This window comes from Polypterus senegalus, chromosome 3 (genome assembly GCF_016835505.1).
Source record: "Polypterus senegalus isolate Bchr_013 chromosome 3, ASM1683550v1, whole genome shotgun sequence".
NCBI lineage: Eukaryota > Metazoa > Chordata > Cladistia > Polypteriformes > Polypteridae > Polypterus > Polypterus senegalus.
Window position 1 is genome coordinate 84,080,750 of NC_053156.1, and position 219,492 is coordinate 84,300,241.

Genomic DNA, 219,492 nt, shown 5'->3' on the forward strand with positions numbered 1-219,492 from the left:
TGTATGCTTTGCATATGGAGCTTGAGTGAATTCTCTGCATTGCTACTTTCCACTCCTTTTCTGATATATTAATTGAGAGGTCATTTTCCCAGTGTCCTCTTGGATCTTTGAAAGGAAGGGATTGTAAAAGGATTTTATATATTGTAGAGATGGAGTCTAACTCCTTGAAATTGAGCAATAATTTTTCCAGCGTGGATGAGGGTGCAAGATGAGGAAAATCTGGAAGGTTCTGTTTAACAAAGTTCCTGATTTGAAGATAGTGAAAGAAATTTGTAGCTGGAATGTTAAATTTGGAACGTAATTGTTCATAGGATGCAAAGACGTTGTCTATATAAAGGTCTCTAAGCAAGTTAATTCCAAATTTTTCCAGATATTAAAACTGCATATGTTTGTGAGGGTTGAAAGAGGTGGTTCTTTTGCAGGGTGCCACAGAAAGAAGCTTCTCCGTCTTAAAATGCTTTCTACATTGGTTCCAGATTCTAAGTGAGTGGAGCACAATTGGGTTATTAGTGTATTGCCGATAACGTGTGTTTATTGGAGCACAAAGCAAGGAATACAAAGAAGTACTGCAGGATTTTACTTCTATTGCGGTCCATGCCTGTGTATGTTCTTCTATTTGTGTCCAGGTTCTTATCGACTGTATATTTGCCCAGTAATAAAACTGGAAGTTAGGTAGAGCCATGCCGCCTTCTGCCTTTTGTCTTTGTAGGGTCGCTCTTTTGATGCGTGGATGTTTAGAATTCCAAATAAATGAGGTTATTGTTGAATCTAATTGCTTAAAGAACGATTTATTAATGTATATTGGTATGTTTTGAAATAAAAAGGAGCTTAGGAAGAATATTCATCTTAACAGTGTTAATTCTTCCAGCTAGTGTGAGATGAAGGGTTGACCATCTATGCAAGTCTTGTTTAATTTTTTCCATACAGACACGAAATTTTTTGATAAAGAGCTTTATGTTTACTTGTGATGTTTACCCGAGGTATTTAAACTGTTCTGCAATGATAAAAGGAAGGGTGTCTAATCTAATATTATATGCTTGCGAATTCACGGAAAGAGTACACTTTTATTCAGATTAATTCTGAGACCAGAGAGCTTTTGAAATTCTGTGAGTGCTGCTAAGACTGCAGGCACAGAATTTTCTGGGTCCGATATATACAGTACCATGTCATCTGCATATAATGAGATTTTCTGTTCCAGTCCTTCTCTGCTAATCCCCTTTATCTGATCAGTATTTCGACAATGTATTGCCAGTGGTTCAATGGCAATTGCAAACAGCAGTGGTGACAAAGGGCATCCTTGTCTTGTGCCACGTTCTAGTTTAAAGTAGTCTGAGCAAATGTTATTGATGCAAACTGAAGCTTCTGGGTTAGTATACAGTAATTTAATCCATGCACAAATGTTCGGGCCAAACCCAAACTTCTCCAAAATAGTAAAAGGTATTTCCATTCAATCATGTCGAATGCTTTTTCTGCATCCAATGATAATAATATTTCTGGGGTGTTTGATTTAGTTGGTGAGTATATTACATTAAACAGGCGTCGAAGATTTGAAGATAAGTGTCGGCCCCTAATAAATCCAGTTTGGTCTTGTGATATTATTGAGGGAGCACTTTCTCCATCCTTCTAGCTATGATTTTAGAGAGTATTTTAACGTCGTTATTCAGAAGTGAAATTGGTCTGTATGATGCACATTGTAATAAGTCCTTATTTTGTTTTGGAAAGACAGTGATTAGTGCTTGGCGAAAGGTTTGTGGAAGAGATTGGTTATCTCTGGCTTCTGTAAATGTTGCTAATAGGAGGGAGCTAGCTGAGCGGAGAATTTCTTGTAAAACTCTGCAGGGTAGCCATCAGGGCCTGCTGCTTTTCCACCTTGGAGTGACTTTATAGCATCCAGTAATTCTGATAATGACAGAGGTTTATCGAGCTCCTCCACACTAATAGCGTCAATTTGTGGTATCTGTAATTTATCCAGAAATGCATTAGATTGTATATTGTCTTCTTTAAACTCAGTAGTATATAGGGATTTATAGTAGTCTCTAAAAGTGCACATTATATTTTTGTGTTCGATGATTTTATCTCCATTCGTGTTAGTAATTACGAGATTGCGTTGCACTTCTTGCTTGTGAATTTGTTGCGCTAAAAGCTTATTAGCTTTCTCTCCATGTTCATAATAATGATGTCTGGATTTGTAAATTAGTTGTTCGGTTTCTTTAGTTGTCAAGAGGTTTAATTCTGAATGTAGAGCCTGCCTCCTCTTATGTAGAGTCTCGCTTGGTAGTCTGGCATGTTCTTCATCTATTTTAGTAATTTCGCTTTTATCTCTGCTACTTTCTTCGCTTCGGATTTATTTCTGTGGGAAAGATATGAGATAATCTGTCCTCTTAAGAAGGCCTTAAGAGTTTCCCAGAGTGTTCCTGCAGAGATCTCAGGGGATGTATTTGTCTCTAGAAAGAATTCAATTTGTTTGGATATAAATTCAGTACAATTCTCGTCAGCTAATAGAAGCGGATTGAGACGCCATCTGCGGGTGAGTGTATGGGGCTTAGTAATTTCAGCTCCAAGATCATCGGAGCATGGTCTGAAATAACAATAGCATCGTATTTACAAGATTTAATCTTAGGCAAGAAGTTATTATCTATAAAGAAGTAATCAATCCTTGAGTAGCAATGATGTACTGGTGAGTAGAAAGAATATGTTCTTGAATTTGGGTTTAAAACCTCCAGGGATCTGATAAGTTGTGATCAGTTATAAACTTTGTAATTATCTTTGCGGTGTTAGTTGCGTTCCCCTGTGGAGGAAGTCTTATCTAAAAGTGGATTTAGAACACAATTAAAGTCCCCAGCCATTATAAGTTTATGAGTGTTCAGATTGGGAATGGATGCAAATAAATTTTGTATAAATTCCTTATCATCAACATTAGGTGCATAAACATTTATCAAAATCATTTTACAGTTAGATAAGTCTCCCATGACCATCACATATCTCCCTTCAGGATCCAATACTACATCTGATGCTACAAATGGTACTGTTCTATGTATGAGAATTCCCACCCCTCTAGTTTTCTTTGTAAAACTAGAATGGAACATTTGGCCAGTCCAGGCTTTTTGCAGCCGGAACTGATCCTTACTTAGTAAGTGGGTTTCCTGTAAAAATACTATTTTAGCATTTAGACCTGTTAGGTGAGAAAGTACCTTCTTTCTCTTTAATTCGTGATTCAGGCCTTTAACATTCCAGCTTACGAGTTAACTGTCCCATCATGGAGACACTGATTCTGAGTTTTTGGTGTCATATTATAGTCTTAACTGGAAGTGAAATAGTTTAGGTCTTAATTTCCTATTCCCCCAAGAGTTGTTGCCATGCAGCTTATTATTACGTTGATAGTTATAATTATAAAGATTGAGATGATAGATTAGATATAGATCAAGCCTGCTCTCTTTCTCTTCCCCCCTTAACCCCCCACCCTCCCTTTTTGCCTCCCCAGGTGAGGCTAAAACCCACTTCATGCAGTCCCAGTCCTCTGACATACCCAGAGACAGAGCACGTCCAAAGCACATCAAGCCCCCATGCAGTGGCTTTAAGGTTAAAAGATAGAGATATCTGTTACCAATATAGTCTTTAAAAGAGGAAAAAAAAAAAAGAAAAGAATTTTGCACTTATATATATATATATATATATACATACACACATATACATATATATATATATACATACATACATACATATAATCTTCATCAATTTTAGTGCATTAAGATGATATCCCCAGATAATAAACCCAGGTGATGGTGTTAAAGATGTGTCCAAAACAAGCATAACAAGTCTTAATGCAGTAATAGCAATAACAGCAAACCAAGGGTATGATATTGAACAGTCTCATTTAGGGTACACATGAAATAATTAGAAAAAAAAAAAAAGAGGAGGAAAACGTAATTAAGCACAATAAAACACAAACATTTAGCCCTAGTAATACTAAGTAATGATAAGTAATAAGTAAGTAATAATAATATAAGAATATGAGAATATATGCTGATAAAAACCCGTATTTTAAAACAAATAGATCAGACAGTAGATTATTAATCCTAGCTTTATCATTTACCGCCATGACTCACAATTATGTATCAGAATAGTCCGGGATCAGCTTTCTTAACTCATTTTCTGCCTCCTCCTTGCTAGCGAAAACATAGAAATGCCCTGCCATTCCACTTTCAGTTTTGCGGATACAGGAGGCCGTATTTGACATTGGCTTGCCGTAGCAGCTGTTTAATATTATAGAAGGCGGGCGTTTGATAGCTGTTGCTGGAGAGAAGTCAGGGAAGACGCGAATTGGCAATCTTCATATATAATATCTTCCTTTTTTCCTGAGGAGTTCCATCACCTCTAACTTAAATGATAATCGTTCAAAACGGACTATAAAAGATCTTGGTCGGGTCTGACGGTGTTTGATCGCGACGCGTAAGCCGCTGCTATCTCAGATTCTGCTTTAAAGTCGCCCCGATTATTTTAGAAAAAGTTCAGTTCGAATTTCACCGGGTTTAAACTTTCTCGATTCTCCGGCAAGCCTTCAATTCTGACATTATACCTTCTATTCCCATCTTCTAAAGCAGCCAGTCTGTCTCCAAGTTTTTCTCCGAGTTTTTACATTCAACTGACATTTACTGCTCTTTCCTCGGCACTGGCAGCTAGATGTTCGGCTATTTCGATCCGATTCGTGAATGTCTCACTAAGATGCTCCAATCGATCAGCAAGCGTGCTCAGTTTAGCGAGTTTTTCTCAATGCGCTCTTCAATTTTACCCAGCACCTGTCGAAGTTCAAGCTGTACCTCTTGACGAAGCCTTTCATTTGCCTGTTGGATTTCCTGTCGCAGACATTCATTGGCCTGTTTCATCTCCTGTTTCAGTCTCTCATGTGCCTTTGCCGTTGCTTTCTCATTAGCCTTCTCGCTTTTCTTTATATCTTGCCTGAGGTCAGCGAGCAACACTTTCAGTTCAGATAGCTCAAATGTGCCTTCTTGTACCGTAGATGAAGCAGCAGACTCTGCTGAAGCGGTGTCCCGCTGCTCCAGTCCCGCGTGATTGCGCAACTGAAGCCGCGGACCTCCCGGCCTTTTCCAGTTTCAGGTAATCCTTTCCAATCGGCGAGCTATCCACATCTGCACTCACGATCGCACCTTCGCTCCCCTTTTCGCTCTCAGCAGGCGACGATGTAGCGGACCGTGGTCCCGAGGAGTCTGTACTTTCGCCCATCTGATCCAGGTCTGTCTCTGAGAGGCCGTATCTCGAACTAGGGCTTGCTGATCGCAGCTTGGATGTAGCTTTAGTCTTCGATTCTTTCGGACCCCCCTTCTTGTTGGCCATGTTTATATGTGTTTACATATACTGTAGCGGTCCCTCTCGGGTTGAATAAATACAGGATATCTCAGAATAATAAGCAAATAATATGAAAAATAGCACCACTGCTAGCGGAGCTCCACTTCAGACGTCCATCTCTCGCATCGGACGAGACCAAGCTTTTTGTTTTTTATTTTTTTGAAAACATAATATATTATTGAATAATGATTTTTATGATAATAACATTGTTTTGTAACATCAGTTTAGCACCATTTTATTTAAAATATTTTGAAAGAACACCACTATTTCCTTGGATTATTTTGCATGGCAGCAAATATGTTGTTGTTGGCACATGTAGGTCCATATGAACAACTGTATGTGATGTGTGTTGTCTTGTTATAAAAGATGTATGAACAATGGGAGAGCACTGATAATAGTGCCAAGCTTTTGTATTCTGCTAACAACTTTATTGGACTTAGTTTGGCTTTTGAATATTTCATTAATGACTTTTAAGGTCATAATTACTGCTTTGTTAAGTTGTGGTGAATGTTTTCTTGATACACATTAGGCCTCTCAATGCCAACTGAACATTATCAGAATGCCAGGCCATACTTAAGCATTCAGATGGATACTTCCAGCTGAATATCGCACCATTTCACAAAGCACAGACCATCTCAAACATATTTCATGAATATGTTCTGCACAGTCTCTAGAGTTCAAACCTTTCAGAGTACTACAGCATATGGTCGTAAAATCTACAGCAACTGCATGATACTATCAGCATGGACTAAAATCCATTAGGAATGTTTCTATTGTCATGTTTAATTCATGCTTTAAAGTTATAGACTAATACATATAAATGTAACATATTAAATATAGTTTTGAATAGTTAATAGGTAATTGTTCATATTTTCCTTATTGAATAATTAGAATATTTCAGTTGTTTTATTTAAGTTCTCTTAACTCAATTACATTGCCAGTGCACTCACTGGTGACTGAATGATGAGACAATGCTTGTATTATTTAGGCAAATCCTTAAACATTGATGAACCAGAAGAATAATGAACTTCTGCAACTTTTCTATAGAGAGAAAAGTCAAGATATGAGTACAAAAAAACCTACAGTGATTAACTAGACAGTACTTGAAAATGTATTATTATAACTCTATAAAATAAAGATGAGTGAACAGAGCAGATTGTACAATTATAATCAATACATCTAGTATTGGTAAGAATCATCTACAGGGTATACAATAGTTAAAAGTATAGTTTTTTAAAATAGAAGACTGAAAAGCTTTGTCTTTAAAGTGTGATCTGAATATATCCACTTACTCAATTTCATGAACAAAAATGAAGAGAAAGTAAACGGGTAAAATAAATATTTGTCCAAATACATGCATATAAAAGTTCTTAAGAATGGCCAGTGTTACATGATCTCAGCTGTTTGGCAGGTATATTATGATGACAAGTTATCTGGGATGTTGAAATCAGCAAATTTGTTAGTATGTAGGACAGTTTTTAAAGAACTATAATATTGTACAGATCTCAAGATGAGGTGAGGTCAAATGTGGATTAGAACTTATTTGGTAGAATCATTTGTTGCAATACTTAAGTATAATGCACTTTTGCAAAGTGGATTGTAGTAAGCCAATCAATAGATGATGTATACCAGATATACTTGCACCAAAAATATTCTAAAATTGTTGTAATAGTAATTTGTTTGTTCTATGATAATGATGTAATATAGAATATATCTTTTTGGCAAATAGCTGCTTTAACTGTACACGTTTTAACTGTTAGAAGAATATATAATAGATAAATTATGAAAACAATGAGAACAAACATTGCCAAGCATTATTGCCTGACATTGGCCCCAATGATACTAAATAACAATTCATATCATGCAATCTTTATCTTATGTTAGACATCATCTGAAAGCAGTTTTCATGATCAATCTTTTGGTGATGATTTGTTTCAGTTGTAAAAAGTGCATCTGAGAACTATAAGGAAAACTCAAGAAAGGAAGTGAGAATTGACAACAATGTAAATGAAACACAACTGAAAAGGTTAAAGATGTGAAATTAGTAATAACAGTAGGATTCATGTGAAATGCAGGATGACATAATTCATATAATATGTGCGAAATAAATATAAATTAAGGTTGTATATGATAAAATAATTTTGATAAGGAGTTCAAGAGTTGATGAATGGAAAGCCAATTAATATAGTGATGCCTGACAATACTAAAATGTGCCACCTCAAAATGAGATATGAATCATTTTAAAATTGAAGAGGTTGACATTGACTGGCTGGCTGGGAAAATGAAATATGTCAAAATTAGCTTTCTGTAGCCTGTTCTATTAAATAGGTACTTGGAAACCAGTCGGATACATGGATACAACAGTTCAAAGGAGAGGATCAACTGGTGTAACCATAGACAATACAGGTTGGACAGCTGCATCGGGACACTTGGTGCTGTGGGGCCCACAGTGGCTGCATGGTAGGTGTTTTACAAGGCTTTATTAATAACTTGTTTCCCTACTCGATACTAAAATTAAAACATTAATGTTGTTATCATTCCCTCAACTCTATAAAGATAATTATGACTGTTGATTTATTTGTGTAGCCTATAATCTTATTCACAATGGTCACCTTTTAATTGAACATACAGTAATATAATTTAGCATGTATTTATTTTTTGCAATAGGGATCATTAAATTCTAAATACATGACAGAGAGTTACGTATATGGTAGAACATCTCCTACTATGAGAATATATCCAATTTAAAAATAAGTAATACTGAAGAAAACAAACAAAGAGCCATTTTTTTAAATGATGAATGGGTCATGTTTTGCTCCAAAGAAATAAGAACATAACACATAAAAAATTTGACAAACAAGGGATGAGCATTCAGTTAACCAAGCTTGTCCGTATATTAAATTTGTCTCAATAGTTCATGCAGATACTTTTAAAAATCTGTCATGTCATCTGCTTGAACTGCATATGATTCAGTGGTTTGTTTCAGATTCACACAACCATCTTGTGTGAAGAAGTGCTTCCTGGCTTCTGTCTTAAATACATTTTCTTTTTATTTGTAGTTTCTTATTCACTTATTAACTGAAAGAATTCTTCTGAATTAACTTTATTGTTACCTTTGAGAGATTTTGAAGGCAAGAAATAGGTTCTAATTCAGTTCTCCCTTATCAAGACTAAACAGGATTAATTTCCTTTGCTTGACATTAATCTGTATCCAGCCCTACAAGCAGGTACTTGCAAGGAAAACTGAGAGGTTAGTGGCAGGATTGGCACTCCAGCCACCGTAAAAAAAAATTCACTCTTTTCCAGTGTGGTGCTGAGGTGTCAACCGTTGCATGGCGGCACTTGGGTCCCAATCTGGGTGGTTCGTAATGAGGTGAGTGTGGTAACGCGCTGTATCAGCACATGTTCCCAAGCTTGTCAGAGGTACACATGCCCTTTAGTTTGGGAATGCACTTGTAAGTTGGTGACCAAATAGACTGAGATATTTGCCTCCTGCTTGCTTTTATTCTTGTACAGAGTGTTGACATCCTTTGAGTTTCAACAAAAACACACAGCCTTCTATCTTGTAAAATTAAAACCTGTTACAAATGCAGGATGCAAAGTCTTGCCTTAGTCCAGAAACAACTGTCAAATCACACACAAATTCTCTCAGCTACAGTGCCTGACCCAAAACAAATGTTAAATAAATCTATTTTACAATGTAAAAATACTACCCTACTTCACACCAGAGCATTTTTTATCACAGCTTTAATCACATAAACATGATATAAAATGAAGCCTTCTGAAGTTGACAGTCTCACTGACCTACGCTCCAACTAGCGCATACATTTTGGTTTTGGTTCACAGGAATATTGCTTGCCGTCAGGCACATTATGCATGCAGTATCTAACATGATATTATGTATGCTCACATTAAACAAGGAGGATGAGGTTTAGCAAGCCTGGCCAAACTTTGTTGAAATAACTGCACTAGACTGGTAGCCTGACCGGTGTTATAACTGATGTGTGGAACAACAGTCTCTGAGCAATTATCTCTATCACAGTTGTGTATTTCAACTAACCGTACTAACCCCTGCTTTCTCTGCTGTTCTTTTTCTGGTTTTCTGTGGTGGTGATCTGTGCCACTACCACCCGATCAAAGCACCGTGCTGTCCCTGCATTTATGGATTGAAGGCCAGAGGTCCACATGACCTTCACCATCAAATTCTTCCATGTTAAGCCTGAAAACCATGAGGACTGATTGAGATCATTTATGTTAGGTAGAATGCCTAGAGGGGGGTGGTCAGTCTTGTGGTCTGGAACCCCTGCAGATTTGTTTTTGTTTGTTTTTTTTCTGTCCTCCCTGGCCATTGGACCTTATTTTTACTCTATGATAATTAGTATTGCCTAACTTTATTTTTATATTTTATCTTTTTTTTCTGTTTCTTCATCCTGTAAAGCACTTTGAGCTACATCATTTGTATGAAAATATGCTATATAAATAAATATTGTTGTTGTTAAGTTGTGATGGACTGCTACTTCTCTGTTTCAGGTTAAAAAACTACCCCAGAATGTGAACTCTGGTTGTTGTTGTTTTGCTTTCCACACAGACCTGCAAAAAAATAATCCTTTGGAAACTCACTTGAGTTCTCTTACACAGAGACTATGTTTTGTTCAAAATACTGTACTACCTTTTAGAAGGTAGGAAGCATGTCAATAAAATCTTTCTTTCTCCAATGCTAACCTTGGATCCACCACTGAAATTACCATTAACATTAGGGGAAAAAAGAACTGATTTAAATGGTAATGGCAACAATTCATTGTACTTCACAAATGAAAATATTCAGTTTTGACTTTACATTCCTAAAAGAACACATCCATGCATGTACTAAACTCATTAATCCAGTTTTAGAGCCATGGGGAACCAGTGCCTATTCTGCCACTTGCCAGGCAGGAACCAGCCCTGAGTGTGGTGCAAGTCATTTGCAGGGCACAATCACTCTCACACACCCTGTGGGAATATACAGTTTTTAGGACTTTGTTAAAGTCATTTTACCTGCTTTTGCTGGAATATTTGAACACTATTTTTTAAATGTTTTTAATATTTTTGTCACTTTATTTACATATTTTTTCACATTTGTGTTCATAGATTATATGGCCACTGCAGTTGCTAGGCAAATAATGCACATGCCAGGTGACTGGTGACATTTTGGCAGCAAAAACATAGAAGAAGGAGATTCACATTAATGAAGCATTTGAACTTTGTTATTAACTTTGGAAAGACCCGCTCATCATTGCACTGGGGAGTGTTGCGTTTTAAATAACACATGCAAATATAGGAATTTTACTGCATTATGTACAGATGAGAATAATGACCCTTTAAACTTGCTAAAGACATGTGCTCATACAAAAATAAATTTCATTTAGGCATTAATTCTAATAATAATAACTTAGGCAGTAATTCAAAATTTTAGAATTTTGGTTTGGTTGAGGCATGTGTGTTATGGATCAGTTTGAAAGTATATGAATTGTATGTATTGTTGTCTAGTAATTTTCAGTTATTTTTCATATTTTATGGTATTTCTGTTGGTTTCACTTATAATTTGTTATTTGTGTTCTGTCCCCTTAAATGTGTCTCAATTCCCTGTGTTTTATGGGTGGAGGCCCTGGTGGCAGGGCTACCATGATGTCACAGTTGCAGCCTCCATCTCCTGGCTATTTATTCCTGTAAGAAGTGAGAGCAAGCATTTGAGCATTGTGGTCATTTGAGTCATTTTGTAAGTATTGACCTTTATTTCCTGGATTTTCTTAATCTTTTTTTGCATTGGTTAAAGGATTATGATTTACAGATTTTGTGTTGGGATTTTCTTTGCTGTACGACTGCCATTATGGTAACTCCTTTTTGTCTATTTTGGTCTTTTGAGGATTTGTCTTATATTTTTCTATTTTCTTAGTAATGTTTTTTTATAAAAATTCTGTTGCTCTTTTTGTGTACAAGCAGAGAGTTAATGGTCATCCTTCTTGTGGGGCTTTCAGACAAATTAATTTATTTTTGTGGATAAAATCCCATTATGGGCCTGCACAGGCTGAGGCAGGCCACTGCAGTTGGGATTAAGCCTTATTGGGTATGCCTTTTGTGGGGCATTTAGAGGCCCCATGCCTTTTGCCATGTCTGGGACTCCCACCACAACAATGTGATTTTTGATTGGCTTGATTTTGGTAGTAATTATTGAACTTACTACATGTGCAATAGACCCTTGCTTTAACCACAACTATTCTGCTTAATGCTAAACACTAAGATGTTAGGTCTTTCAATCCAACTCAATCACAACTACAGTCATTAACATTCATGTCTTTAAAGGAATGCTCCACTAACAAATATTTTAATGTTATTTTTCCCCTATTGTTGCATCAGTACTATCATTTCAACTTTAGTGTTGTATTGACAATAGCATTTGAACCTCCGTATTGATGCAGAAGCAAATAACAGATAAAACCTTCCCCTCGCCTCCCCATTGCACTGCACTACCACACACTTCCCTGTTGTGGCACATTAAAAGATCTGCTTCTCTCCCTCATTTGCTGGTCAGGGGCCTTGTCATCAGTTCAAAAAGTTAACCTCATGTGGCTTTAATTTCTTGTTTAGGATGTGTGTTGATTTTTGTCAAAACATCGATTTTAACAATACTGTATTTTAGCAAAAAGCATGCATTTTGGGCATATGACTGGATAAGGAACATGTGGCTCATGCAGCATGCGTAATTTTTTTCCATGGATGTTTTCATAATGTTTACCATTGTACAGCATTAGGTACTATTGTCTTGTATTATACCATTAACTTTTTTTTCTCTATCCTGCATAAAAAACTTTTTCTCTACCATCATTATGAATGACACGGGGTATGTAACATACAAGAAAATTATTTTTGGGTGAAACATTCCTTTAAGGTGTGAAAATCAAGGTATGTGGAGAAATCCCAATGAAAACTTAAGCAAAATGTACAATTTTAGTAAGGCCACTGACCAGAAAAGAATTTCATCCCAGCCACTTGGAACTATGAAGCAATGGCCCTAAAATTCAGACCACTGTGCGGCCCAATATTACTGGTACTGCTCCATATTTTCAAACTGTCTTAATTCAATTTGGGGTGCAGTGGTTAGGACTCTGCCCCAGCAGCAGTTAAGTGCAAGGCAGGAAAGAACCGTGGATGGGGCACCAGTCCATCATAAGGGTAACAATCACTGAGGTAAAAATGTAATCATAAATCAGCCTAATCTGCACGTCTTTGGGATTTGGGGGAAAAATGAGTAAGTCCATGCAGACACATGGAAAACATGCAAACTCCACCCAACCAGTGACTGAAATTTGAATCCAGGACGCTGGGTCCATAAAACAGTGGTGCTATCTGCAGCTCTACCATACCACCTATGCCCTAAACCAGGCTAGTGAATTACTGAAAACTGAACCCTAAACAACAACATTTATTTATATAGCACATTTTCATACAAATAATATAGCTCAAAGTGCTTTACATGATGAAGAAAAGAGAAATAAAAGACAAAGTAAGAATTACAGTAATATAACACTAATTAACATAGAATAACAATAAGGTCCGATGGCCAGGGAGGACAGAAAAAACAAAAAAAAAAACTCCAGATGGCTTGAGAGAAGAAATAAAATCTGCAGGGGTTCCAGACCATGAGACCGCTCAGCCCCCTTTGGGCATTCTACCTAACATAAATGAAACAGTCCTCTTTATATTTAGGGTTTTCATGGAAGGACTTGATGAGGAAGATAATAAAGGATGTGTCCAGTGACCCCAGCATATATAATAACTTTATTAGATTCAAAGAGAGATTTAGCTTTCACAAAAGCTTAAGAAATATACTAGTAGAAATATTTTAACAAACAACTACACCGTCCATCGCCCCAACACACACAAGAATTAAAGTCTCAATACCATCACTTTACAAAAAAAACAAGTACAATTCCTCACATAAATTCTTCCCACCAGAGCTCATCTTCCATTTACTGTATCTAAAGGGGTGCCAATCTCTATAATCTATAAAACACAATCTGTGTTTGTTGTTTATGCATAGCCATGTCTTTAAAGGCACAGACTTGCAATTTGGCACACTGCTGCTTCTTACCATCAGATACTTCCGACACAACTTTTGGCTTTGTCCACTCAGGGTCTTAGCGTATGGGCACTGGGGCCCACAATGTTTCTTATGCCTATGTATGTTTCTGTTTTGCTGTCAAACAGGGGCCTGAGTGCACTACTTTGCCTGGAGACCTATGATGGTGTTAAGACAGCCCTGCCACTCTCTGGCAGGGATGACCTGGTGTTAAAAGTGGCAAGAAATTGTGCAGAGTGATCTTTTAACATACCCCATTGGTTGCGATGGTAGCATAATGATTAGTACCCTCTCCTTCCAACCAAGAAATATGGGTTTAAATCCCATTCATGGCATTTAACTTATTCTTTAATCATGCTTTTCATGGTTATTTTAGTCATTGCAAGACAAGAAGCCACAGGAGAATTCATACTGTCATGTCATTTTCTATCCTGCTTAATTCAGACCAGGGTCGTGGGATTGGAGTATGTCCCAGCTAGCGCAGGTCTCTGAACTTACTTATTGAAAAATGGGTTCTTTGCACCTGAATTAAGAAAAAGTATCCTAAACAAAGAGTCTTTCCAAAATTAACAACAGTATACAACAAATTGAACAATTTTTAGGATAATAAACTTTTCTTATACATAATTTGTAATTACTTTTTACGTTTCCATTTTGTCAACAGGGTAAGGCCAGGCAACACAATTAGTATTTTCCTGGATTTCCTGGAGCAAATGTGCTATGAACAGCTTGTTTTTAAGTAAAGGTGTCTGACTTTCGTGAAATTGTAATCTTCGGACTTTTTTGTTGGCAATATGGATCCAACTAAGGAAATAATTCCAGGTGTAAACTTGACTGAATAAAAGATCTTAACGTCAAGACACCTGGCAGCCTTGTTGCCTGGTCACAGGAGCGTCTAGGGGGCTGGAGAATAGCCTTCGCTTCGATGTGCGCACAAATGCACCCTGCTGTTAAATCACGAAAGAGCCCATTACACCTCGTTATGCACTTAGAAGGTTTTACGCTGGTTTGTAGGCTAATGGATAGGCGTTACGCATCTGTGATAGTCTCGCTAAGCTCTTTACCTTAAGGTGAAGATAAAAACAATCTTCCTTTCGTTTTACTAAGATAAGGTGTTAGACTGTTCATCTAACGGGATAATTCTTGACCTGCCCAGTGCAATATCTTTCCGCCCTACTCACTCTTAAAAGCGCTAGCATCCTGCCTGCAAAACATAAAAGCAAACTTGAGAAATGCCCGAACGCGGGAGGCCGGCTACGGAGTTTCCGGGTCCTGTGATCTGTCAGGTGGTAGCGTGTGTTGTGCTTGAGCTGTGTCTGCGAGTAAGCGAAGCGCGAGTTGAGAACCCCGGAGAAAGTGAGTGAGCCAGTGAGTGTGGTGTGAAAAGCACGGGGAGGAGGACAGATCTCAACAAAATTCACTTACGTTTCCAGTTCAGACCTCCTCTGAAGGTGAAACTTTACTAAAAGTTTAAAAGTCATGGCTGGCGCGGAGTGTCGAGAGTACTTGTTTAAAGTTTTGGTGATCGGCGAGTTAGGAGTGGGGAAAACCAGCCTCATTAAGCGGTATGTCCACCAGCTCTTCTCCCAGCACTACAGAGCGACGATCGGGGTTGACTTCGCCCTCAAAGTCATCCACTGGGACAGCAAGACTCTGGTGCGCCTGCAGCTCTGGGACATCGCAGGTAAGTCAGTTCTTAATTTCCCTGTGATTTTGTGGTGTTTATTTTCGCGGAAATGCGAGTTTAGACTAATAAGACAAATGACTGAAATGTCGGTTGATCCTTTTCTGTCAGATCTATACAACATGGAATATTCGGGACTGATCTAAACTCGGGCTGTAACTGAAGCAGTATTCAAGACTTTAGAACTCTTCAATCAGGTGTTGAATAAAATCATTTAAATCAATTGTTTATCCATTCTGTTGCGTAAAACACCTCGTGTCTGACCCCAGATTAAAAAAAAAAAAAATCCAGGAAATTTCATTCACAGGCGGAGTATTTAAGTGTGGAGCTCAGTGGTGCTGTATTTTCCCTCATCTAGTTTAAAACTTTGGAAGTTTGTAGTATGAGTACAAATATTCTTCACCTTGTGTACAGGCCAGGGCACACACAAGTTAAGGGACAGATGGATTTTTCTAAATAAAATAATCACTTGTATTCATAATCTGTTATTAGTGGTTTTTTTTACCTCAAACCAGTTCAGAGACAGTTCTTTTTTTGTTCTGTGTTTTTTTTTTTTTTTAAATATTTTAGAATTTATAATGTTCCTGGGCAAAAAAACAAATTGGTGTGTGTATATGGTAATGTTATTTGGGCAAAAGGCACAATTGCCAAATGTAATCACCTGGTGGAATTAACTTTCACTTTTAATTGGGTAACTTCTTCAATTTTTATCAAATAATCAAATAAGTGAATGATATCTCAGTGCAGGTACTGAAATACAGAATCTTGTTAGCATATGTATTGTGAGAGGTTGCCTGGTTAAGAAGCGATTGCCAAGGGCACCAGTGCAATGAGATTGGCTTTGGGGTAGGAGAAGTCCCACAGGAACCTACAGTGGAGAGAGAGATCTCAAGCATGTGACTAACTGTTTTGTTCACATTTATGTTGTGAGCGTCAAAGTTCCATAATGGCTGGAGGATGATTTTGATTAGCAGTAGTTCCATGTGTAGAGATTCTTTTCAGTGTTTGTGTGCAACTGCTGCTACCACTCACTCACTCAAATAAAACAAGTTGCTTCTTCCTGTAAACTGTTACAGCTTAAATTAAAACATATACTTTTGCATCATTAGACTTAAGCTTTCTTTTCAAGGGTAGAATTTTTTTTTCCTTCCTTCATCTTGTCTTATATTTATGTAATACTTTGTTCTGGTGACAGTCATTGTGGTTAATAGGCTGAGCACGATCAGCCTTCCTTTTCCACAGCAAAAGCCTTCAGCTCCTCCTGGGACGTTTCCACAGCTTTCTCATAAAGGTGAGTGAAATGAGTACCTCCAGCATGCCCTGGATCTACCCCGTGGTCTCCTACCAGGTTGGCCTGGCCCAGACAGTATTGTCACCACATGCACTGACCAACTAGCTGAAGTGTCTTCTCTTAGTCTACAGTGTCTATACTCCATGACCATTCCCAACAGTAATATATGCTATGTACTCATTTATTATTTTTTTATGTCATTGAATGTTTTTTTTTCCTTTTGCTATCAAAAAGGGACACAACCCCCGATCAGCTAGCCATGTAGCAGCATGCTTTTGTTCCAACCAACTTTTGTTTTTAATTGGACTCATAGCTTAATTAAGCAAGCTGCTATTACCCAGTTTCTATGTTTTGATGTCAATGTCGAAATTACAAAACTAAGTTTGATAGTTTTTTTTTTTATTCTTACATAATGTAAATGCTTAGTACTGTATAGTGTATGTTACATTAGGATAATTTAGTGTTTTTTTTGTTTTTTTTCTAGCTTGATCTTTAAGGTTTTTATTGTTATGATTTTAATTCTGCTGTTTCAGGTGTTCTGGTTATTTAATTCATTATTTACTACTGAGTATTTTAGTGGACCTAATGTTGAAGTAGTTGGAGCCTTTTAGCATTCCGTGTTTGCCCAGCTGTCTGCTTTGCTTGTTGTTTTTAGGATGCATTTAATAGCACAGACTTCACTGAAAAATAAGGCAATTAATAGAAAAACAACATAAAAGCATTAAGAATTTAAAGCTATAGCAAAATAAAAATATGCCTATCTTATAAAGGAAAGTCACACTGCTGTGCTTATCTGAATACAGATTTAAACAAGAGAAAAAAATACTAGCTAATTAAGTGAGAGTTTAAAGTAAAATGATTTACTGATTGTGAAACTGGATGGAATAAAAACCTGTAGCTATAGGGGATCCCCGGCCTAGACAGATTTTAAGATCCACTGAGTTAGCTAAGTCTTAATTGAAGTTGTGCCTGTATGTCATGCTCACACTTTTTCAAAATTGTCAAGGTTTCCACTATATTTTTGTGATTTGCTGGTTTGTCAGATTTTTATGACACATTGTGTTAACAAGTTCTTATTGGCCTCAGTCTTAAGTGCACTTCTTAATTGCCATTGGTGTCATTTTTATCCACGGCTCCCTGTTTAACTGAGTCACTTCTGGTGGATCAGTTTGATCTGTCATCTTTGGTGAGTTTTAAACATTATGGATTATGTCCTCTTGAAGCCTTCTTTGTTCAGGGTTAAAGAGGGTTTATTACCCCCAGGCTGTCAGAGTAGAACATGTCCTTTCCTATAGAGATACACTTGTTTACGCTATTCCGCAGTTACCATCACGTCTGCACTAGGCTAGCATGGAGCTACCAGTTCAGCTAACAGAAGAATGTACTCCACCAGAAAGTCTGGATTGGAATGCAGTCACAATAAGGTGAAACAATTATTCACTTCACCATAACACTCCATCTTTATGATTTTCTTAAATGATAGTCATATTTTTATAATTGGCTTTTCTGAGATTCTGTTTATTCAGAATTCTAGTCACACCCACAATGAATGTCTTATGATTGCAGTTTTCTAGCCATGAGTTTTCCTGTGAATTGTCCACTCTTTCTAAGCTGAGACTCACATTTTGGTCAAGTAGTCACTGTAGGATGGTTACAGTTAGTGTAATTAATACTGTTTACTGGATTAGACTCAAGTGTAGTTACACAGGTAGTAGTAGCCTTCAGTACTGAAAAATAGGGACTACTATTATCTGTACAGCTGTGTCATGATGGAGAACAGTAGGGTGTTCAATTGGGGCTGCAGAACCAACCAGGGATCATGCTTTGAAGGCAACCATGGGTTAATGTGTAGACATGTTTAAACAAGTCTGTGTGCAGCATTTGTCCCAAATAGCACCCCATAGTGAGATTTGTCTCAAAATGAACATTTTTATACAAAAGAATATTTGATAAAAATTGAATAAGTTATACAATTAAAAGTGAAAGTTAATTCCATCAGACAAGCTTTGTTGAGGTTTCTGTCTTTGTATTTATTGCTAAATAAGATGACCAACAGTAAAAACCTTTCTATAAACAGTCAGATAAAACTAAACCATTTAAATATTTTGAAAAAAGTAATGTATTACGAAAATTATAATGCATCCGTTCCATGTACATTCTGTCAAACAGTGGTGAGATCAGTGTTAGCTGGCTGAAATTTCTATTTGTTTCTTCATTGTTGGTTTTTGTAGTAGTGTTTTTTTTTTTTTTAATCTTTCATTGAATTTGTTAAAAGCATGTAACATTCTATACAACTTAGCAAAACTAAATTCAATTCAACCCACACGTATGAAAAGGAGGAAGGCCAACAGCCAGAGTAAAACCTTTGAGAGTAGTAAAGAAAGAAAGGAGTCTTTCTCCCCAATCCATCCATCCATTATCCAACCCGCTGAATCCGAATAGGGTCACGGGGGTCTGCTGGAGCCAATCCCAGCCAACACAGGGCACAAGGCAGGAAACAATCCTGGGCAGGGTGCCAACCCACCGCAGCTTTCTCCCCAATATAAATTCTTATTCTAAAATGTTATTGATTAGATCCTGCCAGGTTTTATAAAAGTTTTGAACAGATCCTCTAAGTGAGAATGTGTGTTTTTTTTTTTTTTTAATTTTTTTTATATAATCTATACAGCATAAGACGATTGTGAACTAAAGAGGGGGCAATGTACAACATGCCATTTACAGAATGGACAGAGAACACCTGATCTCAACCAGCTGTGTTCAGTTTCCATCTGGTCACTGTCTGTGCAGAATATACATAGTGTTTATTTCTACAACTGGGAATTTTCCATATATTCTCATTTAATTCATAACATAAATAGGTAGTTCAAATAAATTTAGGGTGTGTGTTGCTCCCTGTATTGGGCATACTTGCATATGGTTGTGCCAACAGGGTTGAAGTTCTGAGAATTGGCTCCAGTTTTCATTGGCCATGAATCTGGATTGTGGGCTCAGGAAGTTCATAGATGGAGAGATATTTTCTGCTTTGCTGTTTGTAGAATAACCACCAGAATAATGAATAGAGATAAAGAATGCATAACATAAAGAAAATGACTGAAAAAATGGCATGAAACTAAATTAGAATTCCAGTTTGTTCATTAAATATATTTTTTGCTGCTCTGATCCTGAAACACACTGTTACCAGCTGTTTTACTGTCCCGAATTTGTCTCAACGTAATCTTCTATTTCTCCTTATGTTATTGAAGTTTCCTCAGAGTAAAACTTTGAAAGTTTTTCTAGTTTTTACCATTTAAGAATTTAAATCCATCTATCTAGTGAGAAGTCAAGCAAAATTACACGTTTGATTGGCCAATAAAAGGTGTAGTTTTTTGCTTGACATCTCACTATCTCCATAATGGCTAATGCAGTATTATACCCTAGTACAACAATCCATCTATCTATTGGAGTCCTTTTCCTCTCTTCCATTTCAGGCTTTTCAAACTACATTTCTCTAATTTTCCCTTGTAATTAAACTTTGCTTAAGTGCTTTGTTTTTCTTTTATTGCCAGTTATTTATTTTCTTTATTGTTAAACTCTGCATTGTTGCTTTCAATGCAATGTATATTACAGGTAAATCTACAAGTAAATTACACAGTGTTCTGTTCCCATAAAATGAATGCATGAGCTTCAGTTTCCTGAATGTTAATTAGATAGATAATTATTGGTATAAGAGGAAATGGAAAACCGCATTATTAAAATGCATAAAATACTAAAGTCTTAATGGTTGAGAGTTTTATATCGGTTTATTTCAATTAATATCAAATATTTCTAAATGTGTGTGTTTTTTTTTTCTTCTAACTTGTCTACCAATTTTTGAATCTGCTTTTTCTGTTACAGCTGTGCAGATAACATCTGTGTATGGGAAGTCATTCAATTACAGGGCCACATTCACTTATACCATGCTAGTTAAAATATTATACAAGGAATGCAGTTAAATTAATTTACACCAAGGAAAGGTCGTTTGCAAGGCAAAGGGAAACTGCACATAGTCTCAAAAGAAAATAATCAGGCTGAATCTTTGAGGTTGGGCATTCTAACCACCGAGCATGTTAAGAGCTGACTTTAAAATAATTGTTCTTGCATCTAAGGTTGTGAACGGCTTAGCTCACCCATATATAAGAAAAACGATTGGCTGTGCTACAGGACATATATTGCCATCTCGAACTGTAGGCCTCCCTAAAATTCAGAAGTTGTCAAAAGTTAAGCAGAGATCATGATGTTTTGCTCTTCTTAAATTTACTTTTTTGCTGTTGCACTGTAATACACAATCACTCTGCTATTTTGGTGATGTGTCCTGTATGATAAGCGTGATGTCATTGTGGTTTTGGTAGCTATTGTATTAAAGGCCAGGCTGCGTGCTGTATAGTTGCCTGAACTTTGTTTCAATAAAGAAAAGACCCCCTTTCCTATGAAAGAATATTTAATTTCTCAAGCTTTTTGGACCTTTATTTTCTTTAACCAGCATTTGTTCTGACTTGGAGTCTGTACATTCCTTTGGATGTGGTTGATGATCTTTTTGTATTTGTATGTTTTGACCTCAGCTATGTCCAGACAGCTCTTTCTGATTTTGGTCCTAAGAACCTTCACCTTACTATTAACCTTTCTGGTCAGACTGTTTTGGAATGAAGCATGCTTTCTATAAAAGATTAATGAAACGGAAGCATTTACCTACAAAACAACTCGGAAATGATCTGTGTACCAATATTAGAACAACCCTGTAAGTTTCTGCATAGAAATCAAGCCTGAAGACTTATTATTTTAGGATGGAATTCTTTTGTTATACATGCTACTGAGGCTGTTCATTTTGCTTTCACAGATTTCTTCTTTACTTTTTTTATTTATAGTATTTGTTTATATTGAACATTGCTAAGTATATTTCTTTTCACTTATATGCAAATGTGGTAACACTTGGACTGTGTTAAAGTAGATTTGTCATCACAACTGATGGATCTGTTTCTAGATGTTTTGTTTGCAACTAAAATTGTCATTGTTTGCCAGCCTGAGTGTATGTACTTTTCTTTGTATACAATAAATAGAATGATGTTTTTGTGTTTTTTGTGTTAATGGTGTATGTTGTTTTGTTATACACTTGTAATTATTGTTTCATATGTTGGGACATGCACTTAATAAGAGTAAGTTGAAAAGTAATTAATAAATTATCAAGAAATGCTCCTGTACACAGAAAATGGTATAATCCAGAAACAAATCTTCAGTGCCTTCTTTGATATGAAGGTTGGCACCCACCACTTTCCACCTCTCCTTATCTTATGCTTTTCTTTTTGTTTTCCCCATTCTTTTGATGCTAGCCATTGCTTTATATCATCAACCAACATTTTTTTGTCTTCCTTCAGTCTCTGTTTCTATCTGTTCTCCCTTCTATTACCATCTGTGCTGTTTTTCCAACTTGACTTCCCACCTCAACATATGTCCTGCTAATCTCTTCCTTCTCATCCTCTCCTTCACCATGCCCTTTCTTGTACCTAACCTCTTCCTCACTTCTTCACTTGTCACCTTTCATTATCCAGCTAATTTAATGATCCTACTGTAGCACCACATTTCCAGGCTTTCAGGCCTCTTAATAGTTTTCCCATATGTCTCATGAGCTGCCTATAGTGAGACTCTATTCGATTGGCTATCAATCTGAGTTGGCAGATTTTCCATACGAACAACTTGATTTTTGCAGTGTCTGCATGATGCTCCTTTATGCAAGGTATAATGGTAGCTGAGCTAGCATACTTTTTTTTTTTTTGTTGTTTTTTTTTTTTGCACTATGGATCTAACAGAGCAGTAAAATGGACTTTACCAAAAAGAGAGGCAATCCTGTACAGTTGGACAAATGACAAGAAAAGCTGCATTAACAAATTCATACCTTTTTATTTTGCCCTGTAATGAAAACAAACACTGCTTGTCTGAGTTTGGTTGGTGAATGAGGTTGTGTTTAGCACAGCAGCTCACATTTTCAATTAGAAAAAAGAAGAGATAAAGACAAATTTGAAATTGCTGCTTAGTAAATAGGCTTGTCAGCTTAATAGCAAAATTTGTGTATTTTACTTGTAAACTTCTTGAACATGTTAACCTTGTATCTTCTTGATAAGCCTCTTAAGAACATTTGATATATATATTTTTAGACAAATTTAGAAAAATTATTTTTTTAAATTTAAGTTAGTTTCAGATAAGTACATTATGAAGAAATTAAACAATATGACAGCTTCTAATTATGAGAAGCATTTTTATTACATGTTATGGATGCATATATTCTGCACATATTTTGTTTACTTTGGTATTTTTTATGGTCACTGAATGAAAAGCCTACAGAATACAAAATGAACAGGTAACACTTGTGGGTGTCTAGTTTAATTCTAAAAATTCCAAAGTTAGGTTAAAATTTTTTTTTTAAGGGATATGGGGAGGAGGGTATTTGGAACTGAATCGGTATTGGAATCTGCCAAATCAGTAACATGAAATAGGAAATTGGTATGACCCTAAACTTAAGCACAGAATCCCTATTCGCTACCATAATCTAACAATGGGAAGATGTATGTTCTCAATTTCTTAAGGTCAATGCTCAATTCCTTCTCAGGAATTCTTTTCAGTCCCAGTAGCGCTCATTTGGTTTATCTGTTCTTCTTTTTATCTCCTTTAAACAATCCCTATGCTCAGTAATTCATCTTCCAAGGATTTTATATTCCTATCCTCATCCTCTTCTTCACCTCTTCCTCACTTGTCAACAGTGTTACTGCCCTTCTTGATTAGTCTTGCATGTACTCTGTGCTTTCTTGAGTTGATATTTGTTCTGTTAAAGGTTGTGCATTTATTCCTGTCATGTTCCTGCAGTTCATCACATTTCCTCCTATAGATATTTTTTTCCTTTGGCTTTTCTACACTTTTTCTCTTTCTCTGATTAACTCTTTATACTTCTGTTTCTGTTCCCCTTCGATATTCATTATATTGCTTCCTCTTCCAGTATTTCTGATGTCACCCATTTCAGATTCATGTATTGTTCCTTATCCTCACATAATTAATTTTCTGCTTCAGATATACTTTATATCATTCCACAATTCTTTTGGTTGTTCTTTTATTTAATAACTTCCTATCATAAAGTTGAATCTCTACTAATTTTTTTGCTTCTTCAAGTCCCTTTAGCTTACTCACATTCCTCACCTTTCTTGAGCATTTTTTGACAGCTGTCCTGATGTTCAGTCATGCTGGATTGTAGTCTGATCCACAATTTACATCAGATCTTATATTCTTGTTACTCCATCTGATGATATCCATGTATATGTTTGTGACTACTTTATGGTACTTCTTGCAAAAGTCTCCCAGATTCTCTTCCTTTTCATTTCTATTGCCTAATCCAATAGTACCCTTAAGCCTTCCATTAACTATTTTATTGTTAAAATCATCCGTAATTATCAACATATCTTTAAGCTTATTTTTATCTCTAATTATCTTCTTTAGTTCTTCATAGAAGTAATCTCTTCCCCTCTTTGTTGCTTCACTGGAGGCATAAATATGGATCATTACTGTGTTGTGGGTCTTTCACTTTGGCTTGATGAAAATGGTCCTTTCTGAGTAGTCGTGATAGTAGGCCAGAGATTTCATGCTTTTTTGATTGGAAATTAAATATATTCCATTCCTAGTTTACTGTCCTGTGGAGTAGTGTGGTGTAGTGATTAAGGCTTTGGGCTTCAAACCCTGAGGTTGTGGGTTCAGATCCCACTATTGACACTGTGTGACCCTGAGCAAGTGGGGATCTTGTAATTAAATTAATTTTCTTAGGTAGTTTCCACTCCCTTAATCTACTTCCTTTTCCATATTTCTTTTCATTTGTGTTCAGCTGATGCTCTGTAATGCTGTAAGGCTGACATTACCTTGCTTTCAAGAAAACACTACTGTTAGGTTGCTTCCCCTAGTAATAGGTTGATTCCTTTTTGTCTTGTCTCCACCCTCCAAACTTTCAGGCATGATTCTTTCTTGCATAGCTCATTGAGTCTCATGGATTGTGCAGGTCCTGCACCACATCAAATTAATAAACAAGTTGGGAACAGCTATCTAGTTAGGTTAAATAACAACTAAAGTTTAGCCAATCACCTAACAAATGAGCAGGAAAGAGACCAAGTGGTCTGGCCATTTTTTTTTTAATTTTATTATTATTTTTATTTTTTTTGTAGGATTTTATAAATGTCTAGTTGCAAGGGTTACTGATGTAACTAATACCACACTGTCCTGGAAAAATGTGCTGTAGTGTCTGATGCATTTTGACTGAGTTTTGTGTAAGGTTTAGTTTGATTTCCTTTGAACCATTGTATTACGTTGTTCATGTAAACATGAGCTTGCATTGACCCTTTATGGTAAGTAACTCTTTAGTGTGTTGTTTTAACACACTTCTCCTAAAATAGCTTAAATGAAATACCCTTGTGTTATCCTGATTACTATGGACAAGGTAAGAGGAAGCCCCATCACTTTCTTTCACTTTGTCTAGCATAAAATAGCTTTAGAGGAATGATGCAGCAGCACTCACTGGCAAATATAATTGCATGTTTTAAGCAAAAGTGTTAGTTCTGCTACTTTGTTTCCATTAGTATAATGGGTTTCAATATGAACCATTGTAGTTTCAGTGCTGTAAATGAAACAAATCTATGTGTCATTAGGATCTCAGTGAACTTTTTTTTTTTTTTTAAATTACAGGTAAAATTCCGTTACAACGGATATCTTTACAATGAAATTTTCATTACAACAAAGTATTTTTATGGTCCTGACAGTTTCCCCATATGACACAAGTCTATAGAAATCTTGTTACTACGAAATACTTTCATTACAACGAAGTGCCTAAAAGACCTTGAAATGCCTGAATGAATCATTCCCAGAGCAGTTGGTTCTGTGGTCGCAGCTTAGTTGTACACAACGATCCCCAAACAGAGACATTGTTAAAAAAAACAAAAAACAAACAAAAAAAAAGATTTCTTCGAACTTTCCTCTTACTGTGTTTTTTTTTTTTTTTTCCTATGTTTGTTTTCAGTGATACCTTTTGCTTATTGCTCATCAACATTTGAAAAACATCAATTGAAATTGAACTCATTGTCACCCTCCTATAGAAACAGCAGACACGAACAGTGTTACCCCCAGAAATTTTTTCCAGCCTGGTGGCATGAAAAAGTAGCCGGGTGGAGCGGGATGGGGAAATTTGGTGGTGGGGAAAATTAAATGTGCACTATTTTTTAGTTAATTATTATTAATTATTTTCCAATGTTGAATATGACTTCCTTTTATAAGGTTTGACACTTGTGCCAGAATATTTTTATTAAATTTAAGAAGTATCCAATTCAGGATCCGACAACCCTAACAAAAATTTTAAATAACAATTATTATGACATAAACCAAGAGGCACAAGTATTGTTGCTGTCGGGAAGAAAAGTGAAAACAATGAAAAAAGTATGGGAAACCTAATGAAGTAAAATTAAAAAATATATTCCTCAAAGCCAAATTGCATATGCAGAAGGTGTCTTCATTTAAATATTTATTCTTCTTTTCTTCCTAGAGGCCCAGTTGTCTGCTGCTTTCCCATAATCAAAGTCCCCAGGATCTGGGCCCTCCAAGGAGATCATCATGAGATTATTTAGCATGCTTTGATTCATGTGATTTCTCAAACATGTCTTAATCCTTTTCAGGGCAGAACACCTCCTTTCACATTCAGCTGTGTTCACTGGGATCACTAGCCCAATATGAGCTAGTTTAGCTAAATTTGAAAACGACTCTTTGAGCTCTGATACCGTTGCCATTTTTAGTAAAATCTGTTTTGGACTGAAGTCTTTGTATGATTGACTTCTGATAATTTTTGACGCTACTGTCCATTCTTGCCTGCTACTTTCATATTTTAAAATTGGAGGGCTACCATTTTTGGAGTAATGATCAAAAAGAATTTCAGCAGACTCGCTTGAATCGTGAGTTTCTGCATTGAAAACTTTTGAAAAGCTGGAAATAATTGGCATGTCAGGGAATCTTGAATCTAGGTGCTTGACAACTCTCTAGGTATTTATCATATATTGCAGTTTTGAATGACATTACATCATTCTGTGTATAAAAAATGTGGAGATCTGACCATTCTTCTGCCAGACAATGATGAAGGCTTTGAAAATCTCCCAGGAGTGTCTCAACTCCATGATGGACAATTTTGTGGCGAGCAAAATTGGCTCAATTTCGGTAAGATTGACATCTTGCCTTTGTCAAGCCTTAGATAAGTTGGACAACAAAGGTAATATGTCTGAAAGCATCATCAGAGAGGAAACAAAATTGTACATTTTAATACATCTGCTTAATCCTTTAGCTGTGATGTTATTTCATTCTGTGGCCTTTCTTTCCAGTGCAGTTATGACACTCATCATACACTGTCGTAGTGACTGTAGTGCAAAGTCATGAGACAGCCATCTAGTGTCACTGGCCATTTTCAGCTTAATCTGGGGAATGTTCAGAATATTTTGAATTTCTGTTGAACCAGCCATCCTAACTGAAGAATTTTGGAAGAAATAGAACAGCTGCCTTAAGATGTTGTTCAGTTTTGCTAAATAAGGTACAACAGCTGCTGCTTGGGCACTTGCAAGGGCCAATCGGTAGTTTACACAGTGACAGTTGACCAAGAGTCCAGATGTTTTATCTTTAAGCAGTTTTGCCACACCTTTTTGTTTCCCAATCAATTTGCTCCATCTGACCCTAGTACCACCAGATTAGCATTTTTCAAGCCTAGAGTGTCCATAGTCTCAGTGTGTTTTAGTTACAGTATAGTCTCCGTTTTTCCATCAATCATATTGTGGGTTGATACAAAACTAATTCTGACCTCTTTAGTGACCTGGCAAACATATTTAATGTAAATAATTGTTTTACAACTGAGATGTTTGTGGTTTCATCACACAGAATACTGAAAAAATTAGCAGTGTGTATATTTTTCAGTATGTTAGACTTTATTTCTGATGCTAAGACATCCAGCACCTCTTGCATTATTCTTTCAGAGGTGTAATGTGCATTTTTACCAACATTTGAGATGTTGTAAAAAGGAACAACCCATTTCTTTACAGTGTTACAACATTGTTTGAAAAGCTGTTGGATGTGGCAACTCATTTTTTGCCAACCAATGGATGGATCTTAAAGCTCCCACAAAGGCATCTCTCTAAGTTATTTATCACAGATAAAGATCTCTCACTTTGACCGATTTCCAGTTTACTCTAGTACACGCTTTCCTAAAGGTCAGCAGAAGATTCGATGTGCGTTTTACTTTTTTCATGGTCCAGCAAGCTTTCTTTTTGAATTCTTGTGCATGCCACGTTTACCCAAGGTAACATCCTTGGGGGGTGTTTGTTTGAATATTTCATGCACAATGAGCACCACACACCATTTCCTTTGACCATTAGCCAATCAAAATTTTTAGCAAACTCGATGGGTGATGCAAGGAACATTGTAAATGCAGGGCACAGTATAACTTGGACACTAACCTGGTCATGACCCTGCTTGACTGCAGTGTCTGCTTATAGGAGAGTAGCAGATTACGCTACAATAAATAATCCCACTGTTCCTGTTTCAAGTTGAATAAAGCTGGTTTTGCTAAATTACTGAGAATAACCCTCATATTTTCGGGTGCAAGACGGACTTATAGCGTGACCCTGATCTTTTAGGATTCTCTTCTGTGGCGACTCACTGCAACGCTGTGAGTCTGCTGTTACCCTGCCCCGGCAACGGACAAACAATCTTGCACAGAAGTGGCAATTGCACTTCGGGACGCACTTCAGCATGACATTCCCTTTGGGTCGGGGTATTCCAAAAGAGTTCACAAAGCTCACAATTTGAAGAAGAAGAAAAGGATGATTCGGCTTTTGATTGATAACTGTGCTGCCCACAACATGCTTCCGCATTTAGATAATGTTCGCATTGAATTCCTCCTACCCAAATGCACAGCAGTGCTTCAGCCATTGGATTTGGGCATCATTTGCACCCTGAAAGTGTATTATCGCAAGGAAATGGAAGAAAAATTGTTGTTAGCATAATTTGTAGACAGGATAAGATTAAAATTAATGCAAAAGAAGCTATTGAAATGATTACAAATGCCTGTAGGGAAGTTAAAGAGCGCACTATAGTGACAAATCGTACAATGAAATTTTCATTACAGCAAAATATTTTTTAGGTCCCTGGCAGTTCATTGTAACAGAATTTTACCTGTATTTTATAGTTGGCTCATAAAAGTAGCCAGTACTGAAAAATTAAATTATTTAATTTGACTTTGCAAGGTTATATTTGATTTGGTTCACTTCAGTGTATTAATAAGCTAAAAGCATACATTTTAAAAGATCAGTATTTCTGTAGGTGCATTCAGTATCCTGCCAAAATACACATTTCTGACATTTTAATAGACATTTGAATGCAATCATGTGAACTTTCTAGTTTAGGCAGTCTGTGTATGTATGGATATATAAAAGTCACACATTAAAGAGGTGAAGCTAGTGGAAGTCTCTGTTCATGGCATTTCATTTTATTTATTTCAGTACTGTTATTTGTGTGTTTTCTGGAGAAAAGAAATTCTGTATTCTCTGGAATTGAGTGTTTCGACTTTGGTGCTGTATGTTCAGGCAGGTTCCCTGAAGTTGATATCTGAGGAATCTGTGGGACAATATCCTGCTGTGAGAGCTTTTGTGAAATGCACAATTCAGCAATTGGTAAAAGCGGTTCTCACTGTACCACAGAAGTTGCTGCTGGCATTGCATATTGTGTGCAAAGAAGCCCTCTTAAGTTGATGCATTAATTATCACAACAGACAGCTGTGTCACAAAGTTCATTTCAGCATGAACATGTTAGATGAGCAGAATTTTGCATCACTGCTGGAAGCACAACCTTTTAAATGTCCAGTGACATTCTTTACTAGGATTCTCTAATAATAATAACATAACAGTGCTACTGTAATGCAACATTTTCCTGGCAGTAAGACTGGGTTACTTTTTTTAGACCGCCTGTGTACATATACTGCATACATGTTGTAGATAACAAGATACCAGGGGTCTCCTGTATAAATGGTGCGTATGCACAAAAATGTTGCATACATCCGTTTCCACGCTCATTTCGAGATATATAAAAACTAAACTTGCCATAAAGTCATTCACATTTTCATGGCAAGGTCCCCCCTTACGTACGTACTTTTCTGCTTGGTTTTGCAAACTGCATCAAAGCAGTGCTACTGTTCCTGTAGTCTGCTTCTCGTTTTTAGATTCACATCTATGATGCGGGTTTTATCAAATACATCGAAATTAATTGCATAACATTTACAAATTTAATTCACTTGATTGTAATGATTCTGTAACAATATAATGGTACATGGAATGGCCAGACTATTCTAGCTACCATTGCTGCTTTAGCGTTAGACATCACAAATGGAAGAATTAGAAGAGTGCATATTTACGGATGATGACAGCTGCCTTCTAAGTTGATTTTTGATTTCCAACAGCTGTCCTCTTAGAGCTGTGTGCTGAACTGATGCCGGCTTTACAAAGGCAGACTTTGAGGAGTTGTGATCTACCTGTTCCTTTGCAATTTCTGTCCACTCTCTGTTTTTTAGCCACAGGAGCTTTTCAACTTGAACTTTGCTGAATGATCTGGTATTTCACAATCATCACGGAGTCTCACTATGCCAGCTGTATAGGATGGTATTATCCACTTGTCATCTAGATATATAAGATTTCCTTACACTATGGTTGAACTAGCAAACATAAAAGCGCAATTCTCAGCAACTTCCAGTTTTCCAAATGTTTTTAGAGTGGTCAACTGCACCCACATTGCTATTGCAATAACACTGGATAAGTTGCATCAGCCAGGGATGAATCCCCAAAAGAATGAGCTTACATTATTTCATATATAGCTGGAAAACTCATAAAAACAGCAGCTCTGCACAGTCACAGGTGCTTTTTCCAACTAATGCGGCAAAAGGCAAGCAGTTCGACCACAGACAGACAGACAGACACCATCCCTAAGTCGACCACACATGGTTTATTTACAATATCTACAATATACGTGTCCAAATAGTCCCGCACACACACAGTGCTCCAGGACCAAACACCCTACCTGTTCAGGTCCTCTCAACAGTCCTTCTTGGGCCGCCTGTCCTCCTCACTCCCAAGCATTGCCTTCTTCCACCCGACTCTGGCTCTCCCAGTGTAGGAAGGCGGCCCCTTTTATATTCACCCAGATGTGCTCCCTGACATCCTTCCGGCGGCACTTCCTGGTGTGGAGGAAGTGCTGCATGAGCACCCGGAAGCAATCCAGCTGTCCATGGAAGTTCCTCTGCCATCACTCCTAGGTGTGGTGGAAGTGCAGACATCAGCCCCCCCTGGCAGGGGCCACGGACCCCAATGGGGTTGAGCCTCCGTGCTCCATTCCCATGGTCCCAACACTAACCAGGGTGATTGCCCCTTTATGGTCCGGGGGATGTATAGTCTGCCTCCTGGTCCTTCTAGGCATCCCGGTTGGGCATGACCCCAAGCCGCTCGACACAAAGGGTAGCAAGTCATCTCAAAGAAAAGAGCAGAGAATCGGTCCGTTGTGGCGCTCGGTGCCGTCGCTACACTATAATGGCACCTTCAGAGAATGAATTTACTTATGTAAATAGAAAGTATTCCCAGTCTATTAATGTTCTGCTGTATAGTGCATAGAAAGTGTTGCAGTGTGCAAGCATGTACCTGAACAGATGCGCTATGATGAACCTGACCTACCAAATGATCAGCCAGACTGGACAGCATTACAACTTTGTTTGAATGTAATTAGCAGAATGTAAAAACAGGTTATCGGATGCAGCATTTATTTTTTTAACCAATTCATTTAAACTGTGGTCAATATCACATAGTACAGCCCTTGTATTCCGTAGTTCATTGGCCAAATCTCTTGCAGCATCCACTGTTGCATTTTGTGACTCCTGAAAAGTCTGTCAACAAGTCGATGTGTTCCTTTACTGAGTTAATATTATGCCCAGTTTAGTTCTCCTTAGCAATGAACATAATTTGTTTCTCCCCTAGTTTCTGGGTGTGGGCACCCTGTGTTGGCCTATCTTCTTCAGCTACTAAGACAGAGTTCTTCCTTTCTTGGGCTCATCCTCTCTGGACAAAACCAACTCAATAGGGACCTGTGCTCACTTGAATGGGAGAAGTTCCCCACTTTTTGGGTGTGTCAGAATTTCTTTATCACCATATCTCAGGTTGTACTGTCCTCTCCTGGAAATTATGAGATCACATGAGATAAGAAATTCGGAGTTACTTGACTCTGTGTTGGAAGGCGGAAAAAACTGTGAAAAACAGATGGATGAAGATATGTTGTGTTTGTTTATGTACAAGTACTAAACTATTGTAGATTATGATTAAACTAGGAATGTGCTTACTTTTTCACTTAATAGAATATTCTTAGTCCCTTGGAACTGAGAAAATTGCTAAAAGGTTAAATTTTAATTCTCATTGCTTCTGTATAGAAGCTTTCTTCAAATGCTTTTTGATACTGACCTGTACATTAAAGGGTTTATTGGGTTATTATTGTTACATGTATAGAGTAGAGTGAAGATTTTACTTGCATATGCTAACAAGTAGATATACCTTATTTTGAAACATATATGTCTTCTTAATCTGAAAAAATCTCAGACTTATTTAAATTGCTATAATTGCATAATAATTGTGTATTGTTGAATGCTTAAATTAAATGTAATACATTTATAAGTATGACAGTGGTGAAGTACTTCAAATTCAAGCTTGGTGTGTTCTTCCTATGTGTGTTTGAGTTTTACTCCTTGGATTCTTTGCAAAAACATATGAGGGCTAGTTTCTTTGGTAACTTTAAATTGACTTGGTATGAGTGAGTCAGTATGGATAGGTGTGTACACAAATGCTGCGGTGGGCTGGTGCCCTGCCCGGGGTTTGTTTCCTGCCTTGCGCCCTGTGTTGGCTGAGATTGGCTCCAGCAGATCTCCGTGACCCTATAGTTGGTATATAGTGGGTTGGATAATGGATGGATGGATGGATGTACACAAATGTGCCCTTGCAGTGGTGCAGTTTTTGCTTTGTGCCTGCTTCTTTTTAGATGGGCTCCAATTGTATTTCATATTCTTCGTCCCAAAATAATTATTTGGCCTCGTGTAGTGTCTCTTCAAATACATTGCTTTTGTGGTTAGTTTCACGCTTCTCAAAGGTCAAGGCAATGCACTATGTGCTTGTTGTTTAGCCCCTTTTCACTGGAGAATGTTGATTGGACACTTCCACGCTGATTTGACTGATCAAGAGGTGTCTGCATACTGTATCCTCTTAAATATGTTCCTTTTTCAATTTCATGCAATTTGTGCATTTTGAAAGAGACCTGTTTTCATTGCAAATTAATTTGAATCCTCTGTTCTGATCTGACTTAAGTAAATATTATACGAAAGAAGTGACATTAAATTTATACATTGTTTGCCTGTCCACAGTTTTGAATATCTGATTTCTAAACATTAAACTCATCCCTATTGGTCTTACTTTCTTTGTGTTGTGCTGCAATGTATCCAAATTTATATTAATTTGGATTCTTTACAGCACACCATATTCATATTAATATTCATTACTTATTGACTCTTAACCCATTTTTATTTTTTGAATGCCAGAAAATGTTTCTTGTGTGTAGATACAGATATTTAGCATTGTAATCTTTTGAAGGTGTGTCTAATGCACTGCCACTATTATCCATACCTGTTTGTCTTGGACAGAAGCACCTGCACTCTCTGAATTGCAGTTTTTCTTATACACAAGTTAACAATCTCTCTCAATTAAATACTTGTCTACCTTGATACAAAGTAAGCTGCATGAAGAAGTGTTAAGCTTCTGCCTACAGTGTCTTTGGAACACATTGGTTTTAGTCAGAAAATGAAAGAGTTGGATAAAAATCAGCTGCATATCTGGACTGAATCTAGCATTTCAATGCCAAGATGAGCTTCTCCTCCAGTGACTGACTTTTTTCGGACTACAATTAAAGTGAATGACACCTTACTGCAAAGCCTGTTCTTACTGCACAAAGGAGACAGTTTTGACCCAGAAAAACTGCATTCATTACATTAAACCGTTTACTCGTGTTATGCACTAATCATATAAGCCACTGATTTGTATTTGCGGTCTCAAGAACAGAAAATGAATTTGAGTAAAAATTATATCATTAGTAGACTTATTTTCCAGTCCAGTTCCTCCTGTGTAGGCAGCAAGTAACATTGTTAGAAATAATGTGACTTGTGATGGACAGCATTGTGTGAAGTCTGCTCTTGCATTCCGTGATACAAGCCTGAAGTGCGGTACCACCCTAGTGAGAATAGTGCTCTCTTTTGTAGTATATTGACTGGAGACTGGAGCATTATCTCATAAGCTGGTGCAGTCTCTCTGATGGATTAATCTCTTTCATGTATGATGTTTTCATGTACTTGGTGTGTCTGAGTGCAGGATTGCATGACTATACTATGAGCTGCTTAGTTTAAAGTTTGGATATATGGGGGTTTAATCAAGACTTTAATTTCTTTAAAAAAATATATATATTACTAATACTAATATTATTAGTATATTAACACAAATAAGCAATCACTGGTTATTGTATAGAGTCTGTGTTGCTGTTAATTTTTTCAAAAGTATTTATTTAATGTATTTTTTCTTACATATTTTAATTATTAACAGGAAAGCAAATAACATGTCAAAAAACAGCCTAAAAGATGTAGCAGAAACTGCGAAGAAACTGGTCCGCATGCATCAAGTGTTCTCACTTAAACAGCAATTCAAGGTCAATTGAATCTCACAGTATCTACAGGGCAAGAAATTACATTTAATTTAAATCTCATGTGAGGGCAAAAGTTGAAGAAGGGCTCACATAAACGTAAGTCTTAGGTCAGTGGTATTTATTGTATTTGCTGTATATGGATTTTGAAGCCCTTTTATAAAGAAGACTGCAAAACAAGATATCGGCTACTTTTACTAATAAGTGCTTAGGGAGTTGCAGTTTTAGTGTTATGTTTATAGAAAAATTCATGACACTTATGAATATTAATTTGTAAAGTCCTGGGCTTCAATTCTAGTCTGGACAGTGCCTATATATAATCTGAAGATTCTCCTCATGTCTGTGTGGTGTTTTTTTTTTCATTAATGGGTACTCCAGTTTCCCTATACCCTAAAGAATTGAACCTATACTGAACTGAATTAAATGGAATTTATAAAGTTTGTTTACAAATGATTTTTAAAGGAATGTTACCGGCATTTATAAACCTTCCAGTTGATTGGAGAATGACTGAAAGATTATTAATCGTCCCAATACATCTATTTTCCTCACCCAAAAAATTCTTACAGTAGATGCAACTTTTGAAGAAAATAATTGGTAAATAAAAGTCTTGTGCCACCAACTGGTCCCACATGCAGTTCTTAATGTGGCAAGGCAGGCTAAAGAAATCTACTGAAACCATTGTTTATCCAGCTAGGTTAAATTACATATAGTGACTGCAAGGCATTTCAAACTCACCAGTCAGCATACAGATAAATGGTATGGTCCAGAAACACACCTATGCAATAAGTATTATGTGAAGTTCCAAAATAGTTAATTATTATCACTTTGAGGGCTAATTATTTATTTATTTTGCTTTGGCCTGGTGCTGAATATTGTTTCCTAAAAATTCAGTTTTCTGAAAAGCACACAAAGCAATGGTTTCACACATATATCAACAAAAATATGTATTTATGATAAATGTCACTGTGCTTAATCTTTCATGAGCCTCCACACTATATGATTTTGTGTACCTATTACATGCAAGGTATGGTATGCCCAATTACACTGCTTGCAGTATGTGTTACACTGGTGATGCTGTTTCAGGCATCTGTTACTGCATACACGCAATCTAGTTTGTACCTCTTGTGACGGAACATGGCACTTGATTAGCTTGTCTAGAAGTGTTCATTTTGATGGCCTTCCTTGTTTTACAGTGGACACTGCCATCGACCACCTTCTTGAGTTAATCTGCAGCATTCATTGAGCTATCACTGTTTGCCTGCTTGTACAGTATGAAGCTATTTGTCAGTGCAACTTCATGTTTACAATGATGCACAGTGTGGTACCATTTTGTGGAATTGTGACCGTAGGTGTATGACCTCAGCATCTGATCCATTCGATTAACTCCTGACATTTTAGAATTATATTCCTCTGTTTCATCTGCTTCCTGCCTTCTGGCTTTCCCCTTTCACAAATTGTTTTTTCACAGGTGTTATTTGTGTGCATTGTTGTCAGACAAATAACTTTCATATCGTCCCATGCCACTGCCACCAAGTTTTCTGCCTGCATAAAAATTGGATCATCGCCATGTTTTATTTTCAGTTTGTCTGGCTTCAGTTGCAGAAGCATATGTCTCCTGTTTACCCAAACTGTGCCACATACCCTAAATCCCATGTTTTGTTTTGCACTGAATAATTCTGGATATGAGTAGAAGTTATCCAGGTACACTACATGACCCATGTGTGTGTGTTTACCCCTACAGTAAATCCAGATTAACTTCACTCATCAAGTGATGTTTTTTCAAGGAAAGCAGTATTTTCTCAGTTACATCAAAATTTTTAGACCGTAACTTGTGTTTGCTTCTGCAAACATATCCTTTATTCTGTACTTTGTCAGTTCATCTGGCATATACAGACGGAAAAATAGATGCCCCTTGTACTTGATCATTGTCTTGTCCACAGACGGATCATGGCCTGTGATAAACTTGTTTGTATGTTGGCCCAGCAGAGGTTGAATTTTATGTAGGGGTTATATCCTGGTTCACCCCTTGGGATGTGCTTTTCATTGTCGCTAAAGTGAATGAAACTTTGCAGAAACACATACCTGTCACATGGCATAACTTGTCCAGCACCACCAGAAGACAGAGTAAGTTAGTTTAGACCAGTACTCCCTTAAGATATAGCATCAGTCCCATCTCAATCTGCAATTTCATGTAGCCCTTCATTTCATCTTTGGTTGTGGGCTTCTATTTTGAGAAACGAAAATGTGGTGTAAGCTCAGTTGGATAATCAAAAAATTGTTTAGCATACCTATTTGCCTCATCAGTTATAAGCTGAAAGACACTTTCTGGATAGAACAGCTTGAAGTAGTTGAGTGGTTGGTAATCCATAGTGTCCAACTGATAGCCACATTGTTTTGTGAACTCCAGTAGCCAGTGTGCCTCCCACAGATCAGTGTCTGGGTAGTCCTCTCAGGTGAATGTTCATGTAAGTGCATCAGCTACATGAACGAGTTTAGCACCATGAACAGGTGGGAACCTATTAGCTGATGCCAGTAGCTCACTTTCCTTTTCAATCTCCAGATCACTTGCATCAAAATTGGACTCCGACAAGTCAGAGTCCGATTCAGCTATAATATGCCTACTGTTGACCACAGAGAATTTTGCTTTGCACATTCCTTTCACTCTCTTGCCAGATATTGATGCCGTTTTAGCTGTTTTCTCTTCGCTACTAACTCAATTGCAGGGAATTGAGATCAAATCAACTAAGCTAACTTCCCTTCTAGCAAAGAGAGTTGAGCTAAAGCGCGTTTTGTCAATGTTTACAGCTGACATGAGCTGACACCTGCGTCCAAAGTGCCACGAATCTTGGATGATATCGAGTTAAAAGAAATTCGACTTCTTATATGTAATCTGTTACCAGAGAACAAAATATAAAGTTAAATGAGTTCTTAGATAGAATAGGTATAGAAGAACATGCTGCTGACACAGTTAAAGCAAATAATATTTACATTAATCCCTCTTTGATCGCGGGGGGTTGCGTTCCAGGACCCCCCTCGAAAGGTAAAAAATCTGCAAATTAAAAAGCATACATTTATATTGTTCTTTTTATATTGTCACTCTTGGGTCACAGATTTGCACAGAAACACAGGAGGTTGTAAACAGGGACTTTAAAACACTGCAAATAAACATTTGTCTCTTTTTCAAAAGTTTAAACTGTGCTCCATGACAAGACAGAGATGACAGTTCTGTCTCACAATTAAAAGAATGCAAACATATCTTCCTCTTCAAAGGAGTACGCGTCAGGAGCAGAGGATGTGAGAAAGAGAGAGACAGAGAGAAAAGCAAACAATTAAAAATCAATAGGTGCTGTTCTGCGCAGGAAGCATATTGTATATCATTGAGGAGTTTTATTTAATACGTAATACGTGCTCTGATTGTGTACCTTCTCAGCCATCCACCAATAGCGTCCCTTTTATGAAATCAACTGGGCAAACCAACTGAGGAAGCATGCACCATAAATTAAAAGACCCACTGTCCGCAGAAATCCACAAACCAGCGAAAAATCCGTGATATACAGTATATTTAGATATGCTTACATATAAAATCCACGATCGTGTGAAGCCGCAAAAGTCGAAGCACGATATAGAGAGGGATTACTGTATTTTGATAACCGCCAATTAAAATTGGAAAGAAAGTGCTGAGCAAGACCTTTTGGAGACCTTGGGGTCCTACACTTAGATATGCCAGATATTTAAATAAACTGTTCAGGTAGATGAATGGAGCAAGAGAGGACTGATGACAAAGGCTGTTTAAAAAAGGAAAGATTTGGACCAATTCATTTTATAAAAGAAAAAATGGTAAATGTTACTCCCACAATTTCAGTGTAGGTTCATGCTGATTTAAATCACATGTTATTATATTGTTATAATTTGGCACAGTCTCTTGGAAGCTAAACAAATTAAGGAATTGGAAGAAAATATGAGAGGGCATTGTCAGGAAAAACAGACTATCATCAGTAGATGAAAATCTTTGGACAATATCAAGTGTGTTAATTGGGTAATGAGATCCAGTTTACAGATAGTAAAACTCTCTCCAGAGAAATATTTCAGTACTTCAACTGGTAGGTGGTACTTCTAAGACAAAGGTATGAGAATGGCAGTGTATATTTTAGTAATGTATGTTCTTTTAAGCATTTTATAGACATGAAACAAAGAGCTGTATATAGCATGAGGTGCTTTCACAAAGTTGTGCTAAAGTTTCAACCTAAACTTTGAAAATGTTTTCCTCATGTTAGGCTGATGGTCTCCTAATGCTCTGTGATTTGGCCTATTTCAACAGAGTAAGTATACAGAGATCAAACTGGTGTTAGAAGGCATTTGCATTGGTATCTTGAAAACATTTCAGGACAGAAGTCTTTTCTAGCCTGGACATCCTTAATTGCTCTAATTTGGTCATATTACTTATACTTTATTTATACATTGATAAGCATCTTTGTTTATCATTGAAATTATTCTGTAGTCATTCCACAGTCTTACTTGTCTGCTTGTACTGTTTTTGTTTCAGCTGACTTTTATATCTGTCAGGATGAAGGGGACCAAAAAAAAAAATCATATAATGGCCAGAGTTGCCTTGTTGTTTAAACAGCATCAAAAATGAAGCATGATGTTAGCATCGTGTTGCAAATTTTTACTTCATCTAGTAGGTCATATTAATAACTTTGTATTTGGGAAGGTCTGAGGTTAAGGTTAAATCGGTTACAAAGTTTATGAATAATTGAAGCTCATCTTCTTTATTCCTCAACGGTTGAATATTTTTAAAAAGAAACATAGCGAAGGGAGTTAGGTAAGTGACATCTTCAGAAATCATAGGCCATGTTTCCTCCCTCCTCCAACACTTGCAGTCACCAAGTCACACTATTCTTCTGCTACGCTGGAGAACATACTCCTTCTATCCTGTGTGCAGAACAAAAAAACTGTGGAGAATGTGTACCTGTTCAGTACAAGTGCAACAAATATCAGTATTGTATCAGTAATCACAAAGCTGAGACTGCGCCACCTTTAATGATTAGCATAATAGAATCATTTTTGTGTTTTTGTGTATTCAGAAAAAAACATAGCTAGCTGTAATTTTATTATTTTGGCATATATTACATTTTTAAGTATTGTTTTAAACTTTCTACCTTTCTGTTTGTCTGGCATGATTTTTCCCAATTTATGGTTACCTTTGATTTGACATTTATATTCTCCCATATAATTTAATACCCTTCCTTTTTCTTTGAGTTTTTTGGTTTTTTTTTTTCACAATTTTTACAATCAGCATGGCATTTTCTATTAAGTGCTACAGACAGCTATATGAAAGAAAGCTATGAGAATCTGAGTAGACTGTCATCTTCTTGCTTCCTCATGCTGCCACCATCCCACATCTGTAACCTTGACTTCAACCTCTGGCCTCTCTCTGCCTCCTGTTGCAATCAAACACATGAATTAACCTGAAATGGAGTTTGGAGAATTTGCTACCTGGTTTTTTTTTTCATCTTTTCCTTCTCTATCAACTTCTCCTTCACCATAGCAATCATCTATGAGCTCACAGCAATTTTTCCACCTCCATTCCCACCTGTTCTCTGAAATTTCAGAATATTTAGCAAGTATGATATTATGTTTTCCCCATCTTTTCTGTATTGTGTGGTAAAGGCGCTATATATGCACCCGACTCAACACAGACTGACAACGGAGGCACATTTAAAATCAACAAAATTATTTATTTTTCTTCACCTGTGGGGCACGTCTTCCCCATATCCCACAGACAATACACAGTATTGTGTATTGTCCTGTATCCGGCAAAACTGAAAGTGGAATGGCAGGGTCATTTCTATGTTTTCGCTAGCAAGGAGGAGGCAGAAAATGAGTTAAGAAAGCTGATCCCGGGACTATTCTGATACATAATTGTGAGTCATGGCGGTAAACGATAAAGCTAGGATTAATAATCTACTGTCTGATCTATTTGTTTTTAAAATACGGGTTTTTTATCAGCATATATTCTCATATTCTTATATTATTATTACTTACTTATTACTTATCATTACTTAGTATTACTAGGGCGCTAAATGTTTATGTTTTGTTGTGCTTAATTACGTTTTCCTCCTCTTTTTTCTTTTCTAATTATTTCATGTGTACCCTAAATGAGACTGTTCAATATCATACCCTTGGTTTGCTGTTATTGCTATTACTGCATTAAGACTTGTTATGCTTGTTTTGGACACATCTTTAACACCATCACCTGGGTTTATTATCTGGGGATATCATCTTAATGCACTAAAATTGATGAAGATTATATGTATATATGTATGTGTATATGTATGTATATATATATATATAAGTGCAAAATTCTTTTTTTTTTTTTTTTTTTTTCTTTTTCCTCTTTTAAAGACTATATTGGTAACAGATATCTCTATCTTTTAACCTTAAAGCGCCACTGCATGGGGGCTTGATGTGCTTTGGACGTGCTCTGTCTCTGGGTATGTCAGAGGACTGGGACTGCATGAAGTGGGTTTTAGCCTCACCTGGGGAGGCAAAAAGGGAGGGTGGGGGTTAAGGGGAAGAGAAAGAGAGCAGGCTTGATCTATATCTAATCTATCATCTCAATCTTTATAATTATAACTATCAACGTAATAATAAGCTGCATGGCAACAACTCTTGGGGGAATAGGAAATTAAGACCTAAACTATTTCACTTCCAGTTAAGACTATAATATGACACCAAAAACTCAGAATCAGTGTCTCCATGATGGGACAGTTAACTTCGTAAGCTGGAATGTTAAAGGCCTGAATCACTAATTAAAGAGAAAGAAAGTACTTTCTCACCTAACAGGTCTAAATGCTAAAATAGTATTTTTACAGGAAACCCACTTACTAAGTAAGGATCAGTTCCGCTGCAAAAAGACTGGACTGGCCAAATGTTCCATTCTAGTTTTACAAAGAAAACTAGAGGGGTGGGAATTCTCATACATAGAACAGTACCATTTGTAGCATCAGATGTAGTATTGGATCCTGAAGGGAGATATGTGATGGTCATGGGAGACTTATCTAACTGTAAAATGATTTTGATAAATGTTTATGCACCTAATGTTGATGATAAGGAATTTATACAAAATTTATTTGCATCCATTCCCAATCTGAACACTCATAAACTTATAATGGCTGGGGACTTTAATTGTGTTCTAAATCCACTTTTAGATAAGACTTCCTCCACAGGGGAACGCAACTAACACCGCAAAGATAATTACAAAGTTTATAACTGATCACAACTTATCAGATCCCTGGAGGTTTTTAAACCCAAATTCAAGAACATATTCTTTCTACTCACCAGTACATCATTGCTACTCAAGGATTGATTACTTTATAGATAATAACTTCTTGCCTAAGATTAAATCTTGTAAATACGATGCTATTGTTATTTCAGACCATGCTCGATGATCTTGGAGCTGAAATTACTAAGCCCCATACACTCACCCCCAGATGGCGCCTCAATCCGCTTCTATTAGCTGACGAGAATTGTACTGAATTTATATCCAAACAAATTGAATTCTTTCTAGAGACAAATACATCCCCTGAGATCTCTGCAGGAATACTCTGGGAAACTCTTAAGGCCTTCTTAAGAGGACAGATTATCTCATATCTTTCCCACAGAAATAAATCCGCTAAGAAAGTAGCAGAGATAAAAGCGAAATTACTAAAATAGATGAAGAACATGCCAGACTACCAAGCGAGACTCTACATAAGAGGAGGCAGGCTCTACATTCAGAATTAAACCTCTTGACAACTAAAGAAACCGAACAACTAATTTACAAATCCAGACATCATTATTATGAACATGGAGAGAAAGCTAATAAGCTTTTAGCAACAAATTCACAAGCAAGATGTATGCAACGCAATCTCGTAATTACTAACACTAACGGAGATAAAATCATCGAACACAAAAATATAATGTACACTTTTAGAGACTACTATAAATCCCTATATACTACTGAGTTTAAAGAAGACAATATACAATCTAATGCATTTCTGGATAAATTACAGATACCACAAATTGACGCTATTAGTGTGGAGGAGCTCGATAAACCTCTGTCATTATCAGAATTACTGGATGCTATAAAGTCACTCCAAGGTGGAAAAGCAGCAGGCCCTGACGGCTACCCTGCAGAGTTTTACAAGAAATTCTCCGCTCAGCTAGCTCCCCTCCTATTAGCAACATTTACAGAAGCCAGAGATAACCAATCTCTTCCACAAACCTTTCGCCAAGCACTAATCACTGTCTTCCAAAACAAAATAAGGACTTATTACAATGTGCATCATACAGACCAATTTCACTTCTGAATAACGACGTTAAAATACTCTCTAAAATCATAGCTAGAAGGATGGAGAAAGTGCTCCCTCAGTAATATCACAAGACCAAACTGGATTTATTAGGGGCCGACACTTATCTTCAAATCTTCGACGCCTGTTTAATGTAATATACTCACCAACTAAATCAAACACCCCAGAAATATTATTATCATTGGATGCAGAAAAGCATTCGACATGATTGAATGGAAATACCTTTTACTATTTTGGAGAAGTTTGGGTTTGGCCCAACATTTGTGCATGGATTAAATTACTGTATACTAACCCAGAAGCTTCAGTTTGCATCAATAACATTTGCTCAGACTACTTTAAACTAGAACGTGGCACAAGACAAGGATGCCCTTTGTCACCACTGCTGTTTGCAATTGCCATTGAACCACTGGCAATACATTGTCGAAATACTGATCAGATAAAGGGGATTAGCAGAGAAGGACTGGAACAGAAAATCTCATTATATGCAGATGACATGGTACTGTATATATCGATCCAGAAAATTCTGTGCCTGCAGTCTTAGCAGCACTCACAGAATTTCAAAAGCTCTCTGGTCTCAGAATTAATCTGAATAAAAGTGTACTCTTTCCGTGAATTCAAGCATATAATATTAGATTAGACACCCTTCCTTTTATCATTGCAGAACAGTTTAAATACCTCGTAAACATCACAAGTAAACATAAAGCTCTTTATCAACAAAATTTCTGCCTGCATGGAAAAAATTAAACAAGACTTGCATAGATGGTCAACCCTTCATCTCACACTAGCTGGAAGAATTAACACTGTTAAGATGAATATTCTTCCTAAGCTCCTTTTTATTTCAAAACATACCAATATACATTAATAAATCGTTCTTTAAGCAATTAGATTCAACAATAACCTCATTTATTTGGAATTCTAAACATCCACGCATCAAAAGAGCGACCCTACAAAGACAAAAGGCAGAAGGCGGCATGGCTCTACCTAACTTCCAGTTTTATTACTGGGGGCAAATATACAGTCGATAAGAACCTGGACACAAATAGAAGAACATACACAGGCATGGACCGCAATAGAAGTAAAATCCTGCAGTACTTTTTGTATTCCTTGCTTTGTGCTCCAATAAACACACGCTATCGGCAATACACTAATAACCCAATTGTGCTCCACTCACTTAGAATCTGGAACCAATGTAGAAAGCATTTTAAGACGGAGAAGCTTCTTTCTGTGGCACCCTGCAAAAGAACCACCTCTTTCAACCCTCACAAACATATGCAGTTTTTAATATCTGGAAAAATTTGGAATTAACTTGCTTAGAGATCTTTATATAGACAACGCCTTTGCATCCTATGAACAATTACATTCCAAATTTAACATTCCAGCTACAAATTTCTTTCACTATCTTCAAATCAGGAACTTTGTTAAACAGAACCTTCCAGATTTTCCTCATCTTGCACCCTCATCCACGCTGGAAAAATTATTGCTCAATTTCAAGGAGTTAGACTCCATCTCTACAATATATAAAATCCTTTTACAATCCCTTCCTTTCAAAGATCCAAGAGGACACTGGGAAAATGACCTCTCAATTAATATATCAGAAAAGGAGTGGAAAGTAGCAATGCAGAGAATTCACTCAAGCTCCATATGCAAAGCATACAATTATACAACTCAAAATTATATATCGAGCACATCTGTCTCGACTAAAACTCTCCAAAATGTTTCCAGGACATGATCCAACCTGTGAACGCTGCAAAAGCCCCAGCCTCACTAGGTCACATGTTCTGGGCCTGCTCCAAATTAACATTATTCTGGACAAAAATTTTAATTACCTCTCAGACAGTCTTGGACTCACAATCCCTCCTAACCCATTAACAGCTGTGTTTGGGGTTCTTCCAGAGGGTCTTAAAGTGGAGAAAGACAAACAAATTGTGATTGCATTCACTACACTGTTGGCACGCAGACTTATTCTGATAAACTGGAAGAACCCAAACTCTCCTCTTTTAAGTCAGTGGGAAACTGATGTGTTATATTATTTAAAATTGGAAAAAATCAAATACTCAGTTAGAGGATCTGTGCAGACTTTTTCAAAACATGGCAGGATCTAATCAGTAATATTTTGAAATGATTTTATAAAGCACAGAGAATTTGTTGATTTAGGTATTTTTAAAAGCCTTAAATTTTACACCGCTTGGCTTGCTCTCTCTCTCAAGGGTGGGGATCGATCTGTTCTTAGCATAATTTTTTTTTTGTAAAACGTGATTGCTATGTATTGATTGTAATAAAATTAATAAATAAAAAAAAAAAAAAAAACAATTAAAGCACACTCTTCACCACCACTCCTCTCGGCAAGCATTGTCCTCCTCCTCCTGACTAGGCCTCCTCAGTGGTGGCTCCTGGCTCCTTTTATAAGGCACATGGAAGTGCTCCAGGTGCTTGATTGCCGAGTTCCGGCTGCACTTCCGGGTGTGGTGAAAACACTGCCCATAAGGGCACAGGAGTACCAGCTGCAGCACCCCCTGGCGGCGTCTGCGGGACCCAACAGGGCTGCACAAAACTCCAATTCCCATGGAGCCCTGTGGGAGACTGAGGCACTGCTCCAACCCAGAGGGGTTGCCACCTAGCATCCAGGGGGAGGTATTTAATACTCCATGGTTGCTCCTCCTGAACATTTATTGAAGGGGCGTCCTGGCTGGGCATGGGCCCTGGACGTCCACCATAATTGTTACAGTTTGTTGTTGAAATTTTAAATTAAAGGACCAATACTGTGCATATAAACACTGGGTGTCATATCCTTGCTTTGTTTGCAAAAACAACATAAACTGCATGATACAATAGCTATGAATGAGCTTTATGGGAGCCAGTAAATAGCTGTATTATTTACTGTCATTAATAAAGAGAATGTCTCTTTAGAGTGTTTTGATAACTATTATCTATTAAGCTCATTTTAATAAAATCTAATGTCATTTTAGGGAAAATGTCAGATTTGAGATTCAGGAATGTATATGGAACATTTTTTCCCCCATTAAATTTAATAACCATGTTTTTGAATTATGAGAATTCACCTTGTGAGGGTTTTTTTTCAGGCATGCACTTATGCTCATTATTATAAACTCAATTTGCTCCTTTAGAGTTTATTTTGTAAATTTTATTAAAAGTGATGCAATTAACAAAGACCATATTATGTGCATATTACAGGATGCTAAAGAGATGCACCCACTTGTGTGCCACTTTCACTTTTGTTCATTATCAAGTAAACCCTCAACTAACCAAGATAGTTCAAATGAGTATGACAGATAAATGTTATGAAGCAAAACCAGAGGAACTTGCACATGTTACTTTTTGTATAAAAATGAATAAAATCCTAAAGATAACTTTTGGACTGATATAATGAAAGGTACACATTGGGGAAAATATCAGAAAGTTCAATTAAAACAAGAAATGATTTGAATCCTATAGCTACTGCAGTCCTCTTTAACAGGGATTATTCAAAATTATTGTCTGTTTTTACCTGCATTTTTATTACTCTTTAATTTAATATTGTTGCTGCTGCTGGATTATGTGAATTTCCCCTTGGGATTAATAAAGTATCCATCCATCCATCCTGTGTATAAAGCTGTGTATCATCAGCATACTGTGATTTATTCACCATATGTTTTGAAATAATATGACCTAAAAGGAGAGTTTAGAGTGAAAATAACAATTGGCCAAGAAAGGACCTCTGTGGTACACTGTATTCATTACCGGGAATAACTGATGTAGAGTCTCCATAATTTATATACAGCATATCAGGGGGAAAAAAATTCTGATTTAAACCAGCATAGTACATTGTCTGAAAGGCATACTCACTCTTTAAGGTGATCATTGAGAATATCGTAATCTGTGGCATCAAACTCTCTACTCGGATATAAGAGGACAAGAATAGACATGTTATTGACATTACGGTGCACTATGATTGGATCTAAAACCTTACTAAAACTTATCAAGGTAGAGTTTTGGTTTAATTCTTGAAAAGTGTTCTTTTTCTATAATTCTGCTCAAAAAAGGCCGTGTGGAGGTTGATCTGAAATAGTTCATATCAGAGTAGTCTCTGAGTTGCTCTTTTTAAGCAAAGGTTTAAATATTACCGTTGTCACAAAAATGACCAATAGATATCAAAATGGCTTTGGGCAGCAACCCATATAATATACCGTGGCTGCAAAAGGGTAAATAGCTGAGATGTTCACAAGTCAGAGTTCCAAACAGAACTGATGTTTGTTGTAAAAGATGGCGGCTTTATTTTCTAAAACCAGAAGTGATGCCATCGGAGGTGCCGGAAACATGCGCTATTTCCCAAGGATAGTCTGCAAGGGATTGACAAAGAAAGTCCGTGCACCTCACTGTTCCCTGATCTGGTGTGGAACTACTATTACTCAGGCCCTTTAGCTGTCTCCCAATCGCATGTGTGTGACAGTCTTTAAAGAAGCTGGAAAAATACCAGTATCTAAGTAACAGTTAACAATATCCAATACATAGTCAATTAATACCTCTGACACTTCTGGAGTAAGATCATTGTCAAACATAACTCATAATAATTTAAGTCATAATTCCACTTCACACATGTCAATTCTCCTTGCGCTTCTGAGTTATGCTTGCTTCTGAAAATTTATACTTCCTCCTAAAAAATACACTTGTGCTTCTAAAAGCTGCGTTTGCTTCTGAAAATTAAGAGTACAATTCTCAAGCTTGAACAAACTGTCAGAAATATGTCATTGGACACACAAGACTTTCGCTATTGAGGAAGAAACAATCTATTTTTTTGTTACTGTGCATGTGCCACATAAGTAGAATGCTGGAGTTATTTTTGACAGCAATCATACTTCATACTTAGCACCCTGACAGTGGCTCCAAAGGGCAAAATGCAAAAAACAAAGTAAAACTGACACAATGAAATTAATTTAAACAATGACAACATGTAATTAACAATACAAAGTGAGAGCATGAAATTAACAAATTAACGGTGATGTGTTTTAAATTACATAATGTCTTGGCAAAGTGTCCATATGTTTCTTATACGTGCATAGGACGTGCCCAGAGGGGACTGGGCGGTCTCTTGGTCTGGAACCCCTACAGATTTTATTTTTTTCTCCAGCCTTTGGAGTTTTTTTTTGTTTTTTCTGTCCACCCTGACCATCTGACCTTACTCTTATTCTATGTTAATTAATGTTGACTTATGTTTATTTTTTATTGTGTCTTCTATTTTTCTATTCATTTTGTAAAGCACTTTGAGCTACATTTTTTGTATGAATATGTGCTATATAAATAAATGTTGATTGATTGATTGATTGATAGGAGAGTGAAATGTTGCAGAATGTTCCCAACATTCATATTTCTGCATTCTTGGTCATGGATTTGAGGTTTGGGTGGGAGGCATCGAATTATGACCCCTACCCCCCCTTGGAGGATATGAATATATAGAAAACTACAAAACAGACGTAAAGATTTGGGGCTTTGCACAATATAAACTTCTGAAGCAGCCCCCTCGTGACAGCACTGCTTTTAAGTGAGTTTTATTAGCGCTCATGATTTTGCTATGGAAGCACTGATTTAGATTAATAACCGAGTGTGAAGAATGTTACACCCTTATAATAGAGGAATATTTAGAACAAAAATAAATAAGCAAAATAAACAAAATAACTGTGAAATATGACAATAAATACAGTACGGTAGACCTATGCGAAGTAGTGGTTCAGAGTTTGTGGCCTCAGTCATTCGCAGATTTTTCCTTAGAACTTAACTAATAATTTTTTAGCTGAGACCGCAAATATCCTCCACATTTTTTTTTATGGCTTTTTTTGTGGAAATACTGTACTGTAGAGAGAACAGGAAGCAACTGTAGAGAAAACTGTGGCTTGAGATGGTGAAAGTAGCCAATAGAATTTGAAACTGTAACTCCCAGCAGTCCCTGCAGTGGCTCTGATTGGTCTTCTGCTGAGGGTGCTGGGGCTGTTGAGGTCAAAGGATGTCGGCATGGCTTTTAAAAAGAGGGCCGGTGACCAAAAGCAAAAAAAAAGTTTTTTAATTTTGTGTTTCAAGTTCCTGTCTATCTGCCTTCTGTTGGGTTACCTGTACTTATTAATTTTGTCCTGGATCATTTTGTGCGTCTGGATTGTCTGTCTGTGTACATGAGGACTGTAAGTGGATTCATGGCCATCCTGCAAAGAAAGGAGCGTTCCTGAACCCGTCCACCCATCTTCAATATTTCAGGAACTAGCGGTAGGACTTTCTTTACATTCCCATTCAACGTGCAGATCTCTGGATTATTTTCATGATTAGATTTCATCTGTTGCCATTTTTCATGAAATTTTTCATGATTTACTGTGTGTGTTTTGTTTGTGCTTTGTTGTATTTAATGTGTAATCGTCGTAAGAGGAACAGGGGTGGTATTATTGTTTTCTCATTTCATTTGTTTTCATTACATTCTTTATTTACTGTTTGATTACCGGTTTCCTTTTTTGTTTACTTAAAGTGCAGCAAAAAAGTATTTGGCATCCAGGGATGCACTAACCCCCAAGTATGTGGCAGTTTAAGGGTTAAAGCCCCAAGATGCCGCTGGAACGAGCTGCACCGTCCAAGGCTTCTGGCAATGAAAATGCGCTTGCATGAATTACAATACATATAGCGGTAACATCGGTATTTTACATTCTAGCACTGCGAGAGACACAGCAGTACAGTATACAGGTTTACCTTTACAATCTTTGTTCTTAGGTAATGTATTAAGCTGAATTTGAAATTAAAGTGTTTTAGGGGCATATTTAAGGTTTAAATTATGAAAATAGACATTTTTTTTTTAACCACATCCAAAATTTGCGGTTTTTCACAATTCGCGAGTGCTCTAGGAAGGTAACCCCCGCAAATTTTGGGGGTATATTGTACATAATAAGTTCTCCCTGTGTCTGTAGGGGTTTCCTACCACAGTCCAAAGACATGCAGGTTAGATGCTTTGGTGGTACTAAATTTTTTATGTGTGTATGTGTTCATGTTCACCCAGTGATGGTACCCTATGTTGGCTGGGATAGGCTCCGTCAGACCCCTGCGACTCTGTTCAATACTAAGTGGTTTTGAAAATGACAGACTGACATAAAAGAATAAGAAACAAAAAGCATATTTTGTGACCCATTTAATTATTTATACTTGCATTTCATGTTATTTAGTGTCTCTATTGACAATACGTTTATTTTCATTTTATTTATTTATTTATCTATCCATGCATCCATCCAATTTCTAAACCCACTTTATCCTAAGCAGAGGCAGAGTCACAGGGAAGCTGGAGCCTATCCCAGGAAGCATAACGCTCTTTTCTTTTTCTTTTCTTTTATCTGTGTCAATTAAATATCACATAAATCTCATTCATCAAATTACAATCTGCCAACTTTGCCAGTCAGTGTGACCCATACAACCATGTTGGGACAAGAAACTCAACTGAAATTTTAAAAAAGGCATCAATTTTGTCACAAAGTTATTAAAATTACGGAGGTCCAGTGCCTTTTAACTCTATACAATGGCAATTAAGCATCACAGTGAAACCTATTCATTGAATATGACAAGTTTGCCAGCCAGTTTGACCCATGAGTTCACTTTGTGCCAGGAAAATCTCAACTGCAACATTAAAAAGGAATCTTGTCACAAAGCTATGAAAATAAGGTTGGCAAAATGCTGCATAATCCTAGTCAATAAAAACGGGAATTGTGACAAATTTGCCAGTCAGTGTGAGCCAGGTACTCTCATTGGTCTGTGCAAACTCAACTGTGGTTTAACAATGGCATCTGCATTTTCTCAAAACTGTGACAACTAGGGTGGTCCAACACCATTTAACGTTTGACAATGCTCATTAAACATAGTTAATTTCCTTCATTGCCTTGTTTGCCATTCAGTCTGACCCATGTAACTGCACTGGGATAGCAAAACTAAACTGCACTTTAACAAAGGTATTCACTTTTTTTCTGAAAATTAGAGTGGGTCAATGGCACTAATTGAATGTATTAAGTGCCTTGTGGCTACTTAACTTGCTGCCAAACAACAAAAGTAACTCCTAGCTCACAAGCTAAGTTAGTCCCATCTGCACCTGTGTGTGTTCATTATTAAATGACTGTATCACTGATGCACTTCTGAAGAAAACCAGAACATAACTGAAGGACAAGAAAATGTTAATATGCTTTGGTCCATGAAAAACAGCTTAATTAAAAGGCAACCACAGCAAAATAAAATCTACAACATCAGAAATACCTGACATGCAGGATAAGACCACTAACATGGTAAACAAATAAATAACCTGTATACATACAGGAACTGGTTTCTAATATGGAGACTGGCAGGAATAAAAACCTACAACCATTGTGGTACTACAAAATTCAAAATGGAAACACAACCTATATTAGCTAGTGTCTCACTTTAAACATAGGAGCACCCCAGTTCTGTGTGCTCAGCCTATTTCTGTTTTTCCTGTTTATGCATAAATCTGCTGAACATACCAAGAACGATACAAACTATTATCACGTTTACTGATGACGCAGCAGTAAAGGTTCTAATTACCAATAATGACGAGACAGCCTAAAGGGCATATGTTAAATTTGTAACTCGGGGTGTCAAACTCAGATCCTAGACATTCACAGTGGTTGCAGGTTTTCCATCCAGCACATTTCTTAAATAACAACTAAATACTATTACTAATGTAAAATTTATTTTGCCTTCATTTTAAATGACTTGCTTTTTAAGATTCAGAACTTATAATAGTTTCCTTAGTTAACAACTAAACAATAATGAAAGGAAAAGTGAGCCAACTGAGCCTTGAGATGAATACCACTAGTCTCCATAATCCCACAAGCCCAAAATAGAATAAGTGAGCTTGGACAGTGGACACATACAGAAGATTAAACATGGACTTGAAGCCGCCTCATGACACAGCTTTCAAATATGGCCTTGAGGCACAGTGAAAATAATACTATACAGATAGTGCACTTGTGACAGCTATGTTTTCTTTTTGGATCTCAACACTAGTCACTTGCCATACAATTGACTGCCTTCCAGGTATTACATAAAATGAAAGCAAGGTTTCCTTTAATTGGGGTTTTGTGATAGCAGTCACTGTGAAAGACACTACAAAGAATAAAGGTTGTGTTTTGATGTATTCCCTAGTAGTGCATAATTAATTTCCATTTCAAATTGTGCCTACCAAAAATGGCATATTCCTTAAAAGGGCAGTTAGTGGTACTACTTTACATACTTTTCAAGTAATAAATATTACACGCTATCATTAGAATAAAACCAATTTACTAAACTGTAAAATATTACAAAATATATAAAGCATTTTTGTACCTAAATAATAAAATTTTTATTATGAATTCTCTGGATCCCTTTCAAACGACACAATATTTGCAAGTGCTTAATAAATTCAACAGATCTGCTGCTGACATTGCGTTCCAAATGCTTGTTAAATGATGCACTGGGAAAACAGTACTTGGAAGCAAAAGAATTCTTTTCACAACTTATGTTAGCATCTTTTGAAATTAAAAGTCATTCAGGAGGGGACATAATGTCTGAAGAAGGCAGAAGCTGGCTGACAGGGACTTGTATTTTTCCACAAGTCTCTTATCCTAATGATGGTATTATGTTTAATATTTCATAAGATTTCTACAATTGGCTAACTGCCCTAAGCACTGAAATATTTTAAACAACTTAAAGTACTTCTAAGGTTTATAGACTACGTGTACATTTTGGTTAAGTAATACATTTTATCCACCATATTACACTAACTATCATATTTACTATTAGTGTGAGGTTCAGATTTTGTTCAATCAATCCATTTTCAGAATCAGCTAGATTCTGCATGCATTCGGTAGATGGATGGCACATTTACCCTCTTATGCACATGCATGCTAATCACACTCACCCTGGAGTTATCCCTACCTGAACAGAGACTTTTGGGATTTAGGAGAAAACGTCCCCCCCACCCCACCACACCCCATAGGAGACAACAATGAGAGGAAATGGAAATGAAAGGGTAAATAAATTAACCATACATTATAAATAAAAACACAATTTTCCTAATATATAAATAAAATTAAAATAATTGAAGGGTATTATTTTCTACTGTCATTCTTCAGTTAAACCCAGCTCCCACAATGGAACTCACTTTAGAGGTGTCAAGTGAAGTAGCTTTTTCTTCATACCATCAATACACAGTACTGCCTCATACAGTGGCACAAAATAACACTTGCCAGGACTGCTGTGCAAAATATATACAGGTGGGAGACAGAGACAGATAGACAGCCTATTGTGATCCTTTTCTGTGTTAAGGAAAAAATATATGAAGTAATACGATGCAAAGTGTGAAAATAAACCTTGCAGAACCACAGCCTTTTTACTGCAATCAAACACCTTTGCTTTAATAAATTCATCTGAATTGCAGAAAATTACACAGCTTTAGTCATCCGCCTGTGTGCTTGATCCAATTACAACTGGATTCTATAAAGAAATATCTATGCAGTAAGATCACTGTTAAAAACAATAATTAAATAATAGCATTTCACACATGTCAGTTTTGCTTGCACTTCTGAAAGTTATGTTTGCTTCTGAAAATTACGAGTACAAGTCTCAAGCATAAATAAACAAAACAATAAATGTAAAAAAATATATCATTAGATGCACCGGGCATTCTCTATTGAAGAATTTTTCAATTCTATTTTTGTTACTATGCATGTGCCACAAAAGGTGGAAAGATGGAGTTATTTTTGACAGATATCCTACTCCATAAAAACATGTTAAAGCTTTTGTTGTTGGTTCAATTGCTGCCTCGGCGTTGTGTATTTGTGATCTAACTGGAGGTCTCGTGGACAACAGTTTTTCCTAGCAGCATTTAGTGAATGTCTGTGGGCACTCAGCCCAGGCTGTGGAAATAATCCATCATGGTGGTACGCCATTGGACTCTCGATTTACTTCACCTGCGGGTCCTGGGAGGTCTGGCATAAAGCCCACGGAGATATGAGAAGAACATGACCGCTGCATGTGAGCCTGAAGTTATTTGCTTCCAGACAGTTTCTTATTTACACAACTTGTGCAAAGCAGTTACTTATTCAAAGTTAAGAGCCAGTCAAAATATTCTGCAGCATAACATGTATCACTAAAATTGGCCCATTATTTGAAAAATAAAAGCTGTTTTCCACATTTTCTACCTGATTGGATACAAAGGAGTTGCATCAAATTGGGTGAACTTAATTTTCAAAATTTTGCAACAATACAGGTGCCTTTATTAAATGGCAGTTTAGTGTTGACCAGCCCAATGACAAACTTGACACACTGTCATATCTAACAAGTAAGATGTACTCTGATGTTTAATGGGCACAGTAAAGTGTTAAGTGATGTTGGGCAGCCCTCATTTTCACAGATTTGTGACAAGACAGATGACTTTGCTATATATTAGTTGGGTATATGGGTCAAATTGACAGGCAAAGTTGGCACCTACTCATATCTAGTGAATGGAATTAGATGTTTAATGGGCACTGCAGTGGATTAGATGGCATTGGGCTACACACTAGTTTTGAGAAGAGAAAGATGCCTTTGTTAAATTAAATCTATCTCCATAATATAATATAATATAATATACCTGTAAAACTATGCATGTGACAAATAATCTTGATAATATAATACAGTATATGGGAGATAGATATATATGAGAGTTAGGCATGCTGCCAACGAACATAGTTTAGGAACATTGTGGGGTCTTACTTCATTAGCATGATCTCTTAAATACCAGCAAGGTGATTAATTCAATATCCATGATTTGGATATAAACACAATCAAATTGTAGTGCAAATTTATTTCTTGAATATCTGGTTTTGATCTTAAGGTTTTTTCTCTCTGGGTTTGATTACTAGTTAGGGATTGGTGTAAAACGTTTTGTCTTCACGGGTTTGAGTTATATCTAGTTACGAATATGTTTTCTCTCTTGGTGGTCTTCCAGCCTTCTGGCAGAATGCCCACTCAATGATATCCTCAGAAAAACAGAATCTACTATATCAGAAATGCCTGTTAAGGCAGGATGAGGGCACAGATTGTCCTGCCTAGGTATACCAGGTGACAGTTTGGATTTGACTTGGGAACAAAAGAAGAAATGTACTCAAAAAAAAAAAACAACTGAAAGTGAAAACCAGGGAGATGAGAAAAAAGAAAGTAAAACACACATGAAAATGTGTTTAGCAGCATCTGCAATCTCAGGTGACCAGGAAGTGCATGGTAATGCCCTTTATACCACTGTTCTGATTGCATTAAAGGTTACAATCTGCAGTAATCCTTTAGTGGCGAAACCCCTAGTGACATTATAAAGAATCCATGGTGTCACAAAAAAAAACAAAAAAAAATTGACATTGGAAAAACAAAAAAACAAATTTGCAAATAAAGTAAAAAATTTTCAAAACAAAAGTAAATAACAGAAATTAAATTGGTGCCTCAAAAAAAAAACTATAATAGGACCGAAATTGGAGACCTGTGATCTAGGTGGTCATAGCACTTGGCTGTTTCATACCATCAAGAGAGGAGTTTGAAACCATGTAAACCTTTAGTGAAAGCCAACATGGATGCTGAAGAACAACATTTTCAGCTGTGTTTCATTGTTCCTTGATTCTTGCAGTAGAGTAGAACAATTTGTGTGGACAATCAGAGTAGAGTATTACAGCAATCCATTTTACTTTAAACAAATACACATTCTAACTTTTTTCTTATGTTTATAGTAAATACAGTAATTGTCTTATGTTTTCCGTATTTTCATGAATCTTGTTTTAAAGTATGGTTTTATCAGTATGTAGGTTTTCAAGGCAAAGACAAGTAGTCGGTATAAGAGATGAAATTATTATTTTCAATCTTTTTTTATTTTTAACAGAAAAAGCCTAACAATGTTGGTAAACAGTTAATTAGATGAGCAGTGCCACTGTAGAAGGATGTTTTCACAATTTATTACTCATAATATATACCACTGTCTTTTTAGACGAAAAAGCTGATGTGACCTTGCAGAGTGCACACTGGCAGGAATCAAATAATAGTAATCAGACTATAGAAAGTGGAGGTTTCCAGATAATCCACCCCCTCATCTTGTTGAAATAGAAACACTTCACGGAAACTGTCTTGGTGAGATTGGATGATTACAACTGTTGTCAACTTTTTAAGCCAATGACTTCTGCCAAGGCTTTTCAGCTCTTTTAAAACAACATCTTATTTATAGGATTTCAAGTGAAATGATGAGCAGTAGGCATAAATCTGAGGGGAATGTAGAGATTTGCTGTGAAGGTAAGATGCTGTATTCGTCCCAAGGAAAAAAAAAAAAAAAATTTCCTTGAATGTAAAAGTATAGTGGGCTTCTTTTTTTGATCATCATCATTTGTATTTTTTTCAAGAATTTACAGTAAATATGTCAGTTTACAGTTTTCTCATAGAGAAGCTTTGTAAAGATTGCATTGCAGGAGCTGAAACATTATGTTGTGTTCTTATGATGTATATGCAGACCGGCAGACAAAGCCAAAGAGTTAGGAAACTGGAAATAAAACCAGTTTAAAGGTTTAATAGTGTAGGTGACTGGTATTGTAAATATTTGGTTCCCTGAATAATAATCAATAAAATAACAGTAGCAAAAGTTGTGAATGTTAGTTTGAATTGTGTGTGCTTTGCTCAGACACCTTGTTCCAACCAACCATCCATCTGTGTCTTCCATGTCATGAGCTTGGGGAGATGGAATTTTTCCCAGCAGCAATGTTTGCCAGCCAGGGAACAACCATTGCAAGGTTCACTAAAGCACATAACCAATTTAGAGTCTCCACTAAACCTAACATAGATATCTTTTGGAATATGGATTAAACCAGAGTTTCCAGAGGAAGTCTACATAGATGTGACACAGGCATTTCAACTCCACACTGTCAATGACACTGAACTTACCCTTATTTTTAAGTCTATCTTTTTTTATATGTTTAGGATACTCTGGCATACTTACAAGCTCACTGCATTTTAAAAGCCAGTGTGCACCATATGTAAAACATGTACGAAAGTAACTGTATCCTAATATTTTAAGTTGCTTTCAGATAAAAATGTTAATCATAGATAATATTTTTAAACACATTTATTCAGGCAGGTTGCATGTTTTGTTGCTTTATTTTAAAGAAGTAAATGACAATCATATTGCTGAAGCATCTTTCACTCTTCTCTAAAAATAATGATGGTGTTTCTGTGCTTTAAAAAACACCATGGCCAATAACTGACTTACGTTAATTTTTAAACTGATCCACAGTCATGCATGTTAAATTAATCGTCATCCCTTGTCTTGTCCATGAGTGTGCTTTTTGATGAATTGGGGTCTCATTCAATGACAGATTTCTGCTTTACTTGTAGGACTGTTCACGGAGGTTTCAGTACTCCATGATACTATATTGGACTAAGCAGGGACAAAATATGGACATTTCAATTGGTGTTACCTTCTCAGCATTTCTTTCTTCTGATGCCCGAGTCACTACTTGATCAGATACCACCCTTCATTCAATTCAAAACTACTGGCATGAACATTACTACTTTAACACACAATTTATCAGAATGTTCGTGATGCCTACTTATTTAGACTGTTTAAAATTTACTGTCTACTTTCAAGCTTAATATTTTAATAAATTACTCTTTAAAACTGGTATACAATAAAAAAAAACTGGTATACAATAAAAACTAGTGTGGTGCTATAGAAAAATGGGTAAGATTCACTTTCAAAAGCAATACCTTTTTTAAAGTATTTATTTTTAAATACATTGTGTATTTTAGTGTATCTGATTTTTAGACCTACTGTTTGATAGCAGCTTTTTGACATTTGTTTAACTATGTTATTAAATGTGTGGCTTTATGAACAGCAAATAAGATTTTAAAATTAAACATCAGGGCTAGAAATTAACCCCACATTTATGGTAGCCTGACAGACTGAAAGGATAGGTTTACTAGTTCTGGCAAACCTGTACTAGTCATTTCTGTACAAAATATAACAAAATGATAGAGTACTTTTAATTAACAACAAAGTGTCATACTTGGATGTTTTTCTTCTGGGTCCTTCAATGACTTCAAAAATGGAGCTTCATGGGTATTGCTTATGGAAAGCCTTTGACATCTTATGCTAATTATTTTATTTACACCAAGTATTTTATAATGTACCATAAAATTGTATTTGAGATTCTAATTAATGGTATCTTTAATTAGATTTTGGCTAGTCATTGTTGCCGATTTTGACCAATCAAGATTGGAATTACAGAACACATATAATGTGTTTTGAGTTAAGAATATAACAAATGTAGCCTCTGATATCAAAAATTTCATTTTTAATTAAAGGATTATTGAAAATATCTGTATAAATTACCTCAAATATTTCATATTATCGATGGTAAAAAAACAAATCCTCATTTCCATGTATCTCCGATTTGCTTTGAATAATCAAAATGATAATTTAGAAATAATGAACTAATAATGAACTATTATAGATCAGAAGGTTATAATAAACAAAGGAAGATATTAAATCACTTGAATGAGCATCCTGCGCTCAAAAGAAAGGCAGAAATAAAGCACAATGGTTGAAATGAATCATAGTTGATAAAAAAAAAAGAAAAATACATAAGGGCTACTGACAGTCCTGAAGAAAAAAAAGTGTACATTTTTGGCCTGTTCCTTGCAATTCTATGGCATGAACATGAAAAGCAAACCTCCACCACAGTGAAGGATGCTTGAGCACATTTCTAATGACATCCTTAGAAAAGAAATAGTTAAGGGGTTAGAAGTAAACATGAGGGCACATCAAGCAAAGATATAACCACTGGATATATATTATAAGCAGCTGACAAAGAAGGATATTGTAGAGCGTCAGTGTCAAATTGAAACTAGCAGCGTCATATAGTTAAGCTCGGCATATCTACATGCGTAAACCACAATTCTCATCCTTTTTCCAGCATCTGTTAGTTTTGTAACATACCAAGCTAATCTTCCCATGTTTAGGAATTCAGTAAAGTAACAATACTAATAAGGTGACTGCAGATTTCATAGATCTTTTATAGAAACTTTTTACAGCAAAGATTTTTAGTAACCCATCAGTCTATTCAAAATGTCAAATTATTAATGCATTAGGAAAATTATTTTAGGATTAGCAGATTACCTCAGATTTTGTGCACTGCAATATGCAAAATCTTTTAAAGGGAGTAAAAAAAAAGAAGTCAGCTCACGGGTTACTAGTTGTGCTGTTCTTACTTTGCTAAGTTGCATACTGATGTAGCCTGATCGGGTGAATGGACACACATAGGAACACACGATCTGTATTAGGCTGCTTATGAAACATGTACTGGTTTTAAGTTTCTGATTTGTTGTACATGTTTTAATAACATAATGAATATGTATGGTTGGAAGCTCCAGGGCCATGAATTTTTTTTATTAGTTACCTTGGCAGCTATATAGAGTTCACACACTCTTTGCATTTTTTTTTTTGGGTAACCTAGTTTCAACCTACTTCCTAAAGATGTGTGTATTAGGATAACTGATAAAGTTAAAACTTATGCCAGTGTAAGTGAACATGTCTGTGCCAATTAATGTCTTCTACAATGAAATGGTTGTATCCTATCTTTGGTAAATGTTGCCAGGATAAGTGCCAGCAGGGAACAAAGGAAATGAATGTGCATATACTGTATGTATGTAGCATGTTATAAAAGTAGAGGGAGGCATGGCAGTGTAGTGTTTAATGTTGTTGCTTTACAGCCCTGGGGACTTTGGTATCTATTTCCATTTTGGCCTCCAACCTTGGCATTTTGTTTATTCTCCTTCTGTTAATTTAGGTTTTTTTAACCACACAATGTGATTTTTCACACATAGACAAGGATGTATGTGTTTGTGTAGTTAAGTATCATGCCTAAGCTGGTCTGGTACAAGTGAATATGAATGTGTAAAGTCATATGTTTAGAATCCAATTTGGCATTTCTACTTTACTTATACATTCAGACTTGTGCTAGCTAGGCTTTGCCTTTCCATGATGTCCTGTAATAAGAGATGCAGGTTCAGGAAGAGGGTGGAAAGATGAATATGTATGTTTTTTGTTCAAAATTATGTTTTTTTTTAAGCCAGTTAGTATGCTAATAAAATACTTTATAGTTTTGTTATGTAACAGATATAAGCCATTTGTGTGTATAAAAGGAGGTGTTTATGGAAAAAGTCTTAACTGCATCACGGAAATACCAATGGGGAGAAGTTAAAGCAAGGTTGGACATTGCAGTCAATGCTTAACCAAAACATATGACTGCCTACCACCATTTTTATGTTCTACAGAAGCTATATATATATATACACACACATACGGTGCATCTGGAAAGTATTCACAGCGCATCACTTTTTCCACATTTTGTTATGTTACAGCCTTATTCCAAAATGGATTAAATTCATTTTTCTTCTCAGAATTCTACACACAACAAACCATAATGACAACGTGAAAAAAGTTTACTTGAGATTTTTGCAAATTTATTAAAAATAAAAAAATTGAGAAAGCACACGCACATAAGTATTCACAGGCTTTGCCATTAAGCTCATAATTGAGCTCAGGTGCATCCTGTTTCTCCTGATCATCCTTGAGATGTTTCTGCAGCCTAATTGGAGTCCGCCCGTGGTAAAGTCAATTGATTGGACATGATTTGGAAAGGCACACACCTGTCTAAATAAGGTCCCACAGTTGACAGTTCATGTCAGAGCACAAACCAAGCATGAAGTCAAAGGAATTGCCTGTAGACCTCCGAGACAGGATTGTCTTGAGGCACAAATCTGGGGAAGGTTACAGAAAAATTTCTGCTGCTTTGAAGGTCCCAATGAGCACAGTGGCCTCCATCATCCGTAAGTGGAAGAAGTTCGAAACCACCAGGACTCTTCCTAGAGCTGGCTGACCATCTAAACTGAGCGATCGGGGGAGAAGGGCCTTAGTCAGGGAGGTGACCAAGAACCCCATGGTCACTCTGTCAGAGCTCCAGAGGTCCTCTGTGGAGAGAGGAGAACCTTCCAGAAGGACAACCATCTCTGCAGCAATCCACCAATCAGGCCTATATGGTAGAGTGGCCAAACGGAAGCCACTCCTTAGTAAAAGGCACATGGCAGCCCGCCTGGAGTTTGCCAAAAGGCACCTGAAGGACTCTCAGACCATGAGAAACAAAATTCTCGGTTCTGATGAGACGAAGATTGAACTCTGGTGTGAATGCCAGGCATCACGTTTGGAGGAAACCAGGCACCACTCATCACCAGGCCAATACCATCCCTACAGTGAAGCATGGTGGTGGCAGCATCATGCTGTGGGGATGTTTTTCAGCGGCAGGAACTGGGATACTAGTCAGGATAAAGGGAAAGATGTCTGCAGCAATATACAGAGACATTCTGGATGAAAACCTGCTGCAGAGCGCTCTTGACCTCAGACTGGGGCGACAGTTCATCTTTCAGCAGGACAACGACCCTAAGCACACAGCCAAGATATCAAAGGAATGGCTTCAGGACAACTCTGTGAATGTCCTTGAGTGGCCCAGCCAGAGACCAGACTTGAATCCGATTGAACATCTCTGGAGAGATCTTAAAATGGCTGTGCACCGACGCTTCCCATCCAACCTGATGGAGCTTGAGAGGTGCTGCAAAGAGGAATGGGAGAAACTGGTCATGGATAGGTTTGCCAAGCTTGTGGCATCATATTCAAAAGGACTTGAGGCTGTAATTGCTGCCAAAGGTGCATCGACAAAGTATTGAGCAAAGGCTGTGAATACTTATGTACATGTGATTTCTCAGTTTTTATTTTTAATAAATTTGCAAAACCTCAAGTAAACTTTTTACGTTGTCATTATGGGGTGTTGTGTGTAGAATTCTGAGGAAAAAAATGAATTTAATCCATTTTGGAATAAAGTTGTAACATAACAAAATGTGGAAAAAGTGATGCACTGATGCGCATACTTTCCAGATGCACTGTATATCTATATATATATATATATATATATATATATATATATATATATGTATATATATGTATATATGTATATATGTATGTGTGTGTGGTGGTGGTTATTAAGTACTGTTTTTTCTGGTTGTAGATTATTTATTTTGCTTCCGTTTTTGGGTTTTGATTTTTGGATTGCATTTTGGAACTTGTTTTGCTTTTTGCCTTATTTCTTCTACTTTTTGCCTTTTGTTCATTTGAGATTTTCAAACAAATAGCATTATTTTTAAAGATTCTGCTTTGGCCTTGTCCTTCTACTCCAGAGTTGTTTTATTGTTTCTTCTCTATGAATGACATTTTTGATATTTTTGTGTTTTGGGACATTAAAATTATTTTGCATTGAAAAACCAGATTCACTGCCTGTAGTATTGTGTGGTCAGGCTGCCTTACAGTGAGCCTCATTGGGCATTTGTGACCTATTTTGGAAGCCTCAACCTTTTTTCATTAATGTCAAATAAGCTGTCTCTGTAATGTAATTCTTAGCTTTGTATACATTTATTTCTTTGTCTGCATGTTTCCATCATCTGTGTTTGCACATGACTCCTTAGCACGGTTTTAGCTAGTTCAGTTTAAATCTGATTTGCCTAATACAGAATTTACCTTTTTTTTTTTTTTTTTTCATTTTTATTTCTTTTTAGCCTAGCTTCCCAATATATAGCTTTTCTTACTGTTTATTTTCTTACTGGGTATTGTCAATATGCACCAAGATCACTGATAGTTGTGCCATCAGAAAGGAACCCAGGTGATTCAGTACATTGCAGACATAAAAGCTTGCAGTCTTATATCCCTATAGGTTTACTTGCTGCCTCTTCCGCTGAGGTGTTTCCAAGCAACTATACTATTTTCAGTCACTCTGGAGTAAAAGGTGAACCTGCTGTGCACAAATAAATACAAAAAGCAGGTCAGCAATAATAGCACAGCCTTACTGTACTTGTATGTATGCTTGACACAACTCAAAGACCTATGGCCCAAAGCACAATTCTTTAATAACATTCTTTGAGTTACATTGCATAATGTTTGTTCATTTAAAGAAGACTACAATTTTGAGACAGGTTTGACCTCATTTTACAGCACTGTAAGTTTGTTGTAATTGACTGCATCAGCTTTTACTGTCAAATTTTTGGTTAGTGTTTTATTTATATTTGTACATTGTGTATTATTGGTTGGGCTGCATAGTGTAACAGTGGGTAATCCATCCCCCCCCAAAATGGATTCAGGTTCCTATTTTTGAAGGCTGTGCCCATTCGTAGTCTATGGTGAGTAGTTCATAGTGCTCATGTTCTGTGTTCATATTCTTCTATAGATACTGTTTTCCTTGCATCCCCAAAGATGTGCTGTTTAGGTAAATTGTCAGTTCCTAATTATGCCAATGTGGGTGTGTGCATGAGCAGGCCCTCTGATGGGCTGGTGCTCAATCCACTGTTAATTTCTGCATTGTACTCAGTGTTGCCAGAATATACTTTGATTTCCCTAATCATGAATTTGAATAAAGAGTATTTGAGAACGTTTTATGTTCTGCCATGTGTTCTTGGGTAGTATGGTGGCACAATTGGTATTGCTCTGTTACAGCTGCAGAGTCCCGAGTTTGATACCTGGATGGATCACTCCTTTCTACTGCAGTTTACTGCACATATCATGCCCGTCTCTTCAGGGTCTCCAGGTAATAATATTTTTAGCTTATTTTGCAATATAATGTGTTTGCAAGTGACCCATCTGTGGACTAAAATCATATCCAGGAAAGGTTCCTACCTTGTGCCCAATGCTGTTAGGTTTAGTTCCTTGAAACCTGGATATGGTTAATCTATTCATACATTATCAAATCTGCTTAATGTCATTTTGGGTTTACACAGTCTTAAAATTTCTTACCTACATTTCCACAAAAGCTAGTAGTCAAATGCTCAAGCCCTAGCTGCTTAATGAATGGCTCTCTGTCCAAAGAATTTACCAGGCAGCCTTGGTTAAGCCTCAACATGCACAATGTAAGTAGGCATCCAGCTAGAAGAGAGAGCAATATTATCAAAAACAGACCAGAGCTGTCATATAGAAAAGCTAAGTGTAGGAAACACTGGTGAGATAGTGAGAATGACAATTACTTGAACTTACAAGACTTCAAAAAACAAGACAATCTACCTCAAAGGGCTGCCTTATGGGTGCCATTCAGATTTCAGTATAATTGCCCAACACAGGTACTGAAACAAATATGCCAAAACAATCTGCATAGTCATGTGTGTGTGTGTGTGTGTATATATATATATATATATATATATATATATATATATATATATATATATATATATATATATATATATACGTTCTGTATAGATAGTGTATGACAATTAATATATATCTGGGTGCACCCAAATAGGAAACTGTGTATGAACAGGAACACAGAATATCATACAACATGGCCAGATCTAACTTAAAGCTAAAGCTGATTATAAACAGTGGTTGAAGATAATTTTCAAAATGACAATCCCTGACAAGTATGGTGTGGCATCCAAACCTTACAAACTTTAAAGGCAAGATTCTCCTTCTACTCAGTATAACAGAACTTTATATAAATGAACTTTAACATTTTTTTTTATGCTTATGGTTTAGACATCATGACTAGAGAAACCCCACCCTTCCCTATTTGATCTGCTGCTAAAAGGGACAAGTTATAGGGCCATCAAAATTCTGCACCTTCAGACTGCAAAACATGACCACATCAAACCACATGCATTCATACCTATGCACTTAACCATTTTTGTATTTTGTCTGCCGTTGTTTACAATTTAGATGGTGGTGTACTTTTCCTTTTGGCTACTTTGTGTTTTGCCCAGTTTGTGTTATATTATGTTTTGTAATCTGCCATTGTTTCCACTTCCATGCAGTGGAATCATTTAATTATTCTATTAAACATACTTTGCTTTCACTACCTTAAGAGTATATTTATTTTAGAGGGGCAGCCTGCTATTTGGGAAACAAACACATTTATAACTAAATGCCTTTTTTCTTGTTATTATGTTTGTTTTGTGACAGAAGGAACGGTTCAAATGGGATTAATCTTTACTTTTATAGAATTGAGCTAGCATCTTTCTATATGTAAGAGGCAAATGAATAGTCAAGTAACGATAAGGGGTCTGTTTTAATTGAAACTATAGGATAGTTGATCAAAACTTAAAATCCAGCCAGAATCTAAAAATTTTAAAAGATTATATTAAATTCTTAACCAGGAGTATTCCTTAGAAATAATTCTCTTTTGATCTTCAGGAGTTTTAACAAAATATGGCTCTTAAACTTCGGATGCTTCTTTCTCTGTGCTGAGCCGCCGCCTTTAAAGTGCAGTTGTGCTGATGCCATGCACCACACAAATGCACACCACATTGCATCTGTGTTCACAAAGTGGCAACTGTCATTGAAAAACTCTTCAGAATGCTAATATATTTAAAAAAAAAAGAAAGAAAGAGAAATATTCATCCATTCATTGTCCAACCCTAGGGGTCTGCTGGAGCCAATCCCAGCCAACACAGGGTGCAAGGCAGGAAACAAACCCCCGGGCAGGGCGCCAGCCCACTGCAGAAAAAGAAATATGACCTGTAAAACAAAACAAACTGGGTCATACAGATGGCTAAGACGTCTCTCTAATACACTATTTATCAATAAGATCTAGCCCACAATTTCTGAGAAGCCACTGCAATTATGAATCTAGTTGATCTACTGCACCTATTTTGTGTGGATGTTAACACTGATATCTGCCATTATAATGCTTTAGCTGTTTGTTTAATGTTCATTCATTTTCTTTTCATTGGAACTTTTCAAACTGCAGCAGCCATAGGTATAGTTTTCTGTGCTTTTTAGTAGGTCTCCTGCAGCTAGCACACCAGTAAGCCTCTTTTTACATTGCCCCATCTGGGATTTTATTACAGTTATCTGACAATTGCCACACTGTTTCATTTTCCATTCTGTATTGTTCTGCTCCAGAAAATGAAATGTTCAAAACATATTTTTTATCTGCCTTTTCTATTGCTCTTTTGATTGACTTTAGTGTTTTTTTTTTTTTTTACCCGCCTTTCTAGGATTTGATGGTTTTTATGTCTCAACAAAGGCTCTCAGCAGCAGCTTTCCTGTCACAGTTCAGATGCATTTCTTGTACGAGACCCCTTTGATTTGACACTTGATGTGGAGTGGAAATCAGCTGTTCATTGTTGCCTAAGAAGTCAGTCATTCTGACTCTTCTTGTGGTTGTTTTTATGTATTATGCCTTGGCAGTCCTGCTATACATACATATACTGTATATCAAAAGAAGAACTTCATCATTTCCATTTACTTTGTTTCTAGAGAGGGAGTGGGGCTTGTCTTGGAAAGCTTCAGTGCATCATAGCCTGGCCTCTTTGACTCTTTAGATGTAAGCTCAGTACTAACACCTGATGGTGAAAGCATAGATTGACAGATTAGCTGCTGATAAGGACAAGTGAGAATAACCTGGTCTTGTGTGTGTCTATTGTGGTGAAGCAGGGACTTTGTAGAATGACTTAGCAAGTATTTTATAATATAAAACTTGTGTGTCACCGTTTGTTAAATGGTAATATGCTATGTACAGTATAAATTAGTGTTGTAAAGTACTCAATTATTCTTTAGTCAGTTAAAGTCATGTTCTGTCATGTCAACCCTAAAATCAAATAAATAAAAAAATCACACCTGTTAGTAATCACATTCTAATATGAGTTTTCTCACTTACTGGGGTAAAATTATTATTATCTGGGCAGCCATAGTGCAAACTGAAGGGGACTGTATTCTTTCAGTGGTTAACTTCTGCTCACTGTCTGAAAATCTGATAATGACATTATGTGTACATTATTGTGGAAATGTTGATATAGTCTTGCCACAGTTCCTTAACCACTGGTGTGATTTTGTAATGAATTCTTTATAGTAGATAAAGAATGGACAGCAGGAAATAGTTATGCTGTTTTTAGTGACTTGCACATCCTGAAAGTGTGTCTAGAAAACACATCTTTGAAGGTTTTGATACCACACATGCAAAGTACAGTATGTTGTAAACTATTTATATTATACTGTAATGTAGAAAATATGTGATTGGTTTGCAAGTGCAATTAACAAAACAGATTCTGATTTTGGGTATTGTCTGCACTAATATTGGGATTTTCCATGTGCTCTGTACCACCAGATTCTTACTGAATTTGAAAAAGTTTTTAGATCTGGTAGCATAAAGTAGACTAGGAAGCGAATAATTTTAGATCTTCTTGGTATGAGGACACTGCTGTAAGCTAATTAGGCTTTTATTGTTATGTTTCAGCTAGGGTTTTTTACCTGACATACAGTATGTGTATCTACTGCATGTCTGTTTATTCTGGTTAGTTTTGAATAATTTCTTTAGTTTTTTTTTTTGCTATTTCTGTTACCTTTGTTTAACATTTTTTACTTGTTTGCTGTTTGTTTAAATATGTGGCTATTCATTATATTTTGCGAGTGGAACCAAAGGAGGTAACTGTGACATTACTACTGCTGGGTCCACCGTCTAACTTTATGTTGAGGTCAGAGAGACAGACTCGGCAGAGGTTCATTGAATGCTGTATAAGTAGTTTATTAGAATTACCTTTCTTGTTAGTTTGAATGTTTCCTTGTTCAATACATTTGGGCTAGGGATTGTTTATCTTAGATTGTCTTATAGGTAAATAATTTTTCCCTTTTAGTGATTTTTCTTTTTTTCTTTTTTTCTCCTTCGTCAGTCTCTGGCACTTCTTTTTCTTTCAGCTGCTCCCATTAGGGGTTGACATAGCGGATCACCTTTTTCCATATCTTCCTGTCCTCTGCATCTTGCTCTGTTACACCCACCACCTTCATGTCCTCTCTCACCACATCTATAAATCTTCTCCTAGGCCGTCCTCTTTTCCTCTTCCCTGGCAGCACTTTCCTTAGCATCCTTTTCCCAATATACTCAGCATCTCTCCTCTGCACCTGTCCAAACCAATGCAATCTTAACTCTTTGACTTTGTCTCCCAACAATCCAACTTGAGCTGACCCCCTAATGTATTAATTTCTAATCCTGTCCATTCTCGTCACACCCAATGCAAATCTTAGCATCTTTAACTCTGACACCTCAGGCTCTGTCTCCTGCTTTCTCGTCAGTGCCACTGGTCTCACTACTGTCCTGTAGACCTTCCCTTTCATTCCTAATGTGCAAAAAAATTAAAAAAGGGAAAAATGGCAAAAACAGTTGAAATGTAAGTACGTGTCTCTTTAGATAGCATCTGACTCTCTGGAAAGATATAAGTTCACTGTTCCTCAGTCTTTTTTGATTCTCATTTAAATGTTCCATGCCAGAGCAGGAGGTTTTTCCATAGTTGGTGAGAGTGGTGATTTGTTGCATGTTAGTATGAAATGAAAAATTGAAAGTAAAAATATAAACATACTTGCTATATGTCTCAATACTGTTAGTACTATTACAATAATGATTGTTGGGATAAAATATGAGTTTTGAGTTTTTATGTGTTAAAATATTTAGTATGGCAATTCTGTTGTGCAATAGATACTGACTTAATTTAAACTTGAATTAATATCCCTAAAGCCAAATCTGTGTCAGTCTGTTACATCTAATTTACTCATTTTGTCTTAATTGGTCAAATGAAATGTATTTACCTCAGCTATTTCGACTATAAACAGGTAATGCTTAGGTATGGTACATAAAACACACACACACACTGGTACATTGCCCAAATTTATGACTAAGTAAATACTTGTCAAATGTGGTTTTTGCATTTGTATCAATAATTATCATTATAATTTTTAATGTTTAAATTCTTTTGTTTGAAAAATATACACGTATATTTAATGTTTTTGGGTTAAATAAATGTACATTGTCATGTGGTACATGCAGACCATTAATGCTATTTTTGGCTACTACGGCTCTGTACTGTCACTCTGGCTTTGCAAAGCATCATAGGGCACTGGGGAAAAAATATATTAATTTAAGCAGACTGCATGACAGATTTCCAGGGGAATACTCAGCAACCACGGTCACCAGCAAATACAGCATATTTGCTGTGAAAAACACTTTGGTGAACTTCACTGATCAACACTACAGGCTGCCTACTCTTTGCTTTACCCTATCCAATGATAGTAATAATTGGAGGCATTCATTTACAGAGCATGCGTAAGTATGTAGAATGTTTGAGAATAATTCCTCTCTTATGAAGACAGTCATACTCTACTGGTGGGTCTGAAGATAGGTAATGAGACCTGTGTGTTTGACAGGTATAGGAGACCCTAGGTTGTTGATTTGGGCCAGGATACACATTTTTACAGTTCCTGGTTATCTCCTTCCTGCTGCTGTTGCTCAGTTTTTAAAATATTGCCATGCAAGAAATGTTTTCTTCCATCTACATTGTTTCCTTTTGAGAAAACACATAAAATTGACCAGAATGTTTACTCTGAACTCATTTGTGAGCCTCTAAGAATCCACATGTGCCTTTAGATTATTGTGAGTGATGTTTTCTGCACAAGTGATGATTTTATATGTGACTTATCACAAATTTATTTTGTTTTGATACACTATTAAAAACAAGCATTGCATGCAAAACAAATATAAAACTATTCAAACTCAGTTCTGTTTCTCAGCATAACATATTTTTGCTGGCTTTCAGTTTACTAAGATATTTTAATGCATTTGTGACTTGACCCTTACTTAACAATGTAATTATTATTAGAAAGAAATTTTTAAAAGATTACTTAATGTACTGTGATCATGCGCTAAGGTACTGATGAAATTTTGGTAACAGGGCAGTAATATTGGCAGTAGTGTAAGAATCTCAGACTTGCTGCCTGGTTGATGCTGGTTCTTATATGGCTAGTTCAGCTACTTTGTACCTACTGTATAATCAGCCTCCATGGGATATGTCGGTTACTGCTGTCATATCTGAAGGGCTGTCTCAGATTGGTTCCAGTCTGGGTCTTTACAGTTCTCTCCTTTTGGTTTTCTATGTTTTCACATTAGTGAAAATGTTAAAAGTCAATTGTTATTGAGAAAAAATATTACCTCACATATTATTGTGCGACATCAGAGCAAGAGAAATGGTGAAATGTTTACCTTTCATCAAGGTAGAAACTCCTTTTACACAATCAAAGCAATAATAGAAGAGCACAGTCTGTATCAGGGTGTAAAAATGAATGAGAGAACTCATAAGAAGATCTGGGATATCAATATGATAAGCCCATTTATTTGCTGTTGGCCAAAAGGTTGAAAAATAGCATTTCAGAGAAAGTGGTCAATTGAACCACAGCAGTGTGCCTTACTTGATATGACTATTGCCATCTTGAGTATCTCGGAGTAGGAGGGCCAGGATCGGGGCAGAGTTTACGGTGAAGTCACATGCTTTCATCTAAGCCTTGGTCATTTTGGCTGAAGACAGAAGAGGAAAACATGTAAGTGTTGGCATTGCACCTTTCTACAGTTATAATTATTTCAAACTTAAAGTCACAAGTAGGTTGTATAAATCAAAATAAAATAATGAAAATGTGTTTAAATTGATGTAAAAGTAAGTCTTTTGCCCATGAAAGGGCAAAACAGTACTTAGAGAGTGAGAACAATAAAAAGAAAAGGTAATCTAGTAGTTAAGGAGATTGAATGGAGAAAAACATGGTCATAGGTCGAAATGCCACTCCTGATTCACAGCGTTTGCCCAAGTCAAGAATAAGAACAGGTTAGATGATACTGTAGCTACATAGGATCATGTCTCTTGTAACTTAAAATATTTTTTTTTCTTAATGTCAGCTGTTAAAGATTTTTTTTTTCTTTCCCTCTTGAACCATACATCTATACAAAGGTTTTTTGTAATATAATGCATTTTTTCCCCTGTTATTGGACTTTGACTAGGTATTCCTGTCTCTCACTATTTGTAACTATAAAAATGTTTATATATGGGGAATTATATACATTGTGAAGCACAGTTACTACCGTCCCCCACCTTATAGATGTATACTTTATGTGTGTGTGTGTGTGTGTGTGTGTGGTGTGCAACATGGTTTGTTTCTTGGCAGATCTCCATGGAAACAGCAGTCCTCGGATAAAACACAGATAAATTCTGCTCAAAATGCTGTTTATTTATTTATTTTTTTTATTTTCAAAAAAAGGTTGCTAGGGCTTTTAGTGAAACCACTTGATGATACGTTTTCAAAATTGCTAGCAAAACGAAAAATGCAGTTGTTAGGTGTTTTCTGCAATTGTTTCTCTTTTTTGGACTGAAGCAGAATTTATTTTTTATTTTGAGCCATTTACACCTTGTTTGAAGTTCATATGAGTAAAGGACAAAATGTTGCTCTGTCTTAAGGTTAGTGAGTCAAAATTATTAAAAGTTTTATTTCAGCTTAGATTTGTAACTTTTTGATGTTTGTAATACAGATCATTAATGTGAATATTCATTTTTTTTAAATACTGGTTATTTTTCATTAATCCATCAGGTGGCCATTAGTAAATGCATTAGATAAATGCCTATTTTTAGCAGCATTCAGTGTAAAAGAAGAACCAGCCATGGCTAGGATGCCAGTTGAAATCATTGCACTTTCTCACACATCCACACACTTTCTTATTAAACTAACATATCAGGTGTTGGGATTTTGGAGGAAACTGGTGTACATGAGACCTGAGAAGAAATGCAAAATGTATATGGACAATGACTGGCCCTGGGCTTAATCCTTATAGGGCAGCATTGCTCTCCTATCAATTATTGTACACCCCTACACACTTTACAAATGTAAATTGAAGACAAATTGTAAACACATTCTCAGGGTACTCTGACTTCATTCATCACCTCATCATTTTTTTGTGAAGTTTAAACAGTTTTCTAGTTTATTTTCACTTCTAAACAATAATTGGATATGGTTGAATGGAGACTTAAAACTGGTCCGATATAAGTGAGTGAGTAAGTGTCATGGTGCACATTCTAGGACACATTCTAGGATTGCCCCACTGATGCCGCCAGGATAAGTTCAATGTACTTTCAACTATGTTATTAATTCTTTTCTGAACACATTACATATAAGTGTTATACACCATATGTGACATCTCTCTAAATTCAGGTGCACCATAATATTCTCAAATCCTTTTAATTTAATCTTACAGGGCCCTGGAGCTTATTCCAGCTGCATCAGCACTTCTTACTTCAGTCATTTAACATTAAGTGATGCTGGCATATTTTCCAATTTGTTCTCAAAATTGTATTAGTAGTAGTACAGCTAGTATTGTCATGTGTACATTTGCTACAATGCAAAAGTATTTCCAGACGATACGCCAGCTGCCCTCTTTGTCAGTTAATTGTGCTGGTGAAGGCAGCAGAAGTTGCCATCTTATTGACACTTGAGAGTGAATGGAAAGAGGGCTGCAACTTGAGCCATAGGAATTGGTAGTGCATTTGTAATGTGGGATCAATACCATGAAAAGTGAGTATTGAAGTAATTTTAAAATCAAACTTAGCAATATTTCAATACTTTTGACAACCCTACTCTAATCTGTTGTCAAGCTGCTTTAATTAATACTTTAAAAACGTATCTACTTTTTGGCGGAAATGCACCCAGACACATTGCATCCATTCATTTAATACAAAAATATCAATTGTAATTAGTGCATAATGTTTTTCACTTTGTCCACATCTTTAAAAACCATAGTGATGAAGCAAACAGAAAAGTCCAGAAAACAGAGTGAAATGATATAGACAATAAAGTCCACACAATTTAACATCAAAGATAGACAGTGTTGCTTTTACATTAAAGAATTTGGAGAATTATACAGTCATATGAAAAAGTTTTGGAACCCCTCCCAGCCTGCATAATAATTTACTCTACCTTCAACAAGAAAGATAACAGTGGTATGTCTTTCATTTCCTAGGAACATCTGAGTACTGGGGTGTTTTCTGAAAAAAGATTTTTAGTGAAGCAGCATTTAGTTGTATGAAGTTAAATCAAATGTAAAATCTGGATGTGCAAAAATGTGGGTCCCCTTGTAATTTTGGTGATTTGAATGCATGTAACTGCTCAATACTGATTACTTGCAACACCAAATTGGTTGGATTAGCTTGTTAAGCCTTGGACTTCATAAACAGGTGTGTCCAATCATGAGAAAAGGTATTTAAGGTGGTAAATTGCAAGTTGTGCTTCACTTTGACTCTCTTCTGAAGAGTGACAGCATGGGGTCCTCAAAGCAACTCTCAAAAGATCTGAAAACAAAGATTGTTTAGTATCATGGTTTAGGGGAAGGCTACAAAAAGCCATTTAAGAGGTTTAAACTGTCAGTTTAAACTGTAAGGAATGTAATCAGGAAATGGAAGGCCACAGGCACAGTTTCTGTTAAACCCAGGTCTGGCAGGCTAAGAAAAATACAGGAGCGGCATATGTGCAGGATTGTGAGAATGGTTACAGACAACCAACAGATCATCTTCAAAGACCTGCAAGAACATCTTGCTGCAGATGGTGTATCTGTACATTGTTCTACAATTCAGCGCAATTTGCACAAAGAACATCTGTATGGCAGGGTGATGAGAAAGAAGCCCTTTCTGCACTCACGCCACAAACAGAGTCGCTTGTTGTATGCAAATGCTCATTTAGACAAGCCAGATTCATTTTGGAACAAAGTGCTTTGGACTGATGAGACAAAAATTGAGTTATTTGGTCATAACAAAAAGTGATTTGCATGCCGGAAGAAAAACACCACATTCCAAGAAAAACACCTGCTACCTACTGTCAAATTTGGTGGAGGTTCCATCATGCTGTGTGGCAAGTTCAGGGACTGGGGCCCTTGTTTAAGTCGAGGGTCAGATGAATTCAACCCAATATCAACAAATTCTTGAGGATAATGTTCAAGCATCAGTCACAAAGTTGAAGTTACGCAGAGGTTGGATATTCCAACAAGAGAATGACCCAAAACACAGTTTGAAATCTACAAAGGCATTCATGCAGAGGGAGAAGTACAATGTTCTGGAATGGCCATCACAGTCCCCTGACTTGCATATCAATGAAAATCTATGGGATGATTTGAAGCAGTCAGAGAATGCTCCATGCTCGGCAGCCATCAAATTTAACTGAACTGGAGAGATTTTGTATGGAAGAATGGTCAAAAATACCTCCATCCAGAATCCAGACACTCATCAAAGGCTATAGGAGGACAACGTATAGAGGCTGTTATATTTGCAAAATGATGCTCAACTAAGTATTGATGTCATATCTCTGTTGGGGTGCCCAAATTTATGCACCTGTCTAATTTCGTTATAATGCTGCTTGCATATTTTCTGTTAATCCAATAAACTTAATGTCACTGCTGAAATACTACTGTTTCCATAAGGCATGTCATATATTAAAAGGACGTTGCTACTTTGAAAGCTCAGCTAATGATAAACAAAAATCCAAAGAATTAAGAGGGTTTCCCAAACTTTTTCATATGGCTGTATATGATAAAAGAGAGAGAAGAAAGGCAGTGTCTTAGACTGGCACTTTTTCACTGGCTGTTTTTCAGCCTTGCTTTCTGTGCTTCTGGAGTATACTCTGGGCCTCTGTGATACTGATTTGGATTTAATAGGATTGTGATTTTTTTATGTTAAAACATGGAATAAAAATGTTAATGGTTGTAGCACACTATTTTTGGTATATACACCAGCTGTGTATGTTTTGCATGTTCTCCCTGTGTGTGTGTGTGTGTGTGTATGATTATTATTTATTTATTTATTTTTTTAAAATTCAGATTTTCCTTTTCACATCCCAAACACTTGTTTAAGTTTATTAGGATTGGTCAAGTAACTAAAATGTGATTATGTGCTACAGTGTGTCATGGTATGGACTGGTGTCTTGCTTCCTGCTAATTGCTCAGTGCTGCGTCCATAGGCAGTGTCTCTCCACAGTGCTGGACTGAATAAACAGGTTGGACAGATAGACTTTAAACTATATTTTTAGTGCACAATTACTGTCATTTAATGAATATAAAGATTTTGGGGGATGGGGAAACGGTAAATGTGTCAATGTTTGGGCACCTTTTTAGTCAGTACTTATTAGCAACATCTGCATGACAGCTTCTAGATATTTCCTGAAGCTAGTAAATATCATTTATATTCTTGCTTTAGCTTCCCCTCTTCCAACATTTTTCATGTATATTTCTTGTGTTTCACAAATATACTTATGTTTGCACCTCAGATTTTTCAAAAGCCTTTCTAAGACCTTAATCCTTAATTCCTTTATGCACATCACGGTTAATTTTGAGGACTGTTTTGATTCTTGGCTTGTTAGACTATCCAGTTTCTGTTCCACCTTCAGTTTTTTTTTTTCTTTTCAGTTTTTAAACTGACTCTGAGACTTTAGCTTCTAAGATTTTTAGTTGAATTCATTATTTCTTCCACCTTCATAATATTTCTTTTGCCATTATGCATCAGTCACACTAACTGACTTTTTTCCAGTTGTAGCCTTCCCTTATATAATCTTAGCACGTCATTTACAGTTGTGACATGCACCTATGACCACCAGTTGTGTAGTGTGACATTCCCAGACACTAAATCGTAACATTCTTCAACTAGCCACAATAAAATGTAATCAGTTTTGATTTTGTTTCAAGTTGTAGGGCCTGGCGCTGGTTTGAGAGAGTTAATCACTGTCCTACTCAGCCATAAGTAGAAAGATATGGTGTTCATAAGCAGAAGAGAGCCTAAACAAATCTAAAGGAAAGGAGAGGAGAGAAGCAGCCTCACAAAACAAAGGAAAATTGGTGTTCTGGACTGCGTAAATAGAGGAGAGACTCATGGGACTTTGGAGCCAGGATGAGAGAGAGTTCTTTAATTAAAATTTACTTCACGTTTATGCACTGCTCTGATTTTCTGAAAGTAATTTATTTATCAGTATTTAGGACACCCCTACAGATACTGTATGTATCCAGTTCTATACATAACATAGCATATAGCATTCCTGCAGACTGCCACCTATCGATTGGTTGACTACTGACTGATTAGTTAGTATCCCCTCATCAAATGTCTTTCAGAACTAGAAACTTGGCTAAAATGTTTTGTACCAGGACATCCTATCTCCTGTCTTACGTGGCCTGAGATATGCTGCAGTCTCAGTCCAGACCAAGTGTAACTTTATACTGTTGAATGCAGCAAATCACAAGTAGTTGTGATTTAAAAGATGCTTAAGTAAATACTAAAACTTGGTGAACCATGTAATATGAGAATGGGTGTCCAGATTTTTGCATACGACTCAATATAAAATCATAGATTTATGTGATTAGATAATCTTTGTTATCAAATATTACTCTACATGTCTGTCTGATAATGGAGTTTGAGTCATTTATTGCTACTTTGAACTGTGGCCTGAATTTATCTTAGGGTGTGCCCACTTCATTTCAGATTGCTCAATTCTTTCTTTTTTAGTTATGCACAATGACACTGCACCTTTTTTTATATAACCAAACAACTATGTGGTTTTAATTCTTGTTTAAAACTGAAATGGATTAAAATTCTGAGAATGAGACTCATTTTGGCCCCCTTTGCTCCTGCCCTTAACGTGCCTTTGGTGATTTGATTGTGATCTTAACAGTGCTTTTATCATTCCAAACACCAGGACTAAGTGCAGTTGTGATCAGATCATACAGAGCACCTTCTTAGCTGATCAGAAATGTATACCAACCACATTTAATGGAAGTGTAAATGCATTTTTTTTTTTAGTCCTCATTACAGCAATAAATTAATTGGAAGCTAATTGGAATGTTGTGTGCGATGGCGACTTGTTATTTCGATTCACCGACAAAACCGCAACAGACAAATGAGCGCCGAGAAACCCGCTAACTGGTTTTCGACAAATGCACGCCGACAAAATCGCGAGTGAGACCAAAAGAGTGGGATGCATATGTGCGCATTATGTGCTAGGTTATAACTGTTATAACTGCTGATGGCATGCCGCGAACAAATAACTCAGTCGAGGGTTGGCATAATGCGTCATATACAAAGCGGAATTACCAGCAGTCAGGCAGCCAGCAAGTCTTAATACGCTCAACTATCAAGACGTCTTGCTGCAATTCTTCGTACATATGCAGGGCTTATGGACTTAAGGACTATTTACGTGCCGTGCTGATGGCTTGCTGCATCTTATAATATTGACTTCCAAAATAAACATTATTATATATGCTTTAAACTAGTAATTCATATTTAATGAAACTATCGCTATTTTGTCGGCGCTCATATGTCTATCGCGCAAATGTCGGGTCACAGTCATTTCAGTCTGGATATTATTCAGACACTGGAAGTACATTTTAATGGCTGGTGTATTTCAGCCAAATTATATCCAATATATCGGGTTGTAATTCTGAGTATCATTTTATTTTCTTTTATGCTACTAGGGGGCTTCGCCCCTCCTCGTTTTGCTCGCCAACCCCTGTTTTTGTTTTTCCAGATACACACTTTTTTAAGATTTTTTTTTTCTTTGAATTGTTGCTATTTTATTAGTTTCACTTTTATTTCAGAACTTCTGTAAAAACAATATTTGGAATCTTTCAAGTCACAATGTGCTGAATCTTTTTAATGAGGTTAGTGAGGCATGTGTTTAATGACTTTGTAGCATAATTCAGGATAGGTTTCTCTGTTTGGAATTTCAGTACAGACAAAACGATCTACATCATCAGCAGTTAATAAATCTTTTTGCAAAGTAACCAATAAATGCATGTGAGTTAAACCACGTTTTTGAAATTCTCTAACTTAAATTTCAAAGCCTTACAATATTTACATACTTCTGACATATCACATATGTCCATATATTCGATCTCTACTAGCCTTTTCATTATTTCTTCAAGTAATAATTTATCTTTCGTTGCGCTAATGCGATGTTTACTTTCTTTGTTTTGACACTGTCGTTTTTTTCTGCTTTCATATTCTGTATCTTGCTCTGCATGTGTTTTGCCACGTTTTTGAGTCTTTTGAATTCCAGTTTTCATTATCTCTAACCTGCTCTGCATGTGTTTGGCCCCCTTGTTTTTTAACCTCTTTATGATGTTTTACTTTGTTTTCTACTCTTTTATTTCTGACCTTGCTTTATCTTGCTTTTGTTTCAATAACATCTGGTCCGTGGTGGTTACTTTCTCTAATTTCTATTTGTTTGCACTACTGCAATCTTTACTTTCTATTTTCTAATTTTCCTACTTTCATATTCTTTTAACTTTCTCCACATGTGTATCGCGCCTTTTTTTTTTTTTCTTTTGAGCCTTTCGAATTGCACTGCTTTCATAATCTCTAACCTGCTCTTCATCCGTATTGGATGTGCTTTTTTTCAATTCCAGTTGTTCCGGGCTGATAATTACTTTCCTTATTTTCTGAATTTGCATCTAGATTATTCTTTTTCTTTGTCTCTCCAAAGCTTTTGAGTCTCTTTTCTCCGCACTGCTTTCTTCTTCACTTAGTCATCTACGTTTCATTTATAACGTATTGTCCTTATACGCTTTTAGTCATCTACGTTTCATTTATAACATATTGTCCTCATACGCTTTATATGCACTGAGAGCCCTGGATCTGTGTGTGCTCAAAGCCAAAACACGACTGAGTGTGTTGCTGCCCGTGCTCTTATTTGGCTGTAAGTAGGGCGTGTCTTGCAAAAATCTCATGTTCTACGTCATCGCGAGACGGTCCTGGTCAATCTCTTGGCACAAAGTTTCATGTTAAAGCTCTGTGGCCAATCTCTTTAGTCTTGTGGGTCTTTTAAGTGTCTTCCGTGATCTTAACATGAAGATCAAGTCTCGTTGCCGTACTGTTTCTTCGCAGGAATTTTTTTATAATATAGAGATATGGATTATGGGTAAATATTTTCTGTACATATTTTATTGCTTTAAATATTATGTATTTTAAAGTAGTTTTATTTATTTTACTATTTTATGGCTACTAAAAATAATCCTTTGAATTTCATTCTGTCAATAAAAATTAACAAGTAACATCTGTTTAGTTTATTTCTAAAAATACCACAGTTAAAACTTTATTATGGAACTTTAGGATTCTACATGTTTAGTTATGCTTTTTTAAAAGGATGTGGAAAAAAAAAATCTGAATCGATACTGGAATCGGCCAGTTTACTAGCATGAATTCGGTGGTTGGTATTGGCCCTAAAAACTTGATTAGAGCATCCCTACAATCCAAATGCAAACCAGATGTTAATGCCAAGTGGAAAGAGGTCCTTATTACTTTGAGCACAAACAGTATTGGCCAGATTTTCTTTTTCTTTTTGTTTTGATTTTAAGCAGATTCTGGCTCATTTATGTTGTTGAAAATGTTTTGGGGATTCTGATGGTTTCCATCTACAGTTGATCTGGTAGATCTTATGTAGATAAGCTACTCAATGAGAATTGTTTTTAATGTGGGGTGGAGTGATACAAAGAAAAGAAGCACAGCATAACTTAAGTAAAAAAAAATGCCCACTTAAAAGGCCAAGTCTTCACCAGCTCAGCATCTGCAGTACAAATCTCATGACATTCTGGGAAACATTTTTAAATTAGCTGCACAAAAAATGATTGTGGTCAATGCCTTAACTTGTTTTCTGGAAACTTGCCATTTTTAAAAAGTAACACGATAAGTCTTTAGCTGCTCTTTCCACTTGCTCATGCTTGTTTTAATGCTGTGCCAAACTCTGTTTTCTTGCTTTATGTGTTTTCTATCGACAAAGTGATTTCCTGAGGATACATGACTCAACATCACCTAAGTGAGCAAGTCAGCTTTGTTGTCATCCAAGAAAATGCAATTTATCGTTGCAGTACCTTACTAAAGAGTAACTCCACCTCCCAGTCAGCTGAAGGTCAGTAGTGTCTGTAAAACATGCCATTTATGCCTTCAGCTTAAACTTCATTCATCTTGATGCCATCCTAAGGAGCACATTTATATCTGTCTCATTAGAACTCACCGTGCTAAACTTCACCTGAGCAGACAATTTATAAGTGCCAATCTGTACTTTACTATGAAATGAGGATAAGGCCTTGTCCTTTTGGCAGTTTGAAGTGAAATGTGGTGCTGGTTTATCTAAAGCTGTTTCTTCTGTTTATGGCTTGCATGTTCCCTAAGATTTATCTTGGTATTCTCACCCATTCCAAAGACATGCTGTCGGATTGACTGGCTTCTCTAAGTTGCCTAAATGTGAAAGGGTGACTGTTTGACTTTCTGAGTTAGAGGCATTGTTGGTATTCATCCATCAATCCTTTTACAGTATCAAACGTCTTGTTGTAATTGTGGGTAGCTGGCAGCAACTGAGTCTGAAGGAGACATCAGTCAGTTACAGGGCCTTCTCATGCAAACACCCACACAGGTTCCTTTAGATTTGGAAATTAATCTAATACATTTCAGGAGGATCAAGGAAAAAAACTAGTTTACCTGGTAGATGACCTGGGGAGAATGTGTAGACATCTTACAGATAACAATCAGGTATACAATTCAACCCCAGGATTTTGGATCTGTGAGGCAAATGCACTAATTAGTACAACATGTACTGCCCTCAGGGCAGTGTAAAAAATAAAAGTAACATTCAGACTCAAAGAACTCTTTCCATGCACATCCATTTTTTATTCATTCTTTTCAGGTTGACAGGAGCAAAAGCTTAGCTCAGCAGTTTTTTGTGTATGAAAGAAACTGCCCTTGTAGGTGGTGCCAATTTATTTCCAGGCGCACTCACACCCATCCCAACACTCGCTCATACAGTGCTGGATACACCAGCTAAACTAACATACTTTTTGATGTGGGAGGAAGACAGGAGTACCTTTTTTGTAAACAATTATTTTTGAAAAGAGAAAAAGGACACAGGATAAGAAAAGAGCAACATCAAAAAGAGAATAAAGTCCCGATCCCAATAGAACCCCCTTCCCATTCAACGATGGCTGAAAAAAAGTGCGAGCAGCATGCCCTACATATCCCAATTAGAGCAAAAAAAATCTATTTTTAATAAGTGCAACTCCTTTTTCTTAAGATGATATTGTGGTTGGTGAGGAAAAATTAATACAAGCAGCTCAAAGGTCTTAAAGAAAAGAGTTATAAAATAAGTTCCTGAAGGAATTTATCAGACATTGACACCAGGTTCTTAGCAGCAGAAGAACTCAATGAAATTAATTTATTAGAGGATGAAAGCAGTATGATGAAAATCAAGAAATAAAAAAGCTGTGGAAAGCAAGGAATAAAGACATTCGATATGAGCAGAAGACGGGTGGAAATTGAAGTCCACAAAGATACTTCAGAAGGGCAGTATTAAAACATATGAATAAAGGAACCAGGAATTTTAAGAGGGCATAAATTACAAACCAAGTCAGGGGCTAAACCCATTAAACATCATTTTAAAGGAAGTCTTTAAATCTTATGGACAATTTTATATTGAATAAACTGGAGATTTGAAATTGTGGAGCAATTTTTTAATTATTTAAAGATTAAATCCCATTTCAAGGCAGAAGAGGAGAGCAGATATATAGCCCACTCAAGTGAAATAGTGAGAGGGTTTTTACCAGAATCTCCAAGATGCTGGTATGAGACAGGTTTTAGTTGACCGTTTATTGTTAAAAGACAATTAACAAAAGAATTAAGATGGGAGATGATCGAGAGATGCTGCATGTTTTGAGGACTAACCTGAGCTGTAGGTTAAAGAAAAAGTCCATGAATGTGAACTTAAGAGGAAGGCTTATGAATGAAAGAAACTCTTACTGTCCAAAATAATGGCCAAGTGTATGAATATCTGAAATATCTGACCAGCACGGATATGAGATGAGATTTTTGACCTTGGTATGGATACCAGCTTTTGGACCCTAGTACCAGGATCAAAACAATTCTAAAGCAAATAACGGATAATTCTAAACCAAACCCCCATTTTTACTCCAGCATTCTTAGTACGCTTGACAATTCCTCTACACCCTGGTGCACCCTGTCATTGTGCCTCACTACATACTGCTAAATTCATTATTTACTGTAATAGCAGAAGTATAGAAATATTCAGTGGCATTGGTCTCGTCTGTTGCGGGAGATGGATGTCTGAAGCGAAGCTCCGTTAGTAGCAGTTTTATTTTTTTCTATTATTTCTGATTATCCTGAGGTATCCTGTATCTATCCAACCCGAGGGTTCCCTATACAGTATATGCAAGCATATAATTGGGATTAATAAAGTATCTGTCTATCTATATATAAATATGGTCGGCAAGAAAGGGGCTCAGAAAGAAACTGAAGAAGAAAACTAAAGCTACATCCAAGCCTAGACAGGCAAGTTCAAGTTCAAGGTACAGCCTGTCAGAGACTGACCTAGAACAGACGGGCGAAAACCCAGACTCCTCAGGACCACGGTTCACTGCATCATCTCCAGTTCTGAGCAAACATGGGAGCGAATGTGCAAGTAATGCAGGTCACGATAGCTCGGCGATTGGAGAAGATCACTTGAAACTGGAAAAGGCCTTGCAGTCCGTGCTTTCATCTACTCGCGAGCTGGGAACATCGGCTGTAATAGAGCCTGCCGCTTCACCTACAGTGCACGAAAGCAGAAATGATCTGTCCAAACTGAAGGTGATGATCGCCAAGCTCAAGCAAGAGATAAAGAATGATATAAAGAAAGAAATAAATAGTATGCTCAAGACAAGCGAGAAGATAAGCGAGAAGACAAGTGAGAAGCTGCGGCAGGAGCTGCAAGAGCTGCAGCAGGATAATAAAGACTCAGATAAACACGTATATAATCGCTTTGAGGCGGCCTTTAAATGTATGCTGGAAAAGATTGAGAAGCGCATTCAGGAAAATGTGTCTAAACTGAGCACACTTGCCGATCAGCTGGAGGATGTTAAGCAGACATTCACAACTGAAACAGCCGAAAATCTACCATTCACCGCTGATGGAAAAGCAACAGCTGCCAATTCCGAATGCAAAAAACTCAGAGACAGACTTGCTGCTCTAGAAGATGGATACAGAAGGAATAATATTAGAATTGAAGGTCTACCTGAGAATTGCAAAAGTCCAAACCCAGTGAAATTCATAGCTGAACTATTCTCCAAAATAATTGGTGAGGACTTTAAATTAGACACCGAGATAGCTGCAGCTTATCGCATACGGGGATTGAACAACTCTAAACCTGGGACTTTTATTGTGCGCTTTGAGAAGTTACAATTTAAATTAGATGTAATGTCACTTCTCAGACAGAAACAAGAGATTATATTTGAAAATAACCTAATTCGTATTTTCCCTGATTTCTCACCCTCAACAGCCACTAAGCGTGCCTCTTTTTATAATATTAAACAGCGTTTACGAAAAGCCGATATCAGATACAGCCTCTTGTATTCTGACAAACTGAAAGTGGAGATTCAAGGCAAACATTACATATATACCAGTAGGGAGGAAGCAGATAAAAAGTTAAGAACGCTGATCCCAACACTTTCCTGAAATACGACCATGAGTCACACACCCTGTCATGGCATCTTAAAGAAGATATCACCGGCTGTCTGATCCACTTGCAATGACACTGGTACTGTAATTATACATTCTTTTCCCTTCTCGGTCACTATCTGTTTTTGTTTTAATTACAGCTTTACACGTTTATGTATGTATGGGTGGAAGAAATTAAATTAGTAACCCTTTTTATGTATTTTTTATTATTCTAAAGGAGACTGTTAAATATCATACCCTTGGTTTATTATTGTTATTGTTGTTGTTATTGCACTAGGGTTTAGTATGCTTATCCAGGGCCACTGTTATCACCATTCCATGGGTCTACTATCTTAATATTTCAAGAATGTTGAAGATTTTCTTTTCTTTTTTTTTGTTTTGTTATGCTTATAGTGTTTAGACTGTATTGGCAATAGATATCTCAATTTGAATTCTCATACACCGCTGCTGGGGGCTTGTTTTGTTTTGGATGTGCTCTGTCTCTAGGTATGTCAGAGAACTGGGACTTTGTGAAGTGGGGTTCAGCCTCACATGGGGAGGCAAAGTGGGGGGGTGGGGGCTCTACTGCTGCTACTTCGGAAACAAAGCATGGTGTAAACCTAAAGTTTAAATTAAGTTCATAGACAGGCTGCCGCTGGCGTTTGTAATTTAGTGCCTGCCCATATAAGGCCGTCCATCAGCGGCAATCCAATAGAAACACTGCCGCTAAATATTCATGGGTGAAGGACTGTGCTTATGCAGAGTAAGATGAGATGGTCAGGGTGGTGTTTGGCACAAACTCAGCGAAACTGCGAGAGAAACTTTTAAGTGCCGGGTCTTAACTAACATTACATACAGCCGTGGACATCACACTAGATGGCACCAGCACAGCTGGGAACCTTCGATGCATGAACACCAAGCGGCTCACGTGAACTGACGCAGTGCACACACAAAAAGCAACAGTTCCAAAGAGTGCTGAACAAAAACCAAATTACAAAATTGAGAAGGCAGCAAAAAAATATGAAGCGTCTGATACATACAAGCATATTCATAAGTGCAGCTACCGCGGAAACAAAGCACACGGTGGAAAAAGTCATTGTCCCGCGAAAGGTAGACAGTGTAAAAAAAAAAACCCTTGCATGCAGTGTGTCACATCTCAGATAAAGAGGAAGACGAGCTGTTTATTGATGCAGTAAGAAACGAATCGATGAATGAAACCTCTTATCTTTACAACGATTGACAAACACGGAATGTAACTTGAACATAACACATCATACAAATACGACCCTGATTGAAAGAAATAATGATAATCAAATCCTTGATGACAGCAACACTCAATAACACTCACAAAACAATTACTGTATATTGACAATCATGTTACGTTATTTTTAAAATGTTTCCTTTTCTTTTTCATAACTTCTTTAACACACTACTTCTCCGCTGCGAAGCGTGGGTATTCTGCTAGTATACTAATAACCCAATAGTGCTTCACTCACTCAGAACATGGAACCAATGTAGGAAGCATTTTAAGATATAGAATCTTTTATCGGTGGCACCTCTGCACGAGAACCACCTTTTTCAACCCTCGAAACACATGTAGTTTTTAATGTCTGGAAAACATTTTGGATTAAATCACTTTGAGATCGGTACATAGACAACGTTTTTGCATCCTACAAACAATTACATTCTAAATTAACTTTCCAGCAACACATTTCTTTCACTATCTTCAAATTAGAAACTTTGTTAAACAGAACCTTCCCAATTTTCCTCTCCTCCCTCCTCCCTCTATGCTGGAAAATATATTGGTCAGTTTTGAGGACTCAGACAGCATTTCTGCAATATATAAAATTACTAGCAAAATACCCGTGCTTCGCAGCGGAGAAGTAGTGTGTTAAAGAAGCAATGAAAAAGAAAAGGAAACATTTTGAAAATAACGTAACATGATTGTCAATGTAATTGTTTTGTCACTGTTGTGAGTGATGAGTGTTGTTGTCATATATATATATATATATATATATATATATATATATATATAATAACAACAACAACAACATTTATTTATATAGCACATTTTCATACAAACAGTAGCTCAAAGTGCTTTACATATTAAAGAATAGAAAAATGAAAGACACAATTATAAAACAAAATAAATCAACATTAACATCGAATAAGAGTAAGGTTCAATGGCCAGGGGACAGAAAAACAAAAACTCCAGACGGCTGGAGAAAAATAAAATCTGTAGGGATTCCAGACCATGAGACCGCCCAGTCCCCTCTGGGCATTCTACCTAACATAAATGAAACAGTCCTCTTTGGATTTAGGATTCTCACGGAAGGGCTTGATGATGATGATGGTCACGTAGACTTCTTCCTTTTAATCCATCCATCATTGTTGGAGCATGTTTTGTTACGGGAAAATGGTTCCAGGGATATGAACATAAGTAGGCAAAGAATCAGAGAGAAGAGGTCCAATACTTCTATTTTATTTACTTAATCAACTATAATAATCAAACACATATAATGCAGACATACAAAACAAAACAATACTTACAGACATACAAAAAGACATAGAGCCATCATCCCAGACCGGTAGACTGAGGGGGCCCGCTTGTCAGTCTTGTCAAAGGACCAACCCATTTTGCCTTTCATTTACCGGGCGGTGCGCTGTCCCCACGGTTGAGCCTCCAAAGAAACTGAGGGAACCTTTCCTTATATACTAATTGAGCGTCCTTGCCCAAAGCGGCTTACGTGTAAGCAGTGTATACAGAAGTGATTAGTTTCAGCACACACACCTTTCCACGGACGCGTGTTGTTTTGCACTTGGTCCTGATGATGGCGACACCTGGTACCAGGAGGCACACAAAAATAAGAATTGCGTAGTGAAGCCCCTTGAAGTGAAAAACAAGTCAGCATGCCCCTTTATCCTGACGGAGACGGCATCTGGTACCAAAAGGCACACAAAAATAGTGGAGCCCCTCGAAGTGAAAAACAAGTCAGCATAACCCTCTGGCTATATTCCCAGTACTTTTCCTTCTTGAAGCTGGTTTTTGCGCTGAGCGACCAACGCCCATCTGCTCTCTTGATCCCCCCCTCTCTTTAGAAAAATCCTTCCATTACATTCGGCCCCTCGCTCAGCGCAAACCCAGCTCTTGCCCTTCTTGTTCTGATTGCAATTTTTCGTAAAGCACAAAATACATAACAGTTAAATATAGTCATTAAAGCAATAATAATAAAACAATTGTCCATAATAAATGCTTTTTCTTCGCTTGGAGAAATATTTTTCCAGTGAAATTACAATTTTTCTTCAACCCAGGTACTTTGCATCAGAGGGTCACCTCCTGGGGAGCGGTTACTAGCACTTCACCCAAGGAGTTTCTTCTGATTTGGTATTTCATCATCCACATTGTCATCAAGAAAAGAATAAAAATCTTTAACTGAAGGTGTCCATGGTTCAAGAAATTGGATGCACACCTGTTTGACAGCAATTCTAGCAATAACTAATTAGGAAACTAGTAATAAGCAACAACATACTATTAAGAGAGTAATTTCTGCTTCACTAACATGAACCCCCATAATACCCAGGTTCAAATAAAGTTAATACTAATTAATATTATTGGTGATGATACAGATGGCATAAATATTTATCTTAAATAACTCAAAAGTTCTCAGTTTTAGGTTGCCACCGCTGTGCACAATGATAATCGGAGATAAAGTCCTTACACACCTCACCATGCTCACATCTTAATACACTCATTCATAAAATTGCCCAAATATACACCCAGCTGTGGTCTCAACCTTGAGCCACCTTTATCACATTAATTCAGCCATCTTGTGGACAGTAGGTGTCAATCCTCCCTTCGGAAGATGTCAGCACTACTTCCAAAATGCAAATCACTGGGTCATTTTTGAGGTCACATTTATTTCAATTTCAATTTCAAGGGTTGTACCCAAGCTTATTTATATCTTCAGAGATCTTCAAACTTCATTTGGGCTTTTTAATTCACGGACCTCACACTCTGTATGTATAGGACACTCCATCTCCTATGGGCCAAATTATTACTTCATTTCACTGATTTCCATAACATATACTCATCAAGCCATGATGTTAATCATTTGACCTGTATCACCATCAACATGCTAGCCTAAACTGTTTTATCCTCTTCTAAAAGCTATAGATGTCCTGACCTATAGTATGTGTCCCTTATCCCCAAAGTACTAGTCATGTGTGTCATCCCATATGCTTACTATTATTCTTTTCAATTACCTAAATGTAAAGTTCTACATTATTTGCTATAACACTACAATCAATAACCTAGAATATCTAAACTGGACTGACCCTGACTAGTAATAGTGCATTGTCCCTTCAATGACAATTACTTAACAATCTCTAATAGATCCCTTATGTTAGATTAGATTCAATTCTGATTAACTTTACAAATAACCAAATCATTGGTCCTTAAAGGTGACTTATTATCTCATACAAAATATCAGAAGGCATATCAAAACATTTATCTAAAAATAACCACTATGAATTAATACAAACATTCATTAAATACATATTATTTAGGAATCCCTATATTCTGCTTTGTCTACAAATAATTAGCTTTCCCTTCTATATCTTTCACAGTTCAAATACTTTTAACCCAAAAGATGTTGCCATTTGTCAAACAAGTGGACAGTCAAAGCAGGCTCCATCAAGAACATTGAGCCCTGCAGAGTAAAAGTGTGACAGATTTTCTTCTCTAATAAGGACCAAAGCAGATGTTGGGGTCCAACATCCCAAGCAAAAAGGACCCAAGTAGGCAGATGTCATCTATGATTCGGAATCCACGATGATCTTTTGGGCTCAAACATCACCAGCATAGTTGAGCTCTTGGCAGCAGGTATCCATGATGTCTGGAACTGGAATCAAGTGCGTTGTCCAGTAGTCAGCTGATCGATGGCCTGATTCATGACTTGATTCCCTCTTTGGTATGGCTGGGTTCTCCTTGGAGTCAGATAATTAGTTTATCTGCAGACCTTTATCACAGCCCAATCTCTGGTTCAACTTCAAATGCTGTCATCTACGATGCACTAGGAAAAAACAGCTTTCACCTGCAGACGTAAAGACTTAAAACGCTCATTTAAATAGTCAGCATATTAATTCTTCATTGGTAGCTACTTATGGATCCAAAAAACAATATGTCATAAGATGTCAGATCTGTTTCGTTGGGGGTACCCCTATTAAAAATATTGCTAGCAGTGAAACAAACGGTCAGTTCAATCCAGTCTGTGCTTGTCTGAGTCAATTTGTCTTTAAACAGTCAGAGTAAAATTTAGATTGATAAGCACAAAGTTCAAGTCCTCCTTTATAGCTGTTTCCAGTTTGGCTGCGTTGCAATTTCCACTCAATTAAAAAAAAAAACATGTCCCAAGTCATTATTAAAATAAAGTCAATCAATGTATTACAAAAGGAAAAGTACTCAATAATAAATCATTACAAAAATTGGTCCCAATAATATTGACATAATATTCAAATTATCTGCATTTGTTCCAAGATTTAAACTGGTTTCAAAATGTAAAATTTAAACAAAATTAAACATAACATATCAAGCAGAGTCAAGAAAGAAATCCACAATCTAGACGGGTAAATTCTCAATCTTTTCCTTGGTGACATTGAATAACAAAAGGTTAGGCTCCACACTTCTTCCCCCATGTATCTAATCACAAACCATTGTTCAGTTATGCAAAGTCCTAAAAACATTTTTCTTTTTACACAAAGTGTTCATTTTTAAAGTTTCTATACATGTATAAAAGTGAGCCTTCCATTAGTTTTGTTGTGATACCAGTATTCCACTGTATTTCACACAAACATGTCAATATTACACACAAAGGAAATGAGGAAAGAAATCAATATATCAAAATGCCCTATAATGCAAAATGTGTCTTTATTTACTATAAAGCCCTCTAAGAAATTTGCACATTTCTACCCATATTTAGAATGAAGAACCCACTTGTTTATCAGGTAAACTAAGAAAATACTTCAAATCTACTTCAATTATATACACTGATTTTCTTTTCCCCATAACCTTCTGTCAAAGACAGTTGATCTTGCACATTCTTTCATTGTTATCTTCCAGATGTTTTATTACACGTTTTTCAGAATGTTGACTCCAAAGAGTACAGTCTGTTTTCCTCTTAGTTAACCCTCCTTATTCCCTTTCTTTCACTTACAGTTTGGCATTGGCTGTTTTTATACTGCCACATGCCATTCTTCATACCATTGTCGCATTTGACCATCACCAAACAAATGCACACCATATTGTCACTTACACTTACCTTCATTACCACATACAAGTAACCCTCACATTATAGCAGCTTTCCTTGTGCTCTGCCTCTCCAATATACAGTAAATTTTGTTTTCTAAGCAGCACTAATCAACATAGGCTTTGAAAGGAGTATTACCTGCTTCATTTTGGTAAAAGAATGTCTCCTTCAATCGAAATTTACTCATTTTAATTAAAATCCTCCCTTTTATCAGAGTCTGGCCAGTACTCAAATAAAAGGGGTGCTCATATAATATGCTTAATCTGGAGACCTTTTACACCACCTGTTCAAATCTTTTTTAATTTAGAATTAAGAGCTCTTTTAATCTCAACATTTACATTCACAATAATACCAATTATTTAATTCTTGCAAACAACACATATTTTTACACATTCTTTTAAGCACACTGAAACCTATTTAACATACACACACATAGGGATCCCTCTAATACACTATATAACATACACAAAATCACCCAAAACCATTGTTTTAACACATTCAACTTTACCTCAGTTTTGTTACTTATTATCACTTATTACTAAAAGTGATTGCATTCTTCATTTTATCAAATGTTACTCATACTCACATTTATTTTAACCCATATTTACTCAGAGCTCTGGACGTTTATATGCACACGGCAGCTTCAGCAAATCATAGTTGAACTACATTACCCAGAAGTCTCCATGTTTTTGCTTTCTTACTCCCAAACACACGTACGCACCCACAGAACAAACAGGCACGCTCACACATTTTTAGCACAAACATATTTACACACACACAGAGAACAATTAATGCTCAGGCATACACATAGTATACAGGCACACACATTGAATAAGTTCAGCACAGACATATTCATATACACAGACATTAGCGAGCCAGGTACCTTTGATGTTAAATACAGTGCACTTTTTCTTTTCGCGCATTATATTCTTCTCAACGCTTGTTATTCTTTTTGGTGCTATCCTCCTACATTTTTCTGAAGGCTGCTTTACTTATCAGACTATAATATAAAACAGCCTCTCATGACTTTAACGGATGTTAACTCTAACACGATTCTACTCAGCTCGAAACGGCGCTGGTTTCTAGATCAAGGAGACTCCATTGGCGAAATGACTCGGCGACAACGAGGAATTGCTTCTGTGGCGATCCATACCTGCGACAATTAGGGCAAATCACGCGGTTCGATACTACAGCAAGACGGCACTCTCGTCAAAAAGACTAAACTGTCATTGAGAATATTAACTCAAAACAAACAACATGTAAGCTTCAACATAAATCACAAATAAACTCGAATCATGGCATAAGTGCTAACTACTGCGCCACCACACACTTTAACACTGAGCGATCGTTGCTTAATCTATATGGCATTCTCTTTATATATTGCTACGTGTACTGCTAGCTGCTCGCAAATTTTTAGCCAGGTATTTATCTTGGCTATGCATAAGGCTGCCTTTTCCGTCATCCCCTCGGCCCGCTGTACCCGCGGCAATAATACAGCTACCTGGGATTCGCCATCGAGGCCGCCCTAACGCACCCACCAAGTCCATTTGCATTTTCTTAAGCGGCTAGTACATTCACTGGTGTTGGGGGGCCTAAACTTTGCCAATATTGTGCTAATCCCCCCCCACATCTCAATTCTCTGGCGCAGTCTTCCCACACCGTTTCCTCCCAACCGGGAAGAGGTAAAGGAGCTGCCTCAGGGTCTTTATTCTTCTTCTTAAACATCTCTGATTTCTTTTTGCCTCACTCAATAGTTCAATATTTTACCAGATTCCCCAAAATCCTGCAAGTGACGCCAAAATGTTTTGTTACGGGAAAATGGTTCCAGGGATATGAACATAAGTAGGCAAAGAATCAGAGAGAAGAGGTCCAATACTTCTATTTTATTTACTTAATCAACTATAATAATCAAACACATATAATGCAGACATACAAAACAAAACAATACTTACAGACATACAACAAGACATAAAGCCATCATCCCAGACCAGTAGACTGAGGGGGCCCGCTTGTCAGTCTTGTCAAAGGACCAACCCATTTTGCCTTTCATTTACCGGGCGGTGCGCTGTCCCCACGGTTGAGCCTCCAAAGAAACTGAGGGCGGAACCTTTCCTTATATACTAATTGAGCGTCCTTGCCCAAAGCGGCTTACGTGTAAGCAGTGTATACAGAAGTGATTAGTTTCAGCACACACACCTTTCCACGGACGCGTGTTGTTTTGCACTTGGTCCTGATGATGACGACACCTGGTACCAGGAGGCACACAAAAATAAGAATTGCGTAGTGAAGCCCCTTGAAGTGAAAAACAAGTCAGCATGCCCTTTATCCTGACGGAGACGGCGTCTGGTACCAAAAGGCACACAAAAATAGTGGAGCCCCTCGAAGTGAAAAACAAGTGAAAAACAAGTCAGCATAACCCTCTGGCTATATTCCCAGTACTTTTCCTTCTTGAAGCTGGTTTTTGCGCTGAGCGACCAACGCCCATCTGCTCTCTTGATCCCCCTCTCTTTAGAAAAATCCTTCCATTACAGAGCATCATGAAGCTTTGAGTAGGTGGAGGTGGCGCAGGCCACCACCACAAAGAAACTGGAAAAAGAAACAGAAAAGAGAGTAGGGGTCAGTACCGATTTTAGAGCCACCATGAATAGTTATTATGATGAATTGAACATACAGAGTATCAGGATTAAGTTAAATTAAGATTAATATGAAGTTATAAAAAGGCCATGTTAAAGTATATATTAGTAAAGTATTACTTATTATTAGTTAAGTATTAGTTAAAGTATATACATATATATTTACACACACACACACATAAACATATATATATATCTACATATATACACATACATATACACACACACATAAATACATACACACATACATACATACACACACATATATACACACAAATACATATATATATATACATACATACACACACACATATATAAACATATATATACATATACATACATATATACACACACAGCTGTTTCGTATCAGTGCAATACGCTGCTTGTTAAAACGGATGACTCCCGCTCTTACGTGCAAGTCTGCGTGGATATTATGAACTATCGTATTTGTTCAAGTTCTATTTAAATTTTAAATAGAAGGAATTTTTATTTAGTCGACAGAAATATCTTTGGTAGGAATGGTAAAAACAGACAGGAATATTATTCGTGAATAAATCAACTCAAACCTTAAACAACTTATAATATTTTGCTCTCCATAAAAATATATCCTGTCTAAATTATACAAGTTAGAAATAAAGTAAACGTTAAAAGAACAAACATTCAAATTTCTTTACTCTTATGTAATTTTATATAAAAAATAAACTTGGATTTTAAATATCCCAAAAGATTTTGCTCTCCATAAAAATATATCCTGTCAAAATTATACAAATTCAAATATGAACATGCTGCATAACAAAACCTGGAAATATAAATAAAATGTGTTCCTTTCAGCAATAACAAATCAAATCATTCAGTTGTCTTTGCTCATATGTCATTTTAGAGCTGGACGCCTGGCATCTTTTTTTGGCCACAGGTTCGTTTGTTTGGTGTGAGGTTCTGTGTTGTGGAGATTCTCAGGATGGATTGAAGGTGCTCATCAGTGAGGCGACTCCTGTGTGCTGTTTTGTTAGTCTTTATCACTGAGAAGAGCTTCTCACACAGATATGTGCTACCAAACATGCACAAGGTTCGAGCCGCATGTAGACGGACTTTTTTTGTTCTTCAAAGTCACCAAAGCACCGTGCAAACTCAGTGCAGTGCGCCAGTTTATCAGCAAAGTGCGATTTGGGAACACCGTAGTGACGACTTGGTTTAACATTACTTGGCAACAGGGAAAGTGGGGCAAGGTGCACTGGTGCATTTGTGTCTCCCATAAAAGCAGCTTCACTTGAAATCACTTTGTGATTGTGCACGGGTTAAAACGTCCGCTGAAGTGTCAGATTCTTATTTAATTATGCTGCTTTCTGTATCTTCTGCATTGCATTCAGGTTACCCTGATGTTTTGTCTCATAGTGCCGTCTTAGATTAAATTCTGTAATTACAGCCACATTAGCTCCACAAATGAGACACACGGGTTCAGTAAACATATACTCAGCCTCCCATCGGTTTTTAAAGGCTCTATTTTCAGAATCGTGTGAGCTAGCTTCGCAATAACTTGCAGCATCATAAGGTAGACTTGATTAACGCGGTAAGTGTTCGGCAAGGCAGCTGAAGCGCTGCATTATGGGATCTGTAGTTTATTGTGTTACCAGCGCTTCATATACCCGGGCTTTAATAACAATAATACAGTATATAAAATGATCTCGCGGCCGGATATAATTACACGCCGGGCCGGATGTGGCCTGCGGCCCTTGAGTTTGACACATATGGACTAAATAGAACTTGAAAAGATATATTTTTTCAAATGTGATCGCGCAATTCAGATAGAGTTGACGCGCACTACAGCCTGCATGCCTCAATAAGTCATCCTCCCCTCGCTCTTACTTTTTACCGCTCATCTAATGAATACACTGAGTATGGCTTTACCAAAACAATCATTGATGGCGAATAAAGTATCCATTATTCGAGTATGTAGATCGGGATATATATATATACATATATATATACCCGCGTATAGCAGCGGAGAAGTAGTGTGTTAAAAAAGCTAGAAAAAGAAAAGGGAACATTTTAAAAATAACGTAACATGACTGTCAATATACAGTATTTGTTTTGTGAGTGTTACTGAGTGTTGCTGTCATCAAGGATTTGATTATCATTATTTCTTTCAATCAGGTTCGTATTTGTAGGATGTGTTGTGTTCAAGTTACATTCCGTGTTTGTCAATCGTTGTAAAGAGGTTTCATTCATCGATTCGTTTCTTACTGCATCAATAAACAGCTCGTCTTCTTCTTTATCTGAGACCTGACACACTGCATGCACGGGTTTTTTACACTGTCTTCCTTTAGCGGGACATTGACTTTTTCCAACGTGTGCTTTGTTTCCGCAGTAGTTGGATTTATGAATATGCTTGTATGTATCAGACGCTTCATATTTTTTGCTGCCTTTTCAATTGTGTAAATCGGTTTTGTTCACCGCTCTTTGGAACTGTTGCTTTTATCTGTGCACTGCGCCAGTTCACGTGAGCCACTCGGTGTACATGCATCGAAGGTTCCCAGCTGTGCTGGTGCCATCTCGTGCTATGTCCATGGCTGTATTTAATGTTACCTTAGTCCTGGCACTTAAAACTTTCTCGCAGTTTCGCTGAGTTTGTGTCAAACACCACCCTGACCATCTCATCTTCCTCTCCATAAGCACAGTCCTTCACCCGTGAATATTTACCCGTGGCAGTTTGCTATTGGATTGCCGCTGACGGACGGCCTTATATGGGCAGGCACTAAATTACAAACGCCAGCGCAGCCTGTCTATGAACTTAATTTAAAGTGTAGGTTTACACCGTGCTTTGTTTCCGAAGTAGCAGAACTCATGAATATGGTTGTATATGTCACTCGCTCGCTTCTTATTGTTTCGCTGCCTTCTCAATTATATAATGCATGTTTTCTTCAGCGCTTTTTTGAGGTCTTCCTGGTTTTCTATGTACTGCGTGATTAAGTGGGAGGCGTGATGATGTCACACGAAACTCCGCCGCCACAGCATTGAAGCTCATCTCCATTACAGTAAATGGAGAAAAACTGCTTTCAGTTATGACCATTACACGTAGAATTTCGATATAAAACCTGCCCAACGTTTGTAAGGAAGCTGTAAGGAATGAACCTGCCAAATTTCAGCCTTCCACCCACACGGGAAGTTGGAGAATTAGTGATGAGTCAGTGAGTGAGTGAGTGAGGGCTTTGCCTTTTATTAGTATAGATTTTACAGTCCCTCCCTTTCAAAGATCCAAGAAGGCAATGGGAAAAAAAACGCTCCCTCAACATACAATGTCAGAAAAGGAGTAGAATGTAGCAATGCAAAGAATTCACTTGAGCTCCATATGCGCAAAGCATACAATTATTCAACTCCAAATTATATATCGAGCACATCTGTCTCGCTTAAAATTGTCAAATGTTTCCAGGGCAAGATCCAACTTGCGAACGCTGCAATCAAGTTCCAGCCTCACTAAGTCGCATTTTTTGGGGCTGCACCAAATTAACATCATTCTGGACCAACATTTTTTTAATGCCTTTCAGACAGCCTTACCCTAACCCTAACCCTAACCTTAATACCTCCTAACCCATTAACAGCTGTGTTTGGTGTACTCTCAGATGGGCTTAAAGTGGAGAAGGACAAACTGTAATTGAATTTACTACACTACTGGCATGCAGACTTATCTTGCTCAGCTGGAAGAATCCTAACTCTCCCCTTTTAAGTCAGTGGGTAACTGATGTTATATACTATTTGAAATTGGAAAAAATCTAATTCTCATTTAGAGGATCTGTGCAGAAATTTTTCAAAACCTGACAGGATCTAATCAATAACATTTTAGAATGAGCTTTTAAAGCACTGAGGAAGTAGACTCTCTCCCTATTCTTTTTTTTTTTCTCCATTCATCTATATTCACATATTTATTTATTTTCTTATTTTTACTAGGTTTTTTATTCTGCTGCCCATGCTGTCTTTCTCAGGGGTGGGAGTTGATTTGTTTTCAATCCTGTTCTTGTAAAATTGACCTATTTGTATGGAATGTTGTGTGATTTCAATAAAATCAATAAAATTTAAAAAAAAAAAAATATATATATATAATATCCAGTGGCAGAAGACTAAAGGCTGAGGACCAAAGAGCTACTAGTTCTGTAGCCTTTCCTCATTGGGAGTGTCATAGATTCCAAAAACAGGGGTACTGAGAACAAATTCCATTCAGGCACAGGGAGCACATGCAAACTCTAGACAGGCTGTGACTGGTCCAGGATTCAAATTCAAGTGTTTGCATTGCATCACTATGTTAGCCTTATGTTATCTTCAAACTATACAGGCCACTGTGGTTTTTGTATGTATCTTTGTTTGTGGTTATTCACTAAGACTAACCTTACCTCCTCAAGTCCTTTCAGAGCACCGCCCTAGAGGTAACTGTATATTTTTATGACTTATTTTATTTTTGTCTTCTGCTTTTTTAGAACACATTTTAGATTATTTCATTGCACAAAAATACTATAACTGTCTTGGTGGCAGGTACACTTTGCTGTGTATACTTTGAGCTCCTTAAGGGTTTGTGGTTTTTACTTACAATGTTTTTTGTAAGCAAAATTCACTTCCATCAGTGATGAATCAGAAACTACGTAATCCTTGTATTGTTTTTTTTTTATTCCATCAATGATATTTTCTAGCAAGTTTTTTTTTTATTTATTTAGTATTTTTTTTTATTATATACCCCAACTTTCCGAATATTTAATCTCAAACTCTTTCAAGGCAGTTAAACAAACCAAGCACTGGGGAGAAATACAAAATCCATAAGGATAAATTCCTGTTAATTGTCAGTTCTATTGCAGCCATAATCAGGATGTTGTGTTTCTTAAATGTATGTTGAGTTTGTTTTTTTGTTCTTGTGGTCACAATAATACATCACAGTCGCTCTTCATACATGCTTGTTTCTCATATGTTGTTTTTACATGAATCTGTCTTATGTATCCCCTGTAGCAGCAATTGCTTTAATCAACATGTACATAGTGGATTGAATGATGTAAAGAGTGAAATTATAATAACTTGTTTTCCTTCATTCATTTCTCATCATGTAATCAAGTTTTGGCTGGTATATTATGTCAAGTTTAAGTAAAACATTAGCACAGTTTTGACGACAACAGCCCATATAACTTAAAAGAGCTGGCCAATCGTATTCTCAGAATTTCACTGATTTGTTTTTAAGTACTGCTGTTCCCTGGATACTCTGTAACTTCCATTCCATTTTTTCATGGTTCTCTGTGTGAAGAATTACAGAAGTAGCTGGATTGTTATGTGTACAGAGTACAATGATATTCTTACTTGCAAGTAGGTGTGTGTGATATACGGTAAGCAAAATTTTACATTGTGTTATTTACAAAATTTTAAACAGAAACAATATACATAATCAAAAGGAAGCAATCAAAGTGCTTACTGGAGTATTTTTTTAAACTTGAGATTAAACAGGATATATTTTCATTATATTTTAACACTGAGAAAAGGGGAACAAACTAATTGACATACTGTGGACTCAAAAAGCCATGTGTACTGAATGCTGCATGTACAGAGTGCAACATATGTCGAGTTGGACTGAATTCCTGGGTATTTCAGACTACAGGAGCATACTGTTCATAAATATATTCAGATTAATTAAAAATAATGAAACACATTTCAGATGTCTTTTGAGGAGCGAAATATGATGCAGGCTGTGACTCAACGGACTGTACTGTATTCTGTTAGTAAATGTGAGCCATTTGCTTTGAATTTCGCCTTAAACGCATGACATGAGTTTTACTCTTTATTTTATCTTACAAGGTTTTCGTGTTGTTCCTCTTGTCAGCTGTTATGTTTTATTCATAACTTCTGACAGGTATAATATCTGCATCTGTCAAAAGGCAAAATTAGGGTGGCATTTGACCAATACTCTAGAGTGAAATCAAAGACACTAAGCATGTATTAGCTGAAACTGCAATTTTAACACTGCGTCCTATAGCAAAATAGAGCTGTTTAGCAGAATAAAAGCCTTGTGCAACAGCTGTTTAATGTTAGCAAACATTTGCAATCTTTATTGCTGTAAATGTATCACTTAAGCAGACATTTCCTGGGAATTCCAAAATGTTCCCTTTTGAGTTGGGCAGAATTTGTCCCTTAGATGTATAGAGGATATTCCCCTAATGGAATTTCAGATTTTGTGTAAGTAACAACAAGTGAAAACATGTCAGACTTTTAGACTTAGACTGGTAGCTGTTTTTTTTATATGTCTGCCTCTGTCTATCTGTTGTGAAAGAAAATAAAGGTGATCATGGAGCTATGTAGTAATTTAGGGTAATGTAGTTATTGCGTATGAAGTGTTTTGGTATGTTTTTCCACATTAGAATATAGCATGTATCTTAGAAGTAGCATGAAATGGACTGCAGCAATGGGTAGTTGTTTAACAAGAATAATAGGAGACCAGATGAAGATTGTGTAAGCAACAAAGAGAATGTACTTGGTGGTAATGAAAGAAAGTGACAACTGCAAGACTTTTACATAGAAATTTCATCACAAGGATAAAAACAAATACTGAGACAGACAAGAATGTGGCGGAATGATCTGTTTATTTAGGTGTATAAGCTAGTGAACCAATCAGTTAATGTCAGATGATGTGTAAGCATTAATTCAGCACTGTTATGTAAACTCAATTGTCTATAAATATGGGTCTCTGACTTTGCTGTAGGAACATTCCCTTAACAGACTGCTGTGACAGGGTGCTCCCTCTTCATGAATAGAAATTAAAGATGCAAGAACAAGCTGCTTCTTGTTTTTTTTTTTACTCAAAGGGGTTTTAGGGCAATAGTTTCTTCCAAACTGTACGTTCTGTGTGCTTTCTTTTGTCTTCCTCAGTTTTCTTTGTGCAAAACATACCTTTTAGAATTGAGGTCAAAAGTTCTGTTTTATAAGAAAATATAATTTTCCCAAATTTTGTAAGAAATACATTCCATTTAGCCACCCTAACTAACAGCTCTGACTTGTTGAGAATCATTTTGCATATTATCATGTGCAAAGTGTTGCTTTTTTCTTTTGTAAATGTCTACAGCTTCTTTAATATAGCTGGTGGCCTCTTGGTAGTCTCTCAGATGAGTTTTCTCCTTGCCCACTTAACAGTTTCAGAGGGACTTCGTAATCTTTGCATTGTCCTGCTGGCCTACAATTCTTAATGGTGAGCTTTTAGAGTTTTCTATGAAATATGCCATGCCTCTAAAATTCTTTTACTTCTCTGTCCATTTATATGTACCTTTTTAGCAATAAGATCTCAAAGATCATTTGGTAGCTGCTTGTGGAGCATGCTTATCTCTGCATTATGCAATGAAAAAGCCTTCAGTGAAATATTACAGGAACAGCCGATTTTATTTATGGATAACCAGAATCACATACTTTCATTTGTGACTGGTTTAAAACATGAGTTAAATGTTAAGATAAATGGGAACACAATTGCCATTCCCTATTTATAAAAGGTTAGCACACTTACGAACCAAGGCATTTATTTATTTTCAATTTTTTTCTTAAAATTGTACATTTTTTAATCACTTAAATATTGTTGGTTATGAGCTTGTTTTAAAGGCAAATAATTTTAATCTACATTTAAAATGATTTTAGAACATTAGAACACTCTAGACGAGAACAAGCCATTCAGCTCAACAAAGCTCGCCAGTCCTATCTACTTATTTCTTCCAAGAAAACATCAAGTCGAGTTTTGAAAGTCCCTAATGTCTTACTGTCTACCACACTACTTGGTAGCTTATTCCAAGTGTCTATCGTTCTTTGTGTAAAGAAAAACTTTCTAATGTTTGTGCGAAATTTACCCTTAACAAGATTCCAACGGTGTCCCTGTGTTCTTGATGAACTCATTTTAAAATAACAGTCTTGATCCACTGTACTAATTCCCTTCATAATTTTAAACACTTTAATCATGTTACCTCTTATTCTTCTTTTTTTTAAACTGTATAGGCTCAGCTCTTTTAATCTTTCCTCATAATTCAACCCCTGTAGCCCTGGAATCAGCCTAGTCGCTCTTCTCTCTTGTAGCCTGGAGACCAAAACTGCACACTGTACTCAAGTTGAGGCCTCACCAGTGCATAACCTCCTTGGACTTGTACTCCACAGATCGTGCTATATAACCTAACATTCTGTTAGCCTTCTTAATGGCTTCTGAACACTGTCGGGAAGTTGATAGCGTAGAGTCCACTATGACTCCTAAATCCTTCTCATAAGGTGTACTCTCGATTTTCCGACCGCCCATTGTGTATTCAAACCTAACATTTTTACTTCCTATGTGTAATACTTTACATTTACTGACATTAAATTTCATCTGCCACAAATCTGCCCAAGCCTGTATGCTATCCAAGTCCTTCTGTAATGATATAACGGATTCCAAATTATCTGCTAATCCACCTATCTTGGTATCATCTGCAAACTTAACCAGCTTGTTACTTATATTCCTATCTAAATCATTTATATATATTAAAAATAGCAGCGGCCCTAGCACTGACCCCTGTGGAACACCACTCTTAACATCGGCCAGTTCTGATGAGGTTCCTCGCACCATCACCCTCTGCTTCCTGTGTCTGAGCCAATTCTGCACCCATCTAAAAACATCACCCTGAACTCCCACTTCTTTTAACTTGATGCCCAACCTCTCATGTGGCACCTTATCAAATGCTTTCTGAAAGTCCAGATAAATAATATCATAAGCTCCACTTTGATCGTATCCTTTTGTTGCCTCCTCATAGAATTCCAACATGTTAGTAAAACACGACCTCCCTCTTCTGAACCCATGCTGACTGTTCAGAATAACTCCTGTCCTTGCCATGTGTTGCTCAATCTTATCCTTAATAATTCCTTCCATTAATTTTCCTGTGATGCATGTTAAGCTTACTGGCCTATAGTTGCTTGGATCTGCCCTGTCACCCTTTTTATATAATGGGATGATATTTGCCATTTTCCAGTCCTTTGGAATCTCTCCAGTGCACAGTGACTTCCTAAAAATATGTGTCAAGGGTTTATATATGTACTCACTAGCCTCCTTAAGAACATGAGGATACATATTATCTGGTCCTTGTGATTTGTTTGATTTATCTTATTTGTTTGATCTTATTTAATCTGAGCAGCACTTCTCCCTCTACAATTTCCAAATCCCTCAGTACCTCCTTAGTAGTTGCATTTACCTCTGGGAGGTTATCCACTTGCTCACTTGTAAACACCTCAGAAAAATGTAAGTTTAGGGCATCTGCTATTTCATTGTCTGTATCTTTTAATTGCCCTTTACTATTCCTGATGAACTTGACCTCCTCCTTAACTGTTCTTTTACTACTAAAATACTGAAAGAATCTCTTGGGGTCTTCTTTCCGCCTTATCTGCTATAGTCCTCTCCAACTGTCTTTTAGCCTCCCTGATATCCTTCTTAATGGTTGCCCTCATGTTTTCATATGCGCTACGATTCTCTTTGCAGTCATTAGTCTTATATGCCTTATACAGCAGTTTTTTCCTTTGCAACTTCTTTTTTAAATCTTTATTAATCCACATTTTTTAGTTTTTAGTTTCCTATTAATTCCAAATTTAGGTATGTATCTGTCCTGCATTACATGTAAAACATTTTTAAACCTGTTCCACTGCTCCTCGACTGTCTCCACATTTAAAAGCTTATCCCAGTCTATCCTACTTAGACTTTGTCGCATCTGCTCAAAATTAGCCCTATCAAAGTTCAACTTAACAATTTTAGTCTTTTCATCTGCACTCTTACAAAATACTGAGAATTGTATTACATTATGGTCACTTGACCCTAGTGGTTCAATCACCTCTACACCCTCAATTCTATCCTGATTATTACAAAATACTAAATCCAGACAGGCTTCACCCCGCGTTGGTGCTTTAACGTGCTGTGTTATAAAAACAGTCACTGATTACTTCTAAAAACTCCTGCTCTTGTGCTCCTCCATCTGCAAGGTTATCCCAGTTAATATTTGGATAATTAAAGTCCCCCATGACTATAATATCTCCCTGTAAACTTGCCTTTTTGATATTACTAAAAAGATGTGTCTGAATTGGGTGGTCTATAACACACTCCTAAAATAAGACCTGTTTCCCTAATATTTTCCAGGCAAAGCCACATGTCCTCACTAAGATGGGGCTCATCATCCAACTGAAGAGGACTTACATTTAAAACCCTGTTTGGCATAAACAGCAACCCCACCTCCTTTTCTGTTCTGTGTATCCTTCCTAAAAAATGTGTATCCCTCTGTGTTACACTCTTTGTTATTTAGCCAGGTTTCCGTTATTGCTATAATATCATAATTATGCTCTGCTACATACAACTCCAACTCACTTACCTTATTTTTGATACTTCTAGCATTAAGACAAGCTATTTTAATGTGTTACTCCTTGTACATTTAAATGTTTGCTTAGAATTTTTATTACTATGCATTTTTATTTCTACACCATTGTTTGTTCTTCCATGTATAGATCTAAACCTGGCCTGTCCTAAACTCCCTGCCCCCCCATTCCCTAGTTTAAACAATCCTTGACTAGCCTACACATACGCCTCCCCAATACATTGGTGCCCCTCCAGTTCAGATGTAACCCATCACGGCGGAACAGGTCCCATCTGTTCCAAAAGGAGTCCCAATGCCCCATAAACCTATACCCTTCTACCCTGCACCAAGATTTGAGCCATGCGTTAAGCCTTCTAATCTCCTCTGTCTTACCTGGACTGGCGTGTGGCACAGGCAGAACTTCGTAGAAGACTACCTTGTCAGTTCTGCTCCTCAGCTTGGCACCTAACTCTTTGAACTTGGATCGCAGAACTGACAGACTACCCTTATGTATGTCATTTGTTCCAACATGGACAATGTCAACTGGATCCACCCCCACTAAGGGAACTAAGGGAATCGCTATTACGACAACGCCATTATTTACTTACAAATGCCGATTATCAGTTACTGCTGCTTTCTACTCTGCCTCCTCGAAGCTAATTCAAATACAGATTACAAGAACAGGTACAAGTATAAATAACTTTTCTAAGTACACCACCGAACACCCAGCTACTTTTGCTCTTGTGCGGGTGAAAAAAAAGCAAAAAAAAAAAACTTCTAAAGGGAATAAGTTTTAAAAATTCCCACACAGTTCCTTAGCGGCAACCAAAACCCAAGTTTTTAAGAGCAAAATGTATTTTTTTTATTTAACTCTCACACCACAGAACAAACCAAAAACTCTCAACAGACTCTAGCGTTTGCGAAGCACACGTCAGCCACGTTTTTGACTTTAACATTTCAACCTTCAAAGCTACATTTCAAAGAGCTTATAGAATTTTGATACCTGCTCTTTACTTAAATCAATTTGATAGAAATGTACCTTTGTAAATCGACAATACAAATGTGCTGGATTGTAGAATAATTGCCTTTAACACTCTGACGTTAATTCACCATCGCGTTTAACTCTTCCCCAAGGCCAAATATAAGCAAGTCCCTTTTAACTAACTTTGAGGATGAAGTGCCAGTTTAACGAGATAGGCGGACAAGCAGGACCACCTTTATTTAGGTAGAGGGAGAGAGAATATAAATGTCATCCTTTATTACTTAAATTTTTTTTTTTTAATCGTGAAGTTTATATAAGTCTAGCAAAATACCCGCGCTTTGCAGCGGCGAAGTACTGCCTTAAAATTTTTATTAAGAAGAAAATTAAACCTTTTTAAACTGACGGGAAATATACCAATAATTATTTGTTAAGGATCTCTTTGTATACCACATTTTGAGTTCGGCCCTCCAGTTGTAATATGACCAAGCTCTGCGCTGAGCTTACTCTTGAGCATGCAACGTACAGTTGGCCATGTGAACAGTAATCTTGTTTCAAATCTCACAGCTTTGATTGCTGCTGTCATAATCGGTTTGAGTTTCATGGTTTGTTTCAATTACGACAGTATTTGCAGGACTTGTGTTGAAGTGACATTCGGCATCTGTCAAGCGTTGTAAGCATACAACCAGTCTCATCGATAACTTCACAACCAGCTTTTGAGAGTTTAAACATTCATAAACATCAAAGTGTCCACTACTGAAATCGTCACCTGTGAATCTAAGATGTTTAAGAGGCATTGGCAGTTGTCGAAAGGTGTAAAATATTTGGCCATTTCAGTACACTTGAAAGCGACAACCGAACAATTCAGTGGCAGCCATCAACTCACATGCAGAACCATAGGTGAAGGGCTTAAGCATTTCACTCTTATAGTGCTCCTGTGTAGTATAATTATCTCCTGTACTGTCATCAGTCCACACCTTGAACCTGTCCCAGTCATTCAACACATAAAACACAATGTTCCTCCGGATATCAAGAGTGAGCCTGATATGGCTGTGCAATATGTAACACAGAGAATGGAAAAGGTAGGTGCCATCTCTGGACAGGGAAACCACTCGGTAAGTGACAGTTCTTTGATTGATGGTGATCACCTTGATAGACATGTTAATGGGGGTACGGTTGGAACAATAAAGGAAATGGGTACCTGAACAATGTAAAGTAAGTCTAAAATACCTAAACAATAACTATAATCGTAATAAACAAACAATAAAACAGCGGAAAAGCCTTTGGCTGTAGTTATCAGCAGGGAGATGTGAAACCCGTGGCGAATCAAGGAAGGGAATGTAGAGACTGGAGCGACGGACGGCCTTATATAGGCAGGCAGCCAACAACGTGGGAGGCGTTGGGATGGGGGGCCCAATGCCGCCTCACACGGTGACTGAGCTGCAGGCTATAGACGTATATATGTACGTAAGTAAGATTCAGTTAGCGTTGGGAACCCGTGTACCAAATTTCTTGAAGATGGGCCCATAAGTAACAAAGACTGTTGAAAAGTTCAATATGGCGGCCGACAGTAGCATCATACCACCGAAATAAGTACCAAATTTCAGCCTTCTACCTACACGGGAATTTGGAGAATTAGTAACGTTGGAAAGTTCAATATGGCGGCCGACAGTGGCATCATACCACCGAAATAAGTACGTACATCGGTTTTGGTTTGCGCAGGGAAGCCACCCAACAAATTTCGGGAAGATGGGGTCAGCCTTCTATCTACACGGGAAGTTGGAAAATTAGTGACGTTGGAAAGTTCAATATGGAGGCCGACAGTGGCGTTATACCATCAAAATAAGTACGTAAATCGGTTTCGGTTAGCGCAGGGAAGCCGCCTACAAAATTTCGTGAAGATGGGGCCATAAACAAGAAAGTTCAACATGGCGGACGTTGTCGACCGTTATCGACCGTTATGACTGTTACATGTAGAATTTCGAAATGAAACATGCTTAACTTTTGTAAGTAAGCTGTAAGGAATAAGCCTGCCAAATTTCAGCCTTCTGCCTACACGGGAAGTTGGAGAATTAGGGATGAGTCAGTGAGTGAGTGAGTCAGTGAGGGCTTTGCCTTTTATTAGTATAGATTATATAAGATATTATAATATAAATGATCACTTTGCACCAATATAATTTATGCACAAGATACCAGTTAATGTTCTGTTTTACATTTTATTATTGAACAAAATATGACTCCTTTGATGCTAAGTTTAAAGAATGAAAACAGTGCATTCATTCCCAAGAGTAGTAATTATTAGCAGTAGAGAAAAGGCAAAATTTCTGATCACCATAAGGACAAGGGTTGCATTTTGCAGGTAAGATAGCTGCTAGAAATGAAGTACAATATTTGTATTCATTTTTGATGTGTTAAGGACGTGGTTGTTAAGTTCTTGATATGAATTGGAAGAAATACAGGAGATTTCACTCCTAGCTACTATGAATGCATTTGTATTTATCCTAGTCTGTTAAAATTCTAGGTCTGTGTCTTCATAATGCTTCAAAATACAAATTACAGTCTACTAAAAAGTGTGATCTTTAATCTAATTTCACTGTATAATCATTTTCACATGTGGCAATAAATTTGACCTTGAAGAAGAAAATTATGATATGCATCGTCATATGAGAGTCTGCTGAGGCTTGTAACTTATTGAATTTGTTGCTAGAGTAACATTTTCTTTTTTGCTTGTCAGTAAGAAAACTAATACTTTGACTATAGACAGGTTTATTCACTTTTGCTTGGAGTTAATATCATGAAAAGAAGAAGTCACTAGTAATTTGTTCTCAATAAATTGAAATTCCTGCAAACACTAAATATGTAAGAGTTTGGCATCTTCCCAAATTGCATTTAAATCACCTAATTGCAGTGTTTTTCATTGTATCAATTGTCACAACGAGTGCAGTATGGATAAAAATCTGATTTTGAAGACACTTTGCAAATAATATTGCCTCCCATGCCTTACTCAAAAGCAGAATGTCATTTTAGCAGAATAAAAAATCAAACATGCAAACTTGAAATGGAATGTTTACAGTATGAACTAGATTGAAACTGTGTGGAGCTGAACCTAAAACTGTTTTGATTCTGTTAGTGTTTGTTTGACCATTCTACAACTCCTTTTTCCAAGTACCAATCTTAATTTTTTATGATTATTATGCTTTATGCACCTACCCTAAGCAAAAAAATGATGATACTTGCAGTATTTCTGAGCGCTTGGCAAAAGATTGTTAGTTTGAGTTGTATGTGAATGGTGCTGTAAATCAGTCATACACTCTGACACAAAGCGGAACCAATAGTCATTAAGTTTAAATAAAATGTGCAACAGAGCTGGCAACCAAATAGATAAAGTGTATAACAAACCAATAATAAAAATCTTTCTGGTAACAGAAAATATTTTCACGTTGTATTGTTCTGTCTCTCAAAAGAGGAGAGAAAGTGGAAACAGAAGATAGATTCATTACGGTGGTTTTAAGTAATAGTAATAATAGTACACAATGCTCGGTTTCTTGCCTTTTCGCATCTGTTCCTTAACATACTGGTATACAGTAACTAATATATTACATTGCGAATAATGACCATTTTTAATCCTGTGACTTCTTGTAATCTCTTAAGAATTTAGCCTGTCTTTGAAGTGATTAGAGAAGTATGCCTATAGCAAAAGTAAATATATACATTTTGTAAATGTGATTCATTTTTAAATAGTATGTCCACAAAAAAGTATACACATTTTTAGTTGAAATATCTTGTGCCTTGTTGTAATAAGGAGGTCAGAACACTTTTTCTTTGCACTATAAGTTAAATTATTGAAAGGAGGTCAGAATTGTGGGAATGCATTAGTTCTGGGGTTAAATGGGGTTGTGGATTAATATAATTGCTTAAAGGCAGAGGCAGATTTGCATCTCAAAATAACTTGCAACAAGTTTTTTTAAATGATAGCTACTTCACAGTTAAGGACTTTAGTTGCTATAATTGTGCTATTTCTTAGTGACTCAAAGGGCATGACTATTTTACAAGATTACGCCAAACTTTTAACACTGATTTCATGTCATAATTGTCATTTTGACAATATTGACCTAAGCATGTAGCAGAAAGTCTGATATTTCAGCTACCGTTATAAAGAATGCTGGAAGAATAGGAGCACCATGCAAAATAAATAAACTCCATAGAGAATTCATTTGTACTGTGCACTTTTCAATAAATCATACTGATTTCATACTTTAATTCAATTTGGTAGAAAGGTAAGGAATCCTGGTCGATTTTGTGAAGAGGACTGCTTTGAAGCTCATAGAGGTAAGCTGACTGTGAGCAGTTGCAATGTTGGGTTGAACTAAACAGTGAGTTTAAGCTTAAACCTAGTGTAGTACCAAAGTACAATTTGGTATTTTGTCAGTACCGCTATACCACACATCACTATTGGAAACTTTTTCCTTTATTTCCTTTTTGATGTTTGTACTTATTTCGTTGTTCCCCCTTTTTCTTTAAAATTAATCCAAAAAATTGTTCACCAAAATGATAAAGGAAATAGGCTTCTCTCTGCTTAAAACTGAAGAAGGTTTTGTGGAGTATTAATTCTGCTCTTCGAAATTCCCAAAGGCTTTGATGAAATTGATCTGATAGAATTCTTTCAATTAAATAATGAATAACATTCCTGAAGGCACCAGAGGAAAGAATGTGAAAGTGCCTTTAAAACTGAAGCCAGGAAGCATTTCTTCACAAAAGTTTGTCAGAATCTGGAACCAACTGGAATGTCCTGCTGTTGAAGCTTGAATTTTGACAACTTTTAAAAAGTATTTAAATGAGATATTGTTAACCTATCCACTAGTAACTAACCAAACCAAGTTAATATTTCCTCCTCTTTGTCAAACATTCTTATGTTCTTCAAGGAAGTGAGCAAAAATTATAAGCACTTTGTCGAGGCTGTGGATGCACTTGCAGGAAGTTAAAATCTAGCCTGAGTAGCAATTAATTTCCATCTGCACGTTAAAAGAATAGAGGTTATAGAGGTGTATGGGATTTCTTTGGTGTTTTAACAGGAAACTTTTATTGGTGTTGAGAATCAAACCATTTTAGGTCCTTATACCACAGCACTCTGGGAATGTTGTCTTCCCTGTTTACATGTAATGTAGGGTTTAAGAAGGACGGTTAATATTTTAGCAAGAATAAAATCCACACAATTGCCCATTTTGGCCATAAAAACTGATATTGAACATGTGGATTATGCAACATCAGTTATGAGAATTTTTGTTTTTTTCCATGGACATTTTTCAAATTGTTTACTACTGTTCAACACTGTCCACCTATCAACTCTGAGTTTTAATATTCAATATTTAATTTCTCCACTAAAGCCGTCATGACAAACTGCATGGTAGTAGTAACATTTAAAAAAAATCTTGTATTCGTTGGAATATTCTTTGAATAAAATATTTTGAAAGAAAATTATATAATTATTCCTAGTCCATTTTCTTAATATTGTATGCAGGATGCAACACAATAAAATGTTTTTATTAACTTGTTTTTATATTTTTGTCTTTTATTTTGGTGTCATCAAACTGTCATTCCTTGTTTGTTTTTGTATTGGCAATGCCATATTGGAGTTTGGGGTCATTAGGACACTGTGTGGTGTTATGCTTGTGCTGCATAATATGTGAGGTCCTCACAGGCATGTGCGTTAAGCAGTGTTCAAACCTAAAAATAAGGGAAAGTCACAAGAGTCTTGTGCTTGAGAAATAAATTTAGTGTTAAATTCTAGTTTTGACTAAGCTTTGTTTTTTCGACTACTAGTTTAGTGTATCTTTGTGCTGATTAATCTTTACATTTAGTGTCCTGACCTCTGCTTCTGCATGGCTATTCTTCTGGAAGATCCGAAAGAAAGACTTATTAGGTCTTTGATACTCTCTTTAAATGTTGATCAGTATGAAAAAAATTAATTGCTCATGACAGCTACAAGGAGCTTTGTATCAAATAAAATGATATTTTCCATAAGCTAAAAATTCAACTTCCAATTAAAAAGCTAATTGGAACGAATGCTTGTAGCCACTGCAGCTCTCCAGGACCAAGAATTTCCTCTCCTATTCTTAAGAGGCGACACCATAAGGAAACAGAGTAAGACAGAGCAGGTTATTTTCGGAAAAAACATTGCTAACCCTGGAACAAGAGGATCAGAGCCATAAAGGGCATAAGATATATGAAATCTTTAAAATAATGCAAGTGTATTATAGTAAATTGTGCATACCACTACTTCATTGAGAGGAACACCAGGGGCCTCATGCATAAATGGTGCTTACGCACAGAAATGTTGCGTAAGAACGTTTCCACTTTCAAATCGCGATATATAAAACCTACACTTGGCATAAAGCCACACACTTTTCCTTAGTACCTCATACCATGTTGTACGCCAGTTCTCTGCTCGGTTTTGCATACTGGCAGCACCCAGCGTCAAAGTAGTGCTACTGTTCCTGTGTGGTTACCCTTTATTTCTTAGAACCACATTTTTGACACAGCTTTTATAAATACACTGAAACTAACCGCATATTGTTTATTAGTGTAACGCATCTGATTGTAATTAACCTGTAACAATATAATGGCCCAGGGAATAACCATAGTATTCCAAATACCATAACTGCTTTAGCATTGTTACTCTCACTGCACCATCTTCTTCTGTTCACAACTGTGAGGTTGTGATCCCTCAGCACACTTTCATTTTTTTCCCACAGAGTTTTAAATCCCCTATGTGTTAAATGTTAAGGGTACATTTCCCCCCTAATTTCAAAAACGAATTTTAAGCCACACATACTTACACAACATTAGCACTGATCTGGCTTGTAGCCCTCCTTTTCCAGTCCAGATATCTAAGAATGTGCAGAGGAGGTTACCTAATGCACAGAGTTGAACTTTTTGTGTGCATAACCTGATTAATGGTTTATCACATTGGTCTGCTCTCCGTTAATCAAATAACAATTACTGGTGGAAGACATAGCAAAGACCTGTTTGGAAATGTGGTCAGAACAGTCAGTGATTGTTCACTTTAAACACCAAAATCTGATTTGTGTCATGTGTTAGTGAAGTTTATGATGTTTCAGCACCCAGTTTGGCAGGTTTTAATTGTTTATTAAAAGATTCTTTAAAAAAAAAAAAAAAAAAAAGTAATGATGTAAAGAATTGGAGTGTTTTATTCCAGGCTGGAAGTCCAATGTTAAAGTACCATACTGTATGTACCAGCACTACAGCAAAAGCATTTTATGTTAGCTGTATTCCTACCAAAAAGAGTATTACTATTAAAAAGTTGGTACCAATCAATTATTTATTACAAAAAAACTATTGAATCCAATATTTAAAAAAATAAGGATATGTTCTAGAGATGATTTATAAATTATAAAACTTGGTTTCTGCAATAAAAAAGGAAAATATCATATGTTAAATATTTCACAATTGTTTCTTGTTGCTAATAGGATTTTCTGACATAGCTTGCTTAGGGCCTTCAAGCTGAGGTTATTTTTGATAAGATTTCATAACTAATAAATGTAGTGTTTACATTTAAGGCTTGGGAAGAATGAACCATCTCCTTTGCAATATCAAAGCTTTGAGTCTAGTAACTTCATTATTTATTAAAGTTATAGGTATGTAATAAACCAAAAATGTATGAAGCTAGCCTTTACCATTGTAGATGAACTCTGAAGTAGGCTAATAGAATACCTCAAGCCACTTAGATTCCTCCAAAACTACTGACGTACTTCCCCATCTGGTCATAGCTGTCCTCGGCACTCTTTAAATAAAGCTTGCTTAACTAAGCATACTCCTATCCTATTTAACCTGGTTTCAGATTCCTTTCATATTAGATGTTGTAATTCATTCTTACAGTATCTGTGTTCATTAGCAGCTTTTCTAGCTGTAGGGATATCAGACTAGAGTAGAGCTCTCTCCGGCATCCCCTAGTGTTTTTTACCCTCAAGCCTTCAGTAGCAGTTTAAGGGCCTGGCTTCTTAAACCAGGCCCATTATCCCCAAAGGTGCAAAATGGTTCATTGACCCAATTCAGGGACTGTGTGCTGCTCCCTAACAGCTAGGAAGGAGATTATTAATCTTTTCTCAGTACTCTTTGAGGTCTCCTTTGAAAGAACAACCCAGAGTCCAGCTTTCTTGCCTATTGACCCATTCCTTCTATCTGTCATCCAGGAGGGCTTCTCATCCCTTTCCAGCTCCCTGTGTTTTTTTTTTTTTTTCTTCACTCAATGTTACTCGTTGTCATATACATTTTAGTATCCTGGGTTTATTCTTGCTCCTACCCATTATACTTTTGGAAAAAAAAACTTATAGAAACAAACAATCAAATTACAGGCATGGGGTTACCCATCGACCCTGTATGACTAAAACTCTTTTAACCTGTGCTCCAATTATGAAAAGAATTACCTTTGTTATGTAAGAACTACCTTAGTCACTGGCCCCATTCTGTGTTTCTAGTATCAGTTTTTGAGCTGCTAGGAGTCCTCAAGATGTTTAAAATTCCTGTCTTTGATTTCAGTACCACAATCACTTTTTTCACTTTTTCAATTGTCTTCAAGTTTAGAACTTCTGTTAAATCTCTTCCACTTGCCTTTCTTAAATCCCACAGTTGTAGCTATTTCTTTTACGGCAGGAAAATGTACAAAGTACAGCTTGATATACCTTTGGTTGCTGTAGTACCTTTCACTTTCCCAAAGTGGGGTATCCATTAAAGCCAAAGAGAAGGAGAAGCCTAATCACAGGCAGAACAGAGTTGAGAGCCAATATATAGAAAGCTATTTAAACCCTTGGAAGCCAGTGAAATAAAGATACAAAAACAGATTAGAAAGGAAAAGCAACAGAAGAAGGGCTCCTTAAATATAGTACAGCATGCATCATAATGGAAAGACATGCAAAATTTCTTAAAACAAAAAAAAAAGAAATCATAAGAATTCTGTTTTTGGTGGAAAAAGGCCAAATAGCCTGGCCTTTTATTCATATGTTCTAGTCCTGTCAGGCATTTTCATTTAGTATCTGGTTATTTAACTGATATTTAACTTGCATGAATCAACAGTTACATAGCCGATGCTTTAATAAAACCCACTGAAGTAAAAAACTGGAGTTCTCAACATAATACGTGGCAAATATTATCTCTAAAATCTAAATATTTCCAGTATAGAATAATGCACAAGAATAGAATATTTACAGTTTATGGACAGACTATCCGAATGTCCCAGCAGTTTACTCAGTTCTGTAAACTTGTAGAATTGCATTCTCAAACTATACCTAGAGGGTCCCTGTCAGGATTCATTCTTGTGACAGTTCTCTAAGCTCCTCAGCATTCAGAATTGGTCAGCATGCATTCTGTATTAGTGTTGTATTTTGTGTTCAACCCATGAAATCGGATATCAAATAACTTGTGGAATCTGGAACACTTGACAGTTTCCACTGTTTCTCAGTTGATGCTCACCTGAATGTAGATTTTTCTCTGTCTACTGTCTAAATGAGTGTCTTTGTCTTGAGGTAAAATTTTAAATCGTTGTTGATGTCTCATTATCTTTTTTTTGGATGTGTTCTGTAACAGTCTTGACTGCAATATTGATGATAGATATATTAAATTAAATCCCTGTGTGGTTGATCTTTGTGTAAGATCATATGTTCAAACCTCGTCTACGTGTTTGATGGGAGCTAGAGGAGGTTCTCTTTGTACTCCAGTTTTTATCTCTTATCTTAAAGATGATCTTATTACATTAAGTGGTGACAATAAATTGAACTAACATGAGAATAATTGTGTGTGAGTTTGCCCTATAGTGGATTGACATCCTGTTCAAGGTTGGTTCTGCCTAGTGAATGATGCTGTTGGGTTAAGATTTGGCTTCCTGCCATCATAAATTAAGATTAAGAAGGCTTAGTAGACACATGAATTGATGAATGGGTGGTTAGCCTGTTATTATATTTGGCTTGTCTTTTTTGGCTGAAGATCAAACAAAGCCTGAGGCTATGGGGACTCCAGTGCTTAGTTTTTCAGAATGATGTTTTGTCAGTAATGAAAATTGTTTTAAATGAAAACCATTTTGGTAACAAATAATATTTCCAGAAAGGATATTCTACCCCATACTCCTTTTAGTTGAAAGATTTAGAGTATTTTCATAGACCATCAAATATGCTGATCATGTTGAAACATGTTGGACTTATTTTAACACACTAAGACAACAAAAGCCCAGAGATCAATTGCAGTATCCCGTTCTTTTCCTAGGCTAGATACTTAAAAGTCAAAGCTTGACGGTATATACTGGTGAATACAGTAATCCCTCGCTACATCTCGCTTCGACTTTGGCGGCTTCACTCTAACGCGGATTTTAAATGTGAGCATATCTAAATATATATAACGGATTTTTCCCTGGTTCGCGGATTTCTGCGGACAATGGGTCTTTTAATTTATGGTACATGCTTCCTCAGTTTGTTTGCCCAGTTGATTTCATACAAGGGACGCTATTGGCGGATGGCTTAGAAGCTACCCAATCAGAGCATGTATTACATATTAACTAAAACTCTTCAATGATATAAGATATGCTTCCCGCGCGGTGCTTCATTGTTTGTTTTTCTCTCTCTCTCTGACGTTCTCTGAGCCTGATGGAGGGGGTGTGAGCAGAGGGGCTGTTTGCACAGAGGCTGTTTGCTTAGAAGATACGGAGGCTACTCTAAAAAATGCCGCCTTATCACGGTGCTTCGGCATACTTAAAAGCCCAAAAGCACGTATTGATTTTTTGATTGTTTGCTTTTCTGTCGCGCGCTCTCTCTCTGACATTCCCTGCTCCTGACATGCATTCTTTGAAGAGGAAGATATGTTTGCGTTCTTTTAATTGTGAGAAAGAACTGTCATCTCTGTCTTGGCATGGAGCACAGTTTAAACTTTTGACTAAAGGGTGTTATTTCATGTCTAGAGGGCTCTAATAATGTTAACAGTGTGGGATAGTTTATAAGGGCTTAAAATATATAAAAATAATCATACAAACATATGGTTTCTACTTCGTGGATTTTCATCTATCGCGGGGGGTTCTGGAACACAACCCCTGCGATCGAGGAGGGATTACTGTAATATGAATATTGATGTAATTATACCATGGTGAAGCCATATAATAGTTTCCTTGTATCACCAATTGAGTTGAAGTGGGAATCAAATTGAATCGACCCCCTGAAAGGTATAACTGAAGATATACAGGCAATGAGAATGCACTTATTTCTGTACAGTATATTCAAGTTAGACCTACTGTTCTGCCCATAAATATTGTTGAAAAGTGACAATTTGGTAGTGTCCAACGGCATCCATCAAAGGTTACAAAGAGACAAACAGACATACGCACAGAGGAAGAAAATGTAGGTTTTAGCACAGCCAGGGCTCTGAGTATTGAATTGTTTTTGAATGGTGCATTTTCTAAGTTGTTGTTTTGTATAATATATACAGAGTTTTCCCGTCTGATATCATTTGTCGCTAACCTGACTTGTTAGTTTGCTTTTTCAAGTTGGCTAGCCAGTTTTCCATCTATCAGTTTGCAAAGATACTTAATCCAGTTCAGGATTGTGTGATCCAACATCTTACATAAGGCAGAAAGCAATCATGAATGGAGTGCTGGTTTATAACCATAACAATCAGCCACTCACATACACTCATGGGATTTGAATGCTCTTTAGAGTATTGTCACTTATTTTGCCTATATGTTATTTTTTTCATGTTTTAAGAATTTGCTGTTGCCTCTGCATATATTTGTTTTGTAATTTGTACGTCTCAATCAATAGAAGTATTTGTTACATTGATGTATACGTAGATTAAGCTATATTTTTACTTTTGAAAAGGGCTTTTTTGATATCCAGCCATAAAGAAGCACTTTTTCACATGAAGAGTTCTGGGAATTTGAATCAAACTACTAAATCATATGGATACAATGGAAACCTTAAACATTTTTTAAAAAATATCTGGATGAGAGATTGGAACAAATTAGTTATTAGCTAAATAAGTATGATGAACTTAATGGTGTCCTGAGTAATGTGTATAATAGATTCCCTCAAAGAGGTCAGATTCATATCATTGATGAACTATTGTAACAACAGATGTAATGACCCAGTATTGTACTTGATGTTTCTGGAATAAGCAAATATCATACCAAGCGATGGTCTATTAATGCCTTTTTTAACAATTTAAGGACTTTTACATTTTTCTATATATGTTCTGGGAGGACCCAGCCATGTTTGCTTTCTGGTCTGCAGTTCCTAGGTATTTGTTCTCTATTCTTCAGAAAACCATTTCTGTCCGTCCACAAATATTTATTCTTTTAGTCCTATCTATTTCTTTCTCTCTCATTTTCTGTTTTTTTTGAGGGAATCACGCTGGATATATCTCATTTAAAATATGGAAATCTTGTCATCTTAATTCAACCTTTCATGTGCTGTCTGTTTAACAGGTCATCCAATCTGCCTTGAAAAATAGATCTCTTTGGGGCAATTGCTTGGTGTGAGGAGGTCAGTGATCAACACTCCTACCCTACTGATTACCTTCCCTTACCTTTTAAGTATTTTCTTTTCTGTAAATGTTTTGTCTGCCTGTTGTGCATGTTTACTCCTTCCCTTTCATTTTGACTGAAGCATCCCATTATCTTTGAACATCCAATAAAAATAGGATTTGGCTGGAGCCAGAGAGTGGAAGAGTATGGGTGACATAGAGTTGTGTGGTCTTTTATCTACTTATTATTCTTATTATTTGCAAAAATCATTTGACACGTTTTTGTCCCTTTCATCTCCACCTTTTATGTTAATAAAAATTGGATTAATTAATTTGATCTATTAAAAGACAAAAAAAAAAAGATGGGCACTAATTGACATATCACACACCTGCAATGTTTGACTAGTAGTGGTTACTGCCCCTTTGATGAGCTATTCGACCCTCTGTTTGCATGTAAACATGTATTTGTTTATGGTAATGGGTTACCTACTGTTTGTATTCTGTCATACTGTTTAACAAATGTATTTACTGACATCTTATCACTTTGTCTACATGGTGTTGTCTTAATTGCTAAGCATTGTGCAAAGAAATAAAATGCACTTTTACCTGTTTCATTTTTCTAGTAATTTGTTTTTTCTTCTATTGACCCACTATGAGACTTTACTTATCTCTTAAAGGGGTTTTGATACATTATATATCCGGATGTGGTATCAAATTTCCACATCCATTTCAAATCCTTTTTAGGGCTTGTCTTTTTCAGAATTATCTCTCTATTAAAAAAAATCTTGGGACAAGACTTTTTTTTCCTGCGACGAGACATGATCTTTTGAAGAGACAGAGATGAGAGACAGAGGGACATTTCACATCCCGAGAGACGGTCAAGTCATGTCATACTTGCAACCTTTGAAAGCAAGTCCCATGAGACTTTTGCCCTACTTACAACCATTTTCAAACAAGACCACGGTCATCTAACCTCTCAGCTATTAGAATGCTTTTAGCAGACACACTTCCTGTGCTCTCTTTCTGCCAAGAGACTTAACCACACCTGGGGCTGGAAAAAGACAAAGTAGAACAGCGTAAAGAATTAAAAAACGTTGGCGCAATACACATGCATAGCAGGTTAGAGATAATGAAAGTAGGAAAATTTTTTGAAAGTCTCAAAAAATGATAGTAAAGATCGCATTAGCGCAAACAAATGGAAAATATTACTCTGTGAAATAATGGAACACAGCAAAAAGAGATTGAGTAGTGTTTGAGGATGTCTGGGGGAGAAGAGAGACAAGGCAGTGAGACAAAAGGACAGTTTCTGTACAGGCTTTTAAACGTTCGTAGTGCTGCACGAGATACAGATCACATGGCATGATAGCAGCTGAACAAGCAAACTGGCGCATAACACTGGGGGGCATCGTATGGGGGAAGGGGTTGGCGAGCAGGCGGCAAAACCCCCTAGTTCTTCTAAATTTAATCATCATGTAGGGGTTTTTAATGCATGCATATGACACACTTCAGAACTATACTTATTTCAGTCGTTTTAATTTCATGACTAGTACTGCAGTTGAAACCCCATTATATGGATTATTAGATATTAACTATACCAAAAAATATATTAAACATGAAAGAAACTCAAATTTCCAAACTCCCATCCCATCCCCCAATATACAGAGAAGTTAAGTTTTTTTATCAGTGTTCATTTGTTTTAGCTGCTAATGCACTTTATACAGCTTATTAGTTAGCTTGACATGCACATTTCCTCCGAAAAAGGAACTGGATATGGTGCTAATTTAGTCTCATAAAATTCTGAAACATATCCCACATAATTGAATAATGAAGTATACAACAAAGCTTTACTACAAAGTTATCAGAAACATCTGTATTTTTAGAGATGGTAACTAAAGGAACCAGAGGTTGTTTTCAGTAACGTGCTCGAGAGTTTGTTGACTATATGGTATCATCATCCTAGTTGAAGATAACGTAAGATATCAAGCTGCATCAGGGTATTTAACAAAAATTATTTAACTCTCATATTTGTGGAATGATATTAAGTGAGCCTACAATAGCCTCCACCATACAATAGGCCATAAAATACCATATTTTATATCAAATTCAACTTCACCATCTCCAACCCACCTGGAGAGCTGTGACACTGTAGTTGTCACTCAAACATACTGAAGCACTTAAGGGTTGATAAAGACACTGCAAGATAGTACAATAATAAAGTTTTGTCAAATCCTAAAGAGGCTATGGGTAGTTACTTGGATGGACAATGTTTTTTTCTGCCTATTTTTAACTAGAATAGAGCATTCTTTTCCCTCTTTGTTATAATGCATTGTTGGGCAACCGGTGTGCAGTGTGCCGCAGAATTTTCTAGGGGCGCCGCGAAAACTTTTGTAAAATATTTAAAATTGCTAGTGTTTTTGAACTTTTGGTTGATTAAAAAGATAATGTTTAAAAAAAATTTTATGTTGGAAAAACAGATAACAGAACACTTCCGGAAATGAAGTCTAAGAAACGCGAGAGACTTCAAATGATCGACAAGGAAATGCGCATTTGTCTTTCGAAAATTGATCCTTGCATCAATCTTATATGTGCTGAAAAACAATCTCAACGTTCACATTAATTACATTTAACATTTATCCTTTGATTCCTTTATTAATAAAATGTCTTTCAAACTTGTAAAATTAACTGTTTTTATTGGTGATTGTCCATAGATTGTGTCGTCACGACTTTATTTATGGGCAGTCCCTCAGGTGCGCCGCGAAAGAAAAATTTTGGACTTAGTGCGCCGCAACTTGAAAAAGGTTGCCTTTCACTGTTATAATGGATGAACTGTGATTTTTGTAATTAAGTAAGGCACAGGAACTAATGACCAATAAAGCATATCAACACATTTTTCTCTTGCCTATGCTACTTTTCTGGTAATACTTTCAAAACTGCTATTAGTAGGTTAGGAGTACTAGTGGTTCTAATGGTGACAGGTATGCAATGTTTTTTTTCCTTGTTTTTTTTTGGCCTGACAACATTCCTCCAAACAAGGCTTTGGGCTGAATACATTTTAGATGACTTGAGTTGAGATAGGTGCATGTGGTGTACACTTTTTAGTTAAATTGAACCCTGTATTTCATAGATTAATGAGTGGCATACCTTATCAATCATCAAATTCCATTCTTCTGTAATTCTAAATTGAAGTGCCTTTTTTAAAATTTGCCTCGAATCATCTGGGGGTGAACTTTTTTAAAGAAGACACTAGATTTTAAAAAAGGCGAGCCTATCATTATTATAAGATAATATAGATTCTCACACCTATATTGGAGCAAAATTAAATACCATGCTGAATGTCTATTCTACATAATTACTTGACCAGAATTTTATTAACTATTCCCATCTGGTCATAATTAGAGTGTTGTGACTTTCATAATATTTGTTGCTTCTTTTCTTTTGTGGTCAGTAAAAATTGTTTACAATGCCAGTTTCTCAGTAATTAATTGAGATGGTTTATAATTTATTTTTGTGTAAGTACTGTATGCTTTAACTGTTTCCTCAAGTTTTCAAGATATCTCTGTAGAAACAAGAGTTTTAAAGAGAAGTCAGTTGGTTTGGAAATAAATGTATCCAATCCTTCATCTTTTATTATTAAAGGGCTAAATTGCCAGTTGGATTAACATTTAAAATTCTCTGCTTCAGGACTGTACTGACTATACAGGGTAAGCAACAGTGAAAATGTAAATTGGCTTTTAGATTGCTAGTATCTGTAACAGGTTGGGGACAAGATAGCACAGACTTGTGTTTTAAAGGGGCCTGTTGTTAGAAAGTCAAGGTGAGTTAGCAAGTTACGATTTGGGTGTCACATTGAAAAGTTTCCTTGAGGTGACATAAAAAGTGAGGGCAAGATTAAAGGAAATTAGGTTTGAAAGGACGTGGAAAGGTGAGGTGATATGTCAAAAAATGGAAGATAATGCAGGACCAGAGCCTACTGAATTGGGAAAAATGCCCGTGGACTTTAATAAAAGAAAGCGAAGAAAAAGGGAATGTTTGTTTCTGTTGCAGAGAATTGAGATACATGGTATCAAGTCTTTAAAAGTTGTAGGGGAACTACTGTAGAACTCCCTCTCTACATTACATCTCTGCAATTTCACAAATCATTTAAGGGTTTACAAAATCACAAAACGCACAATCCAATAATAAAAAAGAAATGTAACCTTTGAGGTATCCTGGTTTTCTACTCATACATTGTAGCCCTTATCATACTCCTCCTTTTCCACGCCCTGGCGATTTTCAGTGGGTGGTATGCATGAATATGAGGCGCAATCTATCATTGATTCAAAATAATGATGTGCCAAGGTCAAATACTTTGTGCATTGGAAGGGCTGTGGCCCTGAGGATCACAGCCGGCTCTGGTTTGATACCATTCATGCTGTTCATCTTGTGGTTTGTTTTAATACAAAACATTGGATGGCCACAACATTGACAGAGCATTATATTTCTTAATCAGGCGTTTGTATAATTTGTTATGTGATTTTTCTACATCGTTTTAGGAGTTAAGATACCTTTTTGATTTTGATTCTGAATTAAGTGTTTAATTACTTTTATGTACTTTTACCATTTTTAAGGTTTTAAGGCCTGTTCGGTTGCCATCTTGTGTTTATGTAACTGGTGCTAAATTGTGCTCCCATTGTTGTAGTACCATTTCACAGTTTCAGAGGCATGCCTTCCAAGGTTATGACTTGCGGGAAATGATGTGATAGGTTAAAAGGTCACCTTTGGAATCCATCAACTCGGATGAGGAAGTAATACTTAATACTTTCTTCCTTTTCATAAGCTAATTTCTTTAACTGTTTTATTGATTCATGCCTGATATTTTGACTTTGTTGTCTTTTGTTTTGGTTTTAAAAAACTGTGCATCTGCCATTGCAGTATTGACGTTTTATGACTTTCTGACCATCTTTGAATCATGTGTACTAGTATAAGATCATAACACAAGGCAACCTCAGCATGATCCAAAAAAAAAAAATCAAATGCTTTGAAATGGCATGACTAGTGGGGGCTGGAAGATTGTTAATGTTTAGAAAGGTAGTGGTTTCATGAATAAGTGTGATGTGCTGAAAAAAAGTTATAGACTTTCGTTTAAGCATATATAGAATTTTTCATTTTTTGAACATTTTTCTTATTCTTTTAGTATCATGATAATAATGGCAGCATAATAATGGCTCAACCATTTAGTGGTATATTCAAGGAGTTAGCTATCCTGTTTACGGTTGCTATGCTTGTTGTCTGTCATATATTACAGAAATAACTTATTGCACTTTGTCATTGACCACTGGCTATGTTAGGCAGTAGTGCCTTCAGTAATAAGGGAAAATAAAACTTTAGTTTGAGGGTCATTTTGCAACAAATCTTTTGACTATGGCTAAGGTTTCATGTTTTGCTTCAGTACCCAGTTTATTTTCTAATTTTGCTTTTTGTTTGACCCTTGCCCATTTCACAGACCATGCTCATGCCTGTCCCATTTGGCTCCCTCAATTTAATTTTCTGAGATATTTGTTGAGTAATTTAATACATATGATTACTGTCTCTCATAGGAGTAACAATAACTATGAATTCCAGACTTTATAAAAATGTTTGCTTGGCTTAAGAAATTTTTCTTTTTCCTTTTCTTTTTTTTTTACTATTTTCCACGTTTTAGAACATGAGAATTCCAAGTATTTTAGTTATGAAATAGTGTTACGGAACAATATAAATTCATTATTGCTGGTTTTGAACTTGCTGCAATGCCTTCTTGTGTGTGGGCATAACTGCGGGTAGGTAGGCAACAGCCCCAAAAGTGAAGGGTGGTTTCATTGAGACAACAGTTTATACTAGCAACACAAGTTTGTCATTCAAATCTAGCAAATTCTTATTTAAGAGTGTACATTATATATACAGTATTTACCATTAGTTAAATTTTTCAAAATAGTAGTAGATACAGACCATTCCTACCTATTTGTATATTGGAATCTCTATTATGACTTTGAGGACATGTGTATTAATTGTCATTCATTTTTCTTCCATATGTTTAGCTAGTCAAAATACTCAGATAAGACAAACAATAACCCCAAGTCTTCAGAGATAATTGTTACACCCCTGTGCTATATCTGTACTTTTTTGCCTTGCAGTCTTCATAGTGCTTAAATTCCTTTGTTACATTAAATTAACACTGTTTTATTAATGAAAAGATGTTACCTCACTATTAACCTTATTATTTAGAAAACAAAAGGAAAATTTGATATAGTTTATAATTTGAAAATTGAGATACTTTGTTATTATTTATATAATCTTTAATACAGTTTCACAAGTACACAATGAATGTGGATAATTATTCACTTAAATAATGATTGAAAATAATTAATATTCATGGAAATTGCTGTAAATAGTGACAGAATGTCAGCAAAGTCTCATGACTGTTTTTGTCTAGCTGAGACTGATGTGCAGATTTATATTTATGACTTGAATAAAAACACAGAGTTAATTTGAATGTGAACTGCAAACAGATCACACTACAGTCTTACAGTATGTACAGTGTGTTTTTAATGTGCATGTAGGATTTATGCCTACTAATCAAAACAATTAAGGTTTATGTTCTTGTACTTCTGAATTGTTTAGCCTGCACAGCTAATTTCTCTTAGCTATCATAAGCAGAACTGATTTTTAAGCATGTCCTGCAGAGATACTGAATTCACAATGAATGGAAATAGTTTTTAAAGACTATTTTTTAAAGTTTTATATCAAATGTTAATGAGTGGTGCAACAGCTCTATAAAAATTGTTTTGAAGTTTCTTGAAATGATGTTACCTGCCTAGTACACCACAGCGTAGAAAATCACACATACCATCACAGACTTGTATAGTAGCATATGTGAAGGATGTCACTGACCCACCCAAAGGCCAAGTGAAAAGACAATTTCCCTTCGGGGATTAATACAGTGCACCAAGTACCCACATTAAAGGAAAGCAGTCTTCGAAGAATAAGAGCCTGCTTTTCCCTTTCTTATATAGTTCCTCTGTGTTCTGAGACCAGTCCAGTTTGTCATTGAAATGAACCCCCAAGTACTTATAGGAGTGCACCACCTCTACATCTACTCCCTGAATGGTGACCAGACATACAGGTTCTATGCAGTGAAAGTCAATGACCTGTTACTTGAATTTGCTGATGTTAAGTTGTGGAGAATACTTTCAGCATCAAGAAACAAAGTTCTCCACCTGATTCCTGCATTCTGCATTCTCATTCCCTTTATTTATAGCATTCAGTAAGTGCAGAATCATCTGAGAATTTCTGCAAGTGACATGACCTAATGTTCTATTTATAATCGGAGGTGTATAGTGTGAATTGAAAAGGAAACAGGACTGTGGTGCTACAGTGATGCTCACATCTGTATCAGAAACACTGTCCTTGAGCCTTGCAGTCTGCGCAGCAGTCTGTTTTCCAGAACGCCATAGGCTCATCCACCTGCATATCTGAGTTTACTTCTTAACAGTGATGGCTGGGTGGGATTTAAGGCACTGGAGAAATCAAACCAAGTGCCACAGGTCTGTAGTCATTAGATGAAGGGATGCCTGCCTTCTTTGGAACTCGAAAAATGCAGGATAATTTCCATAGTAGCAACACTTCCTGGAGCTGACTGAATTGGTGACACAGGATTTTAAAGTTGGTCAGCAGAGGCCTTAAGAACTCAAGGAATGATTCCACCTAGTCCGGCAGCTTCTTTTGTGTGTAGCTTTCTCGGTTGTCTCCTCACTTGGTCTTCAGTTATGGACAGCCCATACTGATGGTCAGAGGTGGAGTTGTCACACATCATACACAAATAACAGCAAAGCTGGATGGCTGGGAAAGGCACTATATACTGTAAATAAAATGTATTATTAGTTTGGTCATTTATGTGTCAAACTGGTGGGAGTGCTTGATAACATGTTGTGAGACTCTAGGTGGAGGGCAAGCCACAGCAGATGTTGAGGTCCAAAGCAATATTTGTTACAATGCCTTATTTAATAAACAGAATAATAAAAAATACAATCTTGATTGCAGACAAACCCCTACTGCTATATATTATAAATTGAATTGTTACACAGGCTTTCCGCATAAAATTCATTATGAAAATATTTAAACCTTATTAACCTAAATTAAATCATCCATTCTTAACTATTTTTTTTTCTGGTGTGTACCTGAATGTCATAATTTATAACATCAAATAAGGTTTACAGTGCAGGATCTTGCATTTCTCTTCATAGGATGTTATACAGAAGGTATGAGAGCTATTTAGTAATCCTCATCGTTATGATCAAGTTTGCATGAAGATGAACGATATGAGCTTATTTAAAAAATAGGTAGACTTCAGCATTTAGTTGTGACAAGTACAAGTTAAAGAAACATTGCTTATACAAATTAGCATATTTTTGCCTTAAGACTTTGGAGATGCGCAAGATATCATCAGACTGACCCTTAAGTCCATATTTGGAAAGAGTGAATATAAATGTTTGTTTGCTGTGTATGAGAAGAAATTGGAAGACCCAGTCAAAACTTGAACCAAAACCTGATTGACTTGCCATAGATCATAATTGGTCTTTTTTATGATGTTCAAATGCAAAATGCAATCGGCTTATAAGTGAGAAATGATCCATAGTTATGAAACAAATAATAAGACTCCCATATGGTCAGGCACTCATTGTCTGGACTTAGTGCTGTTTAACTTTTAAAATGAAGGCCATTGTGGGAGAGCTTGAAGATCACTTTCAAATAACCTGTACAGTGACATTTATTATTTTAAAGCACAGTGAGTCAAGCAATCTGTTTTTCTTCTTTTCCCTTCTTATAAAGTGAAAGCAGCATTTAGGAATGAATGAGTGTCCAAATATGAAGAGGCTATTTATGAAAGTATAGGAACTTCTAGACTGTTCTTTTGGATTCCGTATAGTGCAATAAGAATTTTAAGTGAAGCAATTATAATAGGTGTTTCATTTAATTATGTATAAGTTGTCACACTTATTCGTCGAAAGGACCTGAGGAGCTAGCATGGTCAGAACAGTATCCACCCTGGGAAACTAGATGGCAGCCCCCATGGGTTTCAGCAGTGCCTTGGACTCCCGCAGGGCTTCATGGGAGATGGAGTTGTCTACAGCCCTGCTGAGATCCGGGGGCGCTGCCAGGGGGTGCTGCAGCTGCTCCTGAGCCCGTATGGGCGATCATTTCACCACACCCAGAAGTGCTGCCAGAAGTAGGTCATCAAGCACCTGGAGCACTTCTGGCTAATATATAAAAGGAGCCAGCAGACAGTACTTGGTGAGCCAGAGTTGGGTGGAATGTTGATGAAGCTTGCCGAGGATTGGAGGAGAAAAAAAAAGAAAAAGAGAAGGAAAGAATTGTGAAGTGTTTTATGCTTTGGACTGTGTTGTGCCTGTGGGAAACGAGGAAAAAAAAATTTGTGTTTTTATCCGTGTGCCTCTAGTGTCTGTCTTTGTTAGGCTGGGTGGCTGGCATGCCCCTATAGTTGTCACAAAGTACATTACAGTAGTAGACTACTACAAAACACATGTTCCAGATATTTCTATACTGCATTGTATTCCTTTGAATGCAAATAAACAAGGCATGATTATTTAGTTTGCTTTCACATCTCATTCATTAGAAGTGATTTTTCCAAAAGTAAATTTTGTTTTTTTCTTTTGTGACTAGCGTGGTTTTTTTCATTAAAGTGCTGGCAGACTATGTTTATTAAGGTAAGTGGCAGAGCTTAATGGGATGTTTCAAATGGGAGGTCAAGCATATCTGAGATGAAAATGTGAGTAGTACATGAGAAGCCATCACATTATGACAGATGGGAACACATACTTAGAAAATGAGGTGGTAGCAGGCTTGAAAGGTGGGTTAAAGTGATTTATATGAATGCTTAAAATTTTAGACCACTAAAAATATTTGGCCTAAATGGCACAATCATTATTTGGCTGAATTAACAAAAATCCAGAATTTTTTTGTGGAATATGTGACGTGGTTTCTGTTGCTTTCCAGCCTTGTTTATGGACGATGCTTTCAAACAGTGATACCTGTTTTATACAAATGAGGGATATATCACACCACATTGCATTGTGGGGTATGGCTGCTAACCTTTGAGGATTGTACTGGTTTGTTTATAATGAGGAAGACCAGTAGCAGTGATATCCTACAAGAAACTGCAACACTTTTCCAAAAGCAAGACCAAATGGACAGAGGAAGGGAGAAGGATAGGGCATCATACTGGGACAAATTAAATCAAGATATAAAGCAAAAGCATTTAACTCTTTGAGGGCTGAATATTCTTTCCAAAAACATAGTTTCTGAAAGCAGTGGTTTCACAAAGAAATCAATATAAAATGTATGTTGCTGCATGCTGCGGCTGCCACTTTGCCAAGAATGCGTGGCAGGCTTGCTGCCAGGCTGTCTTCGCATCACGGTCACAGTGCATTGCAATCTGGTTTCTACCTCTTATCATTTTTTCCATCTCCTTCCCCCTCTTCTACCTGACTCACCATTGCAACCACATTTATTTTCCTCTACATTCTTCTTCTCCTCAGACGTTCTTCTTCATTGGTAGGACTGTGTGCAGTCTTGACAAACAATAACAAACAATACTGCCCCCAGACGTTCATATAATGCATTGCAGTTACAAAAACCAATGTGGTTCTTTATGATTGGAGCCTCTATTGAAGGTTCTGTTTATGACGCGTTGACAATTAAAAAAAAAAAAAATCCGCGTTGATGATTTTTTGTAGTCAACGTCGTCGATTACGTCGACTAATCATTGCAGCCCTAATGAATGGCTGGGTGCAAAATCAACAGATTTACAAGTCAGCAAACTGAAAGCACAGTCATTCTAGCCAAAGTAAGTTGACAAAGCTGCTATTTCTTCACCTAACCTCAAGCTGTCTTCCTGTTAGTCAGCATGAAGGGATATGCTATAAGTAATCCTTCAATATTTAAAAACTGTTTTGTTTTATTTATTTACTTGTATTTATATATTTTCAGTTTTTTTTAAATATGGCCTCTTAGATATGACTGACTTAAACAACAAAGGGATTTTTTTTATCACATTTATTTTCTAATTCAGTTTACTTGAAATGCATAAATCAGAGGTGAAACTGACTTAATTGAGACCTTATGTAATGGCACAAAAACAAATGAGCGAGATATAAATGGAAAAAAAGGTATTTGGCATTTAGTATCCACACCATTTCTTTGTTTTCTTTTTTTTTGTTTTTTTTTTAGTTTTTTTATTTTAATTTGCTTTTGACTTTGGCCAATTTAAATTTTAATGCATCACTATTAAGTGTGTATGCTGCAAGTCATTTTTGTATTCATTAGCACCAAGAGACTTCTTGGGCTTTATTCAACAGGAGGATCTACTGTAAATCTAAACATCATTAAGGCATTTTTGCCTTGCTTCAATTTTGATGCAGCTTTGTTTCCTGTATGCTGTTTTTATTGCAGAAGTTTGTCATGTTCATGTTGTTTTGTCTAAGGACTTTTCTTTCTAAAGTGCAAAGACAAGCAGTTCAGTGATTATCTGCTTTACAGAAAATTGATTTAGCACGGTGGTATGTTTGTGATCCCAATGCAATGGACTGGCATGGCCTCAAGTGCTGTCTTATACCTTCTTTCATTCTGAATAGTCTGCAACTGCTAGTGACACTGACCAGTAAATGTAAATGGATAGCTTTCCTGTGCTTTTACTTTCAGTGATTTCAAACCGTATCCATTCATAATTGAAATTAAGCACCAGTAAGTTATCACTGTTGATGTAATCTGTAATTTATTTTGCAGACTTTGTTACAGTCCTTCTTAACCAGTAATTTTAATGTAGTCTGAAATTCAATAGAATAACTCAAAATTGTGCCTTTGTTTCTGCTTCCTAAATTTTCCTGCAGTGCCTCAGTAAGTCATTGAATATGTAAGAACCTTCAGACCTGCGTGCAGGAGAAACATGACACAGTGATGAGTGAAAGCCTTAATTAATGTACTCGAGTCAGAGCTGCCCGCCTGGTGTTCTGTTTGCCCTTAGCTGGACAATAAAATGTTTAAGTGTACCCTCTGCAAACGTTCTTGGGTCTGCTGTTCTCGTTATTCACTTTCTAATAGTGTTGCTATTAATACAGCTCAAAGGAACATAGTGCACAATGTGTTTTGTGGGTCAGATAAAAATCATGATGAAGTATGCTGAAAATATAAAGGTCTTTCATTAAGATGGAGAACAAAAGATTTTCAGTTTTTCACATTTTGCTGTTTATACTCTTATGTTTCATTTTGTTTAATCTTCTTTACATTCCCACATGCAAACCTGCTTGCAGCTCTTCCAGCATCTTAATTCTAGACCATACTCTAACACTTAATAGCTTTCTGTGTTAGGCTGACAGCTACTGGCATTGTAGTGTATTGTTATAAATAGCACCCAGATTATCCCTTGTCATCATGCTTTAATGGCTGGGGTAAACAAGTAAATATTCATTACGGCAAATTGTAAGAGGCTGCCTGTATTTTCTTACATTGACGTCTGTCCTTGGAAATGTCACACGAAAGAACTAATTCTTTTTAAGAGCAGTTTTATAACATTTAACCATTTTTTCCAAATTTTTTACTTTGTTTCTATACGGAGTCACATGATGCTGGAGCCTGTCCTTGCAGCATATGAATCAGATTCCAGTATAACACAGGGCACAAGTGTGCCCAGATGTACATTCACTCACGCTAGTTCAGTTTAGTGATGGAAACAAATCCATTGACAAGCATATCTTTAGAATTGGGCACAAGGCAAGAACTAATCATGAATGACATGAGCATTCGAGCAAACAGCCATATATGTTAATTTCAAAACAATTTAAAGTATGCAGTGAACCAAGTGTACAGGTTATTTGGATGTGAGAAAAATTCCAAAGACTCCAGAGAAAGCGCTGAGAATCAAACTTAAGTACCTGGAGCCTGGCATCAAAAGTACTGAGCACTTCATCACTATAGCACCCTAATATTTAGCTGTATTTGCTATATACTGTAATATTTTCCACCTTAGTTCCTTTTGTGAAATCTCATATTGCTGAACAAGTCAAAAGTTTATATTGCACAATAAATGTTAGTTGCAAAATTCTAATAAAAAAAAGGTAACAGTCCTTAGTCCCCTGCTTTGAATCAGAAAGCACAATCATGTACTGTATTATTTAATGGCCCTGGGGATAATGCAATTTCAAGTTCCTATGTCTTTTATCAAAATATTTTCAGAAAACATTTTCATGATCTAGGAATGTAAATACTACATAGAAGTGATGTATTTTTTTTTTTTTTTAGTATCATATCAACTTAAATGGTGGAGTCAGACTATAATTTCAGACCAAGGTCAAATATGTTTTGACATTCCTGTCATTATTTACTTTTAAAAGTAAAAACAACACAGACATCCATCCATTTTCTGAAACAAAGATTTTGTCCTTCTCAGTATGTTTGATTTACATACTCATTGGTGTAAGCTTGATATATTGGGAATATGCATTAAATACTGGTTAATAACTTACTTTAAATGTCCCTATGGCATATAATTAGTCACTCTATTTTTTTGTACTTTCTTTCAATCAAATAAGCATACCTAGAGTGCATACAATATCTTCCACAAAGGACAGCTTGATTATTAGAGCTCAGTGTTTATTGCAGTGACAATCATCCCATTACTCCGAGTGATCTGGGAAAAACTACACAGCAGTTTTTAAGGCAGCTACAAGCAGGCACAGCCAGACATACGCTACAGGTAGTGCGATTCACAGGAGAAAAGGCACATGTTCAGAGTCACTATGGTATACAGTATGCAGTAAAACCCCAATAGCCAGGTGCCTTGTGTGAATCTTACCTGATCTAGCCAGACATTTTCTTTGAGGCTTGGGAACACAAACAGCCATCTTCACCAAGTTCATATAGTGATGCATGTTGTATTCCAATGATATCCGTGTTTTATTAGTGTTGATCAGCAAGTGTTATTCGCAGCGAATTTGCTACGTTTTGAGTTATTTATTAATAATTCGACCGGTTTAGGAGATTTTTACTTGTTTTTATAAACAAAAAAAAAAAAAAAAAGTGCCCCATTATTCTTTGCGAGTCCAGTAAGACATCCCCCAGAGCTGTAACACCAACATTGACGGGGCCTGTCCCCCGGGTATAAAATGCTGATCATTTGCATTACAGGCTCTGTGGGATGAGTTATCTGTGCTTGTAGCACAGGAGACTCTATGAAATAATAATAACGAAAGATTTATTACTATTTGCATGACATTTCTATCTTTTTGATAGAAGAAAAAGTGCAAAGCATCAGTGCAGAGCCTTTAGCGCAACTTCAAAAAAAATAGAATAAACCAGTGGTTTCAATCATGACACACCACTTTGAATTTTCTGCATTTAAAAGACCAACGTATTTTTCTGACTTTTGAGTACAATTTTGGCATTTCTGCTTTGTTTTGACTAGTGACATGCGAACGCTGTCTAGTTCATTTTGCTGTGTTCCCTGAAATCATGGAAATGTTTGCGATATTCACTGAACTTGGAAAACTGCTTTAAAGTCAATGGGGAAGGACTAACTGAACTAGATTTGACTGGATTATAATGGTGCAGCTGTCAGTTGTTAGAGAAACGTCTGACAACTATACTGGACTGATTTACTGTGGCCAAAAAAGTGACCTGAGCTGTGCGGCAGCAGTGCCAGCCACTGCACCACTGTGCCTCTGTGAGATCAAAGAAGAAATAATGCAGTCAGAGACGCACAACCATAGGTTTCATCAAACAAAGCACAAATGCTGAAATAATAGTCGAAAGTCTATTATAGTATGTAGGTCTTTTAAAGGCAGAAAAGTGGCGTGTCATGATTAAAAACATTTGCTTATTCTATTTTTTTCATGTCGCGCAAAAGGCTTGGCACTGATGCTTTGCACTTTTTCTTTTATCAAAAAGATAAAAATGTCTTCTAAATAGCAGTATCTTTTGTTCTTATTAATTCATAGAGTCTCCTGTGTTTTTACTCTCCAAGTGGCTAATTATGTATGCATAGGCGGCACGCACATCTTATTATTAACATGGAACTTGAAGATCGACATCACCCAGAACTTCATGGAGTCATCAGTGTGCATAGAATCATTTCTACTGATGCACCCCAGGTAGTCATTTAGCATGCTGACCAGCTACTGGCGGTGACTGCTGCTATTGTCACCCTGTGTCAAACTGGATTGTTGAGGCTGGAAGAACTCTCCCCATACATTCATCAGATTGCCACCACCACCACAGCAGCTGCTGTTGCTGCTGTTACTGACAGCTCTCTGATGGACATGGGGAGAGGTACCGGGAAGGTAAGGGTGGGAGTTTGTCTTAAGCAGCTTACTGGTAAGGACAGAATGGTGGTGACGCATCCTCTTCTCCGGCTGACTGGGCTCCATAAACTCCCCCATCTTGGCTTTGTACCCTCCCCTGCCTGTGTCTACTTGTCCACATGTCGGTGGTAAAGTGACTCCTTCCCCCCACAACTTGCTCAAGTGACAGGCCTACATTCTGTACTGTGTGCTGGTGGAGGGCTGGGACAGCCTTTCTGGCAAAAAAATGGTGGCTGAGGATCTGCCAGGTGGGGATGCCACAACTCATCAGCTGGCGGAAGGGGGCTGCGTCTACCAGCCGATAGGGCAGGAGCTGCAGCACCAATAATTTTGCCTAGTGCCCATTTAGATGGTATATTTTAGGGTGGCTGGGTGGGAAGGGCCTCTTACGTGCCAGCAACTGGATGATGGTGGACTTTTAGGGGAGGGCCTGGAAGAGCTGAAAACTGGCCACTGGGTGTGAGATTCTGCAGCCAAGGACTGACTTCCACTGGCAGACTCTGGTACAAGTGATGCCGGGGAATGGGGGCAGGCAACACAAACTGAAGATGAACCGTTGGAGGCCGGCCAGCTCTGCCCTGCCCGGTGCTGTCCTGATACTGACTTCACAGCAGCCTGTGATGGTTCTTCATATGGTTGATGAGGGGGGTAGTGCCCTTATAGGAACTTGTCTGCCCCTTGCGTACCTTCTGCTGACAGAGGTTGCAGGCCACAGTGGCCTGATTCTCTATCAATATGCTAAAATAGGCCTGCACAGCTCCACCCTGGCTTCCTTGGTGGCAGCAACACACTGCACATCATGGATCTGGGTGTCTGTTTCTGGCTGCTGCCTGCCAGTGGCATTGTCTACCAAGACAGGACAGTACCTAGCACTGGGCTCTGTGTCATCCCTGCAGCCCCCTCTCTGCCTCTCCGCCTCAATGCTGGAGTTGCTGATCTGCATCTGGGTAGGTAGCATCCAGGGACTGTCACCCTCCTCGTCTTCCACCAAGCCAGACCCCAGGTCAACAGAGTTGGCAATATGAGGAACGTGTACCTGCTCTTCCCTTACTTCTAGGGTGTGGTTTTCAGCAGGTGATGCATTGCCCCTGCCCCACTGGTGGAAGCTCTGAGTCTTCACTGTCTTCCTCCCTAAATGTGCCTAGCACCTCCCTCAAATGCTCCTGCCTGTCGCTTTCTAGATCTGTTGTTGCCTCTTTTTGGACTTCTTCCTAGAGGTCCCCCAAGGTGTGATCAAAAAGCAGGGGGCTTCCTCCTCAGGAGGACCTATTAAGGACCTGGAACACTGGCCACAGCTGATTGGCTGCACAGCTGCTTGCTGCTGCTATTGGATGTCTCCACAAAACTGAGAGGTATTGTAACGGGCAACTAAAAGGATGTGGATGGGATGGTGGTACTGCGCCATTGATTAACTCTACGGCCAGCTCTCCATCCTTCATGGGAATTGAATAGTTTTTTGGGGGAAAAATATAAAATATGCAAACACACAAAACAACTGGTGGACAAATACTAGGGTTTTTTTAAAAAACATATGCCCGCGTTTTTAACAACAAAAGATGTGGACGGACTGATAACTATGAACAAAGTACAAATAGCCACAAACTAACAATAAGGTTAAAAAATAAATACATAAAAACTCAGACAACAGCACTGAACATCTAAGAAAAACAAAATCCCAACAGCAATAAGTCCTCTAATATCTTTATTTCTCACTCATTCAATCACTTTTATGCAGCATTATATACCCAGGGAGTGGTCCCATCCAATGTTGGCTGTTACAGCTCCAGAGGATAGTACAATGGCCTCGCAAAGCAATATGGGACGCCAAAAAAAACGTGCTCTTAAACTGGCTGAATTATCATTAGATGATTCGGCGAGAAATGGTGAATGCAGCAAATTCATTGATCAACACTAGTTTTGATGAAACATATGATCGTGCTTCTCTGACTGTTCTTTCTTTTTTGATCTCACAGAGACATGGTAGTGCAGTGGTTGATGCTGCTTCCGCACAGCTCAGGTCACCTTTTTGACCACTCTAATTAGTCCAATGTAGTTGGCAGTTGATTACCCAGCCCTCAGAGGCACTTTAAAAATGATTACACCATTATAATCCTGTCAAATCTATTTCAGTTATTCCTTTCCCAATGACTCCAATGCATTTCACAGAGTTCAGCGATATTCGCGCAAACAAGCAAAACACTTCTGTGATTTATCTGAACTCAAAGCAAAACTAACACTGTGGAGTTCACTCATCACTAAGTTTTATAGTATTAAAAGGAAGAATTTTTATTATAGTCAGAAAAGCTTTGGCATTTTGTTAATTTTTTCCTGTCTGTGCTCCCAATTTCTTAATTCAAAAATGGAGTTAACTAATGTACTGTATATTTACTAGAAAATCATATTGGGCTTCACCAGGTCACAGGATTTCACCACGAATTGCCATTAACAAAGGTGCTCCATGTTACATGAAAAAGAGCAACATTCAATGATAAAATTCAGCTGTAGTAGGGCAGTCAGCATCAAATTAATATTCCATGTTTAAGTGTATTATTGGAATTAAAAACACAAGTGACAAGATAAAGAGAACTAATTGTAGAAGTATCTGAAATGTTATTGGAGTGTCTCCAGCTATAGAATAAACTAAATGAAAATGACTGGGAATTCCTTGTGAACTTGTCACTGTTTTCATGCAGAAAGTATACACACCTGATTAACCAGGTTGTTTTCAGACTGGTCAGGTCTTTTCAGTTTGTCTGTTCTCCTTGCGTCTGCATGTTTTTTTCCCAGCTCTCTTTGGTTTTCTTTCCATGTTCTAAACTATGGTATTTTATTTAGCAATGTGTCAGTGTTTGCATGAGTGTGTCCTGTAATGAACTGGCACCATGTCTTGAAATGACTCCTGTCTTGTGCCCGATGCTGCCATTGCAGGCTCTGGCCCATGCTACCCTGATAATTGATGGGTGGATGCTGTATCTCTTCTCATGAGTTGTAAGATACGCTTGCAGTGCCATACCTTCTTATAGAGTTGTTCATCATGGACCAATATACTCAGAAGTGTAGTTGAAAGTAACCCTGTAGCACCTTGGAAACTTTGAGCAAAATATTTTGTCATTAAGAAATGATAAGGTATAGCGTGTGTGTGTTTTTTGGTTGGATATATCTCAAACACACTGGACAGGCATATGCATATTGCAGAAAAATGGTGACCAAACCCAGGATTAAAATTAACTTCCTTCATTAAGGTGTGGATAGTGCATTAATCTGTACTGCGGACTCCATCATTGTATTTAAGAAGCAATTGTAAACCCTGTTCTGCAATATCTGTCTAACTGATAGAAAAAAAAACAACTTTGCTCTGTGATATTTTACGTTGTTGGTTAATTTGTTAGACTAAATCGAATTGCTTTATTGATTGTAATCTATGCTTGTGTATTTATTAGTTATTTCATCTTTTTCACTTCTGGCAATCAACTTTTTGCTACCTGTCCTACTGCACTTGCTGAACAAACAGGCCCTAGCCTAATGTTATTTGATTATGTTTACCTCTTTAGTAAGTCACTTTGGATAAAGGTGTCTGCCAAGCAAATAAATGTAATTTGGCGCAGAATTTGGTTTTCCTCAATAAAAAGATATTTATTTTAGTTAATTAACGACTGCAAACTGGCCAAGTCAGAGTGACTATGGCTCTGTGTGTGTGTGTGTGTGTGTGTGTGTGTGTGTGTGTGTGTGTGTGTGAGAGGGAGAGAGAGATACAGTGGACTTGTTCTCTGAAATTTGGCTTGTCGTGTGCACCAAAGACTGCTGGGTTGGGTTCTGGGCTCTGAAACTCTGACCTTGGCTTCTCATCTAATCAGAACAGAATCAGTAAAATATGATGTGTACAATAACTGTTTTTAACTAAATTAAGTATTTTTATTTCTTAATATTTTAGAGCGCCCATGTATAATGACAGCAACTACAAATCAGTCTGGGCTATGGTGCACTTAAGGAAACACATAAACACATAAGGAAATTGTTTTTAGGTTTTGTTTTGAATGGAGAAATAAAAAAAAAAAAACATTGACTTTGATTTTTCTGGGCAGAAGAAAGGAAAAAAAATACACATTTTCTTCTATTTTGATGCCCAACCTAATAAGAAAAATGACAGTGCTAAATATACAGACTTTTCGAAGTGCCTTCTAGGCATAGTAGAGCACAGTGGCTAGGAGGTTAACGTTCTTTATTTGAACACTTGTCCCCAGGCAGTGAGTGCTCAGGAGGCAATTGCTGCGCTGTAGCCTGAAATAATCAGAGGAAAAGAGACATGTGTCTGCAGGGAATGTAATTCTAGGCATTCAAAACTCAATTGAAGACAGCATGACTAAAAGAGAAGTAGCATGTGTGCTGATAAAGTATAAGCTCTCATTGTTTTATCCATTTTAAATGTGTTTTGTTACAGACACACACAATAGTATTTTGTAACAGGCAAACAGGAAGGAAGAGCGTCCTTTTTAAATGCATGAATGAAGTATTCTCTTAATTTACAAAGAGTTAATGGTTTTAGAAGTGGAGCTCTCTGGCAATTGATGCCCATTTTAATTTATGTAATAGATTAAATAGACTTGTAACGAAAATTAGTCAAATATACAAAGGATGGTAAATTAGGCCTTCTAGCAGACAACTGTATTGATTCAGATTGGTCATCACAAATACAAGACCTGGATTCATGCAGTGCAGAATCTGTCAAATTCTATCCCATGTAAAAGGAAAAAGGCACAGTTGAGAAAGAGGAATAATTTATTTGATATGCTGTAGGTCAGCCCATTACTTGGGACTGTATAATTTTGTCATGCATAACAGCACAGATTTCTCCATGATTTAATAAAAGGTAAATATGAATTGATCATAATTTTCTCTTTCAAAACCTGATTCACAGCAAATGAATTGTGAGTCAGTATAGCAACACCTGTACTCGCATATTCATTCTATACAAGCTTCCGAGTTATTAAGTGTACTATTGGAAAGCCATATTTCCTTTATGTATATCCAAGAGATCAGTTTATATTACCTGATTTATTACAGTTTCATTATATTTTCTTACATACATAATTAGTATTAGCAGCATAATCATCATAAGCAGATACACTTATGCAGATACCCAAAGGACCCAACTTAACATGCACATCTTTGGGATGAAGACTAGAGAAAGCCCACTTGAATATGACCAGAATGTGTAAACCCATTACAAGCAGTGATTGTGATGGGATTTGATACCAAGAGTTTGAAGCCTTGTGAAACATTAGCAATAAACAGTGCCACCCATCTTAAGATAAAAAGGCAGATGTTTTAGTTATGCATTTTCACCAAGTCTGGCACAGGTCCACCACTTCAGTATATTAAAGGAGGAATTATAGTTCTTTAAAAACAGTCTAAATAATCAAGCATTGTGCTGTAATGTATTCAATAAAGGAAGTATATTTTTTTTAGTATAGTATATCCAAAAATCAGTCCTATAAAGCACACAGAATTTCCAAAAGGAAAATGATAGAAAGTTCAAAGTATGGCATGTTGAGGCTTTTCAATCTTTTGGGATCTATAACCCAGTACACCTCCACCATCCCCACAGCTTTTCTAGTTCATGGACCATATTCCAACCTCTTGTTGAATTTATCCCCATGATATCTGAAAACCATTAAAGTTTGATAGGTAAGTTTTGCGGGTGAACTTCAGCACATTTCATTGAACAGAATATTCAATTTAATCACTACGAATAGGATTCTGTAACCATGGAAGTATCATCCTTGCCAACATCCCATTGTTGAAGCAAGCTTTGCTTGTTTAATGATTAGATGTTCACTAGAACTCTCTTCTGTTTAATGCAGGACATCTATAAAGTACTGTCGGTCAGAATTTAATGAGCAAAGCCTTTCTGAAAGAGCCAGTTGAGTGTGAGTGTGAGTCTGTATGTATGCAGTATACAACCTTTACAAGAGTAAAAGGAGAGGCAAGCAGCCATAGAGATAGTGAATACTGTTCTGTGATTGCCAATTAGGCCTGCCCGTTGCTTCAGAGTGACAACGCATCAAAGGTTAAAGTGTTCTCTTTTTCTCTGTTATCTGAAAGTAGGACTGATTTTAATGAGAACTACTAACTGTCTGCATTATTTAACTTGAACATGGGAAAGGACCTTAGTGGTAGAGCTTAATGATCCTGTAATGCATAACAGAAGATTCTCAAACCCACTTAAATCGACTTAGGATTGTTGGGAGTCTCAGACCTGGGTGCAAATAAGAACTCGCCCACCAGTCCATCACAGGGTCCATGTACCTATACACCCTCACTCGCATCATGTTGTGTAAACCTAGAGATTAAAAGTACTTCTGGGACTAGAGACTTGTGTGTAGCTGTTGTGTTCTCCGTTTATGGTGTGATACACCCCCATGAGCTAAACTAACTGTTCCTTTAGCGTTAAAAATTTGTACGTTTAAAGAGTCTTGAAAATGTAGCTTTCATTACAATCTGAGAGCTGATGTTTAAAGATTTAACAGCTTTGTATAGCTGTTGATTTTTCTTGCTGCTGTATTTTTTTCTAGTGTTGTATGGTAATTTCTGTAACAACGATTATATGAGCTATTCAATTACTTTCATTATCTTTAAATGGTTTGCTAAAAATCAGTACTCTAATTTTACTTATTAAGTTATGTTTTTTTTTTTCAGTTTGTGAAATCAAAAGTCAAGAGTAATTTTTTGTGATCACTTCTCCCAATTCTTTAAATTTTTTAGATACCTAAGTAGATAAATGGACTTGCATCCCATCCAAGGCTGGTTCCTTCCTTGCACACAGTGCTGCCAGTATAGACTCCTTCTCCTCAAACCTAGATGTGACAGGTTTGGAAATAGATGGATGACTACAGTAAGCTATAATAATAATTACAGTGCTCATGTAAAGACAAAATCTACTGTGACATAGAGGTTTTTAAATGAACTGCTGGCCTAATTCACAGGTTCTACAGTATGTTTTGGGATCAATGTAGAAATTACTAAACTACAGTAAGTTAAGTAAATGTTTTTAAGAATGTACCACAATCATTTATACATAGAAAAATAGAAAGGTAGAACTTTGTCCCTAGGGTAAAATTTGGCTTTTTACAGAAGCTCTTTAAATAAATAAATGGATAAATATAAATGCACACACTATGGTCTGAACACACACTAGAATGACTAAAGAGGAAGAAAAATAAAAAGAAAGAAAACCTCTCACTTAGCAGTCATAGTCACAATGAGGCATGTTGCTGTTGATGCCCCAGTAGCATTTCCTGACACACTTAAATCCTCAGTGTTATTGTGTCAGAGTGAGGATGTGCAGCATTGTTCATAATGGCACTCAGTACTGTTTTAATTCTGTCCTTCGCTACTACCCCCCCATGGGGTCCATTGTGCATCCCATAACGGAGTCTGCACTTTCAACTCACTTATTGATTCAGTGGGCCTCTCTTGAAGTGATGTTACCAGCCCAGAACACCACAGTGTAGAAAACTGCACTGGTCATCACAAAGTTGTAGAGAGATGTCACTACCCACATTAGAGGGACACAGTCTCCTAATAAAAGAGCCTGCCCTGACCTTTCTTATATAGTACCTTGGTGTTACGAGACTAGTCCAATGATGTGAACCCCCAAGTGCTTGTAGGATAGCCCTGCCTCTGCATCCACTCCCTGAACAGTTAACTGGGCGTACAGGCTCTTTGGTTTGCTGAAAATCAATGACCAGTTCCTTTGTTTCTTGGTTCAGAAAATATTTTATACATGTTGACATCAAAAAAGAGGCCCTTGGATATGAAAGCTATCAATATAATGTCTTAGGCCAGGTTTATACTTTACGCAACGCATGCTCCAGAGGACGCTCCTCCTATGTAAGCATTGTACTGTTTATACTTGCGAGCGTCCTTTACGTAAATCTGGAGAAATCCGGCAGGTGGCAGTGCGAGATATCATCACAGTGAGAACAGGTTTGGCTTCTCTTTGTTGTGAATTTCCTGAAACATCCATTAAATTCCGATGACACCTTACCACAATATCTCTGAAAAGGATGTTTAATGATTAAATCCATCAATCCAGGGATGTGTCCATTCCAGCAAGCATTGGGCACGAGGCAGAAACAATCCCGGGATGGGGCCTCAGCTCATCGCAAGGTGAATACAAGCATACACATACACTGGCGTCATTTTAGCAGCACCAAATCCCCAAATCTGCATATCTTTTGAAGGAAACCAGAGCAGAGTGTGGAAACCCAGCAGGAAAACATGTTAACTCCAAGCAGGGAATACCAGCAACATGACTCCCTGCGAAACCACAGTGCTACCGCTCCGCCACTGTGTCACCCCCATGTGTGTAATCATTAACAGTATTCATTATTTAAACGAAATTAACGATTTATCTGTAAAATTTGACATACATACTTTAATAAATTTCATCATGAAAGTGATATCAAGTATAAATCTAAAGATTCTAAATTTGCAGAGAGTTGGAATATCATACATTTAATGTGTTCTGTGTGTTGATCTATTGCTGCTTGCCGCTGCAGTCAGGTCCAAGAAGCTCGTAGAGATTAAAAACTGGGATGATGTTTTCGACGGTCTGATTTATTGCTAAAGCAAATTATGAGGTTAAAGTGGATATTTCGAGATTAAAGCCGAAATTTCTACTTTAATCACAAAATACACATTTTCACCATGTCCTTAATTTTTTTTTCTCTGTGGCTCAAATACAACACTATACATTATGTTGCTGTTGTGAAGTTGCAAATAGAAGATGGCACAAAAGATGGTATGTGAGACTTTTAAAATGTATCGTGTCATTACAATTGGAAATATGCAATGTTTGAATATAAAAGCACTACGAATGCATATGTCGGCATTTTGCTTCACCAAATCGAACCATTCATCAAACATCGAAGCGCGCACATCTATCCCGTAGGATCCGTATAGAGGCTTTCTGTCACATGTAGATAGTAACCAGACACTCTGACGTCACATTCCAATTTTTATCACACTGCACCCCCTGACTTTTTGCTGGTACTGCAACTCGCGTACGCGTCGCATTAATTTCTGAGGACCTGCTCAGAGGATGCCTCAAATGAACACTGGGAATGCATGGCAGCCATAATGCGTGCGCATCCGCGTTCTGAGCGTGAAGTATAAACAAGCCCTTTTTTTTTTAAGCTGAAAGTCTACACTTCAGTCACACAATGATTGAAATACTTACAGACCTGACTTTATTTAAAAAATTGTTTCAACTTTGTCCACATTCGCTTCCTAAACCTGAGACCTGGATTGCTTGAGTCCAGTAATTATGCCAAGTCCTTTTCAGACATCATTCATGATTTTCTGAGTGAGGTTTATTTTCAGTTTTAGCTTTGTAAGGTTCCTTTTTCCTTCACTCAAGTTTTTCTTTACGACTCGCTGTGTGTCCTTCAGAGCCAGTTTGTCACTAGATTTCAATGCTTACTTTTTCTTATTCAGGAGACCTGTAAACTCCTTAGTAATCCAGAGCCTGTTTGTGAGAAAGCAATGCACTGCCACAATGTCGACACAAAAGTTAACATAGTCTATAATGCAGTGAATGAGTCCCTTAATATCATCCCTTTGTAACTCGTACATCATTTCTCAATCTGTCATTTGGAAGCAGTCATTCAGAGACATTTCAGCTTCCAGGCCCCACTTCCTTGCTATCCTTGTGGTAACAGGTTATCATAACAAGTTGTTGTCAGATCTGCCAAAAGGCACCAGTAGGTTACACTTAAGGACATCTTCAACTTAAGAATGGAGCAGGTCTAAGTGATTACTTTCTGTGGTAGGGAACATGATAGAAACTAATGGAAGTTTGTCAAAGTTTATTCCAAAGTCACCACATATTATAACTACAGGGTCAGAATAAGTCAGCAATAAAGTGTTGGTGACAGATTGATTAATTTCTGTTGCTGAGTCACGTTTGCAGAGGGAGGAGTATAAACATTAATAATAATTATCTTCCTTGGCAAATAATGATATGAATTCTAACAGCCAGAACTGTAATTTTCTCCCTTTTACATAATTTCTCATTCATATAGATATATGTTACATTGTGATATTTTTTTTTTAAATTGATTTTTAAGATTTTTTTATTATCATTATCCTATACAGTGGTGTGAAAAACTATTTGCCCCCTTCCTGATTTCTTATTCTTTTGCATGTTTGTCACACAAAATGTTTCTGATCATCAAACACATTTAACCATTAGTCAAGTATAACACAAGTAAACATAAAATGCAGTTTTTAAATGATGGTTTTTATTATTTAGGGAGAAAAAAAAATCCAAACCAGACTAGACCAAAAGCACCTCAAAAGCTAGACATTATGCCAAGATCCAAAGAAATTCAGGAACAAATGAGAACAGAAGTAATTGAGATCTATCAGTCTGGTAAAGGTTATAAAGCCATTTCTAAAGCTTTGGGACTCCAGCGAACCACAGTGAGAGCCATTATCCACAAATGGCAAAAACATGGAACAGTGGTGAACCTTCCCAGGAGTGGCCGGCCGACCAAAATTACCCCAAGAGCGCAGAGACGACTCATCCGAGAGGTCACACAAGACCCCAGGACAACGTCTAAAGAACTGCAGGCCTCACTTGCCTCAATTAAGGTCAGTGTTCACGACTCCACCCTAAGAAAGAGACTGGGCAAAAATGGCCTGCATGGCAGATTTCCAAGACACAAACCACTGTTAAGCAAAAAGAACATTAGGGCTCGTCTCAATTTTGCTAAGAAACATCTCAATGATTGCCAAGACTTTTGGGAAAATACCTTGTGGACTGATGAGACAAAAGTTGAACTTTTTGGAAGGCAAATGTCCAGTTACATCTGGCGTAAAAGGAACACAGCATTTCAGATAAAGAACATCATACCAACAGTAAAATATGGTGGTGGTAGTGTGATGGTCTGGGGTTATTTTGCCTCTTCAGGACCTGGACGGCTTGCTGTGATAGATGGAACCATGAATTCTACTGTCTACCAAAAAATCCTGAAGGAGAATGTCCGACCATCTGTTCGTCAACTCAAGCCGAAGCGATCTTGGGTGCTGCAACAGGACAATGACCCAAAACACACCAGCAAATCCACCTCTAAATGGCTGAAGAAAAACAAAATGAAGACTTTGGAGTGGCCTAGTCAAAGTCCTGACCTGAATCCAATTGAGATGCTATGGCATGACCTTAAAAAGGTGGTTCATGCTAGAAAACCCTCAAATAAAGCTGAATTACAACAATTCTGCAAAGATGAGTGGGCCAACATTCCTCCAGAGCACTGTAAAAGACGCATTGCAAGTTATCACAAACGCTTGATTGCAGTTATTGCTGCTAAGGGTGGCCCAACCAGTTATTAGGTTCAAGGGGCAATTACTTTTTCATACAGGGCCATGTAGGTTTGGATTTTTTTCTCCCTAAATAATAAAAACCATCATTTAAAAACTGCATTTTGTGTTTGCTTGTGTTTTACTTGACTAAAGGTTAAATGTGTTTGATGATCAGAAACATTTTGTGTGACAAACATGCAAAAGAATAAGAAACCAGGAAGGGGGCAATAGTTTTTCACACCACTGTAATTTTATTCCACTTATTCAGATGCTCTGGAGATTTAATGTTTTCCTGAAATAGTTGCAGCCTTTCACCGTTTATTGTTGTTTGCCCGAGTGTCTGCTCTGCTCATTGTTAATTTTCATTATTAGGATACAATTAAGAGAGTAAAGTCCACAGGAACATTAATACGCAAATCACAAAAGACTTAAGTAGTTAAAGTTATAGCAATAGGAACATTTTTTTAAATGGCATAAATATAAAAATGACACTGTTGTTCTTTTTGGAAGCAGAATAAGTGGACAAAAAAGTTCTGCTAATTAAATGAGATTAGTTCAAAGTAATTTGACTCACTAATTGTGACAATGGTTGGAGCAAAAACCAGGAGCCACAATGGTTCCCCAGGACTGACTTTGAGGACCATCCGCAAAAGACGATCATCTTTATATCAATTTCAAATTAATAATGTCAGTTTTCTTCTAGGTTGTCATAAATAGATTTGTATTGCAAAATTATCTCACCTGTAATGGGAGAAAGGGTATGCTAATTGATAGATAAAAGCAAAATTGCTAAACCTTAGAAAATGTTGTCTAATATGTTTTTGATGGGAAAAATTATGATCCTGACAGAACCAATAATAAAATCCTGCCTCATCTCCTGAAGTGTGTCTGGTTGCTTTTAACATTTATTATTTGCTTCTCCCTTGAGGTAGGTTAGTGCTGATACAGTATAAGAAAAACTGAAACAGAAATTTTCCCCTCCCAGGACTTTAATGTTTCTGAGAAGTGGAAGTCAGAAAAAGTAAAATATTGATTTTCTCTTTAATTTAATGTTTACTTAGACTTTTAAAGCATATAAATCTTGGCTTAATAGCTTGTCGGTCTTTTATGTTGCTTTAAAGCAGATGAACTGATGCAGTTTTTATGCTGACATGTTTTGTTCTATGGAAGTGAAGGGATGTAATTGGCATAGTATCTGGTACACTAAACCAATTTGTAATGTTATCAGTCTGTCCAAACTAAAGAAACTTTCAAAATTTGTGAATGAAATGCATACAGTACTATTGACATAAAGAAAAAGGCAATTTAAAATATTTCATTTTGCGCTTCTTTCATTAATTATCAACATGCATTTTCTTTGTCATTGGTTGATACTTTAAATCAATAAATTGTTTTACTTCCCATTTGTTCATTTGTTCATTTATTGGTTGGGTTGTTTTTCCTTGAGGCAGACCAGCAAAGTAGATAGTGAGTATTAATGTATCCAGTTTACTTTGATTATTGTCAAATGGCGGTTAACACAAAGATCATTACAGGTTGCAGAGACAATTGTCCATTAACCTATCAGTAACCTTGCCTTTACGACTCTTAATATAATATTTAGATACATACATACATACATACATATACAATGGATTACATCTTTTCTGGATGTATTATATAGCTAAATCATTGTGTTTTTATTATTATAATATATATAAACACATATAAACATATATATATATATATACATATACACGCACACACACATATATATATACATATACATATTTATGCATATATATAAATATACATATATATATACATACAGTGGTGTGAAAAACTATTTGCCCCCTTCCTGATTTCTTATTCTTTTGCATGTTTGTCACACAAAATGTTTCTGATCATCAAACACATTTAACCATTAGTCAAATATAACACAAGTAAACACAAACTGCAATTTTTAAATGATGGTTTTTATTATTTAGGGAGAAAAAAAAAATACTTTTTCACACAGGGCCATGTAGGTTTGGATTTTTTTTTCTCCCTAAATAATAAAAACCATCATTTAAAAACTGCATTTTGTGTTTACTTGTGTTATATTTGACTAATGGTTAAATGTGTTTGATGATCAGAAACATTTTGTGTGACAAACATGCAAAAGAATAAGAAATCAGGAAGGGGGCAAATAGTTTTTCACACCACTGTATACACGTATATACATATACACATATACATATACAGCAAAATACCTGCGCTTTGCAGCAGAGAAGTAATGTGTTAAAGAAGTAATGAAAAAGAAAAGGAAACATTTTAATAATAACGTAACATGATTGACAAATGTAATTGTTTTGTCATTGACATGAGTGTTGCGGGCATATATATATGTATATATATATACATACATATCTACATATATACACACACACATATACATAAACATATATCTATCTGTCTATCTATATATATATATAGATCTATCTATCTCCTTTAGGGTGCGAGCAGCTGTTGCTGTGGGTGCCAGAATCCGTCGAGGAAGAAAAATTAAAAACATTATTTGTACAAAATCTTAATTTATCTATCCATTCCTAAATAATTAAATGGGCAGGCTATTTCATGTCAGTGAAATACGCTGCTTGTTAAAACGGATGACTCCTGCTCTTACGTGCACTTAGTGCTGCATGGGTATTATGAACTATCATATCTGTTCAAGTTCTATTTAAATTTTAAATATAAGTAATTTTTATTTGGTCGACAGAAATATGTTTAGTAGGAATGTAAGTTAAATTTAGTCATCATTGCATACATTTTTCTTCACCATTGTTTTATTGTTCGTTTATTATGACTCTTATAGTTATTGTGTAGCTATTCGAGACTTACTTTACTGTTCAGGTACCCATTTCCTTTATTTAATCCGCGACTTGTACGTTATTTTTTGCTCGTTTATTACGATTACAGTAATCACTCGCTATATCGCGCTTCGACTTTCGCGGCTTCACTCTATCGCGGATTTTAAATGTAAGCACATCTAAATATATATCACAGATTTTTGCTGGTTCGCCGCTTTCTGCGGACAATGGGTCTTTTAATTTAGGTTACATGCTTCCTCAGTTTGATTGCCCAGTTGATTTCATACAAGGGACGCTATTGGCGGATGGCTTAGAAGCTACCCAATCAGAGCATGTATTACATATTAACTAAAACTCCTCAATGCTAAAAGATATGCTTCCCGCGTAGCGCTTGTTTTGTTTGCTTCTCTCTGCCTGACGGAGGGGGTGTGAGAAGAGGGGGCTGTTCACACAGTGGCTGTTTGCCTAGAAGATAGGACGCTCCTCTACAAAATGCCGCTTTATCGCGGTGCTTCTGTATACTTAAAAGTACGTATTGATTTTTTGATTGTTTGCTTTTCTTAGCGAGCGCTCTCTCTGACATTATGTGCTCTTCACGGTGCTCCTTTGAAGATAAGATATGTTTGCATTCTTTTAAATTGTGAGAAAGAACTGCCATCTCTGTCTTGTAATGAAGCACGTTTAAACGTTTGACTAAGGGGTGTTATTTCATGTCTAGAGGGCTCTAATAATGTTAACAGTGTGGGAGAGTTTATAAGGGCTTAAAATATATAAAAATAACCATACAAACATATGGTTTCTACTTCGCGGAAATTCATTTATAGCGGCAGAGTCTGGAACGGATTAACCGCAATAAACGAGGGTTAACTGTATATAGATATTTATTGATTCCCTTCTTTAGCTGACTGCCTGCTCATATAAGACGCTCCGCTGGTTTTTTGTGAAACAGCCTTTACACACCTTCTCCACTGTTTTATAAACGAACGACATATAAAGCCATCACCTTGTCAATTGTGTAATGCGTTTTTTGAACAGGTTTGATGCATGTCAGTGATCACCCGTACTGTGTTTACGCAGTTCACGTGAGCTGCTCTATTGTGTGATGTTGCAATGTCCACGGCTTTATTTAATGTTAGCTAAGACCCGGCACTTAAAAGTTTCTGGCTGCACTCTGGTTGTAATATGACAAAGCTGAGCGAGCTCACTCTTGAGAATGCAACGTATAGTTGTCCAGGAGAAAAGCAATCTTTGGGAGCTCTTCCTTCTTTTCTACGTACTGCGGTCACAGTCAGTTCACGTGATTACGTGAGAGGCGTGATGATGTCATATGCAGCTCCGCCCCCCCATGGCCGTTGAGCTAACATCCATTACAGTATATAGAGAAAAATAGGTTCCAGTTATGACAATTACACGTAGAATTTCGAAATAAAACCTGCCCAACTTTTGTAAGTAAGCTGTAAGGAATGAGCCTGCCAAATTTCAGCATTCTACCTACACAGGAAGTTGGAGAATTAGTGATGAGTGAGTGAGTGAGTGAGTGAGTGAGTGAGTGAGTGAGTCAGTCAGTCAGTCAGTCAGTCAGTGAGGCCTTTTCCTTTTATTAGTATAGATAATTCACTAAGGCAAGACAAACATGGAAAGCACGCCGGATGGGGCGTGGACTCACTGAGCCGCCGACAAGTAAGACACCTGTGGCGCACGCAGAAGGAGCCACGCCCACCAACTCCTGGCTACTCCGAGCCACGTTGACTGTTCATAGAGGCATGTTTCTCGCGGAGGTGAATCGCCATATGCAGCGTGTTAAACGGTTTGCGAGGGGTATCCCATGAGATCCTCAAAACAATCCTTTACAACTGAGGTTAAAACACAATGAAGTAAGCAGTCTTTAAAAACCGAAGTTTTGTTACGACGCACGGACGCGTGCACCATAGCAAACTGTTTTACTGTGTTGGTTCGTTCCGTGCATTGTTATAATGTTGCTTTTCTTGCTGATTTATTACATTACCGATTTTTTAAATGTCAATTTTCTCCCTGTGCTTAAAACTCATTAAAAAACCGGCCTGATTATGTGGTGTATGGTACGCCGTGGTTTGGCTAGTAATGTATATTAAAACTAATATTTTATGACTATGCCAGTTTACCAAACTGAAAATTTGTATCTTTAAATGTTTGATGTCTGTTTTGGGGAAATAATTATAACTCTTATGAACTAATCCCATTCAAGACTAGTTCTAACTGTCCACCTTTAACTGTTTGTACTAATCAAGCACTTACCATGCATAGAACTTGCTGATTCTGAAGTCCTATATTGCAGAGGTGCCAACTGATTCCAAAGAATTACCCAGGGCAGGGAAATGGACCCAAAGTAGTGGAGGTGCTATTTTGGAAAAACGGTCTCTTCTTCCAGAATTTATTTTGTTGCTGTGAGATTACTGCTGACTAATTATGACTGACAGTTGCAAGCTGTTCTTATTGCTTACGGTAGCCAAGTTGAAAATTAATCTTTCCACACTGACATTCACTTCAGTGCACGCACATGTATAATGCTTTTGCTTGTTTGGAGCTTGTTATACATGAATACAAACAGTATGATAAGGCATGTATGATGCAACATGATTAATGCATACCAGGTACTTGTAAGCAAGCACATACAACATATAATATGTAGTATCTGATTGATATGGAGGTACCGGACAAACACTTACTTACCGACCTAGTAAAACTTATAAAATTATCGATAGGTTGCCACAGTCCGCAATCTTAATTGTAAAAGGTTGAGTGGATGGATTTATAGAAGGAGTGGGCCACCCGTAACACATTGAATTTCATGGTGTTGGCTGACATCCATATATTGGATTACCCTTTTCTGTGCATTTTTTTTTTAATTTGTTTTTTGGTAATTAAACTTTGTTAATTTCATTAATGTCATTTCCGACATTAGGACTAGAAATTTGAATTCCATGGCCAGAAGCTTTGCAAAGTCTAATAACTGCATAGTATATGTGAGCCCTGTGAAATGGAGAAATTCTGTTCACATGTGGCATTTTCTGGTATTAGTAGGAGAATCTCTTGGGTGTTTGTTAGCAGAAACAAATCGAAGAGGGAAAACTCATAAATATTAGAAAGAGCTGAAAAAGAATTTATGAAGAGAGAAAAATGTTAAAAGAAGCTTTAAAAAGTCCTTGTAGATTGGCATGCAGTGATCATTATTACATCATCAGACCCAACAATGTTTTCTTTTTCAGGCCAAGAACGTTTTGGCAACATGACAAGGGTGTACTACAAAGAAGCAATTGGAGCATTTGTGGTCTTTGATGTCACGAGGAATGCTACATTTGAAGCTGTTTCAAAATGGAAACATGACCTGGACAGTAAGGTGAAATTGCCTAATGGAAGACCAATCCCAGCAGTGCTCCTTGCCAACAAGTGTGATCAGAAGAAAGAGGGCATAGGAAACAGTGCTGCAGACATGGATCATTTTTGCAAAGAGTATGGTTTCATTGGCTGGTTTGATACCTCTGCTAAGGTGAGCAAGTAAAAATAAAAGAATATATTAATAGCAAGATAAATAGCTGATATTGTTAATGTATTGAGTGACCCAATTTAAATGGTTTATTTGCTACCAATATCAGAAGTAACTATAAATGGCTGTACTGTTTTTGGTTTTCTTTAGAATCTTGAAAATGTCCTAATTTGACTCATTGTTCATTTTATAGGCACAGTCTTAGAATTTCTTTTCACTTGTAAACTATTAATGGATTTTTGTAAATTTAATTTGTGTTAGTGTTTACTGAACAAACTTGGATATCATACAAGAACCAGTGGTCAACAAACCTAAAAACTTGAATGGGTCACACAGGATTTTCTCGTATATTGTTTTCGGAAGAACATTTCCCACCAGACACTTGACTTTTCAGTTTTTTCTATTACTTAGAAAAGTAACTTTTTAGATACATTAATTCTCAGTAGATTGGCCATAGTACCACATAACAAGTAAGGCACTCAAGAATCGCATATGTGGAGCACAGATTTGTTACTTTTTCAGAGCTAGTTAAACTAAACATTAGCTAATCACTAGTTTATTTCTGACTTTGGTGCATGTCCTGTGGCAGAGCACAATATTAATTTTTGTCGTCTTCATTTTTTCACTTGTTAACTACTGTAATTTTCTGGTTGGCTCTCATTATGTTGGAATGTGAATAAATTTGCCTTCTTGTTATTGAGTAAGCTGTAGCATTTAAACTTCTCCTATGTACTGTTGCTGTTATGAACTACTGTATAAGTGCTTGCATTATATGCCTTATAGGCCTACACAATACTGAATTGATGAGAAACTCTTTTAGCTACTTCTGGCATTACAGTATGTACATGTGGACTGACATACAGACCTGCATTTAGTGATCAAAGTGGGAATGAGATATGGGATGAAAATAATAAAAGTCTTTAAAATATTTTCTATTTAACTGCTATATAGACCACATTCATGGTTTTTAAGCTACAGCTCACAGTTTGGAGAAATGTGTCCCAACACAGAAGCCAGTTAGCATGCTCATATGCCAGAAAATCTAACTTGATATGAAAGAAGTAGTAGTCTAGGTAGAAGTGGCTTAAAAGGGTGTTGGCAATTTTAAAAAGGCTTTCAAAAATCTCCATTTTAACCCCATTAAAATAACATAAAGATAACCCAGACATATCATAGCCGATTTTTATTATTACTGATGAGGAAAGAAACCAGCTGCCATTTGGTTGCTGTAATGATGAATGTTTAAACTTAGTCCAAAATCAGACACCTCAGATGTCGATCATCACTTACTATGCACAGATGTCAAAGGACTAAGTTGACATTTACAACAAGCACAATTGTTTTATTTGCCAGAATATCCAATCATATACAGTATATGATCTCTGCAAATGTTTTACTGAATTTATGCATCTCTATTTTGGCATGCCTTGTGTGACCTAACTCAATACATTATGGTACAGGATGTAATTTAGGTTCTGGGAATAAGACTGAAGATTATGTGCTTAAATGGGCAGTGGTAAGATGAAACCTTTAGAATACATGCAGCAGTAGGAATAAAATTAAATCCTACTTTTAAAGAAAAAAGCATATTCTTCTCTTTTCCCACAGTTACTGTATTCATTCAACCAGTTATTGCACTTGAAAGTTCTGAGCCTATCCTACCAGCATGGGATGTAAGGCAATAGCCAACCTTGGATGGAGCCCCATTCCATTACAAGGCATACACACTCGCAGAAGGTCGGCGTAACATGGACATCTTTGGGATGTGGGAGAAAAAATAGAGAATTCAGAGAATTCACAGGTCTTAAACACTCATCTGAAAATCAGCATAGTTCAAACTTTGCCCTTTATTCCAGTAACACCAAAGCACTCTTCCTTTTCTACTTCATTTTCTGAAATGCCTCTCACTCAATAGCTTGATTACTTCCTTCTCCCAGAGAGCAATTCCCTCAACTTTCCTTTTGTTTTTAGAAAAACCATTAAATCACAGATGGCTTTAAGATCCTTTTTGTCACTGCATCATTTTGTAACTAAAGAAAAATCATGCTGTGAGCCTATGGTTTAGACTTGGTAAGATTTGATGTATTATGATGGCAGCATCATTACTTGGCTATTTGCAGTATTGTTTTTTCTGCTATTTCATGATTTGACTGTTTTTCAGCTCAGGTACACTCTTTTCAGTAACAGTACCCTTAGCCAATCACATGATCATCATATTGTCACATGAGCTCCATGATCACACTTTGGATTCTCTTTATCTTTGAAATTCATTTTGCTAGTGTCGGTGGAAGCTAAAAGGCTCATTAAATATTTGTGCTAGAACTTCTTCCTTTATTGCTTTCAACTACGATTTCAGCATTCTTCATTTCTAGCTTTGCCAACTATTTTACTGATTGACTTTGTGGTATTCCAGACCCCTACCTGTTTCTTCACTAAACATCTGACTGTCCCTTTTGTATTTTCATTTTGAAGTTGTAGTAGTTTATTATTATACCATCTGATCTATGACCATGGCAACAAGTATCGTAACACTCTATAATGTCTCTTGTATAGAGCTGGAAACCACATCCAGCTGTTACATCATCCACTATTGAGTGTTGAGCGAATACTGAATGCTATTTTCTTTGATATCACTCATTCAGTCCTGCTCTGGTGCTCCCTGGATTTTCACTTCTGAGTAAATGCTCATGACAGGATCTACTGTTAATGGCCCCGTCTTCTAACTCTGGCCTCACATTTCAGTATACTGTGTGTGTAATATACTAATTTACACCTTTGCTATAATAGGGGATCTTAGTTAACTCGATTAGAATGGCAATGAAACAAAGAATGATTAATTGATTGAATTTATAAGGAATATTAAGCTTTACAGTATATGATAAAATATGAAATATTTAATTAGCCCCTCCAAAAATGACATGCTTGTTCCATTAGCACTGATTAATGGCTGATAATTGTAATTTTCACACTCCAAGCCTATCTGGCAGGTAGTCTTATATTATACAATTTAAAAACTGTAGTGCAAAAATTTTTTTTTTGAATTTAAGGACTAGTGGCTTCAAGCCTATCAGCAAAATATTTCTAATGAGAATCAGATATTGAAGAATCACTCACTCAGGCTTTTGATTTATATAGAGCCTTTCCTTTGAACTTCATTATATAGATAGATAGATAGATACTTTATTAATCCCAAGGGGAAATTCACATAATCCAGCAGCAGTGTACTGATACAAAGAAACAATATTAAATTAAATAGTAATAAAAATGAAAAAAAAAATAAAAAAGCAAAATAACTGAGTAATGTTAGCATTTACTCCCGGGTGGAATTGAAGAGTCGCATAGTGTGGGGGAGGAACGATCTCCTCAGTCTGTCAGTGAAGCAGGACAGTGACAAAAGTCTGTCACTGAAGCTACTCATCTGTCTGGAGATGACACTGTTCAGTGGATGCAGTGGATTATTCATGATTGACAGGAGTTTGCTTAATGCCCGTCGCTCTGCCACAGATGTTAAACTGTCCAACTTTACTCCTACAATAGAGCCTGCCTTCTTAACAAGTTTGTCCAGGCGTGAGGCGTCTTTCATCTTTATGCTGCCACCCCAGCACACCACCGTGTAGAAGAGGGCACTTGCCACAACCGTCTGGTAGAACATCTGAAGCATCTTACTGCAGATGTTGAAGGATGCCAACCTTCTCAGAAAGTATAGTCTGCTCTGACCTTTCTTACATAGAGCATCAGTATTGGCAGTCCAGTCCAATTTGTCATCCAGCTGCACTCCCAGATATTTATAGGTCTGCACCCTCTGCACACAGTCACCTCTGATGATCACAGGGTCCATGAGGGGCCTGGGCCTCCTAAAATCCACCACCAGCTCCTTGGTCTTGCTGGTGTTAAGGTGTAAGTGGTTTGAGTCGCACCATTTAACAAAGTCTTTGATTAACTTTCTGTACTCCTCCTCCTGCCCACTCCTGATGCAGCCCACAATAGCAGTGTCATCAGCGAACTTTTGCACTGGCAGGACTCGAGTCATATTGGAAGTCTGATGTATATAGATTGAACAGGACCGGAGAAAGTACAGTCCCCTCGGCGCCCTGTATTGCTGAACACAATGTCAGACCTGCAGTTCCCAAGGCGCACATATTGAGGTCTGTCTGTAAGATAGTCCACAATCCATGCCACCAGGTGTGAGTCTACTCCCATCTCAGTCAGCTTGTCTCTAAGGAGCAGAGGTTGGATGGTGTTGAAGGGCTAGAGAAGTCCAAAACATAATTCTTACAGCACCACTGCCTCTGTCCAGGTGGGAGAGGGATCGTGTAGCATATAGATGATGGCATCCTCCGCTCCCACCTTCTCCTGGTATGCGAACTGCAGAGGGTCGAGGCGTGGCGGACCTGTGGCCTCAGGTGGTGAAGCAGCAGCCGCTCCATGGTCTTCATCAGATGTGACGTCAGAGCAACAGGCGGAAGTCATTCAGCTCACTAGGACGTGATACCTTTGGGACAAGGGTGATACAAGATGTTTTCCAAAGCCTTGGGACTCTCCCCTGTTCCAGGCTCAGGTTGAAGATGCGCTGTAGAGGACTCCCCAGTTCCAACGCACAGGCCTTCAGCAATCGTGGCGATACACCATCTGGACCCGCTGCTTTGCTGGCACAAAGTCTTTTCAGCTCTCTGCTCACCTGGGCTGCTGTAATTGTGGGTGGGGATGTCTCACCTATGCTGGTATCAGCAGAAGGATGGTTGGAGGATGCAGTACTCAGGTGAGAGTGGGTTAGTGATCAAACCTATTAAAGAAGTTGTTCATTTGGTTTGCTCTCTCCACTCTGTCTCGATGGCGGCACCCGCTTGAGCTGCAGCCAGTGATAATCTTCATCCCATCCCACACTTCCTCCATGCTGTTGTTCTGCAACTTCTGCTCCAGCTTTCTCCTGTACTGCTCTTTCGCCCCTGAGCTGGACGGAGTTCCTTCTGTGCGCGCTTGAGCTCATGCTGATCACCACCTTTAAAAGCCCTTTTCTTCTGGTTCAAAAGGCCCTTGATGTCACTTGTAACCCATGGCTTGTTGTTAGCATAGCAGTACTGTTCTTACTGGAACTACAATGTCCATACAGAAGTTGATGTAATCAGTTGTGCATTCAACAGCCTCTTCAATGTTCTCACTATGTGACCCAAGCAATATATCCCAGTCTGTAGTTCCAAAGCAGTCTCTCAGAGCCTGCTCTGCCTCAGGGGACCACTTCCTGAATGAGCGTGTGGTTGTAGGTAGCGCCCTCACTCTTGGTTTGTATTGAGGCTGAAGCAGAACCAGGTTATGATCTGCTTTCCCAAGCGCAGGCAGCGGGGTGGCGCTGTATGCGTCTTTAACGTTTGCATACAGTAGGTCGATAGTCCTGTTTCCCCAAGTGTTACAATCCACATACTGGGAGAAGGCAGGTAATGTTTTGTCCAGCGTTACATGGTTAAAGTCTCCAGCGATTAGCACAAGTGCCTCAGGGTGCTGCGTTTGTAACTTAGCAACTGCGGAATGGATGATGTCACCCGCTATCTCCGCGTTCGCTTGAGGAGGGATGTAAACAATAACAACAATCAGATGTCCAAACTCTCTGGGCAAGTAATAGGGGCGCAGACTTACGGCCAACAGTTCGATGTCCCTGCAGCAATTGAAGATTTTAACGTTTACATGTCCTGAGTTGCACCACTTTGTATTGACATAGAGAGCGAGTCCTCCTCCTTTCTTCTTTCCGCAGGTACTTGCGTCTCTGTCCGCTCTAACCCCGGGTAGCTCCACGTTAGCATCTGGGATGGTAGTTGTTAGCCACGTTTCACTAAAACACAGCAAACGGCATTCTCTGTAGGTTCTGACATTTTTCACCAGCACAGCCAGTTCGTCGATCTTATTTGGTAGTGAGTTCACATTTCCCAGGATCACAGAAAGCACCGACGGTTTATAACGCCATTTTCTCTCAAGTTGTCTCGATTTAATCTTATCTTTTATCTTTGCTGCCCCGATATCGTCTTCTTACCTCGTCAGGTAAATAAGGAACCACACCAGCATAAGCATTTCTTCTCAGTGCTTTAAGCTGACTGCTTGAATAGGCGATTCTCGGAGTGTAAAAATCCATGTCAAGTAGTAAAATAGTAAAAAGTGTCCAGGGAGCAATTCCACATAAAAGAAAGTGGTAGAAGTGATCAGTGAAATAGAGAAAAAAAAAAGGGGTAAAGATAAAGTCATATACGGAGCTGCTGGAAAGGCTGCCACTCGGATGCGGCGCCAGAAATGAAATAAAAAAAAAAATTATATATTGTTTACAGAACACTTACAAGAATTACAAGACAGAATTGTTATAATTAATTTCATGGGTAAGTTTTGTGTTGGAAGCAATTTGTAATTAATGGTCCCAATGTTAAGCAAAATGTCCAGTTAAACCATGTAATCTGTGCTATTGAACATTGAGGAACATGCCATTAATGACTGTTCCCTTCTCAAAAGATCACCATGTTCTGTTGTGCTTCAAGCTTCGGGTCGTGTTTTGCATGGTGGCTGGTTGAGGTATCCTTTGACACTTGCACTGTATTATAATTAACAAGTGGTGCACTAGAAGACTTGCATTTGATTGGAGTAGAATGGTACATTTTTGCTAGAAAATTTAAGTTTTGTTTTATGTGGGAGCAACACAAGTAAATAAGATGACGTATTGTCACAGCAAATGTGGTCTTGCATTTAACAAGTACAGAAAATTCTGCAAAGTACTGCAAATTCAGGTTTTCATTCCTGAAAATTGCTAACGGTTGTATTTACAGTAATTCACTTTTGAAGTGTGAATATATCTGTGAATTGTTACTTTATATTGCTGTATAGCTTGATATTGAAGGTGCTGAATGCAGATCTGAGCATTCTTTTTATTAAGTTCTAGCCTGGTTAACTGATTTTAAATAAAGCGTCATTTAAACCTTCATTATAAAACATTCAATTTAGTGTTTTTCATGGGAAGTAAAATTCTACTTATATGCTTATTGTGCTATACACTGTTGCAAATGCAGTATAGTTACATGCAAACATAATTTTCAAAACCTCAAAAAGTCGCTATATATTTTGTACATAGAAATTTATTAACATTTTAAAAGAATCAATACTTGTTTTTTGAAGATTCCAACAGTACCTGGTGTGGCAAGCGGCTGGGGGCGGTACCAAGCCGGGAAGCCCAGAAGGACCGAAGGAGGGATTATGCCTCCTCCAGGCCACGAGGGGGCGACCGCCCTGGTGGCTATGGGGACCACGAGAAAGGACCATGGAAACTCAACCCTATAGGGGCCCATGGTCACCGCCAGGGGGCGTCCAGATGCCTGGAGAGCCTTGGTCCTCAGCACTTTGCCACACCCGGAGCACTTCCGGGTGCACAGCCAGCATTTCTGCCACACCAAGGGGTGCCGGTAGATGGTCATTGGGAGGCACCTGGGGCACATCCGGGTGAATATAAAAGGGGCCTCCCTCCATTCGATGGCTGGAGTTGGGTGGAAGAGGACGGAGCTCGGAGGAGTGGAGTGGAGGCGGTCATGAAGAGAGAGAAAGGCATTGTGAGAGGCCTGGACTGTGGGTGATTTGGTACGGAGTACTGGGTTGTGTGCACTTTAAATATGAAAGATATGAATAAACATGTGTTGGTGGTTGAACCTCCGGTGTCCGCCTGTCTGTGTCCGGACCAGCTTCCACACTGGTTAGCCAGTCTCCCAGTTCCACTAAAGGCACTAAGATCACAGCACAGTGAAACAGTCTTGAAAAACTGCCTGTCTAAACTGAAAAGCTAAATTCCTCTAAGTGACAGAAATGTCTCAAGCTAAGCAAGTAATCTTAGTTTGTTTTTTGGCTCACTGATAGACCTCACTGATCTTCACTCTCCTAGTCTGTGTGGATTTTCTTCTGATACTCCAGTTCTCCTTTCATAATCCCAAAGACTTGCATGTTAGGTGAACTGATGATTATCATTTGGCCTTATGTAAGTATGTGAATGAGTGGGCCTTGTAATGACCTAGCGCCCTGACAAGATTGCTTTGCACTTTGCTATGAGATAGGTTTCAACCCCATGACCTTGAACTGGATTAATGGATAAGTTTAGTATTTTTTAATTTGTAGTTATTTCTTTATAATCATGGTATATACTAGTTTGCCATATGAAATTGTGTACTAAAGTGAAGCACATTTTATACATTTAAAAAAATATCTAGCCTGTTCCTGAGCTTTATAATAATAGAGCTGAAGGGAACTGGAGTCCCATTATGAAGAAAAGCCTTAAATACCAAACATAGTAACATCCACAGGCTACAGCAAGGACTATCTCTCTGAGGCTGAAAGAGTACTGCAGTGGAAGACAAACGGAATACTTGGCAATGCACATAACTAGTCTACTTTTAAAATTGCTGACTCTTACAAAACTGGTTTGATTTTTTTCCCTTCTTAAATCTGGGGACGTTCCAATCATGTTTTTTCATGTTACTTGATTGGCCGTTTTTCTGATTTTCTTTCTTTCTTTCTTTCTTTCTTTCTTTCTTTCTTTCTTTATCCTTTTAAAAATCTTTGTACAATCAGCTCCTACATAACTGGATGCATAGAAGTCGTATGTCCTATATTAAATTTTATAATTACTAGGCTCAGGGTGCTCCTCTATTAGAGAAAGCGTTTGTATTTAAAGAGTTCCTCTATAGAAGGGTATGCGGGGAGTGGGAGGAAGACTGTTTGGTCCTTAGTTATTATAGATAGAAAATCAGTTACTTGAGTACTTCACAAAAACTGTCGATTTTAAATACCAATGAATAATAAAATGTAGTTAAAAGTAAAACGTAATTAAAAGTAAATTTAAAAATTTAATTACAGTAACACCTCATCAAAAACAATATTATGAATTAATTTATCCTCTAACTTACATTCTATAAACATTGCTTTTTTGCATTTCTGTTTGCATATTGTTCGGGATATTTTTCTCTTTCCCCTTTTATTGGACAATTCTCTTTGTTCTTGATTTTTATTATATGCAGCTCTGTTTTGTTCATTTTCTTTTTTTTCGACATTCATTATCCACTCTTGCCTCTGTTTTTTCAATCACAATCTAAAATTCAACGTTCTTGAATAATTTATTTTTCTGCCTTGCCATTATAAATGACTGCATTGAAGGGCGAGTTAGTAGCACTGAGAGTGTCACACGGTGGAAAAGAGATGTGTGCAGTAGGAGTAATGATTGGGCAGGTGGTGTGGAGAAGAGTGGTCAAGACTAAATAACAATGACATGACAGAACTTTTTTTTTAATATAATTGAGAGAAACTATAGACCACGTGTTAACTGTTCATTTTTTATTAACAAAATTAAATTCTGTAGGTCTATTGTTTAGTGATCATAACAATACTAAAATAAATATTTCCCTAAAATACATACTTTAGCTAATAAAATATGTACAGAAATATGAATCGGCTGTAATAGGGCTCGCCACTTCATCTACGGTGCACAAAAGCAGAAATGATATGTTTGAACTGAAGGCAATGATCGCTGGGCACAAGTAAGAGATAAAGAAAGAAATAAATGGTATGCTCAAGACAAGCGAGGCGGGCACTGCAGCAGGATAATAAAGACTCGGAGAAACACGAATATAATCGCTTTGATACAGCCTTTAAAGGTATGCTGGAAAAAATTGAGGAGCACATTAAGGAAAATGCGTCTAAACTGAGAGCACTTGCCGATCAGCTGGAAGATGTTAAGCAGGCATTCACGACTCGAATTGAAACAGCCGAACATTTAGCATCCACCGCTGATGGAAAAGCTACAGCTGCGAATTCCGAATGAAAAAACTCAGACAGACTTGCTGCTGTGGAAGATGGATGCAGAAGGAATAATATTAGAATCGAAGGTCTATCTGAGAACTGTGAAAGTCCAAACCCAGTGAAATTCATAGCTGAACTATTCTCCAAAGTAATTGGAGAGGACTTTAAATCAGACACTGAGATAGCAGCAGCTTACTGCAAACGGGGATCGAACACCTCTAAACCTAGGACTTTTGTTGTGCGCTTTGAGAAATTACAATTTAAATTAAATGTAATTTCACGTCTCAAACAGAAAGAAATAAGAGATTATATTCGAAAATAACATCATTCATACTTTCATTGATTTCTCACCCTCAACAGCTGCTAAACATGCCTCTTTTTATAATATTAAACAGTGCTTACGGAAAGCCAATATCAGATATAGCCTCTTGTATCCTGCCAAACTGAAAATGGATATTCAAGGCAAACATTACATCCTTACCACTACGGATGAAGCAGATAAAGAGTTAAGAAATCTGATCACAACACTTTCCTGAAATAAGATCGTGAGTTGCACTCTGTCATGGCATTGCAAAGATGATCTCACTGGCGGTCTGACCCTCTTGCAATGATACTGGTACCGTAATTATACATCATTTTCCCTTGTTGGTCACTTTGTTTATTTCAATTATAATTATACACGTTTATGTATGTATATGTGGAAGAAATAAATTTATTTTCTCTTTTTACTATTCTAAAGGAGACTGTTAAACATCATACCCTTGGTTTATAGTTGTTATTATTGTACTAGGGTTTACTATGCATATCCAGGGCCACTTTTTAACACCATTCTCTGGGTCTACTATCTTAATATTTCAAGAATGTTGAAGATTATATTTTATGCTTGTAGCATTTAGACTGTATTAGCAATAGATATCTCAATTTTAATCCTCATACGCTGCTGCTGGGGGGCTTGTTTTGGATGTGCTCTGTCTCAAGGTATGTCAGAGGTCAGGGACTTTGTAAAGTGGGGTCCAGACTCACGCGGAGAGGGGGGGGGTGGGGGTTGTGCTAGAGAGAAAGAGATCAAGCTATATCTGATCTATCCTTTTAATCCTTATAATTATAATTACCAACATAAAATAGATGCATAGCAATAACCCCTGGGAAAACTGGAAATTAAGGTCAAAGCTGTCTCACTTTCATTTAAGACTACAAAATGACATCAAAATTCAGAATCAATGTCTCCAAAATGGGACAGTTAACTTTGTGAGCTGGAATGTTAAAGGCCTGAATCACAAATTAAAAAGAAAGTATTGTCTCACCTAACTGGTCTAAATGCTAAAATAGTATTTTTACAGGAAACCCACTTATTAAGCAAGGATCAATTCAGGTTGCAAAAAGACTGGACTGGCCAAATGTTCCATTCCAGCCTTACAAAAAAAAAACTAGAGGTGTGGGAATCCTTATCCATAGAACAATCTCATTTGTGGTATCAGATGAGTATCTGATCCTGAAGGGACATATGTGATTGTCATGGGTAATGTATTTAATTCTACAGTGATTTTGATAAATGTTTATGCACCCAATGTGGATGATAGGGGCTTCATCCAAAATGTATTTGCATCCATTCCCAATGTGAACACTCATAAAATTATAATGGCTGGGGACTTTAATTGTGTTTTAAATCCGGACCTAGATAGGTCTCCTGCAACAGGGGTAATGACATCTAACACTGCAAAGACAATTACACAGTTTGTAACTGACCATATGGTTGGATAACTGATGGATGGATGAATCTTTTATTGGTGGCACCTCTGCATGAGAACCACCTTTTTCAACCCTCGCAAGCATATGCAGTTTTTAATGTCTAGAAAACATTTGGGATTAAATTACTTAGAGATCTGTACTTAGACAATATATTTGCATCCTACGAACAATTACACTCTAAATGTAACTTTCCAGCAACACATTTCTTTTTATTGGTGGCACCTCTGCATGAGAACCACCTTTTTCAACCCTCGCAAGCATATGCACGTGCTTTACAAAATGAATAGAGAAATAGAAGACACAATAAAAGATAAACATAAGTCAACATTAATTAACATAGAATAAGAGTGAGGTCCGATGGCCAGGGAGGACAGAAAAAACAAAAAAAAACTCCAAAGGCTGGAGAAAAAAATAAAATCTGTAGGGGTTCCAGACCAAGAGACCGCCCAGTCCCCTCTGGGCAATCTACCTAACATAAATCAAACAGTCCTCTTTGTATTTAGGGTTTTCATGGAAGGACCTGATGATGATGGTCACGTAGACTTCTGGCTTTCAGTCCATCAATGTTGGTGCTTCATGATGCTTTGAGTAGGTGGTGGTGGCGCAGGCTGCCACCACAAAGAAACCGGAAAAAGAAACAGAAGAGAGAGTAGGGGTCTGTACGGATTTTAGAGCCACCATGAATAGTTATTATGAAGAATTGAACATACAGAGTATCAGTATTAAGTTAAAGTGAAGTTATAAAAAGGCCATGTTAAAGTAATGTGTTTTCAGCAGTGTTTTAAAGTGCTCTACTGTATTTGCCTGGCGAATTCCTATTGGCAGGCTATTCCAGATTTTGGGTGCATAACAGCAGAAGGCTGTTTTAAGTTTAGCTTTGGAATTCTAAGGAGACACTCATTTGAAGATCTAAGGTTACGATTTGGAATATAACGTGTCGGGCATTCCGATATATAAGATGGAGCGAGATTATTTAAGGCTTTATAAACCATAAGCAGTATTTTAAAGTCAATCCTGAATGACACAGGCAACCAGTGTAGTGACATCAAAACTGGAGAAATGTGTTCGGATTTTCTTTTCCCAGTTAGGATTCTAGCAGCTGCATTCTGCACTCGTTGCAAATGATTTATGTCTTTTTTGGGTAGTCCTGAGAGGAGTGCGTTACAGTAATCTAGTCGACTGAAAACAAAAGCGTGAATTAATTTCTCAGCATCTTTCAGTGATATAAGAGGTCTAACTTTAGCTATGTTTCTTAAGTGAAAAAATGCTGTCCTAGTGGTCTGATGAATATGCGATTTAAAATTCAGATTACAGTCAACGGTTACCCCTAAATTTTTACTTCCGTCTTAACTTTTAATCCTAGTGCATTAAGTTTATTTCTGATAACCTCGCTGAATCCATTATTGCCAATTACCAAAATTTCAGTTTTCTCTTTATTTAGTTTGAGAAAATTACTATTCATCCATTCAGAAATACCAGTAAGACATTGTGTTAGTGTATCAAAAGAGTCGGAGTCATCAGGTGCTATAGATAAGTACAGCTGTGTGCCATTAGCATAGCTGTGGTAACTCACGTTGTAAGCTGAGATAATCTGACCTAACGGAAGCATGTAGATTGAGAATAACAGCGGACCCAGGATAGAGCCTTGTGGAACACCATATCGGATATCATGTGTCTTTGAGATTTGATTACCACAACTCACAAAGAATTTTCTCCCTGCCAGGTAGGATTCAAACCAATTTAAGACACTGCCAGAGAGGCCCACCCATTGACTAAGGCGATTTCTAAGAATATTATGATCAATGGTGTCAAATGCAGCACTCAGATCTAAGAGGATGAGAACAGATAAATGGCCTCTGTCTGCATTTACCCGCAAGTCATTTACTACTTTAACAAGTGCAGTTTCTGTACTGTGATTTGTTCTGAAGCCTGACTGAAAAGTATCAAGAATAGCATGTTTATTTAGGTGGTCATTTAACTGCATAATGACTGCCTTCTCTAGAATTTTACTTAAGAAGGGTAGGTTAGAAATGGGTCTAAAATTTTCAAAGGCAGAGGGGTCAAGATTATGTTTCTTAAGAAGGGGTTTAACTACAGCAGTCTTAAGACAGTCTGGAAAGACCCCCGTATCTAATGACGAATTTACTATGTCCAGAATATTGTCAATTAGAACGCCTGATATTTCTTTGAAAAACCTGGTTGGTATTGGGTCAAGGACGTAGGTGGAGGTTTTTCAGTTGAGATTGATTGCAGTTATTGCTGCTAAGGGTGGCCCAACCAGTTATTAGGTTCAGGGGGCAATTACTTTTTCACACAGGGCCATGTAGGTTTGGATTTTTTCTCCTAAATAATAAAAACCATCATTTAAAAACTGCATTTTGTGTTTACTTGTGTTATATTTGACTAATGGTTAAATGTGTTTGATGATCAGTAACATTTTGTGTGACAAACATGCAAAAGAATAAGAAATCAGGAAGGGGGCAAATAGTTTTTCACACCACTGTATTTTGCTAAACTGGAAGAATCCTAACTCTCCTCTTTTAAGTCAGTGGGTAACTGATATTTTATATTATTTGAAATTGGAAAAAATCAAATTGTGCAGAACTTTTTCAAAACCTGGCAGGATCTAATCAATAATATTTTAGAATAAGCTTTTAAAGCACTGAGGAAGAAGATTCTCTCCCCATTTCTTTTTCTTCTCCATTTATCTTTATTCACTTATTAATTCATCTAGTTACTTATTTTTACTAGCTTTAAATTTTATTCTGCTGCCCATGTTCTCCTTCTCAAGGGTGGGGGTTGATTTGTTTTGAATCCTATTTTTGTAAAATTAATGTATTTGTATGCAATGATGTGTGATTTCAATAAAATTATAAAAAAAGAAAGAAATATGTATCCATAATACATATGGCATAGAAAAAATAATTACAAGCTGTCATATTGTTTATTTTTCTTTAATTTAAAAACATACAGTAGGTTTCAACACCTATCTGAAACAAGGCTTAATTAAAAGAAAGTAGTTTTCACCACTTATATAACATCAAAAAAGAAATCTGAATGTGTGTGTGTGCATATCTATACTATTAAAAGGCAAAGCTCTCACTGCTCACTGACTGACTGACTCACTCACTCACTGACTCATCACTAATTCTCCAAATTCCCGTGTAGGTAGAAGGCTGAAATTTGGCAGGCTTATTCCTTACAGCTTACTTACAAAAGTTAAGCAGGTTTTATTTCGAAATTCTACATGCGGTCATAATGGTCGATAACGGTCGACATCATCCGCCATGTTGAACTTTCTTATTGATGGCCCCATCTTCACAAAATTTGGTAGGCGGCTTCCCTGCGCTAACTGAAACCAATGTACGTACTTATTTCGGTGTTATGACGCCACTGTCAGCCGCCATATTGAACTTTCCAATGTCACTAATTCTCCAACTTCCCATGTAGGTAGAAGGCTGAAATGTGGCAGGCTCATTCCTTACAGCTTACTTACAAAAGTTAAGCAGGTTTCATTTTGAAATTCTAAGCGTAACGGTCATAACGGTTGACAACATTCGCCATGTTGAACTTTCTTATTCATGGCCCCATCTTCACAAAATTTGGTAGGCGGCTTCCCTCGCTAACGAAACCAATGTACGTACTTATTTCGGTGGTATGACGCTACTGTCAGCCACCATATTGAACTTTCCAATGTTTCTAATTCTCCAACTTCCCGTGTAGGTAGAAGGCTGAAATTTGGTGCTTATTTCGGTGGTATGATGCCACTGTTGGCCCCCATATTGAACTTTTCAACAGTCTTTGTTACTTATGGGCTCATCTTCAAGAAATTTGGTATGCGGGTTCCCAACGCTAAGTGAATCCCACTTACGTACATATATACGTCCATAGCCTGCAGCTCGGTCACCATGTGAGGCGTTGGGTCCCCATCCCAAGCGCCTCCCGTTGTTGACTGCCTGCCTATATAAGGCCGTACGTCACTTCAGTCTCTACATTCCCTTTCTTGCCATGCGGGATTAACGTCTCCCTACTGATAACTACAGCTTTTTTATTTAATCCACGGCTTCTCCGCTGTTTTATTCATTTATTACGATTATAGTTATTGTGTAGGTATTTTAGACTTACTTTAAATTGTTCAGGTACCCATTTCCTTTATCATTCCAACCGTACCCCCATTAACATGTCTATCGAGGTAAATAAATTTGCTTGCTCAACCACATTCTCTCTCTCTAACCAACATATGATGAAGAAGCATCTCTCTTGCTGACCTGTGATGATGAAGACAACACAATGAAGAGCACAGCTCAGCAGCCATATTGAACAGACATGTGGCTGAAAGCTGAGCACCAACGATGCCTTAACTAGAGACATTATAAGTAACTACAAGTCTGTGTGCCACCTGAATTACACATCACCATTTTATCAGGTTCTATGGTTGCCAATATTCAAATGTACTTTGCATTTTGTTATTATTTCTGAATGTTATCAATAATACATTATTTTATATGTAACTTAACTCCTGCTTTTCTTTTTACTACATCTAATTGCCTAAGGTTGTAGATATAGAAGGGAAGGTGGGGATAAGTTATATACAGTGGTAAGTCTGTGAGATTAGGCATTATAAGGCTACATATTAATAATACAATAGGGGAAAGTAGAGCTATATATATATTACTCTACCAAGATAAAACACTGTCCAAACTCAAATGGTGTCAGTTTTCATTTAAAGGACAAAATAAAAAAGTCTACACAGTAAATGCCATGCATGCCGTAAAATCTCCTAGTGAATAGTACCAATAAGATGGTGATCGGTTCAAAGTCATATTGAGAGAGGTGCCTAAATACTCAGCCTCCACTTCCTCCAAATATCTACTTGCGGAACAGAACCAGTATCTTTATGTGGTTAACATAAAGTTACGCTTTCATGATCAACAAATCCAGAAACCATTGATGTTTATCATTTTACATGCACTAAAGTTTATGAAATACTGGAAAATATCCGTCCTTCTATTATCCAACCCGCTATATCCCAACTACAGTGGGTTGCTGGAGCCAATACCAGCCAACACAGGTCACATGGCAGGAAACAAACCCTGGGCAGGGTACACACACACATACCCACACACCAAGCACACACTAGGGACAATTTAGGATCGCCAGTGCATCTAACCTGCATGTCTTTGAACTGTGGGAGGAAACCGGAGAAAACCCACGCAGGCACAGGGAGAACATGCAAACTCCACGCAGGGAGGACCCAGGAAGTGAACCCGGGTACCCTAGCTGCGAGGCAGCAGCGCTACCCACTGCCCACCGTGCTGCCCTACTGGAAAATATGTTATGCTTAATATTGAGTATGTAGAAATTGTATAAGTTAAATTAGAAATGTTTTTAAAATTTTTCTCCCTACACATTTGGTAGATGTCACTTATGATTTGTGATCCATATGTATTAAATATGCTGCACTTTTCTTACAGATTAATCACATTATATACACTATTTGCCTATTTTCTTATCCTTTTATTCAGTTCAGGGTTAAACCTAGGACTCTGGAGTGGAGAAGCAGTAGTGCTAATAGTATATTCATGTATTTATTTATTCTTTGTTTTTTACCTGCTCATCTTGTGAAGATCACGGGGTGTTGGCGCCTATTCCGGCTTTACGGGGCACAAGGGAGGACTCGGCCCATTTGGGTTGGAGTACACACACGCATATACACGGCCATACTCACATCTGAGTTGCCAATTAACCTAATAAACACACTGTTTTTTGGCTGTGGGGGGAAGACCCATCCAGATACAAACCAAACATCAAAAATTCAGACAGCCAGTGCCTAGGACTGGATTTGATATGAGGACTCAGAGGCTTTGAGGTAGCAGCACTAAGTACTACTTCTAATTTGTATTTCTAAAACTAAAAGTTTTAACAATTGTTAACTAGAAATATTTTCTAGTTCACTCTACTTACCTGGCTAACTAATATATCACTATTAACTGACAACTCTGGAAAAACGGAATAGACGTCTATGTTGATTGATGGTACTGTAAGAGAAGTTTCAGCTCCCAAATGGGGTCAGTGCTATTTCAATACACCCGGGTGGTATTAAAACATGCCTGTATGTGTTAGAATTTTAGCTTAGGCTGGATAATTGCATTCACTTAATTAAATGGCAGACTATGTACAATTTTAATTAGATGCTAACTTTCTTCTCAGTGAATAGGCAACAAGAGAGAATAAATTTGTGTGCAAAATCATACTTTTTTGTTTTTTAACAGCAGATATGTAGATGTGGGGATACAAATGTAATTATAAACTTTTTTTGTAAACCCTATAAACTGGGAACTTGTGCTGCTAAGCTATACTAGCAGGAAATTTATATACTGTAATTTCTAGAGAATTTAAACGGGGATGGCTGTAAAGTTGGTTCTTTTGTTAACAGAATGGAGTTCTGTAGCTTATATTTACTAGTATAAGAAGCTCAATATGCACTTAATTATCATATTTCATAACATTTGCTGGAATCTCGTCAGACTGTTTACAGTATTATTGAATTAAGTAGGAGGTAATATGTGTATAATACTGTAAATATTTGTGCATTTAAAAGTATTGTCCTTTAGTTGTGAGTCTTTCATCTTTTATTTTTCCTGCCAGGATTTTTTTTCTGATTGAGTTCCATCTTTTTAGTCTAAAGATTTAAATTAAATTAAATGTACGCATTCTCATGGAACATTTTAAAAATGTTATTTGTTCTTGTCCAGTATCACTACATATAAGCAATCCATTATAAACCTTTTGGATATTTTCAAGTACTCTTTTGTTAAAATCTGCTTTTGTGTTTACTAAAGCCATTCATTCGCATCTGGGATGCAAACCCATGGTGGAGCTCTCTTCACCTGTGCCTGTGAAGTGCCAAAATGAGCAACCAGCCTGTTAAGCTAACCTAACATTTGCCAAGGACACACGATTTCTGTTAGTTTTGTTTATAGGAGCATTTGTATTGCTTCTGGCAGGCACTCATGAATTTACATGCTGCATGGCAGGGCACATACATAATTGACAGAATTCTGCTAGTCTGAAGCTACAACATGTCCTGCTTGGAATTGTAAGTGTGCAATATTAATCATCTGGGCAGCTAATTTTTTTTCATTGTAATAACTATGACTGTCAAATTAGATACAAATTAAGGTTTGAATGTTCATATTAAAAACAAGTATATTCATACAGGGGTTAAAATTATAAGTGCTACATGTACTGTATGTTTGCGTTAGTCATGCTTTTAAATATTTATACTATTGTTATTAATATTCTTACTTTTTTGTGGTGCTTTTGTAAAGCATGAGATATATATGACTCATGTACTATTGCTTAAAATGATCAAACTCATACGGATATGATAATTAAAAGCATAGCCCTTCATAAAAACAGGATTTCCCAAGCACACAAAGAGAAAGCTGACGTGGGAACATTGTTGTATTAGGAAACCCAGACAAAACCGCTTGCAATTGCTGATGTGTATTTAATAGTCATTTATATTTAACTATGCTTCTTTTTGGTGTGAATATCCATCTCTCTTTAATATTATTTGAAGCAATGTGAGTCTTTGTTTCACAAATGAAACAAGTGAATATAGTAAACATTACATTATAATGATCTACAGTATAGTTTCCTCGATGGTATAATTGTTTTATTCATTGCAAGTTACAACAGTTCTGTAAAAGATGATTATCTTAAAGCTGCTATAATAATCTTAAGAAAATAAGAAGTATGCTATTTTTTCCATTGTCATTAATGAGCAGTTAGCTTTTTCTAGATGCAACAAATGCTTAGCAGTTGTAGCACTGGGTTCAAGAGTGAACAAATGGGCTCAGAATAAGAATGCAATGAGAGGGGAAAAAAAATCTTGTGATGGTGCGGGTCAGCTCCACACTTCTGGGTTCTTCCGGGAGGCTCTTGAACTCACCACTACCAAGGCTTGAGCCTAGCAAACGAGGACACTCACTAATAGCAAAGGGTGGGTGCAAAAGTGAACCCTGTGAAAAATCACTGTATCCAAATGAAAGTGTAGAGCATCATAATTCAATCAATCAATAAATCCATAAAACAGTGATAGCACGTGAATTAAAAAATCAGAATTAAAATGAAAGTAGCACCAACAGCCACCGAGTCCTTCATTTTCTGTCAGATAGGCACTCCCTCTCCCACCTCTGGTGTACCGCGGATCCTCAACAATTAATCCGTGTGGACGATCCGACCCTAGAGTGTCAATCCTTCACTCCCTCATTGTCCTAGAACCACGTTGCCTTGCTACCACACTGCCTGGCATGTCCTGCCTCTTTACACAATGCTGTTCTCACAGCTCACTTTGTCTCATTTTTTCATCCCCTCTAGGTTCGATTTAAACTGACCGATCTAATGGGGCATAGATGTGCATGCACCATCCCTTCTGAGGAATTAATGGGGCACCTACCTGACACATGTACGTGTACGCGCATGTGTCTTTGCAATCAGGAAGGCACCCCTCATCCTCCCCTGGAGAAGAGTGTGTTCTCGCACTCACCCACACCCAATTAGAGCCTGCGCTTTGTGGGGTACGATTACTTATTTAAAATTAGCACAGTGCAATGGACCACTTATCACAAATCTGTCCAAAAGTTTGTTACATTTAAGTAACAGAGTGCTGTCAGTTTTACTAAAGTCAATACAAGCTAACCATTCAAAATTACAAAAAGCCTGACTATGGGAATTGACATGCAAAACAAAATCTCTAAAATTCAGTAATATTGCATGTGTGGAGTAACACAATGCTGAAATTAGTACTAGGAAAAAACAAAAGTTTTCTTTTCTTTTAAAATCTGACATTTGAATGTCAGAATTTGTTTTCAAATAATTTTTATTTAAAAATACATTTGAATAGTGACATTCGATCTGACAGCCTTAGTAACAACCCTGCAGCTATTATTTTTACAGAGCTATCATAGAATTTTCCTAAGAAAAACTGGAAAAGTGGTACGCTGATAAAAATGTAAAGTAACCAAAGAGCACATGATAAACAATGAATTTGCAGTGTTCTTAGTTTTAACCATACAGCATAACAGCCAGTATTTCTCTCTTTTCATGTTATCCCTGCAGGTTCTTCAGTAAATTCTTAACTGTTCCTCTGTTACGGATGTTTCTCTTTTAAATCAGGTTTTTATGCAGCTTTATCTTTGAAGAAGCCGGCACTGTGGTGGCAACACTGTAATCTAGTTCTGGCACTCTGGAAGACTGATTTTTTTTTCATCATCAGAATGTATTTGTTTTCTCCATGCTGTTTTTGTAGTCAGGTGATCATGCAGATTTTCTTTTTTTTTTGTAATAATTTATTTCATTAATTGAATTAAACTGCTATTGCAGGAGCTCTCCCTTTAGTGCCAACTGCATTTTTGTAAGCTTCAAGTGTAAACTGTTAGGAACAACAAATCCAGTTTAAGTTTTCTGCCAATATTTTTCTGACTTTGCTCATGGCTTTGTGTTTTGGCTTTGGTGTTTGGTTTGGCTTTTGCTTTGCTCCTGTGTTAATTCATCTCCAGGTCTTCTTGTGTAGTCTTTTGGCCTGTGGGCTTATACATCCTCCCAATATCCTTTCAGTCGACAGCAAACATGCTATATATGGCTACCTATTCTAATAACTTCTTTGACTAGTCAGTTATGTTCTGATGAGTCAAGCTAACATTTTAAATGTCTAAAATATAATGTTAACTTGAAATAACACAAAAATGAGAATTTAAATTCAGTATTAACAAATCAAAAATTGCATTAGATTCTCTATTATACTGTATACTTTGTTGTATATGCAGTTCAAGTGAGGGACTGTCCCATTAACTTTTGTTGAGATTTAATCGTTCATTGTTTTATATTCTATTTTAGGTATCTAATGTTTAATGGCTCGTATTATTTCTCATTTTAGGTATCTACAAATATATTGTCACCAATCAGTCGAATTACAAATACAAGTAATTACATTTTGTGAAAGACCAGTAATTACATTTTGACCAGTCAGAATTTGAATTGTTATTATATGATATTACTGTTTAACTAGATACTATCAGAACATTTACTTTCCCTTTCTGGAGCTTTCAGTTAGGGACATCAGAAAATATATTTTTGGCTAAAACAATGTCTTTTTGCCACTTGATGCCATAAGTATGAATTGTTTTAGTGACACTGATAAATACAACAGAAAAGACAGAAGTACTGTAAAAATGAACAAACAATGTCAGCTGGAGATCCCTAAATATATTGTAAAGTTTCAGTTATTAGCTTAAGCAGCAAGTTGAAAAGAGAATGTCTTTGAAGATGCAAGTCCATCTAGCAAACTGCCTCTATGCGGAGGGTTATATGTCTTCATTCTAAGTGACTGGTCCATGGATGATAAAGGAGTTGATGTGAATATCAGCGCCCACTTTTGACTGTGGATGGAGCTATCAACACCACACTAGCCCTTTGAATGCCTCCTACTCATACTTATGTGACAGTACATAATAGTCTATTTGCACAGAAAGTTGAATAGTTAAGGTAAAGCTAAAGTCACATTGCTGCTAAAGAAGTTGAGTGGCATTTTAATTAGCACCAAAGTTACAATAAAGATTATGCTATGATGATCTTGGGAAGAACTGTAAGTGATGATAATAATAATAATAATAATAATACATTTTATTTATATAGCGCCTTTCCCATGCTCAAGGCACTTACAGAATATAATAAAGAACGACAGGGTATACAATATATAGCATAGTACAAACCAAATAAATAAATAAAGAAGATTAAGACAGTAAATTCAGAGAAAGCCTAACAGACAACAGAATTGATGGTCTAGCACACACACACACAGGTTACATGAGCATCTTGACAGAGAGGTAAACTGAGAGAAGGGGAATGAAGTCAAGTAGAGCTAAAAGCCTTCCTGAACAGATGAGTTTTGAGTTGTTTTTTAAAAGAATTCATGGAGTCAGCTGACCTGATTAATTTCGGTAGGTCATTCCAGAGTCTGGGCGCTATACAGCTGAAGGCCCTGTCACCCATGGAGTGTAGATTAGTGTGGGGCACAACAAGATTACCAGAATCAGAGGACCTTAGTGAGCGGGCAGGCACAGAGTGATGGAGAAGGTCACTGATGCAGTTTAAGGCTTTGTAGGTTATTAGTAGGATTTTATATTCGATTCTGTAAGACACAGGGAGCCAGTAAAGACGGAGCAGGATGGGTGTGATGTGCTCACTGCTGCTGATTCGAGTAAGTTTTGAATAAGCTGGAGCTGTGATATGAGATTAGAAGGGGCACCTGCCAGCAGCGAGTTACAATAATCTATGCGGGATGTGATAAAAGCATGGACAAGTTTCTCAGCATTAGAAAAGGAGAGGAAGGAGCGAACACGGATATGTTACGGAGGTGAAAGTAAGAAAGTTTCTTAATGTGATTTATGTGGGCAGAGTAAGAAAGGGAGGAATCAAAAATGACACCAAGATTCTTTGCAGTAGAGGCAGGTCTGATGAGATCACCACCAAGATGGACTGGGAAGGAGCTCATTTTATTAAGTTGCATTTTAGTCCCAATTTGCAGGAGTTCAGTTTTGTTGCAATTTAATTTTAAAGAGTTCTGCTCCATCCAGGTTTTAATTTCACTAAGGCAGGTTGTGAGCTGAGAAAGCTCTGATGAAGTTCCACTTTTAACATTGAAGTAGAGTTGAGTATCATCTGCATAAAATGATAGCCCAGTCCATAGCTACAATAAAAATATGGCCAAGGGAAGCATATAAATACAGAAGAGAAGGGGGCCGAGGACAGAGCCCTGAGAAACTCCTTGTGTGACTGGCGCCTACCTGGATCTGCTGTTGCCAAGACTAACAAACTCTTGCCTATCAGTCAGATAGGACTTGAACCACTGGAGGGCAGTGCCAGAGATACCCAGCATGTTCTCCATTCTGGACAGTAGAATGTCATGTCTGACAGTGTCAAATGCTGCACTGAGGTCTAACAGAATTAATATGCTGGTTTGTCCAGAGTCTGCTGCCATAAGCAAATCATTGGTTACCGTAGCAGAGCAGTTTCACAGCTGTGCTGCCCTGAAACCAGACTGAAAGGGTTCCATCAAATTATTAGTGGTTAAGTAATTGGTGAGCTGGGAGGCTACAACACTCAAGAGCTTTTGACAGGAAAGGTAAGTGGGAAATAGGCCGAAATTGTTAAGATTGTCAGCATCAAGACCAGACTTTTTAACATTGGGGTTACAGAAGTGATTTTAAAAGTGAGCGGCACAGAGCCAGTGTCAAGGGATGAGTTTATTATTGTTGTAACAGTCAGGATTATGGCATGAAGGCAGGATTTAAGTAGTATGCTGGGGATGGGGTCCAGTACACAAGTAGTCTACCTCATCTTACAAAGCAGGTCATTAACAAGCAGATGTGACTGGTGAGAACTTAGAGAAGGAGCTGGATGGAGTGGGAAAACAGGGAGAGATATAAACAGATGATGTATTTATGTTAGTTGAATTATTTAGATCTTTAATTTTGTTACGGAAAAAGTGGAGGAAATCCTCACAGACTTCAGTAGAAGAGGTAGTTGGGCCAGATGCAGGTTCGAGTAGTTTATTAACTACAGAAAACAAAACCCTTGGGTTATCGTGGCCACTTTCTATTATTCTGCCATAGTGGGTGTTCTTAGCAGCAGTTAGTGCTTCTCTGTAAGCTCTTTGGTGGTCAGAGAAAGCCTGGATGTGCACGTGAGGCCAGTCGTGACATTCTCTCAAGGCGTCGGCCAGCTGCTTTCATAGATCGCAATTCTGAATTATACCAAGGAGCTGAACGTTTAAAGGAAACCTCCTTATGTTTTAAAGGAGCTGTTTTATCTAATGCTTAATGAAGGGCTTAGTTATAGTGATCAGCAAGACTATCTAGTGCAGACAGTAAAAGATCAGAAATGGATCCAGAAAGGATAGAGGGACAGATATTTTTAAGGTTTCTGTAAGAAATTTGTCGTTTACAGGTAAGAGGAGGGAAAGGCAGTGAGACAGTGAAAAATACTGCTTTATGGTCAGAAAGTCCCAAATCAGTGCTGTAAATGTTGGCAACAGATAGTCCAGAAGTGCAGATCAGATCCAATATATGACAACCAGAGTGGGTGGGAAAATCAACATGTTGTGTCAAGTCAAAACAGTCCAGTAAGGATAGGAATTCATTTCTCAGTTTAGATGTAGTAGTGTCAATATGGATGTTGAAATCACCAAGAAGGATAATTCTCTGAGAGTAAGAGCTTAGGTGGGTTAAAAGTTCAGTCAGATCAGATAAGAAGGATGCATTGTATTTTGGGGGACGATAAAGAACAATGAGTGAGTCAGGACCTGTTTCCATTATTAGTTTAAGAGCCAGGCACTTAAAAGACAGTGGACAGTCAATTGGGATTTGTTTGATGTTTAAGTCTGCTCTAATAATTACCGCTAGCCCATTTGTCTAGAGCTGCGAGGTTCTGTATGGAAAGTGAAACCAGGTAAAGTCGTTAATTCGTTTGGTTTTTGCCAAGTCTCCGTTAAACACAGTATATCAAGTTTAGTGTCAGTGATGAGTCCTGACAGCACCAGTGCTTTGCCATTAAAAGGTCTCGAGTTAAACAGTGCAATATTATGATGAGCAATAATGATGCAATAATATTAATGAGCATTAGAGAGAGGATTATTAAAAACCATGGCATAGTGTCTTGTAATTCATCAGTCTACTGCCAACAGAGGAAAATTAAGTACACAGGACCTATACATTTGAATGATTTTCAAAACTGTCAGCTCAAGAATCAGAAAAGCTTTTGCAAGATGTCTATAAACGCCCTAGGACACAGGGTGCCCTACTCACATAAAGTTTGTGAAAGACTATCTTGGTATTCCCGTAGGTTTTTGGATGTCTTCCTCACATAGGAACCTAAATTTGGTCTTTCTAGCCATAACAAAAACACCAGTTTTGGTGAAAACCTCTACTATTTATTAGTAAAATACATTTTAACTTCACCCACAAGCATGGTAGTAAAAGATGTCTACACTGCACCTGCAAGAAGGAGATATGATTGCGTTCAAAAAGCTTTTGAAGGAGGACCTTTCAAGAACTAAATTAGAGCTGAAAAAGAGTCTTTTAATGTGGCAATGATCCTAAACATTTGAGCGAATTTAGCAAGGAATGGATTTGCCTTTTGAAATGGCCGACATATTGACCCAATAGAAAACTTGTTGGAACAACTGAAGAGGTACATTTATGTAAGATAACTAAATCAGTCTTATAAAAATATACAGAAAAAATTGGGATTTTCAAGTTATTTTTTCATTGTGCTTTTGTTACATAAAGAGGCGGAGTGGTGGCTCTGAGGCTGGGGATCTGCACTGGCAATTGGAAGGTTGCCATTTCGAATCCCATAAATGCCAAAAAGGGACTCTGCTCTGTTGGGCCTTTTGAGCAAGGCCCTTAACCTGCAATTGCTGAGCGCTTTGAGTAGTGAGGAAAGCGCTATATAAATGTAAAGAATTATTATTAAGTTTTATTTAATAAGTAATGTAATAATACATTTTTTGGTATTATTCTCGCCATCTTTATTAAATATTTAAGAAACCTAATTTGATTAAGACAGGAAAAATGAAGAGGTCATTTATACAGTGGTGTGAAAAACTATTTGCCCCCTTCCTGATTTCTTATTGTTTTGCATGTTTGTCACACAAAATGTTTCTGATCATCAAACACATTTAAGTAAACACAAAATGCAGTTTTTAAATGATGGTTTTTATTATTTAGGGAGAAAAAAAATCCAAACCTACATGGCCCTGTGTGAAAAGTAATTGCCCCTAAACCTAATAACTGGTTGGGCCACCCTTAGCAGCAATAACTGCAATCAAGCGTTTGCGATAACTTGCAATGAGTCTTTTACAGCGCTCTGGAGGAATTTTGGCCCACTCATCTTTGCAGAATTGTTGTAGTTCAGCTTTATTTAAGGGTTTTCTAGCATGAACCGCCTTTTTAAGGTCATGCCATAGCATCTCAATTGGATTCAGGTCAGGACTTTGACTAGGCCACTCCAAAGTCTTCATTTTGTTTTTCTTCAGCTATTCAGAGGTGGATTTGCTGGTGTGTTTTGGGTCATTGTCCTGTTGCAGCACCCAAGATCGCTTCAGCTTGAGTTGACGAACAGATGGCCGGACATTCTCCTTCAGGATTTTTTGGTAGACAGTAGAATTCATGGTTCCATCTATCACAGCAAGCCTTCCAGGTCCTGAAGCAGCAAAACAACCCCAGACCATCACACTACCACCACCATATTTTACTGTTGGTATGATGTTCTTTTCTGAAATGCTGTGTTCCTTTTACGCCAGATGTAACGGGACATTTGCCTTCCAAAAAGTTCAACTTTTGTCTCATCAGTCCACAAGGTATTTTCCCAAAAGTCTTGGCAATCATTGAGATGTTTCTTAGCAAAATTGAGACGAGCCCTAATGTTCTTTTTGCTTAACAGTGGTTTTGCGTCTTGGAAATCTGCCATGCAGGCCATTTTTGCCCAGTCTCTTTCTTATGGTGGAGTCGTGAACACTGACCTTAATTGAGGCAAGTGAGGCCTGCAGTTCTTTAGACGTTGTCCTGGGGTCTTTTGTGACCTCTCAGATGAGTCGTCTCTGCGCTCTTGGGGTAATTAGGTCGGCCGGCCACTCCTGGGAAGGTTTACCACTGTTCCATGTTTTTGCCATTTGTAGATAATGGCTCTCACTGTGGTTCGCTGGAGTCCCAAAGCTTTAGAAATGGCTTTATAACCTTTACCAGACTGATAGATCTCAATTACTTCTGTTTTCATTTGTTCCTGAATTTCTTTGGATCTTGGCATGATGTCTAGCTTTTGAGGTGCTTCTGGTCTACTTCTCTGTGTCAGGCAGCTCCTATTTAAGTGATTTCTTGATTGAAACAGGTGTGGCAGTAATCAGGCCTGGGGGTGGCTACAGAAATTGAACTCAGGTGTGATACACCACAGTTAGGTTATTTTTTAACAAGGGGGCAATTACTTTTTCACACAGGGCCATGTAGGTTTGGATTTTTCTCCCTAAATAATAAAAACCATCATTTAAAAACTGCTTTTTGTGTTTACTTGTGTTATATGTGACTAATGGTTAAATGTGTTTGATGATCAGAAACATTTTGTGTGACAAACATGCAAAAGAATAAGAAATCAGGAAGGGGGCAAATAGTTTTTCATACCACTGTACTTTGAAGCTGCATAGCATTTAGGAATGAGCAAACAACACAGCTAAAAGTATGATGAATTGTTGTTGCATTATTTGTAACATAATACAGCTGTTATTAATGTAAACTCTAGGGAACCTCCTGACAACAGTAATCAAGGCATGTATCCAAAAGAAAGACATTAAAAAAGAGCTCAAGCAAATTCAGGTTTAATTTAGCAAAAAATGCTTAAAGGGAAAATTCTTGAAGGTCATTTTTCTGTTCTAAAGTATAGTTGTTTTGCCTGTTACGATGGAGAGCCTTACTTAACTGTAGGCAGGCATTACAGAAATGAGATCATCTGTCACATATAGTACAGTTTTGTGCAAGTCCATGTGTCACAAGTCATTTTCAAGATGGAAAAGGAAAAACACAGATACAAAAAGTTAATACTACTGGGTAAGAATCGCAATATTTTTATTCAATTCAAAACTGATAAAAGGTTTTACTTTTGGTTGAGTTATATAGTGTTTTTCATGTTGAATTAACTTTGAAAGCTTTATTATTCCAAAAGGAAAGTAGAGTCTTAAAGATATTAATAAATAAAGGTATCACATAAACAAAGCAAAGAAGAGTAAAAGATGAAGGATTGATTTATTGTGAGTGAGATAAAAAAAAACACTGCTAATTTCAAAATCATTTTAATTTGCAACAGAAAAGAAACAGGTCTTCAAAAACAGAACCCTCAATTACCCAAAACAAATACTGTATGATTGATATCTATACAATTAAATAAAAGATAACAATCTTTTTTCATTTTCAGTCATGAGCATGTCAATAGTTGTAAACACTGAACATTCTATCCGTGTACATATAAAGTAAACTAAAAACAGTTTGTGTGGAAAATATTTGAGTAGACGTGTTAAATATGCAGCTCTAGCTGCTCAGTATGATGGTCCTTAAGTGATCAGTAATAGTTTAAACACGAATATGCCAACTAAATGCAGTGGCAAGCTGATATCACTTTCCCACAATTCTAAATCTTCATTCTAGTGTGCCAGAGCCAATCCCTGCACATTCTAACAAAAGGAAGAAAAACGCACCCTTTAATAAAAGTCTGTCTAAGGACTCATTCAAGCAAATGCTCACTCACAATTGCACTTGGTCAAATAAATCTTTGAATTGAGGAAATGTAGACTGTCTGTAGAGAGAGGGACAGTGTGTATGTGTGTATTTTTTTTTTAGTAAACAAATTCCAAGACCTTGTAGGATTTTTTTTTTTATTTCTTCTGCTTTTTTAACCTTTAATCCTTCTATGATAACTTCTGTGTAGGAAAGTCGAACAATGATTAGCAAAGCACTCTAACAAACAAACAAACACAATTTGTGCTTGTGTCATTTTTTTTTTAAATGCTTACTTTGTTCACAGTGCATTTGTTAACCAAAGTATAACTGTACTCTTCTTTCTGTCATCCTGCTTTAACTGAACTGTATTTAGATTTAAATAGGTTAGTGCAGACTGGTAATTCCTGCCTTGTGCACACTGCTAGCAGCAGCAATATCAACCCTGTCTCCCTCCATTCTATTCTCGAAGACTGGGGTAAGATAATGGATGAATATATATAAACTGCTCAAAAAAATTAAAGGAACACTTTGAAAACACATCAGATCTCAATGGGAAAAAGAAATCCTCCTGGATATCTATACTGATATAGACTGGGTAATGTGTTAGGAACGAAAGGATGCCACATCGTTTGATGGAAATGAAAATGATCAACCTACAGAGCCCTGAATTCAAAGACGCCCCAAAAATCAGAGTGAAAAAATTATGTGGCAGGCTAGTCCATTTTGCCAAAATTTAATTGCAGCAACTCAAAATTGTACGCAGCACTTTGTATGGCCCCTGTGTTCTTGTATACATGCCTGACAACATCGGTGAATGCTTCTAATGAGATGACAGATGGTGTTGTGGACCAGGGCATCACTGAGCTCCTGGACAGTCTGAGGTGCAACCTGGTGGCATTGGATGGACCAAAACATAATGTCCCAGAGTGTTCTATTGGATTTAGGTCAGGAAAGTGTGGTGGCCAGTCAATGGTATCAATTCCTTCATCCTCCAGGAACTGCCTGCATACTCTCACCACATGAGGCCAGGAATTGTCGTGCACCAGGAGCCACTGTACCAGCATAGGGTCTGACAATGGGTCCAAGGATTTCATCCTGATACCTAATGGCAGCCAAGGTGCCTTTGTCAAGCCTGTTGCGGTCTGTGTGACCCTCCATGGATATGCCTCCCCAGACAATCATTAACCCACCACCAAACTGCTCATGCTGAATGATGTTACAGGCAGCATAATGTTCTCCATGGCTTCTCCAGGCCTTTTCACTTCTGTCACGTGCTCAGAGTGAACCTGCTCTCATCTGTAAAGCACAGGGCACCAGTGGTGCATCTGCCAATTCTGGTATTCTATGGCGAATGCCAATCGAGCTGCATGCTGCTGGGCAGTGAGCTCAGGGCCCATTAGAGGACATGGGGCCCTTGGGTCACCCTCATGAAGTCTTTCTGGTTGTTTGGTCAGAGACATTCACACCAGTGGCCTGCTGGAGGTCATTTTGTAGGGCTCTGGCAGTGCTCATCCTGTTTCTCCTTGCCCAAAGGAGCAGATACTGGTCCTGCTGATGGGTTATGGACCTTCTATGGCCCTCTCCAGCTCTCCTAGAGTAACTGCTTGTCTCCTGGAATCTCCTCCATGCCCTTGAGACTGTGCAGGGAGACACAGCAAACCTTCTGGCAATGACACGTATTGATGTGCCATCCTGGAGAAGTTGGACTACCTGTGCAACCTCTGTAGGGTCCAGGTATCGCCTCATGCTACCAGTAGTGACACTGACTGTAGCCAAATGCAAAACTAGTGAAGAAACAGTCAGAAAAGATGAGGAGGGAAAAATGTCAGTGGCCTCCACCTGTTAAACCATTCCTGTTTTGGGGGTCATCTCATTGTTGCCCCTCTAGTGCATCTGTTGTTAATTTCATTAACACCACAGCAGCTGAAACTGATTAACAACCCCCTCTGCTACTTAACTGATCAGATTAATATCCCATAAGTTTCATTGACTTTATGCTATACTCTGATTAAAAAGTGTTCCTTTAATTCTTTTGAGCAGTATATATATAGCTGAGATTGCTCTTTTCCAAAATACAACATGGGTATATTTGTTGTGTATCTGCTTTCATTTAATGGACAGTAATTGTTTAGGACTGTTTTATCTACATGTGCTATAAAATTGTGCAAAGATATCCCATAAATATCTGCATTAAACTACACATATTAGCACTAGTATTAATGGATGTGAGCATGATGTACATGAAGGGAAAGCCAACATCACTTTTGAAGTGGTGAAGTGGGTTTAACAGCTGGCCCACATTGTTAGCTAGAATAATTTGTTTTATTTACATATTTTTGAGTCCTTTGAACTGTTTGCATTATAATATGCCTATGTAAGAACATACTTGGAAAATCTACTGGTAGAATCTTATCTAATCCACCAAAATAAACTATTAACAGTTGAAGGTGTCCATAATTGAGTGTAGTTGCCAGGAGAACAGTTCCAACAGATTCATGCAAAATGGGAAGACATGACAATACACAAGTAGAGCTAGGATAGAAAAGGATGAGTGCTTGGACATGGAGCAGTTCAAATGTGCGATAATTAAGTGTGTCTATCTTCTCCTGTGTGAGTGTATACTTGTTCACATCTTTCTCAGGCACAACAGCAACAAAATGGTTTAAAATTACACTACGTACATATCAGCCTTAAAACAACATAAGTCTGGATCCTATTAGCCTTAATTTAGGTAATACTGGATGGAACACCAATACTTAATAAACAATTTAATGTGATATCTTAACATTAGAATGAATTTGATTTATCATATGAGAAAACAAAATAAACATTTTCAAAATGTGGCAGCCTTTCTTCAATACTGTCCTAAACTAACACTCTTTTGAAGTTTTCATTGAATGTGCTGGCACTGACTTACCTTAGCAGTGACATTCATGTCTCTGGTGACTCTTCCTATGAAGTCAGTAGATGGATTGGGAGAGCATGGAGGGTCATGAGGTCGCTGGAAAGGGGTGTGTGGCGCTCCCGATATCTATGCAAAAAAACGAAGGTCCAAGTCTTTAGAGTCCAGGTGCTTCCTGTCTTGCTATATGGTTATGAGACATGGATGCTATCCAGTGACCTGAGACGAAGACTGGACTGGTACTGTGTCCCTCCGGAAAATCCTTGGGTATCATTGGTTTGACTTTGTGTCGAATGAGCGGTTGCTCATGGAGTCCCGAATGAGGCACATTATCTGCATTGTGAGTGGGCTTCAGTTATGGCATTACAGCCATGTGGCGTGTTTCCCTGAGGGTGATCCGGCTCATAAGATCCTCATTGTTGGGGACCCGAGTGGCTGGACCAGGCCAAGGGGTCACCCACGTAACACCTGGCTGCGGTAGATAGAGGGTAATTTCTGGAAGGTGGGACTGGACTGTGTGCCTGTCTGGGGGGGTTGCAAACCGGGATCCCGAGTTGTTTCGTCATGTAGTGGGTACAGTATGTGTGTGTGTGTATGTATATGTGCTTGGCTTGCCATATAACGTGAATATCCACTACAATCAATTGAAATCCCTTAACTACAGATAGGTGATGTCTATTTAACTACTCATGTGATTTCTAAAGCCAATTGGCTGCCAAAGAGTTTATTGCCAAAGTGATCATTTATTTTGTGCTTGATATTTGTAATTAATTTAGACCACTTTGCAGAAATATGTTTTGACTTTTTAAATGAAAGACTCTTTGTGATGATCAATTTTGAAAAAGGCTTATTAAATCCACTTCTGTTCAAAATATGAAAACTTCCAAGTGGCTGAATACTTTTTGCAGGCAGTGTATATGTATGTTATTTATTTAGAGTGCACAGAATTCTGACAGAGCTGACTGTGTTCTCTTCTACTGTAGGGGACATTGTATACCAGTGGTTACAAAAGCAGACCTGAAACTGGAGCTTACTTACTCATTTCCACATTTAACCAGTGAATCATTAAATATTTTTGTATAAGTCTGCAAGTAAACTTTCACTCACACATGTACAAACTTCTTGGCAGTATCTTAGATATTTTCATTTTGAGTGCATTTATTTGCAGTTGGAAGGCACTGAAACATTTTCTGTCATATATGAAATAAGGATCTGGAACGCTTATTGTAACTCAAAAATTCTTTAAATATATTGTTTCAACATTTGTCTAACTTGTTTTAATGCACATTTCCTCAATTCTATTCTCATTTCCTTCCCTTACGCCCACAGCATCACGAACATAGACAATGCTATTGAACAAGAAGGCAACAATGGATGAGGTGTGTTTGTGTAATTCAGACAGTGAATTGCAAGTCTTGAGTGTTAAATTCTGTCCATATTCTAATCTCTGGTCACAGGGTTAAATTGCTGTGACTACACACTACTGGTACATTTTTCTGAAAAGAAGAACAGACACCATTTTGCTTTTAGAAACGACAAAAATAATGCTGTCTAATTTCACGAGATGTTAACTTAAAGGCAGGGGTTTTCCTTTGGTAAACCTTTGTATAAACCAACACTAATGGCGTATCCATGGCTGGGTTTGAGAGTCTTACTCTGGTCCACTGTACCCTCTATTGCTACAGAAAATGGTTTAAGCCTTGCTGTATCTGTAAATGTGAGTGCCTTTCAGTTTGTTTTATTACATGAATTTCATTTTTTTTTCTGTTTGATGAAAACTTGTTTCTAGTATTACTTTTGAGTTTTGGCAAGTATGTTCCTAATTTTTCTTTACATTTTGTTTTTTCTGCTCAGGATAACGTTAATGTGGATGAGGCTGCTCGATTCCTTGTGGGAAATATCCTCTCAAATGATAATTGGCTTCCTTATGAGGAGAACGACGGAGACAGAATAAAACTGGAGCAGGAGGCAGTGGCCGCAGAGAGCAAAACGCAGTGCTGCTAACATATTTTTTAATTTCAACGAGAAATCACATCAGGGAGAATTACTTGACGGCGAGGCTCAGTTTCTCAACTGTACTCCAAAGTCTAGATGAAATGGACTGCTGCTTGGGGCAAGCGATAAGCCATATGGTGTCCTACCACTACAAAAGCAAATCCCAGCAGAGGCTTCAGAGCACTTTATAGGAGGTATCTGCCAAAACACTATGATTCACAAGCTGTTGTTTAGCAGATGAGATGAGCAAAAAAAAAAAAAAAAGATTTCCTCAGACTGATTTTCAACAGTGTGTTCCCCTGCTGCAGAGCCCACTGTTTCACCTTACTGTTTTTCTGTTCCAGGTTGAAATAAATCCGCAGGTTATCAGTTCTCTGTAAAAATCAAATTTTTCAATGGAAGTGTTTCATTTTATCTTTGAGACCGTGTTAGGAGAGTAAAATTAAAGAAAGTGTCCGAAGATCTCTGTGAGGGCATATAATCCAAAGACATCATGCACACGTGTTGTCAGAAAAAAAAGTTCCAAATTTTGTAGAGTACTCTTCAGATGAGAGGCTTATTTTCATAGATTTAAGATCATTATTTCAATTGTCTATACAGTGGGTACTCTGCCATATTTTGTATAATTACTGGAGAAGTTAAGTGTTATACACTTCCTTTTAGATTTCTCCTTCACCTACTATAAATAAGCAGGGGATTCTGGAATGTGTGGATCTGCGCTGTGTGAAGTGGGATCACAATAACCAAGGTATGCTCTGCGTGTGTGTGAATGTGTTAGTAGTAGTGGTATGGCACTCGCTTGTCCTTGTCATCAAGTCTTACAACTTTTATTGTTATTTTTTTATATAGTTTAATACAGCTACAGCCATTGGGCAAGTTAGCCATTTTCAATGACTCTTCCTGTATGACCTTTGTTAAATAATAGCCACTATATTAATGACGTAACTCAAAATAGCCTTTCCTAAAATAAGTTCCTATTAAACTGAACTGAAGTTTTATGAAAAAAATGAGCAGACACTTGTTGTTGAACTTGGGGTACTCTCTAAATAAATGTATATTCCCTATTTTATATCTGTATATCTCCTGTGTCTTTGTATCAATGCATATAGAATAGTGTTAGACCTTATTTCAAATGATCATTAATCACCAAATCTGTATAACCAGTGCACAGAAATAATCAGAAGGCTAACAAGATTCAGGATAGCAGTGCTTGCAGAAAGTATTCAGGCCCTTTTATATTTTTCACATTCTGCTATATCGTAGTCTTGTACTAAAATTATCTAACAAGCAACACTCAGTACCCCTAGATTGACAAAGTGAAAACACTAATTTAGATGTTTTTACAAATTTATTAAAATAAAATGGGAAACATCACATGACACAAGTGTCCAGGCCCTTCACTCTATACTTTGCTCCTTTCAGACCTCCTTCAACTCTGTCTAGTTTCTCATTTATATTGCAGAAAAACAGTCCAACAGTCTTAAGCTGCCCCCATCATGCTTCACCGGTGGAAAAATATTGCACAGGTAGTGAGTGGCTTCATCAGACCAGAGAATCTTGTTTCCCATGGTCCGAGAGTCCTTTAGCTGCCAGAGTGACCACCAGGATCTCGGTCAACTCTTTTACCAAGGCCCTTTTCCCCTGATTGCTCAGTTTGGCCAGGTGACCATCTCTTGTTAGAGTGCTATTTCTTTTAAGCTTATTCCATTTAAGAATTATGGAGGTCACTGTGCTTTTGGGAACCTTGAATGCAGCAGACATTTTTGTAGCCTTTCCCAGATCTGTGCCCCAACACAATCTTGTCTCTAAGCTCTGCCAGCAATTCATTTGACCACATGACTTGGTTTTTGCTCCCAAACACATTCTCAGTTGTGGGACTTTCTATAGACCGGTGTATGTCTTTGCTAATCATGTCGAGTCAATTGAATTGACCACAGGTGGACTCCAAATAAGGTGTAGAATCATATCAATGATGATCAATAGAATGGAGTGCACCCAAGTCAAATTTCAAATGTCAAGGGTCTAAATACTTGTATCAATGTGATATTCAGTTCTTTATTCTTTTTAAATTTGCAAAAATGTCCAAATTCCTGTATTCAATCTGCCTTTCTGGGGTATTGAGTATGTTGGAAAAAATTATTTCTTAATTTAAATGATTCTAGTATGAGATTGCAACATATCAAATTGTTAAAGGTTAACAAGTCTGAATAATTTGTGAAGACACTGTATATGTGAAACCCATTCTATGTGAAGTACAAGTGAAGGGGGTTTAAGTTACATAGCCCACTTAGGAGGTCTCACTTAAAATAGTGCAAAATGTAGTTATGATCTCCATATTGACACAGAAGATAGAGGGTGTGACCCTTAAGGACTAAATAAAGCAGTTCAGTCTCTTCAGTTTCATAAAATATATAAATTAGGAGTAGACATGACAACAAATACTGAATAAAAATAAGCTATCCAGCTGTTACATTAATACAAGTTCATCTTCCAGAGCACTAAAATAGTTACAAATTCCATACATGTAAAAAATATTTTTTCAAAGGGTCTGTAGAGACCTTGAAATCTAATGAAGTTGAAAATTAGACTTTTCAAATCTGCACATGATTATTTTAAATCTGTTCCTTAAACAGGCATGGACAAGCTTTGTTGGACTGAATGGATTGTTCTCATCAAAACATTTCACACTTCCTACATGTCTGATTTCAGTTAAATGGTTTTTGTTTCTTTTTTCATGGTGAACTTTACTCTGTAATTTCAGTTTTAATCTGCTTTTCCTGTATTGGGTTCAACTGAAACCTCAGCCAGAGTTTCCATCTGTTCCTGGGGAATGCTAGGGCCAACAAGATGTATAATTCCTCCAGCATGTTCTGGGTTTGCTCTTGGGTTTTCGGTAATTAAAACATATAGTATTAAATATACTTGTTAACCATGATGCCCGCACAATATCCAGTACCTTCCACATTGCCACACTAGATTTCATCCATTTCGGACAACATCCTCCTCCAAGGGTCGTCTTCCATCTTTTGCAGGTATCTGCAGTTGAGCTTAATATTTCCATACCCTTGCTAAGTCATCAGAAAGGTGCTAGAATCCCAAACAATCCTTCTAAAAGTTATTTTCAATGGCTTTATAAACTCCTTCCGCACATGGACTTCCTCTTTTTTTTTTTTTTTTTCTTTATTTCACCTTATATAATTTCTCGTATTAGGAATTTGTTAGTTTTCGCATAGCCCTTGGTGTCAGAGTGCAGGGTCAGCCATTGTACAGTGTCCCTGGAGCAATTGAAGGTTAAGGGCCTTGCTCAAGGGCCCAACAGAGTAGGATCCCTTTTGGCAGTGACAGGGATTCGAACTGGCAACCTTCGGGATACCAGAAGCATCAGAGCCACCACTCCACTCTTTGGCTATTGCTGCAGTTGCTGCCTTTTTTGGTTTTCAGTAAATACAGATTAAGAAATGACATGATTAAAGTTTTTAAAATTATGAAAATAATTTTTACAGTGAATCTGAGACTGTGCTATCTAGATTGTAGGACATAGATAGATAGATAGATACTTTATTAATCCCAAGGGGAAATTCACATACTCCAGCAGCAGCATACTGATAAAAAACAAGAAATTAAAGAGTGATAAAAATGCAGGTATATCAGACAATAACTTTGTATATTGTTAATGTTTACCCCAAGGGTGGAATTAAAGAGTTGCATAGTGTGGGGGAGGAACGATCTCCTTAGTCTGTCAGTGGAGCAGGACAGTGACAGCAGTCTGTCACCTAAGCTGTTTCTCTGTCTGGAGATGATCCTGTTCAGTGGATGTAGTGGATTCTCCATGATTGACAGGAGCCTGCTCAGTGCCCATCGCTCTGTCACGGATGTCAAGCTGTCCAGCTCTGTGCCTACATAGAGCCTGCCTTCCTCACCTGTTTGTCCAGGCGTGAGGTGTCCTTCTTCTTTATGCTGCCACCCCAGCACACCACCGAGTAGAAGAGGGCACTCGCGGCAACCGTCTGATAGAAAATCTGCAGCATCTTATTGCAGATGTTGAAGGACACCAGCCTTCTAAGGAAGTATAGACAGCTCTGACCTCTCTTGCACAGAGCATCAGTACTGGCAGTCCAGTCCAATTTATCATCCAGCTGCACTCCCAGATATTTTTAGGTTTGCACTTTCTGCACACAGTCACCTCTGATGATCACGGGGTCCATGAGGGGCCTGGTCCTCCTAAAATCCACCACAAGCTCTATGGTTTTGCTGGTGTTCAGTTGTAGGTGGTTTGAATCGCACCATTTAACAAAGTCCTTGATTAGGTTCCTATACTACTCCTGCCCACAAACCTAATGTAGCCCACAATAGCAGTGTCGTCAGTGAACTTTTGCACATTGCAGGACTCCGAGTTGTATTGGAAGTCCGATGTATATAGGCTGAACAGGACCGGAGAAAGTACAGTCCCCTGTGGTGCTCCTGTGTTGCTGACCACAATGTCAGACCTGCAGTTCCCGAGACGCACATACTGAGGTCTGTCTGTAAGACAGTCCACGATCCATGCCACCAGGTATGAATCTACTCCCATCTCTGTCAGCTTGTCCCTACGGAGCAGAGGTTGCATGGTGTTGAAGGTGCTAGAGAAGTCCAGAAACATAATTCTTACAGCACCACTGCCTCTGTCCAAGTGGGAGAGGGATCGGTGTAACATATAGATGATGGCATCCTCCGCTCCCACCTTCTTCTGGTATGCCAACTGCAGAGGGTCAAGGGCGTGGTGGACCTGTGGCCACAGGTGGTGAAGCAGCAGCCGCTCCATGATCTTCATCACATGTGACGTCAGAGCGACAGGCTGGAAGTCACTCAGCTCACTAGGACGTGATACCTAACGCTAACATTATTCAAAGTTATTGTCTGTTTTTACATGCATTTTATTACTCTTTAATATTGTTTTTTTTTGTATCAGTATACTGCTGCTGGATTATGTGAATTTCCCCTTGGGATTAATAAAATATCTATCTCTATCTATCTATCTACCTTTGGGACTGGGTGATGCAAGATGTTTTCCAAAGCCTTGGTACACTCCCCTGTTCCAGGCTCAGGTTGAAAATGCACAGTAGAGGACTCCCCACCTCCAACACACAGGCCTTCAGCAGTCGTGGCGATACTACATCTGGACCCACTGCTTTGCTGATACAAAGTCTTCTCAGCTCTCTGCTCACCTGGGCTGCTGTAATTGTGGGTGGGGGAAACTCTCTTCTATGCTGGTATCAGCAAAAGGATGGGTGGAGGGTGCAGTACTCCGAGGTGAGACTGGGTTAGGGTGGTCAAACCTGTTAAAGAAGTTGTTCATCTGGTTTGTTCTCCCCACGTTTCTCTCAATGGTGGCACCCCACTTCAATCTGCAGCCAGTGATGATCTTCATCCCAACCTACACTTCCTTCATGCTGTTATTCTGAAACTTCTGTTCCAGCTTTCTCCTGTACTGCTCCTTCACTGCCCTGAGCTGGACTTGGAGTTCCTTCTGCACGCTCTTGAGCTCATGCTGATCACTGCCTTTAAAAACCCTTTTCTTCTGGTTCAAAAGGCCCTTGATGTCACTTGTAATCCATGGCTTGTTGTTAGCATAGCAGCGTACTGTTCTTACTAGAACTACAATGTCCATACAGAAGTTGATATTGTCAGTAGTGCAGTCAACAACCTCCTCAATGTTCTCACTATGTGACCCCTGCAGCATATCCCAGTCCGTAGTTTCAAAGCAGTCTCTCAGAGCCTGCTCTGCCTCAGGGGACCACTTCCTGAATGAGCGTGTGGTTTGTAGTGAGGCTGAAGCAGAACCAGGTTATGATCTGCTTTCCCAAGCACAGGCAGCAGGGTGGCGCTGTATGCGTCTTTAACGTTTGCATACAGTAGGTCGATAGTCTTATTTTCCCGGGTGTTACAATCCACATGCTGGGAGAAGGCAGGTAATGTTTTTTCCAGTGTCACATGGTTAAAATCTCCAGCGATTAGCACAAGTGCCTCAGGGTGCTGTTTTTGTAATTTAGCAACAGCGGAATGGATGATGTCACCTGCTATCTCCACGTCCGCCCGAGGAGGGATGTAATCAATAACAACAATGATATGTCCAAACTCTCTGGGCAAGTAATAGAGACACAGACTTACAGCCAACAGTTCGATGTCCCTGCAGCAAGTGGAGATTTTGACGTTTACATGTCTAGGGTTGCAACACCTTGTATTCACATAGAGTATGAGTCCTCCTCCTTTCCGCTTCCCGCAGGTATCCCACAGGTGGAAAGACTGGTGAGGTCTTGAACAGCAATCATTCAGACACCAAGTCCTCAAGTTTCCCTGATAAAAAGAATCGGCACAACTGGAGTTCAGAACTTAACTCATACTAAAACAAACTCTTAAACTGGCCATTTCCGGCACACTTACACCACCCATTTGGCATTTCCAGGTCTGTTCAGCAGATGTTTCCCCTGTGTGACCTTGCTCACTTCCAAATTCTTTCCTTTCAAAACTTCCCTTTACCTAAGTATTAAGAACATGTGGCCTCAGAATGGATGGCATGATTGCAGACTAAAGCCTAAAGTACACTTGTTCACATTGTACTGTATACTTTAAAACAAAAAGACGAGAGATCTTTGGGGTATCCAAAGGCAAACCCAGTATATTGTAAAGAAAATGTGGGTATTGATGCCTCAAAAAGAAAAGAAAAATGTCTTATAGACGTGAGTCTCCAAAATAGACTGCTCAAGATGGTAGAGCTTCTGGTATTATTGGCTCTTGGAAGGAAGAGGTGCGTCCAGGCAGGCGGACACTGGAAATGACATTAGAGATTGATCCCCTCCTCATCCTAGACGCATCAAGTCATGCTTTCCAAATCTGGGATAGAGTATTGCCGTTTGCATAGAGAGAACCTCAATGATGAAGGACTCTGAATAAAAAAAGTTGTAGATCCAAGAACCACCTGGTCACGTAAGGTTTCAATTCCTTGTGAAGTGCCATCCACTGTAAGGGAGCATGGTACATCACAAGAGTAAACGCTGGTGGTAGTAATGCAACTGGTTAATAGCCCTTTTAATCGGCTAGACTCTTTTCCACTGCCACATACCTGGTTTCCAGATCTAGTAGTTTTTGGCTTATGAACATGAGGGGGTGTTCAACACCATCAGCACTTTGGCTCAGTATGACACTGAGACCTGTGTCTGAAGTGTTGGTCTGTAAAATAAAAGGAGAAGAAAAATCTGGAGTGACCAATACCAGTGCTAAAGAAAGGGCAGGTTTAAGTCACAGAATGCGACCTCTGTTTTAACATCCCATACCACAGTGTTAGGAGCCCTCTTCTTTGTAAGGTCTGACGAGGTTGCTTTCTTTTTCAGAAAATTGAGAAACAAACCAGCAGTAGTAGCCCGCTGATCCTAAGACAGCCTGCATCTGCTTCTTGGTCTTTGGACGGGGCCAGATCATGATGGCATCCATTTTGGCTCATTGTGGATAAACGGTGTCCCTGCTCATCAAGTAACCTAAATATCTGGCCACAGTCAATCCAAAGAGACACTTCTTTGGGTTGATGCATAAGCTGGCTTCACTTAGTGTCAGGAGCACCATTCGAACCTGCCCGTATGTGTTTCTCCCAGGTTCCAGAAAAGATAACAACATCATCCAGGTAATTGGCACTGTAGGCATTGTGGGGCCACATCACTTTATCTACGAGACGTTGGAAAGTCATGGGAGCCCTGTGCAATCCAAATGGGAGAGCATGATAATGCCAGTGGCCGCTAGGGGTGCTGAATGTGGTCTTTATCTTGGTGGATTCCATTAAGGGAGTTTGCAAAGTATCCTTTCATCATATCAAGCGTGTCTCATGAGGAGTTCATCCAATCGTGGCATCAGATATGCACTGAATCAGGAGATTTGATTAAGTTGGCGGAAATTGTAGCAAAATTGTCAACTACCATGGAGCTTAGGGAATATGGGACAAAACCAGGGACTAAAATTTCTTCAATAACACCAAGGTTTAGCATCCTCCTAATTTCAAGTTCGACTACATGTCTTCTTGGTTACAGGAGAAGATACTGGTGTTCTTTGAAGATGACCCTCGGTTCAGTAATGATGACATGCGCGATCAGGTAAGTTCTTCCAGGTTGCTCATTCATTGCTTCCAGGACAGACAAGATCGCTGCTTCGAGCTCTGGTCGTTAAGTGGGAGTCAAACTAGGACTAAAATTAAGGGGTTGTTTCAAGTAAAGTAAGAACAAGACTAGTAGGAGTAGGGATCAGGATCACTGTCCTGCCATGGTCTCGGCAGATTCATGTGGTATACTCGCTCGGTCAGCCTATAATTTGGTTGTTTAATCAAATATTTGTCCAACCCCTTCCTCTCCATAAGTTCATATGGGCCTTGCCAATGCACCAGTAATTTAGAGTGGGTAGTAGTAAGTCCATGACCCAATCTCTGGGCCAGAATTCCTGAGGTGTCATGCCATGGTCATAATAGCGAGCCTGGGCTGACTGTAAGCTCCATATTCTCTTTTAGAATTGGCAGAATTTTGTCAAATCTATTGCATAACTGCGTGATATATTGTAAAATGTTAGTGAAGGGTATTGCCTCTTCTTATCATCCTTTTTTTAGAATGTTCCATAATCTCTGAGGTTGTTGTCCATATTGTAACTCAAACAGGGTGAAAGCCAGTGGGACCTACCAATAAGCAGAAAGTACGAGAGGGAGTAGGTGATCCCAGTTCATCCCATCCTCACTTTGTGAAGCATTTGTTTGAGCATTTGATTAAACCGTTTTACTAAACCATCAGTTTGAAGATGGTATACAGAGGTTTCTAAGTGCTTGGTGTTGAGTATCTTGGCAACTTCCCTGAACATTTCTCAGGTGAAAGATGTCCCTTGGTCTGTGAGGATGCATGAAGACCTCGGCAGTAACTCCCGTGCAGTATTTTTGGAATTGCCTCAGGGTATCATGTTGCGTAACCTACTATTACTAAAATATACTTGTGAGTATGTGACCCCTATTCACTCAAATGGGATATCAATGAGCAGGATGGGCATTAGAGGAGTGCGTTCTTCCAAGGAGTCTGCCACAGTTGACTTTCTGGACAGGAAGCACAAAAACAGTGGACCTCCTTATTTGTCTGACCAGTAAAATCGTAGCTTAATCCGCTCTAAGGTCTTCTTGGTTCCCAGATGGCCACCTAGGAGGTGGGTGTAAACTATTTCATAAACCTGCCACCCGAAGGCTTACAGAACTAGCAGCAACAACCTTGCCTCGTCCTCATGCTCTGCTGCACGATATAATAAATCATTATTAATCACAAAGTGGGGCTCCAGTGGCATGGAATAGGATGTCCGTTGGCCGTCAGTCAGGACAACTGCATTCTTGGCAAACTTAAGGGAATTATCATTGCACTCTTCTCCCTAGAAAGAGGCCAGAATTTGCCAAAATTAAAAATGTAAAGTAGTGAGTGGATCCAGAATGACCTCAGTGCGTGGAGCGACATTCCGCGATGCTTCATCATTAGTCTCCATAGAGACACTTGCGTGAGATGGTGTTATGGCTGAGTACACAGTTTGGGAAAAAGCTTGAGATGATCATTCCACATCTATAATAATGCCCAGAGCTTTATCCAGGGTGATTTGACCAGTGTCACCCTAGTTACACTGGATAGGGTGGGTTGCACTTGACAGCCACCTTAAGCTTTTTGGATTGTCCCCTGGTTGGATATGATGCAAAGGGCAGACCTGTACTATCGAGTTTTCCTGTAAGGTAAAGTAAGACTGGTCACTGTGTATACCTACTGTTGCAGAAGAAAGTAATGGTGAGCATCAGCGGATATGTTATTGTTAGAATCAGTAAGTGCTGTGACCTTGTGCTCATTTATTATAACCACCTCAGTGAAAGGAAAAGACAGAGGGTTGGCTATAAGACCAGTACCTTTCTCCTCAACCCAAACTGCAGTTCATCAGTTCACCATAACAGGGGCAGTTGGTGATGTTGTTGCCCATCTCCCCACACTTGTAGCAGAGTTGGGAGATTCCGCTCCTCTCCTGCAGTCTGACCGCCGGATCTGTTGTGCTATCAGGGACTTGTTTGAGTTCTCAAAATGCGAAGCTGCATGGTTTTGTTTGAGGGCTAACACTAGATCTGCAATGTTATTTATTTCTAGCTTATGGACCGAATAGGCGAGAAATTTTGGGGAGAGCATTCATCAAATAATCACAGCCAGCTTTCTCCACAATGTTTTTTGGTGTGTTTACTTCTGGTCTCATCCAGCAGCCAACTTGGACTCATTCGTCAAAAGCCTGGGCTCATGCTGGCCGCTCAGGGTTAAAATGCCACTGCCTATATGCCCACACCTGCTGGTCTCAGCTGATGCCATATCATAGCAGCACCTCTGCTTTTAGTTAGTCATATTCACCAGCAGCCTGCTCATTGAAGTCATAATAGTCCCTCTGTGCCGTCCCTGTGCTCCCAGTGATGACGGGTAGCAATGCATTCAAATATAGAAATTCTCAATATCCTTATCGAGGTATAATGGAAGTAAAATCTTAGACAAACCCAACAATCCTTCCTGTTGGAGAGAGGTACGGGTTTGATTACGTACATCCATCTTAGCGAGCTGTGTTCATTGCTCCCCTGCCTGGACCTTTAGAGCCCAGATTTCCGCCACAATGGCATGTAATCGGTTAATCTCTTCCTGTTGCTCCATCCTCAGCAACACTGGCTGGAAATGTTCTGCCAACTACACCATGGTAGCAAAAAGAGATGAGAGATTATAAATCTTTGTGGCATCAAAAGTAGGTATTGACACGTCAAAAAGGAAAGAAAAATGTTGTATAGATGCGAGTCTCCAAAAAAGACAGTATTCAGGTATTATTGACTGTTGGCAGGAAATGGCAGAGCCAAGCAGGTAAGCACCGGAAGTGACATCATAGAAGTCATAGTTGTCAGACTTCTGGTCTGCACAAAGAGGAAGAGAATAGGCATCAGTTGACAGCACCCTGTCGTTTTCCGGCGAGATCTTCACAGTAGTAGATGTTGACCTTGTTTGAATTCTCTTGTGTGTTACAACATTATCCTTGAATTTTTCTGTTATTCAGTCCATTCACAGTTATTTCAGCTAGTGTATGATCATCATAATAGAAACAGCACAAGACTTATTGATGGACACATGAAGCAGACACAATCAAGAGAACCTTACAAAAACATTAAGCCAGACACATTGCACCTTCACATTCTAACGGGATGGGCAGTGAGAGGGTCATTTGAATAGTTAAGATCAGCTACATGGAAAAGCCTCCTTCTGATTGCCAAACCAATGTCACCTCAGGAGTGTCTGCAGGACCGGGATTGTGAAACATTACTTTAGATCCTGACTACTCAGTGCAAACTACAGATTGATGCAGATTTTCATTGAAGTTATCGCAATGTATGCTTTTTTAAAATGTAGATTTTTTTTTGCTTATTTGTTGTCTATTTCCAAGACTATATTTTACAGTGTGGGATAATATTTCTAGTTGAAAGTTATGACTTCATTTTAATAAGGTTTGCAAAAAATGTGTTTCATGAACACAGCAGGGGCAGACAAGAATTTCTTAATGTAACAAAATACAATCATCATAACCTACTGTAGGATAAACAAAAAGTGCTGGCATTTTTGTAGAGAAACTTCTGGTGAAGCCACACAGTTGTACTGAGACACTGTCAGAAGGGGTAAAGCCATCCTGAGAAGCTATAAAGGTGTGTATGTAATTAGGACATCATGAGAAGATAAAGCACGTAAAAAGCAGTAATTAAAAGACACACACCACTGCTCAAATCAATGGGCCTGTGCATCTGGCTGCCAGTGAGTCCTGGAAAAGATCCTGGCTTGGATCGGCTGACAAGAGTTGTAGAAAATGAGTATAGTTGGTATTGTCTGTGACCTCAAACTACAGTGAGAGACTGAGCCAGTAGCACGAGTGTGCAGGCAGAAGACTCCTTAGAAAAAAAGATCATTACGGCTGCATTGGACCATGAAAGGCTGACCAAGAAAGGAGACAGACTCCAGTTGTCCTTGTTTGACTAAACATAGGTGAGACACTGAGTCTCACAATATATTGGGTTACCAATGCCATTGATGACAAAATATTGGCTCAATAATCCATCCATCCATTATCCAACCTGCTATTTCCTAACTACAGGGTAACGGGGGGGCGGGGGAAATGGGGGGGATTGGTTTCTGCTGGAGCCAATCCCAGCCAACACAGGGCACAAGGCAGGAAACAAACCCCGGGCAGGGCGCCAGCCCACCGCAGTTGCCTCAATAATGCCATACAAAATCAGACAAGAATGAAGATCTATCAATACAGTGTCAGAGAGTGCAACCATCAAATGACAGTATTGTAAAATGTATCTCAACATCAACATGAAATACGCAACACCAAAAGCAAAATATATGCAGAAGCATTTTTGTTCAAGAGGCAATGTGCTAAATCGTCTTGTAGACTGAAAAAATGATAACTACTCCAAAAGAGCACCCCTTAAATTGTGTTATGAAAAAATTCACTGGTTCACTTAAAATAACCCCAGCCTTCAAACCCCAAGGTGGAACTGAGGCTGCACATGCACACACCTGAGCATGTCATAGAAAAATGCATTTAAAATAAAAGCTTTTGCTTGATTTGTATAGATTTAATTTAAAATGCATAGATTCATTAAAATGAAATTTCTAACCAGGTTAACTATGGAAAGAAAATGGCACATCATATAAAACTTGGTTAAAGTATGTTGGATAATGTTTATAATTGGAAACATTTTCAAATTGTAAGTTTTTTTTTTTAAATCATTTAAAGAATCTATGCATTTTAATTTTATGCATTAAATGAATTCATTTATGGGCACCCCATGATTTTATTTTAGTCACCTATGTATCTTCGTACACAAAAACAATGTATTTTTTTACTTTTTAGTGCATTTTTTAAAGTCATGTCACTTAAAAATCTTTTTTTATGTATATATTCTTAGCCACCCTCATGCCACACAGTCTTCCGCATGTTACAAAAACCTTCACATGGGTGGAAAGGTGATTTGACAGTAATGTCATCAGCAACAGAGTGGAATCAAACCTACGATCTTAAAGTGAAACATATTATTCATTCATATTCATTTCTCATTTCAGAAAATCACACGTGTAATGTTTCACTGTGGCTAGGAAGTACTGGAAATGTGCATTTGCCTATTGGAGAATCGAAACTTTCTTAGAAAAGCCCAACACTTTATCCACTGAGCCAATATCGCCAAACCACTGAAAAGAGTATTTCGACAAATGTCTATATACTGTAAATGATGAAAAATTGGTAAAATTAAAAACAAAGCAAAAAAAATTAGTTTGTATAAATTGGTCTTGACCCTTTGAGCATTTGATTGAATGTCCCACACACTAGCCACTTGACCAATGCTGCTTAATTTTCATATTGAAGTAATTTGACAAAACTTCAATATCAATTAATCAAAATGATTTTTTTTTTTAATTTGTCTACATTGGTCTTGAACCTTCAACTGTCTTATCGAAAGTTCAACACACTAACCACTAACCATTCATATATATGTGTGTTTGGCAAAAGCACTATAAATATGTTTATTCACTAAATGTAAAATATAAAGAAGTGAGAAATTTAAATTTGATGTAATTAATGTGCAGATCCTGGGTCAAAACTAATGAACTATTGCATTGGCACCAAAGATCAGCATGTATGAAAAGTTTGGAGGAAATCCATCCATCCATCCTGTTATATACTGATTAGTACACAAAGAAGTCTTCAAATCCTTCTTTATTATAGAAAAGCCTCTCCCATACAATCTCCTTCCGGAAACTCTCTTCATCCCTCTTCCAGTTCTATTTATATATATATTAGTACAGTTCCCCCTACTGCCCAAATTAAATAACATTGATACCACAACATAACATCTCCCCCTTTCTTAAATATCTAACTCCCACCAAAAAAGTCCAAAACTTGCCGTTAACAAACGGAAATAACACAACAAAAGAAAACGACAGACTAATCTGTTTGTCTTGCGTTACGATCCCGTCTCATAGTCTTTTAACCACACAGGACGGCGGCATAGGCGGCCCTTCGAGGTGGATTTCCCATTTCCTTCAGGGACCAACAAAGCAGGTGGTTTCACTGTTGGAATCGGAGGCGGAAAACTCTCAAAGAATGAATCCCCGTGTGACTCAAGCGGAGAAGTAGGAGGCGCACCAGATGATTGATCCGCGGCTGGCGCGTCATTTGCTGAATCTGCATTTGGTGCGCAAGTGGACAACCGTGCTGCATTCCATACTTTACCGTCTCCAAGCACGTAGCTGCTTTCTCCAATTTTGTCCAGTACAGGCGTGGGATTACTGTAATGTGGCAATCCTTTGGACACACGGGTAGGCATTTTTACTCACACTATGTCTCCCTTGGCCAGTAACGGAACACGAGCTCCTCTTCTATCATCCGTGTATTCCTTCATTTTATTCTGTTTAGCAGCAACTCGTTGTCTTATACGGAAGCGTATTACTGCCACGACATAATAAAAAAAATATGCTCACTATCACGTTATAACGTGAAAATATTACATTATAACGTGAAAACATCACGTTAAAACGAGAAATCGTACGTGATACTATTTCACGTAATTACGTGATAAAGTTTCATGTTATAACGTGAAACTTTTTTGGTTATCCAGTGAGGAGTGCACGTCTGCAAATGAAATGGCTCATTTACACGACTTGATCAAATTCTACTTTATGCTTGGGGTCAGACATGGAGAGATTCTGCTCCTGCTGAATAAGGTGGATGGTTTTGTAATAAGTATGCGTACACTGAGAAGAACTTTAAAAGACATGGGGCTTTACAGAAGAAAGAATCAGTCCGACATTTTGGAGGTAGCATCATTTCTCATTGACCAGCTGGAAGGGCACGGAAGGCTCCATGGATACAAGCTACACCATCTCAGCTGCATTCAAGCTGGGCATGTTGTGACCCAAACCACGGTGAGGCATTTAATAAAGTTTCTAGACCCCCATGGTGTTGAGCAAAGACAGAGGAATCGACTGATGCGACGCGTGTACATTAATCCTGGACCTAATTTTATGTGGCATGTTGACTCTTATGACAAACTAAAGCCGTTTGGAATATGTATAAATGGAGCGATTGATGGTTTTTCAAGGCTCATGATATGGCTTCATGCTTATTCAACAAACCGCGATTTTACGTTTTAACGTGATACTATTTGTCGTTTTAACGTGATATTTTCACGTTATAATCTTATATTTTCACGTTATCACATGATACGATTTCTCGTTTTAAGGTGATGTTTTCACGTTATAATGTAATATTTTCACGTTATAACGTGATAGTGAGCATATTTTTTTTATTATGTCGTGGCAGTAATACGCTTCCGTAGTCTTATACTTGCATCGTCTAGTCCAACAAATGTTGACAAAGGCAATACGTTCAGTTTGGTACACATCTTGCGTCCATGAAGCAGTTCAAAGGGCGAAATACCCGTTGTTGCATGTGGCATAGCTCTAAAAATGTGAAGGAATTCCGTAATGGATGATTTCCAGGGCTTACGCTGCAAATGAAGCGTCTGTACCGTTTCCTTGAGCACTCGATTAAAGCTTTCAATTGCTCCATTAGCCTGAGGGTGATAATTTGCAGATCTAGTGTGCTGAATGTCCCTCTCCTGTAGGAATGTGGTCAGCATTGAGGATGTGAACTGAGGACCATTATCAGATACCAAGCATTGAGGGTTGCCATGGCGACTGAAAATAGATATTAAAAAAACAACTACAGCTGAAGCAGTAATTTGGGACGTAAAACCAACTTCAGGCCATTTTGAATAATAGTCAATTAGTGTGAAGGCAAAGCAGGATCAAATATTGCCAGAGCTGGACTCGTCAGAATTAATTCCTTGACCCTATGGAAGCTACGCTGTGCGTCCTCTGTGAAGTCAAAGTTGGATTGCCCACGTAAGCAAGCACGCATAGGTTCTACTATCGTGGCGTAATGCGGTATAAACTTTGCATACCATGATGTTAGCCCTAAAAATGAACGTACAGCTGAAGCATCTGTGGGAAGGGGTGCATTAAGGAAAGCATCTACATGCTCTGTGTCAGGCGAAATACCTTCCGCAGAAATGACATGCCCCAAAAAACGAAGGGAGGTCTGCTTGAAATGACATTTGTCCTTGTTTAATTGTAGCCCGGCCTTCTCCAAGCATTCTAAAACAGCTGAGAGGTGACGATCATGTTCAGCAGCCGTGGATCCGTATATAATAATATCATCAAGGTAATTCTGGACACCTGGAAGATGAAGGAGAAGTGTTGACAGTAACTTTTGAAACGCGGCTGGAGCGGACGCCAACCCAAAGGGAACACGGCAAAAACGGAACAAGCCATCGTGTGTTATAAATGCAGTTAGGTCCCTACTCTCCTCGTGTAAGAGCACTTGATGGTACGCGTTTGCAAGATCTATAGTGGAGATGACAGTAGCACCTCATAATTGAGACAACAGTTCCTCAATATGTGGCAGCGGAAAAGAATCAACAATAACTGCCTTATTAGGCTCACGAAGGTCCACACATAAGCGTATGCCACCAGTTTTCTTTTGTGTGACTACTATTGGTGATACTAATGGAGAAGCATCCACGGACTCAATAATTCATCATGCATCTAGCAAGTGGCGCAGCTCAGCAGAAACAGCAGTCCGTACTGATATTGGCAAGCGCCTTAATCTCTGCTGCACCGGCGAAACCTCTGGCCGGATTCTTACCTTATGTACAAACCCCTTTGCACATCCTAGGCCTTTGAATGGAGTGGAAGACAACTGTAGCACTGGGGCTGGTGGGGTAAGTACTGTATTACCTTCGATCTGCAATTTCAAAGATGTAACTAAGTCCATGCCTAGTAAAGGGGCACCGGTTTGCACGATGAAGAAAGTAGCCGGTACCGTGACAGCTCCATATGAAACTCGTGCTTGGAGGCATCCTATAACCGGTAGTTCAGCTTTGGAATAACAGAGCAGGCGTACGGGAGGTGCAGATAATTTACAAGTACCAAAATACCGGTTACATAACCCGCTGGGTAAAATGGATACAGATGAGCCCGTGTCAACGAGGAGACGCACCGAATACGGTTTAGAAGCGTTTGCTTGAATTATAACACAACATGAAATTTTTCCAGGCCGGTTTGTACCATCATTCACACACAAAATGGTAGTTTCTGGAACCTCAATACCTCGAACTCGGTCTTGTGTAGGAGAGCGACATACACAAGAAAAATGTCCAGATTTACCGCAGCTTCTGCACGTAGCCGACGCAGCTGGACACTGTGGAGCATTTGCGAGATGTGCTTTGGATCCACAGCGGAAACACGACCGATTCTTATTGGATTTAATAGGAGTGCCAAAACTAGGCTGTACGCGGGCCTGACCATCGCGGCGTCGTGTAGATAGCATCGTGCTTTGAACTGCATCGACTGAAGCTGGAGAAGAGGCCGTCAGGCTTGATTTTTAGCAGCTTCAATTTGCGAAGCGAGCATCACCGCTTTTTCAAGAGTGAGGTCATGTTCAAATAATAACTTCTCGCGGACACGTGGGCAGGCTGCCTTTTCTACCAACTGGTCCCGTAACATTTCATCAGTTTTATCTTTAAAATCACAGGTAGATACAAGATCTCGTAACGCAGAAATATACTGAGCCACAGTTTCGTCATGTCGTTGGGCTCTACTACGAAATTTATTCCGTTCAACAACCACATTGCACTTGGGCAGAAAATGCGCCTTCAACGCCGCTACGGCCTCTGCGTATGTGTTACCTGTATTTAGTAATGTATAGAAAAGTCTGTGTCCTTCAGTGCCCAAACAGTGCAGAAGCAAACCTCGTTTCCTGGCTTCCGTCCAGTTGTCTGCATCTGCCCCAATAACAAGTAAATAATTTTCAAATATTTTCATCCACGTATCAAACGGAAGCGTGGGCTCTCCTGGACAGGGAAGAAAAGCAGCTGGTAGTGGAACAGTAGAAGCGTCCATCATTGCTTAGAACCCTGCTCGTCGCCAATTTTGTTATATACTGATTAGTACACAAAGAAGTCTTCAAATCCTTCTTTATTATAGAAAAGCCTCTCCCATACAATCTCCTTCCGGAAACTCTCTTCATCCCTCTTCCAGTTCTTTTTATATATATATATATTTGTACAGTGCCCCCTACTGCCCAAATTAAATAACATTGATACCACAACATAACACATCCATCCATTATCCATCCGTCCATTATCCATCCATCCATCCATTATCCAACCCGCTATATCCTAATTACAGGGTCACAGGGGTCTGCTGGAGCCAATCCCAGCCAACACAGGGCACAAGGCAGGAAATTGGTATGGTAAAAGTGGGTAAAAAATTGATTGCAAAATTTGACCCAGACAAACGGAGATGGCAAGTTCAATAAAATCATATAAAATTTGGGAAAAGATGAGTCGCTATAACAATGATGGACTGATGTTCCATGCTCATTTAAAGCATTCACATTTTGGCTTGTTGCATGTTGAAAAGCAACGTCACACGTCACAATAATGACCATATAATGACCCCACAAACCAGTGTGCTAAACGAATATACTTGGCAGAATCTCTTCATTGACTTTGAAAATGTTTATTAAAAAAATCTATCTGCCTTTAGAGGAGCTGAAGTAATTTAGGTTATGAATAGGTTAATTCTTTAATTTTTCAAAATTATTCTGTAACATTTAGCAAAGATCTAGGGAGTTGTAGAATCTGAATCTGGTGTTTGGTTTATGAATAACAACTTACTTTTATTTTGCTGTTTATTCTGGGCTATTTTTTCCTCCATTTTAGTTTATGCAAGATCAACCGTATTTTGATATCCTGTTGTTAGGGGCGTGTTCTCAGAGGTTGTGACCTCTGGTTAACGATGCATCAAGTTAAGAGTTAATCTTTGGAAGCACTTTGTTATCCAAGTTGGTGGATTCAAAACAAACCTTTTGGGCCTTTAAATATTACCTTTGCTTACCTGCTTCCCTTAGATTGAATTTCTTACTTTGATTTTTTGTCTCGCAATTTGTCTTTGGCTTCCTAATTTTCAACTATATATTTTTTTTTTTTAAATTTGACTTTGCCATTTTCTCCTGGCAATATTCTTGCTTCCTTGCCTAGTACAATAATTTGGAGTTTTAAAAGGAGACAAACATATGGATCAAGGCAGTGTCTGGCCACTTTACTAGCATTAAATTGACTTATAGTGGTCAAAAGAGTGCATCTGATTAACTCTCCCTAATATTATCTATGGGTGATGATCGAAAGAACTGAACTGCATGTACAAGTGGTCAAAATGAAATTTCTACACAGTGTTGCTAGTCTCACAGTTCTTGATGGAGTAAGGAACTTAACTTGGCAATACTGCTGCTACTTGGATTAAAGGGAAGCCAAGCGAGGAGTTCTGGATGTGTAACGAGACCTGTAGGGGGTGTAACAGCACTCCTAGCCCCAAGCACAACTGCATTGACACAAGTCCGAGGTTCAGATTTAGTGGTAACAGACTACCTTAACAAAGGCCTTGAAAGATTTTTCTTTGCAAGGTTTGCACAAGCACAATGCAATTCTTTTTCTCCTACTCTCATGTCCTCTTCCACTCCTCCCAGGCGAGCTTTTTCCATCCTCTAACCCTAACTCCAATTCACCTGGGTGAAGCAGAGCAGCTTCCTTTATACCAGATCCGGGAGTACTTTTGGTGCTACTGCATTGCACCAGGAAGCACTTCTTGGCCTGGCAGGACCTCTCTGTGGCAGGAGAAACTAGCAGATTCCCCTAGCAGTACCCAAAGACCACAGCAAGGCTGCCCACTAACACTACAACTCCTGTGTAGCTCTGCAAGTATCCAACCACAAGCCATACCAGCAGGATACTGCCACCCAGTGTACTGGGGGAACACATGACCCTGGGTGGCAGTATCCCTCTGTCTTTCCCTTATAATAGCCTCCTGATCGAGAAAGGTACCACTAACCAGGCTTAATGGTCAGGTAAGGAACTGTCCAACCTAGCGGGGATGCCAGCCAACCCATGTTGTCTATGACAGTAGTTAAGATGTACTCCTTATGCTTCTCCATGGTAGACATAACAGGCGTAGCCTACCTAGAGAACTACGGGATACACTGGTTGGATTATTCACTTATTTCATCTTGAGAGTACCCAGCAGGTGGAGGAGACTATTGCTTGGTAGAGGTGGCCTAGTGTGTGACTCAACATGTTTCTAGTACCAGAAGATGGCCAATGGTTGAGTGAGTGCAAACACTAACCTGCCTCCAATACCTGAGAACCCTAGAAACTGGGAAACGACCCTGCTGTTGGTTTTCTTACAAACCTTTTTAAAAGACAGAAGAAGAAATCTGCTACTACCAGAAGATAAACTCGGTGCAACTCAGCCTTTTATGAGTGGAAATTCTACTTTAAGTGGAGTTTGAAACTTTGCAATAAGTGAGAGGAGTAACGGTTAATGAGAGTGTGTAATTACCCACCAGAATCTGAATCTGACAGAAGTACACTTCAGCAACATCCATCCATCCATTATCCAACCTTCTATATCCTAACTACAGGGTTACGGGAGTCTGCTGGAGCCAATCCCAGCCGACACAGGGAGCAAGGCAGGAAACAAACCCTGGGCAGGGTGCCAGCCCACCGCAGCATCAGCAACATAAAAAAGGCAAATGCTTTGGCCTGTGATGGTATCATTGCAGTGCTTGTTGATGATGATTCCCTCCTTTGTCTTAGAATTGGGCAGCTTAGAGCATTCTGTAGGGCTCCCTATACACACCAACTGCTCCAGATGGCTCTGACACTGATGGACACATTAGGAGTGGAGTTTACTGGCATGGATGCTATAGTTGTAGAGTTTACTTGTTCTTCCTGTAATGTGCATGTGAGATTTCTCTGTGTACTGCTGTTTTGTTTTTTTTCTACTTCCTAAAAATGTGCGAGTTAGATAAACTGGTGTCTCTAAACTGACCCCCATATGAGTGAGTGTGGATGTGTGCATTATTGTACTCTGAAATGGGCTGATGTTTCTTGCCCCTGATACTTTCAGTAAATAGTTTGAATCCCTTAAATTGTAAAAGTGGGTTCAGAAAATGTATGGTTGGATAGATGGTTGAAAGATTCTGATAGTGTTATGTCATGGGTATCATAACATTTAAGAGCGTTGGAATCTTAGAATGAAAAGATTCTCTCATCAGATTGGACGGCCAACACAGATTCTACTATAGAAGACCCAGGAGCAGGTAGGCTGAGGCCTGCAGGACTTTGACATTCTCTTTTACAAGTTTAATCTTCTCTGTTGTCAAATAAATTAATTAATAAACAGATATTATTGGTTGCCATTGTGGACAAAGGTTCGAGGCAAACAGCAGGCAGACAGCAAATGTAAAGTAAAAAGCAATTTCTTTATTCTTGATGGCAGAGAGACTACTCCAGCCCTGTCAGCTAGTGTCACTGACAGTCACCAGCAATAGCCCAATCTTGGGGGGGTGAGTTTCCTTTTTATAACAGAAATTTTTACATCTTACAGAGATAGCCTATCATGAGACAAGGTTACACAATTCTTTGGGGAGATTCAGTATTATGCCCCAAAATTACAACACATTTGTTCAACCACTAAAGATGAAGTGAAAAAGTCTGTTGCTGTTGATTTTACAATCCTAGATGTTTGTTAAGATTAACAGTTTCCTGAGTACAGACTACAAGGTCAGCAGTTTGACAGAAATCTTCTTCCCCTCCCTAGGTCAAAAGGTCCTCAGCCCAAGATTCTTTGTTCAACTATTATTTAATATATTGATTAAAAAATTTTATTATTCCACACTATTTATGTTTGTTCAGTTTCTACCTTGTTCTTCACTGTGTTATAACAAATCATTATTTATATGTGTAGCAGTTCTGTATTTAGTCATTAGTTTAACAACGTTCTGCGCCTGCACTCGGTGAAGAGTGCTATACGAAAACTAAGTTGCATTATATTTAAAAGAGACTTATACTATGGAACTTTCTATGTTTAATAGTGCAGCTGACAACAAGGGATGCAATTACCACACAGTACACACTACCAGCACACGTATCGTTATACAACAGCCTGATAGAACACATTAGCCACACATCTCTCTCTCTCTCTTTATATATATATACTGCTCAAAAGAATTAAAGGAACACTTTTTAATCAGAGTATAGCATAAAGTCAATGAAACTTATGGGATATTAATCTGGTCAGTTAAGTAGCAGAGGGGGTTGTTAATCAGTTTCAGCTGCTGTGGTGTTAATGAAATTAACAACAGATGCACTAGACGGGCAACAATGAGATGACCCCCAAAACAGGAATGGTTTAACAGGTGGAGGCCACTGACATTTTTCCCTCCTCATCTTTTCTGACTGTTTCTTCATTAGTTTTGCATTTGGCTACAGTCAGTGTCACTACTGGTAGCATGAGGCGATACCTGGACCCTACAGAGGTTGCACAGGTAGTCCAACTTCTCCAGGATGGCACATCAATACGTGTCATTGTCAGAAGGTTTGCTGTGTCTCCCTGCACAGTCTCAAGGGCATCAAGGAGATTCTAGGAGACAAGCAGTTACTCTAGAAGAGCTGGAGAGGGCCATAGAAGGTCCATAACCCATCAGCAGGACCAGTATCTGCTCCTTTGGGCAAGGAGGAACAGGATGAGCACTGCCAGAGCCCTACAAAATGACCTCCAGCAGGCCACTGGTGTGAATGTCTCTGACCAAACAACCAGAAAGACTTCATGAGGGTGACCCAAGGGCCCCATGTCCTCTAATGGGCCCTGAGCTCACTGCCCAGCAGCATGCAGCTCGATTGGCATTCGCCATAGAATACCAGAATTGGCAGATGCACCACTGGTGCCCTGTGCTTTTTACAGATGAGAGCAGGTTCACCCTGAGCACGTGACAGAAGTGAAAGGGTCTGGAGAAGCCATGGAGAACATTATGCTGCCTGTAACATCATTCAGCATGAGCAGTTTGGTGGTGGGTTAATGATTGTCTGGGGAGGCATATCCATGGAGGGTCACACAGACCGCTACAGGCTTGACAAAGGCACCTTGTCTGCCATTAGGTATCAGGATGAAATCCTTGGACCCATTGTCAGACCCTATGCTGGTACAGTGGCTCCTGGTGCACGACAATTCCTGGCCTCATGTGGTGAGAGTATGCAGGCAGTTCCTGGAGGATGAAGGAATTGATACCATTGACTGGCCACCACACTTTCCTGACCTAAATCCAATAGAACACTCTGGGACATTATGTTTTGGTCCATCCAATGCCATCAGGTTGCACCTCAGACTGTCCAGGAGCTCAGTGATGCCCTGGTCCACAACACCATCTGTCATCTCATTAGAAGCATTCACCGATGTTGTCAGGCATGTGTACAAGAACACAGGGGCCATACAAAGTACTGCGTACAATTTTGAGTTGCTGCAATTAAATTTTGGCAAAATGGACTAGCCTGCCACGTTATTTTTCATTCTGATTTTTGGGGCGTCTTTGAATTCAGGGCTCTGTAGGTTGATCATTTTCATTTCCATCAAACGATGTGGCATCCTTTCATTCTTAACCCATTACCCAGTCTATATCAGTATAGATATCCAGGAGGATTTCTTTTTCCCATTGAGATCTGATGTGTTTTCAAAGTGTTCCTTTAATTTTTTGAGCAGTTTATATATATATATATATATATATATATATATATATATATATATATATATATATATATATATAAATGTCTGTTTGTCTGTCTGTATGTCTGTCCATTTTTCACGAGAGAACTACTTGAAAGGTTTAGATTGGGAATTTTTTCTATAATTTGCTTGAATATTCTGGTTAATTTTGTGGCTTTTCTTATCGCGTTAAGTATGATAGTTCAGTTTCTGCACCAATTTATTCACACGAATCCAAGAGACACACTGTTGGGGGAGTGTGACCTCAGGAGTTGGGAGCTGGGCAGGGCCATCCTCACTCACGCGCCAGCCTCGGTTTGAGTCGCTCTACTTCTCACCACGTGTTGCTTACCTTAGCTAGCGATACTTGTTTGTTCATCAGAAATGATCATCTCAAGATAGTTACAGAGTAACGTTTGACATTTTTGAGAGAGACAGCTACGTGTGTTTTAGGGGGTACCTGCTCATTGGCAGAGATATCACGGCCACGTGCTCTTCTCTCCATGTGGTGATCGCTCTCCGTCAGAGCTGAACACGATCAGATACAGTGGCAACGTTTCATATTGGAGCGTACCTACCTTTTGCTTGGCAAGAGATACCTTGCCAACTTTTTCATTTTTGGCAAATAGATTACAGCTACATTCTCGCCCCTGATAGCAAAACAAAAAAATATTGTATATCAAGAGGCCCTGGGCAATGAAAGCTATCAATATAAATTCTTCTCAATACAAATTATTAAATTTTTTTTATTGCTTTTTACAGTTTGTCTTGTTTCACTACTACACGGGCGGAGTCGCAGGAGACAGCTAGTACAGAATATTTTAAAAATAATAGTAATCTCATAGAATAGAATATAATACAGTAAGAAGCTAAGAGAGAGTAATGAGCAACTGAGCCACATAACTCAACAAACTCAAATCCAATCCATTTTATGATTAAAACAGTCCGGCCTGCTCTCAGTCCATATTCCCAACTATCACCCTCTTTCAAAATGAAATTATTTGCATCTTACTATTTACATCGGACTATTTACTCTTTCAGTTCATTAAGTTAGGATTTTTAAAAATGAGCCATGATTAACTGATATGCCATTACTGGCAGTGTTGCCAAGTGGCTTTTCTGTGTGTAGGTAAAGGAATTTTGTGATGAGTCAACCCTTGTTAAGATGTTTGCTGTTTTGTGTTCTTTTTCCTTTTTAAGGAATGCTTTCACTGTGACAGCGAACCTTTGCTTACAATATTTTTTTGCAACCTAATTTTAAAAGTGTCGCCTGCAAAATCACATCCTAAATGCCATGCTGTTACCACAGGGATCAGTTCACAGTAATTTCTACTTCAATATTTTTCTGCTGGGTGAAGTTATCGCGCAGTGGGTATTTATGTCTAATACAAACTGTAGTCAGTCAATTGGAAGAGAGGCTGTGATGATTCACTTGCAAATTGCCTGTCTATTCCATTAAAATCCAGTTTACGTCAGAGGAGCCATCCTTGTCCTACATGACTGCCATGGCTGCAGGTTTTTCATTCCAAGAAACCTTCCAGTTTGAGGTCAAGCTGGACACTGCTGCATATTAATCTTGTTGTTTGATGTTATTGCTTAAACAGCTCTCTGCCTGCAGTCTCACAAATGATCAATAGTGTCAGTTTCCTTTCTCTGTGAAATTTAGAAAGATGCTTATTGTTGTCACAGTTTTTAATGTACTGACGTCAGCCTGCTTGTTTTTTCTACCTCTTTTTTTTATTATCACTTTCACTCCCGCTATCCTAATAAGAGGCAAGCTATGAAGCACCAGGCCATCCTGTTCTGAACAGCTTCTTTGAGGCACCATGTGGGCTCACCATCCTTAAGATGAGTGCCAGAATGCAATGCCAGTCAGGCAACAGGCAAAAGTGGGGACGGTCTTGGCATCCAAGCCTTCATTTTAAGTTCTTCTTTATTCATTATGGTCTAGTAAGCCCCAATTAATAATATAGCCAACAGATAGTATATTGTCTGTTTGTATGTGTATTCATCGAAAAGGAGGCAATCACAGCACTTGAAAGAAACAAGGAATGGCCAAAAGAGACCGAGGGAAGCTTGTTCTTTTATTTACACAAAGATTTTGGCAATTGTTGTAGAAAATGCCATAAACAATGTGAAAAAAAAATGGGGACCACAGAATTATAGCAGGCGTCACAGTGGCAAAGTAGTTTCGGCTGAGACAACACAACTCCAGACCGTTGCAGAAAACTCAAATGTGAGGATCAGATGCTAACTGCATGTTTACATGCTTTTTACACATTTTTTACTCTTATTTCCCTCTGCCACCCCAAAGACACTCACTATATTAGTAGCTAACAGGAGATTCTGTGTTGGTTTCATAGGCGTGAGTGTGCACCCGGTGATGGTATGGAGGTCAGTCCAGGACTGGTTCACATATTGTGTCCACTGCAGCTGGGAAGGATGCTGGCTCTCTGTCACCAGTGGGTTAGAACATGGATGGATGGATGGATGCAAGAATGAGCACAGAATCAGACTATCAGATGAAATGATATTCTCAAAAAAAAAAAAAAAAGGAGCCAGATTCGAGCATACTTGAGCAATAAAAATTATTCTGAACTGTCTTCTGTTAGGACAACCTTCTACCACTTGTACTTAAACTTTATGAAGATAAAAGACTAAGTGAAAATGCTTGGTTTGTGTTAACCAATAAAATATAAAAGATTTTCTCAATGCACAATCTGTAACACCATACAACCACGCAAAACTCACTTTCTGCCATGTAAAGCCCCAAATTTGAACTGTTAGCTGACTTCCTCTAGCGTTTTCCCAGTGACCCCCACCACTAGCCTCATAAGGATGCACTCTATTGTTGTGTTAGGTGTGTGTCCAAAGTGTCCATTCTTTGCCACTGCTTTCATCACCCATTGCCCTGCAGCTCTGATTTTTGTCTTTTTGGTACTGTTTTAATTTACAGTGTTCATGGATGTCAGTAATTGCAGGCATACACATTTGTATGGATAGGACTCTAGATTAGGCAGAGCTAAGATTAGGTTAAACAATATGGAAATAAAACCCCCAAGTCACTTGAAGTAGCTTACAACCAAGCAGTTTAAGAAATGGAACCAAAAACAGAGGGAAGAGGCAAAGTAAGTGAACATCTTTGCATTGTGATATCCATTAAGGTTTCCACAGATTACATATTGTACATACAGGTAACTCTTTCTAAGTAACAGTTTGTGCAATACATCACAAATGCAGAGTTTCGATTTGCAGTTTATCATCATAAAGGACTCCTGGGGTTTATGTTTATAGCATATATTTATATCAAATTCCTAAAAAGCATCTGAGATTTCTTTGATGTGTCGTCTCCGCAATCTTTGTTCTAGGAGTTGATAAATTTGTTTTGAACTACATATTTCTAGCTGTTTAGAAATTGTAGAATTTTAATCAAATATTTTTCATCAATACATGGTCATTTTTACAATTTAATACAAGTATATAATTAAATGAAGTCATATCAATGGATTATTAAAATCATAAGGAACAGGACTAAAGGTAACTAAAGGATTAACTAAATGCATCTTAAAGCTTGAGCACATGAGGGTTGCCTGATCTTAAGAGGAACCATCAAGGTAATTACTAAGGATAAAATGAAGTAAATGAGTAATAAACACCCCCTTCAAAAGTGAGAAAGCCCAAATACCCCTATTGTCAAGTGGTAATAAAATCAATGGGAAAACCCATAGGACACCCCTATTAACAAAGCAATGTTTAGAATAATGGAAGAATCGACATGTATCTAAAGTTACTGGTGTCTGTAGTCGGTTGGCTAAGATGACAGAATTCTGCATATTAAGAGTCAGATTACGTGATGTATTAGATACAAAACCATTGCATTTGTCACAAGTCAGTCATTGGATTCCATCAGCTCTAGACTGAGACAGACTTTTTTTGCTTCTGCCCAAGGCTGAAGGATTTTAATGGGAGCTCATTCTAGCGAAAGAGGCCCAATTTGGAGAGGCAACAGGGTAGGCCCAACCTCCCCTTCTAATGTACAGTGGTGTGAAAAACTATTTGCCCCCTTCCTGATTTCTTATTCTTTTGCATGTTTGTCACACAAAATGTTTCTGATCATCAAACACATTTAACCATTAGTCAAATATAACACAAGTAAACACAAAATGCAGTTTTTAAATGATGGCTTTTATTATTTAGGGAGAAAAATCCAAACCTACATGGCCCTGTGTGAAAAAGTAATTGCCCCCTGAACCTAATAACTGGTTGGGCCACCCTTAGCAGCAATAACTGCAATCAATCATTTGCGATAACTTGCAATGAGTCTTTTACAGCGCTCTGGAGGAATTTTGGCCCACTCATCTTTGCAGAATTGTTGTAATTCAGCTTTATTTGAGGGTTTTCTAGCATGAACCGCCTTTTTAAGGTCATGCCATAGCATCTCAATTGGATTCAGGTCAGGACTTTGACTAGGCCACTCCAAAGTCTTCATTTTGTTTTTCTTCAGCCATTCAGAGGTGGATTTGCTGGTGTGTTTTGGGTCATTGTCCTGTTGCAGCACCCAAGATCGCTTCAGCTTGAGTTGACGAACAGATGGCCGGACATTCTCCTTCAGGATTTTTTGGTAGACAGTAGAATTCGTGGTTCCATCTATCACAGCAAGCCTTCCAGGTCCTAAAGCAGGAAAACAACCCCAGACCATCACACTACCACCACCATATTTTACTGTTGGTATGATGTTCTTTTTCTGAAATGCTGTGTTCTTTTACGCCAGATGTAACGGGACATTTGCCTTCCAAAAGTTCAACTTTTGTCTCATCAGTCCACAAGGTATTCTCCCAAAAGTCTTGGCAATCATTGAGATGTTTCTTAGCAAAATTGAGACAAGCCCTAATGTTCTTTTAGCTTAACAGTGGTTTGCGTCTTGGAAATCTGCCATACAGGCCGTTTTTGCCCAGTCTCTTTCTTATAGTGGAGTCGTGAACACTGACCTTAATTGAGGCAAGTGAGGCCTGCAGTTCTTTAGACGTTGTCCTGGGGTCTTTTGTGACCTCTCGGATGAGTCGTCTCTGCGCTCTTGGGGTATTTTGGTCGGCCGGCCACTCCTGGAAAGGTTCACCACTGTTCCATGTTTTTGCCATTTATGGATAATGGCTCTCACTGTGGTTCGCTGGAGTCCCAAAGCTTTAGAAATGGCTTTATAACCTTTACCAGACTGATAGATCTCAATTACTTCTGTTCTCATTTGTTCCTGAATTTCTTTGGATCTTGGCATGATGTCTAGCTTTTGAGGTGCTTTTGGTCTACTTCTCTGTGTCAGGCAGCTCCTATTTAAATGATTGCTTGATTGAAACAGGTGTGGCAGTAATCAGGCCTGGGGGTGGCTACGGAAATTGAACTCAGGTGTGATACACCACAGTTAGGTTATTTTTAACAAGGGGGCAATTACTTTTTCACACAGGGCCATGTAGGTTTGGATTTTTTTTTCTCCCTAAATAATAAAAACCATCATTTAAAAACTGCATTTTGTGTTTACTTGTGTTATATTTGACTAATGGTTAAATGTGTTTGATGATCAGAAACATTTTGTGTGACAAACATGCAAAAGAATAAGAAATCAGGAAGGGGGCAAATAGTTTTTCACACTACTGTAGTTCTTGGCTACGTTGTCCATCCTGCTAACTGCTGATATGTGGATTTCACACCACTTCAGAGGCCACATCACCTGCTGGTAAAGTGTGAACTGGTACCACGCTGTATACTTCCAGGGGAGCTGGCTTTGATTGATGTTTGACGGGACATTTGAGAGTTGCTTCTGTAGCCAGCAGCCATACCACATGCACTTCAGGACAGGTCATCCACCTGAAGCTAAGCATGTTCTGGCCCACTCAGTAATTAGATGTGAGGCCATCTAAGAAGAGGCCAGAAGGGAATGATTACCCTGTGGTCTAAATGTGGACCACAATGCCCCAGTGCAGTAAATGGGACACTGTGCTGTAAAAATGGCACCGTCCTTCGGATGAGACATAAAACCAAGGTCCTGACTCTCTGTCCCTTTCTCATAAAAGATCCCTGGTCATCCTTTGTAAAGAGCAAGGCTGCCTCCCCCTCCCACCCAAATGGCTTGTCATTCTAGCCCCCTAATCATCCCCTGTTTCTAATTGCGTATCTCTCTCACCACTTTAATACCTTATAGCTAATGTGTGGTGAGCGTACTGGTGCAAAAATGGATGCCATCGCATCATCCAATGGGATGCTACACATTAGTGATGGTTGAAGTGGCTTCCTGCTCACTGAAGCATTTTGAGTAGTGAGAAGAGCGCTATATAAATAGGGAGATTGGAATAATAATTTATTTTCATCTGTCTTATGAAGAGGTCCATGGAGTACTGCCTTTCGAGTCTTTGGATAGGCTGTTTAACCAACAGTGGGATTAGCCTATTGCCTCTTAATTAACACTGTGCTGATCTTTCCATGCTAGTCTCATGAGTTTCCACAGGATCTTCACAACCTGAGAATAGTGTTTATACAGCTTATAAGGAAACCCATTTGGACATGATGTTGATAGTTTATCTGGCCTTCTAGATAATTTCTCCCATTGTGCACTTTAATTTTGGGAGGGAGGCATCAAAGGGGAAAATTGGTAAAGCTGGGTGAGGTATTGTTCTGGTGAGCAAGTGGTGTACCTGTACTGGTGTATGATGTACTGCTCCAGCTCATCCTTGGTGATGCCTAGCCTTCCACTCTGCTTTTCATCTAGAAGCTGGCAGGAATGTTTTAACTGGTCTTTTTTCCTTCACCTTTCTTTTCTGTATCTTCATGTGCTCAGCTCTGTGCAATTTTTCCATCTTCTGCTTGAGCTCATCCCACTGCACGCTCATGCCAATTTTCTCCTCTGATGAAGCATGGCTACAATTCCTGCAGAGCTGGAATCTATTGTGTATCATCTGCTCAATGTACATCTCCCTCCTTCCTATCCATCTTGCAATATTCACTTCTTCCAACCTTTCTCTGCACTCCTCATATTTGATGATACCAAACACATTGAGCTTGCTTTCCAATTTGCCTTGCAGGTAGATGCGCTTAAATTCTTTGTCAAGTTTTTGCCATTCCACGAAAATGTTTGCCTTTGACCAGCTGATCTTACCATGCCTTCCTGATTGCCTAATTGTTATTTGGCTGGATAGCTGTATATGCGAAGGAGTGCTGATGTATCCCTCTTGTTGGGCCATCTCTATCCTGGGTTTTTCTTCCTCTGCTGTTGTCCTCCCAGGAACTCTGGGGCCTTGTAGCACTTTGGTTCTCTACCTGGCTTTTGGTCACTTTTGTCCGACTTATCAAAACCAGTGCTAGTTTGGTGGATGAGCGTCTTTCTACACTTCATCCTCTCCTGATGGATATGCAACCCTCTGAGAAAAATCACTTTCTGAAAACTACTTGTGTACTTCTGGAGGGTTTTGCGCTCACTATCATTATGTTTTGATCAGGCCTGATAGGCCCATCTTTCACCCCCCTCTTGGGTGGCTTTCGAGTTGTTTTCTCTTACTTTGTGTCATAGTCAATGAAAGTGCTACTACAGTATGTATTTTGGGAAGCTAATGGATAGATGGACTAACCTAAGCACGTATTATGTAAGTCAGTTGGCACCTACAGTACTGTATATCTTCTAGTAGTGGCCGGCTTCTTATTGACGCCCGTTTCCAATAAACGCCGGGTTTGAAGAGATGTCATGACAAATAGACGCCGGTCTCTAATAGTAGCCGGTTTCCTTTAAGCGCCGGTCTGTAGTAAACGCCGAACTCCAATGACCCACCGCCTTTTTCATGCGCTAATCCTCTTTTCGTACCACCTGGGCTACCGCCCTCCTGCAGTGAATCATACGGTAAGTACCTTTTCGTGTCAAAAATGTTTTGTCGTCGGATGCTATCGAGGAAGCGAGAAAGTCAAAAAGAAATTTCTTTGTGTACATTTTGCCCTTTCTTCTCGACGTCAATCATAACCCCGCAGGGAGGGCAGAGGTGGCGGGAAGAACATGAAAATGCCATCTTCGACACGTTAATCCTGATAAAACTGATTACTGCACGACAACAAGCAATGGGAGTACCTGTATTGCCATCACAAGAAGAGGAAGATGAAGAACTCGCAAATAACGAAGCAATCATTACCTATTCAGACGACGAGTAGATGATGAGTACTGTACTTTATTGTATCTTATCCAGTCTCATGTCGTAATGTATACGTATATGCGTGAGTTTGGAGCTTATTGCATTTCCTTATGTTCCGCAGGGGACTTGTCGGGCTGATGCGCGCTTTCGTGCAAAATTCGGACTGGTGCAGGCCAGTGCTGGTGGCATCATTGGCAAGAAAGTTGACGTCTACCGTACCTGTTTTTCATGCTTACAGTAGTACCGTACTGTATGCTGCTTTAATAAGACCGTACTGCTGTACTGATAATTTCATTAAATCCTGAAATGTTCATCCGGTGTTGTTGCTTACATTTTGTGACCGTAAATACGGTACCATACCGTATTTTACTGCCAAATGAACCCCATTTACCCATCACCATTCTGTCTGCGAGGTGAATAATAGCCGGTCTCATACAACCACCGGTCTCTTTTAAATGCCGGGCCATCTGAATAATTTTTTGAATAAACGCCGGGGCTACCATTGGAAGATATATGGTATATATGATAGCTGTATGCAGTGAACTTGCAATTTATTTATGCCGACAACAGAGACTTTAGCTCCATAAACAGTACAATGGAAAAGAACAGGGTCTAAAAAGAGACAAGCAGTTCAATTATTGCAGAATTCAGCTTTTGCTTTCAACTAAGCAATGAAACTGTATTTTAAACCTTTTTCAATAATCAACTACTAAATATGTTCTTTTATCAGAATTCTCTATATTTCATGTTTATCTCCAACATACATCATAGGCTGTGAGATGAAATATTTCCACCAAACAATAATATAGTGCTCAGAAGTGTTTTAGTATTTTTGCTTTCTAGTAGCACAAACTATATCCTTTCATCTCACCACGTGGTTTGGCAAAAGAGGTTATTTCTTGTGATAAGTGTTGTTTAATGTCATCTAAACATAATCTGTTTTGTTTCTTCTTTAAAAAAAAACAAAAAAACAAAAATAAAACCTAGAGCTCAAACCTGGCAGGTCCAACAGCAACAGCTAAAAAATGTAAAACTACACTATCTGATTATTCCTCAAAATAATTGTGTTTGTTGTTTGATTGGTCAAAGAGAAATGCTTATTTAATTCATATGAGAGACAAATGTATTTTATTTCTTTACACGAAAAAGTTGAAACAATTCCAAATGAGCTAAGCAGTTGTTTATACATACCTTTATAACAAATTCTCAGTGTCTTAATTATGTGTTGTGGTCCATTGCTGCTTCACAATCCAGATACCTGGGGCATCATGTATAACACCTTACATAGAATTCACACTAAAACATTGCATACAGATAAAACTAGAAATTTGCATACGCACAAAAAAATTCAGATAAATAAAATTGTGTGTAAGCAAAGTTCTACAAACTTTCCCTTTATAAATCCCAATCAACATAAATTTTAATGCACATAGGCGAGGCTACAGCCCCACTTGACTGCTTCCAGAATTTCACCCATTTGAATATGCAAATCAATATAAATAGCCCCTTCTGTTCAGTGTTTTGTTACAATGGCTAAAGCACGTATAAAAAAAAATAAATAATTTCAGCGAATACGAAATGGAGGTCCTGCTCAGTGAAGTGTAGGTAAGGAAAAACAAACTATTTGGTGGCTTAAGCAGTAGTGTAAGCAAGAAAAGGAAATTGATGAAGTGGCACAGCGTGGCAGGAGCACCATGCCCGAAAAAAGTGGTCAGATATCAGCATGAAAAGGTGAGTCACAGCCCACCATCTGAGTGTCGAATTTCAGGGCTTACACCGTTTGAGCAGACTGAGGGGGAGTCTGACATCACCGTGGGTGAAGGTGAGTTTTAATTTTTTTCACCTACCGTTATCCATACTCCATACATGCAGAATGTGCTCCTCCTTATTGAACAGATTCCGTTTAAGTAATAATTCTTGATTACGGCAGTCAACTGAGTTATTTACGATTAAACAATATGCAATTAATTTTGGTGTATTTGATACCTGATCTGATTTTCATAGGGCTATGAATTTTTACTGCAAAGATAACGCTACCGGCTTCAAGATTTATTGCAAAACTGTAACAACCGGTAAGTCATTTGTTTTTTAGGCATGGCTGCACCATTCAAAGTTTATAAAATGCAATTTAGATGCACAAAGATAAGCAGCACAACAAGCACCATGGAAAGCAACCCTTTTATGCCCTTTTCCATGAAGGGTGACCAGTCAGAGAATGTGCCATTGTAATGAGTAGGATCCAATCAGGGAAGGGCGATGAAATAAGCACAAATCAGAGCAGTATCGTTTTTGGAAAAATGTAATTCTGCACATCCACATCACTACATTTTTAGAAGTATATGACTCTGGAGAGTGTTTTTAAAAGTCTTCGTTTTCAGGTTATTGAAAATGATGGGGTAGTGTGTGCGGAAGATGAAAACATAGACAAGTGTATGCATTATTAACTGAAAACACAATAATATTGTGTTGGTCCAATGAATATGTGTTTGTGTGTATGTGTATTGCAATGGACTAATAGTTAAAACAAACTTTCTTAATATGAAAATCAGTTTCAGAAATCAGACTGATGGACGGCTGAGTGTATATTTCAGGAATATGCTACAATATTTATGACTTAATAAAAAAGCACTTATTGCACTTTCCCCTCAGTGGGCACTTAACTATGTATACCAATCTAATACTGAGTACGATCCGCATTTCCCACCAAAACAGCCAGTATTCTTTCAGAAATCAAGGAGTTGAAAACCCTATTTTAGCAATTTTGCTTCATACTAACTCAATCACAAGGTAAAGTTTTTGTAGATTTTACAACAACCTGTTGTAAAATGAAGCCACTCGACACACGTATAAAAGGTTTGGGGCAGCCACCCATATAATATTCCTAGCTGCAAAGGAGTCTTTTAAGTTTCAGCACTGATGTAATCAGTACGGAGTCCAAAACAGAACTGCTCAAGGGTTGAAAAGATGGCGGTTTTAAATGATCAAACAGGAAGTGACATATTAACAGGAAGTGATGTTGGTTGACCGGAAGTGATGTCTCTCTGACATCAGTCTGGGAGTCGGGACAGGAAGTGACAATCTTCTGGGCGCCGGAACTGGAAGTGACGTTTTCCTGGGCGCCGGAACTGGAAGTGACGTTCTTCTGGGCGCCGGAACTGGAAGTGATGTTCCTGATTCAGATAGGCTTTCCTGCGGCTGGTCTGCAGAGATAGCAAGAGAAGGTTTATTGCACCCCGCCCTCCCCTGGCCTGGCATGGAATTACCATTACTTGGTCCACACAACGTCCTCCTATTCACACGTGTGTGACATGGCCCCCCCCTCAGCCCAGACCCGTCGGGTCGGGCGTACCGGTCCGAGAAGTCGTGGCATCTGGAAAGGGCATCGGCATTGGCTTGCAGAACACCACGGCGATAAATGACCGAATACTTATACGGCTGTAGATCTAAAAACCACCTCGTGACCCGCGATTGGACTCCCTGTGCAAGGCCATCCACTGTAAGGGTGCATGGTCTGTCACAAGAGTGAATTCACGTCCCAAGAGGTAGTATCTCAGCTGAGTAATTGCCCATTTAATAGCCAAAGCCTCCTGCTCCACTGCTGCATACCTAGTTTCCCGATCCAACAGTTTCCGGCTCAGGTACATAACGGGGTGTTCAACTCCATTGACGCTCTGGCTCAGCACGGCTCCAAGACCTGTGTCCGAAGCGTCCGTCTGGAGAATAAAAGGTAAAGAAAAATCTGGTGCCTTTAATATAGGAGCTGACGTAAGGGCCAGTTTCAAGTCACTGAATGCAGCCTCTGATTCTCATCCCATACCACATGATTAGGTCGACCCTTCTTTGTGAGGTTTGTCAAGGGCGTAGCTCTCTCGGAAAACCGGGTACAAACCGGCGATAGTAACCCGCTAAACCGAGAAATGCTTGAATTTGCCTCTTGGTTATCGGACGGGGCCAATTTGCAATGGCATCAATTTTAGAACACTGTGGTCTCACCATACCCCGGCCCACTAGATAGCCTAAATATTTGGCTTCACCAACCCAAAATAACATTTTTCGGGTTGATCGAAGTCCAGCTTCTGCTAGTGTCCGCAATACAGCTTCAACCTGCAGTATGTGTTCCTCCCAGGTGTTGGAATAGATGACAACGTCATCCAAGTAGGCAGCACTATATGAATTATGAGGACGGAGCACTTTATCCACCAGGCGTTGGAAGGTCGCAGGTGCCCCATGTAATCCAAATGGGAGGACACGATATTGCCAGTGACCACTAGGGGTGCTGAACGCTGTTTTTCCTTAGCGAGTCCGTTAAGGGAACCTGCCAGTACCCTTTAGTCATATCTAAAGTAGTCAAAATTTGGCATGTCCTAGCCGCCGAGGAGGTCATCCACTCACGCATCAGATAGGCGTCAAATTGGGAGACTTGGTTAAGCCGACGGAAGTCATTGCAAAACCTCCAACTTCCATCGGGCTTACCAACCATAACGATAGGACTGGACCAGGGACTATAACTTTCCTCAATCACACCTAGCTCCAGCATTCGTCTGATCTCCAACTCCACTTCAGCCTTTTTTGCCTCGGGAATTCTGTAGGGCGTTCTCGGACTATAACCCCAGGTTTCGTAACAATGTCATGCGCAATCAGGGAGGTCCGACCTGGTTTTCACTAACTACCTCAGGGACAGACAGGAGAACTGCTTCGAGTTTCTGACGTTGTTGGCGAGTCAAATCATCTCCGAAATTAAGGTGTAATTGATGAGCAAAGAGAGCGGAGCTGTCCGGAGGAGGGTTCGGAATCCCTGTCCTTCCACGGTTTCAGCAGATTGACATGATAAATCCGCTCGCTGGGTCGACGATTTGGTTGTTTCACCAAATAGTCGACCAG

The 219,492-nt window shown here is 37.9% G+C and overlaps 1 protein-coding gene across 1 annotated transcript; it reads left to right on the top strand.

Moving 5' to 3' along the window:
• The first annotated feature begins 14,448 nt into the window (after positions 1 to 14,448).
• On the top strand, positions 14,449 to 183,765 carry LOC120525333 (ras-related protein Rab-32-like). Its single transcript, XM_039747533.1, has 3 exons — positions 14,449 to 15,164; positions 148,636 to 148,916; positions 182,556 to 183,765. The coding sequence occupies exons 1-3, from the start codon at positions 14,960 to 14,962 to the stop codon at positions 182,703 to 182,705; spliced, it is 636 nt and encodes a 211-aa protein (XP_039603467.1). The 5' UTR covers positions 14,449 to 14,959; the 3' UTR covers positions 182,706 to 183,765.
• Positions 183,766 to 219,492: the final 35,727 nt, after the last annotated feature.

What these genes read in the sequence shown, in the direction of transcription:
- LOC120525333 (XM_039747533.1), top strand. Translation starts at nt 14,960, where the DNA reads ATGGCTGGCGCGGAGTGTCGAGAGTACTTGTTTAAAGTTTTGGTGATC. An exon ending in GCAGCTCTGGGACATCGCAG is followed by an intron (nt 15,165 to 148,635) that starts GTAAGTCAGTTC and finishes TTTCTTTTTCAG; the next exon opens with GCCAAGAACGTTTTGGCAAC. An exon ending in GGTTTGATACCTCTGCTAAG is followed by an intron (nt 148,917 to 182,555) that starts GTGAGCAAGTAA and finishes TTTTCTGCTCAG; the next exon opens with GATAACGTTAATGTGGATGA.